The 255,220-nt window shown below is 47.2% G+C and overlaps 11 protein-coding genes across 21 annotated transcripts; 7 read left to right on the top strand and 4 right to left on the bottom strand.

Annotated features, from left to right (window-relative positions):
- Positions 1-21,957: 21,957 nt before the first annotated feature.
- Positions 21,958-35,243, top strand: CABP1 (calcium binding protein 1; the record flags this gene model as incomplete). Of its 2 annotated transcripts, XM_084271988.1 has the most annotated exons (7): positions 21,958-22,002; positions 26,647-26,823; positions 30,475-30,505; positions 31,195-31,338; positions 32,513-32,622; positions 32,988-33,135; positions 35,218-35,243. In XM_084271988.1, 7 exons carry the CDS (start codon positions 21,958-21,960, stop codon positions 35,241-35,243), a joined length of 681 nt encoding a protein of 226 aa, XP_084128114.1. The 2 variants fall into 2 exon arrangements, with proteins under 2 accessions (XP_084128114.1, XP_084128115.1); XM_084271989.1 differs by lacking the exon at positions 26,647-26,823.
- A 5,507-nt stretch (positions 35,244-40,750) lies between these two features.
- On the top strand, positions 40,751-48,427 carry MLEC (malectin). Its single transcript, XM_084272201.1, has 5 exons — positions 40,751-40,963; positions 44,370-44,548; positions 45,899-46,075; positions 46,189-46,246; positions 47,384-48,427. The coding sequence occupies exons 1-5, from the start codon at positions 40,762-40,764 to the stop codon at positions 47,611-47,613; spliced, it is 846 nt and encodes a 281-aa protein (XP_084128327.1). The 5' UTR covers positions 40,751-40,761; the 3' UTR covers positions 47,614-48,427.
- Positions 48,428-54,971: 6,544 nt separating this feature from the next.
- On the top strand, positions 54,972-58,041 carry UNC119B (unc-119 lipid binding chaperone B; the record flags this gene model as incomplete). Its single annotated transcript, XM_084272025.1, has 5 exons — positions 54,972-55,176; positions 55,744-55,857; positions 56,364-56,475; positions 56,708-56,880; positions 57,764-58,041. 5 exons carry the CDS (start codon positions 54,972-54,974, stop codon positions 57,874-57,876), a joined length of 717 nt encoding a protein of 238 aa, XP_084128151.1. The 3' UTR covers positions 57,877-58,041.
- Positions 58,042-62,135: 4,094 nt separating this feature from the next.
- ACADS (acyl-CoA dehydrogenase short chain) lies at positions 62,136-72,088 on the top strand. Of its 2 annotated transcripts, XR_014617684.1 has the most exons (11): positions 62,136-62,203; positions 62,627-62,790; positions 64,219-64,368; positions 64,565-64,676; positions 65,048-65,199; positions 65,472-65,642; positions 66,848-66,985; positions 67,236-67,331; positions 67,658-67,714; positions 68,317-68,560; positions 71,555-72,088. XR_014617684.1 is itself a non-coding variant. In XM_084272024.1 (10 exons), the coding sequence occupies exons 1-10, from the start codon at positions 62,152-62,154 to the stop codon at positions 68,467-68,469; spliced, it is 1,245 nt and encodes a 414-aa protein (XP_084128150.1). In that variant the 5' UTR covers positions 62,136-62,151; the 3' UTR covers positions 68,470-69,645. The 2 variants fall into 2 exon arrangements, 1 of the variants encoding a protein (XP_084128150.1); XM_084272024.1 differs by lacking the exon at positions 71,555-72,088 and having other exon boundaries at positions 68,317-69,645.
- A 1,889-nt stretch (positions 72,089-73,977) lies between these two features.
- Positions 73,978-133,689, bottom strand: SPPL3 (signal peptide peptidase like 3; the record flags this gene model as incomplete). The annotated part of the gene is made up of 12 exons (XM_084272062.1): positions 73,978-75,711; positions 76,407-76,516; positions 77,514-77,713; positions 78,933-79,096; positions 80,094-80,200; positions 85,287-85,399; positions 86,118-86,196; positions 90,308-90,427; positions 92,945-93,033; positions 98,345-98,422; positions 132,990-133,163; positions 133,481-133,689. The coding sequence occupies 12 exons, from the start codon at positions 133,687-133,689 to the stop codon at positions 75,640-75,642; spliced, it is 1,515 nt and encodes a 504-aa protein (XP_084128188.1). The 3' UTR covers positions 73,978-75,639.
- Positions 133,690-142,757: 9,068 nt separating this feature from the next.
- HNF1A (HNF1 homeobox A) lies at positions 142,758-158,292 on the top strand (the record flags this gene model as incomplete). Of its 2 annotated transcripts, none has more annotated exons than XM_084272304.1 (10): positions 142,758-143,092; positions 149,940-150,139; positions 150,847-151,033; positions 151,347-151,585; positions 152,358-152,515; positions 154,257-154,458; positions 155,735-155,926; positions 156,209-156,330; positions 156,630-156,771; positions 157,350-158,292. In XM_084272304.1, 10 exons carry the CDS (start codon positions 142,758-142,760, stop codon positions 157,475-157,477), a joined length of 1,905 nt encoding a protein of 634 aa, XP_084128430.1. In that variant the 3' UTR covers positions 157,478-158,292. The 2 variants fall into 2 exon arrangements, with proteins under 2 accessions (XP_084128430.1, XP_084128429.1); XM_084272303.1 differs by having other exon boundaries at positions 151,347-151,623; positions 152,336-152,515.
- Positions 158,293-159,680: 1,388 nt separating this feature from the next.
- On the bottom strand, positions 159,681-167,958 carry LOC311198375 (protein CUSTOS). 3 transcript variants are annotated; one of them, XM_084272306.1, is made up of 6 exons: positions 166,331-166,431; positions 163,073-163,118; positions 162,225-162,323; positions 161,529-161,602; positions 161,119-161,206; positions 159,681-160,736 (listed from the first exon to the last, which is right to left on the bottom strand). In XM_084272306.1, exons 1-6 carry the CDS (start codon positions 166,350-166,352, stop codon positions 160,388-160,390), a joined length of 678 nt encoding a protein of 225 aa, XP_084128432.1. In that variant the 5' UTR covers positions 166,353-166,431; the 3' UTR covers positions 159,681-160,387. The 3 variants fall into 3 exon arrangements, with proteins under 3 accessions (XP_084128432.1, XP_084128431.1, XP_084128433.1); XM_084272305.1 differs by lacking the exon at positions 166,331-166,431 and adding an exon at positions 163,589-163,861; XM_084272307.1 differs by lacking the exons at positions 163,073-163,118; positions 166,331-166,431 and adding an exon at positions 167,856-167,958.
- Positions 166,949-179,554, top strand: RNF185 (ring finger protein 185). Of its 3 annotated transcripts, none has more exons than XM_084272308.1 (7): positions 166,949-167,007; positions 172,456-172,687; positions 174,302-174,320; positions 174,949-175,061; positions 175,591-175,645; positions 177,627-177,744; positions 179,295-179,554. In XM_084272308.1, exons 2-7 carry the CDS (start codon positions 172,506-172,508, stop codon positions 179,390-179,392), a joined length of 585 nt encoding a protein of 194 aa, XP_084128434.1. In that variant the 5' UTR covers positions 166,949-167,007; positions 172,456-172,505; the 3' UTR covers positions 179,393-179,554. The 3 variants fall into 3 exon arrangements, with proteins under 3 accessions (XP_084128434.1, XP_084128435.1, XP_084128436.1); XM_084272309.1 differs by lacking the exon at positions 166,949-167,007 and adding an exon at positions 167,464-167,513; XM_084272310.1 differs by lacking the exon at positions 166,949-167,007 and adding an exon at positions 170,113-170,139.
- A 2,943-nt stretch (positions 179,555-182,497) lies between these two features.
- On the top strand, positions 182,498-212,950 carry LIMK2 (LIM domain kinase 2; the record flags this gene model as incomplete). Of its 2 annotated transcripts, XM_084271965.1 has the most annotated exons (16): positions 182,498-182,515; positions 184,804-184,903; positions 197,524-197,659; positions 198,887-198,996; positions 199,212-199,400; positions 199,862-199,967; positions 200,862-201,058; positions 201,772-201,958; positions 204,399-204,485; positions 205,212-205,343; positions 205,613-205,669; positions 205,851-205,916; positions 206,725-206,899; positions 208,209-208,264; positions 210,333-210,490; positions 210,957-212,950. In XM_084271965.1, 16 exons carry the CDS (start codon positions 182,500-182,502, stop codon positions 211,111-211,113), a joined length of 1,929 nt encoding a protein of 642 aa, XP_084128091.1. In that variant the 3' UTR covers positions 211,114-212,950. The 2 variants fall into 2 exon arrangements, with proteins under 2 accessions (XP_084128091.1, XP_084128092.1); XM_084271966.1 differs by lacking the exons at positions 182,498-182,515; positions 184,804-184,903 and adding an exon at positions 193,413-193,465.
- Positions 212,951-213,738: 788 nt separating this feature from the next.
- PIK3IP1 (phosphoinositide-3-kinase interacting protein 1) lies at positions 213,739-220,363 on the bottom strand. The gene is made up of 6 exons (XM_084271967.1): positions 220,262-220,363; positions 219,941-220,057; positions 219,698-219,817; positions 217,674-217,859; positions 217,461-217,539; positions 213,739-215,408 (listed from the first exon to the last, which is right to left on the bottom strand). The coding sequence occupies exons 1-6, from the start codon at positions 220,347-220,349 to the stop codon at positions 215,201-215,203; spliced, it is 798 nt and encodes a 265-aa protein (XP_084128093.1). The 5' UTR covers positions 220,350-220,363; the 3' UTR covers positions 213,739-215,200.
- Positions 220,364-233,324: 12,961 nt separating this feature from the next.
- Positions 233,325-251,093, bottom strand: PATZ1 (POZ/BTB and AT hook containing zinc finger 1; the record flags this gene model as incomplete). 3 transcript variants are annotated; one of them, XM_084271850.1, is made up of 6 exons in its annotated part: positions 233,325-233,743; positions 235,633-235,770; positions 241,479-241,650; positions 244,000-244,071; positions 247,340-247,403; positions 249,820-251,093. In XM_084271850.1, 6 exons carry the CDS (start codon positions 251,091-251,093, stop codon positions 233,325-233,327), a joined length of 2,139 nt encoding a protein of 712 aa, XP_084127976.1. The 3 variants fall into 3 exon arrangements, with proteins under 3 accessions (XP_084127976.1, XP_084127977.1, XP_084127978.1); XM_084271851.1 differs by lacking the exon at positions 244,000-244,071; XM_084271852.1 differs by lacking the exons at positions 235,633-235,770; positions 244,000-244,071.
- Positions 251,094-255,220: the final 4,127 nt, after the last annotated feature.

Below are 255,220 nucleotides of genomic sequence, written 5' to 3'. Positions count from 1 at the left end.
CCTAGTACGTACACATGCAATTTAGTATTTTCCCAGTTGCCTTCTGTATTTCCAGACTTCCAGCTCTTCTGGGCATCTTGGTAGCTGCTTCTTTTCCATTCAAGTTACTCTTTGGCATCCTTTTACTCCTGATACCATATGGGATTCCTTAATTCCCCATCACCCAAACTGCTTTACAAGTTCTTCCTTATTAGTGACACATTTCTGTCTGTCTCTCCTTAACAGAACAAAGGCTTTTGCTGTGTCCCTGAGCCTGGGCACCTGAGCCAGGTACAGTTATGTCAGCCAGGGCTGTGGCTTGGGAGGGAACAGGCTCCAGGAATGGTCCCTGCAGTAGAAGACAAGGCATAGGAATGGTATGTTGGCAGATGGGTCAGTCCCCAGGTTTTCCAAGAGGAGACCAGCTCAGCAGCAAGCAGTGTATTCAAACTGTGGTGGGTACAATCAGCCTGGCTGCAGTGAACTAGGAAATGAAATTGCTGTAGAACAGAATGCAATGCTCAGGGTAATTGTTCCCATGGGAATCCCAGGGAAATGGCCTGGGCTCTTAAAGGAAATATTCTTTAGGGCACTTCCTTGAAGAGATTGGTTTTGAACAAAAGAATCAATCTCCAGGAAATAAATCTAATAAAGCCCAGTCTGTTTATGTAGCGTAGAGCCCTGTGAGCTTCCGTGCTAATTCCTCTTGGCCAGTGCACAGGTGTCAGGACCTGACATGGCTGCTGAATGACAGTACAAGTTCTCTCACCTCTTCCCAGGAAAGCCAGTACAGCTGCAGGGCTGGAAATGAGCAGATGCTTTTCCCCTCTTGTAGGGGCACCTGCTATCAGAGGGCATCTTGTTGAACCAGAGAAGCTCTAGGCTGCACCCCTCCTTTCTTGTCTTTTGCTGCTGTGGACTGCAACCTCTGCACAAGCTGTTGCTGCTGTTACTACTATTATTATTACCATTATTATTATAATTTATTATTGTTGTTCTGTGAGGCTGCAGATCTGTTCCCCTCCCTCCAAGATGATGTTTCTGCCAGAGCCTTTTCTGCCTTTGATTGCAGCCAAGAAGATGGCTTCGACATTGTGTGTATTTCCCTAGCCCACTGCAAAGCCCTAATCCTTTTAATAGCTGGGGGTTTTCAGTTTAAGTCTTTTATTAATATTCCATCTTAATTGTAAAGTACTTCAGTGATATCCAAAAGCCTGTCTTACATAACAGCCTTATCCACACTTGAGTCCTTCAGAGCTGGAGTGTCAGGAAAAACCTGTTTGATCTGCCTAGTCTGTCATTAGTCCTGATGCCTTTAATGCACAAACCCATTAGAAATTAACAATGCATTTCAAATGTCTAAGCTCAGTCAATGTGTATTTTTAAATATTTGATATTATTAGAAAGAGTAAGACTTGCTGTCATGTACAGATTTAAGTGATGTAGTTAGCAAAGTCTAGAGACTAAAGTCTTCTAGGAGCCTTGTTTGCAGCTCTAAGTCATGTGGAAAGGGCAAGAAACTATAGGAAACTGAGAGAACTAAGATATTTGGTAAAGTGCCAGTGCTGATAAGATTCTACTATGCATTAAGGTTGGGGTTTTTTTAACTGGGTAAATAGATAGGAGCACTTGGCAACTGACAACTACGTGTTTCCTCGCTGTGAGTATCTCAGCCACTGGAAAGGAAGAAGAGAGGCATTTTAGTTAATTATAATGAGCCTTTATGAAGTATGGCTTTTCAGACTCTACCTCATTGCAGATGATGTTCCTCTGCTTTAGCTCTTTCAGGCAATTGCCAGCTCTTCCCAATGTTTAGGTATTTTACTGAAGACTAGGAGTGAGCCTTAAAACTAACAAACTGGCATGTTTAGAATATGAACCTGCATGTTTACTTGCCTTAAGGAGATTTTGTTCAGGAGATTGATTCAGCTCAGACACATATTGTTTACACTGAATGAAGACAACCTTGCTGGTAAACTAATGCAGGAAACAAACAGCTTTAATTGAGTTTGTTATTAATAAGCAGATGAAGGAGAGATGTGAACTTGAGCTTCAGACAGCAAATATGAACCTCCCCTTAAATCCCACTTCAGAAAATAAAGAACATACCAGCATGTGTCTGCAGCTTGTACTTAAGTCACATCCAGAAGCAGATTCCTGTTTCCTCCAGCTTCCATACATGCTGTGTTAAATGAGTTTGAGAAGCCTGCAACACTTTCTGCTTTGATCTGAACATCAATTCTTAAATCCAAAGACCTGAGAACACCTTTGGAAAGCGGGTGTTCCTGCCTGGGCTTCACATGGAAAGAAACTTAAGGCATGGTGCAAGAGCTCAGATCCCTGGAGGTACTCTTCACTGGCAGAGAAGGTGTCAGAAATTAGCATTCAGTGATTCAAACAAGATCACAGGCAGTCAGAGTGGTCATTAGCTTTCACTTTGACACCCAGCTCCCTGCTTATCCAGCAGTGCATCCTGCCAGCCTGAAAACTGCAAAGCTGATTTTTCTACTGCTAAAGCTGCTTGTTCTGTATGAGTTAATGGGATCTTTTGAAAACTGTGAGCTAGAAATGCTGCTCTGGATGTTAAACAGGATTTGTGGGACATTAATAAAAACTTACATTCTTCAACATAACTTGAGAATTGTACTGAGATGCTGTTAGGTCAGCTAGAAAAATGCAGCACCCCTCTGAAATGAGGCCTATAGAGCATTTTTAAACTAATTTGTAGAATTGATAAATTACTTTTTGTGAAATTGAAGGATAATCTAGGCAGAATGTAACTACCTAAGATATAATTTGTTCAGGACATTGGGTTTTTTATTGAATTTTTTAAAAAAAAAACCTACTTCAGATCTCCAAGATGAAGCATCCCCAGTGCCTTTGTTTAGTTTCTTCTGCCAATGACACTGGCAGCAGCATCTTGCCCTCTGTCCCTCTGCCAGCCTGCTGACTCAGCAGTGAGGTGGGGATGCTTTTACAGGGGTTTTGAGCAGCTCTGTTACTGAAACAAGGTGCCCTTCCTCCACTGGATGTATGTTCCTGACCCTCTTCTCTTGTGTCAGTACTAGGGCTACAACTTTTCACTGGAAAGGGAAAAGCTGCTCACAGAAACCTGACTGTGTTTTACCACTCCTATGGCTTCCTTTCTGGTTACAAGCCAGTTGTGCCAAACCTTGCCTCTCCCTGGAGCTATCTTCTACCAGAAGTGTGCTGGTTAGGTACCAGTATCTCTGTTCATTAAATAAAATATCTGAGAGAGCAGCTGCCCTGGAGATAAGGAGCAATTTTCTCCAGCCCATTCCAAATGAATTTGAACTCACTGGTTATTTCATACTCCTGCCTGTTTGTTGTATAACTGAGTTTATGTTGTATAACTGAGCTGTCATGTGATGGCAGCTTGTGTTTTAGTTGGTGGTAATGAAAGAGTCAACGGATGAAAAGCAGCAGCAGCTACTTTTATTCTGATTTCCCAGGTGCATCAACAGTAGCAGAATAAAATATGAGGATTGATGTATCATAATCTGGATACACCTTCATACCCTTCCCATTAGAAAGGAACCGTCTCCCAAAATAAACACAAGAGGTTTTCTTTGGCAAGAGGCTGACCAGAGAGGAGACTGCCAGGCAATGAGGAAGCAACAGCAATTGACTCAGCCTTGTCCCCAAGCTACTTCCACCCCAGACTGCAAGTGTCTGCCTTTCAGTGCTGCCCCTTTTCCCTCCCATTCCCAGAAGCTAATTCTTTAGGTAGTTGATAATATTTTTTTTTTAAACTGACAAAAATGAAATGTTCCTAGTTGGAAAAGCCCAAAAAGCAGGCTTTTTACCTGATCAACAGTGATCCTTTCTAATGCTGCTGAAGAGGATACCTGTCCCTGACAAGCAGCCATAATCCTGTAGTCCAGATCACATTTCAGAAAGACATCACTCCATCACACATGCAATTTATTGACTGTAAAACATCTGCATGGGCTTGTGAAGAGCTTTGCTCTTTTCTGGGAGAGCTCAGGTCATCTGAAAGTGATTTAATTTTTTCCTTCCCATATTAATTGCTGCTCTCAATGTAAGCCATAGACAAGCTGACCAATTGAACATTCCTTTGCTATTTACTCCTTGGCACGTTGCTTTGCACCTTGAGACTGTGTCACACAGGGCAGAAGCATCCCTGTTAGAACCACCTCACTCTTGCTTTGGGGATTCTCCGAGTATTTTCTCCCTAGAACTTGTACTCAGCCCTCCACTTCAATATGCTTCCCGCCTGCCTTGTGGTTCACCTCCACTCACACAGCAGTGCCTTCTACATAGATGTGACTGTGAAGTTGATTGTAGTTTGGCAACAGAGACGTCTGATATGAAAGGGGTGACATTTGCCAGCCGTGGGCTCTGAAACTGCGAAGCTGAGCCAGCTCTATCAGCTTAATTAATTGCGTTCCTAGCTGTGTGAACTGAAGACTGAGAGTCTCAAAAGGGTGTGTGGGAAGGAGGTAGGGTGAGGAGTAATTCCAGGAAAATTATTTACTTTTTTTTTTCTCTAAATTCTTCTACACACCTGGAGTGGGGAGAGTTGGGTCTGTTCTCGTCAGTCTGGCTGAAGTTAGGCCACACATGCTAGCTCCAGGAGCTCAGCCACGCCTGTCCCATTGACCAGCAGAGTTTTCATTGCATCTTCTTTCATGTTACTTGATTTAAAAGGCTGAGAAAGGGTTGCAGCATCATCTCCATGTGGAGTGTGGTCTCCTGTTCCAACCAGCCTCTCACATGCCAACAATATGGAGCTGTAGAGTCAAGCTGAGGTCTGTGCTCTCATAGAGCACTGTAGTGAAAAGGTTTGCTGGTTCCCATTGGAAAGCATCCCCTCTTCCACAGAGATGATTGTCTTACCTATTTTACTCACTGCCAGCTCTGCAGGCACAGACTGGCCCCTGGTGAGCCCTGTGTATTCACATTATCACGCACAGGGAGCTTCTCCTTTGTCCCTGCACACTTTCTTGTCACCCTTGCCTCTCTGTCATCTTGCTTTCCCCCAACTGTGTCTTTCCTGTAGTTATCTGTTCCTCTTGTGAACTGTTTTTTGTGGTTCCACTGTGCTTCATCCTCCTTTCCCAGTCCTGTAGGCTTATTACAGGATCATGCCACAACCCTTCCCTGCATCAACACTATTTGACCGTAGAAAACAGTGACTTCCAATCCATCTGCCTGACAAACATAAAGGGAAGGTCTCCGTTTGCAATCAGGATGCAAGTAACCAGGGTGGATTTGAGCACAGGGATTACAGCCAGAACAATAATGCCTTTGTAATGCTGCTGGGATTATTCCTCTCCCGTGGAGTAAAACCTGAAGAGCAATACCAAGTCTTCAAGCAAACAGAATCTCCAGCTGTCAGTGCTTTTGCTTCCTCTGGAGGAAAACACATGCCTGTCCAAATACAATATGCTGGAAGACTGATACTTGGCATCTTCATAACTATTGGACCATGCCACATTTGTAAAACCCTTTAAAGTGATGGAAAGGTAGCAAAGGGAAAGGTGAGGCCATAAAAGAAGACTAGAAAGTTCATCTTCTATTTCAGGACAGATTCCTGATAAATATCACAATTCACAGTGCACTCCAGCTTAGATTTTACTGTGCTTTGGCACAAGCCAATTGTATAATGTCATGTCCTAGGTGATGATGTTCTTGCAAGTGCAGGTGAGAGAAATAATAAAGACTAGGAAACCAATACCAAGAGAACTGCTCCAAAACATCCCAGTCTTCTTGTGCCTTCCCATCAACAGCTTGCTGGAGACTTTTTTTAATGGGCAACTCTCACACGTTTCACTCTCAGGCTCCTTGTTTTGGGGTGTGGTCTTGAACTGGAGCAGAAACACCCGGAGCTCAGGGCAGGCAGCGCAGCCCCTGTTCCTCTGAACAGCACTGACGACTTCTTTCAAAAACTGTCTCTACACAAGTGAAGCCAAAAAAGCATCGACTGCAGCCTTCTCCAAAAATGCTCATGCTTGTGCTCTCCTGCGTGGTTTTTTCACAGTGCTTTTAAGGAAAGAGCGGATTTGACACTTCCAGGCAGTGCTGTATTTGTCATTGCACGCTGGAATTGGATCCGCCTTCTCCTGCTGGCCCCAGGCTACTCACTCACTCCAGAATCCACCCCCCCTCCCAGTTTGGGGAGTGAAGCACAGCTCCCCTCTGAGTCGCACGGGTAGTTGTGACTTAGCTCCATCTCGGGAAGCAGAGAGCTTGCATGTTACATAACATAGTCTTTGTGTCTTGGGGATTCAGGCCTGTCCTCTTTTGTGCTGGCAGATGGAAGAGGAGCCACGCTCTCTCTGGAGAGATGTCCCTGCACATCTCACTGCTCAGCCGTGCTGGAATTATGTGCTGCTCTGCAGCCGGGCACTGTTGTTCCCTGGCATTTGGCTCCAGAATAGCTTAGAGCTCTTTAGTATGCAGTGGATGCTACGCAGCCACTGTGATCCCAAGATTAATTTGTCTAGAAAAGGAGATACATGAAGAACCTCCAGAACGAATTTGTGAGGAAGATGTACTTCAGATTCTCCGAGCAGCTGTGCTTTGTTCCCAGCTGAAACCCAAACACAGGTATCATGGACAGCCAAGCTTCTGGTTTGTGCTCTCACTCTATCCCATTTCATAGCATTTTTTCAGCTGCTGCTGCTGTTTTGTTGCTGGGTTCTGTAAGGCAGCCCCTGCCTGCATTGTTATTGCCTCTGTTAGTCAAGGCGTTTCTTGCCCTGATCCCTGAAGTGCTCTCCAAAGTGATGAATCACACCTGCACTAGTGACTCCCTTCTCACTAATGAGGCATCTGCTCCAAATTCTGCAGTGCTGTTGATTGAGGCAAGGATCTACAACCTACCTGTAGACAGCAGTGTCACTACAGTCCTCAGGAATAGCTCACAACACCCCAAGGAGGGTGAGGGCAGCATTAGTCAGGCTCGACAGGAATCTTTTCCGTGCCAGCTTCCTCACAGCAATGCCTCGTCAGCACCGGCTTCAACTCCAGGAATGGCAGCTGCTCTACCAGCAATGTTACATTCTGACAGGTCGAACTTCCCCGGGACAGACAGGTCTTGAGAAGTGTTCATTTCAACCTCCATCTGAGCTTCCTGGCAGGAGCACCCCTGTAGCAGCTCCAGCAATGCAGCTGCAGTAGGGAAAGCAAAGGCGTGGTGTCCATCCAGCCTGGAGCAGTGGTTCTGCACTGCTGGTATCAAACAGGAGCAGCCTGTGTAGAAACAAACATAACACACACACACCCCACCCCCCCCCCCCCCCACCCCAAGTACCTTGGCTGTAATTAGGAGCTGAAACGATGCTGCACCTATGAATGGGAAATTGCTGCTCAACAAATGGACCCCTCACAAAACCAGCCCCAAAATCAACCCATTAGCCACCATCACAGCTGCTGCCAAGTGTCCAAAGCAGGAGAGGAGCAGAGGGACCAGGCTCTCTGCCATCCTGAGGATGGATGGAGAGCACCTTGTGTGGGAACTGTGCATGGCTGCCTCACATCTGGTGTGGGTAGCACAGCTGAGGGCACAGAGCACACTGAGCCAGGGCCACAGCACAGTTCTCTTTCCACGGCAGCTTTGCCCCAACCAGCACGTGTGACTGCAGCAGCACGGGCTGCAACGGGACCCCAGGCTGCAGAGAGAAGTTGCGCTTGGGTTGTTGCAGAGAAGACTGTGTCATCACATAGTAACTGCTGTGCATGTGCCAGCAAGAGCAGAGCTAGCATGAGTAAGCTTATTATGCGATAATCACACCTTCATCTTTCTGGGTACATAAACTGCTGAGGTATCCAAGTCTGGCAGTGAGGCACAATCACTGTCTGAAGATGAGCAAGAAGGAACCGGGTCCTTTCCTCCTTGGGAACATATGTCTGATTTGACACCATTATCTTTCACTGTTTTTAAACAGAACATCATTATTGAATCACCTGTTGCCACTTAATTACCTGTGCTTGATTACAAAGACGTTAAGCAATCAGCTTTTTAGGTACAAGCTCCTTCGTTTTCACATCCTTTTATGATGTGCCCTAGCAGAGCCTCTGTGTCCACTTCAAAGGTTGGATCCAAACGTCCCCTGTGGGCTGTGTCAGAGCGCCAAGCCTCCTTTCCTGAACTTTGGGAAATCTGGGATTTGGATCAAGGCTTTGAATCCCCTCAGTTACAACGACAAGACCTGTAGCTGCTGACCTGTAGGGCCGGTATCCACCGCGGTCCCGTTTCGGTAGGCTGCGCGCCCCGGCCCCGCGGCGCGCTGGCTCCCGGCGCGGGAGCGCGGGGACCTTCGGAGCGGCACGCGTGGGACAGGCGGGCGGCCCCGCGGGGCAGGAGGGCTCGCTCGTCTTCCCGGCTCTGCCCCCGGCGGCACTAAGCTCCTTCCCGGAGAGACGCGGGACCCTCGGGGGTCAGGCCTCCCCCCCTCCCCGCGCCGCCGCCCCCGTCCTCCCCGTCCGCGCCGCCGCCGGAGGCGATGCTCCCGCGGCTCCGGGCCGCCGCGCCACGGGGGGCTGCGGCCCTGCGGTTCCCCTTCCCGCCGGGCCCTGCCCGCCCGCCGCGCTGCGGGAGCGCCGCCCGCCGCCGCCCGCACCCCCTCGGCGGCGCCGCTTCGCCCGCAGGCGCGCCCCGGCCTGAGCCGGCCCCCGGCGGGGGGAGGCCCCGGCTCACCTGGAGAGGCGGCGGCGGCGGCGCGGGGGGGAGCCCCGGGGAGGGGGGGACGGTGCCCGCCAGCCCCCGCCGGAGCGCCCCTTCCGCGGCCTTTGTCTGCGCTGTCACATGGGCCGCGGTGCGGGATTTAAGCGGGTCTCCGCAGGACATGCCGTGAGCGGCGCGCCGCAGCCCTGCCCGCAGCGGCAGCGCTCCGCCCGGCCGGGGATGCGGCTCTAGCGGCCCCGCGATGAGCGGCTCCTCCATGGCGAAGAGCGAGTCCCGCACTTCGCTGCTGAAGGCGGCGGGGAGCCGGAGGGCGGCGGGCGCCCAGCCCCAGCCCCGCGGCAGCCGCGCCCGGGACGGCAGAGGACAAGGCGGGCAGGCGGGGAGGGAGCAGAGCGAGGAGCCGCTCCCCGGGGAGCCCAGTGCCCGCAGGCCGCTCTGTCACCCGGGTGCCCGGGAGGACGGAGCGAGGGGCGCAGGGAAGCTGTCACATGGACGGGGGGAGAGCCAGCCGGAGCCGGCGGAAGGAGGTCCAAGGAGAGGCAGCGGCAAGGAACCGGTGCGGACATCCAGGCACCACCACCACCTCCCGCCGCACGCCAGCCACGGTCACCCCCAGGACCAGCATCAGCTCTCAGACAGGGATGGGGAGGAGGCAGAGGAGGACTTTTTCTTCAGTCACAGGCAGAGGTCCAGCAGAGAGTCCCTAAAGCTCTCAGAAGGCGCTTCACCTCTGTCCAAATCCAGCAGCAAGTACTCCACCAAGTCCAGCGGCAGCGATCGGTCGGTGGAAGCGGACCCCCTCTTCCACCAGCTGCACCCCATGCTCAGCTCGGTCTTTGGCCAGGTAAGGGGCAAGGCGCCTCTCGCCCCCTCCATCCCTCCCTCCTTCCCTCGCTCCCTGCCTGCCCTCCGCGCCCCCTCCTCCCGCCCGCTCACGGACCTTCGGCTCCCGGATCCGGAGCCCCCCGCGCTGTAAATGCACTGCTTTCCTGGCCGCCCCTGCCGAACTTCTCCCGGCGCTGCGGCACCGCCGGGGCGCTGCGGGGCCGGCACCGAGGAGGGCTCCGCTCCGGGGAGGGGGCGCGGGTCGGAGCCGCCCGCAGCCCCCGGCCGCCCGCTCGCCCCGCCGGGCGCTGCGGAGGGCGCTCTCGGTGGTGCTGGCGGGGGAAGTGCCGGTGCTTTCCCTGTCGCCGGGGGAAGTTGTGGCTCTGCCTGCTGAGGGTGAGAGTCAGAGAAGCGATTTTTTTTTTTTTGTTTTAAAAAAAAGGTATTTACTTATTAGATTCCATCTCTCTGGCTCCCCGCCTTGCTTTGCTGTATTTGTTTACATCTCCTTATGGTACATTTCTGTACAATCAGCATATGAATCATTTCTGATGGCAGAAGCTGTCAGGAGAAGGTAGTGGGGAGGACGACAAAAAAAAAAATCCTGACCCAATTCTGAAGCCTTCCCAGTCACTATGTTAGGATGGAACAGATGCTTTCGGTGTTTGCAAGCTCTTTTGGTACAAAGCTGTCGTTTTTAGCTGCTTCTGGTAGTGAAATTACCCAACCGGGCTACCCTCTAAAAATGAAAAGGCAGAGGGAGACTGGCTCGAAATTTTCTTTTAGAGCCATTTAGGGATGTTACTGGGAGATGTAATCTCCAGGAAGATTAATGTAACTGCAATCTCCCAGAAGCACAATTATAGGTATAAGCCAGTAGCCTGGGCGGCTAAGTTCCAGCCCTGGAAGTGATCGATTAAACCAGAATTATGATTTGTGGGGTTTGTTGTCATTGGGATTTTTTGTTTGTTTGTTTCTTTGGGGTTTTTTTGTTTTGGTTTGTTTTGTTGTTTGTTTGGGTTTTTATTTTTAAAGCAGATTTGTGAGGCTTTGCAAGGGAGCCCAATTAAATTAAGATTACAGAGAGAATGAGAAGAATTTTTGTAATTGGGTGGAAGGAGGTGATACACCCGTGTCTGTTTAATCTGGTGTCAGGAAATGTTGTCTACTTCTGTTCATCTTGGCTTCTCCAGAGAAAAATCAAAGCACATCTGTTCGCCTCAACAATTTTGCATCCTCGCTGACAGTCTGCTATTTGTGAATGTTGCGGTTGTGTTTAACTCAGGGTGGGTATTACCCTCCCTGTGCCAATGGTGTACCAGAAGTCGAGATGAAAATTTTGTAGTAGCACTAAGGAAGGGCCCAGTGAGCCGTTTGGTGCTCAATCAGGTTACAAAAAGCAACGTTCCAGCACCAGGCTTTGAAATCTGTGGCTCAGCTCTGACTTGTGCTGTAGCTGTAGTTCGAAGGAAAGTGGAGATGTAGCTGAGAACAGATTTTAAGTCTATGGAGCTGTATGTCCCCAAAGTGTCAGAAATACACACAGACCCATGCCAGGGGGTCTCTTTCCCACTCACAGAAACCTCTTTGGTTTTAAGCTCGATCCTTACCTGAATGGCATCTTTACGTGCTCTGCTGCTTGCATTCCAGTGCCATAAGGCACCTCTGAAAGCTGTAAACTTAGTGGAACTTAATGGCATTCTGTTCAATACAGAGAGGAGACAGGTGCAGTTCTAGTGCTCGTCACTTCACTGGGTACATTGCACCAGTGCTTATAAACAAACACCAACATCTTTCTTTTACAGCATCATATTATTGAATCCCTTTTCTCCCTGTACTCATCTCACTTGCTGTGGTTGAAGTGACTATGAGAGAACGACCATCTAGTGGAGGTTTTAGGAGTGGGCTGTAGTAGGGCTGTGCAGGGGATTTGTGGGTGCATGAAAGGGAACTTGTAATGTAGGAAACAGACACAGAGCTGGTCAGGGGGAGAGATATGTTAAGACATTTTGTAGTGATATCAAAATCCTGGGATGAGTAAAGGCCAAAGGAAAAGAACTGTGGAAATTCTGTCATGGAGCTGAGCGATGGAAATTCTCTTTCTGTGAGAGAAGAAACAGATGCTAAGCATCCTGTAAAGCTGTGACTGGTTTGAGAGAAGGACTTAAACATGCAGGATCCCAAGTTGCAGCCTGGGCTGTGGCAGGGTCAGAGGTGCAGAAGTGTCCGGGACTGCAGTGTAAGGCTGCGGGTGCTGTAACGCCAGCCTGCTCCATGTTGTAATTAGAAGAGAGCAACAGCTCAGCAGACAATTTATTTAATACAAGAACTTCTCTCCAGCCCACACAGCCCACTGTGAAACAGTTAAAACAGTAATTTTGTGGTACATGGAGGGAGAGGAGCACAGTGATGCATATCTGCAGCAGCAGAGCACTGTGGTCCAGCAGCACCCGTATATCTTGTCCCAGCTCTACAGATGTGGAGCGTCACCCCGTTGTTCCCGGGTGGTGCAGTGATGTGGCCGCAGATGCAGACACTCCGGTGGTACGATCAGATACGCAGGAAAGATTGCAGGGATGACTCCACAGAGGATGTCACTGTTGCAGTAACAGCAAAAAGGAGCAGCCCAGGACTACAGGGTTGTGTCTGAGGGAGACAGATTTGTAGCTGTGCAGAAAAAAAGACAGAGTGAAGGCAGAAGTGTCGTGTTTATATAACCAGCACAGCAATATAGCGTGCTGTGGGTGTGTGTGCTCCAGGAGAATGCTAAGATACTGCCAGGATACAGGATGCAGTGATATTTTATTAATTAGGCTCGTGCTATGTTAGTGCAGTGATGTTCTAATATAATAAACCAGTAATACTCTTTTGGGGTATTTTTTTTTGGTAATTGAGTGGCAGGCAAATTGACAAATGTCGGGCAGCGTAACGAGGTATCAGCCAGGACATCATCTTAGCCTAACGACATGTGTGCACACTGGATGGTTGAGGCAGCTGCAGGAAAGCACTCTGCTCTGGAGTTTGTACCAGGTTAGCATGCAGCACCGCAGGGCACCGAGTGCCTGGAGAGCGCAGCGCGGACAGTGCGGTGGTGTGGTAACGCAGTCCTGAGGTGGAATGGAGATGTCATCCTGGTGCCATGCAGTAGGGGTTTGGCACGGGTGTGACAACTGTGTGGTGGTTGTGGACCGACAGAAGAGTTTCGCGGTCTAACGATGGAGTAATACAATATTCCAGGAGGGAGCTATGCTATGCAGGAGTGGTTACTTCTGGCGTGTTGCAAAGGGCTGTGCTGACCTGACAGCGCCATCCCCTTGCGCCAGGAGGCAGCGAGTGAGGTGTTACCACCGTGCTGCAGTTCCGGAAGCGCGGCGGTAAGTTAGCACGAGGGCAGCGCCGCAGACTTTCCGGGTGGCAGAAGTGCAGTGAGTACAGCCTGGTTATACCTGCATGTGGTGGTGGTGGGACAGCGGTGTTTTAAAGCAGCGGCGGTAGCTCGGTGCAGGGTGCGAGCAGTGCAGTGACTCGTGGGTGTAGCTGGCAAGGGATGCCTGTGCGATAATGCAGCGAAGTGGGGAAGTGGCGAGGAAAGGGAGCGTGGGGAGGGTGTTTCATATAATTTCGGCCTGGCAGCGGGGTGGTGTTGGAGTAGCCAAGTGGTGAAGGAGTGTCACGGAGCAAAAAGGAGCGTGCTATCACCTCTGCAGAGCATGACGGTCCTATAGTGCCTATAGCATGGCTACAGGACAGTTTCCCAACAGTGCGGTATGGAGCAGGTGTGTGTCTGTAGCAGCAGAGGAGCAGCGATCCCTCGGCAGCTGGGATGGCGGGGAGGTGGCAGCCTGGCGGCGGGACAGGTGATTAATGTGACAACAGCAGCAGAGAGTGGGACAGCACTGCGGTGGCAGCAGGGGCGGTGATGCCACGGTTTGGTGGCAGCAGGATTCGCAGGGCAGCAGTGGTGAGGCAGCAGTACCTATGGTGCAGCGGCAGCTTGGCACCGGGCTCCGGCACAGCGCCAGGTGGGTACTGCGGCACAGAAACCCGCCAGCTCCCCTCGCTTCATCCCTCCTGTGCCACAGCACTGGCCTAGCTGGCACCTTTAAGAGGAGCTTTTTCCGGGCCTTTGCTATGCAATATTAATTCGCAAGCGATCCTGCCATGTGAGACCTGACCGTTTTCAGAGCCGTTTAGCTTTCACACCCTGCCTGCCTGCTAAATTTTTCAGTGAAGTGATTCCCCAACAGTTTTCTGTCAATTGCCTCTGGTAGCATGGGGATCAGAGGGGTCAAACAATGCCGTAGGGAATCATTAAATATTTACAGGCTTCTGCTGTTAGCACTGTGGCCAAAGGGGCTTTTGTATTTCTATTTGCACAGGGAGTTAAAAGCCTCTCTCCCTATCTGCACCGTCTCCCATTCCCAGTTAAAGTCAGCGTCCACGTTACCATTAAAATAGGGAAGGAATCCTTCTGCATTTCCTGCATCGTTTTCCTTTTCTCCTCCTGCTCCATCTTCCTTTACTCCCAGAGCTTTAGTTCACCTTAATAGGTCTCCGCGGACCTTGCAGCAAGCTGGGATGACAGAAGTGGCCCCATTTTGGGGCAGGACATGTCCCCAGGCTGCCTGTGTTGGAAGCAGTTGTCATGAACATTCTCCTCTAAACCAGCCGGGAGCAACTGGGGCAGGTGGAAAAGCGCCGTGTCCAGTCTTCAGTCTCTCACCCTTCTGGTCTCCTCCTCTGCTGGACACTCTTGTTCCCTCCGGCGGCTTCGGCTCCAGCTGACTCTACCGGGGGTCGCTGCACTAGGGCCGCGCTTGGAGCCGCGCCAGCAGAGCCGGGGAGCCCGGGCCGGGCCGGGCCAGCCGAGGGGCAGCGCTTAACGGCTCGGTAATGGCAGCTTGCCGTTGACCCTGTGCGTGAGCGAAGGAAGCTGCAGCGCGTTGGGCTGTGCTGAAGCGGCGATGGAAACTTTTAGCGTAGCGCTGTGGGATGGCAAAAGCGGAGGGGAAGGGCCTGGGCTTGGCAGGCGCTTGCGTGCGGTGCGGTGCCACGCTGTGAGGAGGGGAAGCGCTGGCATGGCGGGGCTCGGGGCAAACCGAGGGCAGTCTCCAGCAGCTACTCCTTTACCACGTGAAGGAACTGGGGGTTGAACAGGCTTCCCTGGCTCAAAGCGACCAGCCGCCGCAGCGATGCTCATCCCATCGCGCAGCCTTCGCTGCCCGGTGCGGAGCGGGGCGGCACAGGTTAGACGGGAAACACGCGAACAAACCCCGCGCCGTCCCCCGAGTTCGTCTTCTCTGAAGGCTCGTCCCGTCCGCAGAGAGGGCGCGCCGAGGGCAGGGCGGCCGCCGGGCTCTCCTGCAGCCGGCGGTACGCCCCGAGCTGCTGCCGTGCCCGCCCGGTGCTGGGGCGGCCGGGCCCGCCGGGGCTCCCCGGGAGACGCCGCTGCGGGCGGGCGGCCGTTCGCGCCCTTTGTCCCCCCCGCCCCGCAGGGCTCCAGCGGGACAGCGGCTGCTCCGCCCGCTGCCCCCGGCCGGGGGCGCTCAGCGGCCCCAGGGCGCCCCCTGCTGCGGGCGGCGCGGCCTCGAGCGCAGCGTCCTGGGCTGCCCAGGCCGCCGGGGCTCAGCCTCAGCCCGGTGCCCGGGGCCTGCTCGGTGAGAGGAGCCCCGCGGTGAGGCGACAGCCCGGCCTGCTGCTCCGCAGGGCGCACTCGCGGGGCGCGGGGTGCCTGTGCGGGGCTCTGTCGGCCCCCGCGCCCCCACCCCTGCGTGCGTTGCCGCAGCCCGTGTCCCTCTGCACGTTGCCCGGCGCGAAGAGCCGTCGCGTACGCGCCGAGTCTGTGGACACGCGGCCCACACGGTGCGGCCTCCGCTGAGCCACCTCTGTGTCCACGCAGCCACCTCTGTACCCGCGTGTGTGTTCCTGTGGGCAAAGCTGAGGGGCGTACGTGTGTAACCCTGCCTGCTGACACTTGCCACAGCTTCCAAGGTACGTCTCACGTGTCTTCTACAGGCAGGGGACAGAGAAAAACATTGTTCCACTTGAGCACGTCCAACTCGGCCCCCCCCTTGCTCAGCTTGGAGAAAAATTTATAGCATTTATTGCTTGTAAAGAGCTTGAGGGATGGGAGCCAGACGTACGGAATCACTGAGGGGCAATGGATAAGCTTCTTGCCTGCAGTGGGTCTGCCAGCAAACATTAATCTTTGTCAGCGGTTTACTTTTTAAACAAATCTGTTTTAAAAGGGTATGGAAAGACATCAAAATAAAACCCAGCTAAAAGAACATTCATTAAATATTCCGTTCATGAAACATACAGCAGCGCGATCCAGTGCACCGAAACACACAAACCTTCTGCTTAGATTCAGCTTATCTTTTGAGATAAGGAAATCTTTCGGTAATAAATGAATCATTTTAATTAGTCCACAGTGCATGCCATCGGCCTCCACTGCCTTGGGTTTTGTTTTCATGCAATGATGTCTTGGACGAAGTGCCAGGGAAGGGTTTAGCTCCAGCGGCAGTGGCTGGGCTGGGGGTTTGTCGGCTGCATTAGCTGTGGTTCTTCGTAGCCTGGCAGCTTCAGGAGCTGGTTTCCCCTGGTGAGTCCGTGAGGGGTATTGATTTCCTGTAACAAGCAGCTCTGTGGTGTGCATCCAGTAAAAGACACCTGGCTAACTTTGGGCTCCCTGGCAATGATTCGCTGACATTCCCCTGACCTCAGAGTGCCACGGCAGTGCCCATGAACTGGAGTAATCCTCTGCTTTCAACCAAATGGCCCACTTGGACATAAAGGCTAGCTGCTGCCCTAGCTGCCGTGGTCATGGTCAGGTTTTCAGTAGCTTTCTGCACCAGCATTATGCCACAGACTCAGTACTGTCTATGAATGAAGTCATTAGCGATATTCCAATTTCTTCCACTCTTCCTTCCCCTAGAGTACTTTGCACCTTGCAAAAGAATTTTGGAATCTTTCCAAAAATTCTTTGGAAAGAATATATAGCATTGCCTCATCCCACACAGATGAAATACATTCTCTGCTCTTGGAAGGAAACAGGCGACCGTGTAACGCTGTGAGGCACCATGTCACGGCGGCTGAAGGCAGGAAGCAGCAAACCGCCAGCATCCCCCCGCTGAAATGACACAGGAAGGAAGGGTTGAGGTAGATTCTGACCAGCTGTGTTGAGGTACAGCCAGAGATCTCGTACTGGGGTGTAGAGTTTGATCCTTCTAAGGGTGCTGTCAGATCCTTACTCAAAATAGAAGTGGGATTTCTGGTGGCACATCTCGTGTAACGCTGCAGGGTTGGTTTGGAGGGTTTGGTTGGTGGTGGCTCCCAGGCCTCTCTGCCCATCTCATAATCAGCCACGCTTTCTGTAGCACCTCAGCGTGCCAGCCAAATACTGACCCCTTGTCCCTTTTATTTTGGAAGAGGTGAGGGAGCCAGGGCTGAACTAGCTGCTTCTGCAGTAATCCCAGATGGACAGAGTGATTCACAGCTCTCATACTCCCGAGCAAAGAGAAGGGACCACATAGGGTTTGTTTGAACCAATCTTTGTACTGCATATACGTGGCAAATTGTCACAGCAGCTTCTGAGCAGTCAGGCTTGTACTTGTCTTTTTGTAGCCCATTGATGATCTTGAAAGCAGAAAATAACCATAACACGTTGTGCTCTGGCCAACACGTCTCCTGCACAGGGACTTGGAAGTTGGGCTAGTGCAAAGTATGAGGACCAGATCTGCCTGGAAGGTGTCAGGAGATGACACGTTCCCATCTCTTTTCATCTAACGTGGAATAAAGCTAGCTAATTACAGGCAAAGCTGTTCTAAACACAAGTTGACAGTCTGGGCTGTGTTACCTTCAGAGGGATGGAAAATATCCTTGGTCTTTTTAATAACCTTTCTGTTGTTTGTGATTGAATATGATCCAATTGCTCTAATGGAGGAGAATATGATGCACAGCATGAGTCAGCAACACTTTCCTCCTGGAACAGCTGACAGCAAAGAAAGTTCCCAAACTCTCTGCAGAAATGTTCCTCCCCCTAGACAAGGATCTGGACTGCATCCACCAATACCTGCTGGTTCCCCCTCTTGAGATGGACCTGTGCTTGTCTGACTGGAATATGGAACTATCCAAGGTTCATCTGAGGTCACAAGACACAACTTGATGAGCAGCAAAAGCACTGTGGAGCTTGATGCAGACAGAAGGAGAGAGGGAAGCCAGTTGCAGAAGTTCAGAGTGCCAGAGCACGCTCCAGCAGACAGGAGGTTTGAAACAGGAGCCTTGACAGCACTGGCAGTGGGAGGATGTGAACAATCCCAAATGCTGAGCCCCACCTGAGGTCATCCAGTAAACAAGGCTGAGTTGTTTCTTGTAAAATACAGATGTATAGTCCCCAGCTAAAGGGGGTGTGTGTGTGGGGGGCAGGTTTCAAAGCTGCTAATCAATATGTGCACGCTCCACTCTGATAGGAAAAAATGGACAAAAAATTCTTACCCTGCCAAGATAAATTAAGTAAGGTGGTGCATTTTAAAGCATGCAATGGGCTGGGCTTCTAGGTAAAACTCTGGATTTCAATGAAAAGGTGCTAGGAATGAGTTTTCCCTGCTTTACTATATACTCCCCTTCAGAGATTAACCTCCCTCTGTGCTGACTCTGCCCTGGGGCAGTGTTTGTGTTGCGTTAAGAACCACTCAACAATGTTCCAGCAAGTGAAGCATCGTGCATTGAGTTGGGCCTGACTTCTGAACAATCTTCCAGTACAAATCCATGCTTCACTGGAAACCTTTGCCAAGCAAAGCTACAGTCTCATAAGCAATCCCAAGTTTAGGATTGACTTTTGTTCTTTCTGTTGTGGCTGTTGGGTATTTGCTGTCACTGGATGAAGTTTCTGGCAGCTACCAAGTGATTAGCTATGGTGGGATCCAACATCTTCCTATGGAAGAAGCATTTCTGCCAAAGGTGCCAGCCTGAAGCACAGTGCTGCTGCTTTGTAAAGCATCCAGATATATTAAACCAGCAACTTGTGCCCTGTGCAATGCCAAGGCACCCAGCCTCCTCCCCACTCTGTGCCCAGGTCAGTCAGTGTGCCACGCTGCTTCTGCTGAGGTCTCTGCTCTCCACCTTGGACCTCAGGGGAGAGCAGGGGATGTGGACACGTAGGCAGGACCAGCAGCTCACAAAGTTCCTACTGATTTTTAGAAAGTTTACAAGAGAGCCCTAGACCTTAAAAGAACAGTGTGATTGCCACAAAGAACAGTGTGGGAAAACCAGTATACATGCATGTGCAGCCCTCCCACACGCACACTGACTACCCCAGATATAGGCATACCCACAGATCAGCACCTACACACAAATGTTTTTGACACACTTATTCTCAGCATCCTGTTCTCTTACAGCAGCCTCAGTTGGAGGAAGGGAGAAAATATGTTCCTTCTAACCTAATCTTCTAATGACCTTGCTGCCAGCTCCGCTTTCCTGCCTATCTCTGAGCTGCCTGTGGTGGTGATGGGAGCGAGATCCCAGTGTAGAGAGTGATTTTCCTCCTCAGGGGTCAGCAGGGTCTGTCTGCTAGATTGGGATGTGCTGCCCAGTTGCACTTAAGAGATTCAGGGTAAATAAGGAGATAAGAAAATTGTTTACCATTGCGTCTCTTGGGCCCCTTGCAGCTCTGCCAGAGCTCTTGCAGAGTTGAAGGACTGTGGTTATGCTGCAGACCTGGTGCAAGCAAGCTCCCATCACTGCTTCCCTTCTTGGATTGGGGACTCTCTGCAAAGCCCAGTGGCAGGTCTCAGCCCGCTCACTCAGCCCTGCACGTTTCCTGCAGCTGCCTCCAGCCACAAACGCAGCAGTGTGCCGTGGTGATGGCTCCCAATGCTCTGGTACAAGCTGATATTTAGAGGATGGCCACCTCAGCTTTTGTTGAGAGGCTTTTAGAGCCCCATAAGGCACACACATCCCTGACTTCCAAGGCTGCGCCGTGCAGTCGGGGGGCCGTGATGGATTCTGCTGGCTGGAGCTGCACGACTCCCTTGCTGTGTTCCCTCTCTCTGTGAGGATGCAGGAGATCAGCACTTTGGATTTGGAGGGGCATTCCTGGCATGTGTGCTGCCTGTCAGGGGAGATTCATTAGCAGCAGGGAGGCGATTCTCTCCTCTCTGCTCTGGAATTGGAGTCGTTTGTCTCGGGTAGAGCCCGGGCGCCTTGCTCGCTGTGTGGCAGCTTCTGCTCAAGGGAGACAAGCACTTCGTCGATAAACAAGGAGCCTGGGGAATGGCTCCAGCTGACAAAGGACATTATTAATGACTGGCACTTTGGCTGAGGGTAGATCAACCTCTCATTAGCTGCTTTAGGAGGGGGAAGAGAAATAGAGCTAAAGATGGCAGCCTTGCGAGGAGCATCCTCCTGCCAAGTTCCCTGCTGCAAGACCCAGGGCTGGCACAGCCCCCAAGGAGTGACTGTATCTCTCCCCAGCGACATGAGTCCTCAGTGGGGACAGCAGGAGACAGACCCAGCTTGGGAACAGTTTCACTTTCCAGACCACCATGGGTGGGCTCTGCTATGGAGATCTTCCAGACCAGAGCTTCCTCATCCCTTCTGTCCCTCAGTCTGCCCTGGGTTCAAGGGGTGTCTTCCAGTATCTGGTACCACAGCTTCTTGCTTTGGAGGGCCTGTGGATGACCTCTGTATAGCTCCTCCCAGGCTGTGCAGTGAAGAAGGCATTGAGGACATCTGATGGGAGACTGTTCCACCAACTTCACTCTTGGGCAGGATTTAGTACAAGGAAGAGCAGCACACGCTATCCCACATGGTCATGCACTTCTGGCTGCAACTGGAACTGGAGAAGCAGTTGATTCTTGTCATAGTTGGACTCCTAACCTCATCTCTTCTGCTAGATGAAGCCTCTAAGCTCTAAAGCAACTGTTGATTCACCTTACGATCATACTTTATTTCCCACAGCACCGTCAGTGTGAAAGCAGAGAACTCTCTGCTTTGTTGTGGCATTGATAGTTCATCTGTCTCTGTCCTATAACCTTAGAGCTGCCAGGAGAGAGAGTTCTTGGCTCCTGCACAAAAAACCCTGTGGTGCAAGTGCTCAGCCCATGGGTTAGGTCTTTGTGGAGCCTTTTGTGTAGAACCAGACTCACAAAGAAAGTTGTGAAACCATTCAGCTGAGTGTCCAGCCAGCCTGCTGCATAGATAGGGTGTAGGGCCAGCGTCATCTTGGTCTTCATGGTTCTTGAAGGAGGCAGCTCTTCACACCATGGCTTCTTAGCACTGCTTAGCTGCAGCCATGGTGGCTTCATAGCTAAGTGTGGATTCACTGTCCTGTTCAGATCTTATTGCCTGGGTGCAATGGTGAGGTTTTTATGGTTTTTAGACTGAATACTTTTATGCTCAGCCTGGGATCAGAGGGAGGTGTGTTGAGGACTCCTCCCTTTTCTTTCAGAGATTATTCTGTTATCACAACAGGCCTAGGTGTAGGAGCCCCTTATTTATTCCAGGACTTGGCTGCCCAGTAGTGGAATGGATGGGCCTGACATCCAAATTCTTTGCTTCACATTTTCTAGCCTGGGGCTGTTCAGATTTAGGATTCAGGTGTGAGCCCATCTTTGGCAGACTTTGTGTGGGTAAGCTGCCAGTTGATTTCTACTTACAGAATGCTGGAAAAAACTTTAGTGCAGGACTGGCTCAAAGTCTCTCTCTTGTGGTTAAAAATTACTGTCCTGGGGCTGACAGTGTTGGAGGGTCCCTGGGCTGCTGCCATCAGGCTTGCTTCCACCATGGCAGGAAAAGAATGAGGGACTTCTAGGTCTGCTGGTATTTATAAGCTGAAACAGGTCCCACCCAGATAAATGGTCCATTTTTTACTCCAAAATGAGCTCTGGACTCTGCTCCAAGCCCCTAAGTGGATTGTCTTCTGGCCAGCCTAGCTCTCTGGTGATTGAAAACCTGAGAGGAGTTAGAAGGGGGGTGGGTAGGGATGCGATGTTCAGAGGTTGCGTGGACCCAAACTAGCTGGATTCACTGAACTCATCACCAAAATCACTTCTTGCAGTGCCTCTCTGTTTTAATTCTCCCTGAATCAGCCCTCTCCCATGAGTGAAACAATCTTGCCTGCAGATTGAGGGGGGTGGGAGGGATTTGAACATTAATCTGATGTAGATTATACATCCGCCTCCCTCTCTCTCCCCTTCTCACTCTCTCTCTCCCTCTCTCTCCCTCTCTTTCTGTCTGTTTCTCTCCCCTCCCTCTCCTTCCTGCTTCATCTCTTCAAGAAAGTGAACATAAAGTAAAAACACGGAGAGAGAGAGGCAGAGAGAGAAAAAGCTCCCTGAGGAGGGAAGCCCCAGCAGCCAGTAGCTGTTTGGATTTGCCTGGCACTGCCTTTCTTGCTTTGCTCCCAAGGAATACCTTTAATGGGATCAATTGCTTCAGTTCCTTTATAACCAAGTCCACCGGAAAGGCAGACTCAACATATTATGGGCAACTGTGTGAAGTCTCCACTGAGAAACCTCTCAAAAAAGGTATGTTCCCTGATTCAGAGTGCATTGTGCGTTTCCAGCCCCGCTCCTTGGGACGGGTGACGTCGGGGGCAGATGGGAGAGATGGGAGGTGGGAGAGCCACAGAGATGGGTACCCAGGGTTCAGCTCTCTTCACCGCTCTGTTTTTGTAAGAGCTGCTCATGGCAGTGCAGCCATTAGAGCCTGGGGTGCTGGGTGCCACAGCACGTGTGTAACTAACTGTGTGTGTGCACACATGTGAGTAGGCTCATGTCCTGCTCTGTGTGCCTGTGCAGCTGTGCTGTGGGGCTGTGCAAGGTTGTGCCTGTCAGTATGTGGGGTGTGCTGGCAACGCAGTTTCTGTTCGGGCATCTTGCTGTCTGTGTATAGGTGTGAGTTTGTGTGTGTGTGTGTGTGTGTGTGCATGTGCTTCAAGCAAGAGGTGTCTGCAGGAGCCCAGCCACGAATGTCGTTTCTGGAGGGACGTGCATCCATGTGTGTGTGTGTCTGTGTGTATTCCTGTGGGTGTGGGAGAATATGCACCCCTCAGGAGCCCATGTGAAGCATGTGTGTGTCCTGGGCCAGTTATGTCCCCACATACACATCCTGAGGTGCATGAGCAGGCATGCAGGATGTGCTGTGAGTGTAGGGGGGTAACTGTGCGCGTCACACACGTGTCCCTGCTTGTACAGCACTCTCTGTGTGTATGTCTGTGTCCTCACAGAAGTCTGTACATAGGCACGTGTGTGTTTTTATAGATATATCCATCCTTGCATATGCACATGTCTTGCAGACATGTGTTTGTGTGCAGAAGCATGTTTTTCCCTGTGGTCTGTTTGTCTGTGCCTCTGTTTGTGAGCGGACACGCTGGGCATTGTGGTGCACATCAGCATGGCCCATGTGCCTGCATGCTGGGGCTCAGTCCGACTTCACCTGTGAGCTGCCTTGTGTATCTGCTAGGCTTCAGCCTGTGGTCTGCTCTGTGCTGAGGTTTTACGGTGATCCCAGGCCAAATTAGATTCAGGAAGGATTCTGCTGTTAGGGACTAGATTGAAATGGGAATGACGTGCCCCAGAAACGTTTCTGGTTTGACTGGGCAGGTTTTGCAGCACCGTGTACCTGTCAGTCGCACAGTTCTCGCTTAGCGCTGCTGAGAATCTCATAACTCAGCAGAAAGCCAGGCAATTCGCTCCTCCTGAATGAAAAAGTCATGCTCAGCACCTGAAGTATGGCAACGAGGAGCTACCTCTGTGGGGACCTGGCCGACACTGAAATGCCACTGCCATCAGGATGCTCCAGCCAGGAAACCTTGCCACCTGGAAGGCTCCTCGAGAGGGAGCTGCTGGCGAGAGGACCTCCCTAGCAGGGAGTTTCTCCTGGCTGGAGATTGGCCTCTGCTGTGCAGAAACACAGTTTGCTTGTTATTTCGGCTGCTGTAAGCAAAGCCAGTAATGGCATGGGCCTGCTGTGGGTTAGCTGGGATGCAGGAGGAGGGAATTCATCACCAAGCAGTTAGGCAGCACTCAGACCAGTCCCTAGGTCAGGGTGACCTTCGGGGGAAGCAGAAGTAGCTGAGTAGCCAGATGTTGCACGTATGAAAAACTAACTTGGTTGCTTGTAGGTCGCCTCCAAATTGCAGTAAAATGAGTTGGCTGCAGCTGTGCTCAACATGATCGAGGCGATTGCAATTAAAGTCTGACGTGTGGCCAGGCTGCTTGAATCAAAATGGATTCAGGAACTTACAAGCTCTGTGTCGTCAGTCTTTTTTGGTAATTTATGCTTTCATTCCTAAAAGCTGCCTCGAATAATGCACTTTGTGCCTGGCTACAAGGCCTGGGATGGCAGGACTAAAGAGAGAAAGTTGCAAAGCTGAATTAGAGAATCTCTCAGACGTTGCTCCAGCTAGCCATGAATTAAGGCCTTGGGCACTCATCCTGACAGGTCCTGGGGCTCTGCTGTTCTTTTGATCACGACAGACGTGATTATAGTGGAGACTTTGCAGATCAGTCGTAACATTGCACAGCTTCACTTGGCTGTTTTATGATCCCAGGCTTTTCTCAGATGTTACCTTGGGCAAACTCATTTTCCTGAAACGGTAAAGAGGAGGGACTGGGGGCAGCGTGTGTGACAGCGGCTCTTGGGTGACAGATGTCTTGAATACATCATTTCAACACAAAGTTTGGGAGTCCCAGGCACCAGCTGGCCTGGTCTGGGACTGGCTGACATGGGGGTACCTTGCCTGTTTTTGTGGCAATGCTCAGACTTTGTCTTTGCAGTATCTGTTGTTGGCAGCATCCCTTTCCGCTGTCGCAGTGTTCCCCATGACCCCAGCGGCCAGCCGGGCTGCGTTTCCCTCCGAGAGGCACCGCAGTCGGGATGAAGAGGCCTTCCTGGGCTTGCTCTCTGCAAAGTCCCTCTGACACGCAGGCAGGAACATGAGGTGAATCCTGCTGTGCTTCTGCTGTGCAGAAATAGAAAGTTTTGGCATCTGGGTCCCTCAATTGGCCAGCCTTTGCCATCTCCAAATCAACCTGGTCTCTTCCCTCTCCACAGTCTGCTGGTCTGACACAGCCAAGGGCCGTGCTCAGCCAGGAAGAGTAATGGTCCTTTGCTCAGAGAAGGGGCAGGGAAAGCCTGCACTCCCTGGCCCTGCCCTTGCACTTTCTTTGTCATGTATGCTGCTCTTTTCCCTGTACAGGTGGCTGAGGTGGCTTTGCCCCATACCCATGTCACAGCTCCCTTCCCTGCTCTGCTGTGATGTAGCAGGAATGTGGTGGAGGGAACTTGTTGGGGATACTTGCAGGAGCAACTGGGGGGGCTGCTGGTAGAGAGAACATCAAACGCCATGAATCCTGCCTGCAGCACAGAGTGGGGCAGGGATCCCTGTACACCTTGTCATCCTGCACTGCATCAAGTTGCCTGGTCAGGATCCTTGGTGGCTCTTGGCAACTGTTTCATCAAACTGGCAATCTCTAGCAGCACAGGAAAATAATGGGATGACTGTCCTGTGTTACTGCTCTGGTCTGGGTAATAAACTACACTGACTGGAAGGGCCAGCAAACAAGGATTAGGGTCTGGGGGCCTTTGGTCTTTCACATGGATTCACTGGGATGAAACACAGCACTGATGGGGGCTATTTTAGGTGATTCATATTATTTGGTGTATTAAACTGAAAAGCGTGCCAGGAAGTAAAGCTGGTAATTTTAAAAATACATTGCACTGATGTCATGAAGCTGTGCAGTTCAACGCAGATGCCTTGACATTTAGCTGAGCTAGTAATATGCCATTTGTGGACGGATGCTCATCTTTCAGGATCTTAAGGACAACTGTCCTCTGTGTCAGATTTAATCAGAGACAGAGTTTGTTCTTCCTCACCCATGACTGCAAAGAAAATGCCTTTCTGCTTCATCATTTTCTTTCTCCATGGCTTAGTTTTTCAGTTGTTTTTGTTTTGATGCTTGGTATTCACATGACATTATACATGAGCAGATCGGTGTAAGACTGTGTACAAAAATGAGAACTACAAACCATGTGTGCAGCACAATAGCACGTGCCAGACACAGCAAGCAGATACAATAGACTCGGACAAGAGTGAGTGGGGTGTGTGTGTGTATCTGTTTTTTTAGCCTGAAAAGCACCTCAGCCTTTAAGGAAAGGGTTAATAGAGACAATGACAATTGACAGAGCTTCTCCGATCACCCCTGGGAACACCGGCTGTAAAAGTAGAATCATTCCTGAAGAGGAATCTGATGTATGATTAATGTTTATTCTATAAAACCAAGGGTCCTGTGGGTTGTGCTGGCTTTTTATAGCTGCATGGGAATATCAGGATAAGAGTTTTCTTGCAGAGCCAGGGAAATGGATTGCTATAAAAGGAAAGCAGTGCCTCCTTATAAAATCCAGTGCTGGGTTCTGTTCTGGAGCCCCAGCTTAGCAGGACGTGTGCGCTTCGGAAACTGTGCAGATGCAAACAGACAAAAATGCTGTGCCCGTGCCTGATCTCCACGCCGGGACCATCAGTGGTTAGAAGAGGCCAGTGCAGTAACTGCCTGAGCCCCTGAGGATGTAACTAATTAGAAGTGGCACAGGGACTGTGAGGCTGCAGTCAGCAGAGTCACTCGATGCTGTAAACGGCCTTCTAATAATGCTGTAAAGCGTGTGATGTGTTGCTGAGATGTAACATGGCGCCTAACGCAGTGTCTTTGTGTGGGCTCTGCCCGGCCTCCTGGGATGCCCTGGCTGCTGTGGTGCTGCCAGCAGCTTTACCCCAGGCATGAGGCTGGCACACGGGCTGTGAGGTCGGGAGGTGCTCGTCCTTTGCAGCTCATTCGAGGCATCATTAACTGTGGGGCTGGTAGCGGGAGCGCGGCCCTTTCGGCTGCGTCTGGGTAGATGTGAGCAGTGCTGAGAGTTTGATGTCATTTCAAAGCGAAATCCTCCTGCTTCATTGTACTTCTATCAGCTTTTGAAAGGGAACTCCTGGACTTGATGCTTCTGTACAAATCCTAACAGACCGGTGGGGGGGACACAGTGTGCACCAGATGAAGGAAATTTAGCACTAATGTCTCTGCGAGGCGGTTCAGTAAAACTTCAGAGGAACGGCTGGGCGAGACGGGGAGGTAACATCCTCTGTTGTGTTGTTTGCTTGCTGCTGGTTGGCTGGGAAGATCCGCCATGAGGAGAAGACGTGCTATAAGGCTGTCCAGACGAGTGAAGAGGGGCCGTCGGCCTGCGAGTACCAGGGTCCGCTCATGGTGCTGGCCCAGAACTGCGCCGTCATGCACAACCTGCTGGGGCCAGCATGCATCTTCCTGAGGAAGGGCTTCGCAGAAAACAGGCAGCCTGTACGTAAGTTACACCCAGACGGGCGAGACACGCACAAAGCTACGTGGGTGCGAGCCGGGGATGCGGAGCGGCCCGCGTGCTCCGTCTGCGCTGTAACCCCCAGGCCCGGGTCTCGAGCGCCCCAGGTCTTGAGCATCCCGGCTCCAGCTCCAAGTGCAGACACAGGCAAATGTCTAACCCAAAGGGTGTGCAGAGAGATCCCTGTGCATAAACACCAAGGAAGGAGGATTCTAAAAATGCAGCTATGGAGGATAGATACAGGCCTGCTCTCGAGTAGGCATAAACATGTGGACTCAGGGAAGGACTTAGGACTTCAGGACTTACATGGTCATATGGACTTGGGAGGAGTTCAGTGTTAAAAGCTGTTAGTCCAGCATGACACCCACATCTGATTTCCAGAGGCTCAGATCAGCGTTTAAGGCCTAAGTAGCCACTTAAATGCAAATCAGGGCATCCAAGATGGGAACAAGCTGTCCTGCCGAGGTGCCCGTGTTTGAAACCGTTCCTGTCAGCTCACAGCGAGCACACTAGTAGCAGCAGAAATGAGCACACGTCTGCCTACTCACACATACCCAAACACAACCCCTTATACTCTACAAACACGGGCTGGCACTGCAGCAATCCCAGCCCAATAAACCAGAGAACAGCAGTCTGTCCTCAGATTTGCAAATGGTGCCAGGCCACCAAATGCTGTTACCCCAACAAACACAGATAAACAGCAGAACAGCCGTCCCTCCCCAGTCATGCCTATTTGTAACTGTGTGTTCATATGCATCTAATTTATGCATTTACATATATTAAAAAAGTATTTCTATGTAAATTCAAATATATACACCAGAACTTGTTAAATACAGGGAAACACGTACCCCAGTATTGTGTCTTTACAAGAAGTAAAACATATTTTTGCACATAAACACTTGATTCCTACTATAATGTTAATTTAAGGATACACACAAATCTTTTAATAATACACTTCTCATGCATACGTATGAGTGAATAGGTCATTGTCAGATATTCACCCAGTGCATTCCATGTTCTCCTGGTGAAACAAAGCTCACCTCAGTGACCTGAGAGTCAGAGTTTTCTTACCTCTGTAAGAAACCTCTCTCTTGTGCATTAACAGGGTTATCTACAGCTGTAGGAGACACCTAGATCTTAATGTCTGAAATGTCCTCAACCAATAACCTAGAAAAGCATCGTTATTTGTTGTTACTGAGCAAATTGTTCTTCCTCCCTTCAGCCACCAAGTCATCACATATTCCTCGGGCCTGTTCACTAAAACACAAACCATTATATTCTCACTAAAGCACATGTGCACAGAGCTACCCGACATAGGAGGTAGGTCCAGCTCCCTAGAAGAAGTCTTACAGCTGGACAGGTGTCCATCCTGTTTAGGCTCTGGACACTCACAGCACCATAAGAAGTTTCCAAAATAGGATTAGTGATGTCTCTAACTACCCTGGAGTAGAGTAAGTGCATCTGATAAACAGCTTTACTTTTACCGACTCTGTAGACCAACAGGATTTATTGTGCGTAGAACAGAAATAAATGAGGGTAAGTCTGTTATGTATAATGGACTCCCTGGGGGTCACCTCTGCTCATATATAGGATCTAAACTCTCTGAACAGCTTTATTCCTCTTTCCATATGCTCTCCAAAAGCTTTAGAGTGATTCAGCCCGTTTCTTCCCAAGCAGTTTTCCTCCCTTATCATTTTAGGGGATCTTCTTTCAAATTTAAAGCAGAAAACCTCTTCATGACGTTAGTTACTGCTTGAGTCAGATTTTTGGAGGGACGTAAACCCTCCCCCTCCTTTTGCATTCGCAGTCTGTGGCTCTTTGATGGCAAGAATCTGCATGTGCAAAAGAGATGCTCAGAGCCCTGCAAACGCAAATGCCTTGGTGTGCGAAATCAGAGCCAGGGCTGAAGCCCCCGTTTCTGACACGTGTCACTCATGTCGATTGCAACACGGTCCTCAGTGAGCAAGGAGGAGGATGGTCTTGTGACGACTGTGCTGGAAGAAGGCCTGGGTCCTACCCCAGCCACTCTCACAAGACAGCAGTTACTGCGGCTGAGTCACAGCACCCTTTGCACCGCGGCGGTGGTAATCATACCCCTGCATCCGCCGCCGCGCCGGCTGCGGGCACACAGCAGTTCCTCCAGGGATTAATGCTTGTGAACTCTGGGATGAGGTTCACAAGGTGTTGGTACTGATCACGGGTGGTTTTCACCTGCTGTTTATCTAAGGCAGGAGGGCAATAGTGCCTCCTGCATCCGGTCTCAGGGGTTTGAATTGTTTTATTACTTGGTGTTGATGAAAGCAGAACAAATGGGATGACATGTTTGAAAATACCAGGTCTGTGAAGGATGAAATGGCCGAGCCAGCGTGCTCCAACAGTTCCATCCAGCACAGAGATGCCTCTGGGAAGGTTATGAGTGGCAAGCTGGTCGTTTCTCTGGCACAGCCCACTTTTTCACAGACGTAAACCAGTGTGTGTCCTAGTTTGCTGCGCACTCTGAGCAGCTGCCGTTAGAGTTTCCAGAGGAGCCTGTGGTTAAATAGCAAAGGATCATCCTTCTCCATCTGATCAAGGGCACCATCTCCAGGGATGTGTGGTGAGATGGGAGGACACCTGGAAGGCAAGGAGAAACTCCCCACCGTTGAGGGGAAAAGCCGAGAGTGAGACGACAAAAGAGATCGCGTTTCTGTGTTTCCAAATTCTCAGATGGTTTGGATTTGCCTGGGAGCCATGAGAGGAATTAGAAAGGGCATTTAAACCAGAAAGCAGTGCATTTCCATGCTCATCTCTTCTTCCTGGTGCAGTGTTGGAATTTTCCTGTACTCTTTTATATCCTCCCCCTTCTTCCAAGAAATTCAAATTGGATGTTTGAAGTTGCAGTGTTTCCTGAACATGGTGAATCCTTGTCCTGTTTTGTTTCTAGATGACCTTGATGATGTATATGTTGTGTGTCTGCCTTCATCCCTGGTTTCAAAATGCTTGTGCTATGGAGTTGAGGCTGGGGGGAAGGGAGAAGTTCCTGCCTTCTTGTGGGGACTGATTGTAGGAGGTGGCACCGGGACGCTGGCTGTAAGAGAGCTCATGGCTGTCCTCATCCTGCCAGAAGGACAGGGATCAAGCAGCGATCCAAACAGATGATGATACAGACCTGCTGGTTACAGGCCTGCTTCCAGCAGTGCTGATCTGGCTGTGTCAGTGGGAGCTGCTGTAGGACATAGAATCAGTGCTCTAGAGGAGATCATAACTGCTGCAGGGCCAGGCTCCACTCCAGCGCTTCGTGCTGGGGGATGATGCAGGAGCCTCATGAAGGTGCTCATAGTACCATCAGGTGGGGAGGCCACATGTATTGCTGTCCTGCCCCAGGTATCTTCTGTTTTGGGGGAGTGCCTGTCATCCTCCTGTCCAGCAGATGAGATGGAGAGGGGCTTCCACAGGGAAGTGTGCAGGCTAACACCTGCCCTGCTGGGGAGGAGAGCTGGGAAGCCTTGCTAGGTGTCGGTATTAAACATGTCATCACCTTCTTGTTTCTTCTCTCACTTTTCTGGCTTGTCCCAGAACTGTTTGCACCAACAAGTGCTATTCTGTCACTGTGCTTGTGGCGAGCTTTAACATGGAATGTTCTCTTTTTGCAGGATAGAGAACTGCGTCCAGAAGAAATTGAAGGTAAAATTTGTTGCTCCTTCTGTATCACCTTTCTTCCTGCTCAGGGAAACCCCACGTGCTGGTCCTTCCAGGTTGGCCCCTGTGGAGTGTCTGGCTCTCAGCTGGGGCAAAACCACAACATGGGGTAAAATAATTTGGGGCCAATCAAGGGAGATGATTACTGGAATAATTCCTGGCAACCCCAGCAAAAATAATGTGTAAAACTGTAAAAGTGTTTGCATTCACTCCAGCTTCTTCAGGGTGGGAGGATAAGTAAAGTAATGGGATGTTAGCTGTCAAGGAACTGTTTCCACCCCAGCTCCCACAGAAAGTGTTGTAGAGTGTGGTACAATAGTTTGGCTCTGGGGAAGCTGTTTTGCCTGCTGATTCCTACAGGAATCCAGGGGTCAAAGTTGGGAAAACCTGCTGCTTCCAGTTTCTTTAGGGAGAACAGTTCAGGAATGATCAGTTCATGGCACTTGCAGTCCAAGGGAGCTTTCCTGAAAGGAAGGGGTCAGCAGCGCTGTTGATGGAAGAGTTTAACATTGCTCCAGTTGTTGCCTCTTTGCAGGGAGATCTGCTGGGAAAATGCAGAGTATCTTAGGCAAACTGGCCTCATAAAGTGCTGCTGATTCTGGGGAGGTTTCTTGGAAAAGGTATTTCAAGCTGTCACTGACAATGTTGTTCTTTTTTTGGATCCACTCCCACAGAATTAAGAGAAGCCTTTAAGGAGTTTGATAAAGACAAGGATGGGTTTATTAACTGCAGGGACCTGGGGAACTGCATGCGAACCATGGGCTATATGCCTACTGAGATGGAGCTAATAGAGCTCTCCCAGCAGATCAACATGAACCGTGAGTAATACCCACCTCGCTGTACCTCCCTGTTGCTGCTGTGCCCTGCATCACCGCCTCAGGCTCTCCCAGGCTCCTGCTGTCTCTTTTCCTTTGATTTTTTTTCTCCCCTCATTCTTTGGTTCTCATTTTTGGTCCCCATCATCTGTTTGTTTGTGGTCCCTAGCAGTTGATGCCTTTGTTTCAGACACAGGGGCTGTGTGGACCATGCTGTATGGGAACTGTGTGGAAGTGCTGTCCTTCATGCTTACGCTGTCAGGTATAAAACTGCCCTTGATGGGGGCAGATAGACATCAGTTGTCATATTGAAGCTGGTGTCAGACTGAAGAAAGAGCCTGGGAAGATGGAAGTGCTTTGGTCAGGGTGGGTGAGGGGTGGGCTGTTAGCTCTGCAGTGTGCCTGGGGATGGGCTGTGAGCCCATCATGGAAAAATGTGACAAAACACACCCGATTCACCGTAACTGTGTTTGTGCCCCTTGTGTTTCACTGGTTTCTGTTGCCTTTTGCCTGTGGCAGTGCAGGGTATTACGCTCAGCCAGGTGGGGAAAAGGATATTTAGTGCATGCTATTTCTGATGCATGATGATGTCAAAAGCACAAGTTACTTGGTCCGGGGAAGGAAACCAGCTGTGACGTACACAACCAGTCACACTCAAAAGCAGCTGATAACCCTGGCACACAAGTGCTTCGGGACCTGGGAGCGTTATTGACAGCTTTTGGATGGGGGACAGACAAAAGAAAGGACTAACAGGGTGACTAAACAGTTGGATGTACGTTAGCCCCTGCTATGGAGCAAGACTCCAGCACTGCTGCAGGGCACTGCCCAGCCCGCGCGGGAACATCTCTCTGTGCCCTTGCCGTACCCTTTGGCACAGGCACAGCAGAGGGCTGCTGTAAGCACTGGAACATCCAGCCTCTAATACCTAGAATGTGATGCCATAAGGATGTGACAGGCCATAGCAGCCTGGGATGGAATAGCTTGGGCTCATTCCACCTACCCAGAAAATACAAAGACAGCATGAAACTGCCTCTGCTTTTCTTTCCGCTGTCCCACACCTCCTGTGCTTTGCTTCCTGGAGAACAAGCCCTCTGTGGGGCACACAGAAGTGCAAAGTGAATGCAGGGCTTGGGCAATGCATGGGGTTCTTACACCTGATCTTTCTTCTTGTCCCAAGTGGGTGGCCATGTGGATTTTGAAGATTTTGTTGAGCTGATGGGACCGAAGCTGCTAGCAGAAACTGCAGACATGATTGGTGTAAAAGAGCTCCGCGATGCCTTCAGAGAGGTGAGTCCTCCCTACCACGTGCCCCCCCAGAGAGGTGAGGAACAGGGGACAGAGAATACCCACTGGGGGAGAAAGCAGGACAGATGGAGGCACAGAAAGAGCCCAGCCAGGCATGAAACAGGGGAAGAGCAGAGAAAGTCACTAAGACTTGAGGCAAGGAAGAGGAAAGCTGGTGCAGACAGGGGTTTCTGAGGAGAAAAGACAGACTGGATCCAATAGGCACCCAAAGGAAGAAAAGGAGGGACACAGAAGGAATGCAGGAAAAACAGGGCTCTCAGGAGCAGGACAATACAAAATCCAACCCAGAGAAAGATCTGTTTCCGTTAACTGTATTTCCCTTGCTGGTATTTTTCATGTACTTGCAGTTTGACACGAATGGTGATGGGGAGATCAGCACCAGTGAGCTGCGAGAAGCCATGAAGAAGCTTTTAGGGCAGCAGGTGGGACATCGGGATATTGAAGAGATCATCCGGGATGTGGATCTGAATGGAGATGGGCGAGTTGATTTTGAAGGTGAGAAAGGATGAACACTCCCTGTCCATCTGCTCTGGTATGAGTCAGAGTTTCAGCTGAGAGGAACAGAGTTTCTCTCAGTTTCAGACTCAGGAGGAAGCTGAAGGGGAAATTTGCAACCTCAGGGCCCAGGTATCAAAAGCAAGCAAGGCATGTCAGTTGGGCCTGCCTCCAGAACTCCAGGGTGGTAAGAGACACACCCTGTCACAGAGAAGCAGATTGTGGCCAAGCTTCTTTTTATGCCTTTTGATTAAATCTCTTGCAAGAGCTGCGAGGAGGCCAGGCTGTTTTGGAGGGTGCATTGCACCTTCCCTTCTTCCATTTCCTCTGGCTCACCTTGGGACCAGGGTTTACAGAGCCTTGTTTCTGTGCCTTTATGCCAGAAGGTGGTCACGTGCCAGACGTGCTCACTAGGACTGCAGATACCTGATCTAGAGGTGTCATGTTAAATCTGAGAGAGAATTCATTGCTTCTCAGACTTTTCATGCCAGAAGGACTTGGAGAAATAGGAGTGGTTAGGCTGCTACCCTAGCCATTAGCCATGGCAGGAGTAATATTAATAGAGCTCGGGGTTTCTGGCAAGGGAAGCAGTCAGTATCAGACAGCTAAGCAGACATAAGAGCTGGAAGGTGTGAGAGCATGGCAGGCTGCTTGTTTTCCTAGTGCAAATCCAGACATCCCTTTGCAGTAAGAGTGAAGGGCAGGAACCACTTCATTAAAATAAAAAGGACATTATTTTTTTGGCTCAGAGGCATTCCTGGGTCCCCTATGTGACAAGGACTCTCAGTCCCCAGGATTACTGAAGCTTCCAAGGGCTTTGAAAATGCTAGAAGACTAGAAGTGTCTCCCTAGAAAGTATCTGGTAGCTGCAGTTGTTCTGATGTGCTGGCTGATTGCATGACAGTAGCTCTCCTTGTTTCCCACAGCTAAATTATGTTAGACAGCTAAAATACATGAAATGCTGTCCCAGTATCATTTTCTCTGTGAGTTACTGCTTTAGTTGTCAAAGGACAGCTCCATTGATGGAAAAGGAGAAGTCAAGGGGGTAATTTCCACTGCCCTTCTCTCACAGAGCTATTAGTTCCTTGGCAATTCAAGTGTAGAACGAAAACACATTTTTATTTGATGGCATTTATACTCAATTTGAACAATTGTAATTGACTTCACAAGCTGCAGGGTGGTGAAGAGACAGATCCTGGGTATCCTTAAGCTGTATCTTTAAAAACAAGAAGTTCATCAAAGTAAATGTTTCTCTACAAAATTGAATGCTGGTACTCAGCAAAACACTAGTGCTTTCCCACACTGGTGTCTCTGTGAAGTGGCAGTTGTACTGAGAAATCATACTGTGTTCCCAAGACTATCAATCAAGGTTCAGTGAAGGGACACAACACTTGCCATGGTGTCTCAGGAGGAGGGCAAATCACCTGTGGAGCAGCTGAGGGAGCTGGGGGTGTTTAGGCTGGAGAAGAGGAGGCTGAGGGGAGACCTTATCACCACCTACACTGACCTGACAGGAGGGTGCAGAGAGGTGGGCGATGGTCTCTTCAGCCAGGTGACAGGTGATAGTACAAGGGGCAGTGGCCTGAAGCTGCACCAGGGCAGGGTCAGAGCAGATGATCAGGGAAAAATTTTTCACTAAAAGAGGTGTTGGGGCCTGGCACAGGCTGCCCAGGGAGGGGGTTGTGTCACCATCCCTGGATGTGTTTAAAAAAATGGATAGATGAGGTACTTAGGGATATGGGTTAGCATATAGGATGGGAACAGTTGGACTTGATCTTAATGGTCTTTTCCAACCTTGTGATTCTGTGATTCTGAGGAGATGCTTGTGCAAACAAGCCAGTACACTGGCTGGGAAGGAGTCTGAGGCAATACGGTCCCCCTGCTAGTGGGACCGTATCACCGTATTCACTGCAAGGATTAAAGTGTGAGCTTTCCAGGGCCAGTCGTGGAGCAGCACAGACCTGCTGGCAGTGCCTGGACTCTGGTTTCGCCCTGGCTGCGTGCTGCCTCCAGGGAGTGAGAGCTGTGTTGGGCACCATGGCTGCCTGCTGCTTCAGGACTGTCTTTCCTTGTTGGTTGCAGAGTTTGTTCGCATGATGTCCCGCTGAAGATAATTCTCAGCTAAAGAAGAATCAGCACCTTAGAGAGGGCAGAAGAGGACCTAGATGGAGCATCTAGCCCCGATGTTCCCACATGAAGGTTTATCGGCTGGCTGTAACTGGGACATTGCAAGAAGACCTGCTGCTCCTCCCTCATGGTGGTCCCCATGCCCCTCCACCCTTTCACACTGTGAAAGACTTGCAACTTCCTACAACTGGAACCATTCCTTGGAGATGATTGCAGGATAACTGCAGAGCCAGGACTTGCCGTGGTGCTTTCATGGCATACTTGCAACTTTAGACTCCTCCTCCCCAGCTTTATTCTCCCACCAGCTGCTGCAAAGCAAGAGCAGGAAAAAGCCTCTTGGCTTGGTGGATGAGAGCAAAGCCATTGGGACTGGTGGCAGCCTCAGGGCGTGCTCTGCACTTCTTGGTTTTCCTTGGTGAACCGTGTCTGTGTTTGCTGTCTGTGTGTGTCTCTCTGTGTGGAGTTATTTATGCTTCCCCAGCACATATTTGCATCTCCTGTGGTTATGTTTACCAAGAGTAAATTCAAATACATGTCTTGTGGGGGGAAAGCGATAAATATGCACGTTGAAATGATGTGGAGCCTGGATGTCCCTGTGAGAGGCGGTGGCTGGGCTGGGGAGAAAGGGCTGCAGCAGATGCACTGGGGTCCAGAGGCAAGTCCTTGCTGCAGGGAGGGGAGTCACTGCTGGCCATTAAGCCTGCAGCAGGGCTCTGCCCTCCCTCCCGCTGTCCTCACAGTGAAGGGGGCTGGTGGTGCTTCTTGCTGAGGGTGAGGTGGAGGGTCCCCATCTCTGCACCCCATGGCTTGCAAGGCAGCAAGTGAGAGCCCTTGCAGTGTCCTGGCAAGGAGCAGTGGGAGAAAGGGCATGGAGGGGAGCTGGGTGGGACAGGGATAGGCAGCAATCGCCAACCCCCCTTCTCAGACCACTTCTGTTACAACTGAGAGTATGCACAGCAGGGGCTGTGCTGTGGGAGCTGAGCTGTAACAGTGCTGGTGCTGGGCATTGGCCAGGAGCCTTGGGTGGCAGTGCCCTGCTCTCCAGCTCGTTCACACTCAGAAATGCTGTGTGTGTCTGCAGCGGTGACAGCAGCAGGCTCCAGACCCTGCCAGCTGCTTCCAGACGCATCAGATGCTCATCCTCCTTTCCCCAAGATGCTCCCGATCTCCTGTTTCCTCCCCTCTACTCTGCCAGACTGACAATTGTCCCCTTTCTCTGTGCAGAGACTCAGTCACAAGTAGCCTGGGCTAATTTCTGCTTGCCTTCATAGGACTTCATCACTGCTGCATGTTTCTCACTGTGACTGGGAGCTGTTTTCCTCCCAGTTGCCCCCTTGCTCCAGCTGGGAGGTTGGGGACCAATATCCTTTCACTTCCCAGAGGTTCCCTTTCAAATTCTCAGGGTCCAGAATTCTCTGTGTCCCACAGCAGGATTTTTCTCTTCCCCTTCCCTGTTGCTGTGCCAACCAGCGCAGCTGCAGCGATGGCTGATATCCCAGCAACAGAACCACCATGTTTCTCCTTATCTGTGTGTGTGTGTGTGTGTGTGTGTGTGGTCATGTTTGCACAGGCGTGCACCCTGGGAAGGGTTTGTGTGTGTGCCCATGGAAGCAGGCAGTGCAGATAGGCACCAGGGAGTGCAGCAGTAGAGTTTGTTTGCAAGTGGGAGTATGCAAACTATGTGTGAGTATCTATGGAGCTGGTCCAGCCTTAGAAATGCGGGTGTGAGCCAAGAAATTGGAAAATGGATATTTACAGCTCTCCATATTGACTGGTACAGCAGCTGGGCTGCACGGTGCTCGGGAGATGAGGGTGATAAACTGAACAGAGTCCAGAGAGCTGGTAAGTTATAGATGTACTCAGGGTGATCCTGGGGAGGGAGAGACCTGTGCAGGTGTGTCTTCCCCACAAGTGCAGGGACAACAGTGCTAGGGAAGGGTGCCTGCAGAACACCTTAGTGTCAGTGTAGAGGCAGTCCTGGAGCCACATCCAAGGAGAGCTGGGTCTCTACCAAGTTATCTGTAGCTCTTTTCTGCCAGGTCTTACCACGATACTGTGAACAGGTCAGAGAGGGTGGTTCTCCAAAGCATTTTTTTTTTGTCCCTCCTTCCAGCAGCAGCTTTTGCTGCAAGCTTGGCTTTACTTGCACAACACACCCCAAATAATCCCAGGGAGTTTTACTATTTTCTTGTGCAGGCAGAGTCAGAGATTAAAGTTCCAATCTAAATAATCTAATTCCAGAGATAGTCCTTTTGCTCTCATCTCCAGTCCAGCTCCAGGGAGGCTCCCAAATAGCTCCACATGGCAGGGCAGAGCTGGTCTCCTCTGGAGGGGGCTGAGCCCTATAGTTCTGTGTGGGTCAGGAGCTGGCCCAGGCAATGGGGCTGGCTCACACTGACTTCTTAGATGTCTTGTTAGCCATGAGGTCTGCTTACGACCCACAGATCTCCATTGCTCTTTTTTGGGCATCCCTTTTTCCTGCAGTAAACAGCTAATAGCCAAAACAGAGTTTGTGAGTGATCAAAGCTGCAGCCCAGGCAGGACGGATTGAAGACAGTCATTTCAGCACAGCTGCCAGGGACGGGGAGAGATCAAAGGATTGAGAAGACAATGCTGAGCCTTTCACTTGTAGGTTACTGGTGTAAATCCAGCCTTCATCGAGGGGCTGATGGCTGAGTGGATTAGTAACAGGATACAGAGCCTTTGACATCTGGGGCACAAGCTGGCATCAAGTTGTTGGTGACTGCAAGTAATGATTCAGGGGCAGCAGTGTAGGACATCAGGGACAGGGCCCAGCACCAGCCTGGCACCCTCCACAGCAGCCACAGCCAGGCACCAAGGCTCCTCCCGTGCCCCGGTGAGTGAGGCCACTGCCCCTCCTCACTTGTGTCTGCTCAGTTAACCCCTCTTGCTACATGATGGGCTGCTGATTCTTGGGAAATAATCATCCAGGGTAGATATGAGAAGATGCTTTGGTGGGGGAGGCAGGGAGGTATTGTGATGCTCAGTGCCTTACCCTCTAAAAATGCTGAGTCCTTGGATGGAGGGGAAAGAGAGGGTTTGCCCTCTGCTCAGGGAGGGGAACTCTTCCTTTTCAGGGAAACTCTTTTCAAGGAAAAGCTGCTGATACTTTGATTTGAGATGTGCAAGGCACTGGGAATCCTCAACAGAGACCCCAGGTTTTGCACAGCCATGACAGCCCCTGGTGACACTCTGGTTAGCTCTCAGCTGCCCTTGTGTATCTGGGGCCAAAAAGCCCCTTCAGCTGAGGGACCCATCTTGGCCACACCTACGTGTTAGCTAGTAAAGCCCTTCATGTCTGAATTCCTGCTCATGGGCACCTTTAGTCTGGGCCAAACAGTTTGATGCTGGCTTTGTAATGAAAGGGGCTGCATGGCCCCTGTGCCCACAGAGTCTGTGAAGGTCACGCTGCGAACCTTGTGCTCCCCAGCACACTGAGAGGCACAGCAGGGTCTCAGCTGGGCTCTGCCCAGCCAACGTGCATGTGTAACCTCAGCCCCACCATCTCCTCAGCCTGCTGATGGTCCACACACCATCCCTCTCCTCACTTTGGCAGCTCACAGCAGTAACCTGGTGACACACAGGCTGTTTACATGCTTTGAAGTTAGGCTCCTGACCCAAGCACATCACAGTTTAAGCCAAGAAATCTTGAGAGCTTAGGGAAGATTGTCTGTAATCAGTACAAATGAGCTCTAACGAGGCCTCCCTCTGCTTTGCCAACTGGACAGTATTGTTCTGGCCGTGGCTGCTCACACTCCTTTGGTAAGTGAACTTGGGGGACACCCAACAGGGTACAGACACACAGGTATAAGGCAGATTAGTCTGGACATCGCCAGATGCTGCCAGGGCTGGGGTCTGTGACACTGAGATGATGTGCCAGGAGCACACGTGAGGTGGTATAATCTGGAGAGGTGCCAGCATGCACTTTCTCCACTGTTTTTCTGAACGTGGTTTCCAAAACCACCTTGCAGAAGCCCCTCTTCCCAGCAAAAGTGCTGGTGTAGGAACACAGCAGTGCCGTGTCTGCACCAACGCAGTTGTACCACCAGCCCAAGAGCTGATGTGACAGCAGAAAGGATGGATGTACTCTGGAGTCTGCTGTGAGCTGAGCAGAGCAGGTCAGGGAGTGGCGGGTGGGTGCTTACACCCCCCTCACCAACCTGACTGCACTTCTCCAAGGCTGTGTGCTGTTAAGAGACCCCGTGAGAGCGTTACAAAAGCAACAAGCCCATTTGACTCACAGTCTGCAGTGCTCAGTCTTTATTTCTGAAGGCAAATGCATTGTGGAAGACCCAAATTAATAAAACATCACTGGGGCTCAGGAGCAGCTGCTGCTAATGCAGTTGGGAGACCAAAGCACAGACACAAGGCCTGGCCGGTGTGTGAAGCTCTGGGGAACACCGGGGTCAGGCCGACGGGTGAGCAGGGCGGGTTACGTGCTCCCCCACACAGCCTGCTCAGCTCAATTCGGTCTCCATCTGCCCCAGCCCTCCCACGGCCCCGCCACGGTTGCCCAGAACCCCCCCGCCCCGCCCCCGGCGCTCTCCCGTAAAGCCGCGCACCGGGACGGCCGCCCCGTCCCCGCCCCTCCCGCTCTTCCAGCGGATTACCGTGGTGCCGAGCGCTGCAGATCACCCGGCGGCCTCGCTCCCTGCCGGGCCGGCCGGCAGCTGCCCCTTCCCACGCTCCGCGGCGGGGGCGAACGGGGGAACCGGCGCGTTCTGCTGCGGCAGAGACCCGGTACCGGGAGCTGCTCTTCAGGGTACGGCGCGCAGGGATCTGTCGGGGTGTAACGAGGGGCCGCCCCCGATGGCAGCGCAGCTCCCACTCCCCAACTCCAACTCCGCCCGCTGCCCGCGGGGCCCGCTCCGGGACCGGACCCGCTCCGGTCCTGCCGCGGCGCCGCTCGTTGCCCCGGCAACCCCCCGGCCTCCCGCTTCCCGCCGCCGTCCCACAGTGCTTTGCGTTCGGGCCGCGCTGGAGCTCCCTGATTGGAGGAGCGGAGGGGGCGGGGCTGTCCCCTCAGGCGCCCGGCGCTGACGAGCGCTCACAGGGCTGCGTTCCCGCTGTGGCGGCGCTGCCGGGAAGTCGCGTCCGCCTTCTCCACTCCGTCGGGGGCAGCCGGCTCTGCCCTCGCTCTCCTCCCCGAGCGAGCGGCACCGGCCCTGGGCACTCCAGGTTCGCGGGGACCGACTCCCCGCTCCGGGCCAGGTCGACTCCGCTCCCGCCGGACACGCCTCCCGCCGCAGCGCGCCGCCGTCCCCTCACCTCTCAACCAAGCCCGCTCCCGCCGACCATTGGCCCGGCGCGTTACGAATATGCAGATAGAGGCCCTCGGCCGCCCAATAGCAGGCGGGCGGGGGATTAATATTCGCCTTCCCGTGCGCGGATTGGCCGAGGCACGCTCCGCCCCGGCAGCGGGGTAGGCTGCCCCCTGGCGGCGGCAGGAAGGGGCGGGCGCGGCGCCGGGAGCCCGAGATGGTGGGCGCCGGGGCGCGCGGGGCGCCGCTGCTGCCGCCGCCTTTGCTGCTGCTGTTGCTGCTGCCGCCGCTGCTGCGGGGCGCGGCGGGCGGCCTCGCCGACAGCGTCGTCTGGGCCGTCAACGCGGGGGGCGATGCCCATGTGGACGTGAACGGCATCCACTTCCGCAAGGACCCGCTCGAGGGCCGCGTGGGCCGAGGTGAGGGCGGGGGGGGGGGACGGGACACGGACACGCCGGTGCCGCGCGGGCGTCCAGCCGTAGCGGTGTCCGTGGGGCTGCTCTCCGGGCCCGCCCGGCTCCGCGGCGGGGGGGAGGCGCGCCAGTGTCGGCGGGGGTCTGGGGCTCGCGTTCCCCCCCCCGCTCCCTGCCGGTCCCGTCCCGCCTCCCCCGGCCCCACCGCGAAGGGCCGGCGGCTTTTCCCCGCAGGGATGCCGCGGCCCCGGCGGGCTCGCGGGCGGGGGTCTCCTCTCCCTCGGCCTCCTGGGCCCGGCGTCGCGGAGGGGGCGGCCAGGGGACGGCGAGGGCCCGCGGGAAGCCGGCCCGGCCCCCCGCTCGGCAGTTGTCACCCGGCGGGACCGCGACCGCCCCCCGTCCTCCCGCCGGGCCCGGCTGGGGACTCCACGCCTCATCCCCGCGGCGGAGCGGGCCTGGGGCCCCCGGTGGCAGCAGGATGAGCCCCTGCGGGCTTCGGGGCCGGTGCTCCCGGCCTCGGGCTGCGGGGTTGTGTAATGCCGGAGGGGAAGCCGCTCCTCGCGGGCTGGAGCGGAATTTCGGCTGGGAAGGAGGCGGGAGCCGTCGGGCTGCCAGACCGGCCGCAGGCGGCTGCCTGGCTCCCCTTCTTCCATTTTCCACTGGAAGACCCCGGTTTCCACAGCGAGATCGGCCAGTTGGCAGCCCAGCCCGCAGTGCGCTCGGCGCAGCCGGAGTGCGGTGCAGGGCGATGCCCGCCACCAGCAGCGTGGCCCCGGCAGGGACCGACGTTTTCTGGCGGCCCCGGTGCGGGCGCCGGGCAGGAAGAAGGTGCAGCTGGCTGCTCGGCTCGGCTGAGCGGGCGAGCTCTGGTCCTGCCCGTGTTCAAGAGAGCAGGGCAGGGACAGAAGCAGAAGTAGAGGCAGATGCGATATGGCCAGCTGCTCGAACTACCGAATCAGTAAAGTCTCCTGGCTACCAGTAAGGACGGGATGGGCAACTTAATGTCTCGCTTGTGCTTGGCTACACCTTGTCCTGCTTCCCCCCCGAAACTCTTCGAGTTGCCTGAATTCTGCCTGTTTCCAGCAGTTGGTGCACCACAACTTGGTTGATCCAAAAACGTGTTGAAAAGTTAGCAGTGCTGAGCTGCTCCTGCTGCCCGGCGACAGACGTGGTGGAGAGCACAGAGGATGAGCGATCTGTTGACTTTTGTGTTTGACCTTCACTGTTTCCGTGTAGGATGGTGAGGATTGTCCCGTGCTGTGCAGCCATTGCTCGTGCCCTGAATAATGCCACCCTGCACGGAGAGCCCTTTAGGCTCAGCAGAGGCAGCAAAGGTCACATGTAAATACTAATGTGGTTTGTTAGGTGTTACTCACCCTGGTGTGTGTGTCTAGGGCACCAGCTCCCAAGGTGCACTGATTACTGTAGGTCAGCTTCCCTTCCCCAGACCTCTCACGTGTGACTCGAAAGAGAATGTCCTTGTGGGCACAAACAGGGGTGTGTTTTTTGAGTTGAGGAAAAAAAAAGGCATTTTCTCAAACACACCATGACATGCTCTTCCTTTGGGGAAAGCCTGCGGTGTCTCCTCTGAAGGCTGTTACAGTAATCCTGCTTCAGCCGGTGGTGCCAGGCACAGCAGAGGAGACTTTACCCCTTTGAGCACTCAGCTGCTTTTCCCTCAATGGCTTTTTATTGCACCATTGTTCGGTTTGCTCTGGACTCTCTGTGTTGATAGGCATGTAATGGCCACAGCAGAAATACGTGGCAGACTGGGAGGAAAGGACCTGGGGATAGTGTTTCTGAGCTGTACTGCCTCTGGGCAAATTAAAACCTTTTATTTATTTATTTATTTATTTATTTTTTCCCCCAGCCTCAGCTCAGATGCTGTGCCCTAAAGGACCAAATGTGCTGATGGCAATTACAGAATAGCCAGGTGCCAAACGTAGCTGAGTCGCAGCTTAATGCGTGCTGCTTGTCTCAGTGAGCTGCCTCTCAGCGCTGTGAAATCAAGCTCGCTGCCACAGCAATGTCAACAGACCTCTGGCAGCTCTTTCTCTCCAGTTGCCTTCTTGGCTGTTAAAGGATTTCCTTCCTGTGCAGGCTTTCCTCTAATAGGAGCTGCCTTCAGTGGAGTCCTTGGTCTGCTAGCACTATAATCTGTAGCTGGCCAGAAATATCTGTGTGGGAGGACAGGTTAAACTTTTCACCCTCTGTATTTCTGGTGATTAGAGCCTTCAGCCTTTCACCCAGGTTTCAGGGGTAAAGAGAAGCAGAAGATGGGTTGAGCAGCTGTATGTGAAACAGGAGACTAAGACCTGGCATTAATTTCTTCTCACTCCTTTGTATTGGCTCCATCTTTGGCACCGTGCACTGGGTTAGTAGTTCTGGCTTTGTCTTTGCCAATGCAGTGTCTGTTCCCATGGAAATGGGGGTGGAAGTGGCAAGTGTCAGCAGAGAACTTTGTCTGGATCAACTTCTCCTGACTGAAGTGCCACTGGGCAGGTGATGTCCACAGTCTTTCCCCCTGCCCCTGCGTTACTGGGAAGTTACTTGATTCAGAGGTCTCAAGACACGCATCAGTTTGCATTTGTACAGTAACCCTGGCACAATAAAATGTGAGCTGGCTTAAGACCTTTTGCAAGCTGCTCTAGAGGTGGTGAAATAGTGGGCAAGTTTTGAGATTTCTGTTGTTTTCTCAAGTATTGTCCCATTTGGGAATGTTGTTTGGACCTTTCTCAGGGGGCTGTCCCAGTGCCTGCAGATAGCACCCCTTTCAGCGGGCTGGCTGTGAGGACAGCAGCTGATGTGACCCTTGTGTATCTATCTTGGTTCCTTCTTCATGTCTTTGACCTGGCAGGTATTGTGTGGCTGTGGTGAGAAGAAAGGGCTTTGTAAGATGTCTGATGCTTTGCAGCCTTCTGCCATTCCCCAGGCTTTCACTTGGGTAGGGCGAGTTGCTAAAACCAAATGCAGTGTCTGTGAACTTCAAATCTGTTGAATGAGTGAGTCAGACCAGCCCTACACTGCCTGTTCTGGTTTTTATTTGGAGTTTGTAATTTGAAAATGTTGTAAAAAATATTTCAGAATATTCTAGGTGGTTTTTTCTCCTCTGAGGCAAGAGTCAATGGCCAAGTCCTTGTTTGTGAAACACTCTGAAAGGGTGGGAGTGAGTTTACTGTGTTTTGGACTGCAGCAGGTCACAACCTCCTTCTCTACAGCATCCAGGTTCTGGGGTTTTGGCTGCTTCTGCTCCAGTAGTGCCTCCTCCTGGTGAGAGCAAGGAGGGGAGACGGGTCTGACTAAGTGCCAAGTGCCACTCGGGGAGTTAAGCACTTCAGCAGTATATAAAGTGTCTCTTCCACGTGCCTCAGAAATTCACCCTCCCTCTCACTGTTTTGTGCTTGTAACCCAGCTTCTGACTATGGCATGAAGCTGCCCATCTTGCGGTCCAACGCGGAGGATCAGATCCTGTACCAGACCGAGCGTTACAACGAGGAAACCTTTGGCTATGAAGTTCCCATCAAAGAGGAGGGTGACTATGTGCTGGTGTTGAAGTTTGCAGAGGTCTATTTTGCACAGTCTCAACAGAAGGTAAGCAACAGCTGCTCGCTTGTCTCTTCCCTGTGAGTTCCTGGCTGAGACTAGGTTGCCTCTGCTGCTTTGCATGCTGGAGAAAGGAGTGAAGTGTAAGGCTCGAATGGTTTATAATTTCATTCCTGGAGCTCTCATGGGCTCTGAAACTTCAAGCTCTCTTCCACATTCCAGATACACAGTTGACCTGGAAAACTGCATGACAGAGTATTTAAACACATGCAACTAAACATAACTACTAGCACTGGAGTCTTATGATCTGTTTAGGCTGTGCTGGTTTTGAGAAGTGTTCTTTCCCTTTCCTGAGCACTTGTTCCTGACCTGACAGCATGCTTGTGCTGCAGGGAGCATGGCACCAATAGAATCAGGGGAGTGACTTGGGTTAATAACCCACTCAAAACATTTTCTGTGAATGTAATAAGTCTTGGTAGTGGTTCAAACTGACCCTGAAAGCACAGAGTTAAATTCAAGCCTCTTTGTTGCTCTTTAGAGAAGAACAATCCTTGCCCACTTTTGAAATCCTTCCTATACAGATGTGGATGCAGAAGCACAAAGAGCTTGAAGCCCTGCGATAAACTGGGACAGAAGTGGGGTGTGTGTTTTAGTCAGGCTTTCCTCTGACTCCATCAGCTTCTTTACAGCCCTGTTCCTTAAGCACTGTGCTGCTTTCCTGCCAGGGAAGTATTTCAGGGAACAGAACTGGTGGGGCTGGCTTACAGAATGGATGCAAAAAGCAGCCTCAGATTAAATCGAAGGGCTGAGGCATCTTTGGTTCCTCTTCCTTTATGTGGTTCTGCTGGGATTCCCCAGGTGCTGAGTGAAGTTTGAGTCATTACCCCTGAGGAGGACTTTCACTCTAGATTCACAGATGTGGTTAGCAGTTCAACATTTTATCTCCTTCAAACCCTGTGTCCTTCACCAGCATGTTTCCCCTTCTCTGCTGCAGGTGGTTAGTTAGAAACAGCTTAACTCCCTAGGGTGTGGTGTGCCACAGCCACCCCGGGGTGGTAGGAGCAGGTCCTCAGCCAGTAGGTGGGAAGTAAGTTGTGAAAGCGAAATAGGAACAAACCAGAAAAAAATTGTCCTGTCCTCAGTTCTGAACAGCAGGTGTAGGGGTTGTTTTAAAAGGAGGATGCAGATTTGAGGGTGTCTGAAAGCGGTGTTAAAGCATCTTTACCTGGCTGCTTTTGAGCTCTGAATCCCTCCCGTGGGAGTGGTGGGACAGTGTGTGCTGCAGTGCTTTCTGGTCCTGGGTGTGTAACAAGCAGAGACCTTTCCTGTTCTGTTCCCCTTTCAACTGTCATGTGCCTGGATCCATCCTGACACTCTGCCATTTCTCCCACCCTGAAGGTGTTTGATGTTCGCTTGAATGGCCACGTGGTGGTGAAGGACTTGGACATTTTTGACAGAGTTGGACACAGCACAGCTCATGATGAGATCATTCCCATGAGTATCAAGAAAGGGAAACTGAGTGTCCAAGGAGAGGTTTCCACGTTCACTGGGAAGCTCCACATTGAGTTTGTAAAGGTAATAAGCTTTTCTGGGCAGAGCTATGCTGGAGGAGGAGAGGTGGTGGTAGGTGGGGACAGTGTTTCTTGCCTCAAAGCCCCAGCACTGAGCTCCTTCTTTCCTTTCTCTAGGGCTACTATGACAATCCAAAAATCTGTGCCCTATACATCCTGCAAGGAACAGTGGAAGGTAAGCACAGTTTTTGGAGCCAGAAGGCTCTTCCCCCTTGGAGAACAGCCTGTTGCTTCTCAGACTATGAGATCATAGCTCTTGCTGACCCATCTCTGCCAAAACTGTTTCTCTCTGAGCTAGTTCCCACAGAGTGCAGTTGGAAAGTGAAATAGGTGTGTGGTGTCCTCCTACACCTCCAACCAGATAAAACCATGTCATTTTTGGAATAAGAAAAAAGAGTTTGGTCCAGGATTTCCTGCATGAGGGGTAGAGGAGAAGGGAATGCATCTGGTCAGTCTTACCTTACAGTTACAGATAAATTCCCTCTGGCCTTGGAAGTCAGTAGCAGCCCTGCAGACAAGTAATTTACAGAGATCTTTTAGCTAGCAGCTAAGTGTGTTTTACCTGGAGCTTTGTTTTGCCTTCTCAGCTCAAGTAAAAGGCTGTGTTTTTGTCCCAGATATCAATCCCTCTGGATAGCAGTGGGAAGTGCTAGTGAAGTCCTTGCTCTTTAAATCTGTGCTAGAGTTGGAGCCCCTCTAACTCCTGAACAGGGGAGGTTTAGGATCCCTCTCTGCCCATGGCATCAATTTGGTCAGGGATTGCCAAGTGCTCCTGAAGATTTGATATGTAACTTTGTGGCCAGGTGGCACCTTGCTGTGTATATGAGACTGGCAAATCAGGCCACAGAGGACTGGGGATGAGAGGTTAGGCTGTGCTGCTTTGGTAGGTCTGGGCTTGGGAGGTGGGTGATGTGATGTGGGACCATTTGTGGAAAGGCTTGTTCCTGTATCTGCTGGTCCTGCAGGCAGCAGGTGCTTGTTCTTGACTAGATCTCACCGAGCAGCTGCAGTGCCTGGCTGTATGCTGGGAGGATGCTTTTGTGCTGTTAACTTCTTGTGGATAACAGGTAGATGGTGTGGAGGGATGTGGTTTTCTATGCAGAGTGGGTCTTCAGAAGCTGTTGTGTCACAGGAAAGGAGTAGCAGTGTGAGCCTCTGTGAGGGACAGTGCTCCTGTTTCCTGGGGTGCTCTGGTCAGGCGGGTGTAGGGTGTCAGGTGCCCACGTTGGACCAGGGAAGGTGGAAGGGAGCGACTCGGGTGACTTCCCAGGTTACATCCTGACTCCTTGCGACCTTTTGGTTTGTCCAACAGATGTTCCAAAGCTGCAGCCACACCCAGGCCTGGAGAAAAAAGAGGAAGATGATGATGAAGATGAATATGACGATGGCTCCAGTGTTAAAAAACAGGCAAATAAGAACCGGGTTCAGTCAGGCCCACGCACACCAAACCCCTATGCCTCGGACAACAGCAGCCTCATGTTTCCTATACTGGTGGCCTTTGGTGTCTTCATTCCTACCCTCTTCTGCCTCTGCCGATTGTGAGAGCAAGCCCCACAGAGCATCAGCCCAGGGGCTGGGAGGGAAGGAGTTGGACCAAACACGGTTGCTTTCAATTTCTCCATATTGTTCATAATTTAAGGAAAGAAAAAAAAAAAAAAGAAAAAAAAAACAAAAAAAGATGATTCATTTGGAATGAATATCAGGTCCAGGTAAGAGGGAGCTTACCTTCCCCCTGCCAGCAAGCAGCGAGGCCCTTGCCTTCCCCTTCGCACCATGTGCAGCCTCCGATCCTCCCTGGGGCATCCAAGAGTAAACTGAGTCCTGGCTGTCTGTGTATTGGGCTGTTGAAAGCTGATGCTAGCAGTCCTGGGCCACGTCCCACACTGAGAGAAAGCCATGTGCTGCAAGATCTCTGCCTTTGCTGGGTGGAATACGGTTCCTTAAGCAGGGAAAGCAGGCTCTTAAAACCAGGCCTGGGTACACGTTTTGTCTGGGAGCACAGCAGTGGTGTGGTGCCGTTGGGTGACTAACAGCTACAGAGGCCAGAGCCTGGCTCAGCATCTCCCTGAACGTGTGCAACACGGTGTATGGTACTCTCCTGCATAAAGATACCAAGACTCCAGCTAGCCACTCAGCCTCTGTGGAGACATTCACCTCCTAAGAGTGCAAGCTGCGCCAGGAGCAGAGGGATTTATCTGGCCTGCTTTGCTGCACCAGCTGGGAGAGACTTTCCTAGTGTGACAACTGTAACGTTAGACCCATTGCAGAGGGACTCTGCAGCCTGCGAGAGGCTGACGTTCGCGTCTGATCAGATGCACTTGTTTTCTGTATTGATTATGGCTTTTGTTTCCTTTAACATCCTTTTCTTTTCAGAGGTTTCATTTCAAGCCCAGTTCCTCGTTTTGCCCTTTCTAGCAAGTGTCCTCTCCTCTGGAAGAAGCTGTGACCTAGAGAGGAGGTTCTGGGCTTGCTCCTTGGCCTTCCCGACGGTTAGCGCTCTGCCCCGTGGCTCTGAACAACCCGTGCTGTAGGACAGCTGTAGGAAGCCTTGTGGGTGCTTCCTGTGAGCTCTCATTTCCTGTCACAGGGACCAGGCCTGCCTGCAGTGGTGTTGGTTAGTGCCTGCAGTTAGCTCGGCCTTCTGTGTGAAGGGGCTGATGTCCAACATTTCAGTACTGTAGAGCAAGGTGGCTTGTTGCTCTCCAGAGATCTGGGAGCGTGTAGAACACTGGAGACAAGGTCACTGCTTCCCCCAGGGATGTTTCTGCAAGAGGCTTGTGTTGCCACACACAGAGCCTGTGCCAGCCTGACAGAGGCTGAGCAGAGCCAGAGCCCTCGCTGCGCCTGCTGATCCAGAGCTGCAGGGCCCTAAGGAGCTGCCTTCCCACAGTCTTGGCCTCTGACATGTTGAGTGCTTCTGGCTTGTGGGAGGGAGATGTTCTGTGTGCCAGGCAGGGTTGGGTCCTTGTGGGGCAGCTTTAATGTTGGTGAATTCTGGGTTCACAGAACACTTTACCTCATGGTATCTCTGTTGTTCTCTGAAGCGCTGTCCACTCAGAGCAGTGGCACTGAGTGATGTCCTCCTGGGCCTGAGTGTTCCTAGCAGTTCTTGGGCTTGATCCCCTGCAGTGGCTCAGCCTTTCGAGTAGGGTCATCATAATTCCCTAATTTCTGCAAGGGAAACCAGAGGAGCAGTCCTGCTGCTCTGCTGGGCCCAAGCAGCTGGAACCCTTGCTTCCTCCTAACCTCCAAGCTGTGATACGAGCTGCTGTCTAGCTCCAGGATGGGAGCTGAGGGAGGTGTCCAAGCACCTCTGCAGCTGTGGCACTGATCCTTGCCTTTCTGACCACATGTATTGTTGCTGTAGGCCTGGCCCTGATTCTGTGTCTGAGCTGAAAAGCAATCAGAAGGACCTTAAACACCTCCTCTGATTGCACAAGTGATAGCAGCCAGTTTGGGAGAAGCAAGAGGGTCCCTGCCACACCAGAAGGAAGAGACAGACTTTAGAGAAAGCAGATCTTACGAACAAACATGGAGTTGAAAAAGCAGTAAATTTGAAATTGTTTGCTTGATATTCTAGCTGCTGTTAAAATTCTAGTACTTCTGAAACTCTTCTAAAGTAGGAGCCCTGTTTTGTTTGATGACAGTGCCTGCAGAGATTCTCCAGTGGTTTTGGGACTGCTCTAACTGGAGCACAGAGATATTTAGATCTTTATCAGTTTTGAGAAGCATGAACTGCACCGATTTGTTAAGCAAAGAACCTGGGCTTGAAAGCAAGCTTCTCTGTAAGGAGCTGTTCTCCTCCAGGCCTTTTGCATTGCATTTTATTTGAGCATCCTTCAAGGAGAAGGAATCACTCAGGTTCTCGTGGCTCACCCAGTACTCTGTGCACCCTGCCTAGCAGGAGACAAGGGGTGTGCATTGGTACAGCTGTGCAAAAGTCAGAGACAGTTCTAGGATAGTGTAGGGAGGGCACCCATTTGGTGCCATCATCTACCCTAAGGCAAGGCTGGGCAGGGTGTGATCTCTGGTGTTCCAGTTGCTCAGTTCAAATGGATGTCTTATTTGAATAAGAATAGGGAGGAGGAATAGCTCATCCTTCATGGCTTCAATTTAGTTGTTTTGGCTCTGGTTTTAGGCATTTTTGTCACTCCAAGGGTGGTGTCTGGGTGGTTGGGGGTTCCTGACCCTGTTATGGTGCTACGAGCAGTTTCTTTGTTGGTCCATCCCTTCCTGACAGGTTTACCTCTGAAGGAGCCCTCAAACCAAGCACACAGCTACACAGGAGGGTAGTAGGGGATAACCAGTCAGCACCTCACTGGGAGTGGCACAGTTGGGCTGGCTCCCCATCCCACCTCTGGCTGTGGCACCTGCAGGCCAGACAGATGGGTATAACGAGGTACCTGGTCCTCACTAGGGAAAGAAGTTTGGGTTGGCTGTAGCGTTCCAGCACAGGGGGTCACAGACAAACCTGTTTGTGCTGCTCTGCCTCCAGCCAGCAGCAGGTGATGAGACGTGTGTCCCTGTGCAGCAGTGTGGGGAGCTGGGTCAGAACAGACCCTGCCTTGATTCCTGAAGCAGTTGTGTAGAGAGGGGCAGAGAAGGCAATTTTATAAAGCTTCCACTTAATAAAGGGGAGATGACACTGTTGATCGTGTTTTGGGCCTGGACCGACCTCAGGGGAGTGGTTCCAAAGCCGGTTTTAATTACCCCCTCATCAGCCCCTCCTTGTGGACGTTTAAGCCAGGCCATCTCCCTTTCTGTGTGTGTGACTGAAACAGCAGCTCTGACCCTTCTGAGTGTCCCAGGTGGCAGCAGAAAGCCAAATGAATTCCTTTCTCTTTTTGGTGCCTTTGTCTCAGGCTTTGAATAAAAGTCTATTTGAAGAAGCTTCTTTTTATTTTTCTTTTTCCTTCTAAGGAGCTTCTGAGTTGCTTTTTCTTTTTCCCCAAGGGACAGGCATTCCCTGCCCTTGTGATCAGCTGGGGGTTGTCTCACTGTCCCTGGATGCCAGCTCCGGAGGTCACAGCTGAAGCAGAGAACTGTAAGTGAGTATCTTTGCTTCCAGCCCTTGAGGTCAATGGAAAAACAGCCTAGGAGGGATAGAAGAACTGGAAGAGCTCCTTCAGGTCTGATCTGCCCCAGAAATCTCCTGAAGGCAGGATGGAGAACTTCCAGACAGTCTGGAGCCTGCGTGTCTGTGCAGTTCAGAGCTGAGTGAGTCATGGCTAGGTCCTGGGAGTCGTATGATGCTCGCAGCTTGTGGGTACAGAGCGTGGCTTGGGGGGTCCTGTCCCCTGAGCTCACTCACCAAAGGCTTGCCCCACACCATTTGGGTCTGAGCAGGCCCAGGCCTGTGCTTTGTCCTTTGGTCTTTGTTTAAATTGAAATGGGATTGCAAGAGCCAGGGAAATGTCTTGATAGGGGAAGCCTGGTCTGAAGAGGCCTGTCTTTGATGGAAAACAGCAGGAGGAGGGAGAGGACCAGCACAGCAGCTTCAGCCCTTGATGTGAGACAGATTCTGAGCAGCTATGAAGCACCAAGCGTTTCAAGCTCTGGTGCTCAGATGTGGGAGAGATCTGTCTGCTTCTTGCACTTATGTGGCAGGGAGGGAAATATCCTTGCTGAGAATCCAAGGGAAACGGGAGCTGGGCCAGCACTGAGCTAATTTACCTACTGGCGCTTCTGCATGTCCACAACAAATGCCAAAGTCTAATACAACCCAAGGATGCTTTTTTTAACGTCGGCCTGGTTCCACCAGTCTGTCTTCACTGGCTAGTCCCAAATCGCTCAGAGAGGTATCCTCAGTGGCACAAACAGCACCAGGCTGGGGCTGTGAGGGCTCAGAGACGTGATGACACAAATAGGCTTTCTGTGCTCCACCCCTGCTTTGCATCCTGCCCAGTGGGGCTGGGCCCCGTGCATTTCACCTTGGATCCCAATGGATTGCTCCAGGAGTAGAGTAGCATTTCACCTTGGATCCTAATGGATTGCTCCAGGAGTTAGAGTAGCAACCGCCTTGAAATGGTGCTGGGCCGGATGGGAGGGGTGAAGGCAGGTCCATGTCTTCCGGGACTCTGGCTCGTTCAGAGTTTATTGCTGTATATTAAATACTATTTTTGGAGATTGGGGGGAAGATGTGGGAGGGGGAGGGATGTGGCAGTGCTGTCCCCAGGCTGATAGGTGGGATGCTACTGCAGGTTATTGATAGGTTTTGATTTTATTTTTTTCCCAAAAAGTGCTTTATTTAAAAAAAAAAATTAAAATAATAAAACAGAAGTGCTTTCATTCCTCCTTGGAACAGTGCTGGCTCATTAGGAGATGTGAATAATCTTTTGCAAGCATCAGAGGTCTCTGCTAAAGAGTTTGTGTGATGGAGAATTCAAGGCAAGGGGCAGAGTACAGCTTGAACCAGTTTAACTGGGGAGAGTGTGAATCTAGGAAACGCAGGATCTCTGCCCTGGAGACGCTCCCAGCCACGTGTAGTGGGGATGTGCCTGCCTGTGCTTCTGCAGCCATTCTGTCACACTAACAGCTCCTGAGCTAGAGTGCTGGTGCTGTCTGGAAACTTGCAAGTAGGGGCTTGCCCGTATTTGTGGTTTCTCCAGGGGCTTTGTGTGTTCGGGGCTTTCCTGCTCAAGGAGCAGCCAGGCTGGTAAAGGAGCCCCGGGCACTGTGAGAGCGGAGGCAGGATTTGTGCTTCGTGCCAGCAGGCAGCAGCCAGCACTGCGAGATGCTGGGCAGGTGACAGTGATGTTTGGGCCCTGACATGGTAGCAGCTGTTAGCACTGGCAAAGGGTCCTGCTCTGCCCCGTGGTTCCCAGCCGTGCGTGGGAAGCCGTTGGCGTTAAGGATGTGGCACAAACTACTGCAGGTCTAAGTTGCCTGTAAAGGCTAAAAAGTGTGGGGAGAGATCCCCATCGGTTGTTGTCACCCGAATAAGGTGTTTTTAAGGAGGATTTTTTTATTTTACTGTCCATTGCTTTGTGTTATAACAACTTGCAGTGACATTTTTTTAGTTGGTTTTGCAGCAAGCTTGGGCCCTGGGTGAAAAGCACAGATGTCTATTTCTGAGTGCATGGGCTTTGCAGGGACTAGTCTGGGGGGAAAGGCAGCTGTGGGGGTGGGTGATTTTATTTTTGGTACATGGTAGCGGTTTTATTTTTTAATTTCCCCAGGATGTTTGGTTGAGGGAATGTCCTGAAATCTACTGTCTGGAAGTTTTAACCAGCAGTGTGTTAAAGGAAAATAAACAGAATTATATTGTCACTTGGATGAGGTTGGTCCCTCTTTTCTAGCGGTGGGGATGGGAGAGCCCCCTCTGCTTTACGGCTCGTGGCGTGGGAGGCTGAGACTGCACTGCGGAAGGGACTGCCGGCTGCTGCCGAGATGCAGTTTAGCATCCCACCACTGCTGCAGCCCAGAGCCTCTTCCTGCCGCTGCCTGCCTCTGGTACTGCTCCGGTATCCTCTTGCCAGTTGTTTTGGGCAATTAAGTACAAGTTGAATGGTACAACATCCTCTTAAAAGTGCTGATGTGGGCCCTGTTGCTTCCTGCTCAGATCAGGAACACCAGAGATGTAATCTACCTTCTGGGGTTTTGCAAGATTTCGGCTTGAAACTGTGTCAGAGGTGGTCAAAGAGGCTGAAGCTGGAGCAGAGGCAAAGTGACACCTTCCCCTTGTAGATGCCTGCTCTTAGAGGATGAGGGACCTTGGCCCTGTGTAGAGCAGCTGCTCTTCCAAACAGCCCCGGGCTGCTCTGCCCTTCTAGGGCCCAGGATGGAGGGACCAAACCCAGCGCAGTGAGGAGGACTTTGGGAGCACTGGCACAGGCAGGCTTGGTGGTAGCAAGTCCATGCTGCTCACAGGCAGCAGCAGCAAATACTGCTAACCAGTGCTCTAAATCTCTTTCCAGTCATCTTGAGGGTGTTGAGTGCTGGCTGGAGTCTGAAAAGAGAACAAAGATGTTTCCTCTTCTTACCCAGTTCCCTGATGGGCTGGAGGTGACTCTTAGCAGTTTTTAAGTCTGCCTGGAGGTTGGTGGGCTGCCTCTCTTTTGGGGAGAAATGCATGCCCTCCTTGGTGTGATGGGCACCTCCCCAGTCCCTCCTGCCTGGCTCCAGCGACTCATGGGATGTCTGCTGCTGTCCCTCTATCGTGTGTGCTCATGGGTTTGGGGGGGCAAGGGTGGCAATGCTGTGGCTGGGAGGCTGGCTGACCTGGGGAGAGCCTGGCAGGGTGCTGACCCTCCTTGGGTCATGGGGTCCTGTCCTGGCCCTGATCTGGGTCCCAGCTCCCTGAGGACAGCAGCTGGGGTGTCCCCCAGGCCCATAGTGGGCTCTGTGCTCCATTGCATCCCCATGCTGTCACCATGCCAGCTTGCAGCTGCTCCCCAAGCAGTGCCTGCCAGTGTTCCCTAAAAAGACCTGGGCTGTCTGGGGGACACGTACTCTGTAAGTACCCGCTGCAGCCTGAGATCCAGACTGTGATTTAATTAGGGGGAGACCCAGGGGGGCCCCCTGTGCAGCGAGGGGTTATCTCCTGCCTGCCCGGGTGCTGCAGCAGGAGCGGGGTGCGGGCCGACGGCGAGAGGGGTGCTGCTCGGGTGGGGGGTTCTTTGCGTTTCGTGCCTCTTACCACGGGTGGCTGCCGGCTCTCCTGCCCCCCGGCAGGGCGGGGGTGCCGGGTGCCGGGGCTGTGCGAGCGGAGGGTCGCCCCCCCCCGCCCCCCGCCCCGTCTCCCGGGTCCCCCCTCCGGCCAGGCGCGCGGCAGGTTCTGCTCAGCTTCGGGACCCTCCCCCGTTGCCAGGCAGCGCGCGCGCCCTCTGACCCGCGCGGCGCCGCCCCTCGCTCCCATAGCTACCGCGGGAGGCGGCGGCCATCTTGGCGGCGGCGGGGCGATGAGCGGCTCGAAGGCGAGGGCGGCGGCGGCGGCGGGGCCGGAGAAGAAGCCGCCGCCAGGGACCGGGGGGCCGCTCAGCCGCCTGAGGGGACGGCGCGGCTCGGCCGACGCGGCGCCGCGGCCGCCGTGGACCGAATCCGAGCTGCTGGCTCTGGAGACCGTCCGGCCCGAGCACGTCCTGGGGCTGTGCCGGGTGACGGAGAGTGAGTGCGGGGCGGGGAACGCGGGCGCCGAGCCCGGAGAGGGGAGGGGGCGCCTCGGGCCGGCCGGGACCGCGGGGGACACCGCGCCGCTCCGTTAATCCCGTCTCGGCCGGCGTCGCGGAGCCGGGCTGGTCCGTGCCCCCGGGGCGGAGGGGCGGGCGGCGGGGGCGCCGGAGCTTGAGCCGGCCGGATGGGTGCTGCCAGCCGGTGCGCCGGCCTTGGAAGCGGCTGAGCAGCGCCGTGTCCTCCCCCCCGTCAGCGCGCTCAGTAACTCACAGAAAGTTTGGGGCGTGGGGATTTCAGTTCCGTTTATTTTCTTCTTCCTCTGCGCTGCTGAGCTCTGCCTTTCCGTCCCGATCCCTTAGCCCTGACCCTGCCTTGCTCTGTACCTGGCACCTAGCGTGCCTTTGTTCCCCTGGCCTCAGCTTTGTTCCGCTTTCCTGAAGCTTCTGCCAAGCACCTTGCAGTATGTATTTTAACGGGCTGGGCCTGACTAGAGAAGAAATTCCTTCGGTAGTTGCTCAGAGATCTTTTGAAATGCTACTGTGTGTTTTCTCTCTCCTCTAGATTATTTATGCAAACCTGAGGACAACATTTACAACATTGACTTCACCAGGTTTAAGATCCGGGACCTGGAAACTGGAACAGTTCTGTTTGAAATTGCAAAGCCATCAGCTTCAGGTACAGCACGCTCACGTTGCGGGCAGGCTAGGGAGGCTCACAGGCCTGAGGAGTCACCATGCAGGAACCATGCAAACCAAGCTGAAAGGTCCTTCCGTATGTCCTGGTGACTGAATTCCTCTCCTTTAAGCACAGGACTCAGTTTCCTGCTGCTGAGAAACTTGTCATAAAGCTGTGACTGTTGTGAGATGGGGGATTGCTATCAGCTACGGATCTCATTTGCTGGCTGTGGTACAGAGTTGCTTTCATGTGCTTTGGCAATTGCAAGGGGGGATATCCTGTGAGATTGAGGGTAGCTGTGGCTCTGGAGCCAGCAAGGTTGCTCCAGCTATCACAGTAGATCTTTTCTTTATTACTTAGTGCCATTATCAGTCTCAGACCAGTCACTAAACACCTGTACATTCAGTGCCAGAGTAACAGTCAGCTTGTCCTAACACACCTGCTAGTCAGTATTCCCTTATGTGTCCACTATTAGCAGAATAACTCTGAGCTGATGCACTTTCTAGAGCAAGATGACGAGGATGAGGATGACAGCAGTGAACTGGACGCTAGTGCAGGCCGCTTTGTTCGTTACCAGTTCACTCCAGCATTTCTCCGTCTTCGGACTGTTGGTGCAACGTGAGTATGAGTTCACAGAAGGGAGAAGCAGATGTTTACAAAGTGTCACTTGATGGTTTATAACAAAACGGAGTCAAACACTAATGAGAATGCATCTTATGTTATAAATACTAAAGTCTCTCTCACTTTCTGGAGCGATCTGTTGGATTCTTGTGTAGTCCAAGGCTCTGTTCTTCACAATAGGAAGAGAGGTACGTTGTTTCAGCTGTTTTTTCCTACTTTTTCCGTACAGGGTGGAATTCACAGTGGGAGAAAAACCAGTGTCAAACTTCCGAATGATTGAAAGACATTACTTCCGAGATCGCTTGCTGAAGAACTTTGACTTTGATTTTGGCTTCTGCATCCCCAGTAGCAGGAACACATGTGAACATATCTATGAATTCCCTCAGCTCTCAGAAGACCTTAGTAAGTATCTCCTTTCCTGCACTGAGTTGTGATTTTTTTGTGTGTGTGCATATGCCTATCTTCTCTCCTTCTCAACTTGTGAATTAAATTGTGACTGAGATGGAGGGGACAGGAACAAATAGATAGAGATTCCTAGTTTAAGCTGTGTGGAAGCTTGACTGAACTACAGATTTGTGCTGCAAGTTCTCCTTTGAAAATTAAAGCCTTGGACAACCTGTCAAGTCACAGGGTGCAAGGACTGATCCGAGTCACAGAGCTGACATGCTTGGAGCCTAATAGAATAGCCCAGAAGATAACAAAACCCAGGAAAAGGATTGAGTTGGTAGCCACGTGTCTGTTTTCAACACTTGCTTGTTAGGGCTTGAGCCTCTTGCTGTGGAACAGGACAGGCTCTTCTCTGAGAGGTGTATTTCTGAGCCTACCAAGATCTCTGCAAATACACATTGCGCAGGATATGTTTGACCTCAGGGAGTGGATAGTGCAGGAGCACATGGGCCCTTCTGTGGCTGCCAAGGTGCAGGAGGTGTGCAGGGTTTGTGTACATGTGGGGAGTGCCACCCCTTTTGCATCTGCGGGTTGCTGCCTCTCTGCGTGGGACGTGGCGGCTGCTCTGCTCTCGTGCTGGCTCCGACTGGTTCTGAGGTGCCGTGTGAGTTTACTCCATCCCTCTGTGTTCCATTTTGACAGCACTTGTGAACGGGAAGGGGCAGGCCAGAGCTTTGAAGTGTGCTCAGCAGAGCGGTGGGCTTCTCTTGCTTGGGCAGGGCAGAGCATCAGCCTGGGCAGTCCCACAGAGCAGCAAGAGCCCCTTCGACTCGTGGCGTTGTGCTGTCCAGCAGCGTGTGTCAGGCTTTTGAGTGTAATGGAGCTTTCTCTTTCACAGTCCGTCTGATGGTGGAAAACCCATACGAGACCCGCTCAGACAGCTTTTACTTTGTGGACAACAAGCTGATTATGCACAACAAGGCCGACTATGCTTACAACGGAGGACAGTAATCAGCCTGTGTCTGCTGGATGCTCTGATGCCCTCAATCATTCCAGCTGTCTGGGAGTGGACTGGAGTTGCTGCCTCGTGCAAGAAGGCTTCTTGCCAAACCTTTTCTCCTTGCATGAGGCTGAAACCATGAAGCAAAGACTGCAGCTCATGGGACTAAAGGAAGTCTCCCTGCAACACTTCGCTATCCGATACTCAGCATATCCTGCCTCTCGTTCTCTAATTTCTGGTTACCTTCTGGTACCTTGGTTAGGTCATGGATCAGAGACACTATCAGAAAATTATTGCTGTTACAGTCTTTATAGTTAGACTGCACTTTTAGTGCTTCTAATGTTTCACCCTTTGGGTGACTGCTCTCTTTCAAGAGGTCAGATTATTTGGGCAAGCTATTTCTTAGCAGGAAAAATTTCTCCCTTCAAGTAGCCAGTGATGCCTGAAGAGCAGATCTCTTCTTCAGCCAGATAGATCATCTCTTTAGCTCGCTGTGGGTTAGTTTGTAGCATGGCTGTGATTGCTTTTTAGAGTGCATCTCAGTATTCTCCAGTGAGAAAGATAAGAGACTAATTTAGCTTCTGAGCAGTGCAGGAATCTTCCTTCTGCCTCCAGGGGCCAGCTCTGCCCCTGAGAACAGTTTAATCTGTGCTTTGCCAGAGATTTTACTACAGGTATGAGCTGGGGGGTGGGGGGGAAAGAGTTTTATCCAAGTTGGTCATTGGGTCAGTCTAACAGAATTTCTGTTTGAGCTCTTGTGAGCAAATAATTGAATTTTGGAGCTCAGGGGTCAACCTTAGAGCTGAAGTTAATCTTGGTATATTTACCATTCCTCCTGCTTCCCTTTGTGTAGGAATTTAGGCTCTTGCTACAGAATGTATTGCTTTTTAGATTGACAGCCCATTGTCAGTCTAGCCAGGGTGGAGGGGAGGTGTCAGTCTAGTGAGGAAAAAGGGAGAATGTGGAAAGTGACTTGAAAAGCGTGTAGGAAGCAGAGCTTCCTGGGCTTCAGTCTCTGTACTTCTAACCTGAGTGATCTGTCAGAGGTGCTGGAAGGACACACAGCAGTGTTAACCAGCTTGTCTGCTTTCTTTCAGTTGAGATAGTAGTAGTTAAAAGCTTCCCAGGTCAAATCACTCTTGTGTTATGGAGTGAGATTCTTAACACAGTGAGAATTGACATGGTTCTCTTTTCAAATGAGTTCCCATCGTGGCTTTGCCTACTTAGCTGCTTTTTTATGTCTTAGGAAGTTCTTCTGCCAGTTACTGCTGGACCAGAGGGTGTATTTCATGGCTACATCTGGGATCTGGAGATAGGAAATGGCATTGTGCTGTGGAAAGAGGAGACCCATGTCTTCCCAGCAGCCGTGCTGGGCCCAGCTCCTGACATGCAAAGTCTCAGTTAACACAACCCTTTTCTACCTATTTTGTGAGGTTTCTGGAGTGGTGTTTTGCTTGTCCCCTCACTGGGCTGATCAGGGTGGGACTCTAGTAGGTGGGACTTAGGTTGTGTCTGGACTAGAAACATCTGCTCGCATTTGTTCCACTTGTCCCTTGAGACAGTTGAAACCTAACTCCTTGGTGGATACAGTCGGTTGCCTGCTCTGTTAAGTAAGATTCAGCATGGTTTATGTTTTAGCAGGATTAAGTGCACTGGACATCACAGCCTGGATCTTGTTAATGCGTAGGCAGCAGCAGGAAACCACTGCCCTTACCTCCCAGATTAATCATGTTAACTTTGGCGTAGAAGATCAGCTGGCATCCTGGTAGGCAGTGAGAGTTTGTGGGGTGGCAGCCATGAAAGAAAGAAGCTCTTGGGAAGATACTTAATTATGATTAACCACAACAAATGACCTATTCTGGGTGGAGCATTAATCATGAGCAACCACAACAAATGGCTTGGGAATGCAGAGGGGCAAGGTCTGCCTGGTTGAAAGATGAAGAACAGTTCTGCTACCATCCATCCCCTCCAGCATTTCTGAAGGCAATTAGGCAAGCTTGATTAGTTATTTCAGAGTTAAAGCTGCTTCTGAGGCAGAGCTTGAGACACCTCTTGCCATGATGGTCTTCAGAAGGCTTTGTGCAGTGCCTGTGAGGGGTGAGACGTTTATTTTGGTGTAAGAACAGGTGACAAGGCAGAACTACCTGGAAGTTGTTTTTTTCACCCTGAAGTGTTCTGAAATGCTCAGGATAGTTTCTGAAGAGCCTGCTAATTATTCCTTGGGAAACTTCAGCATATTGAGCTGAATTTCTATGTAGTCTAAATCCAGGTGCCTTTAAATGTTACTTTTCTCTAATTGTGAAGCGATGTCTTACTTTCCTTATGGGTCTGATGATTCCCATCTGCTTTCTGTGTCACTGCGTAAAGGTTCTTAAAAGGAAGATGGACTGCTGCCAGAGAGACAAGCAGAAGTTGTATGGGCAAACAGCAACTGGTGCGAGCTGTTTGCAGTAGTCGGCGTGCAGCTCTGCACGGTCGGTCGGGGTGTTTGTAGGGCCGTGGGTGCCATCTAGCCGCTGCTTTGCAGAACGCGACTGACAGCAGGGGAGCACTCCGAGTGTAAATGAGGCATTTGATGCTTATAGGAAAGTGGATTCCTGTCTTTAGCCATTACCTCTGCCAGTAGTGATGAGAAAAAAAGCATTGAAGCAGTGGCTTTCCCACTGGTGAATGCATCGGCTGTTTAGCAATAAAAAAAGAGAAAAAGGACAGTTGGAGGAAAACGTGAAGACTGGCACACAGCACCAGCACCCCTCATTCTCTAGCTGAATTTGTTTGCTTTGCCAGATCAGGTCTTTGCACAAAATGCATGCTGCAGGGAAAAAACCCACCAAGAGGGCAATCCAGCACTGAAAGAGTTGATCGTAATCAAAAGGGATTTCCAAACTCCTGCCCCACTTCAGCAGCTTTCCCAAGGTTCCTTCTCTCTTAGATACATTCTATAAAGTGTCTTTTCTTTGTGGCAGGGGTGATGTCTTTGGTAAACATGGTTTAACTGAGCATCTTCCTTTTGGATTATATCTCCTGATGGTTTGATGATGGGTCAAAGCTGTAATGCCAGTAAGCTAGGAAGAAATTCCAATAGGATCTTGTCCTTATTAGGTGGATGGTCTGTCCTAGCTGAATGCAGGGGAGATGCTTTGAGTCTCAGCTCAAGTTTGAGCAAGGGAAAAGGTATCTGTGCAGACAGCTTCTCTCAGGTTGCGTGCTGAGTTAGAGAGCTGGGATCACATGTGTTCTGCTTTAACAAAAAAAGGGACCAAACCCACAGACTCATGGTAAGTCTTTCCAGTATTTGTCCTCTTAGGACCAGGACCTCTTCTTACATTTTTGAGGCAAATGCTTTTTGGATCCATGGAAGCTGTTGTCACGATTGACTGGGGGATACAAAGCACTGTGTGAACGAAGGTTGTATCTTGTCATACGGACTGGGTACTGCTGTCCTTGTCCAGCATTTTCGGTAGGGAGTGTCTTCCTTTGTGTTTTCCTTAGGATTTTCAGTGTCTCTTCCTGCAGAGAAGCAGCAGCGTCGTCTCCTCTGGTGCCTGAGGATGTTCATTCTGCTTACCTAGGGTTCAGGAAGAACAAAACAAGTCTTTAGAAGTCAGAGCTGAACGAAGAGGGGGGTGGTGATGAAGCAGTAAGGTCCAAGCCTGGTACCTCTGCTTCTCAGCTCTGTTTTGTGACACCCTCTCCAGCTGTTTCCCAGTGTTTGCCTTCTGCCCGCTGTCGGGTCTCACTGAGCTCCCTGCCAGGCGTACCCCTCGGACTCCATCGCTGCCCTCTCTCCCTGCCTGGCCGAGGACAAGGCTGAGGGCCGGCTGCCTGGCGGAGCACAGCACCTCTCCTCCGCGCCGAAGGGAAAACCCAACACCAGCAACCGCCGCCTGCGTCCGCCTGGCTCCCCGCGCTGTTACAGGACACTTCGCATCTCTCACCGTGTGGCCTTGGGGCCGCCGCCCCCTCCTCCGCGCTGTCCCCGGGCTGGGGCAGCTGTGCCGGCGCTGCCCCTTCGCTCCGGGGCGGGGAGGGGGGTGGGGGGGGTGGGGCTGGGGGCGCCGGCTGCCTCTCTGGGTCCCCGCACGGTGCCGGCGGCCCCCTTCGGCCCGCGGCCGCCGCTGTGTCTGTACGAAGGGCGTTTCGTCACCAGCAATAGCAATAAACGAAGCTCCGTTTGCACGGCCGGGCCCGGTCCGGGGCGGGGCGGGGCGGGCGCGAGGGGCGCGGCCCTGCCGCCTGCGCGTGCGCCGTTCGCTCGCGGTGCCCTGAGGCGGCGGCAGGCGGGAATGGCGGCGGTGGCGGCGGCTTTGCTGGCGCGGGGCGGCGGGGCGCCCAGGGGTGAGTGCGCCGGGCTCGGGCTCAGGCTCAGGCTCAGGCTCAGGCTCGGGCTCGGGCTCGGGCTCGGGCTCGGGCTCGGGCTCGGGCTCCTGCTCCTTCCCGTTCCGCCGCGGCCGCGAGGGGTGCTGCGGAAGGGCCGCGGCCTTGCGCGGGAGGCGGCGCCCCGGTGCCCTTCAGGGCCTGAGGCCGGGTCCCTCAGCCTCGGCGGGGCGGTGCCGCCCTTCAGCTGAGCCCCAGCCCCCCCGGCCCGCTGCCCCGGCTGCGGTCCCGGATCGCGCGGTCCCGGTGCCGGCAGAAAAGCGTCCCTGCCGGGACGTCCCCCACCGCGCCGCTCGAGTCCCGCCTGGGGCCGAGTCGCCCCGGGTGGGTTTGAATCCTCTGCCCCGGGCGTGAGGGGAAACAGCGGCGCTCAATTCCTTCCAGCGCTGGCCTTTGGGTGCCTCCGCCGGCTGCACACGGTGTACCAGACAGTGGAGCTGCCGGAAACCCACCAGATGCTGCGCCAGACGTGCCGGGACTTCGCAGAAAAGGAGCTGATGCCTCTGGCAGCTCAGCTGGATAAGGAGCACCGCTTCCCGGGAGAGCAGGTGCGTGCCGCTGCCGCCGGAGGGGCGGCCTGGCTCGTCCAGAGCCTGAGCCACCCCGGGCCTGAAGGACAGTGTAAGCTCCAGCTTACTAGAAAACTGGAGTTTGGACCAGCTGCTGGTCGTGTTCTTTGTGGAGGTTGCGATGGCTACGGGGCACTTGGAGCAGATACGTGTTGCTCATCCTCTGGGGCTGTGGAGAAGCAGAGATTCCAATCAAACCTGTCTCTTGTGGAAAGCAGTGCAGACACAGCAGGGCATTCTGTGCTGTGCTGAGCAGACTCACCTGTTACATTGCAATGAAATATTAAGCTCCAGTAAGATATTTATGATTGTTAGCCACAAGGCAGCAAGCCAACACAGAGGCATGTGAGTTTTGTCATACACCCCTCTTTCTATTAAGGAGCAAGGAAGATAGCCAGGAAAGCCATACTCACTCAGAGGAAGAAAAAGCTTTCCTCTTCACTTCATTGTTCTTACTTGAGAATTTTATGTTTGATTTTGAGGCTTTTCTCTTGAATGCATAGGGGCAATTTCAAAGTACAAACAGTGTTTATAAAGCAAGGTGCATAGAACTAGTTGGGTGTCTTTTGTTCATCCTCTGGATTTCATGTGAAGGACTAATGCTTTGGGTGCCCATACAGCAGGGAAAATGTTTGTTTAAAAGTTCCTCCTGGGTCCTGCTAAAGCAAGGAGAGGCTGTTAATACAGATACTTCCATAACATAAAAAGCTTGAGGTCTTAAATACAAAAACAAGAAAGCTTGGGGGTTTTTTTTGTATGTTGCCAAATGTTAACAAAAGTAGAGTGAGACAATTGATGCTGGTTAAGAAGCCAGGGGTCCAGCTGAGAAACTTGGAGTGGAATAATGAGGAATGTAAGCAACAATTAAAACAATTGGGAAACAAGACCTGGCTTTAAAGGGAATGAAAAACTATCTTCATGCAAACTGTTCTGTGGGTCATTCATTCTGTAAAATTCTTTCCTTGTGCAGTCCTAGGCTGAAGCTCAGCAGACTCAAAGGTAAAGTTCTAATGATTTTTATCAGCCAGATTTCCCATTGAGAGCGTCCTCCTGACAGGACACATGTGAGGGGAAGAGATTTGGTGGGAGGCTAAGGAAGTGGTGGTGGCATTGGATCTTCCTATTTCACCTTCAAAAGGCTCCGTCCTTCCCAGTCCTGAAGAGATCTCTTTAAATGGGAAAGAGCCGCCTCTTAGGCAGCAGTGACTGCGTATGGCTCTTGTTAAAGTCATCAGGACCTGGGAACACCAGTTTGTACAGTCAGACCCCCATTTTGCCAGGAGTTGTGCAAATCTTTTCCCCTGTGTGTAGCCCTGCTGTGACCTGTCTTTATGTCCATCTGTCTGCATGTAGTTGCTGGGACACTGGTGGTCCAGGGGATCTTACTTCTGCATTCCCCATGTGTAGGTGAAGAAGATGGGTGGCCTAGGGCTGCTGGCTATGGATGTGCCAGAGGAGTACAAAGGAGCAGGCCTGGATTATCTGGCCTATTCCATTGCAGTGGAGGAGATCAGCAGGGGCTGCGCATCTACGGGCGTCATCATGAGTGTCAATAATGTAAGTGCCTTTGGTCATGCGTGAGGGACAGGCACGGAACCCAGGCTGGCATCCCGGGGGTCACTGGAGAGGGCTGAATGGGAGAAAAGAGATCTCTTCCTACGGTGGGTTCTGATGGGATGGAGAGGGCTTAGACATTAGGGAGTTACTGGCTTGTACCTTCAAGAGGCACTAACTCCACTCTCAATTCTTAAAGTCTCTGTATTTAGGGCCGATACTCAAGTTTGGCTCCGAGGAACAGAAGCACAAGTGGATCGCTCCCTTCACCAGCGGGGATAAAATTGGGTGTTTTGCCCTTAGTGAACCAGGTGAGGTGACTGTTACTGTTCCTGTTGCAAAGAACACAGGGTAGTTTCTCTCTTCAGTCAGGTTGAAGATGGACTTTGGGTCTGTCAGATTGTAACAGTTTGCAGAAAGGTGGTTTGTAGCAGCTGTGTGTAAATGAAGTCTTAGTGCCCAGGTTATGAACTGCCCATGGTCTGTGCTGAGAATGTTCATCCCCTTTGTGTACAGAGCTCTGGAGATGAACACATCTTAGACACATGGGCCTTTTCCCTTCCTGTTTGGGTCCTCTGGGAGGGACAGTGCTGACACTACTGCAGTTAAGAGGCGTGGGCAGGGGGTGTGTTTGTGGCCAGGCTGTTGATAGTGCCTGACGTGTGTGCTGTGTGTTGCGCAGGCAATGGCAGCGACGCAGGCGCAGCGTCCACGGTGGCACGCCAGGATGGGGATGAGTGGGTGCTGAACGGCACCAAGGCCTGGATCACCAACGCCTGGGATGCCTCAGCCACCGTGGTGTTTGCTACTACAGACAAATCCCTGAAGCACAAGGTGAGTTCAGTGGGTCAGTCAGGAAAAGGGGCTAGGACTGGAGTCATGGGGAAGCAGCGCATTGAGAAGGCCCTGGGGACTCTGCTCAGAGCCATGTGGGCACTGAGCGTTGAGGGGCTGGTGGACACTGGCTTTGTTCGGCCTCAGCTCTCCCTTCCCCTCTCCCAGTTATCTGGACATGTGGCTTCTGTGAATAATGCTTGGAGAAAGCTGTTGACAGTCAGGTAAGTGGGAAGTTGGCACTGCTCCTAAAAGTTTGGGTCCTGTTGCAGGGCATTAGTGCGTTCCTGGTCCCCATGCCAACCGCTGGACTGTCACTGGGGAAGAAAGAAGACAAGCTGGGAATCCGAGCCTCTTCCACTGCTAACCTGATATTTGAGGACTGTAGGATACCTAAGGCCAACCTACTGGGGCAGCTGGGAATGGGCTTCAAAATTGCCATGGTAAGAGGTGGATTGGGGTACAGGTGTGGCTGTATAAAGCAGTAGTTTCCAAGCCTATCTTTTTCAGACTTGGCATCACTTTGCTGAGAACCACTACCATAAGATTTGTAGCATTAAGCAGCTACACACTAGTCTCCCATGTTATTGGGGGAAATCATTCCTAGAGCTTGGTGAATCATTGCTTTACCATAAACCTGCTTGGCAGCACACTTATTGTAGACTCAACGTGGCAGTTCTCAGCTGAAGGAATGCCCGTGCCACTGAGGCGCTTTGTGAGCAGGGTTGATGCAGTTCAATTCTTCCCTTCCCAACTGTCTGTTCCTCCAATTTGTACCCATAGATAAAGCAAAAATGTGTCATTTTCCTTTGCTAAATACTTTGGCACAGGACAACCTCTGGATAACATTTGAAGGTGGATGAAATACAACTGATGGCATGTGTGTGGTTTTTGAGAAGCCAGGCAGCTGCAGAGCCAGGCTCCCTGTAGTGACACCCTCCATGGAGGTGTTCATTACGCTCCTCTGTAAGGGCAAAACGCTTGTTTGTTGGCATCTTTTGGAAAAAGCTCCCTGGGGAGCAGCCCATTCCATTATGTCCACAAGGAAAAGAACCCATCACTCACCAACCACTTTAAGACACAGCCTAGGACTGAGCAGTTGAAGCCTTTCCTCGCTGTGCTGTAAGCTCTTCCTGTGCACAGTGGGGTGGGGAAGCAGTTAACAGCCTTACAGGCAGGTGTTTTGACCTCAGTCTGCATACTGAATTCACTAGTCATTTTGAAAAACGCTGCAGTGTGTGTACTGGTGGTAAGGGCCACAGAGGAAAACTGACCACACCTCCTTTTTTATCCCCCCTGTTAAAGTCAGCTCACAGTGAGCCAGGGCTCTAGCTGAAGGGTTCACTTTAGCCCTGACCAGAGCAGCTGCTCCTTCTTGTGCTGGTTCCCTTGTTTTGTACCCCCTTTTTTCCCCCCTAGCTAGTAAGAAGCAGTACCTCTCCTTTCTGCTTTCCTTGAAGCCAGCCCTCTCTGCAGTGCCCAGTACATTTTACAACTCTCTATTCCAGCATAACTGGGAAATACTCTGAATCAAGGGGGTCTCTGAGCAGATGATACTGATGGTACTGCACTTCCCAGTAAGAGCAGAAGTGTGAGTGTACTACTTGTGATCAAGAAGGACTTAATACATCTTCTGTGTGTTTTGCAGCAAACTCTGGATGCAGGAAGGATTGGTATCGCCTCACAGGCTCTTGGAATAGCCCAGGCAGCTCTGGACTGTGCTGTGGATTATGCTGAAAAGAGAATGGCCTTTGGGTCACCCATCACAAAGCTACAGGCAGTGCAGGTATGAGTCAGGCAGATGGGGTGATTCCAAACTCTGCTGGTGTAAGGTTCATGTGCGCGCTGGGGCGGGCAGTGCACTTTGCACTGCTGGGGATAAACAAGGTGGTAATTTCTGATCACACACCATTAAATCTGACTGGGATAGTGGGGCTGCTCTTCTGGCAGTACTGGCCTCAGCAGTGGGAGACTTCTGGGTTTGTTCTGGTGTGGGCAGAGGCCACCTGGAACAAAGGCAGTGTTTGTCCTTGCAGTTTAAGCTCGCAGATATGGCTGTGGCTTTGGAGGGTGCACGCCTGCTGACCTGGAGAGCTGCTATGCTGAAAGACAATGGGAAGCCCTTCACAAAGGTACGTCCAGCCTTGTGTTTATCTAGCAGTGACAGTGCTGGGCTCAAGGCAAGAAAACTGCTCCCTGTACAGCATCACTTGCCCAGCCAATGCTGTTGGTGTTTTACCCACCAGCAGCTATTGGGCTGTGCTGTCAATGGTCCAGCAGCCTGCTGAGCTGGGTCCTAGTTTTAGGCAAGGGGGGAGGGATGGTGACTGTCAGCTGGCACCAGTGATCTGGTCTGTCTCTGTGCACCACTGGTCTGTGTGCCCTCCAGCTCCTTGTGCAAGTGAGGTGTTCTTTTGTGTGGTAGCTGCACCCTCAATGATCTTTTCTTTCCCCAAAGGAAGCAGCAATGGCCAAGCTGGCTGCATCAGAAGCTGCAACAGCCATTGCCCATCAGGTAACTGCTTCACCCATTGAAGTATTTGATAGCATGTTGAGAGGGAGTTTGTGTTGCTGCCTAAGTGTTTGGGGAAGGTGGGAGAACATTTACTAGACTGTTTTCAAAGAAACAATCTCCCCCCCCAATATGGCTGAAGCTGGTTAGTGGGGTTGGGGTGGGCAGTGATTTATGCTGGCCTGTGGCAGCTGTGATGAAAGTTGTCTTGTGGCTGCTGCTGCCCAGGGCCATGTCAGAATTCTGAACAGGCTCAGCAATGTGGGAGGGTGTGTGGGTGCACCAGTCAGGCCTAGGAGTAGTGAGCAGATGGAGCAGTACCTCCAATGTATGTCTGCTTTTATTCCCTTGTCCTTAATAGAAGTTTCTTGGCTGACATGGCTCATGAACTCCTCATACCTCTGAAGCAGTTCACTCCATGTCTGGGGCATCAGTATTGCTCTTACCCAGGTCAAATGCTGTGTACGCCTCTGCAGTCCATCCCCATGCGTGTCATCCCCCTACCCCCATTCTGCTTGGCCTTAGCTCCTTTTAAGGTGCCTGTGCTCTGTAGGAAACTAATTTGTTGTCCCTGCTTCCTTTCTAACCTGCTGCCTTTGTTTCAGGCCATCCAGATCTTAGGTGGGATGGGCTACGTGACAGAGATGCCAGCAGAACGCCACTACCGTGACGCGCGCATCACCGAGATCTATGAGGGGACCAGTGAGATCCAGAGACTGGTGATAGCTGGGCAACTGCTGAAGGCCTACCGCAGCTGAAAGCAGCTGACTGGAGCCAGACACTGCCCCAGCGTGCCTTTAACTGCACTGCAGTGATCAAGCCTTGGCCCTTCTGAGCGAGGCTAATGCTGTAAGTTTCTCTCACCAATGAGTAACTGACCCTCTTGTTAATATGTGCTGATTCTTTGGACACAGTGTGATGCAGGGAGGCCCTATCTAGGTTTGTAAGGGGTGAGGGCAGGTGGGAGGAGGGAACCTGTCCTTGTGAGAGAATGTAGGGCTTAAACTGGAGCAGTGTTTTGGTAATGGCAGCATTACTTTGCTGTTCAGTAACGTCAGCAGCTCTCCCTGTGTGCTGCAGGTTTGCAGGGATTTGTCACTACCTGGTACTGGATAACCAGTGTCTAAGTTAGAAGCACAGTGATGAGGCCTCTGTGCCCTGTTCCAGGCTGTGGTCACTGTGCCTGCCATGAATTTCAGGCTGGGATGCTGCTGTGTGGGAGCTCCCAACAGGGCAGAGAGTGCTGAGACAATCCTTGAGCAGTGCACTTTTCCCTACTGCCAGAAGGCAGGACACAGGTGCTACCTAAGCACAGAGGGCTCTTGCTACAGGCACTGGTCTCTGTGGAGATATAAAAACAAAGGTCAGGAAAAAAACCCCTCGACTGTGCCCAGTGTAGCCCAGCTGCCTGCTCAGCCAGCCACTTAATCATGTATGTGTAAAAGCAAAGGACAGAAAAGCTGCAATGCCTGAGACTGATTTTAAAAACCCCAACAAACTAACCACAAAAAAGACCCCAGCCTGCTCCCAGAGCTGCTATTTTTGTACCAACAACTACCCACCAGGAAAGAGTATGAAGCAGTAACAGCCTTTCATCTCTACATGGTTTGGGCAGCACTGAGGAACTGAACAGATGGCATAGAAAACCTTACCAGGAAGCATTAGCAACAGCACGTATCCTCAATGGGTTAGCTTTGTAAGAAATTAACTTTTAGAAGATTCAACAGCCAAATGAAAAGCTCTAAACTCAGGAAAAGCAGAAGAGGATTAAGCCAACAGCCTCTGTGGTCTGCTGCCTTGTCCAAATGATGACTATGCTGGAAGGTGGTTGGTTGGGTGGGTGGGTTTTTTTTCCCTGTGGTGCCATTTATTTAATTTGTGTGGAGAGAAAACCCAGTGGGATTCTATTGCCCATAAGTGAGCAGAGAAAATAAACCGTGATTTTTAAAGGACACTCCACCACCACCCTCTATTTTTTTTAATGCAAATGTGAAGCCATTTAGAGTATTTTTTTTCCCTTCCCTCAGAAGACAGAGGCAAAACCTCCAGCGCCTGCACTCAGCAGCTGGACAAGGCCCCGAGGTGCAGCAGGTGTTCAGCCCAGCACTATCAGTAATCCCTTTGCGTGTCGCTAGAGGGCAACTGCGTGTTGGGGCAAAGGCCTCAAGTCTTGAATGGCTCCTTCCTGCTGCGCCAGCTTAGTGATTGACAAAGAGTCAGTGGATTCAGCGGGGGTATTTCTGCTGGGAAAGCCATTCCCTTGCTGGCTGTGACTGTACTGTACAGTACGGAGGGTTTCTAGGAGTGAGAGACGTTTCTGGCTTGTGTTCAGCCCAGTGCTGCTTTGCTGACAGGTGGAGGCTCATTTCTGTGATTGTTCAGGAACGTGATTGTATCTCCCTGCGGCCGCTCAGCCAGAGCAGGGGCTGGGGGCTGCTCACTGCAAGAAGGGCAGGAGTTACTGCCCAGGGCCTGGCTTCACTCACCCCGTGTGCTGCGTCCAGCTGATGCCCCAGTGACCCAGAGCAGTCGGTCACGCCTGTGCACTGCTTCCCCTCTCTTCATCGAGCTGCTTCTCTTACATCTGCCCTACCACACTGTCAGCCCTTTCCAACTGCTCCTCTTCCACAGTGTGCCTCCTTCCTTGGTAACTCTCAATGCCAGCAGCTTCACGTCTCCAGAGCAGGGTGAAGTGGCCCCTGTACCTGCACTGTGGCTGAACTAAGGGGGAAGACCAGCGATGAACACCTTGGCTGACAGAGAATACACCTGAAGAACCTAAACCCACTACAGCCCTTCTGCAGAGCATGGAGGGGGTTGGCAGTATCAAGTAACTGACTGTGGCTGCACCTGTGAGCCTGAGCCAGGTTTTGGGAACACCGTGTGCCTCATGAACAAGCCTCTGGGTAGCTCTGCCGTCAGTACAGGAGCTGACCTGGGTAACAACTGCACACCTGCTGGTAACCTGCTGAGTGCTGCACACTGACATTGTATCCCATTACAGAAAGGGTGGAGCTGGGCAAAAGTCACTGGGCATCACTGGGTGACAGGCGCCGGAGCCTAGGAACACACCCCACTGGTAGTGTCCCTTCTGTTACTGCCTAAAAACCAAAAATCCCAACGGCTTGGTTCAAGGGTGCAAAAGCTGTCAGACACAAAGGTTTCTAGGACCTTCCTTGCTGCCAGAGAGCTCCAAAAGCAAAAAGCTGGCTTTTCTCAGAGCAAGGCCCGAAGAGGTGACTCCTTTGCTGCTGGCTGTAGTCTGGCTGTAACGCCTGTGCGTCTGCTCCTCAGGGGCTGTGCCAGAACTGCTGAAGGTGCAAAACTCAAACAAGTTTTGCAGCATTAAACAGGGAGCTCTCACCTGCGAGCCACCCCCAGACAGCACCGACCTGTCTCAGTGTGGGAGGGCTGAGCTTTCCTTTGAGAAAGGGGTCAAATACTTGCAGGTGAAGCAGAAAGTTTGTATCAGTTCACACTGCAACATTGGGCTACTGAGCTGGGGAAATCAGGTCATGCATAAATTAGAAAGAGGAGGGGGCACCAGTCACAGCCACTTTCCAAGGATGTGGGTTTTGCCCCACGATGCTCTGAGCAGCCGTGACACTGGTCACAAGGCAGATTACTGGGAATGAAGTGGGGAGCCCTGGAAGTTTACAGCTGGAGCTGGAAAAACACCAGTTTAAGAGTGGTTTCCAGGACAGGAGGACTGGTCAACCAAAGGCAGCAGCTGTATCTAGTGTTCCTGTTCCAGGAGTTCCTGTGAAGCCCCAACTAGAATCCTTTCCTTGGGAACAGAGTACAGGACTGAGGAGTTACCTTCATCCCCTGTTTTTATCATAGATGAAGCACAGAAGCTTCAGGTGAGCTCCCAACAGACTGAAGAGATGAGCTATTCTGGGCTGTCGCAGTTACATACACACAGGTGAGAAACACCTCACTCTTCTTGGGGAGCACTTCATGGCCTGTCCCTCACCAAGACCGAGGAGCTGCCTGGATCCCGAATCCCCTTCTGAAGCACCTGCCTTCCTCAGAGCACAGCGGGATGGGGCTCACCCCCTCACTGTCACAATTAAAAACCAAACACAAAACCCTAAACCACAGAAGTGCCATCTCAGCCCTCCAGGTTCAAGCGCTGTATAAAAACATTTCTCAGGCCTCGGCTGAAATTGCTGTCACATCAGAATAGTGTCTCTTCTGTCAGTGTGATCTACAAGATAAAAGGCCAAATTATTTCAAATTAAACTTTGTCTTGCCTTAATTGAGACCCTTCGTTATACCACAGAGACCTGGTAGCAGCCACACATTCAGGTTTTGTGGGGATTTTGGAAAGCATTAAAATACCAAATTTGAAAGACAACCTGAAGTAAAGAAGCAAAATACCTGTAAGATTAACAGGAAGGAGAAATGGAATTGAGAGGAAACCAGAGGGTATTTTAAAACAAATTCATTTCAAATTCCACTCACTGGCTACTTGTATTAAAAGAAACCCACTTGGGAGCCTTCCCACCACTTCCCCCTCCACAGGGGTGAAGCCACCCAACCATCAGTATGTATTTCCTAACTGCTACAGTGATTCTTCCCCTTCTCCCACAGAACTGTACTTCCCACAGGAAACATTCAGCTCAGCAAAAAGCTCTGCTGAGTGTCACAGGACTGAAACCGTGGTGGCAGCTGCCCTGCTGTGCTCGGGAATGGCCCTGATCTGACAGGCAGCTCCCCCCAGGACGATACAGAGTGACCAGCTGACATTTGGGATTTGTTTACTGGTGCTGCCTGGCTGGACAGCCCCAGGTCACTCCTGAACTCCTCACGTTTGCAAGACAAAGTGTGAGCTCACAGAAATTCCAGAACAGGTGACTGTAAGAGACAGAGGGCACAAACCTGACGCCGTAACCGCTAACAGGTTTGTACATCACAACTCTGGGCTGTGTCCTGACAACTTTGTTACCACCTTCTTTGCCAGTATCCTCCTGCCTTCCTACAAAAAGGCCTATTAATTAAGTTAATCAAACCTACTGAAATGGGTTTTTTTCTGACAGCTTTTCAGCAGAAAGGCAGGTGGTGTGGCAGTCCCACCGCAGGACTTTGTGTCGGGTAGTTTATTAGGGAGTTCCATAAGAGGTTAAATCAGGTGGCACAAGGCCCCAAAGGAGCTTGGCCAGTTTCATCCTGTTTTATCCTTGGGAAGACCCACAGTCACCCAGACAAGGGCCAGGGAGGAAAGGTGCCTCTGCACAGAGGGCCCAGCAGCTGAGCAGTGAGGTAGGAACCTGCTTCTAATCCCCCACATGCTGAGGTTGTTCTACACAGGAGACTGTGGGACAAACACAGGGGGTGCTTTCCCCTCTGCAAACAGCTTTGTATTTAAAACAGTTTATGCTTCATTTAACCTCTGGGAAGCACCAAAATCCTTTTCCCACAGGTGGCAGCTGCTGGAGGGGCAGTGCACACGTTTCAGTCCTGTTCTGCTCACCTGGCAGGTACCAGCTTCCACAGGGGGAGGGTGCAGCAGGCACCACCTGCACGTCCCGAAACAAAGTGTTGCAATTACAGCTCAGTATCTTCTCTGGGTGCCAGTCACAGAGGCACACGGTGTGCAGGAGGGCAGCACAGCTTAAAAAGGAAGGCCAAGGTTGTTTCTGGAAAGCTAAATTAATTCTCATCTCAAATGTTTTTTCCCCAGAATGCTTTTAAAGTGTAGAAAGTAATTCATAGGCACACTTTCCTGGCAGGGACTAACCATGCCACTGCAAAACACAGAAGGACCTTGTATTTTAATTCCAAAGGCAGGAAGGGAACTCCTGAGAAGCTGAAGGCTCCCAATGTGCATTGCTGACGGGTGGAAGAGCTGGGAAGACAAAGCAGCAGCAAACTGCATCTGAAAATGTTATTCCACAGATTGGAGCCTCGGGGAAAAAAACCCCACAAAACCAACTCTTTTTTCTCTGAATACCCAACACCTGCTACAAACGCTAAAAGCAGATTTTTAATGAAAAAGTCTTTAACCTGAGAGTTACCTGATGCTGGGCGCTGCAGGCACATGCTAGAGGAAATGCTCTCAACTAGGTAAAAGGTACGAATTGGGAGGGAATTAATAAAGTCACAACATCCCCCCACCACACCCACACTTCAGAAATGTTAGAGCTCCCTCCCCTCCCCAAGGGCTCTGGTGCCTCTTACCGTGTGAGCGATCTTGTACAGCCAGCTGGAACGTCAGCAGCCCCTCTGCCTGCACGCAGGGCCTGACCTGCCCGAGACACAAAGAGGTTCATCAACAATGGGACACAGTGGGACTGTGCTGAACAGGCTCTTGTACCCCCTGACCAGCAGATTGGCCATTTCTCTGCAGCTCCCTTACCTGCTGTCACGGAGCTGTACCCCGAATCGTCACCGGTCAGTCAGGTTCACCCTTAAACGTGGCTGTTCTCCTTCAGTCAGCATCTACCCAGCTCCCCAGAGCCATGAGCTGTCGGGACAGCTCCCCGAACCCAAACAGGCCGAGTACTTTAAAGGACACAAGTTCTAGTTACCTCTGGGAAGCCTTTCAGCGAGAAAAGAAAAGAACTGGAACTGCTGGTTTAAACAAAACCAATAAAATCCACATTTTAACAGACCACAGGTACAAAGCAGTTGACACACGAACTCCAGCCAGTCACAACAGTAAAGGACAGTTTTCTTTTTTCCTTTTTTTTGTTTTTTTTTTTGTTTGTTTTTTTAAGGGGCAGGGGCATGGAGAAGATACAGCACACTAATGGAACGAAATGCAAAAATACAAAAAAATAGAAAATAGAAAAAATGTATTTACAAGTGATACATTACTATGATCAGAAAGCACAAAGACAATTGCTGCTATTGTACATGCACTGGGTCAAGAAGGAACTACTAAAAACCTGCAAGGGAGCTGTCTGTAAATAAAAAAAGAAAAGGAAAGAAAACAAAACAAAACAAAAAAGCCACCCCCACCCCCTCCCCCCAAACAAACAGGGTCAGGTTTGAATTTTTTTCTTCCCTAGTTTGCTACATTGATCAAAATCAAGTATCCCCTGAAGTCCGTGAGTACAATGGGTACAAATACTACACTTGGTTTGAAATTGCAGGTTCAGTTGGAGGAGGGGAGCAAAGAACAGCAGCTCGTTGTAGGTCCATATACAAGAAAGCCATAGTAAACTGCTCTACATGCTAAAAATTACAGCAAGCCCCTGTCTGCTACATAGCATGATCTTAGCAGGTTTTCCTTTTTATTTATTCATATATATATCTATATGTGTGTATATATATATGTATAAAAATCGTGCCCTTTTTCACTGCAACATGACATCTGGGTGGAAATGTAACTCGTTACAACAAATCTGTATATGTATACTGCAAGAAGTCACTCGATGTCTGTGGATTTAATAAGTAACCTCACACCACAGGAAATATTTAATAAATCAAAAAACCCAATATGGTGACAGAAGACCTTCTGTCTCAGTTCTTTTCAAAACCGAAGTCCAGCAGGAAACTGGTCCCAATGTACACAAGGGGGGTCTCTGAAGAAGCTTCAGTTTGCTTAACTGTTTGTTTCTTTTAGTGTTCACAAGTTTTTGAACGACCTCAAGCCGTTTTCAGTTCTGAGTCTCTCTCTTCCTCTCTCACAAAGGTAATAGTCTGGTGCTAATCCATCCGAGTGAGGAAAAGAGGAAAGTGGCTGCAGTTGCACAAAGGGTCCCCAATTCCACATCTGCAGGGAGAAACGGAGTCACACCACGCTCCAGGATCTCAGCTTCTCTTCCTTTTCTTCCTTTTAATACAAAGTCCTTCCATACCAGTCCCGTAGCTGGTACCTTCCCAAGTACCAGCCAGTCCAGCTTTAGGAGATGACAAAGCCACAAGTTTTAAGTGAAAAGGACCAAGGCAGAAGTTCAGGTCACTTTCTATCTGTTCCATCATACTTCCAGGAAACGGGAGCTGCTGGACTTGGAGTGGAAAGGCTCAGACCACATGCGACGTAGATCGCCCTAGGCAGGGAAACAGCAGAAGGGCCGTGCCCTCAGAAACTTTAAAGTCCACTGAGAATTCAGACTTTAACACACATCTACAATTGCAAACACATCTTAAAGCAAATCTATATTCTTCACCTGTGTTGCAAGTTACAGAAACAAAATTAATCCTTTCCCTGTCAGGCCAGAACATCTTATTTTGGGGGCAGATCGACCTACAATGGGTTTCTGATGGGAAGGAAATACTTATGCAGGTGGAAAATTCTACCCCTCTGCTCTGAGTGCAAAGTGTGTGTTATGACAGCAGCCCTGTAACAGGAAAGGTTCCACTTGAAAATTTCAGTTCAGAACAGGTGCCTGGAGTAAACAAGGATCTGCCTCTCCAGTCTCTGTTCCACCTTTGTGCACACATTCTTTCATCACCAGCTGGGTGAGGACAAATTCACTCAATTAAACCAGCATTTTACACTTCAGAATTCAGTTTATAATTACTGGCACTTCAGGTACATAAATTATCATCTATTTCAGGAACTCATCTCTCAGTTACTCAGTCCTCCAAAGCAGAGATCCCCCAGCAGCAGCGGTACCTTAGTTCTGGGCCAGCGCTGTTAAGGACAGGCACCATCCTCAGGAGGATGCCCAGTGCCAGAGCACCGGCCCCGCTTCCAGCGCCCCCCAGAGCTCCCTGCTGCAATTACACCGCCCGGTCTTACCTTTAAATAGGCCATGGTGAGGAGCGGCAATAAAGTAAACGGTACCAAATAGAGTAGGGCAGGCTGGGCTGCCCGGTGGATGCGAGAAGCTACTGTTGCAGTTAATAGACCTGTGAAAGAAAAAAGCCACTGTGCTATCCTTAGGTTTCACAGGGATGTGCTCACCGTTTCACCCACATGGGGCTGCCTTCCCTTCCTCTAAGAGACAGGCTATGGAAAAGTCAGTTATCTGTGCTTCACTTTCCCCCAAGACATTTGAAACAAACAAAACAGTGAAAACTTATTCTATTTTAATATTAGGCTGCGTTGAGTCACTTGCTCCAGTTTGGAATCTCAAAGACTAAGCTAAGAATAACTCTAATGAAATGCAGCAAAAGGCAAAGGGGAGGCCGCTGAAAGCCCCGTGCTGAAGTGCTGCCCCAGCACTGGTCCTCCTGCGATTGTCCGAGGCCCTGAGCCCAAGAGGAACGTTGTATGGCCCAGGAAGGATTTCCCTGGACACTTGCCCAAAGGGAACACGGGGGAAGAGGAGGCTGGGGAGGAGGAAGGCCACTGGTAGGACATGATGTTCCCTCAGGAGAGGCACACGCATGGCCTGACCTTGAGGGAAAGAGTCTATTTTATGTTGGGGAGGAGAGGGGTGGCTACATCAAATGAACAACAGCCTTCCAGCTGGGACTACGTTGGATCTGCTCTATGTGCTAAAATGTCACAGGATCATAAGCATTAACAGTAGGATGCAAAAATACCAGAGTTACCCAGAGACGTGCCCTTCTGCAGCACAGTCTGTCTAGAAACTCCCATGTTCTTCCCACGTGCGGGTATGAGCTGCAACAGCTTCTATGCTAGTAAAGGCAGGTGTAAAAAGGCTCCTAACAACAATCCACCAACAATCTCTTTTATCCTATAGATAAAATATAACCCCCCAAAAAAATCTTCCAAAGGAGACTGCAGAGGGTGTTTCTCCCTAGACCATGCCAGTGAATCACAGAACATACCCAGGCGTTCTCTCAAAGCCTCTTTACACTTGCTTTCATCATCTGTTAAACCTGCAATAATCCCACTTCTGCTCACTAAGCAGCTACCCGTGTTACTCTAATTACTCACCTACAAAATATCCAATGAGTGTGCAGTGAAAGTAGGAGACCTTCTGCATACGTCCAGAGATGTTCCCTGGTCCTGGGGCACCACAGGAATCGCTGTTGGCCTGCTTTTTGTAGTTATCGTAGCGCAGGACGAAGCAGAGCAGGAGACCTGGCATCACGATGTCCCCGATCCCCAGCATAGAGAAGTGGCTGCCTGTGGAACTGGAGAGAGACTGAAATTGGGTTCGTGCCCAAGGCACAGGATGACAAGCTCTTGACTCCTCCACTCTGGTTCTGAGCTTCATTTTGCACGTCCCTCCTTTCTGTCAGCAGCAGTTTGTTTTCATTACTGGGAGCTAAGTGCTGGCTACTGAGGATTCTTCCTCAGTGACTTCAGTTTTAAATGCCCATTTAAATAGTAATGGCATCTTGCTCCAAACTGGTTTGTTTCCACCAGTAGAGTTTAAGCTGCTTTTAGCTCTGACCTCCCTCAGTGAAACAGATCCATCAACTCTGTCCCCTCTCTTCTACGTGGGGGGAGGTACCAGCTCACAATTTTATCAAACTGATCAACACTGGTAGTCACTTTCACTCCCCTGTGCACACAGCACCTCTAATAAAAGGTAATGCATCAAATTATGGACTCCTCAGGTCTTTGGCTTCCATCAGACCAAATGTGTAAAGAACTAGTCTCACCAGATTGCCAGAAGAGAGCCAATTACTACATAGATTAAGAACAAAAATTAGCCATTATCTTAAATCCAAGGTATTTTACATTAAAACAAAGCCAAATTGAATTACCACAAAGCTGACAAAATCAACAACTTTGCTTTTATCAGTTCACACAAAGCAACTCTGAACCTCTCTAATTTCAGCATCCCAACATCTAACAAAACAGGAGTTATGCTGACATAACCTACTGTGTAACCACTGACACACTGGAGCTCACTGCCCCATCAGGCCTACGCTATCTAGCTCAGATCCTGAGACACCAAGGAACACCCATGGTGGAGAGATGTGGAATAAGCTCCCTCCAACATGGCACTTACCTGGTAAACTATCCTTGCTTAAATCAGTTTCTAACTCCCTACCCAATCACTTGCAATTATGCAGTAATCAAAATGATTCTGATGTCACATTAAACCCCAGCTGTTTTGCTTTTAAGCATTAAGTCACAGAACCTGCAACAGCAGTCACCAAACTGTGGAACTCACACATTTGTCCAGAACTGAACCCTGTTCTGCACAGACCCCCTTTTAACCTCATCAGGATCATTTCTGCACAGCATGAGACAGCAAAGCATCCGACCCTCACCACTCCCAAACACACTGTCATCATGAATAGGGAGGGACTGAACTGGGAACTAAGTGAGTATTTCCCACAGCACTAGTGGGCAGGAAAACGCCTCTGATACAGCACAGTGAAGAGCTGCTGATTTTACCTTGGAAAGACAAGTTTGCCAGGCAGTGACAGGCGGGGAACATCTCTGCCCACGTTTGGTCCCAGGTGAAGCTTCCGGGATAACACGTCCAGGGGGTTATCAGCTGGTTGTGTGGCCACTTTCACCATAACGTTGCTGTTGAAGATGTAGGCAGAAAAAAAGACCTACAGGGCAGGGAGAGCATCAGCAATTACAAACTGCAACTACACAGCAGCTCAAAGCCACAGGCATTTTTGCTTTGCTTACTCAAGAAAAGAAAGCGTGTCGCCCCCATTTTCCACATGCACACATACACGGTGTAGATGATCAGAAAAGGCAACATGTATTTCAAAAATTCAAGTTTTTTACACTAGTAAACCTCAAGAATAACTGGAATATACTTTCTGATAGCAAGATTTTGATCAATATCTTGAGATCCCTTGGCAAAGGATCCACCTGGACTACAGGTAGGTAGCCCAGCGCTACCACAGCTGGTAACCAGATCCTGACAGTACCCAAAGGCTTGAAAGCAGAGAAGAGGTAAGTGCAGTGTGGGACGAGGCCAGGCTTGTTTCAGACAGGCTCTTAGCCTACAGTTCATGGCACTGGGAAACTATCTGGCTGCCAGCGCTGTCAGCAAGCGCTTCCCTGGATCGGTGCTCAGTGTTATGTGAAGGTAAAACACGACCCTTTCACTGCTACAGAATGTATTCTGTCAGGATTCTTGTAAAATCACAGCAGCATCTTACACCCACCTTACTGGCTATAAATGAGTTTGCAGATTTCACTGCTCATCAGGAGCTGGCATGTGCATACTGTGCAAGCGTGGATAAGGCTCTGTGTTTACTTGGAAATGCTGCTTCTGATCTTCAGCCAGGCTTGCAAAATTTGAGATCTCCCTTTTTGTGTTTGTTTTTTGGGTTTGTTTTTTGTTTTTTAAATAATACATCTAAGTTGAAATCCTCTAATCATGTTTCTGCTTTTGTCAACTAATTAGTGAGGAAATAATTCTGTATCTTGCTGCAGACTTTAACGTCTCAGAACGGAGCCATGAAGCTGATCTTCTGGCTTTGCCAGACTTCATCAACTTCATACTAGTACATTTCATGTAAAAATGGCCCAAGGCCAGTTACAAATCCAAAGGATAAAAACTGTTTTAGCAAAACCAAACAAAACACTTACCCAAAAGACATCATAAATTAGTAACCCAGAAAGTAGCAAGCAGGAAACCTTCAGGCTCGGCAGCCGAACAAAGGCTATCATTGCAACACACAGGCCCATAGCCAGAGCTACAAAATTCAAGCACATAATTAGTTCATTAAAAATAGCCAAACAAACCAAACAAACCCCCCAACCCCAAGCCAATTCCTCCCCCCCAAAAAACACCCCAAAGCAGCCTCTGCGCCTGTGCAGCAGTGCATGCACTAGGTGACTGGTACCATCTCCAGATAGTGAAATTCTTCTTACCAGAGTTAAGTGAAGTTGAAACACATCCAGTGTGAGCACATCCCTTGGGAACACACCCCCGTGGAAGCAGATTCCCACCCGCCCAACCCGCAGGCACAACTGCCCTTTCCAGTCAACTTCCACTACACACCACAAAGAAACGCTCCCTGTCTCCTGTCCCAGAGACTCACCTCCCCCATAAGACACTGAATTCCCAGTTAAAAACAGAAGCAACAGAACAGCTCTGAACTCTCTGTGCCCCAAACACAAACCTCTGCTTTTACAGTACCAGGAGGTTTTCTAGCAAATGCATAAAATAAATACAGTTCTTGACTCTTAACTCAGAAATAGCACAGCTACCTGACATGTTAGGACATGGTGTGACAAAAACACCACTCAAACCGACCACCTGCTTGGGCAAGACCATGTAACACTGACTGTCAGGTATTATTGCTTAGATATACAGAGATTTCTCAACAAAAATCAATGTGAAAGCCTACCAACCAATGGGGAAAAATACAGGCAAGTCTCTTCCTAACCCTCTCCCAAGGGTGAGCGTTCAGCCAGATCAACAGGCTGAACAACATGCCGCAGCTCAGATGTGAGTTCTGTGCCAAGGGGAATTCTGTCAGGGTAGAAAACTAAGATGCTACACTAAAAATATCCCAGCCTTCACATTTGTGTGATTTCCTGCTTCTTTAGGCCTAGCCTTAGCTCCCAGTGACCATCAACTTCAACAATATTTCTTCTACTGGTGATAAGTAAATCTCTAAACTAAAGGAAAAATAATTAAAAACCTGGAAAAGTAAATGAACTTCCACCTATGATACCTGTGCATTTACTAGGAATCATGGAGTCCTGGTAGGACCTGATTTCACTTAAGTATTCAGACACTTGTCAGACACTTGTCAACAAACTCTGTCCAACACGACACAGAATTGGCAAAAAAGTTATAATCCTCTTTCAGCCAAGTGGCACTGCAGGGAGAATGGACCCATTACATCCATGCCCCTTGACTGGACCAGAATTCACACGCTAACGGCCAGATTCTCTACACAACTGAGAAACTACCTTACACTCTCATTTCACCTGTGAGACGTGGAGTTCTTCCATCCCATCAACACATCACTAAGGGAACATTTCCACACAGGTGCAGGGGAGCTTGCAGCCCCCAGCCACAGCTCTGGCAAACCCACCTTATCCTCTGAGGACTGACAAGCACAGTGCTGTGGCAGCTGCCAGTCTGAACGAAGTAATGGGATTCCTCAGATAACACTGTCCCCTAAATCCTGCTGCAGAACTGTCAGTAGCTATAAGATATAAGCAAATTATTGAGGTTTAAAGAATCCACCATGGTGATGCAGTGAGGAAACGGGCTGCATTCAGTAATTCAATATAGTTCCAGACTTCCTCTGGCAAACACGAGGGAACAGCCTGTCTCCAATCAAAGAGGTTTCTCTAAAGCCAATGTTAATAATAGCTCAAGCAAGACTATATTTAGGGAAGGATTTCCAGGTTATAATTAACTAAAGTGGAAATATTTTAAGTAGTGTGAAGTTGTATCTATTGTTCACACACTCCACTTCTCTATCACCAAACTGAACACAGGCACACGCGCAACTAACTCGCTGTCATCAAACCACACGAACACCAGGTGGAAAGGGAGACAGATGGAACAGAGTCTTTGAGATGACAGTGAAACACACATGCTAATAATTCTGCAGTTTTGCAACTGCTTTAAGAAATATTGGTAAATTAAAAAACAGAAGGGAAGCAAGAATGCCCGGGAGCAAGTATGAGTAATACAGGCCAAAGTGCAGTCAAACCACCGCTGGCTTCTGTAACTGGAAGGAGCTCCCTTTGCCAATGGACAAGTCCAGAAATTGCACAAGCAACAAAGGCATTCGTACTGAGCTCAGGGGTAGAGCTGGCAAACTACTTAAGGCAGATCTCCATTGGAATATACTCCAAATCCTCAAAAGGAACCAAAACCCACAACAGAACCAGCAAAACAAACCCCCCAGCCAGACCGACAAACAAACAAACAAAAGAGAGAGAAACAAAAAAAAGGTGAAATAGCCACAACACTGTAGCTCTGGTTTGAAGTGCTGGGCAGTGGGTTCACAGAGCTGACTAAGAAGGAACTGAAAGAGTTACCACTCAATTAACAGAACTAATTAACTTGGCAGTCCCTGCCAGCACACTCCTTTCGAAGTGAGATATTCTGAGGATTAGGAATGTTCTTGCCTGTGTGAGCAGACTCTGGGGATACAGCTCCCTGTTTCTCAGCTTTACTGGACTACTGTGTCTGGAGCAGATGAAAGCCCCAAGATGCTGGTGGTGTGGTGTCCAGTTTACAAAAGCATTACAAGCTGGCAAGGCTTAAGCTTCCTGCACAGGCCACCAGTTTACCTGTGGAAGGCAGGTACTCAAGTTCTGATCTAATCATGTTCCTATGAAACTCTCAAAGTGTATTTTAAAGAGTGGGAATAAGAACAGCATCTGCCCAACTGCCACAGGTCTGCAGCAGCTCCCGGGGTATCCAGGACAGCTCGGTTTGGTCTGTAGCTATAAACAGACACTGTGTACATCTACAGCCTTCCTGTTGTACATGCCCACCTATGTCCACTGCTCAGGAAAGCTTTTTACCAGGCTCTTCCAGGGGAGAGGGACCATCCTTGGTTATTCTATCAAATAATCAGCTCTGAGAAATAAGCATTTCAAGCCTTATAAATGTACATGATCACATGCCAGAACAACGCCCCGGAGACCGTATCAGCTCATTCTATCCTGTAAAACGCCCCTTGGTTTTAGGAACAGTTAAACCAAGTACTGTGCAGACAGGGGAGTTGTAGTATTTGAGCAGCAAAGCCTGTTCTGGCAGGAACTGCCTTACCCCGTTTTGTGAGGGCTGGAAATTACTATGACGCAATTTTTACCCAGCTCTTAACTAGAAATTCACTCCCATGAAGAAAGAATCAGCTGCACAACAGCGAGCCACACACACAGAACCCGAGGTGCACGGCTGAGAACAAACACCTGCCCCAGTTCTCCCCCCAGCTGTGGGGCCAGGTGACGTTGTTCACAACGTGTTTCATTTTCTGCCCACAGTGGAACAGAAGATCATCCCAGCTCTACTGAAGAGGAGGAGTCAGACCGCAGCACACCCAGCAGCTGGAGGGTGCTGCCCTACAGACGAGCCAGTGCTCAGCTTGGGTGTATCACAAGCTGTGCTTACTGCCCACAGTGCCCAACAAGAGTCACCAGGGTCCCAGGTATCCAGTGCCCAGAAGCAAGGTGTAACGGCAGAGGTGACGTGACCCCGCTCACCGCAGTGTACTGTGAGGAGCAAAACCCCAGAGTCTGTTTCCCCCATAAGTGCTGCTCCCTGCTCAGTGTCACAGACAAATGTTGACTCAACTGGATCTGAACACAGACTCAGGCTTACCTAGGTAGTGCAAGCTCTCTTGATGCAAACTACAGGAAACACTCCAAAGCTAGTCACTACCAACACAATTTGGTAAATCATAAACAAACACCAAGAGAAACAAGCCCAGTCGCTCAGTACTCTGCAGATTAATTACCTCAAAGCCCATATTTCAGACCAAAGTGCCCACAAAAATAGCTGTTTTTAAGTAAATGCTTCTGTCAGTGTCTCAGCGTAGACAAGTGTTCAGGTTCTGTGGAATATCCACACGTGACACTCCACTTTACAGCTGCTGCAGATCAAATGCGCCCTTGATCTCACTCTGCTTAACACAACACAAACTTCCCCTGCCTCCTTTCCTTTCAAAAGGCATCCCACAACCTGTAAAAGGGACAGCTTTTAAATGCAGCAAAAAGCATGAATGAAGCATGACACCTGTAGACAAAAGAAATCAAGGTGCCATGACCGGTGTCAGTGCTAAGGACCACCTGCTGCAGCTGTCTCATTTCAGAGGAGCTGGAAAGCTGATGGGCTCTATGTTTTCTACTGCAATGAACCATTTCAAGGGCAGGCAATGCTGTCCCAAATATTTTTCCTCAAGCAATCATAACCCCAGGAGCCATTTCACGAGATGTCCTAAACCAGCTGAGCTGCCTGACACAATGGAGAAGCAGAGATCCTGCTTCTGGCTACCCCTCCCTCCTTTTGCTGTCATATCCTCTCCTTCCCCTCACAGCCCATCATGCTGCTGCTTACCTTTGCCCAATCTAGCACATACCTGACTGCACAATAATCCGATTCATCTCACTGCAGCAGCAGAAAAATCTCCTGGCAAAAAAAGAGGACGCTGCCATTCTAGTGAGCTGAATCAGTTTACCATGTGATTAAGTGAGTGCCAGAGCTAGCACAAGAGATTTGGAAGGCAGGAGGGGAGGAGGAAAGCTTCTTTTCCAAACAGTAAGCTGTGAATTCAGTTCAACCACCATGAACCAAAAAAAATACATCACACCTTCAAGCCAACTGGATGCCTGCCAGCGTCACCCATCTCACCATCCTAACTGGCAAGCATCAAAGAGATCAAAGACAACCAGCTACTGTGAACTGTTTCACAACAAATTATTTGACCATCTGAACCAAAAAAGAACAAGACATGCAGCAAAAATTACCCAGATTGTTAAGATCAAGTTCTGATCCATATCCAACCACTGTTTCCACACATCTTGAACTAAACCCAGCAACTCACCCCGCACCACACAGGTGGCAAAGTTCTTTCCTGAGTGTGCTGGCACTTCCTCAGAAGCTTTTACAAAGCAGAACAACAGGTGTCCCAAAAATTACCCTGGCACGTTCCTGACAGCCCTTGTTTTCAGGGAGTCTGCCACACAATATTACAATGCAGCAAGCCATTAATATTAGCAAGTTTCACCAGTCATCACCAGGCGACTGGATGTGTTGGAACAGGCACAAACCAGTAGTAGAATCCCTTAAATTCACATACTCACCATCCATAAGGAGCCAGTGGCCAGTCAGGACCCAGATAAGGACAAGCATCACAGACAGGGAAAATGAGAGCAACTCAGCAGCAGTGAAACGCCCACAGCAGCCAAAGGAAATCCTAGGAACAACACATAAACATTAGCTAGAAGACTTTATGTTTCCATTTAAAGAACAGAAAATGGACACTGCTGGAATGAGGCTCAACTGCTGATGAAAGATGCCAAGAACAACTGAAGGGAAGTTCCTTTGCCACAAATAGGTACCAAAACAGCAACAAAATAAAAGCTTTCCTCACGTTCCAGTAACGTGTGTAAAGACAGGACTACACAGATGGAAAAAACCCTGTAAATGCTGGCACGTCTCTTGAAATTGTTACCATGAATGCTATTTCCTGGAGCCATCTAAGAGTGCTTTTTGTAACATGAACCCTGGTCACAAGGTTAAAAAGAAAAAAAGGTTCCAAAACCAGGACACTACAAACCAGTGTAATTTTCACTAGTGTAACTACAGTCTCTGAAAGAGCCAGCGTTAAAGTCCAGCATTAGCAAAGATTATAATCCAATACCAAATCCCAAACTCTGAAATCTCAGCCAGAACAAGCCAAACCACTGATGGGAAATCTAGTGCCCTGCAACGGTATCATGCTTCCCAGGCTGGAACTGCACTTCCCAGTGTGAACACGGAAACCTGGTACTGGCACAAAACACACGTACGATCATCAGCGCTGGAGCCCCGTAGGTTAATGCTGGGAACCAAAGACTCTGTTAAATAATTCTCATTAAAATAAATCAATATAACATACAAGAAGAGGAGCAAAAGATTTCTCAGGTCCTTACTTGTTTTGAGGTGAACAAGGCCGTGTTAAGTACTGGCACATCGGGAGCAGAAGGAAAGCGAACGCTATTGTCGCAAGGACTACAGAAAGAAGACAAGGTAATATTAGTACATTCAGACCTAATTTCTGCAGTACACAAACAAGCTTCTCCAATTTGAAAAAGCTCTTGCAACAACACCCAATTATCATATGCTGCAGTATTATTGAAGCAAGAGCAGCTACAGGCTCCAAGGTTTTCTGCAGAGCTTCTGTTGTTAGCGCGCTCTCAAGCTTCAATCAAAATAAAAGCTCTCAGAGGAATGCAACGCCTCCATCCCCAAACCTTAAAAAAATAATGAAATCTTAAGGCTATTCACAATCATGCCAGCAAGTAAAGCAGTTTTCAAATACTGAGAGTCAAAAAACCAAACCAACAAAAAACCCCAACTTACTACAAACTGGTTGTGAGATAATTCTTCAACATATGACACAGCCTAAGTCAGCATAATAGGGTGGGGGGGTCCACTTTTTAGCTCAGTCACTTTTCCCCCACCTCACTCACAACCCTTTATTCATCACTGAAACACAGTGTGATTTAAAGTAGGTTATATCCAGCAGCTGGCAACTTGAAACTGTCAGAATCCAGAGGGTCTTACAAGTTTGAAAAGGGGGCGATAAAAATGCATAAATATCCAACCAGATTCTTTCCACAAACGTGTTCTTTTTTAAGCAGCACACTTCTCCCACCCACACGTTTGTAAAAACATTTAGTAACTGCTGGTATTTATAATCATTTTTCCTTCCATTTTTTAGGGCTGAATTTGCCCTGAGGACCATTTGGAAGGCGGAGGAGCGAGGGTGTGGAGACACAGGCACGTCAGCAGCACGCACCCAACGCTGCTGGCGCAAGAACAGACTGAAATGAAAATGGCAGAGTCACTCAACGTTTTTTGGCACGCTGCAGTCTGTCTTCTCCTCACTCCTTAAATCAGCTCCTCATCAGCCACCCCTATTTTTTAAAAGGCTTTTGGTTTCTTTCTTCTTCAAATGAAGATGGTGGGAGGGCATCAAACTTTCTCTTTAGCACTGGGCTTAAGTCACTTCGAGAAAAGACATCAGTTTGGTCACAGAATCACAGAACATTAGGAGTTGGAAGGGGCCTCAAAAGCTCATCTAGTCCAACCCCCTGCCAGAGCAGGATCACCCAGACTAAATCACACAGGAATGCATACAGGTGGGTTTGAATGTCTCCAGAGAAGGAGACTCCACAACCTCTCTGGACAGCCTGTCCCTGGGCTCTGTCACCCACACAGGGAAAAAGTTTCTCCTTATATTCACACAGACCCTCCTCTGCTCCAGCTTGCACCTGCTGCCCATTGTGCTGTTGCTGGCCATAGCCTGGCTCCATACTCCTGACTCTCACCCTTTACATATTTATAAACATGAATAAGGTCACCCCTCAGTCTCCTCTTCTCCAAGCTAAAGAGCCCCAGCTCCCTCAGCCCCTCCTCATAAGGAAGTTGTTCCACTCCATCATCTTGGTGGCCCTGCACTTGGCTCTTTCAAGGAGTTCCATTTCCTTGAACTGAGGGGGGGCCCAGAACTGGAAACAATATTCCAGGTGAGGTCTCACCAGGCAAGAGCAGAGGGGGAGAAGGGCCTCTCTTGACCTACAAACCACCCCTCTTCTCATACAACCCAGGAAGCCATTGGCTTTCTTAGCCACAAGGGCACAGTGCTGTCTCATCGTCATCCTGCTGTCCCCCAGGACCTCCAGGTCCCTCTCACCTACACTGCACCCCAACAGCCCAGTCCCCAACCTCTACTGGTACCTGGGGTTGTTCTTGCCCAGATGCCAGACCCTACCCTTGCCTTTGTTATATTTCATTGCATTTCTCCCTGCCCAGCTCTCCAGACTAAGTCAAACCGCATCTTTCCACCCATCAATTCTGCTCCTTCTGGTGGGAAGAAGATTTAAGAAGCAGAGATTGATTAATTTAAAAAGAAATTTTTTTTAAGTGTCTGTATCCAAACAGCACCATGGAAACTCAAGTTTGATCCGTATCTCCAGAGAGGAGGGAAAAAGCAGAATGGGGAGGGAAAGAACAAAGTGCAGCAACTCCACACATACTGAACTAGGAACTTTTTCAGAGGTGTTGGGCAAAAAACACTGCACAGCAAAACGTGTGCTCCTGTTGCCCCAAGCCCTGCAGCCTCACCACCTGCCTGCTCTGCCCCCTCTCCATTTCCACCACAGCGGGGTTGACCCTTCCTTACCCTCTTGGCCCCTGGTGACTCTCCTTCCCCTTCCTCCCCTCCAGCTCTTCTCAGCAGGGAGCCCTGCACCCCCTGTGCCGGTATCCCCAAGCTCTGCCACCCAAGGCTGGGCTCAATTGGAGCATAAGAATTAAAATGTAAGCACACAAATACCCAGTGCCCACAAGCCCCCACTCTGCACCTCGTTCCCAACTGCCCAGGCTTCCAGTCATGTTTTCTCTTCCCTCCAGTCTCAACACTGATTATTCAATCAGCAATCCCTTGGCTTAACTCCTGTCTGCAGATAACGCGACATCTCTTCAGCTCTGCCCTCTGCTTAGCAGCTGGTCCTGGCCTTGGGCTGTTTGCTGTACCTACCCTTGCTCCTGACTCTGATTAAGAAACCAGACATTGACTGTAATTTATAAGTGTCCCCACATCAGTCTCTAAAATCTACAAAACGAGGATGTAAAGCAGCACTGATCCCACTTCAGGGGACAGAGGGACCAAGTCCCAGAGTTCTCAAGCTGCCAACTCCAGAGGAGTCTGCATCCTGCTGCACAGCCTCTAAAGCAGCTTGGCCTTTTAGAAGTCCTGGGACCAAAGTTCCCTGGGCTTAATGACACCCTCTGATGCAAGACCAGGCTAAAACACCAAAGTATCTTAAAACCAGGCTGAAGAATAAAGGTACCCAAGGGCACTGATCCAAACAGACTCGATCCCCTTACGCCTGCAACAAGCCCCAACTGACAGAGTATCGTCTGATTACACACCACAAAGGTCACAAATATAATGACAAATGTCAAGGTCATTCTGGGTATTAATTTGTCAAGCTTATTGGTCCATTAAAGTTTGTCTTTTGTAATAAATCTTTCTTTATAACATCTTATAAGCGTGTGTGTGTCTGTGCGTGTCTACTCCCCTGATAGCTAGCACACAGTACAATTTATCTGAGGGAATAATTTATTTTTACTAGGAAAGAACATATGTATCATAGGTCAAAGTTATCACACCACGTTCCACACAGCCCTGCAGGCCTGTGCCTCCAGAGTGAGACAGCATCTCAAGTCTGGTGCTGAGAGCAGAGATTTAGATTTCACCTATCAACATCAGCCCTGTTTAAGAGGTGGGAGTGGATACATAGCTCAGGAGTTAACTCACGAGGGAAAAGCCTGCACTGTACATGAAGCCCAACAGGATGAGAGGTATTATGGGGTTTAAAAATCTTCACAGGCTCTGTATGTGAACCAAGGAGTACAATTTAAAAGCTGCTGCAAATTTGGAGCACTAGGAAAAAGGCTGCTACCCTGAAGAGCAGCTGGTCTCTTGAAGTGCTGCAGGAGGATCAAAAGGCCAACATTTTCCAGAAGTCAAAGCCCTGGGACTTACTTTAATGACAAAATGTAAATAATAATAATCAGGACAAGAGGACTTGCAATTTATTTGCAGACAACCATTTCTTTTTTATGCTAAATTCAAGCAGTGCAGAGGAATAATACTCAAAACACTAGTGAGACCAGAAGTACCCTCGAAACAAAGAAAAACCACGTAACAGCAGAACCAAAAATTAAATGAGGAAAAGAAATCTCTGGATAGAATCTCCAGAGGTATGTTGTGGTCCTACAAAGTACCCAAACTATGAAATACCACGGACAGATCTAAGCACTGATTTATAACCAAGCAAACTTTACGTAAAATAATACGCCCAACATCTTTCAAAATGCTGGCAATTTATAGTTCAGTAAGTTTAGCAAATCACTAAGTGGAAAATACTTCTCAAATAATACTTGTCACTTTATTAATAGCTACAGAGACATGAAAATACAACTGTGAAACCTGATGAGGTTTTTTTGAATGTGCTGTGACATGTATTATAACCCTTATCTACAATATTTAATTATATCAATGCTTTCTGTTCTATTCCAATCCTTATAAAGAGAAGAAAACTGAAATCACCTGCTGTGCATATTGTAAAGACAACTTGAACTGAATCAAAGAAGAAGAACATAACTAGGAGAGACACAGACGCTCCGATCGGCAGGAACAACGCCTGGGTAGAATCGATGGTTTGAATACCTGCAGAAGAAAGAGAGCGACATTTAACTTGGGCTATTCCTTACCACACACACATACTGACAGCCTGTCCTCACCAGCAGCTGAGGACTCTCACAGCCCATTCCATTTCAGTGCTGGTGCAAGGGAGGTTTGCTCTGGAATCCTCGTGCACTACCATATCAAGCACAGCGGTCAGCGTGGAGGTGCTCCAGCTAAACCGCGCGATGGCAGCGCTGGGAGTGTGCAGCACCCACCCTGTTCTGCAGATTCAAGAACTGAAAGTTGAAAGGAAACACATTTTTTTCTCTTGTGCCATAGATACAGCAATTATATATTTGCCTCATTTGATGCTGAGCAATATGTTGAAGAGCAGCCAAGGTAAAAACCTGACTGGCATCACTGGCTGCTACAGACCATCCACTGACCGAGCTCCTGCAAGGGTGCCACAGCTCCCAATTCCACCTGGCAAAGGCCACCGTGCACTCAGACTGGATCACTGGTTGCAATCACCAGACAACATCAAGTCTAATGATACAGGGCAGTTCTCAAAAACCACCCAAGTCTGTCTGTGAAACTACAAGCTCAGCCCAGCGTGCACCATGAAACCTTTTATGCTAAAGCCTGAGAAAAACTCAGGCTCATGCTTTATAGCTGGAAGCAATTTGAAACAGTGCAAAGACACGGAAGTATCTTAGTCTGGCTGCTTCCCTCACCTCAACAGTGCAGTGTGACTACAACGACATTAATAATGGGACATTTTTTACTGTACTTTACCCTGAGTTTTTGTAATTACTAACAAAATTGAGATTAGGCTTTGAAAAGCCCACCTACGCCCCCAAATGCTAGTGCTGAATGAGTCTCTGTAGTTGCATTTACATTTGATCATGAAGGGGGAGGAAAAGAAGACCTAAGTAGTTAATTAACTCAAAATGAGAGACATACTTAGAACATTAAAATACCAGGGAACATCTGATGTAGTCACTTAATTTACCTATACAACTCATAGTTACAGATGTGCCCAAGTATGTCAAAAACCTCACACACGTGTGAGCTACACTCACTACAACTTAGTGTGTGTCACAGCTGTTTAACCATTTTCACAAAAGAGAGGCTAAGCAGTGAGCATGGAAGCCACGACACTCCCACTGTATGGTCACTTGTTAGTTCAGGTCACGGAAATGTAAATAGTGCAATAAATTTTTAAAAACACAAAGCAGAAGAACTCAGTCACTTCTGATATCTGTCACAGGTCAGATACACCAGGGCAAAGTACAGCGCAGTGATGACAGTGCAAAGACACAGAAATTCCTGTGTTCTAATCTGTGACTTAGATCTAGTTCCTCCTGCTTTGAGAAACAGCATTTATTCACATGCCCTTCAGCTTCCCAAGGGAAAAAACAAACACAACAACCCCCCAGAAATTACATGCTACAAACCACCTTGGCATACGGGAATTAGTGCCTGCAGCGTTAAATGTCAAAGCTCTTCATTTCATTTCTGATCATTCTGACAGCTAATCCCCTTAATGTGCTTATTCCCCAGCTCTGGACTGTCTTCTCTTGCTTCCCAGATGCCAAAAGCCTCAACTGTTCACTCAGAATCACCAAGCACAGCAACCTCTTTGCTCTGTGTTGTCAACAGAAGCAGTGCTCTGACAACCATGTCACTTCCAAGAGTATGTGTGTATGTCTATATATAAAAATACATTTCTTTAAAAAGGCAAGAAAAGGCAAAGAAGCACAAGGGCAGATACAGCACAATACATGTTGTTCATTAGATATTTTTTTAACCTGTATTTCTTACTGTAGGCAAAGCAACCTTAGTGTTCAGGGGTTTGTGCTCAGGGCTGCTCAGAATATACCCAGACAAACTGCTCCGAGTTAAACTCAACACATTCTACTCTAACTCTTCACATACATATTTTTACCAGCAAAACAGTGCATCTCAAATGGCTAAGCTGCCTAGAGCCTACAGATCACAGTGGGGACGACCACTGTGTAGGAGCTGACAGGCTAATCCCCACTCTGAATAGATTGTGTGTAGACACATACTTTGTTGTCTATTATAAATGAGTTGCCCAAAGCCACGTGAACTCTATACTTTAGTTTCTCTATTGATACAGCTGAATCATTCTTATGGACTTGATAGCATGCCATGAGATCCCTCATTACTTACGGGCAGGCAAATACGTCACAGCTATAAACACCAGACAAGAAGAAATCACATTTCCTTCTCATAACAGTGGTGGGGTTTTTAAAAGTGAAGTAGCTTCCACTCCCAGTCAAACCTGACACACTGTGCAGCATGCAATTTCTGTATGTTATGGAAATGTTACACCAAATATTTTAAATTTAGCCTCTGTGGGCACGGACCAGACAGCAGTATTAGTGCAGAGCAAGATGGTGAGTGTGGAGACAAACCAGTTCCATTACACTCGGTGTCATCTAAACAGGGAGCTGAAACACACAGAGAGATGAAGCAAAAGATGCAGCACACTGAAGTGACCAAAGAAAGATAAGGAGTAAAGCTAACCCTTACTGTTATTGGTGCTGTTGCCATTAAAAGAGCCAGCTGTGCTGCTATTGTCTTTCTCTTTGTCTTGGTTCTCAAAGTCCATGTTAAGGGACCTGCAGGAAACAAAGCAAACTTAAAAGGCAAGTTTCAAACTCCTATTTAGGCTCCTGAGCTGCGGTCTCTTCACCACTCTACCACAGCATCTGCTCCCCAAAAAAGCTCTTTAATATTGGTTGTTAGAAAAAATACCATACACACTGAGGAAAATGCTTATAGTTATGGATGAGGCACCATATCACACGGGTTCTGATTGTAAGACCAGTCACTGTAGTGCCTGGACTGGTAAGTGTTAACAACAAAGCACAACAGAGGTATTTCTTGGCATTACTGGGAAGTGTAGAACGTGATGGAAATGCAATAAACCTTTCAATTCTCTGAGGTATTTGAACCTTTTCCCAGTTCTCATTTTGATACTTTTCATTCCAATTTAACTATCAGGATTCATTTTTACAGCAATATCACTTCCTTGTAATGAACACTGACCAAAAGTAGCTTACACGTGACTGTCTGCTGCGCAGAAGGTTTTACTTAACCCAGTAAGTTGCAGCAAAGCCTGGGAAGTAACTGGATACACAGAAAGATGACCAGAGAAAGCTCTGAATAAATAGTACAAATCAACACAACTGAATTCATCCATAAGAGCTGACAACATTCTCCCATGTAGCCAGCTCAGCTGTAACTGATTCATCTTTTCAATCTGATATACAGGCACTTTAAAACAATTCCAAGCCAACAAGCACTGTACCCCTTTTGCCACAGCCTGGGACTTTGATGCAACTTCTAAGTTACATTCTAACAAAATCTGGCATAACTTTTTGATATGAGGGAAGTTCATTTAAGGGCTGTTTAGGTCAGCAATCAATCAAATTCTAGGTTGCTTGATATAAAAATAATAGCAGTTGAGTTTACCACGGTAGTTTTTCATTCTGATTCACACACATTATCCAGGACTTAGCTGCAGATTTACTTGTTCAAATACACTAGAGAGAACCACCAGAAGCACTGCACAGCTCCTGCCTTACATCTGCAACAGCATCGAATATCAACTATTTCAATAAAACATCCAGGTCAACAGGCACGAAACTCCTTTTCAAGTTGAGCTGTAACTGTACTATGCAAATAAATGTTATTACTTTGTCAGGCAAGTAAAAAAATACTCTGTCATCTTCCATACAATTCCATAGGTATCAAAGTTAATTCATCTCATAGTACAGAATGCCAAGGCACAGGTGAGGACATACAGGTCTACAGTATCACAATAAAAGTGGTGTATTAAAGAAAGAGAGGTTGGGCATAAAAAGAAATTAAGACTCTTCCAAGTCTAAAATGTGTGTGTTTCTTCTGCTTCTATCATGCAGGTGCTCTTAAGCAGGGGTAAGAAATTAAAGCAGCTTTTGGGCTCAGGCAAAACATGAGAAAGCTTCAAATCTCAGACATTCAGTACTTCTACACAGGTTGTAGGTCATCAACTAAAAGCTTTTTAAAAATACAAAGATGCAATGATGAATGCTAAAATTCAAATAAATTAATCTGTCTTTCCTTCATTTGTTCTCTCTGCTCTGCATCTTGTCTGGGACACCTTTATCCTTCATTCACGTTTCCTTTTTCCCCCATTAATGCACTGTAGCCTCATAATTTTCCTTGCAAGCTATAAAACTCCAGGAGCAGGCTGACAACCCTCCAGGACTGGATCCAAGATTCAGTCAAACAAGCTAATTCTCTTCTCAGAGCTGCGTCATTCCTCTCTGAATTAGCGCCGTTTAGCAAGAACTTCACACCATCACTCTCCCAGGGCACTGGGCAGCTTGTACTTTAAGGGATTGCTATCAGCAAAGAAAACGATCAGATCCTCTGCTCATAAACAACTTCAGCCTTTCTTTTTTCCTTGCAATAGTGTCAGTAATGATGACCTCCCAACATCCCTAGCTAAAAGTGAGAATAAATTAGGAAATTACTTCCACTTAGCAACACAGCTGCTCCAAGATCCAAGACAACTTCTGAATAGCCTCCAGCCATTTTATTATTTGGCCCCTCCCTCTGCCACAAATTATCACTAACATAATAAAAAAAAACCCAAAAAAGTGATCACTAAAACATCCTCCAAGAGAGTTAAAAGTTACACTGTAAAACAAGACCTACTGGAAACTACTGGACTGTAAAGAAATCACAAGCTGAGAAAGATTGGCTTTGTTGTTCAAGTTTCTGTTGGGCTTCCAAAGGCCACATTCAGCCAGCACGTCCCATCAGGCCATAAACCACAGAGCTGTTTCTTCCCTGGGTCCTCACAGTTCAAGCTGGTAGGATTTCTAGCACAATGTTTCAAAGCAACTTGGATCAGCGTCCCACAGGGAGCCACCCCGCAGGGTTACACTAAGGCCAAAGGAATGAGTAAGCTGCTGGCATATTACTACTGGAAAAGTTTGGATCCAACTATTCACTGTGGTAATGCTTTGGGAAAACCCTGCAGCACGTACAAAAGAATGCATCCACAGAGTTGGTACATTGAGAAGCTCCTTCTTGCTCTACTTAGTGAGGATGGTCACCCACCTTGACAGGTCTGGGGCTATCAGAATTGTGGGTTGCCACAGAACTGCCAGATTTCAACTGCTCTGAATGAAAAATTACAATCCCAATCAATCAAATCTCAATGTATAGTAGAGACAGAGAGAGCCTAAAATAAGTTGTGTGCCCCAGGACTGATCAAAAGGACAAGTTCCAACGCAAGATCCGGAGGAGGTTTAAGAATAGGGGAAACAGTAGCAGAGAGTGCACATGAAAACATTTTCATTGCCCATGTGGAGTAAGAACACCTGAGTGCCACGTCTTTGATACGAACATCTTGTCTTCAGCAGGATTTTATGTACACCCACTCATGCGAGCAACCTTTGTGGCACTCAGTGAGGTCTGGGCAAATCTCTGATTCCACCCTGCCAGCACTGCGGCTGGGGAGGCTTATGAACCCCACAGCCTTTAGGTTTTACTGTGAAGTATGTGTTGTGATGTCTGTAAATGTCAAGTCGTGAAGCCAACCATACTCTAGGTACCCAAAGGCTAATGACAGAAGACACCAGTTTCAGCTCACACTTCTTGGTTTGGTTGAAAAGCAAGATAATTGAGCAGGTAGGTTCTGGGTTAAATCTGGCTTTACATAAGCCGAGACACCGTGTCTCGATTGTGCTAGGATAGAAAAAGATTTAGCTGTTACCTGCTTGCAAAGTAACCCCAACATGCAAATCACAGAGGAGCACTTACACAAGTGCTGTCTTGCAAGAACCCAGGGAAACAACTTGTTTCAAGCTCAGCTCACCTCTTTAAAACCCCCCTGGCTGACACATACACTCACACAGTGCAGTTTACAGCCTCTAACAGTTTAGAAGATTACACTTGCCCCTTTGGCACTCAGAAATAAAGTCTATGAAGTTCAAAGACTGAGAGACAGAGTGTGTATGGGAGAGATGCTTGGAGGGGCCTGAAGCTACAACTCCTGACCCAGCACAAGGGTAGAAGGGAAACGCTCATTCACCCACAGCAAGAGAAGTGGGAACTCAATTCAACGGTGCTTGGTTCTAGATGCAAACTCTGCCCACAACCTTTCAGACATTCTTCTGAGTAACTTGGGGGTTTGGGCTTTTTTTTTGTTTCAGTTTGGACAAATGCTGCTTGTATGAGTAATGACAGCAGACCACAGCTCTCTCCTTTGTTGCCCTGAAACCTCTTGCACCAGATTAGATCCACCACGCATGTGGATTTTATCTTAATGACTCAACCACCCAATTCTTTCTGATCCTATTACTGCAATTCTGTTTAAGTCACTTGCCAGCAATACCACTGTAACTCTATTTGGTTCTTTTCAGACTGAAAATCAGAAACAAAGCCCACTTTCTGCCACGTGGAGGTTAACTAAGGAGTGGTATTTGCTTTCTGCCTTACGACAGCTCCATTTCAGATGAAACACTCAAATCTAGATGAGGACATCGTTATTGTTATTTCAGAACAAGCACCCTAACCTGTAACTTTGGTCTTTCTGGCAAGTCGTTATTCTAAGAAAATTCACCCACTTTGCCTGGTTTTAATTTTACTACTTTGGGAATTTCCAGATGAATATAATTTTCCATCTTACTACACTACTTGCATTTCTTAAATAACTTAATTGCATCTTAGAGCCCTTGGTTAACACCACTGTACAATTTTCTGTTAAAAACCACTTTTGTCCTCATTCCCTGACCAAACAGAATGGGAATTTCTCCAAGTCACCATCACAACTGAGGGTTTCAGCTCAGGCATCTGCTAAAGAAACAATATATAAGAAACTAATTTTAGAACTATGGGACCTCATCTTAGTCTGGAACAGCTTGTACCTTGGGGTCTTCAGGACCGCTGCAAAGGAAGTGGACCACAACAGGGCGTTCCCTCAACTGATGCATATCCCTCACCATGCCACTACTTCATCCAGTATGTGACAACGTTCTGAGGTTTGCAGTCCTTGTTACATGAGCAGTTTTTAATGTAAATCATAAGACAAGATGGTAAAAGAGCATGTCTATGCAGGAGCTGGGTGTCAAATACTGACATCACATGTACGACCATGGCTACCATCTATGTCAGGAATACTCAGAGCAGTTCAGAGACTTCACAGTGCATGTATGGCCTTTTGTCACAGACTCATTAAATGAAGCAGTGGTCTGCAAGAAACAGGAAATAAACCACGCTGTACTTAAGTTTGAAAAAATACTACTTTTGTGCTGGAGCTAGTTTTTTATTTATATATGTCAGCACGAGTCTCCTTCGTTAGGTGCCACTTCATGGAAACAAACTGTACAAACCAAGATGTAAGTCTAAAGAGACAGCAAGATGTTCTCTATCAAGTCCCCTAAAGCAGGGCAAACGTGGTTTTTAAAGGTTCAAACTTATCATGCAATTCTCAGACACTTTACTGGAATTCAACTCTGATGGTGCTTCCCACTTCTCTAATAGCTCTGGGACTTGGGAATCTCTGGTTTACAAGACTTGTTTGCAATCACAAGGACATATGAACCAACCAACACTGAAACATCACATTATATTCTTACCTCTCTTGACAATTCTTTTATACCCTCCAAAACATAATTTACAGAGCTGTCTTCAAGGACTAACTTCTAAGTTATCATATACGTGCTCATAACTTGACATACAATTATGTCTTTCAGAAACTCCAACTAGCTATTTTTTCTTCCTTCTCCATTTCCTTCTCAAAAGCAAGAAACAGTTTGTTTAAATTAACCACCAGTCCAACAACACAAGGAACCAAAAGGCACAAACTGTATTCAGTCACTTGCCATATTTTTATTTGAAAAACTCTGCAGAACCTTAAAGAAAAATTCTTACCTGAAACTGCCGTAGACTATGAGAAGAATAGAAATCAGGAAGGTAGACACTTGACTGGAATCCACAAGGGAATATGCCCTGGAATTGGGAAAAGAAGGCAGACGTGTCATCATAAGTGTCAATTTCTCCAATGCCATTTGCTAATTCTTTTTCTTATTGTAACACAAATAGAGAATGGGATGGCAAAACTTTATGGCAGCTCTCTCTCAAGTTCTCATATCATCTAGTAATATAAAACCTGTAGCTTGTAAATTAACTTTTTATATCCAAGACCAGAGTACATAAAGTCTGTACAACCACCAAAGGACAAATCAGAAGCCTTACAGTAACCTGTTCTGAACTCACCACATTCAGATTTCCTTCCCCCCCCCGCCAAACACATTCAAATTACTCCAATTGCAACTAATGAAACCTTGTAGGCAAATCTCTCTAACCTGTTTCCTGTAAGACTTATGTCCTAACCAGTAACAGTAAGTTGTAATATTGGCAGTCAGAGTTCACTTAACCCAAGAAAATAAACAAACAAACACCACTTCCACTCCCAACAAGCTGCAATGTGCACCTATTAAACCACATGCAGTCACTTCCCTATTACTTCTTCCACACCACTTGATACAGGATTCCCAACCGAAATTTGAGCAGGAGACTTAAAGGCCTGTGATCTCCTGATACATCACACCTTTGTGTTTAAAGCACAGAAGGACAGCTACTACTATTTGCTGATTCCTTTTCCTGCCCTTGACAGACCAAAGCCTGCTCTGCAGCTTACACTGGAGCTGCTTTTGATCCAGACACTGGGACAGAGGCAGCCTCAGCAAGTCCCCAGCTTTCAGAGAGGGGGAAGACCTTTAAGGGGGACTTCCAGGAATGGACCAACAAGAGGACAACATCCCCCAAGTCAAGAGAAATGATCACTCCCCCCTACCCCACACGTGTGAGGCCCTATCTCAGGCACTGCTTGCAGTTTGGGGCCCCACAGGAAAACCACTGACACACTAGGGTGAGCCAAGAAGAGAGCCACTGCACGGGTACAACAGCCAAGGAGACGCTCTGCAAGACGCACTACAACTCCCAACAGTTTTTCAATAACTCGTGCTAAAGTAATGGAAACAAACAATACCTAAATGTAAATTGCATTAGTTTTATCCTACCAAAAAAACCCAAACAAACCCAAAAAATTCAACCCAAAAAAACAAGCCCAAGCCCAAACCCAAACATTTCTGAAAGCCAGCCAAAAAGCCAAACTTCAGCTAGGCTACAGATATGGGAGACAGAGAATCAAATCACATCTTAGTTCCAAATTAAATACCACTAACCAAATAAAACCTAAAGATACAGGACAGTTAAACAATCACCCATTCCATTCCCAATTTAAAAGCAATTTAGAGAAAATTACCAAACCACTAGGGACACACTTTATATATTCAAAGAAGTGTTTTGAACACAAATGTGAACCTTCCTCTACAGAAATGCAGTATTAAACATCACTGAAAAACAGACTGCATCTTTTAGATGAAATGATATACTTACCAAATAAGCGTTTAAGAAATGAGAAACTGCCTTAGTTAATCACCATAAATAACTTCAACAATACCCTACAGTCAAAGTGAAAAACAAGTGTCTTATCTGCTCATAAAGCTAGCCAAACCAAAAAGACAATCCTAAATTTTACATTTCTCTTAATTTCAGTCATGTTTGACCTTTAGTTTCCAGGCTCAGGAACAGAGGTCTTACAAGCATCCATGGAGATCAATATACTGAACTGCAAATATATGCAATGTTTAAGTACGCGCTTCCAATCAGTGTCTACATAAGCACTGTCCAGGTTATATACCATACACTTCAGAGCAGGTTATTTTTAGTTAGTGATTATAGCTAAGCAGACACCATGAAGAAACAGCTTAAGGATGAGCACACTGGGTTTGTGTTCTGTTACTAGCTTGAATTTCAGGGAGAAGTGTTCCCTTACCCAAGCTTGAGCGAAGGGAAAGGTAAACTTCCTATCCTGGTTGGATTTGAGAATAAATAATGGCATTCATTTATTTAAAGCATCTTTAGGAACTCCAAAGTTATCAGAAAAGCAAAACGAACAGAATTTCAACTGGGATTAAGCACGTCTAGGGTTATGCACTAAACTTCATTAACTGATGTCCTTAAAATTGTATCTTTATAAACTGGCAAATACTTTGGAGATGAACAATGTTTTCTATATAAGTTGCCATTCAGTGGCAGCTTTGGAATCTATGATAATTAAAATGCCATTTCATCATAATTACTACACATTAGTCAAAACATATCTGTAAACATTAAAGATTTATACCACAGGTAAAAAGAGGATGATACACGGGTCACAGATCAGCCCTGTGCACTACCCACATTGCTCTTTGGTGCAGTGAAAGAAACCAAATCCCTGCAAACCCATTCTAAACAATGATCTAACATACCATAGCCCCAGTGACAGGCGGCAGCGATGGCACAGCCAGCTGCTGATTCTGAGCAAGGGAGGAACCAGAAGGAAAGTCCTTCCATCCTGCACAGGGAAAGAACAACAGTGCAAAAGTGCTATAAGCTCCTCACAGAGCAGAGATGTTGTCGACTTCCCCACATGAGATTTTACATCAGGACATCCTAAAAACTCATGTTTGGCACCATGATTATGGCCTGGGAGAACTCATCTTCACCAATACCCCAGCAAAGAGAGCCAGGGAGACACAGTCACACTTTGCTTCTTCCCAAGGCAGCTGGAAAAAGAGCAATGTAAAACACACACAGCACGACAAGTCTGAGAGGAACCCCACGATGGGAACCACGTGAGCAGCGTGGGCATGTCCAGATTCCAGCCAAAGTTTCCAACACAAGTAACCCAAAAGCAACCTTATAATTTGATACACTGAAGTGATTCTTGCAATAAAACCCTGCATCTTTTTAACTCCAACCGGACAGTTTATTCAGAGACTAAACCCCTTGATCCCAAATAAACACTAAAGCATTAATCTAGACTACAGACAATAAGCAAACAGCAGCATCAAATGAAAGAACTGAGAAGTAAGATTACTTCAAAGTTCTGAGGATTACTCAAAATGCCAGATGGTGATCTGCAAACCCATTTGTATTTTAACTGAAATTTAAATTACCTTCTTCAAGTCCAACAGAATCCATACACATATAACTGGATTCTCCTATAAGCACATTTCAAGTATGCAAGTTCACATCCTCCCACAGCCCAACACGGCATCAGTGCTATGTTCTCTCAAATGGGATCAGCCAAAACCAAAACAAAAACCCCAGACTGAGGAAATTTTTCAGAAGTTGGTGCAGACTTTGTGCAGTCACATTTAACCAGCTTTCCACTGCACGTATGGAAATGAAACTGTCTTCCTTCAAAATGGTACTTTTGTAAAGTTAAGTATTTAATCTCAGAACAAGCAGCGGCAACATGTACAGCAAATGCCTGGAACAAGCCCATGCATAGCTGTCCTTCGACTTAAATACCAATTCCAAAAGCAATTCTTAGCACTTACCACATGGCAATCCACTCAGAAGACGTTGTTCTTCATTCTCATTCAGAAAATTAACACTGACCAGGGCTGTGCTAGACTGTCTTCTGAAGGACTCCAGCACAGTTCACCCATGTGCCACGTTACAAGAATAACTACGGATCCATTTCTAAGCTCCCCCATCTCTGTAGGACATACAGACTCCAGTATTCACACTCAAAATGCAGACACCATTTGTTTTCCCTGGGAAGCACATTTTTTAGGTTTCTTCCACCACCTCACCTGAAACTCAGTAACCACGTATGGAAGTTGTTTTACAAGTTACCAGCTACTCAGGCTATCAGGAAGGTTCTGGCTACCTTGGTCAAGTAACAAATAACTAGTTACAGCTATTAGTCTATAATATTAGACCCCAAACACACCAATAGCTTATGTTTCTCTGTAAGCTCCTCTCCTCAGCCAGCCAGTGAGAGAGAACTTCCCAAACGCCTCCTCTACAATTCGAGATCTCACTCTGCTTCTTTACACGGCCGGGATCAATTTTAGCAGATTCTCTGCCATTAAGCATCTATTTCTGGCAGCTCCATGGGCAAGTGCTTACAACACAGAGCCTGCCAAGGCATGCCAAGGCAGAGACACAGCAAGCACTGTTCTATAACATACTCTGTGTGTCAGCCCTGCAGCTATACAGTAAAAGTATTGTGCAGACAACAATCCAAGCAGCGAGCTCTCCGGCCTGGCACTGACTGCCCCATAGACCTTTACCTACAGAACAATTCCAAGGACGCCCAGCCACTGGCGACACACCACCACTTCCCAACAGTAACCACGCAAAATACGCCACACCAGTTACAGCTGGCGTTCCAAGCAGCACCCTCCCTTCTTCTGGGAAAACATGAATAAGTGCTGTATTCCCAAGGGAACAGAGCCCCGCTTCATTCCCAGCTAGGGAAGATGGTAACCAGCTAATAAAGCTGCAACAACAGGAATAGTGTTACACTGGAGACACTTGCAAACTCTCATTCCTCTGTGTCAGTAGCTGCAGGTCAAGCTCTTCTCCTCTGTGGTCACCAGTCCAAGCTCGCCTGACTCCGACTGTGAGCTTCCACTTTCTACAGGGTCTCTGCCATCTGACCACTTAGGAATTTCTTAAACACACACCCCACTCCACCCCCCCAGTTTTAGCCCTACTGTTCTATTACACACATACTTCCTAATTCCTCTGGTTTGGTTATTTCTTTGCACTTCCAAGTCACAAAAATCACCCAGTCAATGCAAGCACTGGTTTTCATGTTTCAGCTCTTCCTTATCACCGAAAGATAAGCAGTTTCCTGATAAGACTCTCAAGCCTGGCACTTTGTTTTGCCCTCTGTGTTGAGCAGTTATCTGCAACTCACCTTCTTCAATGAAGACCCAGAGAAAGACACAACTAGGGACCAAAAGTGTCTACTGGTGACAGCACAGAGGATTGCTCTCTACATAACCTACTTGTCATGGGCCAGTCTGACGTGACCACAACCCAATACCACCATTAAAAAAGCAACTTCTCATCTTTTACTAGACACACATTCTACTGCTTCATCCCATTCCAGCACAACCACATGGAAAAGCAGATCAGGGGACTTGTCTGCTTGAATAATAATAATGGAGAGTGAATGGGAAGGTTTCTCAAGTGATTCAGATTCCTGGTCTGGCGTGTTTCTGGACATAAAAATCAAAGAGGAAAGACTTCAGTGGCAGCATTCACTTAAATACCCCAAAATTATCACCTCAGAGATCAGGGAAGTTCTACATAATTGCAATAAAAGCCTCTGTCTGTTTGCACAAGAAGCCTGCTAAATGTATGATCAAAGAAATTCATCCCCTCAACGTTTCAGTAGCAAATATCACTCCCCCGACTTCCAGGTACAAGAGAAATTACTGTGACAAATTCTGCCGAGGGGGGAAGAAGAAACCCGCATGCCCAAGTTTCCATAGCAATGCGTGCTAAAGGCCTTGGGCATGAATCACTCGCATACAGAGGCTGTTATAACAGACACACTTGCATTCGCTGCATTCACTGCACACACAGGCAATGCAAACACCAGAGCAACAACCTAAAAAGTGCAACAGATGAACAAACAAAAGTTCACAGGGAAGGAGAGGATTGTGTTTCTTACTCAGAACCATAGAATATCTCAAGTTGGAAAGGACCATCTCATCGGGTGCTTTTCCTTATCAGCGATACCACCACCCAAGTGCTTTCAACATTAAGGAAAACTAAACTATACAAGGAAGGGAAACACACTAGACAGGCCAGAGTAAGGCTGGATTAAAACAGAAGAGGCAGGTTTTCTGCTTTGTTTAATGGGACAAAATTGACAACCTGCAGACATCTGTCAGTCACAGAAATTTGCACTGATGGGAATGGCCAGAGACCATTTAATTCCTTATGTTATAACTTGATCTTACTTCAGGGAAAGACAAGCAGTCAGTCATGACAGATGTTTACTTCACCTGTTGTTTAACATTCTGGTGAATGAGAAGACTTTTCTTGACATCTAATGTCTTTCTGACTACACTTCTAGTCCATGCTTTTTCTCCTATACAAAAGGTCCTTCAAACCTCTTGGGAAGCTTCTCATACCAGACATAACTGGGGTAAACTGGGTCCGTATTTGAATTCACCTGCACATTTTGACTTCTGAAGATGTGGCTGCTTGAGAAGTGACCACACAAAACTTCAAATACCCTTCGCCCACATCAAAAGCCATGACTATTTTAATCAATGAATCTGGTACTCTTCAAGGACAACTTAAGTATCAGTTTTATTATTGAATATCCAGTCTCTTCACATGGGAAGTGACAACAACCCATGCCCACCAAAATATGCATCCCACTTTCCCATTTGCCATACTTTACAAAAGAAAACTGCTTATAGATAGGTATCAGCACTAGAAAGGTGTCAATGAAGCATCTCCTTCCTTGCCTTATTACTCACAATTCACCTCAGAGCTTGCTGCACGGTGCCTTCAGTTTGAGGGCCCCACCTCAGCACAGTCAGTTCTTTCAAAGGGAACTGGGGCGGGAGGAAGAAAAAAGAAAAAGAAGAAAACAACCCTCAAATCCCAACAGCCAACTTTTGCTGGGAATCTGGTATTAAATGACAAAATTAGGGATGGATGAAGTCCCCACCTCCCTGTCCTCCAAGGGTTTTATATATTTCAAAAGCTATCTAATGCGTTTATTACATCAGTGATTACTACAGCAAGAGAAAAACAGAAATTCGAGAAATACTCGTTGGTGAATTCAAGACAAGTTGAAGAATATTTTGCAACTCTCTTCCCCTGCCCCACCCCTGGATTTTGGAGCTACTGGCTGTAGGCAGAAATCAACCTTCCTTCACACTACCGCAGCACCTGATGCATCTGTTTCCTTTTGATGGCACAAGAGTACGCCACTCGCGAGGTGTTCTTCAATCTACTCCTCTCTGGCATTTCCCAAACATTCTACTACGTTATTCCTTAAGAGAAGTAGGAGGGACTACAGTGATCTGCACAGTTTATTGCTAAGAGCAATTAATTTATGATGCTACAGTGCAAGGCACTTGTGAGCTATCACATTATTTATTAAGATGAGCAAATCAAGCTCAAGGACTCAGAGCAAATCCCCAGGGCACATGAAAGAAGAGCACTGCCACGCACATGAAGATCAATTACTGTTAATAGAGCAAATGTTCATTTTGGTTGGGGGGTGGACTCTGTCCGTAGGTAAAACCAATACCGCTTTTTTCCTTTACTGGATTCCAGGTCAAGGGTATAAATAAAAAGCCTCTTTCAACCGCCTTACATGTGCAAGATATACACATATTTAAGAGCCTCCATTAGGCTTGCTGCCAAACCAAAGTTAAATCTGAGTGTAAGAGTTAAAGGTATGATTTTAAGCGTGAAGTCATGGCACCCACAGCTGTAAACATATCTCAACACTATTCCATTCTTCAGTGTGATTCATAGGAAAAACAAGCAAATTGCTACGGCTTCACTTACGTTAAAGGAATAGCTTGTTTTCTGAAGTAAGTTTACAATTTCATCTCATTGTCACGTGCAGATAAGGTCTGCTAAGTCTGAGTAATTTAGGAAAACATAGATCATATCAGAAAAAAAGTTAAAGCAAGTCTGAAATAAAAAAAGAGAGGAATTTAAGATGTTCCACTAAGCCCAGACTTTCCTATACAGACCTGGTTGGGGCGCAGGCAGGCATTTCAAAGTTGTAACTGGAGAATAATTCTGCTGTTTATGAGACATGAGGCTCAGAACATTTTCACACTGCTAGATACCATATATATACATATACAACTAAAAATCCCCAGTTCCCTCTTCTAGCCTTTCCAGAAAGCTGCCTTCCTAAAACTCTGTCCCCAAAAGCAAATGCCAAGCTCCCAACAAGAGAAAACATTCCTCTGGGCTCACACTTTGGGAAGAATCTGAAGTGTACAGCCAGTAAGGCATCAGGAGAGACAACCTTGCAAAAAATCACTTTCTGTTAAAAGCATTATCTGAGCTACCCTTTTAGTTCACCCCACTGTTTGCCAACAGAAGGAAGAATTACATGTTTCAGTATTTAAGAATTACAGTCACTGGAAGATTTCCAGGTTTCACGTTCAGCTTGAAGCACTCTCTTCCCTGCAGGAATGGGAGCACAACTTCCAGTCCCTGCATGGATGTGTAAGAATGAGCATTATTTCCAACCAACACGGAAGAGAGTCCCTGCATCCCAAAAGCATCCTCAGCTCCGACCTCCCCACCGCTCTGGGGGAACCCCACTAAACAGGATACTTGAAGCAAAATTTGCAATCAGTGGTTAATGGAGAAAAAAGTTACATCTTCAAGTAAGTTGTACTAGACACACATAACTGTTTGAGAACTAAGTAGCCAGAACCAAAATAAATATACAGAAACTCATGGAATGTCTTTGACATTGCTTTAACAGAAAATTCAGGCTTTTTGATCTTATACTACCCACTTGTAGACTGAATGGGAGCCTGGATACATAATTTTCACCTCTTACCTACACACAAAAATATATCTCCTTTTTTGAGGTTCGTTGTTTTATTGAGGAGGGTTGGCGGGTTGGGTTGGTTTGGGTTGTGCTCTAAAGCAGGCAAACAAAAAAACACTCAAGAACCTCCCATTCTTCCTTTCTCAAAGAAACAAAACCCAAGATGTCATGAAAAAAACAGGGCATGCTTTTACTGCCAAATATATGTCACCACCAGTCAAGGAATCCTCTCCAGAAGTAGATTTTGAAACTGTATCACAAGTACACACGACTGCAAACATTTTTTTTTGAAAATGCAAATCCAACATCCATGCAGTGATGTCTGCAATAATGGATGTCATTTCAATGTATTAAACAGAGAAAGAATATACAGAAATCCACATCTGGTATCGAAACACAGACTCTATTAGAAGTGCATGTTTTCCTCAGTTTTGTATTTTAATTGTGTCACGTTCATTTTAATTGAGCTAACTTGTCCCAGAACACTGGCATCCTATTACAGACCAGCCCCAGCAAACTGCTGAGCCGAGGCACAGCCCTGGTTTTACTTTTTTAAACAATTATCACTTTTAACCCTTCTTGACATTTGCCTACAGTGGTTTGAAAATCAGAAATCTGAGGCATAAGAGGCAGCACAACCCTGTAACTTTTAACCACCTTCAGTTAGCTCACCTCTGACTTGAGCAACAAAACCTCCTTTTTCAAACATTCGCCATTACAATTAGCTTGGGTTTTGCTAGCAAAACTTATTTTATTCCCAGGCAGGAAATAAAGAAAGAGGTGGGAAAATTTCTCTAGCAAACCAGCTGGCTGACCTGGCAAATGATCGTTTTTCTGAAGCAAGTTTTCACTCAGGCCAGCAGTTGCACAATTACTAGGTGTGATGCAAAGATGAAAGGAGTCAACATGTGGCCAGGGACAAGGTGGGACGAAAACCCTTTTGGGAGCAGCTTACAGTTAAGTCTATTAAGCACACTGCAATCCAAGCTTTACTGCTGCTAATGTAAATGAAACAAAACTAACCTTCCTACGCAGAAGTTTGCATGGGCCTCATTAAAGGTTGTTTCCAGGCAGACCACAGGTACCGTAGTTGCCGCAACCTATTGCAGTGTTTTATAGTATTTTGTGCTACCTCAGCCCTTCCAGATTTGTTTTCAGTCCTTTCAGATTTGTTTGTCAATTCTACAGCATGAAGTACTTGAAAACAGTAGTTATCAGTCCCCACGAGCCCTTTGAGCACCCGTACACTTTTATAACCCCCTGCTCTCCAGATACCTTGGCTACAGCCACATGGTCCTACCCCTGTGTAACATCTCAGGGCACCAGCCACCCATTAAGGAAACTGTCAAGGAAACCCCAGCATCATCACGATGTGAGGGCATTCCACAAGGTACAATGAGCCCATACTGCATTAGCACAGGCCAAATGATCAGTATGTTAAAAAACATGTTTCATGAGAACAAGGAAAGAAAGAGATGACTCATTTGCTGAACGAAGTACAGCAGTTTTCTTTTCTGTAATTGTCTTCATAGTTCATCAATTTATAGAAGACTTCAGCATACTGCAGAGGATAGATTCAAGTTTTGCTGTAGCACCAAATAAACTGCCAAACAAAAATCTGAATATAATGTTTTTGTGCAAGAATTAAGATCAGCAAGGATCAGAACAAAATGTAAATATATAGCTATGAAAATATACATAAATATATGTATGAGACATCTGACGAAGGAAGAAGGTTGCGGCTTTGCTATGAGAACAAACTGACTGCGTAGGAAGACTTTGCTAGTCTGGAATGTTGCCACCTTCCACAAATAATCCAAGGGAGGACTGGAAGGAGGGAGAAGAGAGGAGGTCAAATCAAGATCTGTTATGCAGAATCCTTTCTCGCCAGAGCCACAAGCATATTTCTTTATGTAAATTTTCAGATTCCAATGGACAAGTGAACTCTGCAAAGGTCAGTCCAATATTTAGCCTACCCCAAAGCTTTGCTGAAGCAGCTCTTCTATCTAAATTACCACTCTCAACTGTATGAATTTTCCAAAAATAGACCTTTTTACATCAGAAAAAAAAAGGCACATCAAGGGAGCAGTTACTGGAATTCAAATCTACAGAGTACCACTGTGCAAGCTGTCTGCAGTTTTACGCCAGACAGCCTCATCATGACCCAAACAACACTGTGCTTTCAGGAAGGGCTGTTTGGAAATGTCAGTGGTTACCCCGGCACTGCAAAGTTTTCTAGAATTTTGACAGCTCACACATTTTGGGTTATAAAAGGTACAAATTTCTACACAACCCAGGGTCTTCAGTGCATCAGTAGTACAGTCCTGCATTAGCCAGAAGGATGCTTAGTGCCAAGTGTCATTTTAAGGCACTTATTCTAGTTACAGGAAGTTAAAAACTTCCACAAAGCTCCCATCAATGCTTCGATCTCTGCAAGCCTTTCTCTATGTAACAGAAAAGCTCAACAACAATGACTACAAGCACTTCAAACACGAAAATGCTCCCTACTTCCAGTTTACAATAAAATATATTTACTGCTTGAAGAACAAGTACAAATCTCTCTGCACAAGAATCCCCCATCCGAGCTGCACAGTGAGTCCCACCAGCCACCGCTCAGTCAGAACAGACTCAGGGTGGGTATTCTGCTCTCACAGGAGCAGGAAGACCTGTTCCAAGCAGCATCAGAAGCCACTGCAGTGAAAACGCTGACAAGCAGTTTGTATCATGACTCAAAATTGTTAATACAGCTACAACAGTGCAAGTTCTTACTGTCAGCCAACAGCAGCACCTCTGAAGACCTAAAGCCATAATTAAAAGTTGTCCAAGCTGTTAAAACACGTGAGTTTTTGTTATCTGGAATGAAATATTTACCCCAGTCTTCACTGCTGCTCCATCTGGACCAGGAAGCCAGTGGTGAGCAAACACCTCATCTGTCTCCTAATTAAGAGATTCGTATTTATTTTATGAGCTATCACCAATCACCTCTGACAACAATAAGTCCTGAACAAGTATTTTATGTGTGCACACACAAGTGTATTTTTACTAAAAAAAATCCACCCCAAAACAAACACAAACCCCAAACAAACCCCAAGCCCCAAACAGAGCCTTCTCTCCCACATATTCCCAGAACAAGCTCATACTGGTCATACTGGACTAGCCTTACTTTTGAGTACTTCAAAGCTGTGCCACTCGGACTTTTTCTAAAGAAAAGGTTTTAGTTTTTCTAAATTTCAAAAAGTGGGTGATAGGAAGACTTCAGCTCTACACTTGTTCATTTCAAGAACAGCAAAAAGCTTCTCAGTCTGCAGCAGACTGGAAGCTCTAAAACAGTACCAGGTTACTTCAGCAGACACATGTACTCCGAAGTCAAAACACCTAAAATCAATTAACCTATTCCACATGCATACAAATATGCTCCAAAGGCATTCTGATATAAGCAAGAAGTATCTCTGTCATTCCTGATAATACAAGAAAAATGTGCTAGCGGGGAAAAGGGAGCTTCAGGTGGGTCAAGGAACTACCAGTGGTTGAACCCAAAAAAATTAAGGTACATTTAAATTCTTCATTGAAGCAAAAACACTTAAAATAACACCCCTTCTACTTTTCACAACAAGTAAAAAGCAAGCAGCTTAAAACATTTTAACAACAAAAAACCCCTCCAAGACCTTACATGTGGTCAGAACGAAACGTTTTAAGTGACATCTCGCACCATGTTTTCTGTAATGCTGTGTGATAATATTTCATGGTTCTGGTACTTCGTTTGTAGAGGAATAATGCACTGCTGGTTACAAAGCCAGATGTATATTCTTAAATAAATAAATAAATAAATAAAGAGAAAGGGATAATAAGAAGAATAATTTGCTTTCTAAAAAGCAAATACAAGACAACTTTTAAACAAAGAATAAAATCCTTTAAGGAGACAAAAAAAATTCCTGTTATCATTAGGATCTACATTACCCGTACATGTAAAAGCAGCTCGTCACTGCTGAAGGGGTCCCAGCCAGAGAATGCACAAAGCTGTACCTGACACAACCACTCCCATGGTTAGGTCAGTTACAGCTGAGGTGGTGGAGAGGCAGGGGGGAAATTAAGCTTGAAATTGGGATCTTACTCCTGTTCTGATGCAAGTCATTGACTCTTTTAATTCAAGGTAAAATTCGCACACCCACAAGCACATCACACACTCCAAGGAGTCTCTTAATCAAAGTCAGAGAATGGCTATTTTAGTACAGAAACAAACCAGAAACAAATGAATTCGAGTGCTGTATGTGTTTATAAAAAAGGATGAAAATTTCAAGTATAAAGCACCAAAATGATACCCTACGAAGAAATACAATCAGCACCGCATGTTTCCAAGGTACCTGTGCCAAAGGCTTGGTGACTCAGGGCAGCATGCACTAGGGAACAGAACTTCAGCTTAAATTGTCAGTGGGGCACTAAATGCATACACACAGACTCTAATGCAATTAACTTGTTAAAACTGCATATAATTTAGCATAGAAGTCAATTAAGGTTTTATATTACGAGCATTATGATTTTCCCATACTACCGAGCCTACTAATACTAACTAGTATTTGCAGTAGATCCTTCTGAAACCACATTTTTCCTGAGGTGTTCTCTCATCTTTTCTTTTTAATCTATTTTGTAAGAGGACTATGAGGGGGAAGGCAGGGTCTGGCATTCCAGTGCGGATTGTGAGCAGAATTATCAGCCTGTCCCTGAAACAAGTGCAGAAAAGAGTTTCCAAGATGACTAGGAGAGATAAGGACTCAATTTGTTTAGCCTAGAAAAACACAGGGTAAGGGAAAAGGAGGGCACAATAGCAAAAGGAAACACCAAATGAGGGAACTGTGAGACTAAAATGACCTGAAAACTGTGTTACCAGCAACAGGGCAATTCACATTCTTTCCCAACACCAAATGTCAATCTGATCCGTCTGAACAATGTTCCTCCTCTTGAATCCAAGTTCATTTTCAGATTCCCATCTCTACAGTCACACCAACACTAGTGACAGCACAAGAGACAGCAGATCTTCCATTTTCATGTGTTGAGCTTTTGGGACAGGGGGGAAAACCAAAACCAAAACCCAACCTCCAAAAGGACCCATTCCAAACACTGTGGCCAGTATGCTCTTTTTAGTCCTGAGAAACAAGAAAAGGGAGAAGAACGTGTCCTACCGCTCCTTTGTACTCCCTTATTCTAAGCAGTAGAGGTTTAATGGAAGGATAATGTTCAGGCACACTGGTAGAGGCATCTCACACACTGAGCCTGTGAATGTTGCCATGCTTGGTAACAGCCAACCTTCCTAACAGCAGCTGTCACGTCTTTGATGCCGCACCTCGTAAACAGCCTGGACAAATAGAAGTGTGTAAGGCCTCATGTACAGGACCTGTGAAACTTCTATTTGACCAGTATCAAATTACACCCATTGAAAATTTTACTGGTTTTATCAGAGAGAGACTGTCATTTCATTATGTACCATTCTTCTTCTACAAACACAGAGCTGAAACACGCACACCAACCCCGGTGCCAGACAAGACAGAAGTACCTCTGTGAGTGAGCTCAGGGGTAGCTAGGCTCAAAAGCAGCCCCAAATGAAACCAAAACCAAAAGATTATTTTTACTGGACAAAATGCTTGCTTTTTAGCCAACTTCTATGTAAAGCTATCAGATCAACACTACACAGGAAAGTAAGATCTCTCCTATTCACAGGTGATCTATTAGTTTGCAGCAGTCATCCTAAACATACCACCGACACTCCGCAGCAAAAGGATCCAAGACAATTTCTGTTCACATCTCCCTCTTAGCATAACATCCCTTTTTATCTCATTAAATCAAGTTGTACTCATTCAGTGCGTGTTGGAGTCTAGACAAACTGGAACACGTCAGAGCAGTGATCTGCTTCCAAAAAAATGTTTTTACTCAGGTATTCATTAAGTGTTACAGCAGAGTCAGATTAAATCTTCAACAACAGAACTCTACCCCAGCCAGAAGTCTAACCCAGCGCTGCTAGGAGCGGCTACATCTAGTTTTTCGGGTGTTACTAAAAATCATGGCACATGGGAGGGAAGGAGAACTTGAATTTGCAAGTCAGGTTAATGTCTGTTTTCCCCATCCTTAATAGAATTGCTGTAAAGGGGCAAACGGCCACTTTTGTATGAATGCTGAAGCCCGCTGAAACACCAGCAGTCTCTAATTTTTACATTACCTTCAAGTAATTTCCCTAAGGACTGGGGAATTAATTGCTCGATACTTTAAAGCAAGATAGAGAACCACTGGGCTATACCCACGTACCAGCAGGCTCCGAATGACTTAATGTATGCCTGGCACCCAGGAGCTACTACAAAACAAACACATGCGGTTTTGAAGACACGCTGCTGATGGGCTAGTGGAGGACTCAGCTTTCCAGGAAATGTTACATGCTGGAAGCCTAAATGCTGATCCTTCAGCATCTGTTTCGATTCACATTCTCCTGCAGTATACAGAGTAAATAAATAACAAACACAAATTAAATGTGAGTGACCAGATTTAAGCGTTTCAAATAAAGGAAATGGTCTTTTGAAGTGAGCAACTGTCTCATGCCATCATAATGCACAGAGGCAAAAATCAAACTCTATTAGCAGAGCACTATCTTACTATACCAGCTAATATACAACTGGAGAGACATTAAGCTTTGCAATAAACAAACACAAGAGGTTTTGAAATCCTCAAGGGGTACACGAACCACCTACGTATCAGTTAGTTTAAAAAATTGCCTCTCACCACATTATATATATATACACACACACACAATCTTAGCAACAGTATGAGAAAGGCAGAATAGTAACCAACTAAAATTGGAAAATCTAAAGCTTTCCTGCTTGGGGAAAAAAAAGTGTAGAGCTAAAGATACTCAAAACGTACTAAGAAAAAGAAAAGGGAACGTCACAGTTCTCTAAGCAGCATCTGGCAACTGGTAATGGGGAAAAATACCCCTCAGCTGCAAATGCAATTTTTAAGCAATCAATATTGCTGAAATTTGGAATTTCAAAACACATTAGCATATTTGCATAATACTAAATCCAGCCATTCAAGTTTCAAGCTAGGCAGCCAGGATACAATTTTAAAGCAGTATTCTGTATAATCAAGGGAGTAAAACAGCTCACACAAAACACAGGTCTAGCTCTCAACACAGTTCAACACATTTAATTTCCTATCAGAACTTTCCTTATGTTCTTCCCCATACACACACAACATATATCACAATGCTTTAACACCATTACATACGACCTACATTTTCTTTCCCAAAACCTGCATTGTACCTGTATTGTTTTTCTATTTTTTGAATCCAGACAACAGATAAGGTAGAATTTTCTACTAATCAACCCACCTCAAGCAAGAACCTACTCTTTCAGGCAGAATGCAAACACACAGTCTCAGAAACATTACAAATGTATTCTCTTACGTTCCACAGAACCTCTCCTTCCCTTCTAATCCATCACTTCTGCTCAATTTCATCCCTGTTCTGGATTTTGATGTCTTAAAACCACCTACCAAAATACTACAGAGGTAAATCCTCCCAATATCCTTCAGTAATCCTCAGAGTTACTTTAAGCAACAGACCGGTCTGCAAATGCCAGCATCCCCTGGGAAAGCCAGAGATTACATGCTGTTGTACTGCATTTATATGGCTGCTGATATTTCTTGCTCAGGAACAAAATGCTTTCCTGGAAATGGTTTTGTTGTGAGCATCCAGATGTTTAACCTTCCTAAAAATAACCGAGATCACCCTTGGAATGCTCTTGTAATCCCAGGGCACCCTACAAGCAAAAGGACTCACATCACGACTGGAGGAAGATAAAACTGAACTCCAACAAAAGTTAAACTCGGAAAAACTGAGTAGCAAGATGACAGAGCTGACTCAAATATAGTAGCATTTTTTTGTTGACTGTTGGTTTAAGTATTATAAATGAGCCACCTACCAAATTCAGACATATCTCACTTTCAGCTTGTCACTTTACTTTGATTTCTGTAACTAAAAACTATGCTACTTTGAGTCCACACTAGTATCAAAATGCTATTTCACTTTCACAGCATTATTCAGATTCAAATGTACAGAGTGATGAACAAAGTAAATCTGATCATTAAAAATTCTGTTAATAATCCTTAATATTTTATTTGAAATCTATTTTTGCATAAGTAGTAAAGCACAGTAAGGTGGCAGCTACCATAAATAGCTATGATAAATTTTCAGCTGTTTTTAAAACCCTGTTTCATTACTGCTTGGTGGCTGGGAGATTTTTTAAGTTAAGATTTATGCATGAGCAACTGCATCTTGTATTTCTGAAATACAAAAAGAGAAAATTATCTTAATCAATGTGTAAGTGATTAACTTTCATCACCCAAGTTGCAAATCAAATATTACAATCAGAGACAGAAAAGTAAATTAAATACATTTCATTCACATACATAAATTCCAAAGGCTTACAGAAACAAAAACACAGAATGCAGAAGAAGAAACATGCTGCTGCTTTGGCCATTCAAAATGTAATTTTAATATTTGAAGTTTATAAGTAACATCTAGCTGGAACACACTCATGCTCTGATTGTTAAATTATTAAGAGGAAAACCAGCTCTGCTTCAACTCATCCCAAGCTAGGAATAAAAACCACACCAAACGCAACAGTCTGGAAAGTGCAATTTCAGTCTGCACACAAGTACTGATACCTACTACACAGCCACTTGGTAAAGATACTAAAAGCTTCCTCTTGAGGAAACAGGAGAGAGCTTTTTAATTTATCTCTATTAAATATCTTTCCAACAGTGAAGATCCAAGCAACTGCTTGAGACTTACATCAGAGACCCCAGATCATCTCGACCAGGAATGATGCTGCACTGGGATGGACTAAAGCATGGCTGGAGCAGCTTCCCCAAGCGCAGGGACAAACTGAAGTCCCATGTCACTGTGCCTGGAAAGAAGCATGCACACACACACATGCAAAAGACTTTCCCTTTGGGCTTCTCTGTCTGCCACTCAGGAAATGAGCAGAGGCTGATGACAAGGTGTAAGCTGCTCTAACACTTCACAGGAAGGAAAGCACAGGATTAAGCAGTTTAAAAATCAAAATAGGACAAACTTGAAGATATTTTACCAGCCTCTTTAATTTCCTATTTTTTATTTTTAAAAACATTCTAAATCAAAGTATCTGAAATGCAAGAAAAAGAAAATAATTATGTAAAAGGAACAAAATTGGGTTACCATGCAAGAAAGTGACAGACAATTTTTCTGGATGAAAAACTGAAAGGAACTTTTCTTTATTCAGGACTTAACACTACTTTGTCCAAACATTTTCCTCTAATCTCACCAGAAATTACAGTACAACTCTTGGAAAGCACATTTTCAACCCCAAACTAGTTCTAAAAATACTTAACACACACAGAGTCACGCTCACATCACACGTCTTACTGCATGGGCTCACTTTTATTTGTGATGCTTCCAGAGATGCTTAGGAGGTTGCATCCATACAAGCTGGAGCAAAGCTTTCAGACAGCAAATAGCACTTGCTGACACTTCAGCAGATGAATGAGAACACCTCCCTTTCTTCACCTGTCATGCTGTCTGCAGATTTGTTTGAGATGTTCAGTCAAATGGCGGTGTAGCAAAGGGATATGGAGGTTATTAAAGTCCTCCTACCTAGGGCAACTGAAGCATTTCATTTACAAGACTGTGCTCCCTATGCTTCCACCAAGGGTCTGCGATTATCCGATGCTCTCTACACTCAGTTCAGGTACTTATGCAGTCCTAAATTTGGAATTTAAAATTAGGATGATGTGAACAATCACCCCATAATATCTGAGGCAAATATAAGAATTCGATAATCTATATAAGTTTTGTTGAAGAGTTGGTATTTTCCTTCTCTGATGAATAACTTATTGTGAAGGTAAGAATCATGAACTGACACTAGTATGATTTTGGAAAACTAAATAGAAAATACATACAAGCCAGAGTAGTTTTCACTCAATTTAGCTCTTGATGAAGTCAGTCTTCATTCTTTTCTCTTTCAACAGCTCTCCCTTACTATGTTCACCTAAGAAGCCCCGTAGGAAACCATGGACATTACTAAATATTAGGAACTCTGTGGAAGGCAAATGCTGGATTTGATCAGGAATGTGATGACAAAGACTTTGCTGTAGACTTCTTTCATGTTTTAGAAAGCCAATTTGCTTACCAATTCCTTTCGGGGAGAACAGCATAGATTCCAGAGAAATAATCATCTACATGAAATCTGGTTTCACAAAACAGAAGTATGAGCCACAATGTCCACTCTCCTGGGAATGAAGGAGGATAAATATCTAATCACATAGGCCCTTGTCAGAAGAAGACAGCACCTTTTGGGTTTTGTTATAGAAGACTAGAAAAGCACTTTCTTTTAACTTCGAGCACCTCACTTTCCCTGGCAGTACACACACCATGGGCAGCACTACCCAGTAGGAACAACCACAATGGAGACACATCTTTCATGTCATCACTAGTGCTGATGATTTTAATCTTTTTGTATTAAACAAGAATTACTAACAACTCTTTCTTACAAGAGGAAAGAGTATGCAAACTCTGCACAATTCAGATAAAACGGAATTTAATTCATATTACTTTTAACAGAAGGCAAAGAGGCACATCTGGCTTGTGACATGCAGTCACACCATGCCACAGAACTATCACTAGTTTCGGTGTCTCTGGTATTCGATGTGGATGATGAGGCCACTGCCATCAGTTTTCTTCAGTGTAGGTATTTCCCAGATGTTTCACACCCACCTTTATCAGGGTCCTCATTTCTCTCTGAACTCCAGCCAACACTAAAATAGTCTTCTGGATTTATTATCTACTTCCCAAAGCCTGTGCTGGCTTCCCATTCATTCCACAGTCACACAGACAGCTCCTTTTGCTTTCCGAGGCCTGCGCGCGAAACTCCGCCAAGCATGAAACTGCCGTTACTGGGGGAACGCTGGGCCTTCCCAGCACCAGGCCTCAGCACGACACAGGGGGGGCCTCTCTCAATGGGTCTTTCTCTGGTGGAACACAAACCGAGTTTGGGGCACGTGTTTCTCCTAACACATCCCTCCATCTGCACCAGACAAAACAAGGCTCTCTGCAACATGCAGCTCTTCCCATCTGCCTTCAGCAGACAGATACCACACATCAGAAGGTTTCACAGTTTCATTTGTAAACTGTGAGCTACCTTACTGTCTTAATTAGCAGCTGGAATTATTTGCCATGCTCCTATGGCAATAATCAAAGCACAGAGCAATGATCTGCCCAGAAGTTCAAACAGAAGAAATCAGCTAAGGATACACCACCAGAGATATTATTAGCAAAAGACAAACAAACATATAAGCATCTCTATTGTGTCTAAGCCCAGACTACTTCATATGTGAAAAATTCCTCTATAAAACACACGACAGCTGTATGAATGCTATGATGCTCCTCAAGGGGACCTATGAGAAATGTTAAGTGACTGAGCAAAGAAGTGTCCTAGCACACCAGTGACGGTTACCAAACTTTATGTCCAGACAACTGTCACAGGCAAGTCGTAGCAAAACAGCAACATCAGTAGCATTTGATTACAGACTTGAGATGCCATGGCATCAGCCACTCAATAGGAGTTATTGTCTTTCAAGAAGTTAATTTGAAAAACACCCAATCAGTCCAAGTGAATGCCCTGAAGTATAGAAGCTCTTCCTAAAGTCAATGCATACAGGTTATTTCATTTAAGACAAACTCAGTTTAAGTGGTTCCAGAGTCAATCATTTTTTCTTCAGAACAGTTTGCAATAACCAAGTGGCACTATAAAAGACAGCTCAAGTTCCTGGTATCTTAAAACAGAGGCTGCTCCAGAACAGCAGGAATATTTCTCTTCTTGATTAGCAAATAAACCAAACAATCTTAAGTGTCAGAATAAACAAATAAGCCAGAAGAAACATCACAGAATTACCCAGAGCCAAATGTCCAGACAGACAAGTTTAATGACTAGTTACATGGGATTTCTTTTCAAGGAGAGACCTTTAACAGTTAACATTGTATATTTTTCATTTTGCTAATCCTAACAAGCACTTTACAGTACAGAGTCCAAGAAGCAATAGAACAGAAATACTGAACAGACCCAGATTCAGGAACACGTACCGGCTCACAGCTCCCATTTCAACTACAGAGAGGGAACATATCTTAGTGTGAAAATTACACTTGGTGCAGGACACAATGGCTTGTTAACAAGCAAAGCAGGCAACTGATTACCTTGCCATTAAACTCTGCTGAGGACATGGCCTTCCAATTCTCTCCTAACATAATGAAAACAACAGCACAGATCTTAAATCTGACCCACAGAGTTACATTAAAGGTTTCTCAGCCACTCTCTTAAGAGACTAACGTTCCAGCAGAGAAAGCACAGCTTTCTGGCAGCAAGGGGGGGGTTGTAGCTCATCTAAAGCACAGCAACACCTTAAGAGGAATTGGGAGCCACACTGCTAATTAATCACACGGCAGCAGGAATGCAACACGTTTCTTGAGCCTTACCCAGCTCACCTTCACATTCATGTCATCTTTCTTCTTGGGGAAAGAGGGCCCCAACTTGGCAGAGGTTAGTCATTTTCCTGATTGCAAAATAAAAGCAAGTTCTGGTACGTCTCTGGTACACTTATACCATAATAAAGAGATGGGAAAAAAATCCTTATGTTATGAAAATGGAAAATGGCATTAGACTTGTGCAGGATTGTTATTACCATTTGGGTCTCTGTTCCCCACTTGCCATGTATCAGAAATGAGGGGAAACGTATCCTTAACTTCAGTAACACAAAAACTAAAGTTAAAAAAAAAAGGGGGGGGAGGTGTCTAGTTACAAACATGCTAAAAAATTAATCATCCCATCATCAAGAAAATAATCACTTAGCACAGATTTCTAAAAATATCTCAACACATTATATACCCAAGACCTTTTTACTTACACAACATCTACTCCTCGAAGCAAACTTTGTTTCCAAAACAGGAGCACTATAAAGTTCTATTACTTGGTCATTTTGCAGACTCACTCTTCTTGGGTGACCACAACCTTAAGATCTAAATGCTTGCTTAATTCTGTAGTGTTTAATAGCTTTCATGGGGAAAAAAAAATATCACTCCACTGATAAGGAATCGTACTTTCTAAGAAATGTGAATTCACATCATTCCTACAGTTATTTTTTAATTACTGTCTTTGTTCCTCTCTTGCACAAATTGCTAGCAAAGAATTAATAAGCCAGAGAAATGAAGGTTAAGTTGTATCTTTTCAGATGACTGGGGATATTATTCAGTGTCCAGAGGGGTCAGGAGATTCTGTTATCTTACTTCCATAAATAGGTTTAAATTTTAAAAGATCGTGGCACTGCAGCCTTCCCAAAGTAGTCATATAGATCCTATTAATAAATTGGCATGGTGTTCTGAAACCCTGCCCATCCAAAAGCTATCCATTTCCTACATGGCACCACGATACAGGACATTCAGCAGCAAGTTTCCCAATAACACGGAAAAACTCCACTGCAAAAACCTTCCAATAAACAGTACACTCAAGGCTACTATTAGCAACAAGGGATAATGAATTTTCACACTTTCCCATATGAAAGGAAACTCTATTAGTGTTTTCCAGAATCAAAGCAGTAAGTTATCTGAATAAGGTTTCAGACAATCTTTAACATCAGAAGACACAGCCTGTCCTCTAGTAATGCAATTCAGCTTCACCCTAGACACTGTGAAGGTCGTCCATGTCCAGAAATGGCATTCTTATGGGTAAGGTGATGCAAGGTAAATACTCTATATGACTAATAGCTCAACTTCACCCTTGTCCTCTTGTTCCTCTTAAACCATGTTACCAAGTGCAGGACACCCTCTGAAGACCTGGGCTGAGCTGAGCCAGTGAGCAACCACACCAATGCACCGTCCCAGCCGTATTCATCAACGTTCAATCACAGGCAGAATATTACAGTTGTCATGGTGCCAGCAAGCAGTTTAAAAAGGGCAATGACTAAAGAAAACAGCTTAATTATGTGGCAGAAAGAGAAGACTCTCAGGATGTGCATGGAAATTTCTGTAGGTCTGTTAGCCTGCAATATTCTACAAGAGAATACCCAGCGCAAAGGGCAGAGCCCCACACCACACTCTGTGCCCAGACTTGCCTATTCAGGCAAGTGCAACCTTCGTGGCCAGACACTTGCCAAGGTGTCTGAATTGTGGGAACTGAGGTGATCACTCAGCTTGCTATCCCAAGAGTGAGCCAGGCAGCCCTTGGCTGAAAAGCACAGATAATTCAGCACTAGAGACAGGACAAGCTGTCTTGCCTCTGAGGACCTAATAACCAACTTCACCTTGTAAATCTTACTGTAAAGCACTGTTAGATAAATAGGTCATCATTTTTGGCAGCTTTGCTTGGACTGGAAACAACACACTGAGCAAAAAGAATACCTAAATATTTAGGACAACGGATGTTAACAAATCTAACTTCTATGGGGATGCAGTCAGGTAAATGCCAAAACCAAAGTTCAGACCAGAATAAGAGAAGTACCTCCATCTGAAGCAACACAGACCAGAGCTCACTAAAAAATTACAGGTTTCCTAACAAGCACACAAAGGAATACCACTAGTTAATGCTGTATCTGATCTCATCCAGGAGCCAGAACCAGATGATGAAGTTCATCCTCTTCTATGTGTACAGCTTCACCCAAGACACATAAAGTATACTTGAGAGTCCATCATGAGTGGCCTCACTTGCAAAGTATTACCTAAAACCATTGTGTGCACATACCAGTTTAACTTATTTCCTCATGACCAGCTTCATCTTTCCTCATCAGGCTCTCACTCTAGCTCTGCTCCTCACCTGGCACAAGCACCCCAGGGCAGGAATCAAGAGCTTCAGAGCACTGTAAACTCTGCGCCCAGCTCTGGACTTTGTAACTGTCGACACATCTGGATCCAGCAGTATAGATATTCTACTTGTTGTAACTATCTAGAATATAAGACTTGCTGGAGCCAAGGCCTAATAAAAGAGGTGTTTACTCAAATTCATCAGGTTTCTTTCCTTAAATGATGGATCTGATTAAGCAGAGCAGAACTCTGATGGTAGAACCTGCTGCAAATCCCACCTCCTTGGTCAGTCCCTGCCTCCTCATACAGGAGATGCAAGAACCAAAGCTTCACAGTGGTTTAGAGAGAGGGAAAGTGCAAGAATACCTGTACTACAACCCTACAACTGGTTATCTGTGAGATACATCTGGTTTGGTTATAAGAGCTACAGCAAAGTTTAATGTGCACGTTAAGAATTAAATTCAATTGAATCCTAGAACAGGTCTGGGGAACACATCCTAGAGACCCCAGGGACTCTTACCTTTTCCAACAACTAAGTATCATCATTTTGTAGTTTACACAGACTCAACAATGCAGGTGGGCAAACTGATGGAAGAAGGCTCACCCAGGACCTAAAGTACAAAGGCACGATGAAATCCTCTCAGGTCTGGAGGATGTGGATCTGAATGTTGCATTGCTTCCCAAACAAAATGCAGCTTTCTGTCCCACTATAAATAATAATTCTTCCTCATTTCTAGGATTAATTTTGCCAGTGATCCCTACACTCCACTTACAAGTATGAAGAGTACCTTGATCCTCTCTATTTTTTTTTTAATATAAAAATGTAGTCAACACCCTAATCACAAAAGGGTGTTTGTTTTTATCACTGAAGTCAGAAAAGAGGATGTTATCTCATCTACTGTTGACTTAAAAAAACCAAAACAAAACCACATCTCACACCTTTGACAGTTAGGCCAGTATTTTATTGATTATGTGCTTGGAAATCCAAACTCTTTCTAGCAATGTATTCAGAAGTCAGATCAAAAAAATAAAACTAATGACTAATAGTTTAATCAAAGCATTTAGCAATCAGGCCTTACAATTTACAAGCCAAAACCAAAGTCAAGTTGGTCAATATGACCTTGTCACTCAGAAAGAGCAGCCCTGAGTGCTACTGATGAGTTGACTTACCCACAGAACAAGGGATTATGATATGTACTTTGTTATGACTTGCCTGGGTAGAATTAAACACTATTTTGGTAACAAGCCCACAAAAGAATAAATTAGCACTGTCAGCACCAAGCTATGAATCTTCAGTGACAACGCTGAAAGTACATTCCTGAATGACTCAAAGCTACTGAGTAGCCAGTCTGCCTAGCCAGAGTAGAGCAGCTTTCATCATGCTGGATGTGTCAAGACTAAATAATGATGTCAGATGATGGCTGGTGAGATCCTGAAGCAAACGTGACTATTTACAACTGCACACACCGAAGAGAGGCGATTCAGCTGGCAGGAAAATACACAATACAGCCCATCAAAACAGGCACCCTGGTTTTGCTACTGTCAATTATGAGAGCTCAAAAAAAAAAGGTCTTGACAACAACACAGGTGGCTGACAAACACACCACAGACTGGAGAGAAGCTGCCTGTGACAAACTGCCAGGGACTGATCTCTGCCTTATTACCCGTGTGTGAGAGGAGGACAGTACGTTAGTACACTTGAGTGTCAGGGTTCAGGCAGCAGTTTCGGTTCCCAGTGCAAAACTCAAGCAGCTCAAGAACAGAAGGAGGCTGACTTCAACAAAATCTAGCCCAAATATCTAACCTTTGTGACAACAACAAAAAGGAGGAACCTTCTTTAGAGAGAGTACTTTGGGATTCTTATGAAGCTTCCTCCAGTAAAGCCCCCTGGGGAGGAGTATTTCTGGTTTATGGCAGGCTTTTTCATCTTTTGATTTACCTTTAAGGTAGCTCTCTTTTGTGTTCCATACAAAAATTAAACGGAAAAACAACTAGCTAGAAAACTAACGTTGGGGTTCTCATAAGGCACTTAAGTATGACAAAGAGGTTCTTTCTGTTCTGTACCATCTGTAACTGCTTACAGCTGCATCTGCTTTAGAAACTGTCGATTTAGCAGGGAAAAAAGAAAGTCCAGCTCTTCACTACTCAGCTTTATAGTTGCCTTTTCTGAGAGAAAGAAGAAGAAAAAAAATAGCTCTTTAAACTATTTTCAACACAGAGCTTAATTAGATTCTACTCTTCATCTTCAAAACCCTACAGAGATCATAATATCCCCCATGGGAGCTTTTAGCCCTTTGTGATAACTTCTCAGGGCAGCTATTCAAGTGAAGGTACAGGATCAGCCACCTCGAGAAGAGTTCACAGAGCGGATAATCTTTCCTCCGGCAAACAGACCATCAATCCGCTCTTCTAAAACGGACCAGAATGACCTTGCACCATCAAACCTAGAAAGCAAGACACTGTCATACCTCACCACTCTGCAATACAGACTACAGAAATCCATATAATCCAGGTCTGTTTGCCTCCTGCTATTTCAGTAGCCTCACCTTTAGCTAACAGTCACCTGGAAAATGGACTTCCCATTGACTAAATAAGTCAAAGTCACGCTACACCTATTTTATCTTGCCAAATGGGTCTGACACAGATGACAGGGAGATAAATCACAACTGCAGCCCTGAAAGTGCTAAACTTACACTTGTAAAAATGTTCCTTTGTATAACAATATACATTTTGGTCTCCTATGTCCAGCATATCTGTACTAACAGCTGGATGATCCTAACTACAATGACTACTCAGAACTCATTGTTGAGTTCCTACCTACCACAAAAGTTCCCAAATAAATTTACATCGTTTTAAATTGGAACCAGCTACCTGACAGAAGGAAGGACAGCAGATTGCTGAATGCCACAGACACCAGAACCAACAGTGCAGTAGAGTGAGGCATAACTCAACTGCCGTGTTCACCTCTGTCCTGCTAATGGCCCACCGCAGAGCTCAAACGCTTGCTGGAGCTACTCTCCCTCAAGTGGAGTAAGAGGAACTTACTAATCCAAATAACTACTGAAACAAAAAGAAATCCTGAGAATATACACTTGCTACTAGAATCCCCTGCAGAACTACCTATGCATCACTGCTTTAGAGACGAGTGGACCACACTTGCATGAGACCACTTGATTTTTTTGGTACCATCTGAAACTCAGCTGCACTGTGAATCCATCTCCACAGAGCATTTGCTATTACAGCATGAAGTTGCTATTTGGGGTACTACTGACATGAGAAAATGGTGTAAGTAAAGAGTTTCCAAACTTCTGTGATTCAGTGGCCCACCATCAACTCCTAATGTCTTGACTGATCTCTGTCAACTTCCAAGAAGCTTTCAGTTATTTCAAATTAAGTATCATTGTGAATTTGCTAGACATTATCTTCTGGCCAGTTAGCAGATGAACAAAAGGACTTTTTAAAGATACCTTTTCCAAAACCAGCAGAGTCCATAAAAATGAAGAAGAAAATTCAGGCTTTTAAGACAGAAAGCAACAAGCAGCAAAGCACAGCATGTGTAGAACTGATGGGGAACACCATCACTGGAGGGTGCTCAGGTCTAAAAGCCAGTTCACACTGCACAGCACTTTTTTTTTTTTCCTTTTAGCAGCTGGACTGAAGAATAATCTAGGTCCAAGCCTATTCCTGCAGGAAAGCGTGCCCACTCACACCTGAAGTTACAGACTCTGTGTGTGAACAGAGGGTAGAACCCCCCGGGTCTACTCCTGCACCCCCCATGTCTCTGCTGCCCTGGAGATGCCTGCAGAAATGCAGCCAAAGTGTAAAAATGGAAGAGAATAATTTCATGGTCTTGAGCTTTGCACCCGTGCTGCATGGGGAAGTACTTTGTAGGGTCAAAAGCCTTATGAACTAGCTGCAGGAAGTAAAGGAAGAATATCCAAACCAAACAATACAGAAGAAAATACTGTTTTCAGAAGGAAGGGGAAAAGAAATGAGAGTCAAATGCCATCATTTTCCTTTCAGATTCCTCTAGTTAGGAAAAATGCTACCATACATAAACTGCACAATATGGTTATATCTCTCCAACTTCCATGTGGGCAACTTCAGAAACAAGGAAGGCATCTTCAGTACAAGGTAGAGAGAATAATTTTCTTACTGTGCTCTTCTTTAGGACACCATCAATGGTGATTTTATAGAACTTCTGATCTGACATCCTGGAAAAATAAAAGTCACTACATCCTTAAACCATGTCCTCACACCAGCAAAGCATAAGGATGGTCACACTTAATATGTTTATTATTTTGAATACTTGCTGATACAATATATTAAAAGTGTTCTGGTTTAAAGAGCTGGTTAACAGTTACAGAACATCTGCCCCAAAAGTCTGCAGAACATTCTGACCTTCTGCCACCCCTGCATCTACCATGCCACCTCCTGTGACGTACACATGCAGAGGTTGACCAAGGGAATTCAGGACCTAAGGCTTAGACCTGGCCCCAGAAAGGGAAACTCGGAATCTGATGATGAAGATGACAGCACAACAGCCACACAACTCATGAGTTGCAGGTTAATGGCATCGTGGGGGTTCTAGTGGGGCAAGGCACAATGTGTCATGAGAGCTGAGCTTCTGTAAGGGTGGCCCACAAGAAGACAACCCTGGTCTGGCAGATCAGAGTATTTAAAGCACAAGACACCACTTGTCAAAGATGTATGAGAAAAGTTCATCAAAGTTAGCATCCTTGGAAGCATTAAAGAGAGAGAAAGGGAATCCAGGAAGTGTTGCAATAATACATATGCTCCATTAATCTTATTAAATCATCACCTTTCAAAGTCAGTTTGACTGCCTGGATCCAGTTCAGCTAGCACACTAGCTTGTGTTTCGCTCCACTCAACCCACATAATTGGCTGAATTGTTTCAAATTTTAATCTTAATCAGTTACACTAAAGCAACGTAGCACCAGAAAGAAAATGTGTACAGTGATTTTCTTCTACCAATTTCAGCCTTGGCTCTTCCTGGAAACTTTACTCAGATGTCACCAGAATGAAATTAGACGGTTTGACTAAATGGCTTGTGTCAATTATTGGCACTCACAGCGTATGATAATGCTTAGAGTCATTGTGAAATGTTACAGGGCAATAAAGATGGTGGCACTTATGCCAGAGATGCTGATACATCACATTACCAAAATGACAAAATAAAATAGCTGAGATATCGAAAAAGAGACAGGATCCATTCTGCCCTTCCAAGTTTTGGGGAACTGAAATCACCACATTTCATAAAGCATGACATGTATTTCAAAGCACTTCTTGTAAGAAGGTTTCAATTATTTTGGCCTGCCTGGTGGTGCCCACACAATCCTTAAAATTCCAACAGCATCAGGTTGTTTAACTCCCAAAATCCCAAAGCACACAAAATAAGCAATTACTGTATTGGATCACACCCTCCACCAGAAGAAAGGGATGCACTCAGGTTCCTCAAAGCTGACACAGGACACAAGAAAAGGTAGTGATAATGGTAGACTGCCATACCTAACAGTTTGCTCTTCTATGACACGGGAAATCATATTTGGGTTGTCTTCTGTCTGCGGGAATTCAAATTTCCACCTCTAGAAAAGCAGCCTCAACTCTCCCCACAGACTACAGTCCCTTCAGCCTTCCAAACTACACTTTTATCAAGGCAGGAGGTGGAACCTTGGTGCCTGCCAATCCCAAGTTAGTGTTTTGGTCATCAAGGCGGAAAAGCACGTCTGCTTCCTGACCTAGCAAATATTTACAATATTCTATATGAAGTGACACATATTTAAAGGGACACACAAAGTTCAACTTCTGAATAACACATAGTTTGGTGATGAGGACACTCCCCTGGAAGGGGAGAGATGCAAGGTCAGAAACCCTAGGGGATGGAACCGATCTCCAACATCCTGGCCAAGTTCTCTATCCATGGGTAACAAGCAAGGAACCATGAACTTCTGCTGCCACAATACCCTGAAACAGCTAAAAGCAGAACTGACAAATCTTCATTAAAATAGGTACTGCACACTAGCACCAAGAAAAGCATTGATTGTGTTCTTCTTTCTTAAAGAATCATTCCTACCTGAGTAAACACAGCCTTTGCATTGAAGCAGGCCATTTTTTTTTCCCCTTTGCTACTCAGTTACATATATGTACATTCAAGTAACCGTAAACTCCAACTAATCCCTTGCTCTTTGCTTTATTTGTCTTTCACCCCGGGCTATAGACAAGAGTCCCTGCCTACATGACATACAGTCTGAGATAGCAAAAGCTGTAGGGATGATAACAAACAAGCCAGGTGAGACTGGTACTGAAAGACAAACATATGAACTATAAACCTGATATTCTCAAATTCACTGAGGTTTAAGTCACTTTTCTGATGCCAGATACTCACGCACACTCATACAATGACATCCCTTGTCCTCAGGAGGCTTCTAACAATTGTTAAAGTAGAATGTGGCCAGTAATTTCAGTTCTTGAAAAATGTAAGATTAAAGGCCAAACTCCATGTCTGTATGCCAGGCTTTCACAGGACTGCAGACAGTATGCACAACAGAAATGCATCTATATGCTTTGCAATCTGTCACCTACAAAGTAGAACACTTTGAAAATTCAAGTGAATGATTTGTTTCTGCTGTGAACTGCCTCCCATCCTCACAACACCTCAACGAGTCCGTTAAGGTCTCTCAGCCTAAACTGAGCAAAGTAAGTAAAAAAATCTTGAATACAGAAAATGATTTTACTAGTACCTGACAAGTCCTGTCAACAAGCAGTAACTCCTCTTACTCCCTACCCTCCCACATACCCATCTAATCCAGACAGCTAAGACTTAAAAGCACTACCTCAGTCTTCTGGAAGAGGCTGTATTCTAATTCATGGCAGCAGCATCTTAAATGCTCAAATGTAAGGAAAGCAAATTCTCAAGACCTCTGAAACCAGAAAGACTTTTAACCCCAACCAGTTTCTCCCAGGAGCAGGGACAGCATTGTACATTTACACGTATTCCAGAACCCAGTAGCTTTATTGATTACTCTGACACATCATTAGACTTAATTTCCACACCCATGGCATTACGTAGAGAAGTTTCTAAATATATCACCATTTCACTCATCAAACATCTGATGGCTAATACAAGAATCATTCCACTGATTAAAACATTTCAGAGGGAGTTCAGTTGTTTTTAAGATTAGTGACTCAATACAGCAGCAGCTTTTTTGTTTAGCTTACCCTCCCAGTCTGTCTCCTAATCATCACCCTGACAGGACACGCACGCATTGCAATCCGTATCACTCTTATACAACGCTCTGGAAAAGGAAAAATTAAAAATAGATTTGGCTTTGGTGTAGAAATCTCCTTCTCTTTTCACATATAAAGGAAGCTGTGAAAATCTTTTGTGCATTCAAAGGGGGAAAAAAAAAAAAAGAAAAAAGAACAAAGCAATCTCTATTGCCAGGCTGGGCAACAGTAAAGAGGGAGGGGGTGTTACATCAGGCCTTGAAAAACACTGAACACCTACTAACTGAAGATAAACAAGGACTAACTGAAGATAAACAAGATACGCACGCTGCTGGGACCTCCAAATAGGATCCAGCCCAAAAACTCTCACCACAAGGTGCCAGAAATAAAGGCAAGGCCAGGTATTTCATGACATCATGATCTGGGTCCTGCTGCTTCCATATTCATCCACTGCAATACTTCCAACAGCTTGCTGCCTGAAGATAAAACCCTTGTCATTTACTAACCTCTTACTCATACACGTTTACATTGGTGATGGGCAAACAGCTCTTCCCATGTTTATTCCGGCCTCTGTTGTAGCTGGAACTTTTGCCACTACCCAGTCCCATTTCCTCACTGGAGCACAGGTGGGAAGTGAAGAGAAAACGGGGATTCCACAACTACTTTCCTCTCCCAATCCAGTCCACTCACAGGAGAACCATTTCAGTTCTCACTTAATCTGTAAACCCACAGGCAGCCTTGCGATGCAGCAGTCGCATTGCTCCGTGGCTTGCAGGTCTGAGTAACAGCAGGGTAGCACACAGCTCTCATCACTTCCTTCTCTTATTGTACAGACTTGACAAAGTTTCTCTACTCACTCCTGACAAGCATTTTATTTAAACACCTTCTCTTAAAAAAAAAACAAACAAAACCAAAAGCATATTCTTTGAAAGATCATTTCCATTTGGCACTTATCCCACATTTCACATTAAAATTAAGTTTTTCTAGGATGACAGTATTCAGCTTCACCACCAAAATTCTCAGTAGATCCTCCTTTCAGGGATAACACACCTATATCTGAAATACTGGGTCAGCAAGACTATTTAAAACATTTTAAGAAGAGCTAAATAAAAATACAGGTTCTTATAGGTATGGGTATTACTGAAGGAAAGAAAAAAAAAAGAGGTTGTTGGAAGAAATAACTTGCAAGATCAGCAACAAGAGACAATTTATTTATTTAAAATTATGAAAGGGATGGGGAAAAAATCATAAGTGCCTCCTTTTTATAGTATCTTGATAAAAGAAAGTTAACTGCAATTTCATCTGGTAATTAAATAAAAACCCACTTTAAAACCTCAGATTTATATTTTACAAAACAAAAAATCCAGCAAAATGAGAATTAGTTCTCATGTCTTCAAAATAACATCATTAACAGAGACGTCAATCACTGAAAAAAGCCCTGTTTTGCATGGATGTGTTAGAAACACCTTGTAAAATTGTGCAGTCACACACAAGAATTAAAAAAACCCAGTCAAACCCAAACCAACCCTTTACCTTGTGAAGCTACAGCGAGTCTGTGATGCAGGCTGGTAGCTGTGCACAAAAGGAGGTGCAATCAAGCCTTGCACTCCTGGCAAAGGGGAAGCAAAGGGGCCAGGAACCACTTCACATCTGTACAAAGACAGGCAGGCAGGAGGATGTTTCTTAGTGTCAGATGCTGTGCTTCCAGATGTCACAGAAGGTATCTGCACAGCACTGGGCACTACAGCACGGAAGGTGGAAAGCACTCATTCTGAGAAAGCAGCCTTCACAACACAGAAAAAGGACCGGGTCCAGCCACCAGACAGGGTGTGATCTGCCAACTTCGAAGCCGTACAACTGCCCTGATCACTGGGCATGGCTCTGTACAGCTTTTCTGCACACAAATACCAGTTTCCCCAGTGGCCAACGTGCAGATTTTTCCTAAAAGCTCTGAAGTACTAGCCAATTTTTTTGCTCAGCTGCATTATCATGCTGAAAAATAAAGAAACACAAGCTTGCTGCTGGAAGTGTAAGCATTTAAACAGGAGTTCACAGAGCACCCAAGCTGCACGACTGGACTCCTTAGCCTGACTCTGGATTTTTGCTCTTTCAACGCCGATCACAGGTCAACACGTGAAGTGACAGAAACCACAAAAACCTGAGGGCACATTAGTGAATACAGACACAAAATAGCACTGTTTTGAGACATAAGCCTCATATCCTTGTTCTGTTACAACCTCAACACTGTAAGAAAGAGCTACTATTCCTATGACCCACCTGGCAAGCAGTGAAGAACAACTAAGTTGTCCCAACTTCACTCCCCTAAAATAGGCAACCTAAAGAAGAGTTAATCCAGCTCCCAGACTCCATTAAAAACCTTCCCTTTAAAATACTACTATGGCAAAGAGGTTCATTCAAAAGAGCAAGGGAGTTAAAGACTCAAATAATGTACAACTGACATTTTGTCTCATTTAGCTTTTTAAAGAAAGCTGCCAAATCCTGGAGTACTTCACAAATTTGTAATTTCATTCTGCAATTAAAACCACACAGTTAAAAGGCAACAGTTCACCAGACAGATATAACTGAACAGCATTGAACTGCCTAAATCTGCAGCGACATTCACTTACTGTAACAACACACAGTTTATCCCTTAAGTCAAAGAAACTGTCTTTTTGCTGCTGTTTTACAGCTGGGCAGACCACTGCTCATGAAACAAAATAAGAACATTTAAGGAGCAAAAGACCAATATGTACATTGTTTTTTGACAGAGAAGTGGCAGAAAATGGGAGAAGGGGCTGCCAAAGCCTCAACATGTGGCAGAACTGAAATACCCACTGGGTTCCAAGTTTGGAAATAGTAACTGGAAAGATTTCCAGAACCAGCCAGAATAGGAATATTCCTTGCATATTCAGCCCCTTGACCACATTTAACACACACCAAGGTCAAAACTTGAGATTTCACTCCTCTTCTAATAAGGAGATCATAACTTTTTTCAAAAAAATCCAAGAAAAAGCTCTGGATGACATCACTGGAACAGATTTAAAATGCAGCAAGAGTATCACAATTAAACTGCTGCAGCAGACAGGTCAGCAGAGCGGAAGCACAGGTAGTTACTTGAGGTATTTTGGTTGTGATGTGACAATACAAAGAAAAACCCAACCCAGAATTACACGAAGAAACCGAACTCGGTCTCTGAGGCACTGCCAGCTAGGCCCCAGACAGTGTCAGGACACAGCAAAAAAATGCCCTCTACTTTAATTTGCTACACTTCATGTCTTCCCACAGGAACTGGTCTCTTCCTCCTCATTCTATTTCCTGTATACAGAACAAGCCTATTGTCACTAGGTGAAAACACACACATGCCACTGGCTTACCAGGCAGCCTACACTGGCACAAGGCTCCCTTCAGGCAGGGAGATTACCTGCAGCCTCACCACTGCCAGAGCGGGTACCATCCCTACCCCAGGCCCAGGGGACCGCTGTGTACCAGCTCCAGCCACGCAGAGGTCCCGCTCACCTAAGGAGACCTCGGGGACAGAGAAGGATGACAGCCACGCTAATCCTCACCGCGATCCTCTCCACACGCCGGCTGTCAGCGCGGGGGGTCCTCATCGCCCAACCACCCCATCCCCTCGCTCGCACCACGTCCCTCCTCCCTTCCCCTTATCCCTCCTACTTAAACCTCAGGCCACAGCCCCTCCGCCGGCAGCTCCCTTTATGCCCCAGCCCCCACCGCAGCCCGCACCCGGCAGTCCCGCGGCCAGAGGCGCGGTGCCGGCTGCCCGCGGCCCCCCCAAACACACACACTCGCGCCCCCTCCCTGCTCGGGACCCCATCCCCGCGGCGGGGACCCGCTCGTCCCCGGGCCGGCCGGAAGGAGGCCGGGCCGGAACACCCCCTGCGGTGCGGTCGGGCCGGCCCTCGCCAGGGCCGCTCCCTCCCCCCCCCCCTTCCCTCCCGCGGCCCGCAGCGCCGGCGCCCGGCCTCAGCCCCGCGGCTCACCAGGAGTAGGTCTGCTCCGCCATGGCTGCGGCTGGGCGGCCGGCCGGCTGGGCTGTGCGGGGCGGCCGGGCCCCGGGCTCCTCCTCCGCCTCCTCCTCCGCCTCCTCCTCCGCCTCGCAGGCTCCGGGGCTCAGTGGCGGCCCCGCTGCGGCTCCCGGCCCAACATGGCGGCGGCTGCGAGGAGGGAGGGGAGCGAAGGGGGGGTCCCCGCCCGGGCGGGGAGGGGATGGCGGAGAGGGCGATGGTGGTGGCTGGGGAGGGCGGAGGCTCAGCAGCCGCGACGCAAGACCGCGCTGGGGCGCCGGCGGCGGCTGGGCCTCATGGCCGGCGAGGCGGCAGCGGCGGCGGCGAGGGGCGGGGCGGGGGCGGGGAGGCGGCGGGCACCGGGGCGGCCGGGCCAGGCCGCGCCGCGTCCCCGCGCTCGCGCACGGCGGGGGGGGCGGGGCCGGGACCTGAGGGGCGGGGCGGGGCCGGGCGGCGCGCGGGATCACGTGCCCACAACACCCTCACGTGCCGCCGGCCGCGCGCAGGCGCCTCGGGGCGAGAGAGGAGGCGGCGGGACGCGGGTCGTTGGGCCCGGCCGCGCCTCGCTCCGCGGCTCGGGCTCGGGCTCGGGCTCGGGCTCGGGCTCGGGCTCGGGGTGGGCGGGCGGGCGGTTTCGCTGTGGTCCCGTCGGGCGGGGAGCCGCGGCCGTCTCCATCAGAAAAGCCGGGCGCGACTCGCGGGTGGGTTTTGAAGCCGGGGAGCCGCTGGGAGCGGAGGCGCGGGCCCCGCGGGGAAGCCGTGGCCGTGCCCGCCCCGGTACCGCGCTTCACAGCCGCCTGGCGCGAAGGGCTGGGCACGGGCTCGCAGGAGAACGGGGCTCGTAAGGGCGGCTCTGGGTCGCCGCTCTAGTGGGTTTGCTTGTGAAGGAGGGGTGGGTGGTGGCCGCAGCGTCGAGGTCAAAGTTACTGTGACCAAGTGGGGTCCCTCAGGGTATTCGCTGAGGGCCTGGGTGAGGGAACGGGGTGTAGGGTCAGCGAGCTTGGCAGGGACACAGCCCTGGGAGGAGCGGCTGACACCCCAGAGGGCTGTGCCGCCCTTCAGCCGGACTGAGACAGGCTGCAGAGCTGGGCGGGGAGAAGCTTAATGAGATGGAACAAGGGCAAGGGTAGGGTCTGGCATCTGGGCAAGAACAACTCCAGGTACTGGTATAGGTTGGGGACTGGGCTGTTGGGGTGCAGCATAGGTGAGAGGGATCTGGGGGCCCTGGGGGACAGCAGGATGACCATGACCAGCACTGTGCCCTTGTGGCTAAGGAGGCCGATGGCTTCCTGGGGTGTATGAGAAGAGGGGTGATTAGTAGGTCAAGAGAGGCCCTTCTCCCCCTCTGCTCTGCCCCAGTGAGACCCCACCTGGAATATTGTTTCTAGTTCTGGGCGCCTCAGTTCAAGGACATGGAACTCCTTGGAAGAGCCCAGTGCAGGGCCACCAGGATGATGCAGGCTGTGGAACACCTTCCTTATGAGGAGGGGCTGAGGGAGCTGGGCCTCTTTAGACTGGAGGAGAGGAGACTAAGGGGTGACCTTATTCATGTGTATAAATGTAAAGGGTGAGAGTCAGGAGGCTGGAGCCAGGCTCTTCTCAGTGATGGCAGCGACAGGAGAAGGGGCAGTGGGTACAAGCTGGAGCACAGGAAGTTCCATGTGACTATAAGGAGAAACTTTTTCCTTATGAGGGTGACAGAGCGCTGGGACAGGCTGCCCAGAGAGGTTGTGGAGTCTCCTTCTCTGGAGACATTCAAACCCACCCGGATGCATTCCTGTGTGATTTAGACTGGGTGATCCTGCTCTGGCAGGGGGCTGGACTAGATGATCTTTCCAGGTCCCTTTCAACTCCTAATGTTCTGTGAAATGCTTCATGTTATCCATGTGTTAAAACCACACAAGAGGAGCTTGGCACCAGCTCGATACCGGTCTCCTCTCTCTCTCACCTCCCTGGTGCCTCTGCCAAATCTTCAGTCCTTGATTCCGTTTCTGCCAGATGCACAAGTAGCATCTTACCTTAGGTTTGCTCGCTTGAGTAATCCTTCCCTCCTGTTACATCACTCGCAGCAACTTGTGCGAGTGGGGCTTTGAGGAGTTCAGAGCGATTGTTCCAGTCCAGCTGTGCAGCCTCATTCATTGCTCCCTTTGGTGTGGGAGGGAGAAGAGCCAGTTTTAACTTACAGTTGGAGGTGATGTAACTGTGTTAAATATAAATAGAAGAACAATGCCTGGGTCTGGTTAAAAGAGGTGGTTTTTTTTAAAAAAGACCCACCTATTTTAAAAAAAGGGAAGGGAAGAGAAAGTCTGTGCTGTAATAGAGTATTACTAAAATCTAAAAAAAAACCCTAATGAGACATTGGGACACTCCTTGCATCTACAGAGATGCCAGATGCTTCTGAAATGGCATTTGGAGCCCACCAGTTTATTTCAACCAGTGGACTGAATACGATTTCCATGTTTTCTGTCCTTTATTCTCTTAAATGGGAAAAGCCTTAGGCTGGTGTGTAGTCATAACACGGGATTAAAAGCAAGGAGCAGTTTCTTCCCAGGTCTATTACCAGCTATCTGTGTAATCTTGGGTGGCTCCCTTCATCTCTGACAGCTTGGTTCCCTCATCAGGAAAGAGGAAACAGCAACACATTCCAGCCAGCTGAAGTTTTGGGGCACTGCAGGAGGACAATGCTGCAGATACACTGTAGATTTACTCAGCCTTGGTCGAGGGAATGTTCAGGATTCTTATGCTTGAGTTGACCAGTGCTTTTTTTGCAGGGTTCCCAACCCACATCCATGTCTTTGTGCATTGAAAAATTATTTGGGTGATTGTCACACCTCAGCATCCAAATCCTCTGTGCTTTTCACAGCCCTTTGGCCTTGGGGACAGGAATGACCGACCTTAGAGCTCCTGCCATAATCAGCACTCTACCCGCTTACTAAAATCTGTTTGAGATTGGATTTATCAACTCTTGAGTACTGTGACTGACTGGCTTCCTGGGGTCAGCCCTGGCAGCTAGGTGTCCTGGGAGGATTAGGTGGTGAGTAATGCCAATGTTTCCTCTCATCCAGCTTGGGCTGGGCTACCTTGGAAAATCTCCCTATTTGGTCATGTACCTCTTTGCCCTGTAGCATACACCCTGTACCCAGTACCTGTGTCCCTCTCAGTGGGGAGCTCTGGTAGGTATGATGCAAGGACAGAGGAGCAAGTGTCATGTTTCAGATCTTGAGCTGTGGGGTACACAGCCTGATCAATCGGTTTTGGTGGAAACTCTGATGTTCACACACAGACATCCCAAGTTAAAAAAATTCTCATGGTCTGGTTTGGCCTTGCACAATGGAGAACTTGCCAGCCTCTCCTCTCCCTTGGCACCACAGAAAAATCTGCAGTAGTGATTAGAAAACCAACAAATAACTTGGAACCCTGTCTCTGCTGTGGTACAACCCCAGCATCTCTGGGATGCCTGTTTATCCTCACTATGGGACAGTAAATGCAGGAGGGAAAAAGCACTCTCAAGCCTTCTGAATTAACACAGGGAAAGGTAAACCCGTGCTTCAGCCATGTCTTGGTACTAAACAGCCTTTCTTATTTTTTCCCCCTGAGAATAGGATGTAAAGCTGGTGGTAGTATCTTTGAAACAATATCCCAGCTTTGTGTCCTTACTGAAATAGCTTCCAAGTTTCTCAGTCTTGCAGAATTTCCAGCACATTAATTTGGCACAAATGATTTATAGTTGATGTGCAATTAAACCATATTTTTTTCAGCATCTCAGGCTTTGTGACTAGACTACTAAATGATTTTGCAAGCTCACTCTATCATTGCAGGATAGCAGTGGGATGAATTCACAGGAGAAATTTATTCTTCCGTGCAGCCCCAGCATCTGCTCTCACTGCAGGGCAGAGCACTGCTCCCCTTCCCCAGACCTGCAGTCTCTCTCTGGGCCTGGAAGAGAGAAATTTGCTTTGAAATTCAGTGACAATTTACCCTGACATTACAAAGTCCTTCCACACTGCCTGTTCTGCCTGGAACCTTTGATGTAGGCTGATGCATTACTTAGATCTGTCAAGGTATTTCAAAACTTGCAGCAAACCAACCCAAGGTGGGGTTTTGTTTTCTTTATGGAAGGGGAGCTCCAGCAACCACAGAGGAGGAAAATCAGATGGAAGTACTGGCTACAAAGAGTCCTCACCTCCAAATTACTTAAATGTCATTAGGTGACAGCTAGCTTACCATGTCCTGATCCTGCTGTAACAGAGGTGGAAGGAACCAGAGCAGCTTCATGCAAATACTTCACCTTTCAGGAAGGGATGTGACAGGAAGAGCTGTCAGCACTGCTCGGTTTAGGGGGAACAAACAGCATGGAAAGGAGCAGAAAGGGAAGCAAAAAAACCCAAACACATCCAGTTTCGGCAGTACAGCTCAGAGCTACACCAGGCTATTCTGCCTGCGGATCTTGCGGGGTTTCCCTGGAGAAAAGCCGCTGAGGTGCGCCCTGCCCCGCACGCAGGACGCTGTTCTCTTCACTACCACCTAGTGGGAAGCGCCCTCGTTAACCGAGCTCCAGGGCTGCTCCTGCTCTCCAATCCCAGCCTGACAGGGGGAACAGATGGATCCTGGGAAGAAGGACACAGTCCTGTTTCCTCGTAGAGGAAGAGGAGTGTAGAGAGCGATTTTTGAGCCACCGTGCCCTGTGGCATTACCACACCGTGCCTTCTAGCTCTGCATCAGGCCAGGTCTTGATGGTTGTTACACTTCAACCTCCGTTTACCTGAGGCTCCCAAAGCTTAACAAATGATGTCTGTGGGGATAGAGAGTGAAACACTTGTTCTTCCAAACAAAACTGAGTCCTGCAAACAGCAGTAGGGAGAAACTTAGGAAGTTACTCCAGCATCTCAGCCAAAAGGTGGCCTTGCCCCCTTCTTGGCCCTGGAAGCTTTTGCTCGTTCTGTTTCTGATGGTGCTTCTCAAAGTATGGAGGAGGCACCAGTGAAAAACACCAGCTGTAAAATCACATTTTTCGGTTCTAATTGCATATTTACAACAAAGACTACTAAATTAAAACGTGAATGGGTATATATTTGGAACATTAAAAGTATGTATTCAAGTGAGTCCTTTCCCACTGAGCTACTCAGGGTCTGCACAAATAGCTGAAATCCAACCTTAGGAAAACAACATATAAATGACAATTATCTCAGATGTTTCACACTCCTGTGTGCCATTTGGGTCCAGGCTCTCAATGCACAAATAATCATCAGGGTAGGTACTCATGTAGCTTTCTTTCCTCCAACCACAGCAACAAGGGTGAACATTATAATAAATGGCTCTCACATTTCAAGGGGGGGGAGGATGATGTTAACATCGTTCAGGCCAATAAAGCTTTTAGCAGTCTCAGCAGGAAGAACAGTAAAATGGTAAAGAATTATTACAATAACCATTTCTCTGTGATTCTTTAGCCAATGGAAATTTTACCACTGTATTCATGAAATTATACAGGCTCCCTCTGCTAGTGCTTCTACCATAAATATGTTTAGGGTTTTTCCCTTCTCTGTATACTCCTTACAGCCACATTAGGCTGGCTGTACCCTGCAAACCTCTACATTTTTCATCATGTACTCTTAATAATGGATCTAATTCAGTAAATGAGAACATTAGAGGTAAAAATTGTACTGATGCAGAAAGCCAGGCTTTGGGAGTCTATTCTGCTCTCCATTCTGTTCACAGGACTCTGCTATCTGTTACTTTGGTTTTGCCCTGGTGTGAGAAGCACAATACAGACCAGTAAGTTTAAAATAATGTTCCTATTGTATCACCATTTATACTTCATATGCTTATTCTCAGTGTTAAGTAACACACTACTTTACTGCACATAGGAGAGAAGGGATTACATTGGAACCATTAATCAAGACAGACTATTATTTACTAATAAAAAAGAATTCCATTAGAGGAACCCAAGACATCCTTGCCTGGAAAGATACTGGAAAGTGCCAGGAACCCAGTTTTACAAGGTAGCTGTCACACAGTGTTATCAGACCATCTATTACTTCAGGAGAAAAGAAGAAAACCATTAAAGAGAATGCACAGAAGTTGTGTTTAAGAGTACATAGGACAATGCAAAGTAGTTTAACATGTTTAGATAATTTTTATTAATTTTGCCATTAAAACAAACCAGGTATCAGACTTCTTGTGATTATTAATGGGTGTATTTCTCTGATCTGCATCCAAACTGATTTGTTAATGTAACATTGTTTGTAAGCCTGCTATTAAACTGAGCAGTTTAGTGTTTTAAAGCTGCTTATGCCTTGTCAATGAAGCACTGAATAGGAAGGCTTTCAACCACCATATTAATTACACCTAAGGAAAAACAACAGTTCTGCAGGGGAAGAGAAAGAAAAAAATACTCCAAATGTGAGAAAAGTGGGTATCATTCAGTGTCTTCAAACTCCAAAAGTTCCCCCTACTGCACCTTACCAAGATCAGATTAATCAGGGTGACTTGAGAATCAAGTCATGGCCTGGCAAATTGTTGCAATTAAGGAAATAAACATATACTAAACACTGGTAACAGATGGAAATGGGTCTAGCAAAACAGACCTTTTCTTTCAAATATTCAAGGCAACCTCCCTGTACAGTCCTTTTACAGGAGAATGCTGCCTGGACTGTGCTGCTCTACAATTTAGCTCTTGCTCTGCCACTAGAACTATAATCTAGCTGGTTAAAGCTTTGCAGCTGCCATCACTGACCTCTGTTATTACCTCACAACTGCACCTGTAATAATCTGTGGGATACAATATTATAAACCTTTGTGCCAGGGTATAAAAGAGGGGGGCTGGTTAATTTGCAGTGGGTGACTCCTTCCTGCTTCCCAAGTGTGCAGGCTGACTGCTAGCAATTTGTAGCATTTAAGACACACTGAAAAGCTCACTGGTTTTCCTGCACTGAAGAACCTGAAACACTTAATGGAGTGCTGAACCACTCACCAGCAGAGTCTGGCAGGTTACAGTGAATGTAAAATTCACTGCATAGAAGCTTACTACTTGTTTTGTTAATTGTCCAGGCTCCTACAGTTTAACATGGACAATTCTAATAGACCAACAGATAAAGCCCTTCAGGATAAAGGGATAGAGAATATTTACCACCTCCTCAGTATTTGAAAGGTTTTCATATTCAGCTAGGAATCTCCACACAGAATCCAGTTGTAGCATTCATTGAGGTCCTAACATACAAACAGATGTTCATTTCTCATTTAAGAGACTTCAAAATTCACTGTTTTCAAGACAGGCTGGTTTTAAAGCCTCTGCAGCTAAAGGTCTTTGAGGCAGGCAACAGCAACAGGACTTCTGAGTGCATAAGGAATCCTTGAAACCACACTATATAGATAGATAATTTGTTGCTGTGTTCTAGTCTCTTTAGAGTTTCCCTTGACAAATACTGCTGTTCTTTGTCTAAACTCAATGGTCTGTGTCCTCATCCCCCCCATAAGCATTCAAGAGGTATACATACATACATACATACATACTTACAGAATGGGTTGGACAATCTTTTAAACAAAACCACTGGTAGTGTTTTCCATCATGGTTTGGTTAACAGAAATCACCATGCCAAAGGCAGGCAGAAATAAGTAACATGGTATGACAGAATCACATGTTGCAGGAAGCCTACAACCTGTCCTCTCTGTTTGCAAACTCCTTGAACTGTAAGGACTTTCCATGCAGAAACCGTACATCACTGTTGGATGCTGTAATTAGGATCAATGATTACTTCTATCAGCCAGTATTGCTGGCACATCTACCTGGGGGTGAGAGCATGGGGGGGTGGAATTAAGGTAAACTGTAATAAAAGAGTAAAATGTAAGGAAATTGTATCAAAACATCATTAGGGTAACCCCAAAAAAGCTCACCATTCTTTCAATACTCTTAATAAATCCTATCACAAATATTTAGAAGCTAAAGGGTTTTTTATATTAATGTTTGCATGAAAATTTCTTACATTAGAAGTTTTTACATGGACTCCAATGCTTTATTTCTTTTCAGCCACACAAAAGAGTCTTCTCTATCCATCTGAGCTTTCTTAACTCGCTGCAGAGAGGGGAGCTGGTACTCTGGGTGCAGATGCCACCTGAAAGAAAAGCAAAGAGTTAACACCAGCCCTGGTTGAAGGGGGCAGCCCTACCTAAGCTGTGCCTGGAGGGAGGAGGGGGCCCAGAGCTCTGTCCTTCAGCTGCTGACTTAGCATGTTGTCACACAAGCCTGGAGAGCATGGCTAATGCTGCCCACAAAAGGAAAACAGGGGCCAAGGTCCCTCTGCAGCATTGTCTTGGGACATCACTCAGTTTGGGGACAGTCCTGCAAGGCTCCTCATAGCTTAGGTTTGAGGGGAGTGAACAAAGAGACAGGTAGCTGCCCCCCTCCACTGAGACAGCAGCTGTAGATCCTTCTCCTGTTGACTACACAAGGAATCATTTGCATGAGATGCTTGTGCATCAAGTCCACACATGTACATCAAGTTATTCTCTACTTCAGCCAAAGTTGAGAGATTCGTTTATGTATTTTCAGACCAGAAAAGACCATCTAGTCATTAGGACCCTCTGAGAACTGCACTAAGTGACTCCTGCCAAACTGGGAAACATGTTTTAGGAGGTCACCCAACAGATGGGAAGGGGACCTTAGAGCAGAGCTGATATCAAAGAGGGATGGAAGTAAATGCTAAAAGGGAACCAGGAGCCTGCCCTGAGCACTCCTCAGGAGAAGCAGGGCAACTGATGATAGGGCAGGGACTTTCAGCATGAACCAACACCCCAGGGCTATTCCTTACCACGTGCCTGAACTACAAACTGAGTGGCAAGCCCTGTAATCCCCCAACTTATGCAGGTACCCTACTCCTACTCCTGCTCATCAATTAAGCAACAAACATAGCACGTTGTAATGGAGGTACTAGTATTTGCACATCAAGATGCATAGCAAGCCAAAGCCAGAAGTCATTCAACACTTGATGCCCTGCCACAGAAGTCAGCTGGAGCTCCAGAACATCGTGTGAGTCTTGGGAATATTCACATAAACTCACTGGTCGCTCTCCTCTGCGGAAAGGCTGGGGAAGCTGCCAGTGCAGCATTCGTTCACCTAAAGCATTTTGGGGGGGGGGGGCTGAGACTGGCTGAACCTCACCACAGCTCTGAGCAGGCTTACAACCTTCTCCTCAACTGTGCAGAGCCAAACACACCTCTTCTTTGCGGGTGTTTCACCTACTTCCTTCTCTGAATCTAGTGGGGCCAGAAGCGAGCCACATTTATCCATCCTGCTTCTCCCAGGAGTCTTTCCATAGACTACTTTTCCATGCTGCAGAGCTTCTATCCTTCATTTTACTCTCCTTCTCTCTCCTGCTTCCCTCCCTTTCCCCCTCCCCCTGCTTTCTCTCCCTCTGCACTTTGTGAACTGCTGCTGCAGTGCTGAAGTCCAAAGTTCAGTAACTTGCTAAGCACACAGATAAATATGAACCTTGGAGAATTTACATTGCTCCAATGTAAACAGATAGCCAAGGGTCCCTTTATCAGCACTGGCTCAGGACAGTTGTGGGGGGTCTGAAGTGGCTCAATTTTGTATTTTGTTTTTTTTTGGGGGGGGGTGTAAAGGCGGGAGGCTGTGCCGTGCCCACTCTCCTGACAGTCAGGCGTGCTACCTCAGGAACATGGTGTAGGGAAGCGGGAAGCAGGATAACCCGAAATTCCAATCCAAGAGACACCACCAGCCTGAAGACCATGGTCTCGAAGCTGAGTCATCTGCAAGTGGAGCTGCTGGGAGCGCTGCTGGAGTCGGGGCTAACCAAGGAGACCCTGATCAAGGCGCTGAGCGAAGCGGAACCCTACGTGCTCCAGAGTGAAAGTCAGCGTGCTATCAATGCTCTCCAGACTGAGAAAGGGGAGCCCTGCGCCGACATCCCCAACCTCCCCAACGGAATGGGGGAGTCCAGGCTATCGGAAGATGAAACCTCTGATGATGGGGAGGAATTTACCCCTCCAATAATGAAGGAGCTGGAAAACTTGAGCCCTGAGGAGGCTGCTCACCAGAAGGCTGTGGTGGAAAGACTATTACAGTAAGGACAGATTTGCTGCTCCTCTTTGCTGCTTTCTTGCACTCTTCCCTCTAACTCTCTTTTCCTTTTCCTTTCCCTTTCCACTTCGTGTCTCTGGTTTTCACAGTCGATCCAGCTGCTCAGAAACAGTCCTTGTCCACGCCAGGACTAGCTGCCCCAAAACACTCCCTGAATTCTTTATAAATGCTCCAACTTTCCTTTCATCTCACATAAAATGCATGGAGAGACCCATGGAGCCTGATTATATATTTGAAGTGCTTATATCATCTGGCTCCAGAACAGTCCAAGGCCTGTGTAACTTGCATCTCTCAGTGTTGGGTTTATGTTTTAATAGGATTTACGCTTTCAGTCACTGAGGGATTGGGGGGGGGGGGGTGGATCAAGGAAAAATCTGGTCACTCTTAACTATATTTGCCTGAGGATGTATGGTGAAGTGAAGTTTTAATGGGTCCCTGCTATATTTATGAAGATTCATATTGTTTATTTTACTGGGTTCTGCTACATATTATTGGTCAAAGACAAGCCAAGAGAACTTGTTCTTGTCATTCTTGCCAGTGCAAAGTTCTCCTCACTTCAGTGGCAAATTTTCTTGTAGAAAGAACACACACTAAATACACACAGAGGTTAAAACCCAGGCAGAACACTCTACTCTGCCATCCACTGCAGCAACAATTACAGGTTTTACTCCACACAATTTGCCTTTGCATACAAGCATTTTTGAAATCAAAAAACAGAAAAAAAATTCTCCAACCCAATAAGCCTCCTTACAGCCTCAGAGAAACATTCACCAGGATTCCATTTTGGGATTCCTGCTGGGACACAATTCCCATGGGCAACCCATGGGGCTTGCTGGAGCAAGGATCAGGTCCATTCAACCTGTCTTTCACAACAGGAGCAGACTCCTGCCTGCCTGATTTGAGGAGATTTTTAAATGACAAGCTGGTAGAAGACAAAAAGACACAGCAACACCCTGCACTTACACTTAAAATCTTCTGTAAAACTAAAATCAATCCTGAGAATGTCTAAGGCTTTCTGATCGGTCCCTTTCATATGCAAAAGAAATTAACATAAAATGCAACAACAGGAAACAAACATCAAATCCCACCAGAAAAGGCCAGAGCTGGAAAGACAACACGACAAGAGTTAGTGTTAGCTCTAAGTACTTCAGAGAAGAAAGCTCCCTGGCAGGTTGAGAGGTGATGACTCTGCAGTATCCAACAGAGGGAAAATTCACTGGATCAGCTCTTACCTGGGTGGGGAAAACATTCCCAATAATTCAGTCTTCTTTCTGGCCCCGTGTTTCTCTCACATCTTCTCCACTTCCAGCTCTGTCACATCTTTTAGTCTCCTCCGTTCCCTTTACCTTTCCCATTCTTTTTAGGTATTTCCCTTCTCTCCTCACTTTTGTCTCTGCTGCTGTTGCTCCCATTTTGTTGTCATCTCAGCTAATTCTCTCTCTCCTTTCCACTCTTTTTCTTCCTCTCATCCTTGTCTCCTTCTCATCTTCCTGAGTCTGCGTACAGGTCTTGGGGTAGTTTGAGCCCAGTGGCACCGGGCGGGCCCTGGCTAGTTACTAATTATCCAATGGCTTTATTATTTCTCTTTTGTCTTATAAATTTATAGATGAAAAGACCCCGATAAGCTTTTTGATCATTAACTTCCAATGGTTTATCAGGTATCCCTCCACAAAGGAAGCCAGAGAAGTTGAAGAAGAGCACCTGGCTTTGTCCCATTTTCTGTGATGAATGGGTGAAGCAGGACTGAAATACCATCCACTGTGATCTAAGAACAGACACATGGATGGAGGGAATTCCTTCCTGCCACCCTCACTTCAGCATGAATTCTGGTTTCTAATCCTCCCTGTCTTTCCAGAAGCTTGCTGCTAGTCTTTCCTGTGCTTATGATCAGCCTCAGCACAACAGTCTTGCCTCTCCTGCAAACCTGTGATATTAATGCTTTCTGATGAACAGTCTCACATCTCTGGTCAGCTGAGCTGCACACCCATTGAACTGAGGTACAGAGATTCTCAGATCTGCCTAAAACCCTGAGATAGTGCAGAGGGGACTGGGAAAGAATGAGGATCTCGTAAGCCTCACGCTGGGTCTTAATTGCAAAGCTTTATTCTGAAACATCAGAGTTTTCTTTCATCAGTCCCTGGCATCACAGCACAGAGCAATCCACTCCTGCTGCTGAGGGGACCACAAGCCTCAGTTTCAGAAACAGTTATGAGTATATTTATGAAGAATATAATAGATCAAAATTAGTCAAAGTAAAATGAAAATAACAAGAAATGTTACAAATTTCTGGTCAAAGATTAAAAAAAAGCAGCTCTATGTCTGAGAAGCACCTGCACCAGTGTCAGGGGTTGATAATATTTAAGCAGTTGTTACCTATTAATAAACTTTTTTGGTTTTAAGAACAAACCTTTCCATTAACAGATGCCTAAAGGTAATATCCTTAAAACAGTATTGTAAGTATTGTAGGACAGGGCAGAACAGTCAGTCTATAACAGAAATCACTCCCAGGCAGGCAGGCAAGGATCTCCACGCCCAGGGATTCCCAGTGAACCTTCAACACTGGAAAAGCTATTTCAGCACCTACACAGGGATTTCAAATCCAGAAGCCACATGGAGGCACTTCTGCCTTTGGACAGAAGCCTCTTTGGGCACTATTATCAATTCCTGCTCTAATACTGTGCATCACAATTGAACAGGGAGATCAACCTGTGGGCAGCTATTAAGCAATGTAAGAAAAGTCTCTGTGATGATGGCAGGCACTGCTTATAAAGTAGATTCAAGGTGTTGCTGCTAGGCTTTCCAGGGACCAGAAACAAAAGTCACTGACACCAAGAGACCAAGTACAACCTCACAGGACCACTAAAGTTGAAACCATGGTTTGGAAAGCACTAGTCAAAGCTGAGTAAAACAGGATGTAGAGAAGCTACACCCACATGACAGGGTGCACCTGTGTGTAGTGGTTGGATTTTGTCCCTACCAGGAAAAAAAATAAATGCTAAAGGCAGTTCAGACAAAGGTTTCTCTAGTAAGGAATTAACAACATTTCATTCTGTCCCTTAATCTGTCTCATTGGTCTTCCATAGATTCACCCCACACAGAAAACAAATTGTATCTATGATAAAGAACAACTCAGCAGGGAGATGTGTCTGTGAGGGGTAATTCCCAGATGTTCCCTGGAGAAGGAGGCAAGAGAAAGGCTACCCTGGGGGAAGGGACAGATCGTACAATGGCAGGTCCACAACGGAGAGAGGTACAGCAACAATTCACCTGCAGGGCAAGGGGTGAAATTCCTTTGGGAAAGAGAGAAATTGAGATAAGCCATAGATTGCCCCTGGAGGCAGGGATAAAAGCATGTTTTCCATAAGGAAACAGGAAAGATGGAATGATAAAGGTTCAGTCATTTCTCCATGTAAGCAGCGCCTTAGAATGGCTCTGGCTGGGGAATCTGGAGATGAAGCTGCCACACCCCTTTCATTTCCACATATAAGCCAAGATGAGGCAAACCAGGCCAAGTCCAACAGAAAGGAACCCTGCTGGGATGGTCTTACCTGCCCTGCTCCCTGCCCAGCCCGGCTCCAGGCTGTGCACTGACATCAGTGAGGCTTGTCTAGCAGGCTCCAGAGGAGAGGGCCAGAGGATGGTCCTGAGTGCTTCACAGCTCTGAACCTGTTTAAGCAGGGTCTGGTCCAAAGCAGCAATTCAGAACCCACCTCAGGGAAATGAAGGTTTCTCTTGCCTGAGAATCTGAGAACAGGAAAGGAGGAAAGGAGAGACAGAGGGAATGAGGAAGAGGAGGGGAAAAGAAGGGAACAGTGGAAAAGAGAAAAGTCAGGAAGAGTGAAGGAAGGAGAAGGTCCCCTGAATGTTACATCTCTACCTCTCTGGAATGGGTTTTCTTTAATGCTAACAACTTGATATTTACTTTCCATTTAAATTTGAGATGTTGCTATAAATTATCAACCAGCCTCTTGTTCCCTTTGAGTTTATAACTAACTACCTGGGTTACTTATTGTTCAGGTAACAAAAGGGAGGTGAAAACGCCCTTAAAATGTGATCTCAGAACTAAGAAAATGGGAAGCTGGCAGGGGCAGGGGACCCAGACCCCAGGGGTTGAGATGAGCTGGGGAGAGGGGCTATGCTCAGCCTCAGTGAGCGACTGACAGCAGGGGAGCCAGACCTGGGAAGAAGGAAGTAAAACCTGTGAGAAGGATTTAGACAGAGATTGGGCTTTGGACAACAAGAGAAATGAGGAGACAGCTTACACATGGGGAGAAAGAACACCTAGAAAGCAGAAACCAGACTTAGAGATAGAGAGCTTGAGCAAGGCACTTATTTCTGCAGTTCTCACTCACTGAAGCAATTGAGATTTTAGTGCACCTAGAAACAGAAGAACTAGATTTGGGGTGAAATCCTACCCTCTGACAGCCAATGACAGTCTTACCACCAGTGAAAGAGCAAAGGCTTCCACTTACAATGTCTTAGTCCATGGTGAAGGTTCTGCAGGTGGACTATGTGTTTGGGCAATGGCTCCTGTGAGGGTTCAGCTGACCAGCTGCCCTCACTTGTTCTGAGATGTAGCCTGGGGCCTACAGGAATTACTGTGCTGATACTACAGCCTGTGCTCTGACAATGTCATACAACTGTCCCATGAACTGCACTAAGATTCCCCTGCAATGTTGTGCCTCAAAGCTCCCTGCTTCATTTCAGAAGACGACAGGGAAACCACAGGACTATTACCCATTGTGAGAAGAGCCCCACAGATACTTCCTGATTAATTCCCACCATAAAAAAGTGAGGATTTAAACAGGGGAGACAAAAAGTGACTCATGTTTGGGGAACAGGAAGGAAATCAACACCTAACAGAGGTTTCCAGCAGTGGTTAACATAGTCCTTCCTTTCCCATCCAAGTCAGAACTCCAATCTAAGAGATGAGAGGTTCCAAGTCAGAGCCTTTTCTCCCTTATGCAGGGACTTGTATAATGAGGTCAGGGTGCAGGTGCTGGCTAGACTGTCACAAACCCAAAGGGAGGAGCTTGGTCCTTGGATTAGACAGACAAAGGAAAAAGCCCCACAAACCAAAACCCAACAAATTAGGAAGAAAAAAGATGTCCTAAATTCAGCCCAATTTGAGGCTTTTGAAAGACAAATAAGGCTAAGGGAAGGAGCTAGAAGATCGTAGCCCCCTCAGAGAGTGTCCTGTTGTAAAACAGGAACTTGTTTCTCTCTAAGAACACAGGCTCTTCAGAAAGCTGTAAGTGACACTGCTCCTGTCACACTTTAACTGCAGGAGAGCTTGCTCCTCAGACAATCCAGCCACTGGGAGAGAGGCTGCAGGGGAACAGAGATAAGGGTGTTTGTACTGAGAGAACAGGTGTGGACTTTGTCCTCCTTATCACTTTGCAGCCTCTGGCAACCTCCTGAGTCAACAAACCCATGAGCAGTACAGTTGTTGCCTGTTGCTCAGACCTGGTGTTCTCGTGACAGTCCCTGCACAGTCCTGGGTACCTCTCCCAGCTCCCCACTGCTCCTTTGGTGGTGGCGTTGGAGGGGACACCAGTGCACACCTACAGCATGGAAACCATTCCCACAGGGCATTCCACAGAGCACACACAGAAGGATGCTCTTTGTTGAAAAAGAACAAAAGGGGTTTTCCTGGAGGGAGGCTTCTGCACTGTTTGGATCTAGACTGGTTTCACACCTGCAGTGATTTCCAGCTCTGGAGAAATCAGCCAAAGAAATAACCCTCAGGTTTTCTCTATTGTCCCTAGGAGCCTTCATGGAGATTCTAATCAGAGGATCTAAAAACCAGAGATCCACATTCATTATGAAATCCTGACTCAGAGTAACTTCTCAAGTCTTGGGAGTAGGTCTCCAGTAGGTCTATTCTCTCAGGTGTTACCCCAAAGGAGAGCAGCAATAGGAGGAATTAGTGGTTTTTCTGCTTGTTCCTTACTGCATTTAGAAGCTGAGTGGATCTAGATGTGAATCAGTGTGTTTGAGTAACACGTAGCAGATGTGCAAGAACACAGACCTGGATGGTTTGGTCTATACACACACATGCATAGCTGGCACATGACAGTATGATGAAGGCTTGTTTTCATTTCTTGAATCATTGCAAGGCAGCCCAGCCTGGACCAGAACCAAGGCATGAGCTAGGTTCAGCCTAATATCACAAGAAATCTGCCCTGGAAAATTAAGTACCCTAAGCAACTACACCTTAAAGAAAGGGGGTTAGAGAAGAAGAGCTATGTAGGGAAAAGGAGAGAGGTCAACTCTGAAAGAGATCTATAGTCATAAAACATCCAACTGAGCACTGAAATTCAACTTTAATTCCAGCAAAAAAGCTTTAAATTGCCCTTACTTTCCAGCAGAAAGGTCCATTCTTTGCTCATGTCACTGGTTAGCAGTTTAACATTTACAGGTGACAACTGCCAAGACAGAACAGGCCAAAACCTTGTATCCAAATGAGCACAGACAGCACAGACTACAGCCATGTACTGGGAAATTCCCTTGACAGCCAGAGTCCTAAGGGGAGATCCAAGTACCTGCAGAGAACAGTTTAAAGGAAGGCAGTGCTACACCTTTTGCACTTCATTTCTCATGCCATGCAGCTCTTACCCTGAATGCAGAGTCAAACCTGAGCAAGGTACCACACTGAGGAACAGCTTTGCTTTATGCAGCACTCCACCCTCAAAAAACACAGTGATGATGACTGACATGCAGGGTGCACCTCAGGAGGTACCAGGTTACCCTAACCTTGGAATCCAGCTCTGCTGAGAGCAGGTGTTAGCTCATTCTCTCTCCTGAGAAGTGCTTTCTGCTCCTTCCAGAGAGGATCCCTGGCGAGTAGCAAAGATGGTGAAATCCTACCTCCAGCAGCACAACATCCCTCAGCGTGAGGTGGTAGACACCACTGGTCTGAACCAATCTCACCTCTCACAACACCTCAACAAGGGCACTCCCATGAAGACCCAAAAAAGGTCAGCCCTCTACACCTGGTACGTCCGCAAGCAGCGAGAGGTGGCCCAACGTAAGTACCCCAACAACTCTTCTCCTTTCTCAGGTTCATAAAGGCCTCTGCTCTCCCTCACTAACCCTTAGCTCCTATTTTTATGAAGCAAAAGTGGAAGGAAAAGCCACTTTCAGCAGTAAAGTTAGAGAAGGCTTGGTCAGTCTTCAGTGGTGAGGTGAAGCCTGCAGTCACCCAGTCCAGCTAACATATTTGTGATCAGAGCTCTACACCTGTCCCCAGGACAAACCAGTGTAGTGGGCTGGTGACAATGACAATTTCTGCCCAAGAACTACCCCTCTGCAATAGCAGCTAAAGCAACAGTTCTAACTGCAACAAGCAGCAGGCTGCTGCACTCACTGCAGGAACCCCCAACCAGCCGCTGTGGGTTATCACCTCGGCCCCTCTAAGCCCCTTCGTTACCGGCACCCATTGGGAACCTATTCCTACAGCAGCACTTGTACATCAATGAGCCTGTCTGCAATGGGTCTTACTCATTTTTTTATTGGTGGGTTACAAGTAAAATGAGACAAATATGGTCCTGCTAGGAACATCTGATCAGTTTTAGCAGATTGTGGAAGTTTATTTCCACCCCGCTGAGATTCCCTCTGCCTTGTATGAGATCTTCTCCAAGGGTAAGTTGCACCGAGCTCATTAAGCTCCCAAATGAATGGCACTATTGGAAACTCTTCCAAAAAGCTAATTCCCTTGCCCCTTTGTGCCTGCAGAATTCACACATGCTGGCCAGGGTATCTTGACAGAGGAGCCCATGGGAGATGACCTGCCCACCAAGAAGGGAAGAAGAAACCGCTTTAAGTGGGGTCCTGCCTCACAACAGATCCTGTTCCAAGCCTATGAGAGACAGAAAAATCCCAGCAAAGAAGAGAGAGAGGCACTGGTAGAAGAGTGCAACAGGTAAAGATGGGTGTCTAGCTCTGAGGAAGAGGGGCATAGCACATCCCCTCTGTCTTCTTGGTGTTTGCTAGAGCCCCTGCAAAGCAGCTGGCAGTACAGCAGTGGGTGTCACCACTGACACCAGTCACGTTTGACTGAAATGCCCCAACTGAGCATTCACTGGTCACAAAGCATCAGTGAGGCTTCATGCCTTGCTATACCAGGCAGGATCCCTCCACACTGTGCCAGTCCACAGCCACTTTGGGACTCTGCACTTCCTGTGTCTCTGATGAAGCCCAGCTCAGCAGTGCTCTCCCTGTGCTCTCCCCAACAGGGCAGAGTGTATCCAAAGAGGCGTTTCCCCGTCCCAGGCCCAGGGACTGGGCTCGAACCTGGTGACAGAGGTCAGAGTTTACAACTGGTTTGCCAATCGCAGGAAGGAGGAGGCTTTCCGGCACAAGCTGGCCATGGACACCTTCAGTGGACCACAGCCCACCTCTGCTACCCCTCTAACTCCTCACAACTCTTCCTCCCTCCAGCCACCATCTGCTCTCTCACCCAGCAAAGTTCACGGTAAGGAAAAACCAGAGGGAGGTCTGAAAGAGACAGGGGTGGACCTACCCAAACTCAGTCACCAAAACCCTCTCTCCCAAGTGCCCCCCTTTAGGAGGTGAATGTGCAAATGGGAAAAAAACCCAGACTTGATCCAAGGAAAGAGCCCCAGCAGCAATGAGACCAGAGAGGCTAGAAAAGCAAGGGTGACGTGTGGTTCAGTAACAAAGCTTTCAGCCAAACCTCCCTACCTTCTGACCTCCTGCACTCCCCACAGCTGGCAGGCAGCAGTAACCCCCTCTCAAGGAGTCGCTCACCAGCTGCCATCACAAGCCAGTTCTGTATCCTTTCATTCAGGTGTGCACCTCCTACCCTTTCATGGTAGGTATCAGCACCATCAGACTCTGGGACTTTGTTTCCAGCTATCAGGAAAGGTCACTCACCATCTAGAAAGAGCAGAGCTTTTTCAGCTTCATGTGTCAGAGCTGGTAATTGCTCTCACTCTGGGAAGAGATGACCTTGCTCTCCTCTCTACACCCACATTCAGAGGGGTGGCTTCTAATAGACCCTGCTTGCTTCTGGCAGCACACAGAGACATAACTTAAAGCTAGTATTTGAGGGAGCAGTTGTACCAAGTCACAGAAAAAAGCCAGGGCAGGGTGCTGAGAATGCCTGTTCTCCTGGTTCCCCTACTACCCACCTTGTCTCCATCTAAAGGCAAGTGCCTGCCAAGGAAACAAACTGCCAAAGCTTCCCAGTTCTGACTGCCAGCTTCCTTCCTGTTGTGTTACAGGAGTGAGGTACAACCAGCAGCCAGCCAGCGAGGCAGAGTCCTCCAGCAGCAACCACCATGGGAACAGCTCCATGGTGACCACCCAAACCATCCTGCACCAGGTTTCTCCCCCAGGACTGGAGCCCAGCCAGAACCTACTGAGCACAGACACTAAGCTGGTAAGCGATGTATACTTAAGTTCTAGTGACTGGAGGACATCAGGTCCTCTGCTCATGGTATTAAGATGTAGTTTTTCCTAGAATACTCCTAAAACCATCTTCTTGTGGAGATATTACATAGCCACTTTGCACTGATGATGTAACATGAGCAGTCCTGACACGTATGTGCTCTTCTAGACAGCTGGTAAGGGCAGATAGTAGAGAATGAAAGCAAAAAGTACAGCCATTCCTCTGTGACCAAACCAGTCTATTCTGAAACACACAGAGCTCAAGGTATGACATCATTTTCTTCTTCCCAGGAATCCCTGTTCTCTCCTGCTTTCCCTAGAGAGACTTTCATCATCTCTCCTCCAGCTCATTTGAGCACTACACATCTCAGGATAGTTGATCAGACACCAATGGGCTTAACAGAACATAGACCTGTACTGACCTTTATCTCACCTGTAAAAATTGAGCCCAACATGGGCTAAATTGGTGTGTATGCAGCACACACCATTGAGACCTTCACTCATGATCTGGACCATAGCATCTGCCTTCTGAAAGCAAATTTCCAGTTGAGATTTGACTACACCTTTTCCCATGTAATTCACAGTGAAGCACTAGAACTACATGACTGGTCCTTTTCAGTTTGCACATGTTCCCTGGCTTACAGGGAAACACTTGGCAGGAGTTTGCATTCGTGCAGAGCAGCCTGTGGCAAAGTTCAGTTCACTGTATATGAATTTACATCTCCTCAGTCACATACATTGCTGGCTTTCTGGTCTCTTCCTGGAGAAAAGAAGTCTTTCATGAGGTGCTGAAAGTCTTCTGCAGCTATCTTCTCAAATTGATAGGAAGAGGATTTGTCCCAGTGTTTAATCTGTTGGTGTTTATATTTACTAAAGATTCCTTACAGCTTTTTGTCTGAGAGGAGGAAAAGAGTATAAAGAATATAAAGCATTGAACCTTATCAGCCACTACTGGAATGCTATTTTGCTGCTCCACAGTACTTCAACTACAGGTCTCCAAAGGGCCTGGCAAACTCAAAACCCCATTAGAGCACAGACATGGGTTAGGTGGCTCATTTTAGAGTCTGATAAAACAGTCAAGTTATTAAATTTCTCAAGGACAGACTGAATCAGCACGACACCCAAGCACAGAACAGTACCTAAGTAGAACAGGACATTTCCTCTCTAGCAGCAGGGAACTGATAGGTAATGCAGCCTAAAGAACATATCATATGAGAAAAAGGTCTAAATCAACTTTTCAGCAACTCTCCCTGACCACTAAAAGACACTTGCTGTGAAAGGGAAATTACAGGCATTTCTCAGAGGAAAAGGTGAACAAGGAAAGAGGAACTTCTGAATGCTGTGGTGAACTCTGCATCTAAAATTATTACATCAAATTACCAGAGTCACTTAATTTCTCTGAGTATTGTATTTTACCCTCAGCTGTAAAACAGAAGATAAACTTTCCCTATAGAGAATGCTGTAGGAGTCTAAAGTCTTAGCCTTTCTTGTAAAGCCCTTATGACTTCTCAAATGTGAAAGAAATCAAGCAGCAAGGATTCACTCAGTGCTTCAACAGCTGACTTTTGCTAACAATGAGCACAGGGAAACTGCAGACAAGCAAGAGTGAAGCCTCTGAGTTCACACGTGATCAGAGCAGGCAGGAAGAGGGAGAAGAACATTTATCATGGCTTTGAGACTCGTCCTGCTCAACCTTCTGCAGATGGCGTTTTCATGACCCTCCTCTCACACAGGTTTCAGCTCCTGGGGGAACTCTCCCACCTGTCAGCACCCTGACTGCCCTGCACAGCTTGGAGCAAAATCCACATGCACTGAGCCAGCAAACTCAGAACCTTATCATGGCATCACTGCCAGGTGTCATGGCAATCGGGGCTGGTGAGACCTCATCCCTCACACCAGCATTCACCAACACAGGTGCCTCCACCCTGGTGATAGGTGAGTACTGTTCTGTAATGACTCTGCTCATCAGGACTCAAGAGTGCTACCCACAGTCATTAGCATTACCTGCCTCAGGTTCAGAGACAACAGTACTAATCTGTCAGTGAACCTAGAGGGATCATCACACACACTGAGGATCTCCAGCAGCACTACTCACAGGTGCCAGTGGAATTAAGGGACAGATGTTCCCTATTCACATCAGAACTAAGTTACACACAAACCCACATCTTAAGAGCAAGGGACTTTTGCAATCTATTCCTACATCAACGTTTTGTTGCTCTGCATCTTCACAAATATAAATGTAATACTTCCTTAAAACTATGAAAACTGAAGCATGTTTGTAGCGCTTGAGAGAAAAAAACCTCCTGTTCCACTTCCTGCAAAGAGCAGCATATGCCTTTGGAACCCACAGCAGTAATTATTTTATATATTTTTTTTCCACTTAAACAGCTTTTCTGGACTTGGATGGGATTTCTTTTCATTCCAAGACTAGTCTACTGCCAAAATGCATCTCATTAGATAAAGGAATATAAAATGTATACTCTCCTCTTACAGTTTCTTCCCAGGAAGAGAGGCCTTATTTTGTTCTGTGGTGACAGCTAACTAATCTCCATTTCCTCATTTATACCCCAGATTATGATACAGATTCTAATTTTGTACAAACAAACAAAAAAATTGGCTATTTCCACACAGTGGAAATCTCTCAGTGCTGGAGAGACTTGCTGATTTACAGGAACGGGGGGGGCTGGACAGCTGTGAGGAATGAGAAGTAACATGTGAAACCTTCTACCTCTCTCTCACTGGTCCAAATTCCACACCTCATCAGTCAAAGCAAAACGAGCTTAAACTCCATTCCATGTGACTGGACAGCTACAGCTCTCTCACCAACAGGTTCATAAATAAGAGTAAAATGAACTGGACAAAGGATGATGTCAGAGTTTACTTCTGAGCAAGGCCTGGAACTCTTTATCAGGTTATCACTAAACTGGAAAGGGGCCTATACTGGCACAGGAGGATGTACACAGGAACACACACGAAGTCAGAGGTGGTTTTATGGTACTCACCTGCACTGCACACTTTGCACACTCCCACTTTGATTTCACAGGCACGAAGCCTCTTCAAAGTCACAGATAATCTGAACACCTGAAAAGCAGGATCCAAAGTCACCCTGCAGTGACAGACCTGCCACTGTCACTACTTCAGATGCCCCACTGCAGAGGAGCTACAGCCCTCCCATAGTGTGACACTACTGTCATCAGTCCTTGTTTTTCAGGCCTGGCCTCAACCCAGCCCCAGAGTGTACCTGTAATAAACAGCATGGGGAGCAGCCTCACTACCCTGCAGCCCGTCCAGTTCTCCCAGCAACTGCACCCATCCTACCAGCAGCCCCTTATGCAGCAGGTCCAGAGCCACATCAACCAGAGCCCCTTCATGGCTACCATGGCCCAGATACAGAACCCTCACGGTAAGAGCATGAAATCATTTGCTCAAGCAAACCAAAAACCCAAGGCTCTGTGCTGGGGCTGGTGCTGGGCCCTTGGGCTAACAGCACTCTATTCTCCTCTTCTATTATTGTTGCTTTAATTACAAAATTATTTTTCTCCTGCATTCATCTCCCTGTCCCTCCACTCCCACTGTTTCAGAGACAGACAGCAGGCCCATGAGCATGAGGAGAACGACTCAACCAAACTAATAATCTCATGCAAAGCTCCAGCATCCACACAACCTTGTTTTCTTTCATGCACAGCTCTCTACGGCCCCAAGTCTGAAGTGGCCCAATACACACATACAGGCCTCTTACCACAAACCATGGTGATAACAGATACAGCCAATCTCAGCGCCCTGACTAACCTGACACCAACCAAACAGGTAACAGCCTTTAGCACAAGCCTTTGTCCCCCCACCTCGGAACTGCACCAGTCTGCAGGTAGCTCCTTGCTTGTCAAAGAGTTTTTGTTGGGTGTGTGATCCATGCCATCCCAGCAGGATGATCTTTCTTATCTCCTCACCTTGCTGGTACCAGCTGCAATACTGAAGGCATTAGAGAAGCTCTTCACTGCATCATCAAGGATGATTTAATCTCCTTGGAAACAGCACCTGTTTGCTCTTCTCTCATGCCTGTTAGAAGGGATGTAGAAACCAGGCACTGCTAACTTTCTTTTCCCTAGGCATTCACACCTGACTCAGAGACTCACACAGAGTCTGGGATGCATACACCAGTGTCACAGGCACCAACGATCCATTTACAGAACCAAGACACAACCATCCAGCACCTGCAGCCAGGCCCTCGCCTCACCTCGAGCCCTGCTGGTAAGGGCAGCAGCCATTATTACTTTAAACCCCATATTGCTGTTCCTCCTGCCAGAACTGTGAAATCCAGACAGAAAATGGTAACTGGGGCTCACCGTTCTCTTAGAGGGCTCTGTTAGTGTTTTCAGGGGTTTGAAAAGCTGGTACAAGGAACAGACTCAGAGCACAGCCTGTGCAGGCTGCATAAGGGCAGATCATAGAAATGGAATCCTTCTTCAGAATCTAGACAGGAAAATCACCTTTAAAATACTGTCAAAAACCAGTGTCCAGGCATAGCCAATCCTGCAGGCAGTTTTCAGGGCTGAAGAGCCCAAGACTCCTTCATGAAGAGATGGCAGTTGGATCTTCCCAATTCTAAGAGTAGAACTAAAATGTTCAAATCTGAGCTCCCTGCCACCATCAGTGCTTTCAGGCTAGCATTGTACTTGAGCTAAGAATAAAAGAGCACACAAAAGAGAAACAGGAGTTACACCCCTGTGCCAGGAGGGTTTTAGTCATGCTAGAAATACGAGCTTCTGCACACACATAAGGGGCTGCAGGGAGAATTTGTACTTAACTTTTGTCTGTGCCTTTGACAGTGTCCTCCAGCAGCCTGGTGCTGTACCAAAGCTCTGACTCCACCAACAGCCACAGTCAGCTGCTGCCATCCACTCACAACGTCATTGAGACCTTTATCTCCACGCAGATGGCATCCTCCACTCAGTAATCAAGACAGCTAGCTCAAGAGTGACTGCCATGACCAACCTGTCAGGTGCAACTCCAACTGTGTTTGCCATCACCATCACCACCACCTTCCACAGGAAGGCAAGGCTGCTGCACTCAGCTGACATCCAGCCCCTACTGCCTCATACAAATCTCTTACTCAGCTGCCTCCACGAGAGAAGATGTCTCAGACCATGGAACGATGATACTGGCTCTGCTAAAATCCCCTAACCCCAAAAAACCCCAAGCAAACCAAACCACACAAGCCAGCCTAGAATGACCAGACGTCCTTCTGTGGCTGCCCAAGAAGGAATCCCATCGCCACAGGGATCTGAATGCAATATGGCAAAACGCCAGGGTGTGGATGGACTTTCATCCTGCTCAGCTTCCATCAAGCTGGCCCAGTACAAACCTGCCAACACCAGACTAAACCATGCAGGAATGAGCAAAGCTGAGCTGCTGAAGAGGGGATACCACGTTTAAAATACTCACCTCCCTTGCTGTAAAGCATCACCAGTGGGAACTATGAGAAATGACAGTGCCTTGGAGGCAAGAGTGATAGAACCTGGCTCCTGGCTGCAATGAAAATCACCAAGAAATACATTCAGGAATGGTTTGGCACAAACCTGTCAGTGTGGGATCACTGACTACAATCTACAAATCCTTTAATTAACTACCAAACATTCCAGCAATAATACTAAACATCCTCAGTTAAAAATAACCTGCTCTAAAATCATGCTATCCTAGTGGAAACGGCTTGGTTATTTTTGATATAGCTCTGCTTTGTTTTAAATGCAGAAATTAAAAGTTTAACAGCAGTGAGGAGATTCCAGCTCTCTGTTTTAACCATGTGGATTCTCAAGAGATGAGAATCATTCCCCTTGCTGAATAAGCCAGGGGATAGCATTTTCCACAGGTCCTCACTGCACAGTACCTGGGAGGATCCCACGCTCCAAAGAGCAGCGCTTCCTTCAGTTGTACTCCATAAAGATGCCAGCTTGGACTCATTTTACAGGTCATTCTTGGCTTCCCTCTAGGAAAGATTCTGTAGTTCTTGATATCCAAATAATTACCCTGGGGCTTAAGGGGTTTACTTGCACTGAGGGAAGGGTTTTGGCCCTACTTATACAATTCCTCTTCTAATGATTTCTCTCCTCTCTATTTACTCACAACCTTCACATCACTGGTATGGCACCAGCCAGACATGAAAAAGCCCCAATTAACATGTTTGTGTCATTGTGACTGAAACAGAGCTACTCCTTCAACTGTGAAATGGATGAAAATCTCAAGACTAGAAAGTGCTCAAGACTCTTAAAAGGCTGATATAAGGGAGAATTAAAAAAGACAAAGCCCAACAATAAACTCTCAGGTTACCATATCTGGAAACGTCAATGCCCATTCCAGTTTGTAGTGATAGGAATTGCTCTAGATACTGTCAACCATCAGAGACTCATTTCACTAAACTAGAGGCTTTGAGAAATTCTATCCGAGAATTGTTTCCTAATCTCCCACATGCATCATTTGCAAATATATGCAGCTTCCACACAGTGCAAAAATAATCATTGTAGAACAAGTTGAGAGACAGGTCTAGCTCACTGTATGTTGAGATCCCAGGTACTACCTTCCATAGACTGAATTCTGAACTGGCCATAAGACTTGGCTAGTCACCAAACTGAGTGTGCCAATCACATTCAGATGACTTACCCTTTCAGGTTTTGGATGCCAACTGTGTTCTCTTGATTAAAAACCAGCAAGGATCTTGCAGTAAGAAAGAAAACATCTTGGGTTTTCCCACGCTCAAAGAGCAACAGTTTGCTATTTCATTTTCTCTATTATGGGTTTCTGATCTCCTGAACAGGGCAAGTTGCAACTACTGAAACTCAACAACACTTAAAACACAAGAATATTTATCTAATAGCAGGTCATTCCCTGAAACACAGGAGCTGAAGCACGAATGGGCTGAGAGCCATACTGAAAACTATCCAAACTCACTGTGTTTCAGAGAGACAAAAGTCATCACCAGTGAAAATAAGGACTGAAACAGTGACTTTCAAGTTAGGCTTAATTCCTTCCTGTAGCAGTCTCATACATTGATCACCAAGCAACTAAAAGTCGTCTTTGGCCATTGTTATCTCTGCTGGGGAAGCCATCTGAATACAGCAGGAAAGACACTGTTGTACAAAGTCTGCCAAATTAAACAAAACTCATAATGTAGCAGAGTTTAATAACAAAAAATGCCATGAAAATATACATGAAAAAATTCAAAGGACCAACTCGAGGAGAGCTACCTATCTGTAACAACTCTGAAATCAGCTCACTGCACACACTGTTTACATGCAGGGGCCCTGGAGAGGTGCAGATTACAGAGGGATTAGTAACATGACAGGTTTCAACAACAGATTGTTATGGTGATCACAGGGAAAGAAAAATAAGGGGGCCCTGATATCTGACAGGATGTTTTTGATAAATGAGTCTCCCACAGGCTGGAGCTATTCTTAGGAGGCATCTAGGAGAGAAAAAGGAGGTGATCACCTGTTGCCATGTAAACCAAATTCAATTCACCACATACTTTCTCCAGGACATTAGATCTGGTGAAGGAACAGACCAGGAGGGGTGCAGCTCTGGTTACATCCCTCTGTCACACAAGTCTCTGCACAGTATTTAATCCTGTGACACAAGGCCTGCAGAAGCAGCAGCACAGACAACTGCTGTGCTAGGAGAACAACGTCCCCTTCCCCAGGGGATGCCAACAACATAGGAAGTCACTTAATTAGACTCTCAGGCCACTGAGCTTTTAGAACAGAAGCTTTGCCAATTAATTTTCCCTCATCTCAAACAACTCTTTCTGTTAGGGTTGGGTTTTTTCCAGCATACTTCATCCATCATATTCACCTGGCTTTGCAGAGTGAAGTCTTCATTCTCTTTTCTTCTTCTTCTTTTTCTTCTTTACAACTCCTGGTGACCCTGAGGTGTCTGTACAGTTGCTGTCCTGTCTCTCACACCATCCATTTGCAGACACCAACCCTGGTGAATCTTTGCTGATCTGGTCACACTCTACATGGCCTGTTCTTTTCTCTTGAATATTGTTCTCTCCCTTGATTTTCTTTTTCTTCTTTTTTTTCTGTCTGTGCTCTACACAACCCTGACTCTGATCCCCACTGGAATCCTGGGCCAATGTAGGAAAAGCACTTTGCTTCAGAATGTCTGTGGCTGACACTGCAGCCTCCTGGTACTTTTGCCACTCCTGGTCACTGTCTGTGTCACTGGAAAGGAAACAAAAGGAAAGGAACTTATGTTATACTTTAGCCTTGAATTACCCAAAGCACAAACAGCAGAGTAATCCAAGATGAGAACACCTGATAAACACCCAGCAGCTCTGGGACTCCAACACAAGTTAGCATTTAACCAGTTTGAAGGTTGCCTGTTCTTTACACATACCAGGAGGTGGAAAGAGCATCTCCCACAAACATTTCTAGCTCCCTGGCACTAGAAAAAGAAACAAAGTCTGTTCTAGTCAAACACAGGAGCTATAAATAAACACTTCTCAAGCTTTTCAGCTTCCTTCTCCCTTGTGAGAGTCCCAGCTGCCTCTGAAATGTGGGACACAACAGTAATTTGGGAGCAAGGCAGTTGACACCACCTCACCTGGAGCTCACTAGCTGTCTCCTTGCTGCAGGGCAAGGCTCTGATTTCCCACAGTCTCCTGGGACAGAGGAAGAGAAGAGGCGAAAACCTGAAATATGTAAAAGGGAGTTTTAGCCACAATATAAGAGAGAGGTGAAAGCAATCAACAGCAATCTCCCTGGGAAGCCTCCCTGCTGTTATTGTATTGCTATAGTGCTTGATAGCAATTATTTGGGATCATCTGAGAGAAGTTAAGGCCCAGAGATCACAGCTTCAAAGCAACACCCTTCACAGACAGTAACAGAAACCCTTCTATTGCAGATGCTTACTAGTCAGTTGGGTGTGTGACTGGCCACAGAGTATTCACCCCACCTGCCATCATTTCACTAACACATCACATAACAGTCACAGTAGCTGTGACTAGAACTCACCATCATCTGCAGCATCACACTGTTGCACAGAAGTCTGTGAAGCTCCTGATGAGTCCTTCAAGACTGTGATGAAACTAAACAGAAAGCCTCAGTCAGATCTTAAGAGTGGTTTGTGCAAAATGAGCTGAAGTTGGGTGTTTCTAGGAAACAAAGACTCCAGGGAGATGTTATGTAGCATCTCACTTCTTAGTGAAGCTGTCTCACCTCCCTGCTTTCAGAGCAGACCATGTCTTCTCTCCTTGGCAACACATGCCACAAGAATGACTTAAAAGCAACGTTTGTGAAGCCAACTCTAAACACCAGGAATTCTAGTTCTGGGGGTTGTATTTACACAATAAACAAAGCAGCAGCCCAGTCAGAGGGGTAGTGCTGGCACAACTCCAAACCAGGTATTGGCTTTGGCTGTAAGAATAAAGGAAAGGTTCTTGTGCCAGCCTTTAAATGACAGAAGCAGCAAGGCATCCAAACACTGCCTCTTCCTCCCCACAACACATTTACCACAGAGGCAAATGGAGAGACACAGTGCTGCACAGGGGGGGCTTTACCTGAGGGGCACAACACATGGGCCAGCTTAGTTCATAGAATATTGGAAGTTTGCACTAAATACAGGGATGATGGAAACAAGGAGAAACAACTTTTCTGCCATATCCAAACTGCTCCTGTAGAACAAGTTTTTTTAGTACTGCAGGCCATTACCTGTCTAGCATTGCTCCCAGTTTCTTGGCAACATGTGCTCTGAACTCTGGTGTCGTCTGTAGCTCGTTCCCATCCTCATCATGACCATTCACCTCACACCTGTTTAAAATATAAATGTAAAAAAAGGATTTTATCTTTCAAAGCCAGGAACACCTGGTGCTCTCACACAAACAAGAGATAAGGGGCTATAAAACCTTCTGCCCTCTAGTAATCAATTAATACTTGATAGGGAAGGCTGCTAAGAAAGGTAGAAAAATACCTGGCACAAACAGTTCAGTTGCCAAAAGAGAGCTAAAGGTTTTTAGCTACCTCCAGCATAGTTAGTAATCAAATGATTTTTTCCTCATCAAAACAGCCCCCAAAAACAAGTGACAAGAAGACATCCCCTCTCCTGCATACAGCCCCTGTGTATACTGCCACAATTCATATAAAAACCTGTCTCAGGAGAGGGGATTTTACTAAGCTGCCAGCCTTCAGAACCGAGCCTATAGAAATGGTGCAAATGCAGATATAATGGCACCACCTCCACTCCCAGGCTCTCAAGTCAGGTATTGCTTTCCAGATGAATGCCTGGCTTTCCAATTGCAACATGGTTTGTTTTGGGATTTTTTTTTAAGAAAGAGGACTTTTCTTATCCATAACTGTACTAATGCCTTTATGGACACTTGCAGAGCCAGGAGATTTCTGCCACCCAGGACTGACGCTGTAACTGGCAGCAGTAATTTACATTCCCCTGCTGCTGGAGGGATGAGGAGTGTTCTTTTAAAAACTGTAAGCAGCACAAATGCAACATACATTATTTTTTTCCCCTTGAGCAAAACATAAGCTTGAAAACAGATGCAAGATACCTCAGGCTAGGCCGAGCAGGCTGACACCGACCCTTCTTAAGGCCACCTGGGAAAGGAAGAAGCAAAGGCAAGCTCAAAGGCCTGTGACCAGAGCCTCTCTAAGCCCCCTTCTGGCACGCGTGATGTTACAGCGCGAAGCCCCACGGCTGAAGGAGCCCGGGCCGGCCTTGGGGGGAAAGGGAGACTCCCCACGGGCCAGGCGGCAGGGGACGGCCTGCCCAGGAAGGGGCTCCGGCCTCGGCAGATGGCTGCGCATCGCCGCGGTCAGGCCGGCCCCCCTCCCGTACTCCCCCCTCGGCTCCCCCAGGCGCCGGCGGCTCCCGAGGCGTCCCGGTTGTGACACCGGCTCGGCGGCAGAGGCGCGCCCGCCTGAGCGCCTCTCCCCCAGGCCAGTCCCGCGGCGGGAGGAGCTGCGGGGGGGCTCCGGCCCGACCCGGCGGGGAGATGAGGCAAGGGCAGGACACGCCGCCACCGCGGCGACGGGACGGCAGAGCCCAGCCGGCCGCGGCCCCTCACCGCCGCACGGCTCGGTCCGCCCTGCCGCCTGCGCAACGCAGTCCCACGCGGCCTCCCGGAACCGCGCCGCCGCCTCGCCGCTGCTGTCCGAGTCCGTGTCTGTGTCCAGGCCCGAGCCAGCCCTGGGCGCCGCCATTTTGGAGACGCGCCAGTCGGGAGGCACGCCGGGCGCTGTAGTCCGGCCGGCCGGCCGCGGGGCATGCTGGGAGGTGTAGTGCTCGGGGGCCGCCTCCGACAAGATGGCGGTGGGGGCCGCGCCCGGCCGAGCAGTGATCTCTGAGGGCTGCCGTGGGCGTCCCGGGGTCTCTCTGCATGCGGTTATTCCTCTCCGTCGAAGAGGCCGGGTGAAGGCTGCCCTCAAGCGAGGGGGGGTAGCCCGGGGTAGCCTTTTGCAACTGCTTTGTCCATAAATAGGGAATGACCAGTCAAGGGTGACAACGGAACCATTGCCTCGTGAGCTCAGAAGCCCTGAGGATTGCACGGGGGACGTTCTGTTTAGCACTGTTAACCAACGTGGCTTCATGGATCTTTCATCTTGGCTTAACAAGACCCTTCTGCCGTTTCCTTCCAGCTGGCTGTTAGAGGCATGGGCAGCTCTCTAACAGACGGGTGTGTTTCTGCTCTGTTATTTGCCTTCGCAGCTGCCAAGCACCAGATGCTTCAAAGCCTGGTTAACGCAGGCGGATTGGGCAAAGTTCAGCCTGCTTAGGGGGTGACTCTCTGAAATACAGCAGTTTCCAGAGATGTGATCCAGAAGAGAACAGGCAGATGCACGTCACGTTCCAGAAATAGCTGTATGGTCTCCCACCTCTGGTGTGATACTGAAGGCAGACAAGGGAAATGAGCAGAAGCTCTTGGAAAGGGCGCTCTCTGCACAAAGGTGAAAGGCCACAGACAGATGGGAACTCTTTGGCATGGAAATTTCAAGGAAGGAAGAGTATTCCCAAACACAATTTGATACTGAATTAAGATACCAGTCGGTTGAAAATACAAGTAAACCTGGGAGAACTGATGAGAAAAAAAGTGATAGGTTTAAGGTCAGGGAATTCCTGATATGGCTTTCAAAATTAAGAATTTTAGGAGGGGGGTTGTGTGTACCATCAATATCAACATTCTATTTGACAGTCATGTGACTTAGATGATGAAAAGTGAGTAAATCAAAGTTATGCATTTTCAGACACATGAGAAGAATGAACTGGCAACCAGGGCACGAAGTTTCTCTAAGCAATTACTGGCTACGAGCCACACTGAAGAAGGATACACATACCACCATCAGAATATGCATAAATATAAATGATACTTCTATCCCCATTACACACATGATATAGCTCCTTCAAAGGTGGTTTCTTATCTTCAGTAAGGAAAGTATTCCCTTGCATCACTTACTGTTGCCATTCAATGTAATTATTCTTTGCCAGTGGGAGTAAATCTGAATGTCCCATGTATATTCTCCAGCTGACCTAGTGTTTTAAGTAAGCCTCTTCCCCTCCCGTTACCTTTAACTGTAAACAGGATTAGCGCTTTCATTCTCATATTCCACCCTTTCCATTCATCCCATCTTATTCACTGCCGCTCTCTGGATCTTTTTTTCTACTTGTTATCAGTAGAACAAGGGTACTGTAAGTATTACACATTATAGAACTGTCTAATAATATAATACTTTTGAGACTTAAAACAGAAATAAAATGTTAAAATTATCACTGGGCAGCAAAAACATCCCCTGGCTACATTGTCTATGTCAGTAACTGCATTTCTTTTCATGTTACTTTAGTTACCCTATGACACTCAAGCAATAAAGACTGTTCTGGGCATTACTTATTCCAATGTTTATAACACCAAAAATCAACCTCTGTTTTATTTTTTATACTGAAATTCTTTTGACTCGAGACATACATGGTGACTGCTCTACAATGTTCCAAATTTCAAAAGCTTATCCTTGTTCTAATGAGCATCTGGAGAATACCACGTATATCTCTGGAGCCTTGTTAACTTCTTATTAACTTGATACTAGACTGAGATGCCAAATTTCTGCTTGAATGCTGAACCTGTGCCAAACGGTGCTGCTTTACCGTCTTGTTGAAAATGAGATGGCCTGCTTTGTTAGAGAAGCTTTCACAGACACTGCTAGTGTGGGTAGGACAGCTTCACAACTTGTGTCCTAATGCCACAGGCACTACCATTTTCAGATACTGTCCTCATCTTACCCCAACTACAAATTTTACAGCATGACACATTGACACATTATGGCAATTCAAGCAGGGCTGGTGAGTGGCTGCTTTGACATAGGTTTTGCCAAGCCTGAGTGTTACTGAAAGCAGTGTGAAGGCTCCATACAGCTGTGGTTTGATATTGCTGAACACTTCCCGACTTGCATCGACCCTTCACACTAGTGCTGTGTAGTCTCAGGCCACCTGAGCCAGTAGACAGGCCTCAGACAATCTCCTTGGTCTCTTCCTGATCCCTTGGCACTAACCCCCCTCCACTTCTTATCTTAACTACTCCCCTGTAGGACTTGCCCTTAGTGAGAGACCTTGGTTTAGGATTCACCCATTCTCCACTGGGTAAAACAACAAGCAGTTTTGCACTGTTTTCTGCCTCACTGTCCTCAGAGCAGGGACAAAACCCTTCAGAGGTGGCTCTTTGGTCTCTTTTCTCAGCTCTGGCCTCTCCTTCAGGCACCAGGTCCCATCCTCTCCATCCCATTTGTCCCTCTCTCCATGATTCTCACAACTACATAAATACCTTCAGAAATCTCAGTTTCCATCCCGGAGATGCTCCTCTGCTCAGATCCTAGCGCGCTCTGCACACATTTGAACCATTTCCTTCCCTCAAAGCTGCCTTCCTTCCCTGCTTGGGCCACACATTTGCTGCTGTAGAGACAATAAGTAAGTAGTTTTTGTTCTTTTCCGGGGCAGGTGTTCGGCCCCTGGCCCCGCAACACCTCGCGTCAGCAGGCAACAGAATTGCGATAGACAGGGAGCTGACAGTCCCACGGAGCACGCAGGCTCCGTGGTGGCTGAGCCCGGGGTGAAAGCACCGCCTAGTCCGAGCGGGTTGCACCGAACCGGTTCCCTGGCTGAGGTAACAACCGGCTCCAGGGTCTGGGTCGGGTGGTCGGGGGAAGGGAGGGCAGCGCTAACCGCCCACTGCCCGGGGAACCCCGCCGCTCCCCACGGGGCACCCCGGGCCCGGCCCGAGCCGCCGCCCCGTTTCCAAGGAGCCGCCCCGCTGGGCGCGGCGTGGGGCAGCCCCCGAGCGCGGGGGAGCCCCGGGCGGGCGGAACGCGGTCCCGCGGCCCCGGCGCAGCGGCGGGGAGGCCGGTCCCTTCCGTCAGGGCCGGGCTTCCGGGCGATCAGGTGACGGCGGCCGCTGGCAGGGGAGCGGCTCAGGCTGCTGCGGGGGAGCAGCGAGAGCCGTCGGTGAGCCGAGCCCGGCGGATCCTGGCTGGTGGTGGAGGGTGGGGAGAGCCGAGGCCGGGCGGCGGCTCCGAGTCGCGAAGGGAGCGGGCCGGGGCCGAGTCGTGCCCGGGGGCCTCTGGAAGGCCGGAGCCGCCTGCGCCTGTTTGAAACGAGCGAGGCGAGGGGCGGGCGGAGCGGGAGCGGGGGCGCCGCGGGAGCCTGGGCCAGCCCGGCTGCCGTCCTGGCCCCGCGGCCCCGGTTCCTCCCCCTCCCCCAGGAGCGCCCCAGCAGGCCCGGTGCGCGCCGCCCTCGCTGCCGGAGCTCGGGCCCGGGGCTCGCTGCCGCCGCGGCGCGCAGGGTCGGGCACCGCCCGGGAGGGTTTTCCTCCGAACTCCCCGCGTTTAGCGGCTGCGGGTGCCAGGGCCCCCCGCTCTGCGGTACGGCCGACGGCCTCTGCGAGGAGAAGCGCCCGTTCCGCGTTAGGTAAATGCCTGGCTCCGGGGCTGGTGGCGAAGCGTTAGCTCCTGGTACGTGCCATCGCGAGTCGTGGGGTTTGTTCTGCTGGGAACTGCCCATATTACTTCTTACACCGTATCACAGCTGGCTTATTTTATTTTTACATTTTGCTGCTAACCTGGTTAGTCCAATTAAGGGGCATTTAATGTTTTACATAACAATCCCAACCAGGAAAACGCTCAGGCAGTATTACCCAACTGGTTATATCAGTTTTCTTTTCTTTTTTTTTTTTTCTTTTCCCCTTTGGACTTTATGAGGTAAGAGGATAAAATCTTTGTCTAAGGATTTGTGCTACGTTTTCTTGGAGTCTGTATTTTACTTTTATGGAAGAGTTAGAAGTATCAATCACTTACTTTTTTGATAGTGTGTAACGCTGTCTCGCCATCCTGAGGTATACGGAATCCTTAGAGCTGCCAAAACAGCCCCCCGGCAGGGCTCTTATCCTGGAAACAGCAACTGTAACACAGACGTGCATTGCAGAATCCCAATTAATGAAATGAGGCCAAGCAAGGGCACGCTGATCTGTAAGGCAAATGGCTGGTTTTGCAAGGCCAAGTCCTCACGCACACTGGTACGTTGGGGCGGCTTTAACGCTACACGGTGCCGTGCAGGTTACAGGGCTGAAGAGATGAGCTGGGGAAATGCTTCTGAGGTGTTAAAATGTAACATGGTTGGGGGACAGACGGCCTAAAAGTAGTGAGAAATCAATGATTAACATTAGGACTTCGGTTGTGTATTTGCTGAGGGTATCTCAAAGCAACTGTCACAAAGTAAATGTGCTTTCTTCTAGGTACTGCCAACAGAGCTAATAGTAATCAGCCATGGCTGCCTGTTAGTTTTACTTGAAATCCAGAGCACTGCAATAGGTGAAGGATCAGATTTTTGTTACTCTTGTGAGTGGGTGTATTTACATAAACTCCAAGTAATATTTTTAGATTTAGATACAATTTCTAATGTTTGTAGAATTTGTCCTGGGTCTGAAAATGACATGGTCACTGTAGTGATAAGTAAAATAACCCATCAGGTTTTCTCTGATTTAAACAGCAAGATGTTTAGAAACAAGATAACTTGGATTGTTTCCACTTTAGTAATCCTAATTAGAATAAGATTCATTAGGAAAGATATATGGAAAAATGTCCTTCTAGTGCAACTCTGCATCCAGCAGTGCTCTTCTTCTTACTTCATTGTTACCTATTAGATATCATAAAGAGGCATCATTGTTGAGTTTTATTGATAAACTAGCCAGTCCTGTATGTTCACCAGATTTTTTTCTCATTGTTTGTGAAAAAAGATTAAAAATTAAATACTTCAACATCCTCATGTTGCAGTGCTGTGAACATGTATTCTACAGCTGTTTCATACAGATGCCATTAGGGAGGAATATAGATTAAAAGCTGTCTTTCTCAGGTTGAATTACTGCTCACCTGCTGTGTTTCCTTTGGGTTTTTTTATGCTTTAACTTCTAGTGGGAACTTGCCCAGTCTGTCTTGCAGTGTTTCTCTTGTATTTTCAGTCAGGCCAGTGTACTTTGGCAGTCCTTTTCATTTGCTGAGTTCAGAAAGGTAATCTTTTACAGTAGGGTTTTTCTGGAGTACAGTTTCCCCCACTAGGTTTATAGATTTTGGGTTTTAAGTATTTGAGTAAAATTTCTTTTGTGTTGCCTGCTAGTGAGGTTTATGTGCAGAGTTTGTAGGCAGTACATAGGTCTTACTGGTTTCCCACACTTCCAGACCTCCCGTGCTCTCAGGTGAAGTGTCAGGTCCCAGTGTCTGCTTCTCAGATGTCCAGTTTCACCAGTGCTTTCAGCCATGCTTAGACTTTACACAGCTGGGTAGGATTTGTGCTGGATCCCCAACCAGGGATCTACACCTCCCTGTCATCTTCATGCTTCATTGGACTGTTTTTCTTTAGGAAGAATACTTGAAAATGGGTTCTTTGTCTCTCAACCATTCGTCTTTTGCCACTCTTGATTCTTGGATGTAGTAAATGTCAGCGATGCAGTCATTTTCAGAACAACCTGCTGGGGTATTGTCAGGATTTAAAGGAAATAAACAGCTGATAGAGATGACTTTTAAGTATCAGAGAGACTGTTTTCCTGTAAATATCTAGAGAGCAAAGCAGCATACAGAAGAGAAAATGATTGCCTGCAGTTAGGTCACAGCTGATTTTTATATCCTTTCACGTGCTTTGTTTGCTACTCATCATGTGTCTAGGGTTGATTTGGAGACCTAACCTAGAGGACAAGGGTTTAGCAAACCTGGACTGGCATCTCTAAATTCTATTTACTTAACCCCAAAATCACATTACATCCCTGTGAACTCACAGAACGCTTCTGAATTAAAATGGGGTTGGTTTGGCCTGCTGTGTTGGTTTGGGTTTTGTTGTGTGGTTGGTTTTCATTGTGTGGTTGGGTTTTTGGTTTGGTTGTTTTTTGGTTTGTGGTTTGCTTGTGATTTGGTGGGGGTTGGTCTGTTCTGGTTTAGTTTTTTCCCCCTAAAAAGTTTTGTGTCCATTCAAGTTGTTCAGGTGTAACACTTCAACAGTTTTGAGCTTGTACTACACTCAGAACAAGTGGAATTGGCAGTTGAGCTTCTACTTCAGGATTCACACAAGTGATACAATGTATGACCATAACATGTAAGTTTAGTCAGTGGGTGCTGTTTCATGCTTGTTTCTTCCTGTATGTGCTGCCTGATTTGCAGGTGAACTGAACCCTGACAGCACTTGTTATAGTCCTAGTTGTCTTAATATTCCACAGACAAGAGCAAACATTTGAGAAGGCTTTTCAGAATAAGGCAGATTATTTTTATTGTTGTGTTTTGATATATTTTTGATGTTTAGAATTGGTTGTGTCCTAATGGGTCATCAGGCCCCATCAGCCTTTGGAGAAAGAATGAGGAGAGGATCCCAGAACAAATTAAGGAACGAACCTCTAGGAGAATGGATTCAGTGCCTGTTGTTACATCATTTTGATCTTCTGTCTCAGCCATCTTTATTCCCTTTCATAACTGGTGTCACCATGGATTTCTCTATCATCCTTCCTCATAATTTAGTGATTTATTTATTTTTCATAGTTACTAAAAGCGAAGGGGTGTTTAATTAGGTGTTTGTGAAGATACAGATTTTATGCTTCTGACAAGTCTCCAAATTTCTGGTGTTAAATACATGGGAAAAAGGGACCTTTTGTCTACATTGGTTTTAGGGACATGGAAATTAATTTATTTGCTGCTTCTCCATGTTTTCCTTGTGTTACCTGCCAAGATGTAAAAGCCAGACAATTCCATAAAACAATGCTAGTGCTTTTTACAGCATGTTGATCTCCTTAATTTTAAGGAGGTTTTCTTAATGTTGACAGTAATTCCCAGCAAAATACATAGGTTCAAGTCTGTAAGTTTTCAAGCATTAAACCTACTGAGCAAGACAGGCTGAAGATCCTGGTAGTAAAGATGTGTGAAAAATCCAAGTGTCTTCAGCGTGCCGTTTGGGGGTTGGCAGCATTTCCATCTGCCTTGAACCAAGATGAATTTTTGCTGCTGAGCCTAAATGAAGTCATGGTGTGAAATGTTACGAGTCAGCGGTGCTGAAAGCAAAGTGTGTTAAAGTACAGCGTCTGCGAGTACAGAGCTGCCCTTCTGGGACACTGTGCAAAATGATGTAACTGAGTGAAAAGGCCCTGCAAAAATATATTTCCCTTGCTGTCACTGAGTCTCTTTGCTGTGGTACCTTCATGAGGCTTGAGTATGATGCTTTCTTGGCTGTGAGGTGGGCTCATATTGTATGAAAAAAGCTGCCGACAGTAGCAGCTAGAGATACCAAGGGTTTATTTTGCTGCCTTGCACCTGTACTTCAGCACTGCTACAAAGAGGGAACGCTAAGGAAAAGCCTTTAATGCTTGAGGGGTAAGTTTGCAAAAAAAAACTTAGCTTCTGAAGAATTCAGGTTGCTCTTTTAAAATGCAAAACTGTTTGTACATTTGTACAAAGTTCAGATAATCATCCGTTTCTTTCTCACAACCTTACCTAAATATTTGTGTATCTGCAGCAGCAACATGATGTCAGAGTTTCATGACAAGTACAGTGGAAAATTTTAAAGGTTTTTGTTTTGTTGAATTAATTTCTGGAACTGCTGAGACTCTTTAGTTCTTGGATTAAAAATCATGTACTGGTAAAAGTGTTTGTTTCTGGAAATGTAAATGCCTTGTGCTGAGTCTCAGTATTTTAGGTAGTGTGGAATTTGTGTATCAAGGAATTAAACTATAGAAGTTATCACTATTGAAATAAAACAAATGGTGTTCTTTGAGAAATATATTAATGGGCATTGAAAGAGTGTAAGAAAAATGAAAGTATGTTGAAGAATTCTTTGTACTTCTGCATTACTAGTAAGTTAGAGATGTTGGATAGTTTGAAAGTAGTAAAATGTTTGATAGTCGTAGCAGCACAGGGCTGTGACAGCAGCAATATACTGCTCAGTACTGAGCCACCTTTGCTTGAGGTTATTGTCATTAATATTGCAAACTAAGGAACACTGAACTAAGAACTGGGCGTTAAGTCACTCTGTCCAAACTGTCAATTGCTTCCTGATTAAGTCCTATTTCAGACTGTGCTCCCAGCTGTAGCTTGTGTGGAATTGTTGGAAGCAGCAGGTATGACTAGCACAGCTCACTCTTCTCCCAGCGAATGGCATTCATGAGAAAATAGGATGGGTTTGTTTGTCAGTTGCTTATCAGTAACTTTAAAATACGGGTCACCTATCAGCCAGGTCATACTACAGGACTTTAAAGTAGCTTAGTTTCTAAAAAAAGATCCCTCTTGGCTATGTTAAACTAAAACCATCAACATGAGGATTCAAGTGCTGCTTAGGTAAATCGCTACCAGTTTGGAACAGGACAGGAATGCAACGTTGTAATGCCAAGAAGTTGTTCAGATTTTTTTATATTCCCTTTCTCACTGATAGGATTCCAACAGAAAAATCTTGTTGACCTTGTGTCTGGGTAACTCTTGAGGATGGCAAGCAAAGGACCCACGACTTCTACATCAACAAAGAACTCCAGTACTGGAGGGACCAGTGGCAGCAGTAGCAGTAACGGTTCTGGGGACAATACGAATCAGGACAACACTTTTGAATGTAACATCTGTTTAGACACTGCCAAGGATGCAGTTATCAGCTTGTGTGGACATCTCTTCTGGTAAGAACTCAAGCCCACTCAGATAGTCCAGAACACCATATGTCCCCCTTATCACATAAAAGACTATGATTTCTATAATTCTAGATATCAAATAAAATGTCTTTTATAAAATAAGTAAAGACCATGGGTTTGGTCTAGGAGCAGTCTGGGTTTGCTTCTCAACTGTTTTTCTTTGCTCACATTCCAGGGAGTGGGTTTCTTACATCTTAAATTTCCTTCACTTCTGGATTATTTTGTAAAAGCAACCAAACAAGCAGCCCCACACAGGCAGTGCAGTGTTCATTGATGCTGCTTGGTTACGTGTGTTACTTTATTTGTGCTCTCTAGTCTAGCATAGATACCTTGTTCAGACCTAAATTCCTCTCTGACCTGTGCACATCTAAACCTGCATCTGAAACTAGGTTCTGGAAGCCGAATTGTAGTTTCCATACTTCCTACAAGCTTGTTCTTTTTTCTGTTGAAATCATAAAAGTAATAATTAGATAACAAGTTTTTGCATGTGGGTTATTTGCCTTTTCTGCTGGAATTGCAGTTGTAATAATAACTTTTCAGTTCTTTGATCTGATTTGGGAATGTATCACACACATAATAAGAGTGTAGCATTTCTTATTTGGGCAGTTTGGTCTAGAAGATACTCTTTTTAATGTTAAGAACTTATTAAGGATTGAGAAGGCCAAATGTTTTGGGGTTTTTTTTGGTTTATTTTACACAGCTAAATTGTGTTCTTTAATCAAAAAAGGCCTAAAAGAGCATTTATTTTCTGTGTAAATGTATGTAACATCTGAAGATCCAGGGTCTTATTCTAGAAGGAGATGGAACTTGTTGATGGCATATTAGGATAAAATTAAATTATTGCACAAAAAGATTTGGAAGGATAGAACCTTAAAAAATGCATGTATCTTGTCTGAACAGTGTTGTCAAGATCCCTTTGAAAGCAGATGGCTGCTCAGCAGTTTTATCTCATAGCTTGCTTGTTTGTATTTGAACTTTTTTTAATTGTCATATTAGTTTAATCTGAAGAGTAGTTCTATATAATGGGAATTTCTCTGCCCTGAGCAACTGGGTGTCAATAGCTGACCCTGCTCTAAGCATCAGGTTGGACTAGGGACCACCTGAGGTACTGTCCAGCTTCAATTATTCTGTGATTCTGTAAATATAGATGATGTTTGAGCTAAATGTCCTTTGTGTGACATCTAAGATCATGAAGTCTTATTACAGATATCTTCCTTATTTGCCTCTTAGCTCAGGGATACCTTTTTATGGTATCAGAAGAGAAAATCTGTACAGTAAACACTAAGATTAATTAAGCTGTTGTACAGGCCTTTGGTATGGATGACGACCCAGGAATCAAAGGCAATGTGCAGAGAATCACATTAGCAGCTTATTGCATAACTTGAAAAGACCAGTGGAGATCGGTCTTGGGCTGTGCTTTCAAAAAATATTTTAATGGGAGGTTATGGAACTGGCTCAGCTGGATTCCAGGATTCTGTTGTCTCCAAGCTGCTGTCTGTGGTACACTTTATACATTTGTTGGATCGAGTTGTTGTGAGTAACTAATTCTGTTTTCCTCTCTTTTTCTGCTCTGTGAACAAACTGTCCTGGGACTGCTCACAGTTGGCCTTGTTTACACCAGGTAAGACAGGTTTCCTTTTACTTTGTCTTTCATCAGCTCCTGTTACTCAATAAAGCTCTTGGTTCTCTGGAGTATCCCCCCCTCTTCAAATGTGCTGCTTTCTCTCCAGGGATATTGCAACCTGCTAATGCAACTGCATGCATAACACTTTGCAATCTGCTCTCTCAGTAAAAAGAAAACTTAGATGCTGTTCCACTTGCCTCCCCCTTTTGAGTTTCTTAAACTTCCACCTTTGGCAGGAGAATTACTGTAGGCAGTTCACAGGGCTTTAATTTGTAGGTTTAAGTGCTGAGTATAATTCTCTTTGCATATGTTGTGGTACCATTGTAGAAAAGACAGATGAAAGGGGAGGGTGACTACACTAGCTCTTTTCCTGTGCAGGACTTTGGTACTGTTTATTTCTTCATAGTTTACTCCAGTGTAGTTCTGAATGTGTACACATCAGCAAGTGGATCGTAGCCAAATAGCCAAAATGCCAACTCCACTTTGGAGTGTACTTGGCACTTATTAAAATGTTCTGCTCTGTGCTTTTCTGAGAAATTGCTGAAGTCTCTCTTCCTGGCTGCAAATGAGGTTTGTGTGTTGTCGTGGGTTTTTATGAGTTTTCTTCAAATTTCCTTTCTTTTAGTGGCTAGAGACCAGACCAAACAGACAAGTGTGTCCTGTGTGCAAAGCAGGCATCAGTCGAGATAAAGTTATTCCTCTGTATGGAAGAGGTAGCACTGGGCAGCAGGACCCCAGGTAAGAAACCTAAATACAACTCTTTTTGTGTGAAAACTAAAAATGAAACTAGTGGAAGGCCTTAAGTTGAAACGGTCAAAGTGCTGGATTTTAAATACTTTGCAAAAAGACAGATCAAATTGACGTTTCTGCCCAAAATTCAGGCTTCTTCAGGGCCTGGGTTTGCCCTCCTTATTTGCTGTTCAACTGGCAATCTATTTTAATTTGAATGGGGTGTTATTATCATTTATAAGTGGCAGGTTGCAGTGAATGTTACCTCACTGGAGAAACTTGTGTAAAATGTTCATGTCCTTGGCTTCTAGCCTCTGCAAGGGGACTTTGGGTATTCAAAGTGCAGTATCTTCATTCAGCGATGTGATGCTGAAGGTTCATAAGCTGGGTGGTCTACTCACTCATGCTGCCTCCAGCTCTGCTGCAGCATGGCCCTGTGAGAGCACGCTCTGTGTTTGTTCTGTCTTATTAGCCAGGCTACTGCAGATACTCTTGTCATGTATCCTTGCACTTGAGCTAATTTCACAACTTCCTGCAGAGAGAAAACACCACCACGGCCCCAAGGACAGAGACCTGAACCAGAGAACAGAGGGGTAAGTGAAAAGAGAAGCTTGTGCAGATAAATTGGTTTTATTGATGATGGTGTTTAGTCATCCATGAGGTCCTGTGTGAAGATCCTCTAGCTTCTGCTATGATCCTATAGCTTGGTCATCCCCAGTAGGTTGTTCATGAGTAGTCGATAGCTGCAGTGTGGCTCCAAACACCATTCCTAAAGTACTTTTTTAGCCTCCTAAAGAATGGGCTAACTTGAATTGTGCTTCATGAAAACAGCCTGTGTGACATCACTGGAAATGCTGTTCATACCTGATCATTCTCTGTGTGTAAATACAAGGAACACTTTGCTTTGGAAATCCTGTGGAAGTGTGTTTCTGTCAAACTCCACCTGCCGTGGAAATGCATAATCCATAACTGAACTTACTTTTTGGCACTGACACGTGCTTCTAGCATTTCCCTGGGATGTTACAGGACCTTGGCATTACAAAGAAAAGAATGTAGGTATTTGTTGGATAGCTGTTAGCTTGAAGAGGGATCTGTGGTTTTGTTGAGGAGATTACATAGAGTGAATGTAAGCAGCAGCTGGCATCAGCTGTGGGAGTAGCTAGTAGGACAGACCACGGTGTCTCTCAGCACGATGGCAGCAACTATGACCTGATGAAACAACTGTGTGTTTCCCTGTAACTCAGCCTAAGTCCCTGGAGTGAATTTCTATACCTCATGCTTCAAGCAAACAACTCTGCTGGGTATGATTAGGGAACATTTCTGCATTGAATGTATTGTGAGCTCAGTTGGCTCTCGCTAGGGAGTTGCCTCCTTATTAAATCAGCTGCTATTCCTCATTTGAACCTTTTAGCTGGTGCTGCCATAAGTCAGAGGCATCTGGCATGAAGACGTTGCAGTAGTGATGCTGCCCTCCTGTTCCCTGCAGGTGTAGGGCCTGCCATGCAGAGTGCTTTGCTGTCCCTGACAGCTAATGGCAAAATGCTTGAGGAGAATCATAGTCAGAAGTCTTCACTCCTCAAATCAAGGGTCAACCCAGAAATGCCTGGCTGCTACTGTATGAGTAAAGTCATCTTTGTCCTCCCACTGTTTGGAGGTGATAGAGCACAGGGTTTTTAGAATTGGTATCACTGTTTTAATTTTGAGATGAGAGGTGGGGTTTGTTTGGTTTGTTTTGGTGTTTCTTTTGTTTGTTTGGTGGATTATGCCACATAGTCACTGTGAACTCTGCAGTTTTTAAACAAGACAAAACTGCTGAGATTTATTTACAGTCATTTCTCAAATAGTACATGGCCTTTGTACAGTAGGATTCATCTTGGTTTAGAAGACTTATCTTTTGACTTGATGTGGTATTTTAGTCTGGATCCCATGAGATGTTGTTGCATTTTAAGTCCTTTTTTCCTCCTTTCCCCATGTCTTGGACTCCTGCCCCAGATTATTTTATCTTCCACCTTAATTAGAGTCCCTCTGGTAATTTTCTTTCTTTTCTTTTGGGTACTGTTCTCTAGAATGCTCTATGCATCCCACTGGCAATTTATCACTCTACTGAATATTTAAATGATGCACATGTACCATGAAAATCAATGCAGATCATGGGGTTTTTTAGAAAGCCTTTCTTATGTTATATGGCTACTTGATAGTAACAGGGAGCTATTAATATATTGTTAAAACATTCTAACTCTAAGTGTTACTGTTGACTTTGATATATTGTCAGATGTATACTATTTTGAGAAATGTTACAGAAATGCTTTTGTTAACTTGTAGCCATCAAGAAGAAAAAAGGCTCCTGGTTTTTAATTTTCTCAAACCTCTGGGTTACTCTGGCAAGTTTTCTGCTGTGTGAAACATTTTAAACCCAGGAGAACTAAGGAGGTGTTTAACAGTAGCGTGACAGACTGAAAGTTGTCAGACAGCAACTCCTTCAAATGAAGGAAAGGCATTGGACAAGGAACATCTGCACTTGCACAAAATATTCTGAAATAGTTTTTAAATGATCAGTACCTTTTTACTCTGCAGGGATTCCAGGGCTTTGGGTTTGGTGATGGTGGCTTCCAAATGTCATTCGGAATCGGAGCGTTTCCCTTTGGTATATTTGCAACAGCATTCAACATAAATGATGGACGACCTCCTCCAGGTACTGTGACCCTGTCTTCTCCCAGAGTCCTGTCACAATCAGTTGTTTTACAAACTCCCTTGTATCTATAAACAAATGGCCTGCTAAATGACAGAACTTTATGAACAGTAATCAGTGGTGTAAATAGAAACACAACATGAGGGAAAACACCCAGTAGAGAACATAGCCTGTGGTTTATGCCTTTTGTACAAGTGCTTATGTAAGAGAAGCAAGTTTGTCACTTACATATGATTCACTGAAGGCCCCTGGTAAAGCTGGAGAGGGACAGTGGCACTGGAGACTTCTCCCCTTGAATTCAGATGTCGCCTCTGGTACTCCAGTGGAGTCCCTCTGAAAAAATGGGACAAATTGAACTAGAGTTTCTAATAATAACAAAAAGGAGTCAGCAGGGATATATGCAGGAGGCCCCTATTTTTAAAACAGCAGGAAAGGACCACTTCCTGAAAGGTGAGAAGGAGAAATTTAAACTGGTGCTCTATACCACAACATAATGACAGCAATGATTGATCCTTTTTCAGAAGTTTCTCTCTGAGATGGTCATCTGTGTTCCACAAGGAGTAACTTTCTGGTGAAATGACTTCACTGTTTTTAATTAAGAAAAAACAGTTGGGTTACTCCATGTAGTGGCTTTGCTCGCTAAAAATTAAGTAATCCCCAGGAAAAACTCCTCCCTGTCTACACTGTAGACAAACCAAATCTACCTGACAAACTGAATCTACCTGTTTTGAACAAGAAAAGCTCCTGCCCAGGATTTTCTGGACTTCCTTTGTGAAAGGTTGTGCCTTGCAAATCTTTTGCACCACGTCATACGGCATAGCAATTATGAGGAGCAGCAACACATTCTTCACGTCACACCTGTGCTGTCCTTGGGCCAAATTAACTTGCCTATTAACTATACTTCAGCATCCACCAAAAGTCTGTGTGGAGGTGTGACTGAGCTAAGGAGTATGTAAATATATGCTGTTGTAACAGCCATAATTTAAGCAACTCCTTTATCTGCTTTTCATCTGTGGATTCAGTAGAGCAGTTCTGGAAAGGCTCAGCTTGAGCTTTAGAGGATGTGTGCTTTCCCTTAGTTCCTGTCCAAGCAACTCATGCAGCTCTGACCAATTCATTGTTTCCATATTCAGAGATGTTCCACCTTGATGGGGGAAAGTGCTCAGGTAGAGGTGGTAAGAGTTCCTTAGGATGGAAACAGCAAGCTTAGCAGTCAGCACTGAACTGAGCACTGAGCTTGGCTTAGCACTGTCCCCTCTAGTACTCTGAGCAGACCCGAATGCACTCTAGCACTTGTAGCTGCCTGCTGCTATTAGTCATGAGCAGGTTTACCACGAGTCCTGCTCGAGGGAGGGAGCTGATGCCTGTCTTCTCTCTGATCTTCCAGTGTGGCTGGCCAGTCTGAGGGTAGGAAATAGCAACAGTTTGTCACCAAGTAGATTCCTTGCATATCTTTCAATTTATGAACGCACAATGTTCAGAATAGACATTATTCTGGAGAAGAGGAAGGAGCTGAACTGTTGTTTTTTTTTTTTTTACTTCCTGTTTTCCAGCTGTTCCAGGCACTCCTCAATATGTGGATGAGCAGTTCCTATCCCGCCTCTTCCTGTTTGTGGCTCTGGTGATAATGTTCTGGCTGTTGATTGCATAAATCTTTTCCATTATTCTGTAAGCTCATGGCCAACGAGGCCAGTGAAACAGTTGCAAACGGCATCCCCATCCCATTTTAAACCTCTTGGTGTCTGGTTCTGTAGCTAATTATGGGCTTCAGGAATTGGTGGTACCACAGCACAATGAGGAATCTCACATTTTGCACCAGAGTTGGAAATTAAACATTGGTTAAAAAGCATCTTTCAGCTCAGTTGTCTTGTACAACGGGTTCCTGCCACAAAGCATGGGCCTAGTTTGAACTCTGCTCCTAAAGAGGAGTGCTGCTTTGAAATCCTGTGCCAATCAGTGACACCAGGTTCATGTGAAAGACAGTCGCCCCAAGGTGGGACTGGGCAGGTAAGGAAACTTCTGCAGTGCGATCAGTATCTCACGCTTGGCAACGACGATGGATCTGCCAGAGCTTTGGATGATATTTAAGGTCTTCACACCAACACCCAGCCTTCTTCAGGAAGCCGTCTGCAGCACTGCAGGGACTCTGTGGGCACAGCACGGGATCCAAAGGGAACCAGGCTGGGAGACCTGGTTTCTTTTCTTGCTGTTGTTTCCCGGTGTGATGGAAGCCCCTCCTCCGAAGCGGTTCTGATGGCTGGTAGAAGAAGGGATACAAATTTATGCTGCAATTTTTTTTAAGCCTGAATTTTCTGGAGCCAGACACTGCAAGATCCTCTTGTGGAGCCGGGTGGGGTTGTTGAACAGTACAATGCTCCTGTCTGCCTCACCCAGCCCAGTCCCTCACTGACAAAACAGTGTTGTCTTCCTCGGTTCTGCGCAGCAGCCTGTGGCTGCACTCATGGATAATCCCCCCTCACAACCTTCTCACTGTAGCTACATTTATTCTTCTCAAGGCTTTGGGACTTTCTACGCAAGGTCATGTACTCCAAATAAAATCCTATTACAGATCTGAGATCAGCTTGTTTGGGGAGAGGAACAAAAGGCATCTTTACCTGAGTTTTGAGGTTAAACTTGTCATGCTGTAAAGTTATACAGGAGGAAAAAAAGGATCCTGCCTTTGTTAGCACATGCCACAGTAGGGAACACTTGGAAGAGCTTCTCTCTACAGTTGCATACAGCTACTCCATGCCACGGCAGAATGGCTATAGTGCAAGAATCTGCACTATCTACCAAAGATCTTAATTTGAAGTGCTGGAGGAGACTACAACCGTTTATGTGCTGAGAGGAAAACAATTCAGAAGGTGAGCACTCTGTAGCCGTTTTGGAATCCTGTTGGGTATACAGCTTTAAAGAGTACTCCTGATGTGTTAGTGTGGATTCCCTCAGAAAGGAGATAATGAGAAATTCCCTAGCAAGATGAACAGTTTTCATAGTTCTTTGACTAGGTCATTCCATTTTTTTCTCTGTTTTTAGATTATTTTGATTCAGATCACTGATAGTCATAATGATTTCCTGCAAGACGAATATTGTGACTTCCCTGGCAATAAACAACTGACAAAACAAATCAACTCATAGACACTTTGTTTCAATAGCTAGGGCTTTTCTAGTGTATGGATGAAGTTCCTGGGCAGGGCACCTTAATTGTTGTAGAAGCTTATTTAATTATAAACTGTTCACTTTTAGTATCAAGACAGAGGATGACTGAAATTTAACTTGCCTACCTCCCAAATTCCATCTGGCAAGTAGAATGTTGCAAAGCTTCTGCAGTGTTTTGCCACATCTAGTCAAACTTATACCAGACTCGATGATAATCTGACAATTTATTGCTCAACTATAAATAGTTGAAGTGGTGCTTCAGCTTTCGTTGTGTGGCACTTTTGAGAAGCTTAACTGCTGCATATGGTTCTTCTCAAGTGCGTAACTTGGTAACTAGGACCTTTCTAGGAGAAAGGCTTTTTTATGGCATTCTTAGAAGCAACTGGCTGTAGTACAACGGTGTGGTTTTGGCTCCCTTTCATGAGCAGGCAGCACCACCTGCTGATGAAATGGGAAAGTGTACGTGACGGTAAAAGGGTTGGTTTTCTTCCTACGGCATTGAGAAAAGCGGTGCTAAGAGCCGAGGTTATGCAGGAAGGAGTAAGGTATCCCTTTAAAGCCTTCTTCCAACAAAGAGGTCAAAAAAAGTGACTGTAATAGATTCAAGAGGTATTGAAACGCATTTAACTAACACTGAACTTCTAAAATACAGCAGTTCAATGGCTTGGGGTTGTTTTTTTCCCCATCAATGGATGAGAGACATGATGGACTTAGAGGGAGGTGGCTGTGGAAACATGACTGAGAGTCCTTATTTTCCGGCAATGAAATAGTCTGAAAGTGTTAACGCTTCTGTTCCCCCTTCTCCTCCTCCGTGTGCTTTTGTATCGTACCCCCCTCCTACTCGGACTGCACACAGCCCGTAACGGCTTGGTCAGTGCGTTACCATTACTGTTCACTAATTTTCACTGTTGTGAAAGTGATTTAGAATTAAAAAAATGGTTTTACATTGACTGGAGTGCGCCGCCGTTCCTTTGTGCGCTGCGGGCGGGCCCCGGCCAGGGGCGCCGGCCCAGGCCAGGGGTGCGGCCCCAGGCGAGGCGCTGGCCCAGCCCTTACCTCGAGGATGAGGTGCGGAGGAGGCCGCTGCTGCTCTGTGCCTCAGGCAGCGGTGGGTAGGGGGGCTCGCCTCCCTCACCAAGCGATGGGGGGGCGGGAAGGAAGCAACGGCGCCGTTCCTTGAGCGACAGCGGTCGCGGGGTGCCCGCCAGCGGCGGCCGGGCCCGGCGGAGGCCCAGCGACAGGAGCTGCCGCGTCCGCCGCCCGCCACAGCACGTGGTGGGAGGGACTGGAGGCGCGGCCACGCTCTCATTGGTCCTCGCCGCGGAAGGGGCGGGACGGCTGCGGCCGACTCGCGCGGGGATTCGCCTGCGGCCGTGAGGGGGGCGGAGTGGCGATTGGCCTGCGGCGAGGAAAAGGGCGGGGCGACCAGCTGCCCGCAGGGTGGGGCGCGGCGCTGAGAGAGCGGCTCGGGGCGGGGGGCGGTGCGGCGCGGCGCGGCGCGCTCGTGCGCGCTCCCAGGCCAGGTGTGGAGTGACCTACCCGCGTTCCGTAGAGGCTGACGTCAGGCGAGCCCCGGGGCGGTGGCGAGGCCGGCGCGGGATGGACGGGCCGCCAGGTGAGGCTGCGGGGCCGGCGCCGCCCTCCGCGGCAGCGGCAGCCCCTACGCGAGGCCGCAGCTCCCCTCCGGCCCGGCGGCCGTTACGCGGGCGCGTATCTGTCGGCGGGGGCGCGGGGCAGCAGGTGCGAGGGCGCGGGGCGGCCTCTCCTGCCGGGCCGCCGGCTCCCGGCCCCGCGTCTCCGTGCGGGGAGCGGTCCGGGAGCCTCCGCCGGTGTCCGGGCCCGTGCGCCGCTCGGGGCGGGGGGGTCCCGCCCGGGCTCGGGCTTGGCGAGCGCCGCGGGAAGGTGTGGGGACGGGGGTGGCTCCCGAAGGCGGCGCCGCGCCTCCGTGCCCCGCGGGCGGCCGGCTGCAGGACCCGTTAGCGCAGCCGCCTGTCGCTCTCGCTCGCCCCCGGTGTCGTCCCGCTCCGTGCGAGGTCCCGCCTTCCCCGCCGGGGCAAAGTCGCCGTCCCGGCCGCGGGGCCGGACGATGCCCGCCGGGGCTGCTGCTGCTGCTGGGGGAGCTGCCGCGTTCCGGCCGGCCGGGGACTCGGCGGCCCCGCTGCGCTGCGGGTGTCCGGTGGCTTTTCCTCCGCGCTGTTTCCTGCTCTGCTTTTTTCATTTCCGTCACGTCTGGATACTCCAGCGATTTCGGTTCGTTTCTGCCTGCGAGCCGCTCAGCCCCTCTGGGTACCGCCGGGCAGAAGCTGGAGGGAAGGTGGCTCCTGCATAGGGATCTGTCAGCTGTATTCGTGTTTGCTTGGTGGGCCTGTGGCATGAAGCGCAGAGACAGACCCCTCAGGATGCCGTGTTTCAGCCTTCCCAGGGGGTCCCGGGCTTCTTGAGCGCTGCTTGGTGAGGAGAGCACCAGCCACCGGTGTGCTGTGGCACGGGTGTGCGTGGCTTTTCCTTGTATTTCCAAGCCTTAACAAGCCACACGTGTGACAGAAGCACAAGAGTCATGCTGGGTTTTTTTCCTGGTTTCTCCTGACCCTCACTCCGGTGTGTGTATCTGAGGTCAGGTGCAGTTCTCTGCGCTCCAGGTAGCAGGAGCACAACAGGTGCTGAGTTGGGACCTGAAGAAGCAACTCGCACCACATGTCCTGCCCAGCAGTGCGGTCTGCATGGGGATGTTTGTGGGGACAGCTGGCCTGTGGGTGAGGTGGCACTTGCTTGTGGTTGAGCAACGAGTTTTTCCTCTGAAACAGCTTTTGTGCGGTACGTGCAAGGAGATCTTCACCTTGGATGTTCTGGGAGGTTGTCACTGACCTACGCTGTAGGGTAAAAGGGTGTGGAAGTCCAATGACCTCTGGTTTATGTAACTTCAAGGAACTCGACCTTGGTATCATCTTGCCTGAGCAACTACCAAGTTTTAACGTTCTTTGGAAAATGGAAGTCTGTGGTTAGTGGGTTTCCTTCTCAAAGCGCCTTTCTTTCCTTATGCAACCTCACTGCAAGTAAATGCTGAGTAGCTGGAAGAAACAGGTTTGAGATGAGCTGTGTGATGTGTTCTTTGCCCCATCCTGTGCTTGTCAGATCCTCAACTCTTGCTTTAATATGCCTGCACAGCTGCCTGGATTTTGGATAGCGCAGTGTGCCAGATGCTCTTTGTGCACAAATTTTCAAGCTGTTTTTCCTACCTTGCATGCTTCTGGCCAGCTAGTTCGATCAGGGCTTTGTGGCAGCTCTGGCAGAGAATACTCTAAGTATTTTCTGAAAGGGCAACAGGCCAGCAGCATCACCCCTCTTCCTACGCCTCACAGGAGTCTGTGGCTGGCTGTACGGTTCCTACAGGAATATTCATTCAAGTGTGCAATTCCTTCCTGGTAGTCAAGTTGTTCTCTACTGAATAAAGCTTGCCTTTCCTTTCTTTCAGTTCTGGGAAATCCAGTTAATTATACAAATGAGTGCGAATGTTGTGTGCTGCTGAGTCAGTGGCTTCCTGGGCCGGCGTGGGTCTCTGCGGGAAGTGTTCCGCTGGACCAATCGGCCTGACTGCAGCAAGCTCTGTTCTGAGGGCCAGTGCAGCTGTAACCGAGCTGTGTTCTGGGAAGAGCCCTCTTGCTTCCTTCTGCAGAACGGGAAGGAGCAGATGGTGATGTTCTGTCTGGGGGAAAAAATAAATAAATAAGGTGTCAGAGTTCAAACTGGGAGCTCCGCTCTCTGGGCTTACAGACTGCCTGGTACTGGCTTGGCTCCCCCCGTGTGGAGGCTTTCCTGGCACTTCTGTAAATCAAAGCTGTTCTTTCCCAGGGATGTGGCAGTCCTTGTTTTCTGTGATGTAAAGCAGTTGCTGTTTGCATGCAGGTGAAGAAGTCTGGAGATGTCTAGGATGCGGGGACAGCATTGCTGCTGGTCAGCGCCTCTACAAGACCGTGAATGAAGCTTGGCATGTGTCCTGTTTCCGGTAGGTAAAACTTTAGCCCTTTAAACTCCCCTCGTGTTGTTCTGCTGACTTGGTACCTGGTGGGTAATTACCAATATCAACAGGGAGTCCTTGCTGTCAGCCCCATGCCTGACCTTTTCCGGGCCCCTTGCGGCGCCGTTGCGTGCTGTTGTTTGCAGCCCTACCTCAGTGCCCGCGGTGCCACTCTGGGATGGAGTTGCAGTCCCAGTAGCAGTCTGTCACTGCCTGGCAAAGTGCTGCCATGCTGACGCAAACACACACAGGAGTACAGATAAAGTACAAGTGGAAGCTCTGGTTTACGGGTGGGGGCAGAAGCTGTGGGCTGCCTGTTTGTCTTCAGCTGCATTCCAAAGTAGTGCCCAGGCGATCTGGGTAACCTGTCGCTTTTTCCATATGTGGTAGGTGCAAGGGTGTTGGGGAAAACTGTGGCCTTGGGGGAGGGAGGTCTTGCCTTTTGCTTTCTCTCCTTTTCAGACAAGACAGATGTACAAATTTAGGAAATCTGTCCTATAATGTTACTATTGGCAAGGACAAAAAGGGTCTGATGTGCTTTTTCTTCCTGACAGTAGGAGTGATGCCTTTTGGTGGTGTTTTGTGAACACTTGCTCTAGTTTCCGTGCTCCAGAATCATGTTTCTGAAGGACCCTATGTTTTTGAGAGGGGTTGAACACCTGCAGCTTCTGCTGGTTTCTGTGTTGGCTTGAATCTGGAGAGGCTGATGTTCTGAGTACTGGGGGGAAAGGAAGGCAGAGTGTAGCTGTTTGCTGGGCCAAGATAGGCATCTACTGTCTTGGCTTAAAGATAAAAACACCCAACAAAATACCCCAACTTTGAAGTGAGTGTTATGGTCATAGTGTTATCACAAGCTTTATATTACTGCAAATCTTTTGGGTTTCTATTGGTTTGAGTATCTGTGTTTAGTTATATTGAGTCAGCTTGTCTTAATCCTGGCTTTTTTTTTTCTCCCTGAAGAACTAGAATCCTGTTGTTGAGCTTCCCTAGATTCTGCCAGTAGCAAACCCAAAGCTGGGTGCACTAGTAAGTCAGTCTGTCTTGCCTTTGAATTGATCTCTGTTGGGGGTCTTGATTTGCAAATGTCTCAGTGCTTCTTGCTGCTGGGGGTGTTGAGGTGGGCAAGAGTGGAGCTGGAGGCAAGCCCTCCCCTTAGGACTCTTCACAGAGAATTTGGTGTGGTAGTTTGTGGGGTATAATGGAAGTTTGGGGGTTGGTTGTTTGGGGTGGGTTTTTTAGACAAGGGAAGAAGCTGTTTTTTCTCCTGAGACGTGTCACAGCTTTTTGTGCCTCCTGATGTGCTTCACTCAGGCTCTGTGCTTTTTGGCTACTCCAGCACCCAGCTGAGCTGCCATGCTCAAGCAATTGGAACCTGTGGTGGAGGAAGCTGCCCTTCCCTTTTTCCTAGTTCCAGGGTAGGACTGTACAAGAAAACAAATTTCCAGTTTGCACACTGTTCCCCCTTTTCTCCTGTTATCCCTAAGCTGTGCTGAGCAGCAGTCTTGTGCTCCATATCCCAAAGCCAAACTTTAAAAAGCCTCTGAGGGTAGGAGCCTTTGGCAGCTGGTAGCTGTGAGTTCCGGCAGCTCTTGGGGAGTGTTTTTTACAGTCTTCCTGTGGATTAGCTGACTCCCTGGCCTGGCACATAATTTCTCTAATGCTGATTGGCACTGCTCCAGGCTCGTTAGCTCTGTTTATTCTTGGTCAGGCTAGGCTGCTGATCATGCTTGGCACTGGCAGCAGCTGACGTACATGCATGTCTCTGAGGATTTAAGTTTTTTTGTCACTTCCCTCCTTCCTCAAGCTGCATGTACAGGAGCTTTGTCCCCAGACCGGTATTTTCTCTGCTGTGGCTGGAGGGAAAAGCAAATCCCCATTCGTATATCTTGGATATTTTAAACTGTTCTTTGGCCAGCTGGTCCTTAGGCTCGAATCCGACGGGTTGGATCTGGCCGAGGAAGCTTCTTAGATGTTTCTGTCACAATGTCTGTTGTGAATTAACCCTGAACATACTTCTGTGCCTCTGAATTCTGTTGAGATAGGTCGTTGATTTTCACTGAAACAGTTCCACTGGCTTTGGAGCTTAGACCTTCAAACACTAGCCAAGAAAGGGAATGAGAAGTGGCAAGGTATTTTTTTCCTAGGTCTGGATCACTTTTACCACAGGGGATTATTGGAAGAGCTTTTTTGACCTAGAACATGCTGTTCCTATTGCTTTCAGTCCAACTTTTTTCCATATTACAAAATAGAAGATACTGCCTTGAATTATACCTTTGAATAAAGTATGGATGCCTGGTGTTTTGATGTCCTTTATTGGTGTTTTGTCTTGTGTTTGTTGTTTATTTTCCCAGAGAGAAAATTAAAGGCAGTTCCCTCTCTCTGTAGGGATATTGAATGTTTGGAGTAGGGTGAGAAAAGGAAAAACCAGGTATAGCTGCATGACTTAATCTGAAGGACACAGTATTTGTTAAAAATACAGTTTGGATTAATTGAAAAGCCTGTTGAAACCATCCAAGTGGAAAATGCTTTTGATTCCATATGAAGAAAATTATTGGAAATGGTGGTAGGAGTTCCTACTGCAGTAGGGTGCTTAAGAACCCATTAGGAAGGAAGACAGCTGAGGTTCAGTTCCTTCCTAACCATGAAATAAAAGAGGATGCATGTTGCCATGGACTGTAAAATAAATGTAATTTAAGTGGCCAAGCAACATGAGCTTCTGCAGAAATCGTGTAATCAAAAGCCAAATCCACCACAGCATATCTTGCTTAACACAAGTTACTGATGGTGATGGATTACTGATGATTTTACAGTTACAGATTTAAAAATATACTACTTGGTTTATACCAAACCCAGTTAATTAAAAGCTGAAAAATCACCAGGGATGTGAAGAGCGGAAAAGTTCATTTTCCTCCTTCTGGAAGAGCAGGGAAACTTTGTATGAATCCCAAATCTTTCTTTAGTAGGTCTAAAGCACTGGAGGTAATAGTGACCAGAAATGATTAATTCAGTTTGGATAAATGTTTCCTTTTTGCCTAATACACCAGATATTTATGTAAAAGCAATGCAGCTTGACCTCAGGAAAGATTCTTATGGCTTTCTGTATAATGTTTTAAAAATTATATTACAAAATAGGTTCCTGCTAACTTAGTAATATAAACAACTGTATGACTAAAATGTGTAAGCTTTTGATATCTGGCTAAATATATGAAGTCTTTTTATACTGATCAGGGATTATGTTGTTATAATATCTAAGTGATTGTAAGCAGTAAGTTGACTTTCCAGTAAGAGATGCTGGCTAAAATGAAATACCATCTCAAAAATCTTCAATGAACTGTTCACACTTGTTAAAAAAAATAAATCAAAAGTAATAAAATATATTTGCTGAAATAGCAATAAAAAATGCCTTATTACCTAGAGTTAAATCAGTTTGCCTGAAAGCTTGTTTCAGGGTCAGGTGCCTGCACTCTCTTTGAATGCGTTGCTCCGTTTCAGCTTCTGTTAACCTTTCCTGGAGCTGGAAACTACAACACAAGGGGTGTTGTAACCACCAGGGCTGTTCTCCCCAGATGAATGCTTTGAAAAAATGGAACAGTTTTGGCAGAAGAACTCCTGGCTCTGTCTCCTACTGGTATTCTGCAGCGCATTTGAAACAAATTCTCCTCCTGGCTGTTTCTCAGTAGTGGAACAAGGTTAAAAGCAGATTCTTCCCAGAATCCCTCGTCGCCCGCCTGTTGCGCGCTCTGCAGCGTGGCAATTGTCCATGGCTGGAAAACAGAGCCAGAGCAGCTATCCATGCATCCAGGGGATGCCCTCAGTTCCAGGCTACTGCATGGAAAGAGGGCCACTATTAATTAGCCCGCTCTAGTGATTGGGTTTTCCTACAAAGGTGTGATTTTTCTGTACTGAATGGTGTGTTTTGCGCTCTAGAAACGCTTTTTGCTCAGCAAAACTTGGTGAGTCACCGTGATTCTTCTGACGTTTGGGGGCAGTGGAAGGCAAGCCAGGCAAACGTGCCTTAAGGATGTGTGTGCCAAAGCTGGTTTAGGGGTTGCTGGGTAAACTAGACGACTTCCGAGGGTGTTTTCCAAATCTCTTTTCTGTGGCTCTCAGGGTACCTACTGAACTTCAACTTAGGTTTGAAGCAAGTTGTTTACACGGCTTGGGAATGATGGAGAAAGTGCTCACCGGACAGCCTCCTATCACTGTGGGTTTTTGATCTCCCAGACTCTGCCTGCTGGCACTTCATTATCCTTCTGCCTACTACCTCTGGAAATCCCTCTTGTTGCATTTTTTAAACAATTTCTAGGCACTTTAAATCAATTTCTAGTCGCCTTCAGGGTGGGCATGGGGAGCAAACTGTCTTCCCCTTCTGTTATCCACAACCTTTTCTGGTTTGAAAGCAGCTGTAGTGCCACCCATCGGTCTCTGCTAGGCTGGAGAAGCCCTGGAGCTAGCTTTAGCCCACAGAATGTATTTTCTAGACTTTGTATTGTTTCTGTTGATTCAGATTGTTTGGCACAGACCTTCATTTTCCACAAGCTGCTTCCTCCCCGCAGACAAGGGGACAAATGGATCTACAGAGCCAGGATACAAAACTCAGATGTATGAATATTGACAATTAGAAATGTAAGTGAAGGCGTGCGTTAAAATGGCTTTGAAATGTGGGGATGCTTGATAGCTTGAATCTTCTTTTAGCTTGTTGGCTGTGAACACAGCCAAGTTTGTACATGCAGCAGCTGAAGGCGAGAGCAGGGAAAGGATCTGTAGTTGGAGGAGGCAGTGGAGTTACAGCCGAAGCAGGAAGACAAGGATCTCCCCTTCTGCCCAGTCTTCTCCGGTTTCTGGCAGTTACAGAAAACTAATGATGGGGCCTCAGAGGTGAGAGCTCTTCCCCACTAATCCTGGGGACTCCTGGGAATGTCCCTTTGATGGTGTCAGCCCCTATCAGATGTAGGGAGAAACAGTTGCAAAGTGCCTGTTTGTAGGCAGATCCCCATGACTTCAGGAGTTTTAACATCCAAAGGAACAATGAAGCCCTTGGCAGGTGGCAGGGGCTGCATTCCTCGGGAATCTTTCAGCTACAGGACACCAATGATGACCTTTGATATTTAAGTAGAAGTTGGGCATTCCAGTCCCAACTTTTTATTACTTGACTTGCATGCAGCTTGTCCTTTAGGGCATTGTTATCTGAGCATTATTATGTCAAGCTAATTGGAATTGCTCCCACACCCAGTATGTGTTAGGTGAGATGGGATCCTTCCCTGAGGAGTTTAGTGGTCTGCACAGACAAAAGCAGCAAGTTAGGAAGCCGGTGAAGATATGCAGTGGTGTAAGTGCCAGTCTTACTGCCATCAGCACTGCATTTACAGGTCAGAAGTCATCACTTCCAAAACCATCTGTAATCCATGAAGTTTCAATAGGTTGAATTTCTCTGCCTCTCAGCTTAAGTGTATCCAAGGGGTCTGTAGCCCTTGGGCAAGGATGGTGGACATAAAAATTCTATCTCCATCTGAACGTTGTGCTGAGTGATGTTAGGTCCCAAGAAGGCATCACTGTGTTGGTCTGAAGTTCTGCTGCAGCTGAGAAGCAAGGTGCTGTAATGGAGATGGGCTTCACTGCTGTCTGCTTTAGTCTCCTCAGGAGCTGCGTGCAAGATCTTTCACTGGGAGGTCCGTGCATAGTGCAGTGGTGTAAGTTTCAGGAGCTGACTCTTGTCTTTCAACAGCAGCAAAGCACGTGTTATGTGTAAGTGCCTTGGAAATACAATGAGGTGTTGGGATTGTGCTCAAGTGTTTGGAATGCCTCCAGACTGCGCCCATGCTGAAGCAAGGGCTTGCTGCAGACTCTTCGGGCATCAAGCAGATGCCTCTTCCCCAGCTCAAACTGGTCCCACACCTACCCAAGTGCCTGTCTGTGCCCGGGGTAGTTTTGTGTATCTTAGGCTGGCAGATGTGTTGAGCAATACATCTGTCTGTAAGTGTGCTATCAGATGGCATGAACTGTGTGGTAAAGAGGGTGTCTAGATGTGCAGCCTAATCCTAGCTGGTTTAAGATATTAATCACCTGAAAATCAAAGTGGCTGTGATGCATTTCTGTGGGAATAAAACTGTAATGCTGCAAGTCAGTTTGCAGTAAGTTTCACCTGAAGTCACTGTTGAGGTTTTTCATTTGTTCCTCTTTCTTTGCTGGTGATATTTTTCTGGCTTCTTTCTGGGAAATACTTCTGTACAATTCTAAACCCTAGAAAGCAACCCCCTGTGATGGCCTGGTGTTTGCAGTGGAGATGCTGTTAGCATTTGCAGGAGTGAAGATGCTGATACCTCCCTGCAGTTCATGAAAAAGAAATGTGCTTCAGTGCCTTTTGGCTCTCAGAGATGGTATCAGTGCAGTTGCCTAGAACAGGTCCCCCCACACCCCTGTTCATCAGCATTTTTGAGGTACAGTCATTCTGGCAGGAATTCAGCTCTACGATGTATGAACACATTAACACCTTTTCCATTTTATCAGAACTGTTGTATGCTCAGGTCATAAAAATCCAAATAAAAAGCAAGAAGTAGCAGGAGAATTGTGTAGGAAAAAGAAACTTGCTGGCTGCTGCTTGCTGCAGAAGTAAAATCATTTTGATAAGATGTTTCCTGTTTAAATACACATTTGACTATGTGTCCTCTGGCTTTAAGGAAGTCTCAAACAAAATCCCTTCCCAGTTGCTTAGCTGTCTGGGTGGTTTTTATTACTTTGAAGTTAGGCTTTATCTGCTGGCTTCATTCACAGACGAGCTGGCTGCTTATCGCATCTGTGGATCGAATCTTCAAAGGTTTTGTCTGAAGAGTTGGGATTTATGAGGTCACGTGGAATCCCCCTCGGAGGGGGTTCGGCCCATGGCAGCAGAATTGTGGGGAAAAGCTTTTGTCTGTAGGTGATACTGTGGAGGGGAAGGGCTCTGCGATGCACCAGAGGTATGTGTGTGTGTGTGGGGCGGGGGGAGGTGGTGCCGATAGCCAGGGAACCATTGGATTGTGAGCCCTGGCCCCTTTTCAGACGCAACATATAGAGAATGTGGGAGACCAGAGTGCATTCCTAGACACAGACTCACCGTGTTGCTGCTTCCAGCGGAGCTGTGTGAAATGTCAGAAGGAATTAGACCCATACTGGAGCTGACGACCACATCAGGCTCTGCAGCGCCAGGCTTCGCTGCATTTTCACAGCCAAGGCCCAGAAACTGCACTGCATGGGTGAAAATGAGGATTTATTCTTGTCAGAAAGGTAGCTTCTTATTAAAATTTGAAAATGAAAAGGAAGAAGCAACAACCCAAAAGGCTTGCCTGGCGTTTTGCTGGCTTCAGCAGTGAGCAGCAGCTGTCAAATCCGTGGCCAAGACGGCCTCGTCCCAGCCCCGAGCGTCCCTTGGAGATTATGCCAGCTGAGACCAGCATCTCCAGCAAAAGCACATTGGAGTGTGCTGCCTCTGGAACACAGCGTGAGCCTCTGGCTGTGTTCAGGCACGCTGGGCTCTGCTGACTGTACAGAAAGGGGAGGGCTTGGTGCAGCAGCATATGTTTGTTGCATTTCTGAGTGTCTTGCAAAGAGCTTTAGCTGATGAGGCCACTAGAGATCACGCTTGGCTTCAGAGCAAGCAAAATGATATAACTCCATGTGCTGGAAGCAGCAGAGAGTACTCGGTTGGGCTGATTTATACCTCTCAGCCTCCCTTCAGGAGATGAAGATTAGGTTAAATGATTGCAGTGATCTCTGTTAAAACCGTGTTGGAAAGAAAGTTATTTTTCCTTGGATGAAGCACGCTGTGAGGTGCCTCCTGCAAGAGGAGGGATGGGCAGTGGGTACTATGAAGGCAGCATCACCCTGCTTGCTGTGAGAGATCTAGGGAGGTATGTAAGCGTTAATGTGTTTGGAGCTGTGGCTTAGCTGGCTTCCTGCTCCGACGTCCTTGCCTTCCCCATGAGGATGTGCCACCGCTGCGGAGCAGTTCTCTGCGACCGGCTTGGCTCTTGCTTTGGTAAAGGCTGCTCTCTTTCAGCACTTAAGCAGCCCCTCGGTGGACCAGAGCTCCACCCCTTGGGAAGAAGTGGAGCTTATTCGGGCTCTGTAGCCACACACTGCCCTGCAATGGCTCCTCCTCCCCTCCCACCCTTGGGTGGAACCAGACAAGGGAAAACTTGACAATAGTTAGCAGGCTGCAGAGCTCGCTAGAACTATTGCAGAAGCATGTCCATCTAGCCGGGTTAGCAGTCATTCTGTCCTTCCTGAGGGTGCCAACGGGTGCAGGAGACGATGGTTATAGCCATGGGAGCCAGGAAAACTCTGAAAAGGAATGAGCAGCCCAGCGACCTGGCATTCCTTGGGCAGCTTCAAAGAGAGGTGAAGGATCTGAATCAGCGCAAGATTAAATGAGCACTGGCTGCTGCCATGTTGGCAGAACAGAGCTGTTCAGAGGCTGTTGGACAAGTTTGTGGCTGAGCCGGTTTCTCCAGTGTTGAAGATGGGAAGTTACTTGTCGGCCCCAGCTTACTTTGCTCCCAAGGACCCCTTTCGGTAAGTCTGGTGTGGGGTTAGCAGTGCATCTTCAAGTGTTGCTTCCCCCAGCAAGGCTGCCCTAAGCAGTCAGCGTGTGAAGCGTGAAGGATGAAGTCCAGTGCTTGTGAGCAGGGAGCAGCCGGCCTCAGACTGGGATCCTGTCTTGCCCTGAGGAGGAGATGGGGAAGATCCTCACTCCCAGCCTCTTGCAGCTCTCTGGTACGAGGGGACAGCACCCATGTTGTGAGGCAGTGTCTGCAGAGCCCAGGGAAGCTGCTCCCTTTCAGAGCAGCGCTGTGGGTGCCACTTCACCCTGTGCTCCCCTGTGCTTTGCTCCGCAGCCAGAGGAATGAGATTACCAAAGCTGCTGTTTATGGCTCTTCCAAAGCTGCTTGTGCTCGGGCACAGCACAGGGTGAGGTGAGGTGTGCTGTTAGGAGTGCAGGAAGGTGATGTAATCTGGAGAGAGGCAGTGCGCAATCTTGTTTGAGAAAATAGAGCAGGGACTTGGCCGGTAACTAGGGACGAGCAGCAGGCTTCCCTTACACAGAGGGGGTTCTTCTGTGGTATGTGTGTATTAACAACCAGTCTTGGTACAGTCAAACAGATGAGGCTTGAGAAAGGTGGCAGCTGCAGAATGAAGCTGTGATTGCGTTACACCTCCGGAGTGAAAACTCTTAGTGGGGCTGAACGCAGCCGCTGAGGTGCTGATAGGGTGAATGGGCAGGGAAAGGCAAGGCTGGCAGGTTCACTGCCAGCCCTCTGTGCTCACTACTGATCCTGTTCCTGCAAACCCACCGGTGTACTGGTTTGGGAGTAAGGAGCCTGTTGTTAAAGCAGTCTAGGAAAGGAATAAACACTGCTGTGCTTTGGCCGAGCTTCCCTAGGCAGCTTTCTGAGACAGCGTCCCCCTTCAGAAGAGGGAAAGTGATCAGTGTTATCTGTAACACATGCAGGGCATCATGCTAAGCCGTAGGCACACCTTCTCCTAAATGTGTGGAGATGGTTTTGCACAGTCAGAGCTTAAACATGCTGTCTGCTAGTGCTTAGTCTGTTTTCTAGCATGTGTCCTTCCCTGCCTAGTCTGTTAGGTAGCCAGTGCACAGGCTTCTGTGCTGTCCTGGTGAGGAGCCTCTGGGTTACCCGCAGACTGGGGTTGTGTTTTCTTGTGCAGCTTTCTGCCTGCCTGACTGTCATCTCCCCAGCTCTGCCTGCAGAATTGGAACCCCAGCTCTTCTGAGCCTGCCTAGCGTTAACTGATCTATCCTGACAGCGTGTGGGGGGTGGCTGTTGTTAATGAGCCCTTCTCAAAGGGATCTGTCTCCTCAGTGCAAGGGAAGGCTTTGCTTCCACGAGGGTATTGGCTTTCATTGAGATGTAAAAGAGATGCTGCATCAATTGAATCTCCATCTCGATGAAAACCAGGCTGGTTACCTGTTGTGACCTGATCCTTCTGCCATCCCCCCCACAAAAAGAACAGCCATCAATCAGCGATTTCCGGACTGTACTCCAGAGCATCAGGGCTGAACGCTGCACCCAGGTGCTGCCCAGGCTTCCTGAAGGACAGCTATGGGAGGGATGCTAACTTGTTCTTTATAACCAGGGCTGAGCAGTGAAGATTCGTGATGTGTGGGGTGCTTCATCAGAGCAGGGCTCTGCAGCTCTGAAAATGGTGGCTGGGCAGCAAGGGGAAGCACGGCAAGCACGGCTGTTACCAGCCCTCTAAGAAACTTGATTGCTGTGCTTTGTTACTCTGTAATAAGAATAGCAAATAATCTCAGAGAAGATTAGCGGTTTCTAATCTGCGAAGGACAGAGGAGCAAGAAATCTTCCTTTCTTTTGGTTGTGGTGACTGGCAAAGATTAGTTTGCTCAATACCTCTAGAAGCAATTGTATTCCTATCTCAGCTGATGGGAGCCCTGGCAGTGGCAGCACCACAATGCCCCATGCTCTGCTGAGGAGGGGTTGGGAGGAGTGGTAACTCTGATAAAATTTCCACATAGCTCTTCAACAAAAGTCATGTGAACAAGGATGTGATGCCTCTATCATTTGGACAGAGGCACCGAGACAGTTGAAATGGCCTTAAAGCTCTACCTTTGGTCTGTCACTCCACAAACCTAAAGGCTTTTCTGCCTTACAGAACGCAGGTAGATAACAGAAGGTGCTGCTTGGCCATATGAGCTATAGCCACGTCCACTTGGACCCATTACCAGCATCTAGCGTCTCTGGGGCTGGTTGCTTTGTTCCTGTTGCCTCATTGTCCCCGGGTGGGGTTCTGAGCCTAAGGCTGCAAACTTGTCCTGCCCAGATTTGTTTAATTGCATAGCAAAGGCCTGACTGCTTGCTGGCTCCACCCCCTCACCTTCATTTTGCTATGGGTGTGTTCCAAATTAGATACCAGCACTTATTTCCGGATGCAAGCAAACTACTTCAAGTGCTGTAAGGTTGGAATCAAACTATGAAGAAGTAGGGGAAGGGTAAAGGGAAGACAAGTGTACCTGATCCTTCTAACCAGAACTGCAGTTGTGTTGCTTTTGCAGAAATTTTAGATTTTCTCAGGGAGAAAAAGGAGTGGTTGAAGGTGAAATTGAAGAGGGGTGAGGAAGGGAAAGGCACTGTGCTTAAAAACAAGTAAATAACCCACCTGCTTGGAGAGAACTCAATGGAGAGGCAGAGCTTGAAGTCCTGGTGGAGCAGTCTCCAGTATTGCTGAGTGCATCCCAGGTGCAGGTCTGGTCACAGCTCCCTCTTTGCAGATGTAATCACTCTTGGAGAGTGCGCTGGTACAGGCATGCACGCAGAAGTCTGGTAAGTCTGAGGGATCCGATTTGCCCATGCTGAGCCAGAAGTTCCTGCCACAAGGTGATAGAAATCTTGCTGTTAGTCTCCACTTGCTCTTTTCTCCCTCCCACTCACCTCCTAGATCATTCGAGGTGGGGTATTTACTGCAAATGAAAGCCAAAGGCTAGTGGTTGGAGGCCAAGCACATTGCAATGCCCTCTAGGTCTCCTGCATACCGTGAGCAGGGTGTAACCATGACAGCACCCCAGGGCTGAGGCTGTAGTGATGTATGTGCCATGGATGGCAGCACTAAGTCACTGATCCCCCTGCCTCAGACAGAATTGGCAGGGCCTGTTGCACGTGCTGGGGCTCTTTCCCGTCACTGAGGTTGGGGGAGGCAGGATTTGGAGCTCAGCTGGGAGAACAAACACTATAAAAGCCAAATACATGTGAAGGAACAACTTTCCTCAGGGTAGGGTACGGCACTAAATACCTCATGAGGTGTGTTTTCCCCGAAAACCATAGGCTGCTTACAAGCAGCTTCACCCTGTTGCTTTGCAGGCTCCTGCGACGGAGCAAATAACTCTCTCCGTGTTGGAGCACGACCAGCTTCATATCATCGTGCTCATTACGAGCTGGTGGAGTTTAGAAGGAATGTCTTTGGCACAAAAAAGCTTTCAGGAAGCTTGTGAAAGGCGAAGTCAACAGCAGCTCCCATCTGAGACCTGGGAGCATGTACAGAGCACGCTGCATGTAGCTGACGTGAGTGCGGCTGGTGCTGCAGGGGGGACTACTGTCCTGGAGGGCACCTGCCCACCTAAACCCCCACCCTGGGGCAGCAGGTTACCCTCCAGCATAGTGCCTGAGGCAGCTCTTGGGGTGGAAGAAACTCTTCCACCTTTGGGAAAGTATCATATGGATGAAGCATTGATCCTGGAGGTGTTTCTTTGAGCCTGTTATATCAGTGAATAACCTGCCTTGGATTCTGCACTCAGCAATGGCCAATACCACATTAGTTTTCAAGTCTGAGAACGAGCTGCTGAAGGCTAATGGAATAATCTTTGATGGTGTAACTGCTGTCCTTTTAAACTTTTCTTGTTTTAAGCTCTCTTTTCCTTTGTATTGGTTGCTTTTCAGCTGAAAATTAGCATTAGGAAATGGAGGGGCTTAGTACTACTGTGGCTGGAAGACCTGGTGGTGAGCTGCTGCTCAGTGTCCTCTCCATGCAGGAGAGGAGCTTTTCCATTGATTCTCACTTGTTGACAACTGGAACCTTGTTCCTTTGTTTCCTTCAAGGTGCTCTGAATGTCAGGACCCCCTCACGAACTGGTACTATGAGAGAGATGGGAAGCTGTACTGCCACAAGGACTACTGGGGGAAGTTTGGGGAATCCTGCCATGGCTGCTCTCTGCTGATGACTGGACCCGTGATGGTAAGGACTCTGAAGGGCTCCTGCCTGGAGGCAGGACAGGCCTGTCTCCAGCTCCTTGCTCTTGGCTGGGAGTTGCCCTAGCTGTTCAGATAACCAAATAAACTGAAGGTGATAGTTTCTTTGCTACTCTGATCTCTAATCAGAGATTAGAAATGATGCTTGTGTGTGCACCTTCTAGACAGAGATCAGTTTTGAACTGGGGTAGCTCTTAAAGGATGCAAATGAACAAAGTAAAATGCTCAAATTCGCAGGCGTGAGAAATAGGTGATGAAGGGAGTATCTCTTCAGTTTCTGTAGCACGGTGCCTCTGTGCCTCCATGGGGTGACTGTGCACTGCAGAGTCAAACCTCTCAGCTCAGGGTAAGCAGCAGGTTCTGGCTTTGGGGAAGTCATCCAAATCCCACCTGGACTGTGGCCAGCTTGGTTTTCTGGTTCATGGTATCTTGAAGTAGCATCAGCCCAAATTGCTTTGAAACATTGAACTCTGCCTGGACAATATGAGGCTCACCTAAATGTTCCCCTCCTTGGCACAGCCTTGGAAGTGTTTAACCTTTAAATCTGTCGAGAATGAAACCTGACCATTATATTTCTAAATGAAAGCAGCATGGTCCTCAGTGACGTGGTTGCTGCCTCGAAGGGAGGTGCTGAGAAACGTGCAGACAATTTCTCATTGCCTGCAAAAGTGTTTGCAGAATACTGTCAATAAGGGAAAACAGAAAAACAGATCAATGAATAAAAATATTCTTTAAAGGTATTTTGATGTCTCAGTCTCAGCTTGCTTTTTTTTCCCTGTCAGCTGGCTGGTGAAGTATCTGAATTAGTGCAATGACTGCCTGCCAAAAAAGGAGGGGGGGAAAAACAGCCCTCTCAGCTTTATTAATTCAGGCGTAACGTTAGCTATCTTGCCAAAAGCAACTGAACAGGAAGGTTTAATATCTTGTTTACTAGTCTGCAGCAGACTATCAGCTATTTTTGATAGTTGAGGAGCTGCCAAATATAGCAGAGGTTCCTGGGACGCAGGCTTTGCTTTGCATGTTGACATGTTTGATTCGGAGAAGTTTTGCAAACAAGGTGCTGAGGATGGGGTTCGGGAAGGGTAGATTGGGCTAACACAGCAGCCAGCTGGCTCTGAGATCTGAACCCAACATGTTAACCAGAGAGGAAAGCAGTAGCTGCCTGTGCTGGTGGATTTTTGGCCTACTAAGCTACTCCCTTTTCTGTCTGTAGGTGGCTGGCGAATACAAGTATCACCCCGAGTGCTTTGCTTGTATGAGCTGCAAAGTGATCATTGAAGATGGGGACACGTACGCACTGGTGCAGCATTCCACACTCTACTGGTAAGACAGAGCTGTGTGCTTGGCCCCAGAATTGCTCCCTGCTGTGTTTAGCTGGCTCACTGTGGTTCAGCTGAATGCTGCACTAAGGAATGCCAGCAAGCTGCTTTGGGAGGGAGGACAAAAACTATATAGCCTATGGTGAATGAGAGAACCTAGATACATGAGTTTGGCAAGGAAGGACAGGACATTGCCATGAGTTTCTTCACTTCTTTCAGTGGAAAATGCCATAACCAGATTGTGCTGACGCCGATGATAGAAAAACATTCCACTGAGTCCCTGCGTGAGCAGCTGCCTTACACGCTGACTCTCATCTCCATGCCGGCAGCTACTGATGGCAAGAGGGGGTTCTCCGTGTCCGTTGAAGGTGGCTGCTCCAGCTATGCCACTGGAGTCCAGGTGAAAGAGTGAGTATGTCCAGGTTGTGTGCAAAGTCCATGTCTGCAGAGAGAGACGTTGCATACTCTGCAGCGCTGCTGGCCTCCAGCTGCTTTAACTGCCGAGGGGATTTGTCTCGGCTCAGCAGGGACACATGTTGGCTACCAGCCATTTGTGCTTGGTCTCCATTTCACTCCTGTGATGACCTTAGCTTGTAATGTTATTTCTCAGTGCTGTCTCCTTCACCAAACACAGAACATTTGGAGAATTGTAACGGACTAATATTTTTTGCCACTGGGCAAATGAAGAGCTCTGCCCAGACCAGCTCAGACCAACGTGCTTGGTCTGTTGGGTGCTGCCCGTGTTGGTAGATTAGTGTTGCTTTATTTCAAAATACCAATATGAAGGGAAGCATCAAAGATCAGGTATTTTATATATATAATTTTGGATAAACTTGACTTCACACACACACTATAATTCCCATGTTTAGAGTTAACAGGATGCACATCAGCCCAGATGTCCGAAACGCCATCCACCCTGCAGATCGTATCCTGGAGATTAACGGAGCTCCTATCCGTACGTTACAGGTGGAGGAGGTGGGTAGAGTTCTGTTCTGAAGCCTCCTTCTCATCTGCCTTCCTACAGCTTTTCTGTTTCTCGGCACTGTTCTCCCACCCTACATACAGTGTGTGTACACCTGTAGTACTTGTGCTGACAGTAGGAATAAACACGAAGACAAGCTTTGCTACCCCCTCCAGCTGAAGAGAAAAACGTAACAGATGGAAATGCAAATCAGATGCAGTTCTGATGTCGTGACATTCCAATGCAAAGGGAGGTAATGAGAAGTGCAGGGCTGTGATATCTCAGAGCACAGAGAGGCTGAGAAGACTCTTCATGTGTTGCTAGGGAAGTCCTCTGTTCTGATCCTTTGAGAGGCAACTGCTAATAGACAAATGCTCAGCTGATCCTAGGAATGAGTTTTTCCCATTGCAAGATAAGTATTTGATGTCAGTATTTACAAGTGCTTTATACAGGTATCAGGTGATTCCGCAAGAGGGCAGCGAGACCACCGTTACCTTCACTGTCAAAGGGTTTTATATACTGTTGGTGCTGAAGAGAACATCAGGAGCACAACAGACATGTCTCAGATGAATCTCCATGTAGCTTTTGCAAAGCTGTGTTTTCCAGCACTGTTCAGGATGGAAACTTGTGTGGTTTTTGAACACTTCTCAGAGAAAAAAATAAAAGTGTTTGGTCACTTGGAACTGACCAGAAAGAGGAGGATTTGGATAGCATAAGGAACTTCTGCATTGCTAGCTTGATTTGTCTGGTAGACAGCTGTGGTGTGTGCAACTAAACCACAACTATGGAGTGATCTCACTGAGCTCTCTACTCTTGATTCCTGGGGGGCATTCTGCTCTGTCTCCTCCAGCTCCTTTCATTTGCATTCCTCCTGTCTGCTACCATCCTGTCTCTTGGTTTGATTGCAGGTGGAGGACTTGATCCGCAAGACAAGCCAGACGCTTCAGCTGCTGATAGAGCACGACCCTGTCTCGCAGCGCTTAGACAGGCTGCGCTTGGACTCCCGCCTGCCCACCCACATAAAGCCGCCCATTTCCCCACGCTCCCTCTCTCCTCTGGACATCAAGGAGAACCTGGAAGGAACGCTCCGACGGCGATCCCTCAGGTAAAGACCTGGAAGTGCTGCCTCTGACCTAGCCTGCCTTTGCCTGTGCTACCTGGCAGGGCTGCTCTGTGCCTGGGCCCTGCCATTGCAAATGCCTATGGAGACGTGACTCTTCCCTGATGTGAGCCTGGTACAAACCATGGGCGAAGCAGCAGAGAGCTTTAGGTTTTGCTGTTGATGTGTACACTGCCTGTTCTTTTTCAGGATGGCAAACTTGCCTTAATAAAAACAAGGAGCTCTGCTTTTAATATAGAAAAGCTACCAAGTTTTACAGTTAGAAAATGCAAAGCTCAGATTTTTACCACCCTTAAATGGCTGAGGAAGAATGTGTCCCTAAAAGGGACTTAAATGGCTGAGACCTGGGATTTGGGAAAAACCTTCTCTTCCTAGACTGGAGCACTCAATTGCTCGTTCAGTCATTTACCAGTATGTTGATCTTTGTTTAGAGATAGTGAGAGCTGTGTCTTCACAGCTTCCTCCTCCTTTTTTCAGAGCTCCTGAAGTGCAGAAGTGGTGTTAGGCAGCTCTCACTTGGAAGCTGCTCTGGGTTTGTAAAGAGCTTCCACAGTGCTGGGAGAGCATCTGGCTTGTGAGAGATGAAGAGCACTGAAGCATGTCTAGAAACTGGCCCCTCAGGAGTTAAGGATGGGATATGTTGGACCAAAAGTTTCCTAGCAGCTTCTCCTGATCTTCTTGTCTCATTTGTTTTCCAGGAGAAGTAACAGCATTTCGAAGTCTCCTGGTCCCAGCTCTCCAAAAGAACCGCTCCTGCTGAGCCGCGACATCAGTCGTTCTGAATCCCTGCGTTCCTCTTCTAGCTGCTCCCAGCAAATCTTCCGGCCCTGTGACCTGATTCATGGAGAAGTACTAGGGAAAGGATTTTTTGGACAAGCAATCAAGGTGAGGGAGATGCCCTAATGTTCATCCTTTACATTGATTGTAGAGATGTCTGCCTGTCTCGGGGTCCTTCACCGCTGGCTCAGAGGCCTTTTGCCCCGCTGATAGCGATTGGTTTTGGAACTCACCTGGTCTGTTCAGTGAGATCCATTTCTCTCTTTCATTCCCTGACCATGCATGTCTCTGGCTGCATGTGGTTTTCACTCTGTCCCCTATGAACCTCAACCTTGTCCGTCCACACTCATCTCCTGAGTCAGATTTAGAGCTCCAGAGCACCTGTGTCCCTGCAGCCACCTGGGTGAGGTGGGGAGAGTGGGGAATGAGCTAAGCTTTCTTGTATGAGCATCTTTCTGATGAAGAGGTGTATGCAGCTCCCCAGTACAGCACTTCTCACCCACCCTTAGTGTGGCGTGCTTGGGGGTTTGCCAGGCTGATGTAGTGACCATCTCTGAACCCCCAGCAGAGCCTCAGTGGCTTGTCGGCCTCGTGTTAGTTGTCAGGTCTTGCATGACTCTCAATCAGAATCTCCAATAGTAGCAATTCTCTTGTATTTAAGCTCTGTGGTCTTGACTGGAGGTGCTTCAGTAGCTCCTGGCCTGGCCTCCTTGACAGCATCGTGGGGGGCATTTTCCTCTGCTTTACCAAGGTGCTGTGAGCTCCTCAGCACTCAGATTGCTATTTACCATGTTATGGGACTTCTCTCCTTACACCTGTAAAAACTTCAGCTGCCCAGCCACCACATTCATCTCATGCTTCCATGGGAGGTGGCAAATCAGTACTACAAACCCAATACTTTTGATCCATACTAATGAGCATGTTTCTCTTCTCCTCTGCTCATAGAGAAATAACAGGTCCAGGTAAGCTGAACTTTTCCTGTTGCATGCTTTTGTCATCTGTGTCCCCACAGTTAATGGCACAAAGGCATTTCTTTTCTGCTCAAATTATCCAGCAGCCATCCTGTTCTGGTGCATGCTCTGGGAGTTCAAGTTGCCCTCTTGGAGTTTCATTATGACACTAGTTTCAGTTTTGCTGGTATGGCAGCTTAAGAATTCCACCTAGCCTTGCCTTGTCTTTGTCTCTTCATTCCCCTTATCTCTGGGTATTAGATGTCCCTGGCTTTCATGTCCCTGGCTGAAATGTGTAGTGTTCCCTGGCTCGCTACTTGCATATGGATGCTGGATTTCAGGTGGGAATATTGTGCTCTTGCTTCTGTTGTTATTCCATGCATTGATATCCCACCTCTCTCAGCCTTGCTATGTCCCACGGTTCCAAACAGCACTAGGGTGCCACAGTGTTTGCAAGAGCTCATAAGCTTCCTAAATACTGTAACTGGGTCCTGCTGTCTACATTACAGTTCTGGAGGGTTTCTGACAGGCTTTTTATTTTGAAGGATGTGGGCCAAAAGAGAGACACCTTTCTGGAATTTCAGACTGACTGGTTTTGGTGCAACAAGGACTGTCTCTGGTCAGACTAGTTCCCTTCTGTTCTTAGAAGGCAGTTGTTAGCTACCTGGAGATCCTGGGGAGACTGAGCTGTCTGAGTTAAGCACCTGAAGCAGAGAGGGTTTCCTCTCAAGACCTGCTCATCAGAATTTGGACCGTTCATTCACTCCTGTGCCTCATGCAAGCAAGGCAGAGCTGGTTAAAAGAAACCTCTAGGAACACAGCAAAATGCCAGGAAGAAGTTGGATACAGGCAAATAGCTCCTGAGGAACTGGAAATGCTTTCCATGTTGAAAGCCAGGAAATTTATGCCCTGATGTTTATGGTGGATTTGTGTGTGTTTGCCAAGAACCTGGGACATTCCCTGCAGGTAGCAATACGCTGCTCCCAAGGAGCATGGTGAAACAACTGCTTCCTGCCCTAACCAAACAGCCTGCACATCCCAGTGCTTGCACAGGAGTAAGTTTGATAATCTCTTCAGAAACCACCAGGCTTTTGGAGTCCCCATGAAACCAAAGCACGCAGTGATGTAGTTTGGGGGTGTTGGGTTTGGTTTCTGGTACAAGTGAACATTGATTCCTTCACTGATACAGAATGTCTTGGGGTCTGTGTACAAAACGTGAGCGGCACGCTGGGCAAGTCCTTTCTGCAAGGGAACTTGAGGTGAGCACAAGTATGGACTGATGCCTTCAGAAGCTCTGACTGCCCATGTGCATGCTCAGCCCTATGCCACCTAGAATGGAGACTTCAGCTCTGGTTCTTGGGATGCTGTTGATCTCTTGGTGTATTTTCCTCTGTCAGCTTTAAGTAGTTTCTGTTTCATTTACAGAATCTTTGTGGAATTCTGAAAGGAGAAATTCTATGCAGTTTTCTGCAGATCCCTGGGTTCAGATTCCCCTCTGGATGGAGGGCAATGTTACCCCTCTTTCAGAAGAGTTGTGAGAGCATTGGTGCTATGTGTTCTTGAACCTTGTCTGTAGTTGTGATTTCTGTTTCCACCAGGTGACTCACAAGGCAACAGGAAAGGTGATGGTGATGAAGGAGCTGATTCGCTGTGATGAGGAAACACAGAAGACTTTCCTGACAGAGGTAGGACCAAGATTATTGAAAAGCTTCTGAGCCAGTAGTGTGGTAGAACTCTCTTCCATCTTCTCCAGAGAGAGTGATCATGCCAGCAACCTGGTAGGAATCAAGGCAGTGAGGAGGGAGACATCACACAGGGAGAAGCCACCATCAGCTGAGCGTTTGCCGCAGTGAAGCGTGACTCACACTGAGCAATAGATGTGGCTTCAGCTCCCAGTTCATTAATTTTTCAGTGATAAAAAGCAGCCCGAGTCTGAGGCAAATTGAGCTGTGCAATACCTAAAGGATTTCTCCCTTGAGCCTTGTGCATAAATACAAATGGTGAGGGCCAGTACCTGTAAGATGTGTAAGGCTCCTGCAGTATTTAAGCTTAACTGTTTCCTTGGTGGCTGCTGACATGTTTTTCAGAGTCCAGTTTAGCTTAAAGGCAGCTCCCTAAAGGCCTGATGCTGCTATTCCAGCCCTGACACCTGGAATACAGACTGGATAGCTCCCTTGGAAAGCTCAGTTAGCCAAGCACAAGGGTACTTTTCTTAAAGACCAAGATCAGGTTAACTGCCCAGCATGATAATGAAGAGGCAACAGTTAATTGCCTGCCTTAAGGTTGGGGTTTGGGCACACTTGGTCATGCCTGGAGGCGACCTCCAGCATTGGGGTGTTTCTCACCACAGAGAGGATCCATCAGGACTTGTTCCATTCTTTTCTCTGGGGCGGGATGTCTCTGCTTCCCAGGTGAAAGTGATGCGCAGCCTGGATCACCCCAACGTGCTGAAGTTCATTGGTGTACTGTACAAGGACAAGAAGCTGAATCTCCTCACTGAGTACATTGAGGGGGGCACCCTGAAGGACTTCCTACGCAATGCAGTGAGTATGGAAGCCTGGTGGAACTCTACTCCATGAGGATGGCAGTGTGTTGTTGGCTGCACCAGCTTTGTGGTGCCTGTTGTTAGTCTCCTCTTCTGGAGCTGTGTAGAAAAGCTGCTTCATAGCTGGGTGGGGGCCGAGGCAAGAAGCACCTTCTTCCTGGGGCTGTATGGTTTTTCTGACTGCTGCAAGAGTCCATGTTGCAGAGGACTTGCTGTCACCAGCTGGCTGGTGAGACAGTCCCTGACCATTGAGGACTTGTCTTTCAGGATCCGTTTCCCTGGCAGCAGAAGGTCAGCTTTGCCAAAGGAATTGCCTCCGGAATGGTGAGTGGACTGTCCCTTTGTCACAGACAAACCTTCAGGGTTAGCTGCTTCAGCAGGGTGGAGTACAAGGGGTTGTGGATGCTCTCTGACTACTAGCAACCAGTTGTTAAGGGTCTGTAAATGTGAAGGGACCTACTCGCCTGGGAACCCCTAACACCAAGTTTTCTCCCTCTGTTTCCAGGCTTACTTGCACTCCATGTGCATCATTCACAGAGACCTGAATTCACACAATTGCCTAATCAAGTTGGTGAGCTACACCTCTGTTCCCCACAGCATGCTGCTCCCCTCCTTGTCATTTCCTTCCCTTGGTTTTCTCCACATAAGGTTCCCTCCTCTGTCAGGGTGGAACTGATTTCAGAGAGGCTCTTAGTGCCCCAGCAAAGGAGCTTCATCTTCACATAGGGCTTTCCAGGCTGATCTGGCTTTCACCATCTCTCCATTGTGTTCTCTCACTTCCTTTCCTGTGGTAGTGTCTCCTATTAACAATCAGGTTACTAGAGTTAGTACAGCTCTGTTCCTTATCTCAACCATAAAACATTCTCCACAGCTGCTGCTTCTAACCACCTGATGACTTTTCTTTCTTGGCCAAGTGCATGTGTGTGTGTGCAGATGTGTGTGCTCTCTCTTTTTGGAATGCTTGGGCACAAGAGTTCTGGGTAGCTTCATTCCCTCAAGCCTTGCCCTTGTTCACTTGGCTGGAGTGGAAGATTAGAGTGTGTCAGCTTCAAACGACCCAGGATGAAAGCCTAAGGTAGTTCCCAGCCAGGTAGAATAGGAAAGGTCCAGGTTTGCCCTGGCAAATGTAGCCAAGTTGATGGGATTTAGCAGGTTAGCCACCACCCAGGAAATAAGACAATAAAGAGAGGAAATGATGAGTTGGGATTGTGAATCGGGTGTCTCACATCTGTCAAGACAACTTGCTGCACTCACCTGGCCATAGGAAACCTTGACAGTTGTCCTTACAGTGGAGCTGAAAGTGCACAGGAGTCGCAGCCTCTTTGCTCCTTGAAGGGAGCTGAGAGGAATCAGTGGCTTGTACCGAATCCCTTGCGTAGGATAAGACGGTGGTGGTGGCCGACTTCGGGCTGTCCCGGCTGATTGTGGAGGAGAGGAAGAAGCCCACCCTGGAGAAAGCATCTGCCAAGAAACGGACCCTGCGCAAGAGCGACAGGAAGAAGCGCTACACGGTGGTTGGCAACCCCTACTGGATGGCCCCAGAGATGCTGAACGGTAAGATACTGATGATACCAGGGGGCAGGTGAGGAGACAGCCTGCGACAAGGTGTAGAGATGACAGGATTACTGAAAGCTTCTGGGCCCTAGGAACAATCAAACTGATTAGAGCCTGTGGTTTTAGACCTGCTAATAAGCAAGCTTATTTATACACCCAGATACCCTAGCTGCACTCCTCTTGCAGTACCTGACCTGATCAGCCTTTGTACCAGCCCAGGTCATGTTTCTGGCTTGACAGCAGGATTCTTCAGAAGGGCAACAGACCTAAACTTGCCATGATCCAGGTAACAGGGAGGGCAAAAGAGGCCTGAGATAAGATTGAACCTGAGATCAGTTTCTGTTACAGCCTCATGCTTTGGAACCGCCCTTGACACAGGGAGTCATTAAACTCCAGGGTGAGGCTTGCGTGTGCTGTGTAGGTGCAGCCATCTCCTGCCAGGTTTGCTGAAGCCTCAGGATTGGGGTGGGAGTTGTCCAGGTGCAGGGAACTCTGGTTTTTGGCATGCAGCTCTCAATTGCATTAAGGATGAACTACATCCCTTAGGGGAAAAGCTGTCCCTGCAGGAGTTGAGGTAAGGGAGAAGTACAGTGGTTACAGTTTCCTCCTGATGTTCAGGTCTGTCTGTCCAGGTTGGGCAGCTTGGCTGGCTGTGCTATCGGCACCAGCACCAAGGAAGGAGTCTAGTCCACCAGGGAAGGGATGATTTGGCTCCTCTCCCCAAACTGAACTCTTCTCCATGTTGCTTTCTTGTGTGTTGTTCTGTTTTCCTTCTCTCAAGGCTTACAGGCCCCACTAGAGTCTGAGGCTGCTTCTTAGAGCCTCTCTCAGACCTGGCATTTGTGAAGACAACAGCAAGAGCATAGTGTGACATCACCTCTGAAAGCCAGGGCTGTTTACCAGATCCTGGCTTGGGAGGGCGTGTCTGTAAGGCAATAATGCTGTGCTGGAGCTTCAGAGTGCTGCTGGTGTGTAATTTATTATCCCTGCAGGGACTGCAGCAGGGACTGGGCACTCCCTGGCTGCTGGGGGAGATGAACAGCAGCTCAGCACGCTGCAGTCACACTGGAACAGCCATCAGTGGGAATGGGCAGAAGCCACCCATAGTTATCCCTGGTGTTTGCTCAGACCTGAGCTTCCCTGGGTTGTCCTTTCATATCCTGGGGCAACTGACCCTGCCCAGATTTAAGCCCAGATTTGGCTCCCATTTTAGAGCCCTCCAGGGAATAGGCCTAGTTTAAGCCTTGGGCTGGCAGCTCCTGGAATGGGGACCTGTCTCTCTGAGCTGAATGTCTTCTGTTTCCTGCAGGACAGAGCTACGATGAGACAGTGGACATCTTTTCATTTGGGATTGTTCTCTGTGAGGTAAGATGAGGACATCACATGGCATCTCTAGTGGATTTCTTCCCCATTGCCTTTCTCCTCACATACATTTTATCAGTTCTCTCTGTGTGTGCAGTGTGTGACTGAAGAGGACAGTGAATTAGGCTGGGAGTACAAGCTCACCCTGCTGCTCTTCCCTCAAAGAAGATAACTGTCTTGTAACATTTTGGTCTTGGTTTCTTCCTGGACTGAAAGAAATAACAGAGGTTCCTCCTGGACTGAGAGAAGCTGTAGAAAGTCCACTGAGTTCTGGTTGAGCCCTGATATCCATTTGAGAGTAAATGTATTCCCTAAAACCAGGATGCTTTTTTTTTTTCTTTGCTCTTCTAATGAGGCAACAGAAAATCAGCTGTATAATCTCAGCAGACTCCAGGCCTGCACTGTGGATGGCATTTCAAAGAAGGGGAAACTGAAACCTCTTTGCAGGTTGATTAATCAAGTTTGCACCCTAAAATCTGTTGGCTCAGTTTCTCTGAGCCAGTGCAGAGGCTTTTCTGTCCTTGCAGCAGAGAGCAGCACTCAGAAGCTGCAGCCATGTTCAGTTTAAAAGGTCTGAGAGAGAGTGGAAATGCAGGTGACCATGGGGTATTTCCAGGTACAGCGACAACAGCAGTTACAGGGGTACTGGAGGGACTGTCAGAGTTTCATCTTCAGCATTTGAAAGAAGTGGAGAGAGAAGATATCTGTGCAGAAATCTTTGTGGCCACAGCTGGAGCTGTGTTTATGCTGGGCCCTCCTCTCGGAGCCTGTTGTGGGTGTGAGTGAGAGAGTTTGGAACTTGAAAAATCTCTGTGCAGGAGTGAACCAGTTGTTTCATCTGGGAAAAGGCAAGACAAAGGGGCAGAGGGATATGGACAACTTTCCTTGTTGCCAAAATGAAGATGCTAAAAAAAGGAGTTACACACTGAACCAGGTGAGGAAGTTACCCTGCCAGAGTACATAGTGGGCGTGCCAGTGTCTGGCTGCAGGAAGTGGTTGTCCTGCTGAGTTACTGACGTAAATAAACCCAACACCCTTTCTTGTGACACCCAGGGAGGCTTTAAACATAATGCTCCTCCCCACATGAGAGTCTGTATTAACACTGACTGTGTCTGTGCCCGGGTCTCCCCACAGCTCCCTGCTGTGGGTTCCTTCCCTCCTACTACACTGAGTCTCCTGGTGCTGGAGGCCAAGAGTGCTGGGACTTACAGTGCTGGGGCAGGGCTTCTCAGATCCACCCAGCCCTTCCCTGCCTGCAGCCTCCTGGGCATTGGCCGTGGTTCTTCTGTCCACCCTACCCCCTGGCTGTGGGTGGGGTTATATCTGCCAGTAACAGCAGCTCAGAGTTTGTGGTGCTGTGGACTTCACTCACAGCACTGTTTAGGACTGGCTGTGTAGGCAGAGGGGCTTTGGTGGGATGGTGAGGCAGGTCATGTAGGGGAATCAACTTTTAAAAAGGGCAGATAATGGCAGGACAAGGGGGGTGGACTGAAGCTGAAGGAGGGAACGTTTAGATTAGATATTAAGGGGAAGTTTTTTACAGAGAGTGGTGAGGGGCTGGAACCGGCTGCCCAGAGAGGGGGTGGGTGCCCCATCCCTGGGGGTGTTCAAGGCCAGGTTGGATGGGGCCCTGGGCAACCTTGTGTAGCTCCAGGCCTGGAGGTTGGTGGCCCTGCCTGTGGCAGAGGGGTTGGAGCTCTGTGATCCTCGGGGTCCCTTCCAACCCAGCCCAGTCTGTGATTCTATGTTGATGACCTGTGATCAGGAGGGTCTGCATCATCCCAAACAGCATACAGCACAGTAGCTGATCCAGTGTGGAGCTCTCTGGGTGCTGCACATCATCCTGTATCTTCTCACAGAGGTTGCCTGGGGAGAGAGAAGGCGTGTGGGCCTTCCTTCACAGCAGTGGCCACATGGCCAGGTCTTGAAAAAGTTGACATGAAGTTTGTCTCTGTGCAGTGCTTTGCTCTTTCCCTTTCACCCTAATGCTCTACCTGATGCTGAGTATCCCTGTCAGTTAACACTCTGGAACTGTTGCCTGTACTGAAGCACTGCTCTCCTTTCTCCCTAGATCATCGGCCAGGTTTATGCTGACCCAGACTGTCTCCCACGCACACTGGATTTTGGCCTTAATGTCAAGTTGTTCTGGGAGAAATTTGTTCCTGCTGACTGTCCTCCAGCCTTTTTCCCTCTGGCTGCCATTTGCTGCAGACTGGAACCAGAGAGCAGGTAGGTTTGGGGTCTGGAGAACGCTTTGTAAGCCTGGAGGCTGTGTCAGTTCCCCTTGGTGGAAGGATTGCTCAGCACAGAGGGTGGACAAGGGCTTTCTTCCAGCCTGTGAAAGGCTTCCACATGAGGAGAGACTACTGCTCAGTGTGGGAGGGAGAGACACTGCTGTACAGGGTAGAGGGCTCTGGAACTATTTCCAGGACAGAGAGAGTAAACGAAGAGTGATTGTTCAGGGTTTCTCATGTACAAAACGTAGGGACAGACCTTGGCAGCAGCTGTGAAATGTGAATGCTTCCTTTGATTGCAGTTGTGAAACTCATAACTTCAGTAGCTACAACTGAGTAGGGAGGGATCGTGTCCCTGCTTGTGCCTCTGTGCACAGGCCTGGATGGAGAACTGGCCCAGACTTTACAGGTGCTGTTCTGTTTCCTCTTTCCTACTCACGTTTCCTCACTGCTGCTTCTAGGCCCCCTTTTTCCAAGCTGGAAGATTGCTTTGAAGCTCTCTCTCTCTACCTGGGAGAGCTTGCCATCCCCCTTCCATCTGAGCTGGAGGAGCTGGACCACAACGTGAGTGTGCAGTATGGACTGACCCGTGACAAACTACCTGAAGACACAACCTAGCCAGCTGGTCCTGCTGCCTGCACCACTTCCACTGGAGTTGAGATGAGTGACAGGGAGGGAGATGCACTTCAGCCACTTCCAGGGCATTAACGGGGCACCACGCCGCGCGTTCGCTGCATTGCCTCTCTCTCCCCACCCAACACCCCTTCTCTTGGGCGTCCTGAGTCACTGTGGATTTCTGGCATGTTTCAGAAGCAAAAAAACAGGCTGTTTCCTGCCAACTGCACCTGGAAAGCTGCTCAACACTATTGGTTTTTCTGGCCTGAGAACTGTTTCTCTAGCCTTTTCAGGCTTCTTTACTGTGGTGCCTTAGAACTTGGCTGCAAGCTGTGAAGCCACCCTGGCCTGTCTGCCAGGGAGGGAATTGCTATAGGAGCCTCTCCTGGGCAAGGACCAGCACTTCTGGAACTGCTTCTCCCACAGACTACCCTGCTCAGAAAGCTGGGGACACTGGGCATCCAGCGAAAGGCCCCACCAGGACAGTGTGTGTGTGTTTGTGCATGTGTTTCCCCAAAAAACCCACCAGATTCTGGCCTCTGTGTGCATCACAGGAGGGAGCCAAGAGCCCCAGGAGCTGAGCAGCTCTCCTGAAATACCTTGGCTGTGGGGAAGCATGTGTGACTTGTTTTGGTTTTGTGGGTTTTTTCCTCTCCTGTCTCTGAATACCTCCAAAAGCCTGCCTAGAAACACTAAGACTGAGCTCTGCTTGCCCCTCCTGATGGCAAACAAGGCAGGCAGCGATTGAGCCACTTGAACATCTTCAGCCCCAGAGCCTGCACAGCAAGATTGTGGGTCCAAGAACCTTAACCTAAGTGAGAGCATTTGAACCTGACTGGGTGTAGAACTGCACTAGGCACTGGTGTTGGGACATCCCTGGAGAGCTGAAGCTGCTTGAGCTCTCAGCCTGTGGATGTGAGGTGACAGAGAGGATGGTAGAAGGTGCTCTTCAGAAAGCTGAAGGTCTGAAGTGGCTTAGACTTTGTATGATGTGGACAATGGCAAAGGGGGACAGGCCCAAGGCTACTTAAAGGACAGACTTGTCACCAACAGGAAAGTGCTGGAGAATGCCCCATCCTCCCAGGGGTGGCAGCTGCAGAACTAGTAGTTCAGTTGCCATTACCTCATCCTTTTCTGCAGGCTGTGCAAGTTGCTCCCTTTGAAGGTCCTTCTGGCAGCTGCTGCTACAGCACCTGAGCTGATTCTCCAAGTGGAAACTTTCCTCAGGGTCATTCCCTGGTTTTGGGGAGAAAAAAGGGCTTGGAGTCATTGGGAAGTGGCTGGGGGCGTATTGTCTGCCAGCACTTCTCTTCCTCCCTCTGTGAGAGAAGGAAGCAGGCTGCTGCTGTAGTAGCTCACATGGTTGGCAGAACTGAACAAAAAGCTGGCTCAAGTCCTGCTCTTAAGTTTCACAAACATCTTGGTTTAACTGGATTTTTAGTGTGCTCCTTTCTCCCCCCCCCCCCCCCCCCCCCCCAATCCCTTCCTGGTGGGGAACTGGTGTTAGTCTTTGCTGTTACCTTTATTTCCTCCCCCTTCCCACAAGTTTAAAGTATTATGTAAAATAACACGGGACCAGCCATCACCTGACAAAAGGGGGGTGTGGGGGGGGCGTGGTTTTAATCTGTAGTGATGTTTTAGAAACACTGGGGACTCCCATGTGCTGTGAGTCAGTGGAGGAGCCTCTAAACTTGGGTCCAGTGGATTCAGGAACGTTAATAGGATTTGCCCTTTCTTTCCCCCTCCCAGGCTGGTTTGTGAGGGGGGGTCCCAGAAGGGGGGAGAGTCCTGGGTGATCTGTGGGTGGGGTTTATGAACTGTGATTTGCACAGCTCCATGTTCTAACTAAATTAAAAAGCAGTAAAGGTATGCTATGAAAACAAGACTGTGTTCTCTCTTTGTTACCATGACTTTCTCAGGTTGCTATTGTCACAAAACAGCAACACTGAAACTGCACAGGTAGGGTATCACCTGGAACTTCCCCCCTCCTCCCCTTGAGCCAAAGGGCTCTGACCCACTTTCAGAACTACACAGACACAAGTGCTCTGTAGTACTACTTACCTGGCATGATGGAGAGGGGAGAAGTTGTGTTCTGTTGGCGGTTTTATGTTGGTTTCTTGTTGGCTTTGTGTTTCCTTTAAAGGGTGGACAGCATTCAGCAGATCATGGAGCCTCTCTCACCAGTGTAAAAACACAGTGTGTTCTTGGAACCCTCTACTCTGAAATATGTAGTTCATGGGGCACTTGTTAAGGCAACGATGGTAGTTGTGTCAGTGCCCCTGTAACCTGCTGTGCTGCTCGCCAGCCCAAGGCCCCGAGGGACAGAGCAGCACTGAAGCAGAACTGACCTGTGTCAGGGCAGGAAGGGGCTGTAACAGAGAGCGTCCTCCCACGGGCCAGCTGCTTAGTCAGCACAGCTCACACACCCACAGCTGCTTTTCAGGAACCCTGTCCCAGGCCAAGACAAGCTGCTGGCAGGGAGGAGACAAGCTCCATGCCCACAGTGGAGGCACTGCTCGTAGGGATTTACCTTTGGGCTGGGCACACTGAAGCAGCATCTTCCCTTCTCATCAAATTGGAGTCTGCAACAGGTGCCAGGCTGCTGCTCTGGCAGGAGGGATGTAGGGCTTGAGCCACGGTCCACACGAGTCCACAGAGCCTTTGTCTTTTTTTTTAAGCTTTAATACAAGGTAGCACAGTCTGCACCTTCTTATAATGAGGTATTTAAAACATTTTACAAAGAAACAGTATTCAAAGGCATTTAAAAATAAAACATTTCCCTTTCTCTGAATCAAACATTTAACACTAAACCCCCTGCTGCCAAGTGCTGCTCCCTGCTCGGCCCCAGCTATAAAGCAGATGGCTAGAAAACTTACTTGAATGGCTTGGAGCCCCCCAGGCGGGGACGGGTGTTTCCCTGAACTGGCCTTGCCTGGGTGCCGAGTGGGAGACGCTGCAGCAACCATCCCCTCCGACCCCTGGAGCGGCTCAGGAGAGTTGTTCCAGAGCCTGTGGCTAGGGCCAGGCTCTGCAGGCAAGCAATCTCACTGCACAAGCTCAGTGTGTGTGAAGGAGGCTGGGCCAGGAGCCCTGCCGGAGCTTCAGGATCTTCCAAGAACAGCTGCGCTGCCCTTACACCAAGAGCTGCTGCGTCAGGGCCAGGGTGACCTCCACAAGCTGGCCTGGCCACTCTGCCACTCCTTCTGACTAGCCAAGGCAGTCCAGAAGAGGATGTTTGCTGTCCTCAGCGCTCAGCCTGCTCTAGGTAACTGAAGGGCAGTTTGCTTTCTTCACTCCACAGCTATCTAGCGCTGGCCTTCGGTCTCCTGAACTGTGTAAGCAAGCAGGAGGCACAGACCACCTGGACACCTATGACTGTGGCTGTGCATATAGCACCACAGGGGAACAGAGATGTGGCCTCAGCCCTGGAAGACCTGGATTTGTCAAGAGCTTGAGAAGAGCTTTTCCAAGTTGAAACTGCTTTTTCCAAATTTCCATGCTGTTCCTGGCCAAAGCCATCCCTAAAATAAACTCTTCCTTGGAAAAAAAAACCCTAACCTGATTCAGTAGCAGGATTCTGGACAGTTCTCCAGCTCTCAGCCAGTAAAGCAAAAAGGCAGGAACTATAATCAGAGTGTAATTATCTAGCTAAGTCTGACGTGAAGCTCCCCTCAGTCCCTGCAGTACTGCTCCCTCCTGGGGTTCCAGGCTGAAATTTAAGTAACAGTGCACACCATTAAATAGGGAAGGAACAGAAAAAAAGAGGAAGCCAAGACCACACTCTGGGCTATGGGATCTGTGGCCAGTTGTGAGCCTGGCCCATCATCCCCCCCCAGCTCCTGGGAATGCCATGGAGATAGGTGGGATGAAGCACCAGGGTCCACCACACCAGTTCCCCAGCTGGTCATGCACTGACTGGTGCCCCTCACACAGATTGTGATGAATAGCCCGTTGCTCTGTCCCTCTGCATCACTTTCCTCTGGCTTTCATCAAAAAAGAAAACAAAATAGAAATGAACACACGCAACCCCCGCGCTCGCAGTGGGAAGCTGGGGGCTTTGCTCAGCCTGTACCGCTCCTGCCCGAGCTGCTCAGGCTCCAGGGGTACCCGCCTGCCCCATGAGAGGGCCACTGCCCTCGTTTGTGTCCTCCACAGGCGTCTGGTTGGTGTGCACCACAATTGTGTTCTCATCCACAAGCTCACAGGCAGGGTTGGTGAAGGCTGAGAGGGGCAGTGTGATGCGCTGCATTTCACGCTCATGAACTTTCTGTTCGTGCTTCTCCTTCAGGTCCTTCCCCCTGGAGCAGAAAGAACCAGAACATGTCTGTGTGTGCAGGGGGTGAGAGCCACTGCTTGGGGGCAGTCTGGGTAACGGTGACGTAGCAGGAAAGAAGGGACCCTGCTCTTTAGGAAATGTTTGCTTCAGCTGTACACAAAGGGACAGAACCAATTCCCTCCTGTAAGCAGAGGACCCCATCTTCAAAAAACAGGGAGTCAGGGGGGATCTGTCCCTCCCTCAGACTGGCTTGTTCACTGACATCGCTCCAGCTGAACGATGACTGTAAAGCCAGGCTTCTCCTTCAAACCATGGAGCTGCCAAATGTTTCCTGAGCAGCCCCACAGCACTGCCCAGTGCAGGCCCAGGGGAGCGGTGAGACAGGGCAGAGCCCACTGCTGTGGGAAAGAGCTTCTGCAACGTGCCTCATCTGATAGAAACAAATACCAGAGGTGGTGACAGGGCCTGTCCTTTATTGCACCCAACAAACCTAAGTAGCAACTGAAGCTGTTCCTGAAAGCAGTAAAGCTTACCTCAGAGCTGGCCCTGCCCCCTGCTGCTGCAGCTAGCAGCCTGATACCACAAATCTACCTCACTTTTCAGCCTGTTGCTAAGGGAGGCAACACCCCTGTAATCTGTACTCAGGAAGAACTGCCTGGCTTTAAAAATGGATGGCATTAATGGCATGTTGTCTCCAGAAACGCTGTGTGTACCCAAGCCTACTAAACCGATTAAAGGTTTCTCACCACACCTCCCCGATCCTGCCAGCTTGCACACCCGATTTTAAGAGCAAGGCAAGAGAGAGAGAGAGAGAGATATAAAACCTGCACTGCAGCCCTCCAGTGAGCAAGCTGGGACTGAGGCAGCAAAGCTGCATATGGACAAAGCTCAACACCGGTCTGTTGCTTCTTCCCATAAGACAGAAGCAAGGTGGGACAGGCCCTGATCGCTCCTCCTGGGGCTCGTGATCCCCACCAGGCAGAGTTGCTGGGGTTTCCTGTCAGCACATAAGCATTTTGGCTGCTTTTCAGAGCTGCCTACGAGCGTGCAGCAGTGGCTGCTGTTCCTGCCAGCACACAAGACAGCATTCTCTGAAGTGACACCTCAAATCAGATTCCTCGACAAGCGGCGCTCTGTGTTTTGGCCCTTATGTAACACTCCTCCCTCTGGGTTTTTTCTGTCGGCATTTATTATAAACACTTACATAAGGACATGTCCCAGCTTGGGAAAGGGCTTCTTCTGCTTGGTTGTGTCAGACTGCTGTCAAACAGCCAAAAGACAGAACAAGCCCTCCCAGAGGAGGGAGCCGGGGCCCTTCACTTGCAGCAGCTACATTCACTGCTGTTTGTCAAGCCTGCCCTGTCTCTAACAACCAAGCTGCCTGCGATTACCTCAAACTTCAAACCCTGTGGAGCTGCTGAAACATTTCTGCCCAACACAGTGCAGTGGCTGAACAAATCATAGCTTAAGTGTGAAGCAAAAGTGACCTTTAAGTATACAGGAGCTTTGGCAAAACAAACTTTCTTTGACAAAATAAAACGTTGGTTGATATTCAGCTTCACAGGACGCAATGCACCAGTGGCAAACAATTTGCCAATTGTTTTTCTTCTAAAGTTAGTTAGACCAGAGAAACCAGGGTAACAGGTGGCCTGCTAGAAGGGCTGGTCTCCTGATCACAAGAACTTCCTGTGATGGCACCTGGGATCTGCTCTCTGCAGCTCTTACATAAAATTCAGCCCCCTTGGAATCACCTGAGAAAGCCACATCAAGGCATAACATGCACACACACACAGACAAACACACACACTCCCCCAACCCAAAGAGAGCAGCTTGAAACTTTACATGGGACAGAGGGCACACTGATGGGTGAAATGGAGAAGAATGGGATTAAGTCTTAAATAGTTCTGTCCTCGTGTGCCAAGCAAAACTCTTACACAATGTGCCACATTAAAACATGCCTCTGTCTGCTTTTTCATGAAAACATGAGTGGGTCTGCAGGTGCTCAGACATTCCTGCTCTACATACATTGCTTCACACCTACGGTGGCTTTGGACAAAGGAGAAAAACCACTGACCTCTTATAGATGTATCCCAGGACAATGCCGGCTCCGATGGCAATGATTATCACCATCATGATCAGCCCCAGCACATAGCCTGTGAGGAGAGAAAGGAAAGAGACAAAATTAGAGGCAGTAGATCTAACTATAGCGCTGTTTTCTGAGCCTCAGAACAAATCTGTCCTGCCAGAGCTACAGGAATGGATCCATCACATGATCCTGGGTTTGTACCTAGTGTCCCCAAGTCCTTCTTTTCTTTGGAGTTCATCTGCACTCTCTGGCTGATCCCAATGACGGGCTGCACAGCGGCTGCCTCGCTCCGGGAGGGCAAGGTATCCGCTGGCTCAAACACCTGGTCGACTTCCTGAGAAGTGCCAACTTCTGCTGTAGGGACTGGAGCTGTGGCAGCTGTGGCATCTGTTGAGAGGGAAAAAAGGCATACTAAATACACAGCATTGATGCATACTTCAAAACAACACGTGCCTTGTGAGTGGGACAGATCTAGACTGGTATCACTGCACCGCCTTCAACATGCACTGACAAACACTGGTTCCCTCTCAAGTTGCTGCCAGAAATCCTACCAAGGCAGACAGAAATGTACTGCTCCCCCCACTTTCCTTCAACATGAGCCTATTTTAAGAGTGCAAAGCACCACCACAGATGAGACAAGTCAGACAGCAAAACGAAACCCAGGTTCAGGGCGTAAGTCCAGGGCATGCACAATGACTTCATTTAGTGTACAGATCGATACACAGGCTGCAGCTTCAATCATGCTGAACAGACAAGAACAAGATGATGAGAATCTCTACCCCAAATCTCCCAGGAGCCTATTTATCTCCCTTCTGCTTCAATCTCCCTGACACAGGAAGGTTTGATGGAAGGAGACTCCAGCTGGTGTGAGAATGACCTGGGGACATTCTTCTCACCCAGCCCTTCTTCCCAGCAGTGTAGCAAACTCCTTTAGCATAATGGACAGGCTAAGTCAGAGCAACCCTTCAGGCAGCACAGCCACTGGCTAGTGTAAGTACAGCTGTGAGAGTGCAAGGATTGTATCTGTTACCTGTCCTAAAGCAAGAAGCACACATTTTTGGAAACACCAAGCACAGTATGCATCCACACCTGAAAACCCTCTCCACCCGAGGCCCTGGCTCTCACCCCACAGCTGGCAATAACTCTGTGGATTTTCTATCTGCAGCCATTTTGAGTCCCCAGTGGAATGTGAAATGGAAGTACAGAAAGGGAGTCAGAAACGGGACGTTGGGGCTCCTGTGCTGCAGTTACTTTTCAAAGGGTCGGCCAGAGAAGCTGACCTGAGGGGAGCTGCAGGACATGGGTAGAATAAATGGTTCTTGCTCTGTGATAAACCCTTTAAACATGCAAATAGTGTACAGGCTGATAGGTCAGGTAACTGTCCCAATCCCAAAGCTACATGACTGATTTGAGTAAGGATCTTGGGAGCAAAACATTTATTTTGCTTCATTTTTAAGGAAAAGAAGGCAACAGAGAAGCAAATTGAAGGGGCAAAGTGTTTCCATGCAAGGACAGCAATCACGGGGGACAGTGGAGTGCATAACCCTTAAGGGGCTCAGAAATAAGCAACAGTTAAAAAACCCTCTGGCCTCAGTCAATACAGACACCTCCTCTCCCTGAAACTGGCTCCTGCTACAGCTTTTCTCTTAGCAAACCGTTTCCCACCCTGACCATCCAGGAGGAATCCAGCGTTTGGGATTTTCTGTTTCTTAACCGTTGTCCCTTCAGTTCTCATTTTCTCCAAGTTCTTCCTCCCACCTGTACCCAAATTCACCCTGGTACTCATTTAGCAGCAAGACACTTGTTCAGACGGCAGTAACACGCCCCACAGTAACGGCCTACCAACATCTCCCCAGCTCCCAGACCTCAGCCCCCCGCGACACTGCGAGGGGAGCCCCATAGCGCCTCGCAAGGGGGCCGGGCCGGGCCGACACGCAAGGCCGCGCACAGGCCTTTTCAGGCACTAACGCAAAAGCTCCAGGGGCGGAGCACGGCACAGCTGTGAGGCAGATGTGCACACACAGGGGAGCGCTCCAAGCAAGCCGCGGGTACACGCTGTTCCTGGGGGAGAGCAGCGGGCGCAGCCATAGGCCCGGCTTGTTTGTGTGCAGGGGGGACCCCACCCTACTGCCAAACCCGGCCCCCGGCAGCAGGAAGCGGGGCGGGGAGGGCAAAGCCCCGGGGAGAGCAGGAGGGGAAGGGGGTCCGGCGGCGGTAGCTCCTACCTGAGCACTGGGCGATGTCGCAGGGTCTCCGTTCGGGGACCCCGGCGGTGCCTTGGATGTAGCACCAGGGCGCGGCGTCGCCGTCCGGGTTTCTACAGCTGTTGTGGTCCTCCGCGACTGCTGGAGGGTACCGAGCCGTCAGCGCGGGGATCGCCGCGGTCTCGGCACCCCGCTCCCCCGAAACCCCCCACGGCCGTCTCCCTCCGCCCCCCCCCCGCTCCGCGCCCCGACCCCCGGACCCACCTGCCGAGAGCGCGGCGCCGAAGCCGGTCCACACCGCCAGCCAGTTGAGGCACGGGGCACCGTCGGCAGCCACCTGCCGGCTTCCGCGGTAGGATGTGCCGTTGCCGCGGAGGCACTCTGCGGAGAGACGAGGCCGGTCCATAAGGGAGGGCCGGGCAGCCCCCGCCCGCCCGGGCCGCTCCCCTGCGCGACCCCCGCGGATGCGGGGCCGGCCACGTTCCCCGCTGCCCTCCCCAGGGTGTCTCCCCCCCCGAGACCGGCCTTTGTCCCCCCACAACAAAGCCGGGCCGTGCCCCCCCGGAGCAGTCCGGCCGCACTCACCCTCGGCGCCCCGGGCGGCCGCCAGCAGCAGCGAGCCCAGCAGCACGGCGCCCAGCGCCGCTGCCCGCCGCGGGTCCCCGCGCAGCATCCTCGGCACGGAGGACGAAGAGCCGCCGCCAGCCCGGCCGCGCTGCTCGGCTCCGCTGCTCGGCGCCGCGGCGAGACCTGCCTCGGCTCTCCCCTCCCCGGTAAACAACCGCCCGGCTGCGCTTCCCCCCCCCCGCCCCGCAGCCGCCGCCGCCGGGTCCTAACGCTGCCGCCGCCGCCCGCCCCCCGGCGGCTCCCGGCCTCGTCGGGGAGCTCCGGGAGGGAAAGGGGCGGCCTCCGCGGGGCAGGGCTCGGGTCGGGGCTGCCGGGAACCTGCTGCTGGGCTGCCGCGTCCGCAGAGGGACCAGGCGCAGCGATGGGTGCTCGGTACCGCGGGGGCCGTTTGGCTCGGGAGGAACATGGGACACGTTCCCGAAGCCCAGCTCCGGGCCTGGCTGCTGCAGCTGCGGGAAATTCTTGGGACGTAATTCCCGACAGGGAACTAGGCTTGAACTGTTGATGGTGGCAGGGAAAGCGTTTGTCTTCAGGGACCTAAAATTCCTCACTCCCCTAGAGAACTACCACGAAGGACTAAGCCCCCCTACCCTGCTTCTTCCTTTGGAGTCTCTGAGAGACCCTGTGGGAGGGGGGCACACGCCACCACGAACCTCCACAGTAGAGGTTTACATTCTCAACCCTGGTAATCGATTGCTTTCCTTTGGCTCCACGAACTCTTAAGAGCTGTGCCTGCTTGTAAAAAACCCAAGGTAAACAGCCCCAAAATGCTTTACAGTAATTATATTGCAGGCACCCAGCCACCATGATAGAGCCTCTGCAGACATTGGAATGGATGACAATAGATAGTTGTTTCCGAACAGGCAGAGGCATTCAGATGCTGCACTGCCAGCGACTCTGCACAAGCAGCTGGAGTCATCAGCAAGGTTTCTATTTTACACCAGTGAAAAACAAGCAGCTGAATACGTGGTCCTGTTGGACAACGAGCTCTCAAAGGTGGCCAAGGCCAAGTGATGGGGCTGTAGCCAAGGCACAGGCCTGCAGTGCAGGGTGCTATTTCTGGCTTTCCCACAGAGCTCCTCCTGACCTTGGCCAATCTGTCTGCTTCATGTCTTTGCGTGTTCCCTTCCTTTCTGTTACATGAGCTACAATCAAACCTCCCTTCTCAGAAGAGCACATGGAAGTTCCCTTCTTTTAAAGTGCTTTGAGATGAAAACACTGAACACGTGAGAAGTATTTCTGTGCCAGGAAGCTGTACGTTGTATTCAGTGTCAATGAGTCAGGTTTTGGGGCAGTGCTGGCTGGAGCAGCAGTCCTTCCCTTCCACTCCCAACCCAGCACCAGCTACAGGTGCTGATCCAGCCCAACTTTTGCCCTTCTCTTAGCAGGTCATGCACACTTTAACCCTTTACAGCTGAGTTGCCTGCTGCATTCAGTCTGCAACTGAGCCACAAAAACCCAGATGTGCCAGCCTGAGAGAGGGGGAATGAGGAAAACAAGTCAATTAAGCAGCACCACCACTGAATGTAAAACCATAAACCTTAGCACTTGTGTCTGCCTCACGCTTTAACAATACGGTTTAACACTACAGCAGATTTAGTTTAATAATGTCAGATTAAAAAACTGCAGCCAGGCTACAAAAGAACCAAAACCATGTGTGTCAGTCCTGACCAGCATCCCCAGCTAAGATGTCTGCTTTATGACGTTAGGCTCATTGTCTGCACAGACACCCGGTTGCTGCGTTCCTCATGCTCTCCAGTTACCCTCTGTGAAGCCAAGGCTAACTGGAGCAAAGAATTTTTACTAAGGGCTATTAAATCAGGCCTTCTGTTTGCAATAGCTCTTGGTAAGAGATTTTATGGGACAAGTTCCATTCAGTCAGAAACTGTGGGGCCACACATACATCCAGAGGCAGAATCTGGCCAAAACAGTGTGCAGATGGTTGCCAACCTGTACAATTAATTCCTTTTAGCTCATTTCATGAGACTAACGCTTCCTTGCCATTTAGCACGGAAAGCACCTCCTCCTGTACATACTGATCCAAGAACTGCGGGCTGGGCAGTAATCTCTCTAGAAACAAATCTCAGTCCTTCCCAGCTCTCTCTCTCTCCTGTTATGTAACAGGATAAATTTGCACTTCTCATTACACCCAGCCAAGTTCCAGCAAACAATTTGAGTTTCTAGTCCACAGAAGGATAATGGAGAATCTGGGAGAAGCGCAAAAGCTTTCATATTAATGGTAAAGATCAAAGTCTTTTCCACGACTGACTTTGAAGCATGAGTTTCTTACTTTCATCTCTAGCTTTCTCCTGGAGGAGGGAAGATTTCTGCCTGGCAGTTTCACAGAGTTAAGTTTAATAGGATGCCAGGTGGCAGCTGTCAAAGGCAGAATCAATTGCTCTTTCTGCTGTTTGGAAACGAGTTTGCTCTTCTTGCTACATTTCTAGAGATTAAAACCTTACATTTCTTCCTAAGGCTAAGGAGCTACCCAGACTGCATGCAAGCTAGTAGCTCTGCAACTTCACCCTCACATAGTTTATGTGCAAGGTATATACACATACACACATCCCCAAACACTTCACGTGACAATATATATGCTGTTTTTAAGGAGGGACTTTAAGTGTACTCCCTAAGCTCAGTGTGAACCAGTTTCAGCTGTGAGCTGGTACCTTTCTGCTGTTTACTTTATACAGGCTCCAGAATGAACAATGTCTGCTTTTTCTCTCTGCTGTCTGTCAACTGCTCTTTCTTGTTTGTTTGTTCTACTTCTCACCTATGGAAAAAATCAAAGTGTGTGGAGAGTTTTCTTAAAGCAGAAAATACACAGAAACTAATGTACAGCACAGCATGCTGTGCAAAGGGAGGCCACCACAGATGTACAGCTCTGGAAGGACTCCACAAGAAGTCATCAAACCCACCCTCCTTCCCTGGGCACAGTGAAATATGTTCAGATCTTCCTGGACAAAAGTTCATCTAACCGCCTATGAAAGAACTATCACACTTTATTACTTACTCTCACTAAATAAGATACTGAGGAGAGTAAGCAATTTTTCTAATCTAAGTATTCTTTCCTAGCCAAATTAACATGGGATTGCTTAAAATGGAAAAAGTTGACCATTGCCCTCCTTGTAACAGGGCATATGTCATGTTCCTGAAACTTTCCCCTTCTTCTTTCTAAGCAAAATTTTTCCTCAAGTCTGTTTTTTCTAAACTATTTTCTGCTTCCTTCATAAATTGCAAAGCCAGAGATCCACTCCCAGGCCTCATCCACCATCAACAGAATTTCTGCTTTTAAAGCTCAAAAAGGTTTAAGCATCAGATGTGACTAAACACTATTAAGGACTTGCAACTTCAGCAACATCAGTTTTTTCCTTTGTTGCCCCTGTCTGGATCATGAAAATAACTGCTGGTCTCACCTGTAAAAAGCTTTCTATAAGCAGTAATACAGGAGTCAGAAACAAATACATTTTATTCCTAACCTAGAAACACTCTGAAGAAGAACAAACCCACTCAAACCACCCCCCCCCCCCAACCATCAGGGCTGCAACAAAAGGATCTGATGTTGAGTTTATGAAGCTGAGTTGAGTATAACCAAAAAATCAAGACAGAGACAGTCAGTCACTACAAAGGAGTCGGTGTGGGGGGTTAGAGAAAAACATCCGATCACACGGTTGCATCCCCCTGCTGATATGTTCCAAGGAGAGGCTTCCCCTCCCCCTTCAATCTGACAGCATGAGCTATTGCTAAGTAAATGCCAGCCACAGCCTCCAAGGACTAACAAGGAAGTCTGCAGAAGCAAAACAACCATATGTGATATTTGAACTGGTTCAGACTGGTTCAGAGAGTTTGCTCTACAAACTCAAAGAGCCTTCTCAGATGAGCTCTCTGTGTGGGCTGCAATAAAAGGATAGAGGCCTCAGGAGGGCAATCTGGTCCTATTGTTTACTGGGGGAGAAGCACTGCAGCTACACTTTCCTAGCATTAAGAGATTAGCACTAAGTACTCTCAGCAGTCACTGACTTAAGAAATTTCACACACCGAGCCCTCTCTAACAGCAACATTTCTTTGTCCTTCTTGTCACAAACTGCCCGGTGCCTTCCCGCCATTCTCAGGGCGGTTTAATGGGCCTAACTGCCCATTGACATTTGTGTCGGCACTGGCTCACTATGGCTGTTGTGAAGGACTCTGCTTGGATCATGGCCCTATCCTCTAAGTCAGTATCTGGGCCAGAGGCACCACTTTTACCTGCTATGCAATGGGTGTGTCTCCTAGCAAGATCCCACAAACCGGCAGCCATGCTGTTAGGAATCTGTCTACAGATGTTTCAGCCTCCACTTGGCACTGGTTTGGGTTTTTTCCTGCCATTGACAACAAACAGAGAATGCATTTTTAAGGGCAGAGGAAGGGAAGTTATTTTGAGAGGTACCATGATCGACGCAGAGAGCACCCAAGTCTGGGTCAAGAACAGGAGCCTTACTCTAAATTCTTTACCACTTTGTTGTTTGGTCTCAGGCAAGCTTCTGCCTCAGTTTCCCACAGTAAGACTGCTCATGCCACTGAGGCTGGAAAGATTAAACATCTGCAAAGTGCTTTGAAAGCTTCAGACGTGCAATACACACCTTAGGAAATGGTATTCAAGGGGAAGGAATTGTGAAAAAGGGCATGTGTGGAAGGTCTGAAGATACTCTAAAGTCCTACGTGTGTAGTGCTGACTTAGGTGAAAAGCATAAATAAGCATTGATGCAGGAAGACAAAAAGGTGGTGGTGTTTGGTTTTTTTAAGACATAAAAGTACCTTTGTAGCTTTCCTGTTTCTTAATCCACTGCTGTGCACAGCACTAACTAGCAGAGCTAAGCAGTCAGAAAAGTCAACATCCATTCTTGTTAGAAAATGTTGATCTAAAAATAATAATGTCACATGAGAAACATGGAAAAGGCATCACCAAAACATCTGGAGATTTGAGGCAATGGGACTAAAGATTTCTGTTCTGGGATCTGCTCAAATTAACTTCTAGTGAACTGGACAGGACTATTAAATGCCTTTCTACCTATCTTTCACTCACCACAGCTGCTGATTGCACAGTCAAACAGAAGTAATACCCTAAAGTTCTGCTTTTTCGACTTCAATATGATGGAATATTATTGAAGTAAGAGTTGGATTCCATTGCAGAAAGCATGAGGTTACAGAGTTGTGCTTAACTTAGACAAAGCTTCTAGTTCCTGTGGAAAATACTCCACATCTAAATAGCACAACCACTCATAAGCAAGCAACATGTATCCCATGCCCATAGAAAGGCAGCAAGGTTCTAACTTGTACACATAAAAACCCCCAAACATATATATTCTTACCTCTCTAGGGTCTGGGGACTGGTATTGGTTGACGTAACACCTGAGCCCTGTTTTGTCATGGCTCTTTTTGTAATTCAACGTGTAAGCAGGGAAGCAGAAACCAAACCTTTCAGTAGAGCTACAGGTGTTTCCTCAAAGAAGTGCAGGATTCACAGACATCCCACTGCTGGATTTTCTTTTCCTAGCTGACCTGGAAGCAGATAAGCCATGGGCACATAGGTACTATAAAAGACCTCTGGCTCCACAGGTGTTTGCCTGAAGGCTGTGGGAGGAGCTGTTTATTTTGGGAAGTTCCCCTTTCTCTCCTGTGTAGAAAGGCAACCTCCTTTATTCTCTCTTGGGACTGCACACGTCATAGGCCTGTATAGAAGCCCTTTTCATGATGCATATATGCACGTGGGCTTTCTTGTCTATTGACAAATGCAAAGACTCTGTTCCTTAAGTACGTTTACAGAAGAGGACAAACCTCTGTTGTTATTTTGGTCTTGAGTTTGCTCTTCTTAGGGCTCAACCTGGTAACACCACAGAGGCAAAAAGAGCAGGAAGGAACAAAGGCTTAGTAACATTTCACTTCATACTTCTTTCTTTATAATACAGTGGTGCAGAGTTAGAACACGGTGCATTTGACTGATGATGTAGCACCTGAGGAAGGCAGGTCAGAACCACTGCAAAAATATATTCAAATACCCTGTCTCATTTTTATTTTCACTGCCTTCAAGGTATTCAATGAGGGTGATACCAGATTTCACATGGATACTTGTTACTCCATCCACTTAGGCCAAAACCTTCCAGTGGAGGTAAGGCCACCCTGATACACTGTGTTGCAACCTGCCCATGACACTATGGGTTTCCTTGAGAGCTGTGGAGATGGGCAAAGACAAGAACTGTCTCTGAGAAGAGCAAGGTTTTGAGACAGGAGAAATACAGGCTGTCTCTCTGGGCACTCATGGTCTCTACTCTCCATCTCCAGGAAATGAATGCATGCAGCCTGCAGAGTTTAATTCTCTTTTGGTTTATTACTATTTAAAAATCATTTTTTGTATCCCCTTCTACAGAGGCTTCACCTTTCAACAGAACATACAAAAAATACACACAATAGAAAAAAAAAAAGATAGGTAGGTAAGTTGCTTTATACAAACAGGTCCCTAAGAACCCAAAAAGGCTAAAACAGGCTCGGTTTCAATAGAAGCAGGCCCATAAATAGGCAAGAGACTTCATTCAAGTAGGGAAAGAGTCATCCATCCTCACCTAAGATCCTTTCTTGCTCTTACTGAAGATAATGGGAGGATTCCCAACAACTTCAGTAGAAGCAGGATTGGGATTCATCAGAGCCAATGGCAAACTTTTCTGCTCCTTCCCTTCCAAGGCACTGTCTCTTCCATAAGGAGTGCAGCCAGGGAAAAATGCCAGTTTTCCTGGAGCATCCCACACTCATGTTTCAGTTGTTCACTCTACAACAGCCTTTTATTTTCTCTCTTACACTGTGTATTTGCAGTAATTGCAGCAAACTTTCAGATTACAACAGTACTGAAGAGAAATTCTGAGCCCAAGAGCAAGGCTTGGTTGACAGTATTTGAGAGCTGGCAGTCAGTCTGACAGCTTTGCAGAGGGCATGTAAAAATCGCCTGGAGAAGGCACCGGTTTGTAGACACAGGAACCCAAAAGCTATTCACAAGCATGAGACTCGATTTATCCTAAAAACACTTACCCAAGCTCACTATGTGACTGCAGGAAGCTCAAGAGCATTTATGGCTGCCAGTGGGTGTATGAAGTGACCCTATGGTCAACATGGAACCTAGGAGCTGTGAGGGAGTCACTGGAACATCGGTGAGACACCAGTTACCTCCTTCCTTCAGCACATCTCAGCACTTCCAGTTCTCCGAAATCGTAGTACAAGTAGAGAGGCCGCCCAGGAAAAAGCTTCATTTGCATAAACCCTGAGAGCAGCTCAATAAGGCCAGGCAGTATTAAAATTAAGTTAAATATTTCACCATTTGGGAAACGTGGCCAAATGTTTAACTTTGCCTCACGCCTGAAGTCAGTGAGGCCAAACATCTGTAGCAGAGTTCAGCAGCCCAATCATGGAGCATGATCTGACACATCAATCAAATCCTGAAGCCTTCTTACCCAAGGGTTATCATCTCATTTCATAGCTGGGAACAAAAGGCAGGAAGAGGCTAGAGATGAGAGAAGGTGTTAAGTCTTTACTAACAGCCAGTCATTTGCTACCACAGAGCAAACAACTGTGGGTTTTTTACTAACATGCTTTAACCATTCCAGCCATCACCACAACCCCTGACAGCCAGGGTTCCTGCTCCTGTTTTGCACCCCTCTGCAGTTTTGTCACATAACTATTTTTAAGCTTGGTGGGGTTTTTTTACCTTTTTAGCCAAACAGTCCTGTGGTTTGTTTTACCACCAGCTAACCATTCTTTACAGAGCTGTGAACATGTAAGTAGGGACACACACTGGCATAGGAATGAGCAGAGGGTGAAGATGTCAAGGGAGCAGGCAGGAGGACGTTGTGCCCATGTTGTTGCTGCTGACTCTGCAAGAATAAAGGCAGCTTCAGACTGCAGCCCAGGAGCACTGCCTCCCTCTGGGGCTCAGGCTCAGCGCTCCAGAACAAGCTGCCTTCTTACAGCGACACGGAGGAGCAGCAGACTGGGCTGAAAGCCAAATCTGTTCCCAGAGGCTCATTCACAACAGCTGAAGGATCTTGTTTTGAAAATGATGTTCAGGATAAAAACCAGGACTCTCTCAGGAGACACAGGAATCTTCCAGAATCTGTATTCCCTTTTAAGTTTTCCTATTGTATTTTTTCCCCTCTTTGCTCTTTTGCTTTGTTGCTCAGGGTGGAACAGAGAGCCTCAGCTCTGAGATTCACTGTGAGCTTGTGTTCTATTCAATTAAAACTCAGGTACTCTGCCCAAGCAAAAGGTGAATGGTACAAAGGTGGCTTCATTTACATTAAAATGTTCATAATGTTGGTCAGGTGTATTCATAACACTGAAAAAGCCAACACATTCCATGGTTTTGTTTGGCACTTGCTCTCAGAGTTTCTGCCACACTGAACAATTGAAAATATCAGATCATTTTTGTGGGTGATAAAGAAAAGCTTTTCCTGTTTCATTACTTAACATTTTGGTAGCTGGTTTTTTTTTTACTTTGTCCATTTATCTCTCATGAAACCCAAAGAGAGCTCTTGCTCTCCATTCGTTCTTCCAACACTGAAGTCTGGAGTTCCTCTGAAGTTTACTTTGGCATCTACTTCCTCAAGCAAGCACCTTAAAAAAAAACCCTTAAAGCTGAAAGTGGTACCCCACTCCAGACTCAAGACAAAACTTCAGATACTGATTTCTAGGAACAAAGATTTAGTGAAAAAACAAGACACTAAAGTTACAACAGAGCCTACAAAATCTAGGTTAGCTTTCATACTATCAATTCAATTAGTTGAGTTAGATAGACATTCAGTTACACAGCTCTTCTATTCAAGTCATTCCTTACTGCTGACAGCAGTTCAGGGAGGAACAATAATTTGAGGGAATAAGTGGGAAATAACAAATATTCCCTAAGTCACTGGCACTCAAACAGGTCTAAAATTGTGACTGGGCATTTGCAGTTATTCAGAAGGTTGGTAGGAAGACCAACTCCACACCATCTTATAGTTCTAGGCTTTAAAAAACAAACAAAACAATCACATCCCTCCCTCCCCCCCAGCATATAATACTTTGCCCTACCATGGTTAAGGCACTGGATTGAGAGAAGGAAAAATCTGCGTTCAATTTCTGGTTCTGCTATCAATTTCCCACGTCACCATGGGCAAATCACTTAGGATGGAGTGCTCACACACACCACACCACCATGCATCAGGTGGGCCACACTGTAAGTCTGTCTGCACACATCTAGCACATGACAAATGCATGGTAACGTCACTTAACTCAGCATGGAATAAATTCACATGACATTGCTCTACCTCCCATTTCCTGTGGGTTAACAGTACATGAAGAGAAATTATTTCAGGCAACAAAAGAAGCCTGATGATAAGTTTGTGCCCCTACATTGAACACAACACTTAAGCACGCATGCAAGCGGGTTTTAGTCCTTCATTTTTATTTCACCCATTCACGTATAAACACTGTTTCCTTTCTTGTCTCTCTTTAATGTTTAGATTATATGGTTGAAGATGTTTTCATCATACCTAATACACAAGGGTCTGAGCCTCAGTTGAGGGGTTTAAGAAATACTATGGTACAAAGAAATACTAAATTCTGATTATCAAAGTCTGTATGAATGGAAGTTTCCTTGGCAGAGAAGTGCACTGACTCAAACATTGGATTGTGGTCCCAACAAAGAAGAAAACAAGGAAAGGAGGGCTGGCCCAAAATGAGAATTATCATTTATACACTGATATGCCAGTAAAAAATGTATTAGAAACAGGTTCAGTGAGGTTGCAGCTCAGGGCTGAATTTTCTGTTTGAATCTGTCTTCCAAACCGTGAGCAGCAGACACTTCCCAAAATACAGAATATAGTGAATCTGCATGTGGAATAAACTCCTATCTGTAGCAGAACAATGTGCCCCCAAAGCAGCTCTGAAAACACAACACTACTAAAGGTCTGCTCAGCACACTGCTGGCACTGGTCTGCACCAGTCCCGTGGTACAAATCTCTCCCATTTACACTGGGATGATCTAGAACTGCAATTTTAGGATTGTTAACTTCCTGCCTTATTGTTTCCCTGTCCACTAGACTGAGAAGTAAGTAGCTTTCATTCAGTGTATTCATGACAACTTAGTAAGCATTTTCTTTGACAAGCAAAATGCAGAGTTAGTGTTTTTAAAGGGTTCCTCCTTTTTAGTTCAAGGCTTTTAATTTATTTCATCAGGTCAAATTCTGTACTGTTCAGAATTAAATTCTGATACACATGGCCAAAATCCAACCCACTAGTAACACTAAAGTCAGTGGTGCTAAATGTAGGATGAAAATATCCTATATTCTGGACTTTGCTTTTGGAGTTGAATGTTGTGACTAGTGCACCCTCTTTGAGTGCATACAGGAACATCAAGGACACAAACTTCTATCATCCAGAATACAGCCTCAAATCAACAGAAATTTTCCTGTAAATCAGGAAGCTATTAGTAAACCAGAATGCCTGCAGTTGTATATGCTAACCCCAATGAACTGTTATGCTGACTAGAAAGCCTGCTGCATCTGGACTTGCCTGGCAGCTTACAAGGCTGTCTCATCATGATCTAGATTTGTAAGGCATTGTAAAGTGTTTTGTTACCTTTCCAAAATGTCCTGTTCCTACTTGTCAGCTCAGCTTACCAGTACAGCAATACCAATTCCATGAAGCTTTAGTGTGAAGGTGAGTTGGTTTGCTGGTTTTTGGTTTGATTTTTTTTCCTTTTAAATGAGACTCATACCTATTCCAGGGATTCTGGGGGAAGATGAATGGAGAAGAACATGTCCTTCAGTCTCCCAACACAGATTAATAGCAAAACATCAAGTCCACTGCAATATGCTCTCAATTTAGAAAGTGCTGGTGCTATAAAGAGAAAGCCATTGATTATTCATCCTTGGTTTATAATACTCAAGAGCAAGTACAAAAAAGTAGCTTCTTAAAAGAGAGAAGCTGGGGCTTCTAAGTCTGTAGAATTTGGATCATTCAAAAATCCATATACTTACAAAAGGCTCTACAATTCTAACATAGAAACAAACCAGGAATGTGTCTTATTTCAGTTTTGCACTGGCTGCAGGGTTTGCATTAGGAGCACCAGGCAAAGCAAGTTGTGGTCACATTTAGTACAGCCCGACCTCCCGCAGAGGATCAGGTCCTGGTCTGAGGTGACCTACCCTGCCCCAGCACTGTGTTAATGATGGACAGCTATTGTTTCACAGAATGCAAGTTTGGTGTGGGACCTGGGATCTTCAGAGTGGCCTCTCTAGAAACATTCAGCACATAAAATTTACCCAATCACTGCTTAAACCTTTGCTCATTAACCTTCACAATAATTGTGATGTAGAGAAAACTCCACATGGATAGGAAACTAAGGAATAAATTCAGTGAGCTGTCCTATGTGACCTTGAGCATCAACAGCAGAACCATAATTATAACTCAGAGTATTCCTAACTCCTAACCCTGTGTTAAACAATAGTTATACCTGGTTTTGGTACATAAAGACCTTGACAAGTTACATGGGAGGAAAGGGAGGGCCAAGAACAGGCATTATTTCTGCATAAGTGGTATCTTCAGATTAAATGGAACCTCCAACAGCCTAGAGTCCAGCTTCTTTGCATTTAGTAATCAATTCTTTTCCAGAGATAACGCTGGTCACAATTCCCATCTCTTATAGTATAAACCCTTCTTTGGAAAAAGAAAGGAGTAACACTGGCTTTTGCAAACCTGACTAGAGGCAGATCAGGAGAGCTCAACTCTCCTGCCAAAAAGCCCAGGTCACTGAGAATACAGTACAGCATAGAGAGGGATTAATGTCTTAATTACTGGTTCTCATTTGCACACCTTTTGGACAGGTGGCTAAATTGCTCAAAAACCAGACAAAACGAGGGGATGCAAAGTAACATACTAACTTCTTTAATACAGTCCAATCCAATTAAACCAAAATCACTCTGTGAACCCCTGGGTTTATTCACACTAAACAAGTCAGTGGTACATAGTGTTAACCCGATAGCTGATCGTGTTTAGACCCTAGGTCCCCACATGAAAAATGAGCACCAGTCAACCAGACTCAATGGTATTTTCCCCTTCCTTTTTTTTTTCCTTTTTTTTTTTTTTCATAAAACTATTTCTTTCATAGACTTAAACCAACCAACTAGCCAAGTTATTAATTATGGTACATCTAAAAAAAAATTAATACTAACCCTAATGTGACTGCTGCTTTAAGAGTGCTCTGTGTCGCCTTAAACTGGCTTTTCAGTAGCAATTCACTACAACAGGTCCTAAAATAATAATAACAATAATAGAGAATTAAAAACCTGACAGCAAGTTTAATGGTTAGAAGTAATAAAACCAACCTGTTCTGAATGGTGATTTTTCTCAGCAGTTCAGTCCTGCTGTAGCAGTCACAGCCTCACAAGTTGCAGAAGGGGATGAAATTCTCACCTTCTTTAAATTTTTTTCTGTTTTTAAAAGGACAACTGCATTGTAACCTGCTAGGTACCGGGGCATTTTACTTAAAAGTTATATTCAATAATGGGTCAATAATGGGTCTGTTTTAAAACTTACTGTTTTTCTGGGGTAGGTTAGGGAAGGTGGGGAATAGAGAGAGAACGAAAGGATAGCTCCCTGTAGCTGTAGCTTCCAGATGCCTCAGTCACTAGGACTGTCTAATTCTCAGATCAGTACTGGCAACTTTTTGTATTCTAGACCATGACAGAACACCAGCAGTAGCCTCTTAAAGCTCCATTTGGTGTTTCAGGCCATGTATCCTATTCAAGGTCACCATCTTCTGTAATTTATCAGCTAAGAAGCAATTTCTTCCTCTCTTCAGTGAAGGTTGAAAGGTGGGGGTAGGGCATGAGACAAAGAGGGAAGCTAAAATGAGTAAAAAATTCTCAGCTATAGAACCAAATTTCATTATTTCCTCTTTCATTCACAGCATCTTATCATTATAGCCAGACTGCTGCTTTGCTTTGTTAAGATCAAACTGATCTCATTTTCCCTCTGGCCCCATTGGTTGCTGGTCGACCTCTGGATCCACTAGGGATGATGCAAATGCTGACTGGACGATCTGAAACCCAAATGACTCCAGGAGAGACATGTTCTGTTGGGGTGAAAAGGGGGATCCTAGAGCAGGACCGAGGTCCCCCAGAGGGCCACCAAGGGCCCTGACGTGAACTTTCTGTATGTGTTTGTTCAGATAAGACTTTGATCTGAAAAAGCTGCCACATTCAGGGCAAGGGTACTTCTTCTCTCCTTCCGTCTCCATTTTGTTTTTGCTGACTGCCATGTCACACGAGAAGGACCCATTGGTGCTCTGTTTCTCAGGAGTCTTGAGGTCACTGGTGTCAGAGAGGTCTCCGTACGAATCAGAACTCTCAATCGGGTCCGAATGTGAACATTTCTGGCCTTCTATGGGAAAAAGAAAAGAGAGGAATTTTCAGAATCTCATTTCCCAAAAAACTTACTTACCATGCATTCAAACAGATACTGATTACCACTTGGTTTCATTAATGCCTGTCACGACAGAATGATGCACACTTAACATCACGATCCCTCATACTCTAAAGCCCTTGACCGTGAGTCCTCTTTACAAACCCCTGGGTTTGTATCACACCAACACCCAGGTTTTTATTATGGATTTGTCATGATAATGGGTCTCTGGTTTATGCAACACTTTTTTAATCCCAAAGATGCCTCATGACATTTATACCTCAGGCACTACAAAAGGATGGACCTAATGATGAGTTTTTAACTGTACAAGTCACTCCCAACGCTTCTGAAATATTGCTGATACTTTGAGGGAGAGCCTAGAAACCTAATAAAGTATAACAAGCTATAGCAAGATGTGAAGAAACCTAGAACTACTCGACAAAACAGAGCAAGCTACTGCAATCTAAGAAGTGCAATTTCATTTTGTCTCCAGGAACTCCTTTTAACAAGGAAAACGCCGTTGGATGTGAACTTCATAATCTAAAATTGTTTCCTCTTCAAATGCTGTAGTGTGAAACAGGAGAGAGGTTAGGGACACTATTTTAAGTCATTTGGATACACATCCTGGCAAAGCTATTGGTGTGTTTGGAGTGTTCCCCATTCTCCTCTGGCAGTATGCCAAGAAAGTTTGTCCACACTTTTTGCTCAGCGCATATGAATGAGCGTGGGAAACCCAGCCGTACTCCCTAAAGCAGTCTCTGAATACAGAAAAGCTGTATCTACTATTAACTCTAAAAGACCAAAGAACTACTTGGCACAACCCAAAAGACAGATTTGCTCTGGACTCAGCATTACAAACCAAACAGGATATGCATGAAACCAATACACCACTGAGCTGGAGTAAATCTCTTGTTAAGTCAGCATACCACCCGAAACCAAAGGGCTTCTGTAGTAACTCTATCAGGACTTCAACTGAAAAAAATTACACAACTGTAGCCTGCCACTGGCACAGACTTTGTTTAACCCAGCCTGCTGTGTTCTTCTGAGCAAGAAAAAACCCACAACTTTTTGGGACACCCATAGTTTCAAACAACCTTCTGATGTTTCAGCTTTACCCGGAATACTGACAGCTCAAACCAAGAAGCAGAAAGCAAGCAATTCTACACACACACAGCATTATATATCTGAAGTTAAATACTCTTTAGCTATTCTTATAAAAGTATCTTTTTTTTTTCTTTTTTTCCCCCAGAAGTTAAATGCAGGTTAAAACAAACAAACAAACAAACAAACAGACAGAGAAACAGTAGTAGCATCACCCTCTACCTCTCCTCCCCAACATCAGCATTTAAAAGTTCATCTGCAGACAGATGCATGGCTCCTCATCACCCTGAGGATGAATACTGCTTTCACCGCTCCAGAATCTTTATGAACTGCATTCTGCAGCTCCCTCTTCCCTCACCAGAAATCAGAAGCACTGTGTGACTGAGAGGAGATTCAAGTGTAGTGGCACTAAGGAACTGTCAATGGTCTGTACCCCTCAGGCAAAATTCTGCTCCTAAGAAGATGGTCAAGATAGACTAAAGTGCCTTTTTCAATCTCCAAAATCAAAGAAGCTGCCAAAAATTCATGTACCTTCATGTACCACGACAACCTTTACACATCCATGTCCTTCCCCCAGACTTAAGACAGCTGTCCAAGGACAGATACTACCACACTATGCGGTGCTCTGTAATTTCTCTGCATCTCCCTATGCTTTCCTCCAGTATTTTCCCTGTACTTACTCCCTCCCCTTCCTCCTGCCCAGCCCAGCATCCCACAACACAAAGTTCTGCACAGAGCAGCAAGGTGCAGAGCAGCGAGTCTCTTGCCTTTGATGCCATAGGTCCTGACGCAGTGGAATGCTGCTCCCCCATTCGGGATGGACTCCTGGTGCCTGGAGACCTGGGGAAGGGGAACACCGTGGTGGGTTTTAACATGGACCTTTAAGTAGGAGGCAGAGGAGAAACCTAAACAAGATAAAAGGAGATGAGATCCTGCCACCAGCAAAGACACACATCTGCCTTCCCTGTTCTTTTAATCTTTCTCTTGCTCCTTCTCCCTATTGCAAAGCTGCCGTTATACTAGCTTGATTCCTGGTTACATGCAACATGCTCAAGTAGGATACCTAAACATAATCAGGCAAAAAAAGGCAAAGCATACCTTTCATTAGACTTCATTTACTTTTTGGAAGTCATGATGAAAGAACACCCTTCTTGAGAAAGAAATCTTATGTAAGCAAACCTAGTAGATGACATGAAGCTTTCCAGAAAAAACAGGCAAAAGAGATTTGACACAAAAAGGCACCTGTGCCTCTTCGCCATTTTTGTGTTAGTTTATTTATTTTAATTAAAAATGAAATTTAAAATAATTAAAAAATAATCTGGTAATATTGTGGAAGGTAATTAAAATTAGTTTAGTTTATGCTGTTATGATTTGAAGGAATGTCATTTAGTAACACCCCTCTTCAATACTTAGTGTGCTTTCCTGTTCCATTTCTATCATTTATAGAGACTCCTGGAAGGCAGAATGCTAAAACTACTGAGTTTTTAATGTATCCAACTTTGTTCTGTAGTAGTTTCTGAAAAACATTTCCCCCATTCAGCTCATTCTGAGTTGTAAAAGCATACTAAAACTCACTGTGTCTGCAGTTAAAAAAAAAACTAAAATGAAATGTCAGTGTTCCTGTTAGCTCTGATCAGTAACCCCAAGACACTGAAATTAAAAACTTATTTCAAACAACTGATGTCTGAACAAAACAGGTATTTTACATTTGTGCACGTGTTCTTTTGATTTTTTTTGAAGTCTCACAAATAAGGCCTTTTCCTTTAATGCCATAAATTATCCCACATATATTTTGCAATGTTTTTAAAATCAGTTTTAGCAAGATTTGCAATTAGTACATTTTGGACCATATACAAGGCACAATGACTTCCTGCACAGGTAAGCCTATCAACAACCATCTTCATTTTCTATTTTCAACAGAATATTATGGCACTTTCATGTTAGAAACATTTTCCTTTAACAACTGAGAACACAACACAAGTTTCACCATCACATGAGTTCCAGGTTCCCTTTCTGGATAGAGAAAACCCAAGACCTAGAGGTTTTTTTTAGCCAATACAGCATTTACAGCACAAGCCCTCTCAAGAACTTTCATACAAACAAGTATCAATGGATATACTCCAGTAAAGCCATTTTTATAATGATATAACTTCATTTACATTTGATGATATACAGTATCTCAGGAAGGATGCAAAACCACTACTGGCATACCTCTCTGGGGTGAATTTTCTGACAGCAGCTGAATTCAGGTGCTGAATTTAATAATGAATGTGGCTTTAGACCAGAATTCCCTGTTGCTTACCCAACAGAATATCCCTCTACACAGACTCTTCTTCAAAGCCAGGATCAAAGAATATTCAGGGATTATTAAGAATTATATACACAGGACCTGCAGAGCAAGACAGAACTCCACAGCAACCTGCTGGAGGGGAAAAAGGGCAGGTTGCTGACAATGTAAGAGAGAGTTACTGCAGGCACCTGAGTTGAAGATAAAAGTATAGAAAAGCAGATACATCATGACTAAAGAAACCAAGAACACACGACTCTCAAAATATACTGGAGCACAATTACCTAGGCCAAGTCATCCGGAGGACTAAGGCAAGGATATTATCCTCTGAAACAGTCCAAGACCTACCCTTAGTTCCAAAATGCTGTTCTAAATCTCTCACTGAACCACAAGAGAATATATTTTTCCAAATACCAAATACCAGTGTAGACATGGAAAGAAACTGTGTTTGACTGGTAAAGAAAAAGACCCCATGTACAGATACAACAATGGTACTTCCAACTGCAAGTTTCCTCCCTCATTTCATACATGTGTCTAATACCACATGCATGCTGAGATGAGCCTCTTCATGTAGCAATGCATCAAAATCTCACTGCCAACCAGTAATCAAGCACTACCTACGTGCATTCAGTGTTTTTCTATAGAAGTGACACAGGAAAATCTGAAGTTGTAATCTCTGCTATACAGTATTTTTTGGTGAACTCTGCAATTCTATTAGCAGAGTACAATGTTTTAGATAATGCAAACTGCCTGCAAAGTGTGTTAGCTCCCCTTTATGCACTTGGCAGACAAACATGTGAGTCATCAACTTCCATCAAAGCAGTAAGAATGCCAAATGCTTCACAGGAAAATGTTTAAAGTGAGATTTTTACTTTTTTGCTTTTATCTTATTTTTTTTCTGAAGCACTTAGCACTGGCCTCATTTTTCTTCTTTTTTTTTTTTTAATTCCCCATCAGACCTTAATTATGAATGCCTGTGCTAGGAAGATGGGGGATTCATAAACAATAATCCTTTACTTGTAAAAGTCTCTTCAAGAAACAACTCAGGCTGATGCAGAGGATACATTTTTCAAAGAAGGAATGTATTTATTGCTTTACCCATATACCTCTCAGCTATGCAGAGCAGATTATTTCTTCATACCAGAGGAACCAACATTAAAAACATGCATAGAAAGGAAATTATTTGCTTTATATAAATGGGACCTATCCCTTGATCTCTTAGATAACATCTATAAGGAGACAGACAACAGAAATAATTGCAGGATGCTCCTTTTTAAAAAAATTCTAATTTGAGTTGATTTGGAACATCCGGAGAATCTGTCTTGCTTTTAATCAACTCTGTATCACCATGAAACACAGAAGAATTCATCTTACTTTAAAAAAAATCCATCTAACTTGTAATTGGAATATTTATTCTTCTAACTAATTTGATTTCTATGAAACAAACAAGTCATGTATGTGTCTGAAACAGAAAATGAATCTTCTGAGTTGCACGTTATTACGAAGTACCAGTTCTAGACTTCCCAAAGTCATTAATCTCTTAAATGCTTTGAAAAAGCCCACACAAACAAGTGAAGTTCCTAAGGATGGTAACAGATTGTGTAATGAAGGAGGAGCTGGTCTTTTTTATTTAAACTGATTAAAGAAAATTTGTTTTTAAAAAAGTGAGGACTGAGGATTAGTTTTTGTAAGCACATTTCAGATTAATTCTTAAAAACTAAACAAAAAAACCCCACAAAACACCAACAAACAGAAAATCCCAGGAAAAAATATTTTATAGCTTCCCTGATTTAAGAAGATTTAATTGCTTCTGTAATTATTCTAAGCTTAAAGACCCTAAGTAAGAAAATAACCTGGAAAAAACCCCATGTAATCACAGATGGTGATTTTTGGACATCATACTGTTGTTTTGTAAACTAAATAAATAAATGAAATCAGCACGATGTGGCAAACCAGTGGCTACAGCTTTCAGTCGGTATTGAGTTCTCCACCTCCTAAATCCATGAAACCTTTAAAAGAACATGAGACCAGCCCTGAGGGATTCCAAGCCCCGCTGCTAACACCAGGGTATGTTCAGATGTGTAAGAGTCGCCTTTTCATCCACTTTTTTTTTGTTTTCCTTTGTTTTTGTTTGGCCAACCAACATCCAAAATTCTCTCTACAAGCAGCCTGAGCACTCTTTCTCAACAATTACTATATCCAGAGCCTGACAATTACTCTACCCAGAACTTGCTAAGTTCCAATTAAACAATACACCAGCACATTAGCTGAGGGAAGAATAAAACAAAATCCCACTGCACAGGCACCACAGCCACGGCACAACTGCAGCTGGGGGATGGTGTGTTGCTTCTGCCTGCACCAATGTCCATCAAATAGGTGCTCCTAATCCAGAAATTTTCCATTATACTTCATCTTGCCAGACTCTATAATTTAAGATGGATCTGTTTAAAACAATTAACATTATAATTTGATTCTAGAACACGATGGATTAAAGATTCTGCTGTCATGTATCATAAATCTATAAGCAGAATTCACAGCATATAACAATGAGTTCATAACATAGTTGTTAGACCTATCCAGCCTGCAATTTCCCTCTCCTATGAATTTTAACATTGGGTAGGTATTTAACAAAAATTCAGCAGATCAATTATGTTTTCTAAGTGCTGATGTAAACTGAAATTCACAGCAAACTCAATTCTGACAGCACATGAAATACACAAGCTGTGAGAAGAAAAGAGTTGCTTCTAGTTTGCTGCACAACAGGTTCCCTACCCTTCTACAGCGAAGTCTGTATTTTATTTAAATTTCCACTGTACATTTAAACCTGTAAAATGTGAATAAACCATTTAGTCGTTTCATTGTTTGAATGCCGGACCTGCCTTTGTCTTGCTGGCTGAATTTCAAAAGAGCTGCAGTGACATCCAGTGGTAGTTAAGTTGAAACTCAAGCTTCCAAATCTTGGAAAGGAGACAATTGCTCCCAACCCGTATGATTTTCTGTCTGACAACATGTTCAACTGCGAGAGAGCAGGACAGCACCTGGATCTCAGATAGCATCTTCCATTTTACCACAGAAAGAATGAGGACAAGTTTAAGCACCTCTTCAGAAGACAGGCCTTCAGGTGAAAAGGAGGCCAGGCTTTTTGTATCATCTACCATATAGAGATTCAGAATCTGAAGACTGTCAATCCAGATGCCTTTTCCACTCAAACTTTTAACATCATTTCAGAAACTATCAGATGGTTCAGCCACTGGAAGTACCTCCTTTGCAATGCAATGTCTCTCAGTGCTCACTGACTCAGAGTTATCCAAGAGCTCCCTGTACAATCCTCACATTAAATACAGAAGATTTCACTTCTCTCAAATTACAAAAGGGAACACACATAATGAAAACCTGACTCATCAGAAAAAACAAGATCTCAAAACAAAGCAGCAAGCTCTTTCTACACGTACTAGGCATGCACACCTGTGTAAGCCTACAATATATTTTTGAAGTTGTGTATTAATCATTCAGAATAAAGACACCAGTAAGTAAAAATTCTTTTCCCAGCTTGCCTTACATCCCACAAAGCCTAGACATACAACTCTCTCCAACTGAAGAGTATCACAGGCAGTAAAAGCTTCTAAATCTCTTAGTCCTTTGGTTTATCTTTAAGTAGCCCTGCAAGCAGCAAGGAGGTGGACTCAAAGATCTTTATGGGCCCATTCCAACTAAAGATATTCTATGATTCTATGAAAACCTGTATGTACAAATAAAGGAAAAGCACATTTCTACTGCTCTTTGCAAAATTTGAGAGATGTACATTGTTACAAAACAATTTCTTGAGTTAAGAGGGAAAAGCAGCTTGACTCTACTGCTGCACCAGGAGGTTAAGCAAAACCGATAACATATGTAAGTTTTGGGCTTTTTTTAATGTATAGCATATCATTTTCAACTTGGTGTGTACTTCAAAGATTCTTCTTTCAAAATGAATGCAAGGACTCAAGGCTAACTAGATATAGAAAAAAAGTGTATGGTGAATAGAAGCAAGGCAACATATCATGGTTATTTTATAGGGATATGGATATTTAGCAAAGAAAAATCTTACAAATGTCTAGAAACAATTAGCTTCAGACTAATGGGTTTCTTCAGGAACTATCAGGAATGTAAAAAGGCCAGACCTATAGCTCCATCAGTTTCAAGGTTAAGTATTCATTAAGAAAACCAAAGAATATGGACACATATATAGTATAAGCTCCTCCTGTTGCAGACAGAGTCACGAAGCCTTGTAGCTTCCCTCAAGTGTTGTCCCATCCCACTGAAACAAAGAAATAGTTTCTTCATTACCTCGGTTACAGATAGTGCAGAAGTTGCTTGGTCCTTCACTATGCTTCTTCAAATGATCTGCCATATAAGCTGCTCTCAAGTACTTCCCACACACCTGGCAGGGAACTTTGTCTTCATGACATGCTAGGTGTGAGCGCAGCCGGTCACGAGTGGCAAAGGAAGCATTACAAGTCTGCAGGTATAATGAGAACCATGTGACTCATCAACTCTGCTACAAGCACTCACATTGCTGAATATATTTAGTATTCTTTAGAGTAAATACCTTACACCCTGTGCAAACACACGAATGACATGATGCACCAGCCGTTTTCCCACAAATAAAAGAAATTCTGCTCACCAACATACTGCACAAGGTGTGATGTTGCTACTCAGAAGAATTAAGAGAGCAAGAAAACAGCCCCAACATACTACAGACAGCAAAACATAAACCAAGATGGAGTTGTAAAGCCTTAGTTCCTCTCTGAAGATGAAGATACTGAACTCCTAGCAATATTTAATAAAAGAAATAGCACAAACCACTTAATTCCATTTACAGTAAGTTCTGCCATTTCACTGAGATATTACACTCACTCTAGGCCACTCAAAATATCCCCTCTGTTATCTTCCTCAATTTTACTCAGTGATCTGATCAATCTAACTTCAGTACACAGAATCCCTTTGGAGTATGAAGACATACAAACAAAGCATCAGAGAACTGGCTAGGATGAGAACATAACAAAGACAGTAAAAGAGCCAATCCTGGTATCCACAACAGCAGTGCAGACAAATTGTAGAAGTGAAGCCTCAGAACTGAGCAGGTATCAGAATAATTGCATGACACTGTTACCTGTTTAGAACTTACCCCTGATCAAGGTATCACATTCCACTTTCTACTGTGAAACAAGCTTGATTTGGCATAATATTGATTCTACCAGCCCATTTCCCAGACCTAATGCATATGATGAGTGAAGTCTCCTGCCCATTTATAAAATCATAGCAATTGGCAGGTATACCTTGCATACAGCCTACTGCAAGAGCCTGCCAGTTCTGAAAGACTTGCTCCACCTCTAACGTGAAGAAAAATAAATCACCAGCAACACACTATACATGTTATTAAAGATACAGTCTGAAACCATTGCTCACAAGTGCAAGAGGAAAAACAAATGAAAACATACACTACAATGACCAGCAGGCAACAGTGACATTCAGGAGTGCAGTGTTTTGTTTAAACCACCTTTACATAAAAAGAATGCAGTTTTAAGATGTAAAACCAGAACCCACTAAAAGATAATTTAAGTCTATTAAGTGACTTGGCAACTGGATATATTCTGTCTTTTCAAGTACCAGTGTGTAAATAAACAACTGTTTCAGAGGTAGACTTGTTAATATAGCAATCCTAGTAAAATTACAAAATTATAAATTCAAGTAAATTAAAGAAGCAGATAACCCATATAATTTTATATAATGTAGTTAATCAAGAGCTTAATCCAAAAAACATTGAAGGCAGCTAAAAAGCACCTATCAATTTCAACTGCCTTTACACATATTCAGTCCTATGAGATGCTTAACATGGTAAACTCCCATAGAGCTGAGGCTGCCCCGTAGCGAGCACAAGACTTGGCACCTCAGAGAATCAGGACTTAATGAACTTAAAAAAACTTAAAGAGGCAAAGGTAAAATTATCTGGATTTCTGAGTTATACACAGTTTAACTAAACTCACCAGACAGTCATAAAGTACAAGCAGTGAAGAGGCAAATCCTTGAACGTGAAAGATTCCTCTTAATTGGAAATCTCAGTACACAGCGCTGAGCAAAACAGGTGCACCTTTCACTTACTAAAATGTTCTTGGACGTAAAGACTCCTTTTTAGGCAGGATTCTAGCACTGATACTAACCAATCTGTTGGATACACAACTAAACAATGAAAGATGACAGCCAAGAGATCCATCATTGGTAAGTCTAAAAACACTGAGCCTCAGCAAGCGCCTGTACAAAGGCATTGGGGGTGCATTAGTTGATGAAGCAGACCAGAGAGAAACCACATAAATACAGGGGTGCCAGAAGTAAAACTGCAGCTGTCCCATACTGAACTCAGCAAGACGAAAGCTTAGGGAAAGGCAATATCATCATTTCTGTGTTTGATTTTTCACTCTCGCTGCTGAGTTGTGCAAAGTTCACCTTTGGATAAGCTATATAGTAAACATTATCTGCAAAGAAGCTTAAAAATAAAAAATTAAAAAAAATTAAGTCCAGTGGAGAAAGCAAGAACCAGTTTAGCTGAATCATAACAATGGGAGACAGGACTAGGTTTAAAGAAAAACCCAAAGTTAATATTCAAATAGTTAATATTTATAAAAGGTATAGAGAAAAAAAAAGTTTTATTTTACAAAAGATGTAAAGTGCTAAATGAGTGCTAAGTATTTATCATTAATTGTTAATCATAGAAGAAAACTCCAGTGCTTTCCTATTAAACATTGCACAGGTATATAAATAGATCAAAAAGAATATATATAAAGTTTAAAAAACATTGTTTAAGAAATACCTCTTGAAGTTTCAACTTTTCTATGGATGTGGATGTCTCTGAGCTTATTCCATGGTGGCTGCCATTTTCCTGCTAATAGGCAGGAAGTAAGAGAAATTAGGACAGGAAGAAACTCATTCTGCATTGAAATCAATGGGAAAAGCACTGGATTTGGGACGCCAATTTTAGGTTTACTTAAATAAATAGATCTTTTTCTTTGTCAAAAGATGTGCTTTAATTTAACCTGCATTTTTGTCTTTTTTATTTAATTGCCAGAAGAACAACCTGTCTCTTGTCTCTAAGAAGGAGCAAACTTTTGTTTTCTGCCATCATTCTTTTGTGTCCACAGATTTTCAGATCACCATTTCCTCCCAAACTGCAGCCTAACTTCCCTACCATTCTCACACCAAAGCCAACAACCCAGCTTCACTCCTTCCCATAACAAGTTAGCAAACTAAGCTATCCCATTATGGCCAGAAAACTGACTTACCCCATTCTCCTATATCCAGAACTCAACTGTCAAGATTTTAAAAAAATTGAGAAATAAATAAAATAATTTAAAAAAAAATCATGAGTGCAACAATCCAGGGAAAAATATCCAAAGCACCATTTGGTGTCTTGTCTGGACACCAGAAGAACTCCTTGGATCTGACTTCTCAGCTGCTTTGAGTCTGTGGAGGCCTCCCCTAATCTGACTTTCTTTAAAAGTAATGAAAAAACTGGAATCAGGTCTCTGTCTGGCTACAGGTGCTGGAATTTAGGACAGTTTTTCAAAGATCTGTGAAGCACAGCCATTATTTCAGGGGCCTGAATGCAGGATTATATGCTGAGCACTGAAAACTATAGCTGTTGCAGTTATGTTCATCTTACAATTGTCCTGCTTCTCACAGTTTCTTTGTATTTATTCTGATGTGGGGTTGACACCTTCACACTTTTGTTTCAGGCCATAATTGCAATAGCAACAGAACATCAGATACCCCCTGATGTGCTAAGAGACATGAGGGCTCAGGTAAACGGCCAGTGAGTCTTGTATAAATCAGAGTACTGCTTCCAAGAGTGCCATTACAGGAGAGGGCTCTGGAAAGCTTTTCTGTTTACTGACAGAGTATTTCTCTTTTGCAGTAAACATAAACAAAGCGTGACAATAACAGGAATTTTCAATAGGAACTCAACAGATTCAAAAAGCATGCTTGGTGCTGTTCAGGATGCTCTCATGGGGAGCTAATTTGCCAAACAAAACCAATGGAAATAGAGAGTGGAAAATGGGAAAACAACATGCCATTATTAAGCTATTTTTCCTTCTTAGTGGCCAGATTCTGTGCTTAGATACACATCATGGAACAGAAGCATTAATGGGTTATGAGAACTTTATAAATTTTTTGTATGAGCTTTCAGATTTGAAACAAATTCTCAGTGTGACAGCATCCCTTCCATGGTTTGTACCATGTATGTTAGGTATGTTTATATTTAAGAAGACTCTCTAAATCTGGCAGGATATTATGAAGTATTTTTTGCAAAGACACACAACAGTTCTTTTAATAAATTTTCTACATCTTAAGGTTCATCAAAATTTAACAGTTGCAGGGTTAAGCAGACAAAAATCAAGAGGCCAACCCTGAATGACCGCAACTCTCTCCTGATGCTTGTAACCCATAGCCTACACCTTTCAACTGAAGTGAAGAGTGCATGCAGTATTCTGGCACTTTAAACAACAGACAATGAAAAAGACTGCTCTTAGAAACTGCTATCACAAAACACAGGAGTGCAAGGAGATGGATATGAGCTTGGCCATACAATCTCCGCTTCCATATTTCTTCACTTTCTTGCTCTTAGTGTATCCTCTGATTCTCCCATACAGTTTATATTTACCATTTTTAATCAGAAAACTATTTAAAAATTTATCAGTCTCAGTTGGCAAATGACAATTCATGTCTATCAACATTATTCATAAACTGTGCTCATTCAGTAACCTTGACAAACTGGCAAAGGACTCATGAGTTAGTTCCTGCTTACGTTGTGCTTGCACACAAATACATGCTTATGGGAAAAATAGGTAATTACTTTCAGTTCATTCACCCAGACCCCTTCGTATCCCCAAATTGAGAGTCTTTTTTTATCAGTGGAATTTTCCAATTTCTATAAATCTGTAACCCCATAGTCATATTAGTAAGTATAAACCATTCTAAGGCTTTATATAGGTTATGCAGTTAAATCAATGTGAAGCCTCCATGGCTTGTCTTTCAAAGGTACTGGGCTTCCACAGATCACATGGAGGTCAACAGAAACCCTTAGATGGCTCTGTATGTCTGAATAACTGTTCACTGGATTTTTGAAGTTGTGAAATATTTCAAAACTCTCACAATTTGGAGGAGACATAGGAGAGGTGTGTGAAGAGATGGGGAAAAAAAACATAGACCAGGAAGCAGCAGTCACGTAGGACTGACTGGGTGCATGATGTGGTTAAAAATGTTAGAAGAAAAAATCCTCTAACTTCAACGTCTTCAAAGAAAATTATAATTATCTTTAAATAAACAATATTCTAAAACCTTCTTCAGAGACCAAACATAGAGACTGTTAGCCCAACAAATGTTTGAGAAGTTTGCCCAACAACTCTGTGACGGCAGTGGGTGATAGTGGAAGCTAGCTCTCAACTTTGGTTTTACTTAAAAATTCCAGGCACCTTTTAAATCTCTCCACAAACAAATAACAAATTATCTTCCTTAATTTGATCTTTCAAGCCCTAATGAATCATCTACTAGCTGTAAAAAACTATATACGACATCATGACACTGTATTGCAAAGGACACTGTGATGCTTTATCTGTTTTCTCCCTGGGATTTAAAAAAAAAAGCTTCCAATTTTGCTCAGTGCAATGTTCTGAAGGCTATGTGATTTTTAAAAAATATAAAATTTAAAAAAATGTCTTAGCAAGTTCTGATAATTTACCAATTTTATTTGAAATAATTCTAAAAAAGTTATGTTTGCATTGGAGCCTCCAGTTGACACCAATCACAATTAAAAAAAAAAAAAGGGGGGGTGGTGGAAGAAATCATCTGTGACGTTGACTCTAAGCCCAGGGACAAGGTGACTGGGTAAGAGATCCAGGGTGAGACTGGGGTAGAACAGGGATGAACATCTGGTAGAAGGGGAGGGAGGCAGGATGACCAGAGCTGTAGATGACACAAGGGGCTGGGGTACCAGGGGGATGTAAAGCAGCTGTCACTCTTGAAAGTTGTTACTTACAAATATTTATCCCAATTCACATACAAGGGATTTTTACTGATACTTCATAATTGTCTGTGCACATCAATGCAATGGCAAAGATTACCCATAGATCAGTCTAACCCCCTCCATCTCCTACCTGACACTTGTGAGGTCTCTCTGAGGTATGCACCTGTTTGATGTGTCCATTCAAGTGGTCTGGCCTTAAAAGAAAATACACATAAGCACACTTAAAAAAATACTAAAAAGAAACTTACCATTTTAACAGAAAAAAAAAGAACCAAAAACAAAACCAAAATAAACCAAGCCAAAGCAAAGGTAAGATCCCAGTGGTGGCTCTATTACAAATGTAATGATATTTAACTTTCCAAGAGCCAGATCACCAACAACTGGGACTCTACCTTGATAAATACCCTCTGCAACTTGCTAGAAAGGCAGCATTTTCTCAGGAAGAAATTATGACTGAATGATCAGAGAAAACAGGAAATACAAGCTACAATTTTCAAGCCTGCATGCCCCCTTCCAAAATCCTATTTAGATCTTGACAATCAGGGCACTTTGATTTATAGTTGCTGAATTTGAAAACCTTTTGGTTCATGTCCCAAACCCGGATGTAAAAAGCCAACTTTAGGCACCTCTGTGCAAAAAGACCGACTCTAAACTCTGCTGCTGTGACACATTTTTCATGGGCAAGACCAAAAAAACACTGCCCTAACTCACAGCTTGGTGGGGAGACTGCATTCATACAAATAAAGTGCTCTGAAAGTCCCAACTAGAAGGTGCAATGGAAGAGCAAATTATTACTTAAAAAAAAAAAAAAAAAGTTTGACCATTCTTCACAATCAGTAAAGCCTACTTTGAAGAAGAGAGAACTGAATAGCTGCAGATTTTCCTGGCGGGAGTTTCTCCTATTGGGAATAAAGCTTTTCATTGTATGAGGCCAAAACTGCTTGGAAACAAGTTCTCCACCCTCTCCTCCCCCAACTTTCCAGCTGCGCCAATGAGAGGGCGCGGGATGGAATTCACACACAGAAAATAGACTGAAGTTTGCAGTCAGGCTGTTAAACCTGATGCTCCAGCAAGGGGGCTGGAGCAGAGTAACCGGAAAGACTGGTTGGGGTCCTTCTAGGTACCTCAAGCCTAGCAACCTCACGTGCTGCGCTGCTGGATGAACGAAAGGATACTAAAATTAGACGTGGTGCTTCCAACTTCCTCTGGCTGCTCCTACGACTGGATACTGAAACTTAAAGAAAGAGTCTCTACGTTTCATTCATACTTTGATTTTACAACGATGTGCAGACATCTGTGGTGGTTATTTTCTTCACAGCATTCCTGTCTGTTCACATTAACTTACTGGGAAAAACGAGAACTCAACATGTATCTTTCACTTTCCCTTGTTGACAAAAAGCTTTCAGACAGCAACAGCAGAAATCCTCACGTGGGAATAAAAGCAATGAAAATTTGCAGATGATTCCAGGTAGCACTGTAAGAAACATACTTTTGCATCTAGCTTCAGATCAAATTTTTACTTTATAACTTCCCATCGCTAAATTTGCAATCCTTATTAAGATGCACCCCTAATTATTGCTGATTTTTAAAAAAGTCTAGATTTTCTTAATTTATTCCAGTAACAAAAAGTCCCTCTATCAAAAGCAGAGCTAGCAGAAGCACGTTTATACAGCTGGGACAATTCTAGCCCTAGTAGCCTTTTGATTTGTTGTCGGATCTTGATCCCTTCCCTCCTGGTAGAGCAAATCAACTGCTGCAGAAAATCGCTGCTGCTACAAAAGTAACACAAAGTGTAGGCATCCCCCTCCCCCCACTACTTCTAGACTCAAAGCGAGCATCAAACCTGCGAAAGAGTTTCAAATTCATTAACTAGCACTATAAGATACCACTAACACGACTACGTGTATCAAACTACTTATTAAATTAACTCCCACAAACAGCGACAACAAAAAATCAGCAACATTAAATGCACAGATCTTACGTATGTTGCAGGGCAGAAACAGGATCCCCTTCAGAAGGATGTAAACCCAAAGGACACAAAGATCATGTATTAAAAGATACTTGATGCTGCAGCCTTTGAAATCTCACCTCTTCCTTCACATTTGGGTGATAAAAAACATTACGAACTAAGAGAAATGAAGGGAAGTTAAGAAAAAGAAAATTTAAAATGGATACGAGAAAAATAATAATCTTGAGATGTATTAATATTTTGCACTTCAACAGCACCTTCAAACTACCTACAAATCAGTAGTCTCAAGACACTTATGTGAGGTAGGTAATCATTTCAATACTCATTTCACAGAAGAGTCATTTGAGGGAGAGACTAACTGATTTGCCCAAGGACACGCATACACCGAGCCTAGGACAAAGCTGGGAATGTTACCCAGAAGCCAGCTGACTGCCAGTTCTATGTCTTAATTACTTTTAAACCCTTTCAAGAGACTGTAGAACAGCGGTCCCAGAAGAAATGATGGAAGTCTCCTTTCTCGAGACATTTTAAACCAGGAACAACTACCCTAAGTACAAATTGGTTTTGCTTCCCAAGGGACAGGAAAGACAACTTCCTAGGTCTCCATTTGTGTCTTACGGTCCTTATAACTACTCTCTTACCTGGAAAAGCCTTTTCCACAGCTCTGGCAGATGTAGGGCTTTCCCACAGATCCGTCGTGAGATCGAACATGATAGGACATCCTGTCTTTCCGCTTGAACCGTAAGCCACACACCGGACAAGAGTAAGGCTTCTCACCAGAGTGTGACAGCTTGTGTCGATTCAGGTGGTACACGTCCCGAAAAATCTTGCCACAGATCTCACAGGCCACCTGTTTCCTCGTCCTGCTTCTTTTTCGGGGTGCATCAGGGTCATCCTGACCAGGAACACCATTTTCACCCAGTCTTGGGGGTGGGATGTCTATGTAACCCAGCTGCAAGCTTGTCACCCCATGTTGAGCCTCATGCTGACGGAGACGATTAGCATCCGTAAATACTTTCCCACAGAGGCCACAAGGCAGGATACCAGCCTCTCGCAGGCCCCCTGGGGTACCAAACATCATGGAGTCCAAGAGATTGGCTTTGCGGGGTCGCCCTCTGCCCCTCTTGGTGCCTAAAGTGGGGGCACTAGCAGCCACGTTCTGGAAGGGTGAGGCCAGCAGTGGTGGGGACAGAGGTCCTGCCACCATGGGCAGGCGGTCCACACCCTGCAGGACAGGTAGGGAGGACTGCGCAGCAGTGAGCGCAGCCCGCGTGGCCTCATCTTCAGGCATACCAGCGATGCCGTTGCCATTGGGTGCCAAAGTGGCACCGTTGGTCATGTCAAGAGGGAAGCCGAGGTCCGCAGCCCCTGGACGGAAAAGCATAATGTCGGGGCGTGCAGGGGGCACCAGGATCTGCACATTGGACTGCTTGATGACCTCCTGGCAGATGTCAATCACTGAGCGCATCAACAGGAACTTGGCGGCCGTCATGAGCTCCGGGAAGCTCTCCAGCCGCACGACGATGCGCGACGTGTAGGCGAAGTCCAGGATGTCTCCGAACACCTTGGAGCTGATGGTGTGCATCTCCAGCTCCCGCCCGCCCCCGGGAGCCCCGCCGGCTGCCGCAGCCCCGCCGGCCGCCTCCGTCGCACCCCCCTCCGCACCGCCGCCACCTGCCCCGTCGCCCAGCTGCGCGCTGAACACCGACTCGAAGTACTCGCTGCAAGCGGCCAGCACCGCCCGGTGCGCCGGGAAGCTCTCGTCGCCCACGCGCAGGAGCACGTCGCAGAAGCGGCCGCCGTTCTTGCGCTGCTGGTTGAGGCTGTGCAGCATGTCGGCGCTGTGCCGGCTCACCTGGTACGTGTAGCAGCCCGACGAGGGGCCGCAGGCGGCGGCCTCGCTCACCCGCTCCATGGGGCTGCGCCGCCCCGCTGGCGCCCGCAGGGGGCGCGCGCTCTCAGGCCGCCGGGCGGCGCGCGCCGCCTCCTCCTCCCCGCCCCTGTCCGGGCCGACGGCGGCGGCGCGCGCTGCGCTCCCTGCACAGCGCGAGGGGATTGCAGGGGGGGCGAGACAAAAGGCTCGGGCGGCGGAGGGGCGCGCGCCGCGCGGGGCCGCCGCGGCCGCCGGCGCGCGAGCTCCGCCCGGGCCCGGCCGCCACGAGGCGCTGCGGCCGCGGAGGCCGCCGCGGGAAGGGGCGTGCGCGGCGCGGCTGCAGCGAGCCGGGAGGGAGGGGGCTCCGGCGGCTGCGGCTCCGGGCTGCCGGCTCCGTCCGTCCCTGTGTGTTTGGAGCGGAGGAAAGATGGCAGCGGCTGCACTTCCTCTTGCACTTTCACCCCTGGGGGGAGGAGAAGGAGGGGGCGATACCACCCCCCCTACAAAAATCCAGCGGGGGCCCCCCGGCTGCTGCTCCCCGACCAAGCGCCGCCGCCGCCGGCTCCGGTCCCGGCCCCGCCCGCTTCGCTGCACCCGCACCACCAGCGCCGCAAACTTTCCTCTCTTCTTTGGCCGAAAAGACCCCCACCCTATTCATAGAGACCCCCCCTCCAGCCACTCGGGCTCCCCCCTGCCCCCCCGCTTCCTGCCCCCCTCCCTCCCCGCATCCGCCAATGCAAGAGCAGCCAGAGCCAGCAGGCCGGCCCCCACCCCGCCCGCCCGCGGGGGCTGGGGGCTGCAGTCTCCCCCTTCCCCAGCACCGATCCTCCAATGCCGAGCCGGCAGCGAGGCCCCCGCCCGCGGCATACGGGGGCGGCGGGGCTGCGCTCGCCCCCTCCCCCAAATATCCGGGCTGCAGCTAGCCCCCCCAGGCCCCCCTCCCGCTGGAGAGAGAAGGAGGGGCCGGCGAGAGGGGGGGTGGGGGGGCTGCAGGCAACCTCCCCCCCTCCCAAGGCACAAATCATCCAATGCAAACCCTCCCGGAGCTGCAGAGGCGCAGAGCGGCCCCCACCTCCTCGACTCGCCTGAGGAGAGCCGATCCCAGAGGGGCCAGGGGCTGCAGAGCAGAGCGGCCTCCCCCCGCTCTTTCATTGCAATTCTCACCCCCATCCCTCCCTCACCCCCACCCCCCCCGTACTACTACACAACTCTCTGCCTGACTAAAAGAGCGAGGCGCCGGCATAGTGGGGGAGGGAAGGGGTAAAGCGGGAATTCTTGCAGTGTAAAAATGCCCTCCTTTTGGGGAGCCGTCGGGGGAAACGGTACCCGCGGGCGGGGGGCTGCGGGAGGCACGGGCAATTGCACAGCCCCGAGTGCCTGCCTCCATGTTGGGGAAACTCGGCTGCCCCGCTGAGCCTCCGGCTGCCCGGGGCTTCCCTGGGCACCCAGCACACCCCACACGGCAGGACTCCGGCTCCCCCGAAGTTGGCTTTCCCCAGGCCCTCGGTCCAACGCGACGAAACGCACCGCTGTAATTCACTGGCGGGATTGCTTGGACTGTCCTAGTGCTGAATCTTCCCCGCGTGCTCAAGGTCTCTGAAGAGCTGCTATTTCAACATCATCATCATTACTCATTTCCAGCTGAAATTTACTTTCTGTCTCTGAGAATTTTTCTCTTACTTCAGAGGAAATATTCTCTCCCCTCAGCACCCCCCCCGGCCCCCCCTCGCCGGCCCCCATGCACTCTCCAAACAGAGCTCTTTGTTTCGTTAAAGACAATACTTTGTGAAGTGTTCAAGGGCACTTTTTTGCATTTGTAAAATCAAGCCCAATTAAGAATCCTTGGATGACCTATTCACGATCAAATATCGTCACTTAAAACTATTCTGTGGAAAACACTGAACTTAGCACAGGCGAGGGCATCACAAACTACAGAGCCTTCCAAGAGCTCGAACCCAGCACTTGAATTAAATAGTGATGGAACTGAAAAAGCATTCTGGGTACTGATGTGCAAATGAGCGCACCAAGCTTCCAACTTCCAAAATGCAACATTACATTAACACTTAGGGCCAGGCAATGCCCTCAGCCCGCACGCTGGATTTCTCCTGCTTTTGGCAGGAAATGTTTGTCTACAATGCAGGCAGAGTATTACCAGTAGTTTTTTATTACTGCATTATGTAAGCACAGCCCCTGATACGAGCATGTATTTTTAGAAATTTGAGGTTGTCTGAGTGGTAGCAATGCTGATGAACCCCGCTCAAAACACACTGCATTATATAGATACTAAAGTGCTCTTATTCTGTAAGTCTGTTTGTGTGCCACAGACACAAGAGTTATACTTGCTCCAGTGAGGAAAATGATTATATTTAAACCGACTAGCCAGCCTGCACACACACACACACACACACACACAGAGCAGTTAAAGAATCTGGAATCCGCTTATCTTTCCTAGTGGCTTTTGGTCAGATGTGCGCCTTTCTCCCCAGTGGTTTATTAATTTGCTTTCTTTTAGTCCCCAGTCTCCTGACATGGTTCCCGCTTCCTATTTCAGTTCCCTCCTTGCCTGCTCTTTGTCTCTCCTGTAGGGAGGGGGAGGGGGGGGGTCCTGCCGCTCTCACTGCACTTTCCTCAGAACTTTCTCCAGTTGCCATGGAATGTTCTGGTTTCAGCTTCCAGCCCTCCTGTTTAAAAGGCACCATCCAACACACCCTGCCTGCTTCTTTAGGTAAAAGCTAAGTATTCACCCCAAAGCATGGCTGTTTCCTGGCAAGTGATCCACTCATACTTGCCATGAGGGTGCCAGATCCGTGTGCTGGGAGCTGATACTCTGAGGAGGTTGCTGGATGCTCATTAATGACCACACTGCCAAGGAAACCACAAGGACACCAACACAGCCATTCGCCTTAGCTCCTCAGCACGCTGACACGGTAACACTGGATCTCTCCTTTAAGGACTTCTACTCTCACTGTACTGGCCTCCCCCACCTTACAGCTTCACCAACACACAACTTACAACTTCTTCTGGTCCCCATCTCATATTCTGAGACTATCAAAGTAGTCATTAAACTACCATTTGCTGCTCTGTAGCCAAATTTCTTCTATTTGCAGATAAGCAGTTTGTGCCATACTGAGACAAAAATTGGCTCATCAGTATAACCAGTTTTCAAAGATGAAGTTCCCTAAACTTGCTCTAGTGACTAAATGTCATTTCCCCATACTTAACTGTGTAAGTGTTCAGGTATGATTACCTTTAACCTATTTATCATTACAACTAGCTAGTTATTGTCTTGAAGACAAAGTTCCAGATGATGTGAAAGAGAGTTTTAAATTTTAATTAAAAAAATTACATCTCCAGTATAGAGAATTTCTTCCCCTTTTCAGATGACTTCTGTTTTCTCTGACATCTTCTGCACTGGGATCTGCTGAACTTGTTCTGAATTCACCTCTCTCAAATAAAGGCATTTTCCTCAGCTACTTTATTCAGCTTCTCACTATTTCCTGTCTCACTTCTGCTCATGGGAATTCCTGAGCTGTCCCTAAATGTTTTGCAGCTGTCTGGTCCCTGCTGAAGCACTTTGATTGGTATTTCAATACTATTAAAAATCCTCTCCTGCTCTGAACATATGCGTACCATTTGGGACCGTACACTGTACATTGCTCACTTCACTGCACATCAATTGCTACTGGCCTTACTTCGAAGTGCAGACCTTAAATTAGTCTGAAAATATTGAAGGTAACAAAAGACACTGTTAGAGTTGAATCTATTAAAAAAATATTTGGGTATACGTTAATTAGACTTGAGTCATACCTATTTGTTGAACATTTTCAATTTATGCATCTGTCTAGGTCTTGAGGCTACTAAATTTTTCAGTTGTCTATTATTATGCTCTTGAAGAAGGTTAGTCACTATTTCACATGGTTATAATATTAGCAGAGACATTTCTGCATAGTGCTTGTGCCAGCTAATTCAGTCATAGGAACCATTTCCTTTTTATGTGTGGTCCACAGAAATATATAACATTGCACATTTCATGGCACACTTGCAATTCCAGTGAGTAGCTGTCAGTTTTTCTGAGCTTTCACTGGAATTTTAATTAACTGACTGATCTAACAAGCAATTAATTCAGCATTGTTAAGTTTATTATTACTTAAATTTAGGTTTTTAAGGCT

This window comes from Gallinula chloropus (genome assembly GCF_964237585.1).
Source record: "Gallinula chloropus genome assembly, chromosome: 17".
NCBI lineage: Eukaryota > Metazoa > Chordata > Aves > Gruiformes > Rallidae > Gallinula > Gallinula chloropus.
Note: the sequence above shows the minus strand (reverse complement) of the source record. Positions and strands in the feature narration are given on the sequence as shown.

What these genes read in the sequence shown, in the direction of transcription:
- ACADS (XM_084272024.1), top strand. Translation starts at nt 62,152, where the DNA reads ATGGCGGCGGTGGCGGCGGCTTTGCTGGCGCGGGGCGGCGGGGCGCCC. An exon ending in TTTTGCCCTTAGTGAACCAG is followed by an intron (nt 64,677 to 65,047) that starts GTGAGGTGACTG and finishes TGTGTTGCGCAG; the next exon opens with GCAATGGCAGCGACGCAGGC. An exon ending in ATGGGAAGCCCTTCACAAAG is followed by an intron (nt 67,332 to 67,657) that starts GTACGTCCAGCC and finishes CTTTCCCCAAAG; the next exon opens with GAAGCAGCAATGGCCAAGCT.
- RNF185 (XM_084272308.1), top strand. Translation starts at nt 172,506, where the DNA reads ATGGCAAGCAAAGGACCCACGACTTCTACATCAACAAAGAACTCCAGT. An exon ending in ACTGGGCAGCAGGACCCCAG is followed by an intron (nt 175,062 to 175,590) that starts GTAAGAAACCTA and finishes AACTTCCTGCAG; the next exon opens with AGAGAAAACACCACCACGGC. An exon ending in TGATGGACGACCTCCTCCAG is followed by an intron (nt 177,745 to 179,294) that starts GTACTGTGACCC and finishes CCTGTTTTCCAG; the next exon opens with CTGTTCCAGGCACTCCTCAA.
- MLEC (XM_084272201.1), top strand. Translation starts at nt 40,762, where the DNA reads ATGGTGGGCGCCGGGGCGCGCGGGGCGCCGCTGCTGCCGCCGCCTTTG. An exon ending in TCCACATTGAGTTTGTAAAG is followed by an intron (nt 46,076 to 46,188) that starts GTAATAAGCTTT and finishes TCCTTTCTCTAG; the next exon opens with GGCTACTATGACAATCCAAA. An exon ending in CCTGCAAGGAACAGTGGAAG is followed by an intron (nt 46,247 to 47,383) that starts GTAAGCACAGTT and finishes TTTGTCCAACAG; the next exon opens with ATGTTCCAAAGCTGCAGCCA.
- PIK3IP1 (XM_084271967.1), bottom strand. Translation starts at nt 220,349, where the DNA reads ATGCTGCGCGGGGACCCGCGGCGGGCAGCGGCGCTGGGCGCCGTGCTG. An exon ending in GAAGGACTTGGGGACACTAG is followed by an intron (nt 217,540 to 217,673) that starts GTACAAACCCAG and finishes CTCTCCTCACAG; the next exon opens with GCTATGTGCTGGGGCTGATC. An exon ending in CTGGGATACATCTATAAGAG is followed by an intron (nt 215,409 to 217,460) that starts GTCAGTGGTTTT and finishes TTTCTGCTCCAG; the next exon opens with GGGGAAGGACCTGAAGGAGA.
- LOC311198375 (XM_084272305.1), bottom strand. Translation starts at nt 163,724, where the DNA reads ATGGCGGCGCCCAGGGCTGGCTCGGGCCTGGACACAGACACGGACTCG. An exon ending in GCGGACCGAGCCGTGCGGCG is followed by an intron (nt 163,119 to 163,588) that starts GTGAGGGGCCGC and finishes TTCCTTTCCCAG; the next exon opens with GTGGCCTTAAGAAGGGTCGG. An exon ending in CTGGGAGCAATGCTAGACAG is followed by an intron (nt 161,603 to 162,224) that starts GTAATGGCCTGC and finishes CTTTCTGTTTAG; the next exon opens with TTTCATCACAGTCTTGAAGG.